The 288,358-nt window shown below is 39.1% G+C and overlaps 1 protein-coding gene and 1 pseudogene across 3 annotated transcripts; one reads left to right on the top strand and one right to left on the bottom strand.

The window, feature by feature from the left end:
• Positions 1-54,843: 54,843 nt before the first annotated feature.
• Positions 54,844-283,610, bottom strand: LOC149176127 (AIG2-like (avirulence induced gene) family protein). 3 transcript variants are annotated; one of them, XM_089423030.1, is made up of 5 exons: positions 283,265-283,599; positions 169,904-169,976; positions 118,208-118,300; positions 109,170-109,271; positions 54,844-55,220 (listed from the first exon to the last, which is right to left on the bottom strand). In XM_089423030.1, the coding sequence occupies exons 1-5, from the start codon at positions 283,381-283,383 to the stop codon at positions 55,080-55,082; spliced, it is 528 nt and encodes a 175-aa protein (XP_089279156.1). In that variant the 5' UTR covers positions 283,384-283,599; the 3' UTR covers positions 54,844-55,079. The 3 variants fall into 3 exon arrangements, with proteins under 3 accessions (XP_089279156.1, XP_089279157.1, XP_089279158.1); XM_089423031.1 differs by lacking the exon at positions 118,208-118,300 and having other exon boundaries at positions 283,265-283,610; XM_089423032.1 differs by lacking the exon at positions 109,170-109,271 and having other exon boundaries at positions 283,265-283,606.
• On the top strand, positions 226,699-233,290 carry LOC149176128 (zinc finger CCCH domain-containing protein 13-like; annotated as a pseudogene).
• Positions 283,611-288,358: the final 4,748 nt, after the last annotated feature.

Here is a 288,358-nt window from a genome sequence, read left to right as displayed (position 1 = left end):
GTATTCTTAAACCTCGAATGAAAATCCCTTGCTGAACTGCCCCTCACCGTAACTCTGATCACTAACTCGATTTCCTCAACAAACCTCGCCCCATAAAATTGAATTCTTTGATCACTTGGTGTGTCTCTAACTGACCCTCAAGCCTCCTATTATATTTTTCCTGTTGACGAATCAACGACCAAGATTAAGTCCCTAATCAACGGCTAAGATTAGAACTAGCATGATCATTGTCACTTAGAACTTTCTCACCCATATTTTATTAATACACATTAATATTTTTATTTTCCTAAGTTTAGAATTAGGAACCCATTAAAAATATTAATTATTTTATTAACTCATTCGGGTGGAATTTCTCCAAATGATTTATGGGCCTTGGAGATCTCATGTGCCTTAACCTCTCCACCAATTTTCAAGGCTAAAGCACATCCGATGCTACCCAAAATAAACAAAAACAAGACACACAAGGTATAGGCACATGCTAGGGCAAAACCCCCCTTGAGGGGAAAACCCAGTCAAGATAATTCTTCCTTTCAATAGTATTCTTTGAGACTCTTTACACTAGACCATGACCAGACTTTCCCTCCACACCATGTCAGCGTCTCAGATCTTCGACACTTCCAGTAACTTCGACTAGGAAGCAACTTCCGGCAACAACAAAACCTTAGGAGACTTTGATCTCCCAAACCAGACCATGAAACAGAGAGAGAGAGAGGCACCAAAAGTTCGATTTTATTCCTCTATAGACTTACCCAAACTCTCACTTCTTTTGTCCTCCTAGAAAAAAAACTTCGCACTTCTCCAACTCTTCTTGAGATATCGAACTTGCTTGAGAGTGAGTTGTTCAAATGAATTTGACCTCCTTGAATATATAGCCTTCTTGTGGGTTGAATGGGGGTCCTTAGGCCAACTTGATCTCCCTTAGGCCGAAATAATGTGGAGAGTACATAATTCATATTTTATTTGATACAAAACCTTTTTACATGATTCAAAAACCCAAGAAGGGTCTCTTCGAATATACAATGACTCTATAAACTCAATATTAATCATATGAGTCCAAAATGGGGACTTTGACTAATATAATGATGACCCAAGCATGAAATCCTTGCTTTAATAAGTCATTGTTACAATGATAAAAAATATTTTCTTTATTATTTTGACAAGTACATTACTATTATATAAAAATTAAGTATTTTGTAAACTATTTAGTTAATTAGGGCATAGGGCATGATCAAAGATCATGCCCATTCACCAAGAGGCACGTAGGGATGTATTTAAGCCCAGGCCTCTCATCCTGTAAATCGTCAATTCATTTCATTATTAATAAAATACATATTTGTATGACAATTGTTGGTTTTTCTCCTTCATTTGGTATCATAGTGAGTTTAGTGTTCTGGAAAATTGCTACATCAAGGCGTCCACTGCATACAACATTGTCCGCTGCTGTCATTCCGCTCTGCTGCTGTCACCCCATAATCTCACTCCATTCCCGCTCCACTTGTTCCCTGACCCCTTCCACGCTGCTCTCTCCCCCATTGTTTTTTCCACACTGTGTCCCTCCATGTCTCTCGTTGCCTCCCTGTCTGCATCCACCCTGCCGCTTCTCTGTTGTTGTCCCGGCTCTCTGCCTGCTGTCCATTCTTTGCGTGTTGTCTTGTCCGCAGTTACCGTTGACAATCCACTCGTTAATTACCCACTTCTGCTCCCTTTGGATCCATTTTAATAAGACATATGTATATAATAATATAATTATATAATAAAGTCATATAATAATATAATTATATAGCTTATTATTATTATAATTATTAAAAAAAACTATATGCTATAAAAATAATTTCATTATATAATTAAATTAATTAAATTATTTAAAAATATCAATTTAAAAAAAATAAAAATTAGGTCAAGTTAAGAAAAAGAGTTAATATGGATAATTATACTCTGTCACATACCATATCAATGGCTGCATCAATGTTGATGACCGATTTCAATAAAAAATTGATAGAACTTGAGGCTAAGGTGACTGGACATGGCGACAAAATCGAGACACTGCATGACACAACAATTGGAATAAAGAGTCAGCTCGAGGAGAACAAGAATGAATTTAAAAAGCATCAGACAGACCTTTTAGTTAAGGTGGATCCATCTATAGTGATGTTGGGTTGTTTTTGTACTAGCCTGAAGATTACACCCGATCAAATAACCCAGAATAATGAAGCAACTCAACATCACAATTCTCTAGATTCGTCAAAATCATTAGACGCACATGAAAAACTTGAGTCTCTGAAGACATCTTCCACGATTAATCAAGAAAATAGTAACATGAACTTTCAAAACAAGCATCTTTGGAATCCATTCACCAATATGTCGTTTTCAAATCAATACCCCTTTTTCACTCCACCGTTAGCGACATATCAATGAAGAGAAAAAATCGAACTACCCAAATTCGACGATAATGAAAAATACAACGTCGCTTGGCTCAATAAAGTAGAAGAATATTTTGAGATTTATGATATTGACAATGATGATGAAATAATCAGGTATGCTTCCATGAAAATGGAAGGCGAAGCATATAATTGGTATATGTGGTGGAAGAAGACAACACTTGCTATCATTTGGAGGAAATTTAAAGATGCGTTCTTTAAAAGGTTCCAAGGTGTCAATGAAGACGAGTTCTTCTCAAAACTCACCAGATTACGACAAAACAGAGATGTGGATGAATACACTCGAGAATGGGAGACTTTAGCAACATGAGCAACTAGATTATCAGAAACTTTTCTAATCCAATCATACACCTCTGAACTTAAAACCCATCTACGAGTAGAACTTGAGCTTCATGACATTACGTTTATAGAAATAACAAGACCTAAAGCAAAAGCTATTGAAAATAAATTTGAAAGGATGTTGTGGTCAAAGGATGAAAAAGTATATTAGAGATGAATATTTCCCTAGTCCGCGAATACAAATAACACAAAATATGTTCCACTACATTTTCGTGAAGGAGAAAAATCTAACGTGGAAATGCAAAGGATGAAAGAGGGCAAATGCAAATGTTGTGGGAAGAAATGGGACCCTAAACATAGGTGTGCTAAAAGAAAAGAGACCAAGAATATGTATAACTGTGAAGCAACTAGTGATTCAGAAAGTGATGAATCAGATGTAGAAGAAATCGAAGATGCCTCGGAATTCTCTCCAAAACTAGATGACGAAAGCATTCCGCAAGTGTCACCATCGGCTATGACAGGTATATCACAACCCCAAACATTAAAATTAAAAGGACATATCAATAAGAACAATGTAATGGTTCTCATTGACACTGGTAGCACCCACAATTTTTTGGACTCAACCATGGCGAAGAGACTCAACATTTTCCCGTGCCCAACATGAAGGTGATGGTAGCCGATGGTAAGAAGATTGAAAAGCGAGGGAAATGCCATAAAGTCAAATTTCACATTCAAGACTTTAATTTATAATCTTCGTTCTACATTGTACCATTAGGAGGAGTAGATGTGGTCTTAGGTATCCAATGGTTACAAACCATCGCTACATACTCCACCAATCATCAAAAGCATTTTATAAAATTTAAATGGGAAGGGCAGAAATACAAGTTATATGGATTCCAAGCACCTGAGAATCAAATCATATCATCATCCCAAATGATGAAAATGATTCGAAGAGGAGCACCATCCTATGTAGTACAATGTCACCAATTAGAAATGTTAACTTCAAAATTGATCAACGAAGAAGCACCAAAAGTACAAGAGCTAATTCAGAAGCATGAAACAATATTCCAAGACCTACCCATGAAAATTCCTCCTAATAGAGAAATCGAGCATACAATAGAAGTCAAAGCAGGATAAAACCCCGTCAACATCAAACCACATTGATATCCACATCATCAAAAAACGGAAATTGAGAGATTAATCCAAGATCTTTTAAAGTGTGGCATCATCTCAAAAATTAAAAGTTTGTATGCTGCTCCAATTGTATTGGTGCAGAAGAAACATGGATCGTTTAGGTTATGCATTGATTATCGAGGACTAAAAACAATAACAATTAAAAACAAGTTCCCAATTCCCTTCATCGATGAAATGCTAGATGAACTACATGATGCTAAATACTTCTCAAAATTGGACTTGAGGTCAGGGTATTATCAAATCAGAATAAGGTTGGAAGACATACCAAAAACTACATTCTGAACACATGAAGGTCACTACGAATTTAAAGTAATGCCTTTTGGGTTAACAAATGCACCAACTACATTCCAAGCCACTATGAACGAGTTATTCCATCCATATCTAAGGAGGTTTGTGTTAGTGTTTTTTAATTACATTTTAATTTACACTAAATCTTGGAAGGAGCACCTACAACATTTGGAGAAAGTTCTTACACTATTGGAAGAGCGTCAGTTCTATGCCAAGAAGTCCAAATGTACCTTATGGAAGGAAGAAGTAGAATATCTTAGACATATAATATCCAAAGGAGGAGTTAAAGTAGATCCTAACAAGATCAAGGCTATAAGAGAGTGACCCAAACCAACTAATATCTCCAAGCTAAGAGGATTCTTAGGGTTGATTGGATATTATCAAAGATTTATTAAAAACTACACCCATATAACCGCACCCCTATCAAACCTTCTAAAGAAGAACTAATTTTGATGGAATGATGAAGTAGGAAAGTGTTTTGAAGATTTGAATGAATTTATGTCTAATGCCCCTGTATTAGCAACTCTAGACTTCTCAAAACCATTTGTAATTGAATGTGATGCTTCAACTTTTGGCATAGGAGCAATACTAATGTAGGATGGTCATCCAATCACGTTCAAAAGAAGAAAGCTCAATAAGCATGAACCTCTCAAGTCTATATACAACAAAGAAATTCTTTCTATTATGCACACATTAGCTAAATTGAGATAACATCTTTTGGGAAATAAGTTCTTAATACGAATAGATAATAATAGTCTTCAACATCTTCTCCAACAGAAAACGTTGTCTATAGAACAGCAAAAATGGATAGAAAAAATCACTACCTTTGACATGGATATATTACAAAAGAAAGGGAAAGATAACGTAGTAGCCGATGCCTTGTTGAGGAGAGAATAAAAACCATTGTTACTTACAATGTCAGTGGTTATTCCTGAATGGCTTAATGAGATTCGAAGTGAGTATGCAAAAAACCCAGAAACAAGTGCTATAATCAATAATCTTCCTCAGAACTCAAAATTTGAATGGAAGAACGATAGTCTATGGTACAAGGGAAGAATTTATCTAAATTCAGATTTTAAGTTTAAAACCAAGATCCTCAAGGAGTCACATGATTCACTGTCAACGAGACATGTAGGATTATTTAAAACTTACTATAATGCACTCCAATCATTATTTTGGAAAGGAATGAGTCATGATATTCAGAAATATGTAGCAGAATGTGATAAATGTCAAAGGATAAAAGTGAAAATATTATGACACCCGAACTAATTCATCCCTTAAACATTTTGAATAAAAAATGGGAAGAAATATCAATAGAATTTAGTGAAGGTTTACCTATATTTTATGGTAAGGATAAGATTCTTTTAGTAGTCGAGAGACTCACCAAGGATGCTCACTTTATTGCAATGAAGAAATTAGACTAATAAAAACAAATCGCTAAGATATTTTGCAAAAATATTTACAAATTACACATATTTCCAAAGCTCATTGTGAGTGATAGAGATGCCAAATTTATGGGTAATTTTTGGAAGGAATTATTCAATCATATAGGAACCTACCTCAACATGAGTTCTACTTACCATCCTCAAACAAATGGCTAAACAAAGGTTGTCAATAAATGTTTGGAAGCTTACCTATGTTGTTACACCACAAACAAACAAAATAAGTGGGTTTAGTTGTTACATCTTGCTGAGTAGTGGTAAAATTATACTTACCACACATCAACAAAAATGACTCCATTTCAAGCTCTGTATGGGTACGCACCTCCAAAATGGAAGGACCTGGCTATAATCTAGACAAAACTACCAGCTGTTAAAAACTAGCTAGAAGAAACCCAACAAGTCATCCCAACCCTAAAAGAAAATCTAAATAATGCAAGGAATCATATGGAACAACAAGCTGACTGAAATAGAACTGAGAAAGAATTTGAAGTTGGAGATTAGGTATTTGTCAAAATTCAACCATACAAGCAGTTGTCCTTGAAACAAAAAGGAAAAAATAAATTGGCACCAAGGTTCTATGGACCATATTAGATCAACAAAAATATCAGCCAAGTCACATACATTTTAAGCCTTCCTGATAAAAGTCGTGTTCACTACGTCTTCTATGTATCTTGCCTCAAAAAGACACCTGGTGAACATCAATCAGCATAGACAACACTTCCAACTTTAGATGAAGAAGGAAGGGTTGTTCCAGAGCCAGAAGGTATCATATCCAATAGGGAAAGGAAGCTGCAATCACAAGTAATTAAAGAGTACTTGATCAAGTGGAAGGACTTACCAGAAGAAGAAGCTTCGTGGGAGACTAAAGAATTTCGTCAACAACATCCATCATTACGTATGCTTTAAGGAAAAAACATCTTTTTGGGAGGAAGGAAATGTTTTATAAAAAATAAGTATTTTTTAAACTCTTTAGTTAATTAGGGCATAGGGCATGATAAAATATCATTCCCATTCACCAAGAGGCACGTAGGGCTGTATTTAAGCTCGGGCCTCTCATCCTGTAAATAATCAATTCATTTCATTATTAATAAAATACATATTTTTATGACAATTGATGGTTTGTCTCCTTCAATTTCATAATGACTCAAGTACATTATTGAAGACCAAACATAATTACATTTTTTAACAGTGTGAGTTTGCACAACAATCTTTGGTGTATCTAGGGTATGTGATAGGTGGAGAAGAGCTAAAGATAGATCCTTCCAAGATGGAGGCCATCATTAAATGGCTAGTTCCTACTAATGTTTTTGAGGTTAGGAGTTTCATTGGGGCATCACAGTACTTGAGGAAATTCATAGCCTCATTTTCAACAATAACAACATCACTCCATGCCATAACAAGTGGCAAGTTTCTAGTGGGGAAAGAGTCAGTAGAGGATTATTTAGGAACTAAAGAAGAAGATTAGACAAGCACCAATTTTATATTCACTGAATTTGCAGTAGCCCTTAGAGGCGGAGAAAAATGTGAGTGGGTATGCTATGGGAGTTGTCTTTATGCAATGAGGAAGGCCTGTATGATGCCATTCTAAAGCATTTTAGGGGGAAGTTCTTTACTAGCCTACTTATGACACAAAACTCTATGCCTTGTTGCAATTTGTGAAGAAATGGAAACAATATATGTTGGGAAAGGAGACAATAATCCACACACATCACTAGCCATTATAGTACCCGTAAGCCTAGAGTAAGCTACAACAAACCATACATTACAATTATATGGAGCTTCTATAATAGTTTCAATCAGTAATAAAGTACAAGAAGGGAAAAAAACAAGTTGGCCAAAATGCTTTCAAGGCCACTCACATCAAAGATCACAACTTTGGGAACTCTGATGCACATGGATCCATTCACCCATGATGCATATAGAGAGGAATATTCAGAGGACGAGGACTTCAAGGAGGTATTTTCGCAATTGCAAAGCCAGAGTCGTGTGTTGAGAATTTAATAGGGCAGTGAATATGTTAATTATCTTTAACTTAATAATCGTTTGTGTTACCTTTTACCTTATTATCTTTGTTCCTTATTATTATATTGTGATATACATCAAAAAAATACCAAAACAATAAGAACAATGACACAATATATAGGTTGCAAGCCAGGGCCAAAACCCCTCCTCTTGAGGGGAAAACCATTAAATCTTTTCTCTTCTTATAGATCCTTCAATTGACGAATACCATGACCTAGTGATTTAGATAAATACCCTCCAAGATCAAGATCAACTAGGCCTCCTACCGCAAGATCTTTGACCTCCTATTTCAGATCCAAAATTCTATCCCCTGGCAACTACTGCTACTCCTCAAGAAGACTTCGATCTTCTTTGTATGGCCTCCTTTCCCCTTCATTTGCCTTTCCTTGCTAGTGAGACACCCTAAGACACATTCGCTTGAATTTATTTCTTTATTTTCTCCAAGATCGAACCAAAGATAGCCCCAACGTAGAAACCCTAGCTTCAATTTTCATGCGGGAGAGAGAGAACTAGCCCAAGCACTTCGACTTCCGTTGTCTACCTCTTTTTCCTTCTTCTTCAAACTCTTTTAGTCCTCTTCTTCACGTAGAATGAGATGTGAGTGAGTGTGTGTAATGGAGGATGAGTTCCACTCTATATATAGGCTTGTTCAAAGGTAGACATGGCTCTTCATGTAGGCTGATTTGATAGATTCTAGGTTGACTTGATCTTGGAGGGAATTTTGACACTTTAAAGACAAAAACAATTTTTTCTTTACAAGATACAATGTGCCCATGGGGTCTACAATATATAAAAAGAACTCTTAAACTTAGGACAAACCCTAGAAGCACTCAATGGGTGCTTGAACTATAAAATAAAATATCTTGAGCATGAAACCTATGCTCCAATAACAATTTCTTTTCATTTTATAAATTACAAGAATACATTTCATACTTATGAAGGCTGAACCTAGTTATAAAATTTTCAACGCTCCCTCTTAACTAGGGAAGTATTCATAAGAGTTACAAGGTCATTCTCAATTTGAAGAGGTCTCATAGAAAAAGTCAGATTGGTAACCCATCTATCTAGCATCATATTTATCCAACATTGTCACATATCAAGGCCTTGACTAACAACTCTATCTCTCCACAAGATTAGAGCACAATGCTAGTGAGACCAATGACTTATAGAAACCATAATCATTGTCTCTCAAGGTACATACTCCATCCGAGTGTTCACCAAGTGTGACCTTCGTTGGATAATTCTTATCTTGGGTAGATAATCCTCATATCTTGGGTAGATAATCCTCAAGAATATTGGTCCACGACTACGCTTGTCTTGAATGCCCTACCTCATTCTCAAAGAGTATTGAATGTTAGATGGTTACCCAATCCTCCATTCTTTCTTCCCAAGTGAAGACAAGAATATAGTGTCTATCTCTCCCTCTCAATTAGGGACAATATATCAACCAAACCAAGCTTGTCTCTCAAGTACACAAGCTTGTTCCGAAGTGAATTTGTCAATATGTCAGGTACTCGCTCATCACTGGAGATATATTGTAGCTACAACACACCATTTTGCACTAGCTCTCAAATGTAGTGATACTTGTTTTTTATATGCTTTGTCTTTCCATGAAAAACTGGATATTCAGACAAACGTATACAATTGGTGTTATCACAAAGTATCACCGTGGGTTCATCGGTCCTTCAAACAGGTCAGATAAAACTTCCTCAACCATATTTCTTCTCTACTTACTTGACAGGCTGCAACATATTCAACCTCAACACTACTTAAAGCAACTCTGTATTTCTTTCTACTCATCCTTGAGATCATGGAGGATCCCAAACTAAAACATCCTCCCGTGGTTCTCCTTCCATATTGCTCACTGCCTCCCCAGTCAGAGTCTGTATATCCAAGCAACTGGACATTTTTCCTTCTATCATACTTTAGACAATCATGGATGGTTCCTTGTAGATATATGAGAATATGTTTTGCTGCTACCCAATGATCATGCTTCAGCTCCACTTCGAATTGACTGAGAACATTTACTGCAAAGCATATGTTTGGTCGGGTATTCACCAAGTGCATCAATGAGACAATAAGTTTCCTATACTTGGAAGGATCCACAAGGCTAGATTCAGAACTCCTTAGCCTCTTCAAGTTTGTGATCATCAGAGTAGTCATAGGTTTGTAATCCATCATGTCAAACTTCTTCAACAAATTGATCACATACTTTCCTTGACCCAAATAAACTTCATCAGGCCTTTGCCAGACTTCCAGTCCCAGATAGTAATGCATTAGCCCAAGACCCTTCATGTCAAATTCTGTTGCTAGTTTCTTCTTACATTCTTCAACACTTGTAAGAGTAGATCAAATACATACAAAATAATGATTACAATGTTGTGTCTCAAAATTGTCTTCCATTTTCATCCATATTTCCATCATTTCATGACCATTTAGCCTTCATCTCATAACTATCTAGCCCTAAAACCCTACATCAAGTAACCATCTTCATGATCATATGTGTTAGAATTCTGATTTTCTAAAGCTATTTATTCTATGTATTTTAAGTGAATTTATGATTAAAAACTAGGAAATTAACATGGTTTCACACACACAGACACACACACACACACGCACATATATACGTGTTATGAGTTTTGTGACATGTGTAGGCTTATTTGGAGTTTCTAGACGGGTCTTACTTGTCCTCCCAAGCAAAAATTCGAATTTCAACTCAAGAGGTGGACCATATTCCAAGGAGAAAGATCATGGAGTTCTTTATGAGTCTGTTGTACTGTTCAACAACTCCCATTTTAATATATTATAAATTTCCTATGAAATTTATTATATTAAAATAGGGACCCTTTAGTTTTAAAAAGCCTTTGATTTTATTTCTTAAAAAACCAAAAAAAAATCAACATAAAAAAATGTTAATAAAATCCTATAATCAAAGTTTAATACTTAGGCTTTTTTAAAACCCAAGTAGTAAACCTTGATTATCAAAAAACCAAAATTTAAACCTTGGTTATTTAGTTTGAATCAGAGTTCTTAATTCCCAAAGGTAAAATCTTAACAAACTTCAACTCATCCCGCTCCTCCGCATCACAAATAAACAAAAGTTCCAAAGAACGTAAGTCCTAGCCTTAACCGATTGCAATTGCGATTAAGCCCGGACCCGACGGGAAAATCAACTTCACTTCATTAAAATCCTGCGTCCGCACAATCGCAAGAACCATTTCCCAAGTCCCACTACCTATCTTTTTTGCGATATGTGATAAAGCCCCGGACTCGATGAGATTATCCATTGTAATTCATAAATTCCCTGTGTCCGCGACTATCACAAAAGGTTCCAAAAAATCTTAAGTCCATACTTCCTGCCTATTGTGATTGCGATTAGACCGGACCCGATGGGATTATACAAACCATTCCATAAATCCCTGCATCCAGAGCTATCACAGTTACCAAAGAGTCCTGAATTTTATGAAGAAAGGCTTATGAAAGCTCGCACTATTGTACTTTCATACTTTTCTCAACAGAATGACTGGAACATTGTTTTTTTCGAATTTTGATAAATAATTTTGAGTAGTTGCACTACTGTACTCTCGGATCATCTTTGTGAGAAGGACTAAACTACTGCTATTTCTTTTATGAGTTGAACGAAGTGCATCTGGTATTTCTATCATTGTACCTCCGTTTTGTTCATAAGTAAATAGTAAATTTAACTTTTTAGATTGCTTATTACTTGATATTTAAAGAACAATGTTACATGTATTCACTACTGATCATACTCCCATTGATATTTTTATACATGTTAAGCAATTTGATTTGATATTCTAAATGCGAAATGAGTTTACACATTATTTTGATTAACTATTTAATCAAACTAATCATCTTGAAATAGTTTCATTTCCATTGGTGTTTGAGAAATCTATATTGTCATTTACTAAGGAAAATCATTATAGATCGCATCTAGATAAAAGTTAAACAATCCCAGTTATAGAGTAGATTAATGCATATATTTTTCCATTTAATTCATTATTGCAAATCCATCTATTTAACTTCACTATAAGAATTACACATTCATTCAATCACCTTTCATTGGGAAACTGGTCCCATACAATCCAGTTGGAGCCATTACTTAAATAAAAAAGGAGTTGTCTTAAGGTCCGGACCAGGTGGTTTTTCCCCTATGTTGAAGCAACAATTTTCGAGGCCTCAACATTTTTTGGCACTAGAAGGAGGGCATGCAGACTATGAATGGCAAGTAAGTCCAATCCAAAAATAAAAGGCCATTCCAAGATTCATTTTCCCTCCAAATCTCCTACAACTTCCATATCCCCTCCATAATCTCCTACTTTTAGATCAGGAGTTGTACAATCACCTCCCAAGTCTCCTAGAATACTTCCTGAAGTAATCCCTACAGATTATACTCCAGATTCAAAAGAAATTACAACTTTAATAAAGAAATTGTAATACATATCCATTTCAGCAGAAAAACCTGAATCATCCGAAGATTCTGAAGGAAGAATAACTTCTATTTTTCAAGGAATTGGTGTTTTAAATTGTTCCCAAAGTGCAAAACTTGGCATCTCAGCATTTAAATATCCGCTTCAATCTCGCCGATCGAAAACTGCTACATCAAATTCCCAAACATATACTAGTGAGATTACCTCATTCTCTCATTCACCAACATTTCCATTTCTTCCTTTTTCATTTCCTTTCTCTCCATTTTTCACTTCATCTATTTCCATTTCCTCTACACAAACGACTAGTGCTGCCTCAAGCAGTACTATCACAACTACCAGTTCTTCTTTCATCAAATCCACCTCCCCAACTGTTACAATGGCATCTAGACCATGGTCCAATCCGGGAGCTATTCAAATGCAAGCACCACTTCATCCTCCACCAAAAAATCCTGAAAGATGGCTTCCCAAATTCAATCCTAATGATGGGTTACCTGCTAAAGAGAACCTTCATAATTATATGTTAGCCATCAATCTCAATGAGGTAGATGAAAAAGACATTGTTGTTAGATTATTCCCATACACTCTTACAGGATCAGCAGGGTCTTGGTACTTTTCATTACCAACCAATTCTATTATTAGTTGGGATATTTTTGAAGAACAATTTTAGACTAAATTTGGCAATGATCGCTCAATCACATCTCTTATCAATGACCTTTCTAATTTAAAAAAGAATTCAATGGAAAAGATAAAAGATTTCAATTCTAGATTTAACAAATTGTTAAATAAAATCCCAGCTACTTCTAGACCTGGTGTCGATGTACAAATTGAATGGTATATTTCATCTCTTCCTTCTAACATAGGATTTTTTGTAGATAGAGCTAATAAAAATACCTTAGTAGATAACATGAAAGAAGTTGTGTCTATAGAGAAGGGGATAAATGCACTAGAAAAGAAAAAAGATCAGGAAGACATAAAATTAAAAAGAGTTACATTTAAGGATGAAGCTAAAAAGAAAAGACCTAAAGATATTTTTGATCTTGAAGGCTTACAACAAGTCCTTAATACTTTATCTAACGAGATGGTAGAGATAAAAAAACAAGTAATTGAATCCTCTTCCAAAAAACCTTTTAAACCATTAAGAAGAAATCAACCACCTAATCCATAACCTCCAAACACGATCTCTAATGCAAAAACTGATGATAACGGTGAGGAAGAAGCAACATTTTCTACTGATGAATCCCAAGATGAACAAATAGTTAAGTTAAATGGAATGTGGGATTTTATTCTTCCTATTTCTGATAGTGAAAATGAATATGAAGCATTACCTGTTAGCACAAGAAGCAAAAGTCCAATTGATCCTATACAACCAATTCAAAAACAGAAACCTTCAACTTCCACTGCTAAAGATAAAGCTGTTGTTAAAAAATCCACTTCCACTTCTCCCCAAGTAATTCCATCTTCATCCAATTCTACATATTCACCCAGAACCTTAGTAGTTTCAGATACTATTGAGTACAATATAGTTGAGGATATGAATAAAATTAAAGCAAACATTTCCCTTCATGAACTCACCAAACTCAAACAACAACAATTTTTTTTGCTAAAAGAATTTAATGTAGTACCTGCTTCTCCTCTTCCTACTACTGTGGTATCCAAAGCTTCTAACAGAATGGGTAAACCTCTTGGTCATCCATTATTCGATTTCTCTGATGCTATTCTGATAGGTGACAAGTCTAACTCACATACTTCTCATTTTCTTTTGACTTTTGAAATATTTAATAAAAATGTACATAACTGCTTCGTAGATTCAGGGGCTTCTTCAAATATCATGCCATATTCACTTTGTCTGAAATTAAACATGTCACCCCAGAAAACTCGAGTTCACATTGTACAAATCGATAGGAAAAGAGTCAAAATTATAGGAGAAATGAATTCAGTTCTTATTAGTTTATCTTCGAATCCTGAAGTTTGTCAAATAATAGATATACTTACTGCTGATATCCCAGATTTTTACGGTTTAATTCTTAGTAGAGATTGGTCAGAAAAACTACACGGTTATTTTGCCACTGACTGGTCTCACTTATGGCTCCCATTTAATGGAAAGCTGAATCAAATCAGAATCAACCGAGAAAAACATATGAGACATTAAATAGTAGATTTTAAAGGTGAAAATGAGGAACTATCATTTAATAACAACATTCTTGGAAACTACTCTACTGAATCATTTTTTGAGAATTTTAAAGCACAAATGTCACCATTTCTGAGTAATTCTGTAACTTCTCAAATTGAAAAATTTTCACAGGTATATTTTTCTAGATGTGTAAATATGCTAGAAAAACCATTAGTTAATTCTTTATTTTGGACATTGTATTTTGATGGGTCGAAATCAAGCGATGGTGCAGGAGCAGGTTGCATATTGATTAATCTTGAAGGTGTGAAGACAATGCTGACTTGCAAATTGGAATTCGAATGCACAAATAATATTGCAGAATATGAAGCATTAGTCCAAGGTATGTATAAAGCAATTATCCTTGACATTAAATACCTTCAAGTTTATGGAGATTCAGAAATTGTAATTAAACAAGTAAGAAACATGATGCATTGTATCTCTACACACTTGAAGCATTATCAATCTTTGGTTTAGTCTCTCACTTCACATTTTTTAGCGTTTAACATTTTTGCTATTCCTAGGATTCAAAATGCCAGCGCTGACCTTCTTGCTAACGTTGCATCAAAATTGATCCCATCTGAAGATTACAGTCCCGATAGATTTTCTGTAGAATTAATCTTTAGGCCATCCATTCCCGATAATATCACCAATTGGCGGGTATTTAATGATGATGAAGACATTTTCAGCTTTTTAACTTTTGAAAAATCATATGATGACCAAATAATTGATGAAGATGAGCACGACAATCAATTAAGAAAAAAATTAAGGATAATTCCATACCCAAATTTGTAGTTAAACTTGAGGATCTCTATGATTTAAAATACAGATTTAAAAGAGTTACTAATTCAAAACTACAAAATTCAACTTTGAGATTTGAATTAATAAACCTTGGGACAAATCTTAAACCTCAGAACATCAATTTAAGACTTGGTCTCTCATCTGAAGAAAGATTATCCTTCATCCATTTGTTAAAAAAATATAAGGATGTCTTTTCTTGGAGTTATGCAGATCTCAAGAAATTTGACACTTCCATCATTCAACATACAATTCCGATGACATCTAATGATAAACCTGTCCAACAAAAATTAAGGAAAATTCATCTGAACTTAGAAAATCAAATCAAAACAGAATTGAATAAAATCCTTAAGGCTAAAATCATTTTTCCTGTTAGGCATTCAAGATGGGTTTCCAACTTGGTACCTATTAGGAAGAAAAATGGTGATATCCACATTTGTATAGATTTTAGGAATCTTAATAAGGCCAGTCAAAAGGATAATTTCCCACTACCCACTATGGAACAGATTTTACGATCAATTACTGGTTTCGAACATATGTCTTTCCTTGATGGTTTCTCTGGATATAATCAAATTATGGTCCATGCAGATGATAGGCTAAATATTACTTTCAGAACCAAATGGGGAACTTATGCCTACCAAAAAATGCCATTTGGTTTAATAAACGCAGGGGCCACTTTCCAACGAGCCATGGATATAGCTTTCAAAGTTTTGTTAAATAAAATAGTTGTTGTTTATCTGGATGACATTACTCTTTATTCAAAGAACAAAAATAGTTATTTGCAGGACTTAAAACAAATTTTTGAATGTTGTAGAAAATATGGTATTTCATTAAATCCAAAAAAGTATTTTTTCTCTTTTAGTGAAGGGAAAATTTTAGGATTCATTGTGTTAAAAAAATGAATTTACATTGACCCTGATAGTATAAAAGAAATTTCAAAAATTTCTCCACCATATAAAAAAAGCATGCAATCATTGTTTGGACATATCAATTTTGTCAAAAGGTTTGTCCCCGATTTCTCACAAATTATTTTGTCGTTACAACAAATGATTAAGAAAAATGCAGTTTTTAAATGGGGTCATCATAAAAAGCAAGCATTCGATTTAATGAAATAGGAAATTATTGATGCTATTTCTTTAAATACTACGAATTTCTCCGATCATTTCATCTTATACATTTTTGATTCTTCAATGTCTTATGCCGTTGTTTTGACACAAATTAATAATACGAAAATTGAAGCACCAATCTCATTTTTCAGTTCAAATTTTCAGGGTGTTGAATTGAATTATTCAGAAGTAGAAAAACATGCATTTTCTGTATATAAATCTATAAAGGCATTTTAGACATTTTCTTTTAAAAACACACACGAAAGTAATAGTTCCTTTCCCAATAGTAAGACAATTACTAATGCAGAAATAATTAGGAGAGAATAGAGAAAATTGGGTAACATCTTTGCAGGAATATGATATTGAAATAAAACCAACCAAAATTGTTAGAGGGCAAGGTTTCTACAAGTTGCTTATAGGAGAATCCAACATAACAGCCGAAAGTGACACAAGTAACAATGAACACATTTATGAGGTAAGTGTAATTGATGCTGATTCCCAATACGCTGATTTAATTTTTTATTTAAAAAATGGATATGCTCCTCCCGAACTCAATTATAAAAGAAAAAGAGCTTTACGATTAAAAGCAAAAAATTATGAGATTGTTGATAATGTGTTATTTAGGAGAAACTATGATTCCATATTGTTAAGATGCTTAGAAAAGTCTGAAGCACAAACAGTTTTGCAAGAACTTCACGATGGACCAACAAGTGGACACTTTGGAGGAGATACTACAACACACAAAATCTTACATGTTGGATACTACTGGCCCACTCTCTTCAAAGATACCCACACATATGTGAGGAAATGCAAAACATGCCAAACTGCTTTTGGAAGACAAAGGAAACCATCTTTGCCTCTGCAACCAGTCAACATCGAACAACCTTTCAAACAATGGGGACTGGATATCATAGGTGAGATTGTTCCTCATTCTCCTAAACAACATAAATATATTCTTAATTCTATAGATTACTTCACTAAGTGGGTGGAAGCAATTCCACTAAAGGTAGTCAATTCTGAATCTGTTATTGAATTTATTGATCAATTTATCATTACAAGATTTTGTTTGCCTTCTGTACTTATATTTGATAATGCAACTTATTTTTTGGATATCAGTATGATTGAATTTTCAATTAGGAGAGGTTTTAAACTCAAATAATCTGATAATTACTATCCCCAAGGAAATGGTTTGGCAGAATCCACTAATAAAAATGTTCTTAGAATAATCAAAAGAAGTGTAGATCAAAATCAAAGAAACTGGCATAAAACTTTAATATTTGCTCTATGGACTGATAGGATAACTCAGAAGGTCTCTATAGACACTTCTCCACTTAACCTAGTCTATGGGAAGGAAGCCATTATTCGATCACATTTAGCTCTTCCTTCATTAGCTCTAGTTCAATTTATTGAAGAAACACCTCCTTCTTCATTGTAATTAAGAAATTTACAAATCCTAAAATTGGAAGAAGAAAGGGAAAAAGCCAAACTCACACACACCAAACATCGACATATTGAAAGCTTCTTTTGATGCAAGTTTAGTCACACGAAGATCCTTCCAAGTTGGAGATCTAATTCTCAAGTGGGACAAAGCACACAAAGAAAAATGGAAACATACTAAATTTCAGAAATTATGGCTTGGTCCATTTCATATTGTTGAACAGATAAACCCATCTACATTTATACTTCAAGATTTATCAGGAAAGAGAGTTTCTCTTTCTGTAAATGGGCTCATCTTAAAGAAATTCTTTTCTTAATTTCTTTAATAAAAAAAATAGAATAAAGAATAAAATCTGTAAAAAATCACTCCCACTGTACTTCCTGCTGCATTTTATTTTTCCTTTTACAGATTTTGTTAATAAAATTTCAAATAATACTCTATTGACTTTTCAAACATCTCTTGAATTTATTTTATTTTTCATTTTGAAGGTAGGAATTTTTAAGAAGTGGTTACCAAAATTGAAAATTAGATAAAAATTATAGAACTCTGAAAATCTTTTCCATTAAGTTATAAAATCTTTAAAAAAACATCAAAAAATTATATCCTTTTACTTTAGTTTCAGTCAAAAAGGTTATCCTTAAAAAGTAAAGACCGTCTTACGACTTAAACACTTTCAACTCAGATTTGTCATCCAAAACTCTTAAGGAGTTAATGATCCTCCCCATCCATTAAAAAGAGAATTTTTAGAATGTAATTCTAAAATATAATAAATCTAAAAAGATAAGAGGTCTCATCACAAGTCTGCTTACCATGTTCATAGGGAACCAATTAAACTGACATTACCAATCTAAACACCAAATCAGGGTAATGGCTTGCGATTTTTAATTATAAGACAAGGGATCTCATCACGAGCCAACTTGTTCGGTTTAATTATTACTGGTGAATGGTATTGTCGTTATCTGGCCACCAAACCAGGACAATGGTTTTTTAGTATCAAAAAAGAAAAGAAAAGGAAAGAACAAAATTTACCTCTAATTATTGCACTATGAAATGGATGAGATACTAGATTGTTGTTAGTTAAAAGGTAACCTTGTCGAGGCTATGAACACCTACTAGCAGTAGTGGCTTTAGATGGGATGAACAAGTACATTTTAAGCTAAGTTGTAAAATGCCCCCTACTTTATTTTTATAAATTGATTAATGATTGATACTTGTAAATAGGAGTTTTTCATTCATGAAAGGTTTTTAAAAAGAAATTAAAATTTAATGAGTTTTATAGTCAAAATAATTTTGTTTATCTAAATGTTTCGAAAAATAGTCTCCACTTCATAAATTATTTTTACTGAATATTTGAAGAAATTCATAATTTATCAGAGATAGCTGGTTCTTTCAGTGAATTGCCAATTGTTGTACTGTTCAACAACCCCTATTTCAATATATTATAAATTTCCTATGAAATTTATTATATTAAAATATGAGCTCTTTAGTTTTAAAAAGCCTTTGATTTTATTTCAAAAAAAAAAAAATTAACATAAAAATGTTAATAAAATCCTATAATCAAAATTTAATACTTACGCTTTTTTAAAACCCAAGTATTAAACATTGCTTATTAAAAAACCAAAATTTAAATAACCCCGAGAAGAAAACTATATTAAGGTTTTAAAAAGCCTTAAGTATTAAATAATTTGGGTTATTTAGTTTGAATCGGAGTTCTTAATTCCCAAAGGTCAAATCTTAACAAACTCTGACTCATCCCATTCCCCCGCATCACAAATAAACAAAGGTTTCAAAGAACTTAAGTCTAATCCTTAACCGATTGTGATTGCGATTAAGCCTGGACCCGACGAGAAAATCAACTTCACTTCATTAAAATCCTGCATTCGCGCAATTGCAAGAACCATTTCCCAAGTCCCACTACCTATCTATTTTGCGATATGCAATAAAGCCCCAGACCCGACGGGATTATCCATTGCAATTCATAAATTCCTAGTGTCCGCGGCTATCACAAAAAGTTCTAAAAAATCTTAAGTCCATATTTCATACCTATTGCGATTGCGATTAAACCGGACCTAACGGGATTATACAAACCATTCCATAAATCATTGCGTTCGAAGCTATCACAGTTACCAAAGAGTCCTCAATTTTATGAAGAAATTATTACGAAAGCTCGCACTATTGTACTTTCATACTTTTCTCAATAGAACGATTGGAACATTGTTTTTTCGATTTTTCATAAAGATTTTTGAGAAGTTGCACTATTGTACTCCCAGAATCATCTTTGTGAGAAGGACTAAACTGCTACTATTTAATTTTATGAGTTGAGCGAAGTGCATATGGTATTTCTATCTTTGTACCTCTATTTTGTTCATAAGTAAATAGTAAATTTGTCTTTTCAAATTGCTTATTACTTGATATTTAAAAAACAACGTTACATGTATTCACTACTCATCATGCTGCCATTGATATTTTTATACATGTTAAGCAATTTTCTTTGATATTCTAAATGCGATATGAATTTACACATTATTTTAATTAACTATTTAATCAAACTAATCATATTGAAATATTTTCATTTCCATTGGTGTTTGAGTAATCTATATTGTCATTTACTAAGGAAAATCATTATAGATTGCATCTAGATGAAAGTTAAAAAATCCCGGGTTATAGAGTAGATTAATGCATATATTTTTTTTCCATTTAATTCATTACTGTAAATCCATCTATTTCACTTCACTATAAGAATTACATACTTATTCAATCACCTTTCATTGGGAAACTAGTCTCATACAATCTAGTCAAAGCCACTACTTAAACGGAAAAGGAGTTGTCTTAAGGTACGGACCGGGTGGTTTTTTCCCCTGTGTTGAAGCAATGACTTTCGAGGCCTCAACACAGTCATAGGATTTGTATCTAATATTTAGGGGGTAAGTTGAGACAAGTATGGATCTATTAGATATTTAAGGGATCTACATTTATTGAGCAGATAACCCTAACTCATGTATAAATAAGAGGTGCATCCTTCAAAGGAAGCCAACAATTATCATTTATTCATTAGCATCAGATTTATGATTGTTCATTCAACATGAATAATATCATTTTCTCCAAAATTATGAATTATGAGTGTTGTTTGATTCTTAAGGAATGGAAGAATGGAAGAATCCCCATCAACCACAATCTACATACAATTGTAACATAGTCTGATTTTTGTTATTTCCTTTCTACAAGTATGATTTACTTTCCGCAAGTATGATTTCATTTCTGTGAGACCAGGCAGTAACTCCTAAAAAACAATTTGTTCATATTCATTCAGATTGGTCTTTATTATATACATGAGGGAGAGACTGTTCACTTCATCTCCCAGTGAATATTCATATTTCTTATTATTTATTTACATTAGTTACACTTATTCACCCAATCCTAATGATTAGGTGTCAACATTCTCCCCCTTAATTTGAAGGGATGTTGGTGAATCCAAGCATCATTCTGAATCGTTCAAGCTTTTCTTTTCCAAGCGCTTTGGTGAAGATGTCTGCAATTTTCTCATTAGTGGAACAATGGCGGAGATGGATTGTTTTGGCCTCAACGTGATGTCAAATCAAATGATATTTAGTATTGATGTGCTTCGTTCGATCATGGAACTTTGGGTCCTTAGCCAACTTTATTGTCGAGGTATTGCCAATCATGAGTGGAGTCGATTGTACTTGTTTTACATGCAAATCTTCAAGAATTTTCCTTAACCACACAATTTCTTTTGTTGCCTCAACTGCTGCCACATATTCTGCTTCTGTTATGGAATCTGCTAGAACTAATTGTTTGCATGATCTCCAGGAGATAGCTCCTGATCCAAGACTCATAACATAACCTGAAGTAGATACCCCAGTTTATTTTTCTCCATCGAAGTCTCAATCAAAGTATCCAATCAAGCTGAAGTCGTCCACCTGTGTATACTTGATTCCAAAGTCTTGAGTTCCCTTCAAGTACCTTAGAACTCTTTTTGCAGCAGACCAATGTCCCTCACAAGGCTTTTGCATAAACCTGGAGAGGATTCCAATAGCAAACAAAATGTCTGGTCTAGTAATAGTTAGGTAGTTTAGACTTCCTACAAGTTGTCTATACTTTGTTGCATCCTCAAATTCTTTTCCTTCAATGAATGTGAGCTTTAAGTTTTGTTCCACTGGAGTAGTAAGAGGATTGCATTCTGTCATGTCAAACCTGTTCAACAGATCTCCAATGTACTTCTTTTGAGAAAGGAATATGGACTTCGGATGTTGAGTTACTTCAATACCAAGATAGTAATGAACATAACCCAAATCAGTCATTTCAAAACCTTTCTTCAATTCCTTCTTTATGGATGCAATGTAGCTTTCATTGTTCCTTGTCATCAAAAGATCATCTACATATAACACAAGATATACAACTGTTTTGCCAACTTTCTTGACAAATAAAGTTGCATCATCAAGATCATAATGTTTGAAATTGAGTTTCAGAAGATGCTCAGTTATTTTTTCATACCAGGCTCGCGGTGCTTGTTTGAGGCCATATAAGGATTTCACAAGTTTGCATACTTTATGTTTATGTCCTTTCACAGCAAATCTTTCAGGCTGGGACATAAAAACATTCTCTTTTATATCTCCATTCAAGAAAGCAGTTTTTACATCCATTTGATGGACTTTCCAACCATTCTGAGTTACTAGGGCAAAGAGTGCCTAGATGGTAGCCCATTTTGCTGTGGGGACAAAAGTCTCCTCATAATCGACTCCTTCTTTCTGGGCAAAACCTTTTGCCACAAGCCTAGCTTTGTGCTTGTCAAGTTAGCCATCAACTTTATACTTGTTCTTGTAGACCCACTTGCAGCCAATTGGTTTGATTCCTAATGGAGGATCAACCAGCTTCCAAGTGCCATTCTTTATGAGGGCATCATACTCCTTTTGCATCACTTCTTTCCATTCATCATGAGAAGCACTTATTTGAAGGAAGTTGGTTCGAAATCTGTAGACAAATTCAATTCACAATCATAAGAAACATCCATATCAACAGGTGAATCCGAGTCATCTACATCACCTCCATTTTTCCAGTTTGAATTTCTAGTTCTTGTCTTTCCAACTTCATCAGGATGAACACTTTCAAGTGTCTTTGTCAGCCACTTTGGAGGACCTTTCTCAATGGTCCAGGCTGCTCCGTTGATTGAGTTGGGACTGAATCAAGATTGAGTCTCCCAATTCTATCAATCACATCACTTAGAGTATCATCCATTGTTGGAGTTTCTTGCGGAGGAGAGAGTTCTTCAGAAGAAGATTCCACAGGTTGATTTAGTATAGGAATCCCCCCTTCAAGATGTGGAATCTGATTATCAAATTCTTGAAATGTTTTTGCATTTGCAAATCTATCCAAGTGATCAAGTTGTCGCTCAACAACATTGTCGGTTTTGGATGATTCAAGAAAGATTGCATCTCTAAATACAACAAACTTTTTATTGACTTCATCATAGAGACAATATGCTTTGGAGGTGTTTGAATACCCCAGGAAGATACACTTATGACTTCTTGCACCAAGTTTGTTTTTATGTACCTTTGGTATCAAGGCATAACAAGTGGAACCAAAGACCCTGAGATGCTTTACCGAATGAATGTGCCCATACCACATTTCATATGGAGTCTCGTTTCTAATAGCATTAGATGGACATCTATTCTTTATATATACAACACATAGAATTGCATCAGCCCAAAACATCAACTTTACATTTTTGAAAAACATCTTGGAGCACACCATATTTAAGATTGTCCTATTCATTCTTTCAACTACATCGTTCTGTTGGGGATTATAAGGCACAGTGGTTTGATGCTTGATCCCATGTTGGCGAAGATAGTTTTCAAATTCATTTGAAGTGTATTATTTTACATTATCAGTGCGAATAGAGCCAATATGAGATTGTGCATCATTTTCAATCCATTTATGAAAGTTCTTGAATGTTTGAAAAGCATCAAATTTGTTTTTCAATAAATAAACCCAACACATTTTGGTATAGTCATCAATAAATGTCATCATATATTTGTTTCCATTTGCAGAAGGAACAAGCATTGGACCACATAAATATGAATGAATGAGTTCAAGTTTTCTATGTGCTCTTGAATGTGAATCATGAAAAGATTGTTTGCTATGCTTTCCTATAATACAAGCATCACATTGCTTAAGTTTCCTAAGAATTGTAGGCAAACCAGCAACACCATTTTTCTTCAACAAGCAAAGGCTGTCATAGTTCAAATGTCCAAATCTAGCATGCCATAATAAACTTGATGGAAGTGTACCTTCTTCATAATGAGAATTGTATGAGAAATGTTGTGCACGAGTAGAGATACCCTGCAACTTGAGAATCCTTTACTTTTCTATCCCCTTCATGACAAGTGAGTGTTCAAATGCTTTTCTCACCTCAAGCTTGCCATCAAACATATGAATGGAGTGACCTTGTCGGCGGATGTGGACCAAGGACAACAAGTTTCTCTTCAGTTGTGGGAGATATAGAACATGATGCAGAAGAAAGTCTGGAAGACCAGGCAATTTAAGCCTGATTGTGCCAAGCCCTGATGGCTTGATTTTTGATTGGTCTGCAAAGCATACTGCTCCATCAACATTGTTAGTAAATTCTTCAAAAAAATATTTTCTATGAGTCATGTGGCAAGTTGCTCCTGAATCAAGAAACCAATCATTTTTCCAAGAAGCAAGTGAAGCATTAAATAAGTCTTCATTTACTCCAATACTACATTGTGCTACAACATAATGAGCGGATTCAGGTGCTTTACCTTTGTCTGTGTCATTAGTTTTACCTTTGGGTTGGTTTCTTTGCTGCTCAATTTTGTCCCAAGGTAACTTGCATGTGGAGGCATCATGTGATCCATTTGTTTTGCAGTGTATGCAGTGCAAATCTGACTTTTCTCCTTGGGAGTGTCTGCCCCCCTGCCTCTGAAATATCTTCCTCTTCCTCTTCGACCACCTCTTCCTTTGGAAGAATATTGTGCAAGATTCTTTTCTTTATGAGCAAGGCACACAACCTCTTTAGAAGAAGATATGATTGAATGCATTGTAAAATCTGAGTGCTGTAAAAAATACTTCTGTTGGAAAAAAATGTGATTTTGTGGAAGAGGTATTAGAGCGGATATCAAAGTGGGTTCGGGCCCCACGTCAGCATTTACAAACAATATATTAAACACAGTGAATACACCTCCGTCTCCCCATACTACTATGTTCGTAAAATCTTTTGAATTAAGCAACGAAGGAATATTCATTGATAAAGAAAAAACTAGTGTGAAGACCATGTTTACCTCTAAGCAATGGCTATTCCAAAACCAATTCCCTGTAGTACAACATGGGCATTGCAATGAAAATGAAGATAGTTGAGATCGACGATTGTGTCAATTGCAATTTTATGCCACATTGGCCAGCTCCGCTACTACTGTGTATCCTTGATTTTCTTCAAAGCATCGTCAAGACTCACATTGGTCATGAAATCATATTTTAATAGATAGGCATTGTGCTATGAGGGGATTGTATGGTCCGAGTCCGAGCGGTAGTGGCCACATAGCGTTATATCCTAGGTATATGCAGAGGCATATTGGGTATATCAGAGTATGGGAATCTCTTCTTGGAGAGACAGCAGAAACCGATATTAAACTGTGGGAGAGTCGAGCGATATTACACGTGAGTAATGAACAACAGAGGCAGCGTATTAACCTGGAGTATTAACAATAGAGGCAGCGCGGTATTAATTCAGAGTGTGGTGAGGAGCGATCATACAGGAGGCTGCGAGATCGATTACAATGGCAATGTGGTGCTTAACGTTGTTTGGAATATTTTTAAAAATGAATATGACAACGTAATGTGGTGAGTTATCACAGTAAAAAGGAGCAAGAGCGGATAGGTATGGACAACGCGTAGTACAGTTACAACACCTTATCATAGTAGCAATAACACAGCCAGGAAGCAACCGCACCACAACACACCATTGGACATAGCAGAAATTGCCTCAATGCAACGAATCGATTCTTCAACAGTAGAATAAATTGCATAGATAGATGAGCAGATGACTGACCATAGCAGTGAACTCAGAGATCGTTACCCTAAATCGCAGGTATGGGAGAGGAAGCTATTAGACTATCAGGCCACTAGGAAAATGGCAGGAAAATGCATGACAAATTTATGAAGAAATGGCAGAAGGGAGTTACAAAAATGAGCTAGAAGCCAAAAATGGTGTTGGCTCTGGTACCACGTCAGACCAGGCAGTAACTCCTCAAAAACAATTCGTTCATATTCATTCAGGTTGGTCTTTATTATATACATGAGTGAGAGACTGTTCACTTCATCTCCCGGTGACTATTCATATTTCTTATTATTTATTTACATCAGTTACACTTATTCACCCAATCCTGATGATTAGGTGTCAACAATTTCCTAGATTTGATTTGATTGTCATTAAACTGCTTGCTTACTAGTTATCCTAGTTTTCTTGCTTGAAAACTAAATCACTAGTTGTTATTTACTGCTTTCTAGATTATCATAGTTTGCTTCTAATAAATTGCACTTTAGTTGTCATTAAATTGCTTGCTTACTAGTTCACATAGTTTGCTTGCTTGATAACTAAATTGTAATATACATTATCAGGAATATTCCTTAAACACAAGAAAACTCCAACCAGAGATGGACTGGGAGGACATTTACTAGATATGTCGCCTCTGAAAAGAGGACGAGATCCGGAGGCTACCTAGCCCTTTCCAGACTCTGTCTAAGAGTATAGAAGAAACACACAAGTGGTATAATAGCTGAAAATTCTCAAAGAGATACAAATAACATTGTTGCAACACATGACATTATAACCATACGCAGATACTCAAGAAATGCAGAGAGAATACTAAGCCATTTTATTATACTGAGTAATAGAATGAGTACAGGAGGTGATCAGAAAGATGGCACCTCGACTTGCATAAGGCAAGTGAAGAAATACACTCAGAATAGCAAAGAAATGGCCCCTCTCTGAACTGCGTCCCAGCTGCTGGAGAATTGTTGTGCTGTTGTTGTTGCTAGAAATCAAATGAGGATTTGGGCCTGCTCCCCTCCTTAGAAAATTATGAAACTCTGGAATCAAACTCTACTCAAGAAACCCAGAAAAGCCTAGAAAGCTTTTCTGAAATGGTCAACCCCTGAAAATCACCCCCTAGGGGTTCTACACAGTCCCTCAATGTTCTGCGCTGCTACTGAATGAAACCCTCCAGAAATCTGCCTGAAACCTCTGCCAAAACTCTCCAATATGCAAGGGTTGATCCCCTGCTCAATCTCTCAGCACAAATCCTACTGCAAACCCTCAACCCAGACTCTTGCCAGAAAGAACTGCGTCCCCCTCTCAGTACTACGCAGTCCTCCAAAACGCTGATGAAACTATTGCTGGGATACTGAGGAAACTACTACTGGAATGCTAATGGAAATACCTTGCCCGAGTAGGCACTCAAAGTCCCCCGGGGCTAAGGGTGAGATCTTCGAACGGACAAACTCAAAGCACTAAACAGTGCTATAGACTAGCTAAATAGCCAGCGTACTCTATGTCGAAATGACTATCACAAATGCTCATAATTGAATGATCCAAAATGAGGGGGGCTCCTCTCTCTTTTATAGCCTTTGCTTCTCTCAATCCCAAGGCTCACCTCCTACTACGTGATTCCTCTCTTGCCACGTGTTTCTTCCCTCCTACGCAGTCCCTCCATGTGTTTGCGTGGGCTCCATTTCTACGTCCCCCTTTGGCCCCCTTGGCTCCCCTTTAAGTCAATGTTGTGCTACTAGGAAGTGACTTTTTATTCTAAAAGTGAGTTATGTCCCCCTTCTTCACTTTTTTTATTTACAAATAACTATAGAAGGAAAAAATTGAACAAAATCGAATATTCCAATTAACCATGGCTAATTAGGAATATTACATAAATCAATAGTTATTCTAGGTTTACCTGCTTTCTAGATTATCATAGTTTGCTTCTTATAGTTGTTCATAGATTAGTTTATAAGTTTTTTTTTAGAAAGAGCATGTCATTCATTCATTCTACCTTTAAAATTTAACTTCCATCCTTAGAATCTAATTCAGTTTTCTTGCATGTGATTTCTTTTCCAGTTTTCTTTATTTATATTTCTAATATGCATTTCTTTTTTTTCTTTCCATCCTAAACAAATTTTCTACAACAGTTTCATTTGAAGTCCCATATATTTTGGTTTGCTTCTAAGTTTACGAAACCCTCGGGTTAACAAATTAAATGATGGGGATTTAACATACAATTAAATCGCCTTACATTTTGGCGCTGTTGCCGGGGAAGCAAACTTAGATGTAACTAAGTTAGGAGGATTGTTTAGGAAGCATTTTCATTTAAGATCATTTTTATTTAGGGTTAATTGCATTTACGCATTTTTATTTAAGTTTATTTGCATTTGCATATAGAAAACATAGAAATAAAACACAAATAAAAAACCCTCATTCATATATATATATATATATATATATATATATATATATCCAATTGCAACAAGAAGATCTGAAGATCTTTGTGCTATGATAGTTGAAGAAGATAAAAAACTTAAAGATCACATTCAAATTTGGTCTCAACTAAGTCAATAGGTTACAATTTTTAATATCAAATCTTCATGATTATGTCCAAGAATTCATTAGGGTTTATTTCTCAAACTTGGATACGAGTTTACTCATGATTTTGTTACACAAATGGATGCATTGGATATTCTCTTATATTCAAGAGAATGTTTCATTTATTTCAATAGAATAGGACTAACAAATAAAAACAAGTTTTTGTGTTTTTTAAGATAAATTTGCAATTTTGTAGTGCATTAAAAACCACCCATTAGTAACCCTTGATAGGAAAATTGCAATAAAACAAACGATTTTGAACAATGAGCATAAGAAAAGATTAAAGAGCGATAATTTCAAATATGAGATCGATTCATATGAGATCGATTCTTCTCATTTTATTTATGAATCCAAATTTTAAAGAAAACGATTAAAATATTGAGCATGCTCTCTACCTACGCTTTGTGTGATTTAGGAGATAGAAAAAAAAAACAATTTTTACGTTGGTGTATAGTAAAACAAATAACTAAAATAGAATTTAATTTTCTTTTAGTTTTTAAAAAATAGAATAAAATAAAAAAATAATATAAGAGAATGTTTTCAGTAGTGTGGATAGTTAAGTGGACAAGTCATGATCGGTTATAATATCCACCTTCATAGATTGTATCCGGAGGTCCAATAATTGTTACATTCCATCCAGAAACATTGGAGTGGTCTACAAGTCCAGCTGAGAAACCGTCCAATGGATGCTTTGACAGTTCTTTGAGTTGTCTTCTCAGCAGAAGATTTGCTTGGCAATCTCCCATTCTAGACATCTGCAAAGTATTCTGAATAAATTCATCTAAGGAATCGAGTTGCTTGGCGGACCAGCCCCTTCTCTCCACAGTGGGCACTGATTACTGCTCGTCAAATTTCGAACAACATATGCAGCTCGAATACCCGCAAAGATCTGTTTAACCAGACCAGCTACACTGCTAGCCTGATCCAGGGGATTATTTGAGAAATTCCAAAGCTTTATGCAGTTGATTGCAAATGACAACAAATGACTTCAGCGCCTTGACTCCAGAGCAGGAATCCAAATTTGGGGGGTTCTGGATATGCCCAAAATATCAGTTACGGAAATGTGATAATGAACAATATCTCCAATCCAAAATCAAATTCTGTGGTGGCATTGATTTTTTTTAACACGTTGTTAAAGGTTCATCCGCATCACAAAAATCACGGATCCTTATCTCCGTCACTTGATTTGTGACACAATTTCTGATTTTAAGTTGTGGCAGCATCCCAGAAGACACTCAATTTTGCCAAATATATGATGAGATGTATCACAATGGACTACCCGACGCCCATCTCCACGCGCCTTCAATAACGACACTTCCACTATCACTGCCAGCGAATTAACCACATGGAGATTCTGCAATAGAGTCGATTGATGATCACGTTTCACCTACTCTTGAGGTCGTTCTCCAATTGCAAGGAAAGACAACTGGAACCACTAATAAAGACGGTGCCATTTCTGAATTGGGCACTGTTTTCCGTTCCCCTGCTATCAGAAACAATGGTGACAATGAGGAAATCTAGGAGGAATCCAGTGCATGTGGTATCATCATGGGTAGCAAGGAAACCCCCAAAGGTGAAGGCGTTTCTAGCGGTAGTATGTGGCATCACAACTCTTTTCGTTCTCAAATTTGTGGTTAACATCCATGATAATCTCTTCGTTGCTGCCAAAGAAACACATGCTGTGGGCATCTGTGTCTTGATCTACAAGCTCGATATACAGACAATGCTTGATTTTGCCACATTAGTCACAAATTTTTGGGTGATTTACATGATACGTTTCAAGATGAAGGCAACACAGATGAAGATCTGGATAATTTTCCGATATTTTATGTGGTGATTCCATGTGCAGTACTCACACTTTTTTCTATCCATCCAACAACATCCCATAATATTGTAAACATGATACTTCAGGCCTTTTGTGTTTACCTTGAAGCTATTGCTACGAGGATTCTTTGGTTGTCTCCTAGGTTACTGGAGAGCCCAGTGTGTCTAACTGTGCCTAGCGCAATTTCCTTTCATCAAGCTATGGCACAAGGCAATTTAATATAAGATCTCCAAGGGGAATGATTGCGGGTAGATTAGCTGCTGGATTAAGCAGTCTTGGAGCACTCCAGGCTGGGGCGGGAAGCCATGGATCTCTTCAACCATATGCAACAACGTATGCTCCAACGAGGACATTTTATATCGGGTTGCTTGGTGGTCATTTGAACAGTCTCGTGCTGCCCAGAGCTTGATTCAAGCTTATATGTGGACTGGTCAAGGCCAACAGTCTCGTGTGATTTCTTGGGCATATTAGCCATGCTTTACGACTGGATGATGGATCCTCGTTTACAATTTCCTGGGGTTGTTGTAGTGTGTCTGCTTTTACTCTTTTCGCAGGGTGGGCTGTGCGGCGACATTGTTCATGATGACAAATCACCTAAACAATCTGGCTGCGAAAACAAATTCGTACTGGTGAAAATTCAGACATGGATAAATGGCAGTGAGGGGGAAGAATATGTTGGAGTTAGTGCTCGGTTTGGTACACCTGTGGTATCAAAGGAGAAAGCTGCGAACAAGTCTCGTCTTGTCCTAGCTGACCCCTATGATAGTTGCACCACCCTAAGAGAAAAGCTTCCCGGAGAGGCTGCTTTGGTGCATCAAGGCAATTGCACTTTCACAACAAAGGCCAAGTTTGTACATGAAATTGGTGCTGTAGCTATGCTTGTTATAAGTGAAAAATAAGCGCTTTATAAGATGGTGTGTGCACCAAATGATGCTGCATCAGACATAAAATTCCCTGTTGTTATGTTGCCAAAAACTGCAGGTGCAAGTTTCCAAAAAAACCGTTGAAGGAAGGTAGATCAGTTGGAGTAGTCATTGGTGGATATTGTGGAAGTTTTTCTAGGGCTTATGGTTGTGGGAACTATTCTGTGTGTTTCATTTTAATCAATATGTAATGCTAGAGAGGCATGCAACGAGTAAGGATGATCAACACAAACATTCTTTTCGTAGTGATTGCATCATGCTTTTTGATTCTCATACATAGCCGCGATCTTTGAAGCCTGCGCCCAAATCTAAAGAATGAATTAGCAGTGTTGTTTGGGAAGCTTATATCCCATGTTCTGGAACTTTTGATTTAAGTAAGACCATGAGTGGGGTTACAGTTCACGAGTGGTAGATCTGATTATACATATGACCATTTTTGACTCACGATTCATTGCTTTTTTTTTTTTTTTTGAGATTCTTACCATAGAATCAACATTTAAGAGAGTCTGCAATTTGTTTGTCAACGAAAATGTCCTCTAGTAATTATACAAACAATTCTGGCACAAGCATTTCTATAAATGATCATAATATTTATTTGAGTCTTGCAGACAGAGTAAAAAACAAGACTACAGCCTCAACATATGAAGGTAATAAATTTCTGGAAATTTCTCTGTTGTTTTAATGCTGATCAAAAATACTTTGCCTTTTTAATAAAATTTGTTTACTGCATTTTCTAGTGTATTTGCTCATTTTTAAATTGGACGGATTAATTGTTCATAACAAAAATGCATAACTGTGTATACCTAACTGTCCATGCAGGATTTTAGATGCAGGAAATGCGCAATTCTACAGCTAGAAAACAATTATGTAACTAAAAAAAACAATTCTGTAGCTATGTAATCAATTCAATGATCTATTTGTTGGCAATGCATTCTAATCAGAAATTCATAATCACCATGCCATATCATCTGCCTACTTCATCTTTCACATCAATACCATGTTGCCATGTCACACATACATGACTATTTTCACTGTTTCACATAAATTTCAAATAAGCATAACTTTATCATATGACATCAGTTTTTGATGATTCAAACATTGTTGGAAAGATCTCGACGAGATATAAATAATGAGAAAGCTTTCTTTAGATTTTGAAATATTAAAATAATGAAGAAATTGTTGACAATACACGAAAGGTAACCTAAGGCACTAGTTTGAAAACAGGTAAAAATTCATTTGATTTTCTTTTCTGAATTTGTTTTATTAGTACCAATTCTCAATTTTTTTTTTTGTGTAAATATCATAAATAGCGAAATTGATCACGTCTCTCTTTTGATAATCTTACATTTCATTGTAGAAAAAATACTAAGTTTTTTTTGCAGGTTCTAGGAAGATAAACAGATGACCACAAGCAATCAATGTCTCTCAAAGACCACATTTCTTAAGAACATGATCAGAGCAACATCAAAGATGAAATATCCAAGCATAAGAACATGATTTTGGATAAAGAATGCAAAAGTAGATCCATCACACCATTTCAAAACCTTTCAAATACCAGTCTTACCATTGCATTCCTACTTATTCAGTTAATAAAATCTTCATCTCATTTTCCTTCATAATCATTATACTTTCCTGCTTCGCTTTCACTAACCTATAACCCAATAATAAAACCATTCAACTCCCCTACAAAGCTGATTTATTCCATTTCCCTTTTCATTTTGTCAAATAAATCTTGATCCACTGCAAAAATTTTCATCCATAGCCCTTCAAAACTATTGTTTTATGCTCACGTTAGATATGGAGGATTCATTAAGGCCTCCCTTCTAACAAGTTTTAACCCATCGACTTCAACACATCATCTGGGATCAAAACTAGAGATCTTTCAAAGTACCTTGAGGTTTGCATGCCTTAATGGCAAGTTCTCTCGGCAATAGACAGTGGGAATACATCAATGTTCCCTGTTTGTCGGATCTTCTAGGTGACTCGACTACGACACATTCATTCGTACCTAGTAAGATGTACTTAGGCATCTTCACTCTCATTGACATCAATGGTGAGTAGTCTCGTGTTGGTTAAGGGCATTCATTAATGAAAAGTAATCCAAAAATTTCTTTCTATGTTCAACATCGACAAATCTATTCGCATAGGTAAGAATTATGCCACAGGTAGAAACGATTGAAGACTACATCATTTCAGCAGTTTGCAGTAAGAATCAATTGTAACAGTAGCAATAAGGATGCCATTCTTGTCATCAACACGAAGAGAATAAAGAAGCAGATCAAATTCCTTTGTTTACATACTCCATGATCCAACATCAACAACAACATTCTTTAGCATACACAACTCATCCACATTGAAGGTAAGTGAAGGTACATTATTTTCTAATTTTTAGTCATACAATTCCTTAAAAACTAAAATTGTAATTTTGGGAAATTCCTCACTACATTTATACTCCCTTTCTCATATTGTCATAAACTGAACACATTTTCATTTCATTCCAACTCGCATATTCTTCCCAATCAACTATTATTGCAGTATGATTCCAAAAGATTAGATGCTTTGCAAATTATCAATTCATTGATAGTTACTATAGGACTTGAAAAGAAAACTCTCAATGTTTTCATGTATTTTGATGCAAGAAAAAAATAAAAGTATTGTTACACAAGAACCAATACTCAAAAATTTTGGTTGTCACACAAGAACCAACCATAAAAAATATATGTTGCAATCAAATGTATTACACTTTGAAAAAGAGAATATGATGACACAAAGTTTGAAGAGAATCCATACAAGCCAAAACTCATAAAGAAGCAAATCATTTCAAGAAGATCAACTTATGGATAAATGAATCAATGCAATAGTTGCATGAGGACATGCAACAACTTCAGTTGGGGGGTATGTTGAGTCTCAAAATTGTCTTCCATTTTCATCCATATTTCCATCATTTCATGACCATTTAGCCTTCATCTCATAATTATCTAGCCCTAAATCCCTACATCAAGCAACCATCTTCATGATCATATGGGTTAGAATCCTTATTTTCTAAAGTTATTTATTTTATGTATTTTAAGTGAATTTATGATTAAAAACTAGGAAATTAACATGGTTTCATATGTGTGTGTGTATTATGAGTTTTGTGACATGTGTAGGCTTATTTGGAGGTTCTAGAAGGGTCTTACTTGTCCTCCCAAGCACAAATTCAAATTTCAACTCAAGAGGTGGAACACATTCCAAGGAGAAAGATCATGGAAGTCTTTATGAGTCATAGGATTTGTATATAATATTTAGGAATAAGTTAAGACAAGTATGGATCTATTAGATATTTAATGGATCTGCATTTATTGAGCAGATAACCCTAACTCATGTATAAATAAGAGGTGCATCCTTCAAAGGAATCCAACAACTATCAGTTATTCATTAGCATCAAATTTATGATTGTTCACTCAACATGAATAATTTCATTTTCTCCAAAATTATGAGTTATGAGTGTTGTTTAATTCTTAAGGTGTGATATCTGTTCATGCGTGCTCATTGAGGAATGGAAGGATCCCCATCAACCATAATCTGCATACAATTGTAACATAGTGTGATTTTGTTATTTCCTTTCTGCAATTATGATTTCATTTCCTAGATTTCATTTGATCGTCATTAAACTACTTGCTTACTAGTTATCCTAGTTTTCTTGCTCGACAACTAAATCACTAGTCGTTATTTACTGCGTTCTCACTAGTTTTTATTTACTACTTTCTAGATTATCATAGTTTGCTTCTAATAGATTGCACTTTAGTTGTCATTAAAATGCTTTCTTACTAGTTCTCATAGTTTGCTTGCTTGATAACTAAATCAATAGTTGTTCTAGGTTTACTTGCTTTCTAGATTATCATAGTTTGCTTCTTATAGTTGTTCATAGATTAGTTTAGAAGTTTTTTTAGAAAGACCATGGTATTCATTCATTCCACCTTTAGAATTTAACTTCCACCCTTAGAATCTAATTCAGTTTTCTTGCATGTGATTTCTTTTCTAGTTTTCTTTAGTTATATTTGTAATATTGATGCAGGAGCATTCACCCCAAGTAAATCATTGTATATTAGTAGGCATAGGGGGTTTTGTGTTTCAGGGAAGTTGGTTTCCCAAGTGTTGAGTTATCGTAAATATTTAGGCCTTTGAGTGATTTTCAATGAGAATAGGAATTAATTAGACATATTTGTAAATGCTCTTGAATGTAGGAGAACATGAAAGGATTAGGATTAGTTAGCAATTAGTTTGAAGAACAGTTCCTCAACTGTAAAGGAACTGCTGATAATGTATTGAAAAGAAAAAGAAGAGGGAAGTTGAATAAGTTAGTTAGGTAGTTAGCTAGCCAGCCAGCCAGAGCAAGAGTGTGTCTGTAAGCCTTCAGGCAAGATAGGGAGAGAGGCCACTGATATTGAAGAACAGCCTGTGTAGAGACAGAGAAGTCTCGGTTGTAATCAGTTATTCATAATTTTATATATATATATAGAGGTTCATTTGGGAACTGTGTAAATGTGTGGAATAAGTGTGAATGATTGATTTATGTGTGAACTTGTAGATTCTGTAATAGAGCATTACAGGTAGAGTTTTGAAGAATATGCAGAGGAGAGAACGATTCAGAGGAATTGTAAGGGATCATTGAATCCACTTGAATGATCAGAGTGAAGCTCTGAAGAGGAAGTGACTTAAGAATCACAGAAGTCAAGCTCGGGAGGGAGTTGCAACTGAGTAGCGAAGGTAGAAGACTTCGAACCATCAAAGAACCAGAACCACAGAGAAACCCTGAAAACAACAGAAAAACTAAGTTAAAAGGAGGAGCGAAGGAGCGACGTGTTAATACATAGCAACCGTTGGATCTTATGGATCAACAATACAGATGATGTTGCTGAAGGGCAAGTGGAATATCGCATTGGCAGAGTTATTTATGTAATTTTGGGCCGCAGGCAGAAAACCCAAGTTACACTAAAAATCGGCACAAAACGGAGTTGGGATTGGAATTAGGAACTAAATTTTTTATAGACGAAAGTATAAACCCTTATCGGGTCTGGGTGATTGATCGAAGCGAAAGAACAATGCGATGGTAGGCCAATACGCCGAAGAGCAATATGGCGATATCGCCGATATGTGATGATCGGTGATCGGAGGAATCGAAGGTCGAGCAATCAAAGCAGCGGAAGAGTTGATACGGAGGAGAGGACGCAATGATTTTATGAATGCGGGCATATAGTTTTTGAAGTCCGAATTAAGGTTTCAGAGCGGAGTTTTAATGTAATCCCTTTGCATTCTATTAAGTGCTTCGCCGAGTCTTTAAGGCATATCAGAGTCGGAAGGTGGTGAGGCATATATGCATATATGACCCGGGAAGACGCTGATAGCCGATTGCGATAACGTTAACCTCAAAAAACATGCAGAGATCGTATGAAAGGCAAAAAGGTATGTTTTGTGCATGGTTTTCCTTTATAAATGGTGTATGAAGGAAAAGAGCGCCGATGGTGTATTTCATGTGATAACCATATGTAACCGATGCATTAAAGTGAAGGGATATATATATAAGGTTTGGTAAAGGTTTAGAAGGGTTTTAAAGTCCCAATAGAAAGGACTTAATGTAAGGCTTCGATAAGGTCTGATGTGAAGGTTTAGAGCGAGGTGATTGAATTCCGATAACAAGGAACTGCTATATAGGGCCTTAATCATTTATGGTTGAATATTTTGACTCTTGGTTAGTTAAAATACCTGGGACGAATGTGTTTATGAATCCATATGTATACTGTGGGTGTAAGCAGGGGTAACCCTGGCATTAATTGGTATCAAAGCAAGTTAAAAGCTCTTGGAGAAAACATATAACAGAGTTGTGTTTAAGTTGTTTATGCAGGCAAGAGAAGATTAGATCTTAAACTGATAAACAACAGACACACAGGGATAAAAGTGCAGAAGAACTTGCAGATGCATGAAGACAGGGAACAATCCATTCAAAGTGCAGGAGAATGGTGGAACAAGATCATGCAGATATCTTGAAGGTGAGATGACATGTTTTATGTCAAATTGAAATTGAAGATTGTGGTTGTAGATGAAGTATCTCAGCAAAGGATAGCAAGAGAAGCTGTGAAAGGAGAACATGATGTGTTCTTGAAGGCAGAGTAAGGAGACACTCTGAAGGAGAAGTGGCAGTGAACCTAAAGAATCCAATTGAAGGTTGGACAGAGAGGATAAGAGTATTCTCAAAAGGGAACTGAGAAGTAAGCTTTTGAAAAAAGCTTGGGAATGGTCTTTGTTTTAAATATCATTGATATGCAGGTAACAACAAATAGTGAAGCATCTTAGCAAGAAGATCACAACGTTAAGAGCAGTGATGAAGGAAGCTAGTAAGGGTTTGTAAGAAAGTGTGGTCAGAACCTAGTATTGTGATTGAAATACGAGAGGACAGCTGAAGTGTTCTCAAGAGGGAGTGAGAGATCGCAGAAGCCTAGAAGGAGCAGAGAGAAGTGCTCAAAGGAGGTTCCAGAGGTAGAGAACCAAGTACTTGCCAAAAGACCAAGTATAAAGGAAATCTTGGTGAGGTAAGTTGCAACAAGGAGGACTGTTGTTGTAGAGGCTTAGTGCAGCTCATAGTGAGTGTGAGATACTCATGAAGATACAAAAAAATATGGCTACTGATAGTCATGGCAGAGGTTCTGAGGAAGACCACAGTAGAGGAAAGATGAAAAAAGAGGTTGCCAAGGCAAATGGCAAGAAGATGGGTCAAAAAGAGTTTGAGAGAGAGAAAGCTGAGATAGGTTTCCAGATTGAACTATTGATGGAGATGTTGTAGAGAAATGATGAAGGCCAAAAGCATGGTTGGACCATGAGAAAATTGTTCAATTGGAATTAGAAAAACTCAGAGAAGATGAATTGGAAATGGAAGTGTCCATTTGTGAACCAGAAGAGGGTGAAATTCTAGGAGAAAGTGAAGTCTGCACTGAAGAGACAGATGAAGAGTGGAGATCAAGCGAAGGTCTCATGGACTATTGTGATAGTTCAAGACAGCCTGAGGAGATGCTGACAAGAGATGAAGTTGAACTGGAGATACTAAATCATGTAGAAGATTCAGAGCAGCAAAGAACACTGATAACTGAAGTAGTAAGTGAGACCACTAGGTCTTGTGATTTTGAAATCAATGATTTGCGGATGATTATAGGTACATCACCGAAGGATGAACAAACTTTAGAGTTTGTCAGAGAGGTGCGGAATCAGAAATCTGTTCAAATCAAGATTGAGATGGCAAGATCTCAGAGCCAGAAGGAGACAGAAGAGTCACCTGGGAATGGGTAGCGAAATGTTAAAGCTGTCATAAAGGAGGAATAACATCTACTGAAGGATGTTAGAAGAGGTGGAACACACGAAGGAGGACAATTTTCTGATATTGTCATAAAAAAGGAAGAAGATGGGCAAAATTTAAATTCTGTTCTAAAAGAAGAAGTAGAGAAGGATATCAAGAAATCAAGTAAAGGCCTTGATGAGATTGAGGAGAAGACCATCGAAGTGGTTTTAAGTCATGTATAAGACTTAAAACAACAGAAGGGTTTGATGATTGAATCACCAAATGAGATCTTGACAAAATGTGTGTGAATGCAGGTATTGCAGAAGACAAACCATCCTATGGAATTGTCTTGAATGAAGCTGACAGTTGCCAAGCCAAGTATGAAGATGATTGTCTTTCGAATGAAGAAATAGTGTCACTAGTAAGTTATGATTGTGACAAAGAAGAAGATAGTGAGGATTGTACAAAACTTGTGGGAGAGCTTCCAAGTGGAATGATAAGGTTGTGGCGAGAGTTAAGTCTTTTGGAAGAAAGGCTAGAAAACTAGAAAGGAAACATTCAGGTTGTAAAATCAGAATTGAATGAGGATGGAGAAGTTTTCCACGATGGGCAACGACAGAGATTGTTTGAAGATAATATGGAGGTTCTTAAAGAATAAGAGGGTAAGGATAAAAGGGAGGCAGTAAGAACCAAACAATCTCAAAGAAGAGTTAGCCAGTAGCAGGTTAAGGAAGAAAAAGTTCACCACAGTGAACACAAGCAGGAAGACATCATTGGAGCAGATGATGTGGAAGAAAGACTAGCTAATAGTCTCGTGAATTCTGCTGAGAATTCAAAACACCATACTAATGTGCTGATAGAGGAGGAGAGAATAGAGAAGCAAGCTGAATTGTTTCCAAGGAGAGAAGAGGCACCAAGGCCTTATGTTTTGTACTTTAATAGTTGGTTTGTGAATGCATATTTTGTTGCAGATGTTGAGGAAGATTTGATGCAAGAAGAAGAAGCCACGGAAGAGAAAAGCATGAAGATGCGGAAGTTGGAAGAAAGCAACAATAATCTGAAGACCAGAGAAAGAAAAGATGTGTACCAGACCAAATATGTGCTGGACTTGGAGATAGAAGAATTGTGGTAGTTAATGATGAAGCAACTCAAATGAAGGAAGCTGATGACAGAAGGTGTGATCAATCAGAAGATGAAGTTGATTGAGAAAGGAAGAAAAGAAAGGAGAATGAAACTTAAGGCAGCAGACATATGGCAGCAGCAAAGGAGCAGAGCATTTGGACTTCTACAAACTAAAGATTAGTACCTTGGAGGTTTCTACTACCTTATGAGATCACATTATTAGGAGATCATGAATGTTTTCAAGCTTGGGAGTCTGATGCAGGAGCATTCACCCCAAGTAAATCATTGTATATTAGTAGGCATAGGGGGTCTTGTGTTTTAGGGAAGTTGGTTTCCCAAGTATTGAGTTAATGTAAATATTTAGGCCTTTGAGTTATTTTCAATGAGAATAAGAATTAATTAGACATATTTGTAAATGTTCTCGAATGTAGGAGAACATGAGAGGATTAGGATTAGTTGCAATTAGTTTGAAGAACAGTTCCTCAATTGTAAAGGAACTGCTGATAATGTATTGAAAAGAAAAAGAAAAAAGAGGGAAGTTGAATAAGTTAGTTAGCTAGCCAGCCAGCCAAAGCGAGAGTGTGTTTGTAAGCCTTCAAGCAAGAAAGGGAGAGAGGCCACTGATATTGAAGAACATGCCTGTGTAGAGACAGAGAAGTCTCGGTTGTAATCAGTTATTCATAATTTTATATATAGAGGTTCATTTGGGAACTGTGTAAATGTGTGGAATAAGTGTGAATGATTGATTTATGCATGAACTCGTAGGTTCTATAACAGAGCATTGCAGGCAAAGTTCTAAAGAATACACAGAGGAGAGATCGATTCAGAGGAATCGTAAGGGATCATTGAATCCACTTGAATGATCAGAGTGAAACTTTGAAGAGGAAGTGACTTAAGAATCACAAAAGTCAAGCTCAGGAGGGAGTTGCAGCTGAGTAGCGAAGGCGGAAGACTTCAAACCATTGAAGAACCAGAACCATAGAGAAACACTGAAAACAACGGAAAAACTAAGTAAAAAGGAGGAGCGAAGGAGCGACGTGTTAATACACAACAATCGTTGGATCTTATGGATCAACGGTCCAGATGACGTCACTGAAGGGCAAGTGGAATATCGCATCGGCGGAGTTATTTATGTAATTTTGGATCGCAAGCGGAAAAGCCCAAGTTACACTAAAAATTGGCGCAAAAGGGAGTCGGGATCGGAATCCGGAACTGAAATTTTTATAGACAGAAGTATAACCCTTATCGGGTCTGGGTGATTGATCGGAGCAAAAGAATAGTGCAATGGTAGGCCGATACGCTAAAAAGCGATATGGCAATATCGCCGATATATGATGATCGGCGATCAGAGGAATCAGAGGTCGGGCAATCGGAGCAGCGGAAGAATTGATACAAAGGGGCGGACGCGATGATTTGATGAATGCGGGCATATAGTTTTTGAAATCCGAATTAAGGTTTCGGAGCGGAGTTTTAATGTAATCCCTTTGTATTCTATTAAGTGCTTGGCCGAGTCTTTTAAGGCATATCGGATTCGGAAGGTGGTGAGGCATATATGCATATATGACTCGGGAAGAAGCTGATAGCCGATTGCGATAACGTTAACCTCGAAAAATGTGTAGAGATCGTACGAAAGGCGGAAAGGTATGTTTTGTGCATGGTTTTCCTTTATAAATGGTGTATGAAGGAAAAGAGCGTCGATGGTGTATTTCATGTGATAACCATATGTAACTGATGCATTAAAGTGAAGGGTTATATATATAAGGTTTGGTAAAGGTTTAGAAGGGTTTTAAAGTCCCGATAGAAAGGACTTAATGTAAGGCTTCAATAAGGTCTTATGTGAAGGTTTAGAGTGGGGTGATTGGGTTCCGATAACAAGGAACTGTTATATAGGGCCTTAACCGTTTATGGTTGAAGATTTTGACTCTTGGTTAGTTAAAATACCTGGGACGAATGTGTTTATGCATCCATATGCATACTGTGGGTGTAAGCAGGGGTAACCATGGCATTAAATATGCATTTTCTTTATTTCTTTCCATCCTAAACAAACTTTCTACAATAGTTTCATTTGAGGTCCCATATATTTTGGTTTGCTTCTAAGTTTACGAAACCCCTGAGTTGACAAATTAAATGACAAGGATTTAACATACAATTAAATCACCCTACATACAGGTTCTCCATCTACAACGTTAATATAGAGGTTCAGATCATCAGAACTTTTTGTGAAACCTATTCTTTGAAGGTATGCATCCATTCTAGCATACCATGCCCTTGGTGCTTGCTTGAGGCCATATAATGCTTTCTTCAATCTATAAACATATGCCTTCCTATCTTTAACTTTGAATCCCAAGGGTTGCTCTATATAGACTTCTTGATCTATTGTGCCATTCAGAAATGCAACCTTGACATCCATTTGGTGGATGTTCCATCCCATCGATGCTGCTAGAGAGGCTAATGATCGAATTATTGTACATCTTGCTGTTGGAGCAAATGTTTCTTCATAGTCGATGCCTTCAAGTTGAGAGAAACCCCTAGCCACAAATATTGCTTTATATTTATCTATACTTCCATCTGCTGCATGTTTGATCTTATAGATCCATTTGGAAGTAACCACAGATTTGTCTTCGGGCCTAGGTACGATCTCCCATACTCCATTCTTCATTATAGATTTATATTCTTCATTCATGGCATCTTTCCATTCTTGATTATTTACAACCTCTTCAAAAGTGGATGGTTATGCTTCTATTAGTTTTTTCATATATGCAGCATACCCAAAATATCTTTTAGGTTTCTTGCTTTCTCTAAATGATCCTTTTGCTGCGTCATGACCTTCTGCATCAAGTAGAGTAGATTTTAACCAATTAGGTTTTTTTCTTGCTTCAAGGATGACCACAGGTTGAATAGGCTCACTAGGACCTTCTTCTTCATGGTGTGATTATTCTTCTCCCTTGTCCACTTCTTCAAATACTGGAAGTTCTTCATCATCAAAGTCTATGGAAAGTTCCTTTAATTTCTTAGAAGTTATGCTTTCATCAAATATGACATCACGAATGACTTCTATGTGATGTCCATCTTTCATGTAGATACTATAAGCTTTTGATGAGTTGTTGTACCCAACAAATGTTCCCTTCATGCCTGAAGGATCCAACTTCTTTCTTTTGTCTTTTGGTATGTGGATATATACAAGACACCCAAAGATCCGAAGATGATTTACAAATGGATTATTTCCAGTGAACACTTCTTCTAGAGTTTTGTTGTCTAGATATCTGTGGGGACTTCGGTTTTGAATGTAGAAAAATGTCTTTGTGGCTTCTCCCCACAGGAACTTAGGTAGATCCTGATCGTGTAACATTGCTTTTACACTTTCTTCAATGGATCTATTCTTCCATTCTACGACTCCATTTTGCTCGGGATTATATGGGACTATCAACTCCCTCTTAATTCCAGACTCATAGAATGCTATAATTTATTTGGATGTATATTCTCCTCCATTATCAGATCTTAATATCTTGATTCTTCTTTCTGTAAGGTTCTCCATTTTAGCTTTGAATTCTTGGAATTTTGTAAATACTTCATCCTTTGTTTTCATTAAGTAAACTCAGGTTTTTCTTGAATGATTGTCGATGAATGTAACATAATATAGATGACCTCCAAGAGATTTAGGAGTCATAGGGTCACACACATCGAAGTGGTTGAGATCCAAGATTTCTTTTGACCATGAAGCACTGCTTCCAAATGGTCTCTTGGTATTCTTACCCAATGCACATCCCTTATAGACTCCTTCATGATCCTCCTTTAGACTAGGAATTCCATCTACTATGGAACTTAGAGTTGGGATTGTTAGTGTCAGTCTTTCCAGCCTTCCTCCAGTGATCAAACATGCTCTTACAAAGTGATTTTGAAGTGTCAAGGTCAAATTTTGTCATTTCAGTGAGTCTTCAAGCAAAATTTGGTCACTAGGCATTAGGTCTAGGGTTTGCCAAAATGTCAGTCCATGTCATCATTCAGCTGAGCCTATCATCATTCAGAGGGTTGTCATTATCATGTCAGTGTCTAATGAGTCATTTTACATCTTGTTCATGCTTCAGTTGTGCTTTGGCAAGGTCATTTCCCTCTCCTAGGGTTTTGAAGGCAATTTCTCTTGGATGGTCAAATCACTGGCAAAACTTGTTTCCTGATGTTCATACACCTTCCCCTATCCTTAAAGTACCTTATCAAACACTTCCCATCTCTTAGATCCGCCAAATTCCTCATTTTTGCACAAACCCTAGTTTCTAGCTACAACCTGGCAATTTTCTAGGTTGGGCCTGTGTTTTGCCCTTTTTGACCCCTTCCCCTCGCTAAATCTCTGAGATTCCACTTTCCCCTGCTTCCTAACATCCCTCCCCACTCCTAAAAATTTCCCCAAGAATTTAGAAGCCCCCTATCCCCTTCATTTTGCTCCATTTCGACAAAATCCCTTGTTTCACACATCGGGACAAGTCGCACTCAAATGATGTTTCAGAGCAATAAAAGATGAATTTTGGAAAACTGAGAGAGGTTTTTGTCCATAACATGCCAAAGAAGAAAAACCTCCTTCACTTTTTGCACAGGTGTCATGGTTTTAGAGAAATTCCAAAATTACAATCGCCGGATCCAAGGAGTTTGGCCAAGGCACAAAAACGGAAGAAGAAGACCAACCCACTCCGTATCTTGGCCGAGGCTTCTCTCACTCACCATGATACTCATTAGCATCCTCCTAGCAGCAAACCCAAGAAATTTTGAGAGTTTTGAAGCATTTTTGGCATTTTTGGGAATTTTACAGGTTTTGGCCATTTGACGGGTCTCACCCCACGCGCGACCCTACATGGGGGCAACTCAGAACCGGGAAAACTTTGCATTTTTGGAATTGTCATGCAAAAATACACTTTCCTATGGATGGGTTTCAGATTTTATGGAGATTTGGGCTTCCAAAAGCTCAAAATACATGCAAGTTTTGACTTTCTGCCCCTATTTTGAGTTGCAGAAAGCTGTCTTGGGAGAAATGACTTTTGAGGGGTCAAATCAACTCCAAATTCAAAAATTCCGGTGGGGTTGGAAAGTAGACTCGTAGACCTTTCCAACGAGCTATCTTGCACCTGATTTGGACACCGGGAAGGCCCTCAAACAGAGCTGTGAATGTGCGCGACCTGTCAGAGTGATGTGCGCGACCTGTCAGGGAAATTTGCCTGTTTTGACCAGTTCGGCCAACAAAACACTGTTTTCATCTTGGTTGACTTTTGAGGCATGTAAATGATGGATTTTTGTGTAATTTTCATGGCACTTAGATACTTTTACTCTCCTTCATCACTTCTAGAAGATTCTTTGATGTAAATGGTAAAAAATTAATGCATGGATAGGTTTCCTAAGTTTTAGAGGCAAGTTGTTTTGACTGCCTATTATCTAGTGCTCAGTTTAGAATTAGTTGAAACAGCTCCTAGGAAGCTGAGCTCGACCCCTAGAGGTGGGGAAAGGAGTTAGATCATCTATATTATGCCTTCTCTTGCTCATTTTCATGGTTGGACTCTTAAGGGAGAAGCTCCTATTGTACATTTTACTTGTATCTCTGCAATTTGAGGAAAAGGAAGACCAGGGTTTTTGCAGACATCAGTGGGATTCTTGTGGACTCTTGTGTTGATGGTGTGTTCTCTTATTGTAATTGTAAGTGTGTTTATGTGTTCCATCTCTTTCTTTACTGCAGCTTATTAAACAAATGAAGTGATAAAGTTTGAATTCATGCTTGCCATGCTCAGCTTTTAAATTTGTTTAATGTTTATGTTTTCCACTGTCTAGAGAGGATTCAAAGTCATTGTTTGCCCTCTTTAGCTTCTCTTCTTTCCTCCTTGATCATCCATCTCAGCTAAAGACATCAGCACAAGTTCCTACCTTGCCCCAAAGACCCCACTGCAGAAACTGTGTCGAATCCCCGCACCCTAAATTGCAGATCCTCAAATTGCCACCAAAAACCCCAAAAACCCCCAAATCAACCTTTTAATCAGTTTACTAGCCTAATATCAGTGTTACCTTTGATTGGTCATCTCATCCCATTGAAAATTTGCCGAGATAGACCGGAGAGAGCCTTCTCATACCCCGTAGGGCTAGCTACGAGGTGAAATGGTTTGATGTAGCTTTGAGATTTGCCTTCTCAGCCTGAGGTGAAATTTCAAACGCTAACATACTGGCGACCATACTGGGAAGAACAACTGATCATTTGCTCATTGACGTGTTATTTCATAAGTCTTAGACGGAGCCTGAAGTTACGCCAGGTAGCCTTCGAAAACGCTCTTGTTTTACATCAGCGTTAGTAGATAAACGCTGCTTCAGTCAATCTCCGTGAGCTTGTGAACGTAGCGCTTCATTGACACTTTACCCCAGTACATGTATCAAGTTCAGATCTGATTGTTGATGGTGAACAACGATCAGACACTTGACAGGCTGAAATCATTCACTGGCGACTCCTTCACTGAAAACTCCAAAGATCAATGCTTCATGGTGACTTCACTGCAGAGAGATCAGTAGCTTTGAGCTTGTCAAAATGGATCGGATCGCAAGAAGATATGCTCCCTTGAGCCGAGATCACATCCCCGGTTTTCCAAATAAGATTCCCAAGGTAGATTGGTCAAGGAATTTGCCTACATTCAATGATGATGGTAAGAAGGATGCTGCTTTACATCTTGTTAGATTTCATATGCATATTCGCAAGTTGAAGGTGGATTTTCCTGAAGATTGCTTGATGAAGATATTCTTGGCCACTCTGGAAGATAAAGCTCAATCATGGTATGAAAGTTTGCCACCTGCTTGTATTTACTGTTTAAAGGATTTTCATGCTATGTTCATTGAACGATATAAGGACTCTTATCCATCATTGAATTTAGTTCAAGATTGTTGCAAGCATGCCTATAGTTTTATTGAAAGCCTTGAGAAGTTTTATGAAGATGATAATTTCATGGATGAAGAGATCATGGAGGCTCTGTATGAAAATCCATTTCAGCAGCACACAGAAATCTTAGAGGATACTTGTCAAGTTCAGCAAGCTGAAGATTTCCATATAGTTGAAAATGAGGAAAGAGCAAATGTTGTTTCAGATTTACCCACAGAAGAAGACAGCAGCATGCAACCCATCAAAGAGAGCTCTACTATTGAGATCATAGACAGAGTTTTGGATTCAGATGTTCATGAACAGCAAGGTGAGATCTTTGTGCAAGTAAGTGATGAATCTCCTTTCAATAACTCAGTAATAAATGATAGTTTGAATGCCTTGTCATATGAAGATAATTATTGTTTAAGCAAAAGAAAACAAAAGGCATTGTCTCCTTTGTCTGAAGAGGAGATAGATCAGCTTTTGAAAGGTCTTGTTACAGCCCAAGCTACAACAGATTTGCAATGCACACATAGTCAGGTAAGTGTTGGGGAAACTTCTTCCTCTGTTGAAGAAGATGATTGTCTTGTAGATCAGCAAGATAATGATAATCCGGCTGTCATATCATATGAAGATCACCCACCATATTGTCTGACTACCGAAGATCATAGCATACAGGATTACCTTTCAGATTCTTCATATGTCTCATGTGTTGAAATGTTATTTCAAGAGGAGAATTGCTCACTTACTTGTTCAGAATTTTTTGAAGCTCATGAGCATACTTTTACTGAAGCACATGATGAAGGCAGATCAAAATTTGAAGCAAAAGACACCTTGTTCTTTCAGCAGGAGGTGGCAGTGGCAAATCTTCATATTTTTCACGATCCTCTAGTAAGTTTGTTGCAGCCAGCAGTGATAGTGTTTATTGCAGTGTTCAGTGATGAAGGAGATCATGGTCAGCTATGTTTTTGGATGCTCAGTTATAGGTTTGTACTGTTGACCAGAAGATCTGAGAAGAAGAATCAATCAAGAAGGCATCTGCTTGATTGGTTGCATTGGCATTTTGATATAGTTTGATGTATATTGTCTTGTAAGAAACACAGGTGGTTGTCATCATGATTTCAAATCTTGATGGACTGCTGCCCTTCCATAAGCTTTGTAAGTTCTTGTTTTAGTTAAGTCAGTCATGAGTCATTTGTGTTTGGTCTATTGAGTGAGTTTTTTCAAGTTATTTCAGTTTGTCATCGAGTCGGTTTGAGTCAAGTTTCAGTTAGGTTTCAGTCAGTTTTCAGTCAAGTTTTCATTCAATAAATGTGTCAAAGTTTTGGGTCACATGTGTAAATAATGACTCCATTGCCCAATAGGTAAGGCACTGGTCTGCTCTCCCAGAGGTCTGAGGTTCTTGGCACCTCCAAGGAGCTACCATCCCCATTGGAGCCAATGTTAGTGTCAATCTTTCCAGCCTTCCTCCAGTGATCAAACATGCTCTTACAAAGTGATTTTGAAGTGTCAAGGTCAAATTTTGTCATTTCAGTGAGTCTTCAAGCAAAATTTGGTCACTAGGCATTAGGTCTAGGGTTTGCCAAAATGTCAGTCCATGTCATCATTCAGCTGAGCCTATCATCATTCAGAGGGTTGTCATTATCATGTCAGTGTCTAATGAGTCATTTTACATCTTGTTCATGCTTCAGTTGTGCTTTGGCAAGGTCATTTCCCTCTCCTAGGGTTTTGAAGGCAATTTCTCTTGGATGGTCAAATCACCGGCAAAACTTGTTTTCTGATGTTCATACACCTTCCCCTATCCTTAAAGTACCTTATCAAACACTTCCCATCTCTTAGATCCGCCAAATTCCTCATTTTTGCACAAACCCTATTTTCTAGCTACAACCTGGCAATTTTCTAGGTTGGGCCTGTGTTTTGCCCTTTTTGACCCCTTCCCCTCGCTAAATCTCTGAGATTCCACTTTCCCCTGCTTCCTAACATCCCTCCCCACTCCTAAAAATTTCCCCAAGAATTTAGAAGCCCCCTATCCCCTTCATTTTGCTCCATTTCGACAAAATCCCTTGTTTCACACATCGGGACAAGTCGCACTCAAATGATGTTTCAGAGCAATAAAAGATGAATTTTGGAAAACTGAGAGAGGTTTTTGTCCATAACATGCCAAAGAAGAAAAACCTCCTTCACTTTTTGCACAAGTGTCATGGTTTTAGAGAAATGCCAAAATTACAATCGCCGGATCCAAGGAGTTTGGCCAAGGCACAAAAACGGAAGAAGAAGACCAACCCACTCCGTATCTTGGCCGAGGCTTCTCTCACTCACCATGATACTCATTAGCATCCTCCTAGCAGCAAACCCAAGAAATTTTGAGAGTTTTGAAGCATTTTTGGCATTTTTGGGAATTTTACAGGTTTTGGCCATTTGACGGGTCTCACCCCGCGCGCGACCCTACATGGGGGCAACTCAGAACGGGGAAAACTTTGCATTTTTGGAATTGTCATGCAAAAATACACTTGCCTATGGATGGGTTTCAGATTTTATGGAAATTTGGGCTTCCAAAAGCTCAAAATACATGCAAGTTTTGACTTTCTGCCCCTATTTTGAGTTGCAGAAAGCTGTCTTGGGAGAAATGACTTTTGAGGGGTCAAATCAACTCCAAATTCAAAAATTCCGGTGGGGTTGGAAAGTAGACTCGCAGACCTTTCCAACGAGCTATCTTTCACCTGATTTGGACACCGGGAAGGCCCTCAAACAGAGCTGTGAATGTGCGCGACCTGTCAGAGTGATGTGCGCGACCTGTCAGGGAAATTTGCCTGTTTTGACCAATTCGGCCAGCAAAACACTGTTTTCATCTTGGTTGACTTTTGAGGCATGTAAATGATGGATTTTTGTGTAATTTTCATGGCACTTAGATACTTTTACTCTCCTTCATCACTTCTAGAAGATTCTTTGATGTAAATGGTAAAAAATTAATGCATGGATAGGTTTCCTAAGTTTTAGAGGCAAGTTGTTTTGACTGCCTATTATCTAGTGCTCAGTTTAGAATTAGTTGAAACAGCTCCTAGGAAGCTGAGCTCGACCCCTAGAGGTGGGGAAAGGAGTTAGATCATCTATATTATGCCTTCTCTTGCTCATTTTCATGGTTGGACTCTTGAGGGAGAAGCTCCTATTGTACATTTTACTTGTATCTCTGCAATTTGAGGAAAAGGAAGACCAGGGTTTTTGCAGACATCATTGGGATTCTTGTGGACTCTTGTGTTGATGGTGTGTTCTCTTATTGTAATTGTAAGTGTGTTTATGTGTTCCATCTCTTTCTTTACTGCAGCTTATTAAACAAATGAAGTGATAAATTTTGAATTCATGCTTGCCATGCTCAGCTTTCAAATTTGTTTAATGTTTATGTTTTCCACTGTCTAGAGAGGATTCAAAGTCATTGTTTGCCCTCTTTAGCTTCTCTTCTTTCCTCCTTGATCATCCATCTCAGCTAAAGGCATCAGCACAAGTTCCTACCTTGCCCCAAAGACCCCCCTGCAGAAACTGTGTCGAATCCCCGCACCCTAAATTGCAGATCCTCAAATTGCCACCAAAACCCCCAAAAACCCCCAAATCAACCTTTTAATCAGTTTACTAGCCTAATATCAGTGTTACCTTTGATTGGTCATCTCATCCCATTGAAAATTTGCCGAGATAGACCGGAGAGAGCCTTCTCATACCCCGTAGGGCTAGCTACGAGGTGAAATGGTTTGATGTAGCTTTGAGATTTGCCTTCTCAGCCTGAGGTGAAATTTCAAACGCTAACAGGGATGATTTTCAAATGTAGATGACCAAATCTTCTATGCCAAAGTTCACATGGGCTAATTTCAATGTGAACTAGGGCTTAGGTCACAAGAGACATTAGTCTGTAGAGTCTTCCTTCTCGAATGCTAATGAATTTAGCTTGATATATACCTGAGTCTTTACTCCATACAACGACCTTACCATCAATGAAAGCAACTATATCACCCTTTTCGTCTAGACTTGAAATGGAAAGTAAGTTCTTGCGCAAACCTGGGACAAATAGAATGTTGTTGAGGTGAATGTTGCTTCCATATTCTAGCTTTATGGAGGGGTAGCCAATATCTTTCGAGAGATAGCTCTTGTTATCTCCAAGTTCCATTGAATAAGTGAATTTTCCTTTTGATAAGGTCTTCAATCAATTGGAGTGGCTAGTCATGTGTCTTGATGCACTACTATCAATTACCCAAATGTTTTCATCTTGGAATGTGTGAGAGAGCGCCAAGAAGAGACCTTCATCCTTTTCTTTGATTGATACCTTCTTTGAAGAAAATAATAAACTCCATGCACATGTCTCTATTCTATGCTTCCCTTCACTCATTATTTATTAGGAACATAATTTGAAATGTTTGGTATCGAGCTTGTAAATAAGCAACTAGGTAGGTCAGTTCTAGACACATCACTTTCAATAAGATCAAGGTCCACTTATGTATAAGTCTATTTGATGTCCAAAATAAATAAGAGACTCATATATATATATATATACATAGAAGGAAAATAAGAATAGATTTTCCCACATCAATTTTCTGTGAACATGGCAGACTTTATAACACTATATATGTTGGTGTTTTTAATGAACATAGCTCCTATCTCTGCAAAGGTATTAATAGGACTCATATTAGAGATCCTTACTATATAAATTATTTCTACTTGCCCAGACTAATAAATGTGTTGGGTGGGTGGGATGGATAAGGCAATTAATGCCTTTGGTACAAAGGCCGAACAAAGCAAGGCCCCTCCCTAGTTTTCGGGTATAGCTACTAGCACAACCCGATGCCTAAGCGAAGCCAATCCCTTTCCTGGTACTTAATCCCTTGATACTTAATCCCCTTTTGGATAAACTCAAAACCGTAGCGAGAAAAAGTTAGACCATAAGCATACCTCTAGTTACTAATGTCCATGAAAATACTTCATTGCAACTAAGGCAAGTCATGGCAACATGAACACATGTCCAACTTGCTATAAAGAGAACTATTCAACACCCTGCTATCAAAATAACTATTTAGAAAAACAACCAACCTATGGGAGCGAAAAAATAGCAACTGCAATACAATCCATTCTTTAACAACCAACCTATGGATAAAAAACACAACAACTGCAATACACCTTTCTTTTTGTAATGGGAGCAAAAACACAACAATGCAATCCTTTCTTTTTGTAATGAGATAAAAAAACACAACAATAGCAATACAATCCAAATTTGATGCAAGTTTGCAATACTTGCTAACAAGCATTGCTTCTTGGTATGATATACTACTCACTAAGAAGCGATGGTCGATAACAATGGCAATGCACATGGACAAGTGTTGCAGGTGGGAAAAAACGGTGACAAGTGTAAATGGACACAAAAGTGGCGGACTTTGGATTTAGAACAATAAAGAACATTCCATGCATATACATAAAAAATATGCATTAATTTTGTTAATGCAAGTTTTGGGAAATATATTGCAAGACTTGGTTATTACAAAACTTTGGTTATTTGCAAACTTCAGTTATTACAAAAGCTTTTGGTTCTTCGTCAAATTTGGTTATTACAAAACTTTGGTTACATAGGCTTTGGTTATGTAGACATTGCCTCGGGGCACGTGAAGTTTCCAATAAGAGGTCCAATTCAAAACTTTGGTTAGATTTTGATGAACCTGAATTGCCACCCTGAAAGTTTGGTTAAATTTTGGTAAAGATGGTGGTCAATACAAACTAATATAAATTCAATGGAAAGTGATTGCTATAGCCCCTACACTACCATAGGTAGGGACTAATAAGTACCCATGGTGCAATACTACATCAAATACAATCAAATTTCACAATGTACTTTATATTCCATTATCTTTTTGGTTTTCCAGAGGGAAAGTGCATGTATTTTAAATTCTTTGGAAAGGAGGATAAATCTAACACACGATTATAACAATTATTATTCTTGCCGCGACAGGATATAACACATTCGAAAATGCGTTGACTGCACACTTTTTTTTTTAATTTGACCAAAAAGATTAACGCTACATGTGTAATGTTAACTTTATAATTAAAAAATAATGTATTTATTAGATTATTTTAAATTTATTTTTTTAAGTTGTGATTGGTTGTCTCCGCTCTCCTCTTATTAAATCATGATTGTAGGCATTGTACTCTGAGGACATGAGCTCATATTGCTGACTCCAACATTTATGAACAATAGTACGATTATTTAATACCATTTTTATTTAATAGGTTATTTCTATAGAACATTGGGAAGTAAAATAAAATTTAATTGTAGTGCTTACTATGACACTATGCCCTTATGATCATGTGTTTTAATAAATACCACTAATATGAGCAGAAGATAACGTCAAAATGTTTTGTAACATGTCTTAACTCATTAGTTGTACCTTTCCAGACAACGCTTAATATTTTGGCCAATTAAATCTAAACCCAAAACATACTAAAATTAGTAAAAGTGTGCACTGGCCATGCTACAAATAGTTTTAAAAGTTTTTCAAGCAAGTAATATAGGTCATTTTAAATGGTGAATTCTTTCCATGGTTAACCAGAGGTTTTCAACTACAAGTAAGAAGGAACATGTGCAATGTGCATAAGTGTTCGGCCAAATTTATGATGAATAGTTTAGAAATTAAATTTTTTAATTCAAAATTAAAAATGTTTTATATTTTGTTATATTTAATTATTCTGTATCTTTGAATTTTTATTTAATTATTTTTCATTTTTAAACTTATATTCAATTTCAATTTTTAAAGTAATACAATTATAAAATTACCTTATAAACTATCAAATAACATATTACATCATATAAAATAATAAATTACATCATATAAAAAATAATATCAATTAATATATATTAACTACACTTACTAATATATTTATACTAATTTATTATTAATCACATTTTAATTTTGATTGCAAAATGTCATTTTCAATTATACTCATTTATCTTTTTCATGAGAGAATTTTTATTATTAAATGCTTGAGATCATAGACCAACCTCAACACTATCTCTAATTAAAACAATGACAATTTTAGTCAACATACTTGTGGAAAACAAAAGTTATATATGGAAAACAAATCTTTTAAATATACCTAATTTTCATGCAATATTGTGATGTAATGGTGCACAAAATTATTATTATACATTATTTAAATTACATTTTTAAAAAAATTCCCAAATTTTCCTATTGAATGCAATGTTCCACTTTGAAATATATGGAAGTATGATTTAAATTATATTTTAAAGAATTTCACTAAATTGTCTTAGTGAATGAAATGTTCCACTTTGAAAAATATGGAAATAATAAAATAATGTAATAGTTAGTGAAATTATTATTTTACATTGCTTAGACTACACAATTTTTAATCTAGATTTTAACAATATTTTTTTTTTCAAATTTAGTGAGATAAAGGTTAGTTAAATTATTATTTTATATTGTTTAAATGATATTTTTAATATCAGTGTTGTCAAATACTCTATTCATTTTGAAAGGTCATAAGGTAATTAATGCAAATGTAAGTTATTTATATCTCCTTTTACAATACACTAGAATCTAGTTATGTAAGCGATGGTGAAATTGTATTATTCAATTTTGCTTAAAATAAAATAAAAATTAATATCTTCAAATAAAAAATCACAATTTTATTAAAAATTATATCACCTAAAATTAATAATTTAATTAGGCCTTTATTACAAAAAGCATTACAACATCGACATTTTCTTAATTTATTTGTTGGTTTATTGTGCTTGATAAAAATCTCTTCTTGAGCATTCATTTCACTTGTGTACAACATATATTTTTTGTCCAAAGCAAATATTATAAGTACCAGGTCATTAGCAGTACTATATGGCTACCGAAAAACACTTTGTTCATCCATTCATGTATGTCTTCATTGTTTTTTGCTCTAATTTAACTATACTTACACTAAGCAATAGTATCTACAATGTAGCGCTTGTTCAAATGTGGTTAAAGTTCTACTGAAAAACACTTTGTTCATCCATTCATGTATGTCTTCATTGTTTTTACTCTAATTTAACTATACTTACACTGAGCAATAGTATGTACAATGTAGCCCTTGTTTAAATGTGGTCAAAGTTCAATAATTAAACTAAGTGACAGTAAACACTAACTATGCAACCTTTTTCAACTTCATAATTGAACACACCAAAAAAGTTAAAGAAAAAATTAGGTATTTACCTCATCTTGCATTATGAGATATAAGCTTAATAAATGGTGACACAAAAACCTAAAAGAGGAACAATACACTGTCTATATATGAAACGATCACATTAAAGGAATAGACATACACATTATTTTGCAAAATACACTCAGAAGATACATATAACAAAACTCTAAGGAAAACCATAGAAAATTAACCTTGCAATCAAATCCCAAAGCATTATATTTAATTATATTATACACAATTTATAAGTTATTTTACTTGATCAATTTCAAAAATTAAAATCAATGAACCAATGGTGAAAAATGTCTCCTGGCAAAAAGATATCTAATAATATATTCTGTTTTAAAAAAAACTTATAAAATTAATATATTCTGTTTTAAAAAAAACTTATAGAATTATTAACTGAATAGGAAACAACTACATGAGCAAGTAGTTTGTTGAAATACAGTAAAATATCAATAACCATGAACATTGTCATGGTAGGTAATCCGAGATATTATTGTGCAGCATCTATATCGACTTATTACTGCTATATTTCCTCCGAATTCTTACCATGTTCAAAGAATGTCTCATAAATAGGCACTCTCCTTGTTTCAAGTGATTGCCTGAAGTTCGAAATAAAACTTTTAGACATATTGACGAAGTCATTCATGTGAGTATTCTTCCACTCCTGAAAGATCACAAAGATTAGAAATTGAATCCACTCTAGCACACATAAAGAACCTGATATAAAGACATATCATCCTTGTACATTTCAGATAAGTACTTATACAAGCAGCCTCATAATCACCTGGATTTGAAGCATTTGTTGTTAGTTCACTGCATTTCATGAATGTCAGGGAACTAGGTAATCTTCTTTACTCCAGTGATGCTTTGCAGCCTTTCTATCATCTACATATATTTATTACTTTTTGATTTTCCTATTACTCAACTTATCAAAGGTGTATCTTTTTAGATGGCTCCGATCACAAGAAGCCTCATGAACAAATATCCAATACTAGATTAGTCAGATATCAGACTTCAGAGCACCCAACCAATGGATGACAGGAATGTTATCACAGATTTCTTCTCCTCCTTGGAGATTAGGAAAGTTGATATAGGACAACCCTCTAGGTTTAGGGCATTGGTGCTCTTCAGATGCTAGCCCAATTTTTTCTCCTACGCTTCCTAATGTTTGATTGGATCTTCTTTTGGCACTCCCTACATACTGTTCTACTTCCTGTAGTTCTGGAGGAGATGCTTTAGCACTCCAAATCGTTAATTCACCTTTGTACTTTTTACAGTCCCACTGACCAACTTCAGTGACTGGTGGACATTAATATTTAAATTAATGAAATGAATTTTATATCTTTTAAGGATGCATGGTTTCTTAATTATTTTTTACGTCTTTCTCTAGTATTAAATAAGTGTTTCCACAGAACAAGATGGCAAGTCTTGGTTGTCAATTATGTGTTTCCAAGGTCATTTCACATGTCTTTTTGAAAATAATTGTCATTTGTCTTTTTATTTTTGCCATTTGTCAAATATATTATCCTTTACTGATTATTTTCTCAACCTTGTCCATGAAAGAAATGATCATTTTTTCTTGGATGATTGGCTAGTTGTCTCCATCCCCTTCAAGATCAAGCTACAATTTCAATGTGCCTTTTTCTGGGTTCCATTGAATAAATTGGTCATCATCTTTCCACACTTTACTTAGTTCCAAGTTTTTTTTAGCTGAGAACATGCTTGTATGGAAATATATTGCAAACAGAATATATGTCAATTGTGTCAGACATGAAAGCCAGCATCCCAATAGATTAAGTAACAGTGATTATGACCAAAAACTAAAATAAACATGGATATCAATCTATTTTAACCCATGTTGAAGGAAGTTATGTATTGCCAATATAGTGTCTTTCAGGACATAAAAAAATGCACTCCATGAAAAATACAAAAGATGCCTGATTTGGCTTTCATGCATAGGAGACTGCAGAGAGTTGAGGGTAAATTGAATGCCTTTACTCCATGTGTGAAGCACAGCCACTGGCTTCTATGAAATTTTAAAAGTGCTTGAAGTATTGTCCACAACAGCAATAATTGGACAGCTTTTGAATTCACTCATCTATATAACATGACCTTACTGGTTGCCCATTTAAATCAGTTGATAATTCATGAGTTCCTAGCATGTACTTCGTTGACAGTATCATGAATCATGTATATTCCAGCTATGCAATTCTCAAGGGTCGAGATATTTTTGTTAAATTTCACACTGCTCTATGCTGTCTCAATTACTTTTAGCCCAATTCAATACTTCAATTAACAATTAATTTTTCCAATCAAAACAGTAATTGAAGATAGAACAATAAATGCAATGACAAAGGAGACAATCAACACATCAACAAGAGACACTAGGTTTGGTCAAAGACTAGGGAAAAACCCCACAAGGGGGAAAATCCTTTGAAAATTCTTCTATTAGATTGACATAAAATCTTCAGTAGAGAGTACAATGAACCCAATACAAAATCATCCAGCAAAAATTAACCCAACAACATTCAAAAATATATTCCCAGCATCAACCCAGATCAAAGTTAGCTTGCTTTGTCTTCGGTCAACTGTGATTTTAGCCCTAGAGCCCAACCGCATGGAGGAAGTGTTGTGCATGCGGTTGAGACCTTCCAACCACACCCTTGAGCCTACTATCCTATGGTTATAGCCAAAAATTGCCTTTGACGAGCTTGCGGTCGGAAACCAAAACCCTAAAACATGTGCGAGCTTTGGACCTTGTAATTTTGGACCTCTACGAACCTCTTTCCTCAACCCAACTTCAGACTTGTGCGAACCAATCAATGAAGAAGAGAAGAAGATGATGCTTCGTGATGTCCAAATGAGCTTGAGGTCACTTGTATTTATAGGCTTCCAAGGGTGACCAATTTCCTGTTAGGGCTGACCTGTTCAAAAAAGCATATGTAGGCTTCTGTTCAAATTGAGCGCTTCAATAGTCAACATTGGTCCTTTCGAAAAGAGAAATCTAGTCCCAAGGTTGGAATTTGTCATTGAGCTGCCAAATTAACACTCCCTCTCAGCAGGTATGCTAAAATTGGCAACTAGGGCCAAACTCCATGTGGGTCATCTTATTAATGGAAGCTGATATTTTTCTTGGATCCTTCTCATCGAGAGGTGTAGGATTGATCTAAAGATCATCCAATTCCGATAAGTACTCATGGAGATATGAATTTATTTGTGTTATGGGACAATTCGTCAAGGTCGACCAGCAACCAAATAAACCCCACTTGTGCTCAACGTTTTAGTATGAATAGAGGTGGCCTTCAAGTCATTTCAACACACTTGGGATCTCTTCCTCTCTACTTGTCTTTGGGTTTTGTTAGGAGGAGAAATCCTAAGAGATAACGTTGCCCTAATCCAGAGGGCAGATGCTGGAACTACTGGGAATAGCTAGAATTGCTGGAATTGCCGGGAATTGCAGGGAAAAGCCGGAATTTTCGGGAATAGCGGAAATTGCAGGAACTGCCGGGAAAAGCCGGAATTGCCGAAACTGTCAGGAATAGCCTGAATAGCCGGAATTGCCGGAATTGCCGGAACTGCCGGGAACAGCTGGGAACTGCCAGAACTGCTGGGAACAATCGGAATTGCCAGAACTTCCGGAACTACCGGGAATAGCCGAAACTGCTGGAACTGCGAGGAACTGCCGAAACAGCCAGAGCATCTGTTTCTGAAGGAGAGCAGCATGCAAGGGACAACTAACTAACATTGGGACAGTTGTATGGTACTTAGCAACAAATACACCAAGCATGCAATGTTACATCTAGCATGCAAGGGACAACTAGCATGCAACAGCAAGCATGCAAAGGACAACAAGCATGCTAGGGGAAACAAGCAAGCTAAGGACAACAAGCAAGCAAGATGCAACCAGCACATACGTCAGTATGGCAACATGGTGCAACAATGGCACATAATGCAGTACAATGATGGGTATAGCCATGATTAATGAAGCATGATGAGATGCAACTTAGTGATGATGGGTGTAGCATGGTGCAGCACGGTGAGGTGCAACATGATGACAAAATGCAGCACAACGATAGGTGAAGGAGTCACCTTGGAGAATCAGTTGAAGCAGCATGTTTTCAACTGATCTCATGTATCATCTTCTTAGAGATGATCTATGCTCTTATCTAGATAAGTCAAAGTGTTGATTTCTGTTGTAAACGTACTATCTCTCTCTCCCCCTGCTGAACTATTGAAGAACATATAAGAAGAATTGATCAAGGGTTTCCCCACATTGGGGTTTGTCCTTGGCTAGCGCCACATCTTGTGTCCTCTTGTCTTGGCTTGTCTTCTGCGATTTATGTTTATGTTCTATCTACATTTTACTATCATGCTAAATGTGATTGCTAATCTGGAATTGATATTGAGCTAATATGAAAATTGAAGTAAATTTGCTATCAGCATAGAATTTTCTATCTGCAGTTTACTAAGAGTTAATGCCGATGTGATTGCTAATCTAGAAAAGATATTGAGCTAACTGTGAAAATTGAAATAAATTTCTCTAAGCATAGAACATACCTAAACTTAACATGGTATCAGAGTTGAGGTGAAGACAATGCCCAAGCAAGAGTGAAAGAGCAATCACCGAAGACAGGTGGGAAAGGACAAAAGGATCAGTGGATTCCTCATCCCTCTTCAAATTCATCGAGGGTGAAGTCGAAGCAAAAAATATTATCAGAATAGCGCAGCAAAAGTTTTTGATGGCCTACCAAAAGATCACTTCATTGGGAAGTCCGGATCTAAGAGTGGAAGGAAAGGCAGATGCCTTGGTTGTAATAAGTTTGGCCATTATGTGAAGGAGTGTCCGAATGGCAGAGACACGTTTCTTGATGAAGATAACAATCATTCCAGGGATATCTTCAATGATCAAAGGAATGACAGGTAATGCAGGTCATCAAGGAAATGGCCGACTCTTCAAAGAAAGCAAGGAACCCCAGGCATGAAGAATCAAATGTTGTTTTTGATAAGATAAAGAAGCGTTATCTTGTATTGGCCCTCTCCTTCAGATTCTTTGGGAATCTGGCTTATTGATTGTAGTGCTTCAAGGCACTTCATCAGATAGAAGGGTGCACTCTCTAATTTGGTAGAGATGGAAACAATCGTGGGATTATACTTGGAGCCGATGCCACCTATCCCGGAAAGGGTGTAGAGAATGTTACCCCTCAATTGAATGAGGGCAACTCGATTCATTTACAGAATCTTTTTTATGTACCTGATCGTAAGAAGAACTTGGTGTCCATTTCAGCAATGGAAGTCAAAGGTTACAGGGTGGCACTCATCGATGGAAAGGTATGTGTTTGAAAATAGAATTTTCAAAGATGTTTTTGAGTTCAGGGTTGTATCAAGTTGCAGGAAGTCCACTGGGGACCATGTCCATTGACACATAGCACCGGAAGTCTGTGAGTTAGATGGTGACAAGGATGCCTGAATTCAAAAAGAGCATGAAAGTACATGTCTGAGATGTACCGAAGGAAAATATTACAAGGGGACCATTCCCCTCATGTAGCAGGTCCACAGGTTTGGAACAACCCGAGGGGTTTGAGATTGATGATCAAGAATCTCACGTATGTAGGTGGAAGAAAGCCAGCTATGGCTTGAAGCAAAACTCCCTGAGCGTAGTATGAGAGGATTGATATCTGTTAGATGAAGCTGAGATTCACTAAGAGTGAAGCTGACCCAAACCATTATTTGAAGGTTGTGGATGATAGATCTCATACCAGCACCTTATGAGGACGACCTATTTCTGACAGGTGCAAACCCTCTCATTTTCAGAAGTAAGAGGGAGTTGGATTCCAGATGTGGAATGATAAATTGCAAGCCTGTGACTACCTCAAGGATCTTAACTTTCAGAAGTTATATGGTAGTGATGTCAGACCAGATTTGGCAAATGCCTCTGAGTTTCATAAACTCATTCGCGTTGATGTTCTTGGTGAACTTCCGTCCGGATATATGTTTTGCAGTTAGCATGGTGAGCTCATATTTTGTTGAGCCTCACTGGATTGGTGCCAAGAATCTTCTGATATATCTTCGGGGCACAATCTCTCATGGATTGAGATACACTGCCGGAAATATGAAACTGCATGATTATTCGAATGCTGACTGGGCAAGCAGTGTGGAGGATCACAGAGCACTTCTCAGTGTTGGTTCTCTTTGGATGGGGTGTTGCTGGCCACAACAGGACCTTAGGCTAATTTTCGAGGGAAAAGTGACTTATAGATGAGAAATAAAGAATCCTTGAGTGAAGCAGATCTTCACCAAGACAACTGACATGGAAAATGATGAAACTAAGAGGAATCAAGCAGATCTTGACCTCTTTGGGGAAATTAGTAAGTGACTTGGGGAATTTAGAAGAAGGGGGAGTTAGTGATGTCCAGCTTGAGCTCCTCCAGATGAAAAACTGTCTGCAGTCGGTTGCTATAAGCACCGTCGAGACTGAATACATAGCTACGAGTATGATCTCGTGTGAAGCTGCATGGTTGTAGAAGCTCTTAAGTGAGCTATTTGTACACATGATGAATACCACTGTGATTCTCTGTGACAACCAGAGGGGGGATTCGATTATTGAGGAATCCTGTATTCGAGGATTGCACCAGCAGATAAACATCAAATACTACCTTATCTGGGATATGGTAAGTCGATGAGCGAGGAGGCTCCATCGCATTGAGACGGATGTACAGGTCGCAGACATTTTGTCAAAGCCCCCCGGGGAAAGGTCAAATTTGTGACTTTCCTTAATGACTTGGAGTCGTTGAGAGACCTTCTTATAAGGGTCATGCATGTTGCATGCATTGAGCTCTGGGGGGCTTGGGGTACTTACTGGAGCAACATACGACCACAAGGCGACTCACCCTCCCCTGGTGGTGCGCTATGTACAAGATGACAGGTTCAACCTTCCCTTGCCATACCCCGTGGCGACTGTGGAACAGGATGATTAGTTCTCCTTTGGGCCGGGATGATTAGTTCTCCCGTGGCAACTATGGAACAGGATGATTAGTTTTCCTGTGGGCCGGAATGATTAGTTCTCCCATGGCAACTGTGGAACATGATGATTAGTTCTCTTATGGGCCGGGATGATTAGTAACGAAACCCTTTGATCAAATCTTCTTTTATCTTCAATAATTCAGCAGAGAGAAATAGTACAATAAATCTGATTTATATCAGCAATAGCAAACCCTAGATCAGCAGTATCAGCATTAACGGCTTCATCATCAAACTAGGGCAGACGATATCTCACAAACCGACCGTCGGATCGGCTTGATTCCACCACCAAAAGTTGCAGCTTTCAGAGGAGGTTCAGATGAGGAGATCTTCTAGTCCACACAGGTCAAACTTCCCTTCTGCAGTTGCAGCTTCAGTTTCAGCAGCTTCCTTCAAACTAGGGCAGTTGATATCTTGCAAACCGTCCGTCGGATTGACTTGATTCCACCACCAAAAGTTACGGCTTTCAGAGGAGGTTCAGATTAACCTACAACGCAGTTCAGATGAGGAGATCTTCTGGTCCACGCAAGTCAAACTTCACTTCTGCAGTTGCAGCTTTAGTTTCGGCAGCTTCCGGCTTCACATGTGTGAGGGAGAGACCTTTTTCTGCGCAGTAGATAAGAGACTCTTTTTTGTGCAGCAAAGAGAGAGATGTGATGAGATGAGTGAGTCCAAATGAGGAAAAGTCCTCCTGTATTTATATAGAACGTTGGTGTTTGAATAGATGAGACTGTTGGGCTTCTGAGCCTACATGAGTTGTAGGTCGGCTTGATAATAATTCCATAATCAAAATAAATTCATATCTCCATGAATACTTATCGGAATCGGATGATCTTTATATCAATCCTACACCTCTCGACGAGAGGAATCTAATAAAAATATTATCAGCCATGAATAAGATGACCCACATGAAGTTTGGCCCTAGTTGCCAATTTTAACACTCCCTCTCAACTAGGGAGAACTTCATCTGCAATCTTTCTATCGGCCGTTACTATTCATCCATCAAATGCACTGCCCTGTACAGCCTGACCTTTGCCCTGCTCTGCTCTATTCTGCCTATTCTGCTTTGTCTTGTTCTGCCTTGTACTAATCTGTATGGCTCTGCTCTGTTATGCTCTACTCTACTTTTGTCCGAATTATGAAGAAGAAGAAATGATCGACGATGTATCATACTGACTCAAAGTCAGTCTCAGAGTATGTACCACTAGTCCCATACTAGTCTCAACCAACCTGAAGTCAACGTCATAGTGAGTACAACTCCTACCACTGGTCCTAGACCAGTGACATCCTCCACTGACTCAAAGTCAGTCTCAGAGTGCGTACCACTGGTCCCAGACCAGTAACAACCGACCTGAAGTTAGTGTCATAGAATGTACCACTCCTACCACTGGTCCCAGACCAGTATCATTGATCCCAGATCAATGGAGGTCATCCTAGTGTAGGGAGTACGGTAGATACAACAATGTGTCCATCGGTACTACTATGGTCCCTAGCTTCATTTCCCTGCTCATTGATTAGATGAGAGGTACTTCCAATGAGTCCCAGACTGCATGAGTAGGATGTCTCGACAAGAGAACTTAATCAATCTTGTCCTCACAGGAGAACACATCAATCTTGCTACAATCGCCATGGAGGACACATCAATCAGGCTGCCATCGAGAACACATCAATCCTGCTACAATTGCCATGGAGAACACATCAATCCAGGCCTCACAGGAGAACACATCAATCCTGCTACAGTCGCCATGGGGTGTACATGTATACCACTAGGGGATAGTGAATCATCCTGTGGTCATATGTTGCTCCAAGAAGTACCCCGCACCCCCCTGGAGCTCCCAGAGCTCAATGCATCATACATGACCCTCATCGGAGGGTCTTTAAAGAACTCCAAGTTGTTCTCGGAAAGTCAGAAATTTTACTTTCCCAAGGGGTTTTGTCAGAATGTCGGCAACCTGTTCATCTGTACCGATATGTTGGAGCCTTATAGCTCCCCGCTGCACCATATCTCGAATATAGTGGTATCTAATATCGATATGCTTGGAGCGATCATGAAATACAGGATTCTCTGACAAACGAATCCCACTCTGGTTGTCACAAAGGATCACAGTGGTATCCAATGTAAATCCGAATAGCTCACTGAAGAGCTTTCGCAACCAGATTGCAAGAGGCCATGTTAGTAGCAATATACTTTGCTTCGGCGATGCTCAAGGCCACCGACTTTTGCTTCCTGCTCATCCAGGATATCGAAGCAGATCCCAAGGAGAAACAACACTCAGAAGTGCTCTTACGGTCCTCCACATTGCTTGCCCAATCAGCATCTATGTATCCAAATAGTCTCACATCTCCGGCAGTGTATCTTAACCCATAAGTGATTGTGCCACGAAGATATCTCAATAGATTCTTGGCACCAATCCAGTGCATGTGGTGGGGTTCAACCATATGTTGACTCAACGTGTTGACTGTGAAGCATGTATCCGGATGGGAGTTCACTAAGAACATTAAGGCTCCGACGAGTTGACGATACTCGGTGGCATTTTGTAAAATAGGTCCAGTAGCACTACCACTTAACTTTTTGAAGTCAAGCTCCATCGGGGTAGTTACGGTCTTGCAGTCCACCATACCGAATCTTTACCACATATTTTCCTTGAGATAGGAAAATTTCCCCTGGCTTTTGCCAAACTTCAAGTCCTAGGAAATAGTGCATCAGTCCTAGGTCCATTTCAAATTCAGAAGCCAACTCCCTCTTACATTTGTGAATGAGAGGGTCTGCACCTGTTAGGAAGAGGTCATCCACATACAACACCAATATGAGAGGTTTTCCATCTTCAACCTTAAAGTAAAGGTTAGGATCGGCTTCACTCCTAGTGAATCCCAGCTTCATCAAGTAGTTATCGATCCTCTCATACCATGCTCGGGGTGCTTGCTTCAGCCCATAGAGGGCTTTCTTCAACCTGCATACATGAGATTTTCGATCATAAATCTCAAATCCTTTAGGTTGTTCCACGTAGACCTCTTCTTTGATTGAACCATGTAAGAATGCGGTCTTGACATCCATCTGATGTAGGTTCCATCCTTGTGAAGCCACAAGGGATATGATCGAGCGAATGGTGGTATATCTGGCAACAGGTGCAAATATCTCGTCATAGTCTATACCTTCCTTCTGGGAGAAACCACGAGCGACAAAACGAGCCTTATATTTTTCCGTACTTCCATTTGCTGCATGCTTTATCTTGTAAAGCCATTTAGAAGTGACAATTGTCTTATCCTGTGGTCTAGGAACTACTTCCCAGACATCATTCTTCATAATAGACTCAATTCTTCGGTCATAGCATCCTTCCATACTTGATGCTTAACGACATCTGAGAATGATGAAGGCTCATTTTGTATGATCGTGCTCATGAGGGTCAGGTATCCCTGATACCTGTTGGGTTTCTTACTTTCACGGAAGGTTCCACGGGGTACAGTGTGTCCTTCAGCATCATCGAGTAGCCCCCTAAGCCAGGAGGGCCTCTTCCTAGAGGAGGAAGGCTCAGGTGGATCAATAGGATCCATGGGTTCTTCCACATCAGGCATTGATTCATCATCCTTTTCTTTCAGTTCCCTAGTGTTGGCTTCTTGAGAGCTTCTCAAAGTCGGAAGATTGTCCACCTTGTTGAGAGCCATATCTTCGTCAAAGGTGACATCATGACTAATCACGACTTCGCTTTCACCGGCTACATAGATTCTATAGCCTTTAGTATTTTCACCATAGCCCACGAAAATTCCCTTCTTTGTAGATGCACCCTATTTCTTTCTTTTCTTTGTTGGCACATGAAAATATATAGTACTTCCAAAAATTCTGAAATGAGAAACATCGGGTTTCTTACCGGTGAACTTTTCTTCAGGCGTCTTGGAACCCAATGCTTGATGAGGGCATCAATTTTGTACATATACGATGGTGTTTGCAGCTTCAGCCCATAGAAACTTCGGAAGTCTTTAATCATGAAGCATGGCCCGAACAGCTTCCATAATCGTGTGGTTCTTCCTTTCCGCCACACCATTTTGTTCAGGAGTATATGGTGCAGTAGTCTCCCTCTTGATGCCAGCCTCTTTACAAAAATCATGGAACTCATTAGATTCATATTCAGTCCCATTATTAGTTCTTAAGATGTTGATCTTCTTTTCGGTTTGATTCTCGATCAGGACTTTGAAGTGTCGAAACCAAGAGAACACTTCATCCTTCTTTTTCAAGAAGTATATCCAGGTCTTTTGAAAATAGTCATCTGTAAAAGTAAGATAATATGAATATCCTCCCAAGGAGTTCACAGGTATCATTCCAGATATGTCAGAGTGAACTAGTTGTAATATATCAGAGGTCTTGCTTTGACTTGAGGGGAATGGTCCCCTTTTGAGCTTTCCTTCGGCACATCCCGGACATACACCTTCTTTCTCTACTTGGAATTTGGGCATCCCTATTACCATTTGTCTTACATCGGGTAGAGATTTGTAATGAAGGTGGGAAAACCTCCGATGCCAAAGTTCGGACTGAAGAGTTCAGTCACAAGACATGACACCTAGCGGACTTCCATCGACCTGATATAAAGAATCAACTCGAAACCCAAGAGTGAAAGCATCTTTAACATTATTTTTCCATATACGTACCTTGCCATCGTTGAAGGTTACCTTGTAGCCTTTGTCTTCCATTGTCGAGATGGATACCAGGTTCTTTTTGAGATCAAGTACATATAATACATCTTGTAAGTGGATCATATTACCTTGATTCAATTTGAGAGAAACATTGCCTACACCTTTCACGGGGTATTTCATGTCATCTCCAAGGACAATTTCCAGGTTAGTTTCTTTATCTACTAGATTATGGAGTACTTCTTTGTAACCAGTGAAGTGTCTTGAGGCACCACTATCAATGAGCCAAATTCCCATTGAGTCCGAAGGAGCAGAGGTAGATAGAGTAGCTGGTAGATAATATTAAACCTGCTTATTGTCAACAATGTTAGATTCATACCTGGAATTTCTAGCCTTCTTGAATGGTTGTCCTCTTCCTTGATTTCCAGCATTTCTTTTACCTTTGCAATTGAATTTTCCATCCCTTTACCACGAGAGGGATTTTGATCATTGTCACGATGAGAGTCCTTTCTATCAGGCAATGTTGCAGGAAGCATTCCCCCCCCCCCCGGGTTCTAAGGCCCGAACCGCGTCCCATGCGGATGCGTCCAGGAAGAGTCCCCGGAAGCGCGCTTCCAAAATTTGAAAGCGCGCTTCCGCCTGTTTTGGATGCTTCCTGGAAATTTCGGAAGCTTTCCTCCAAAGCGCGGTTCCGAATCTCCGAAGCGCGCTTCATACGGCGCTTCGGCAATACAAAGCGTGGCGCTTCGGAGGGCGAAGCGTACGCTTCCCGTACGATTCCAGAAAAGTGCCGCGCTGTTTAGGAAATCGTTTTTTATTTTATTTTATTTAGGTGAGTTTGCTTGTTGGGGGTGGGTCCACCTTGGGTTAGGGTGAGGAATGAAGGCAAAAAAAATATAAATATAGCAGATGCTCCCTCATGCTAATGTTAAATTCTTAAAGTAAAAGTGACATTCTCCTTTATTTTTCATTTTCATCCTTTTACTTAAATTTTTAACATTACCATGAAATGACTTAGGATGTTTGAGAGTGGTTCCAGCCTCATTGGACTTCATATGGAGAAAATAGAGTTTCATATCCTATTCAAAATTCAGCAGACTTAACAGTTTTCAGGAATTCAGGATCAATGGGATTGTGGCATTTCATTAGATTATATCAAGTATGAAGGTATGCAATTAGCATTTAATCAAGAGCACCAAGCCCTATATGTACCCTAGTGTTGATGGTGTTAATTGTTGAACTCCTTTGTCACGCGGCACGCCCTTAGCAAAAAATTACCTTTCAATCAAGTCAAAATCATCAATCAAGCATGTTAAGCTTTTTCTACCATATTTTAAGTTTTGAATTAGGTAGTTTGATCAAAATTGGGCAATGTTGACTAATATCCCTAGACAATCAAGGTAGAGGCAAAGGCTAGACAAGAGGAGAAGAATCTAGATTCTAGATGGTTGATGCATCTAAATGGTTGATGCTCGAATAATTAATCATTAATGTACAATGGATGTTATATCTATCTTGATTTATGCAAAAATATGCATGTTTTCATGTCTTCTACAACTAATTTGGTATTTGGGATGTTTGTTTTGAGTATAAATGCAAAAAAATTATAAATATATATATATATAGCAAACGCTTCGCTTCCTAGATTTTTGGAAAATGACGCTTCCGCGTCCCCACTTCGTGCAACATTGCTATCAGGGCATTCCCTTGCATAGTGACCTGCTTTATTGCAAATGTAACATCGTCCTTTTCTTCCACCTTTAGGTCCAGCCTTTTTTTTCGATTTAGACCCGGAATTATTTATTTTCTTAGCATGAGAAGAAAAAGCAGCAAGAGGACCTTTAGGCATGGGCATTTCTTGCTCTTCTACCCTTGTTTCTTCTTGAATGCATCTAGCCATTAATTCTTCGAAACCAGGAATTACATTATTGTTCAGAAGAGTAGTTCTGAACACGTACCATTCGGATGGTAATCCTCCAAGAGTCGTGAGTGGCATTTCTCTGTCAGTAATAGTCTCCCCAATAGATAGGAGATCGTTCTTGATCTAGATGATTCTTAAGAAATATGCTTGCATACTCTCATCTTTACCCTTCTTGATTTCCCTCAGCTTATTTCTAAGAAACAAAACTTGATTTGCATCATTAACTTTAAATAAACTCACCAGTCTATCGTAGATTTCCTTGGAGGTGTCTAGTTCAGAGATGTAGGCCACCAAGTGCTTGTCAATAGAGTCCCGGATGATCTTCTTTGTTTTGACTTCTCCGTTTTTCCATTTGTTCCAGGCAGCAGCGTATGCATTTGATGGAGGCTCAACAATATTGCCTCTTACATGGTCCAGCACTCCTTGATCTTCTAGGGTTAGATCGATGGACATCTTCCATCCGTGATAGTCAGCTTTCTCATGGAGCTTGTCTTTGGCAAGAAAAGAGTGTTGAGGACCCCATAGTTCTTTTAGGATAGCCTTGCCAATCTTCTCTTCGGTGATTGCTCTTGCTCTTGCTCGAGCTTTGTCTTCACCTCAGCTTTGATACCATGTTAAATTATGGTATGTTCTATGCTTATAACAGTTTACATCTTTTTCTTATTATATTCTACAAATTAACAATCATATGTACATAAAGTAAAGTGTAGATAGAACATTAAACGATCGACAGAAAACAAGCCAAGACAAGAGACACAAGATGTGGCGGCTAGCCAGGGACAAACCCCACAATGTGTGGGGAAACCCTTTGATCAAATCTTCTTTTATCTTCAATAATTCAGCAGAGAGAAATAGTACAATAAATCTGATTTATATCAGCAGTAGCAAACCCTAGATCAGCAACATCAGCATTAGCAGCTTCATCATCAAACTAGAGCAGGCGATATCTCACAAACCGACCGTCGGATCGGCTTGATTCCACCACCAAAAGTTGCGGCTTTCAGAGAAGGTTCAGATGAACCTATAGCGCAGTTCAGATGAGGAGATCCTCTCGTCCACGCAGATCAAACTTCACTTCTGCAGTTGCAGCTTTAGTGTCAATAGCTTCCTTCAAACTAGGGCAGTCGATATCTTGCAAACCGTCCGTCGGATTGACTTGATTCCACCACCAAAAGTTACGGCTTTCAGAGGAGGTTCAGATGAACCTATAGCGCAGTTCACATGAGGAGATTTTTTGGTCCACGCAAGTCAAACTTCACTTCTGCAATTGCAGCGTCAGTTTTAGCAGCTTCTGGCTTCACATGTGTGAGGGAGAGACCCTTTTCTGCGCAGTAGAGAAGAGACTCTTTTCTGCACAGTAGAGAGAGGGAGAGATGCGATGAGATGAGTGAGTCCAAATGAGGAAAAGACCTCATGTATTTATACACAATGTTGGTGTTTGAATAGATGCGACTGTTGGGCTTCTGAGCCTACATGAGTTGTAGGTCAGCTTGATAATAATTCCATAATCAAAATAAATTCATATATCCATGAATACTTATCGGAATCGGATGATCGTTATATCAATCCTACACATCTCGACGAGAGGAATCTAATAAAAATATTATCAGCCATGAATAAGATGACCCACATGAAGTTTGGCCCTAGTTTCCAATTTTAACAGACAATCACCAACCCATTTAGAGCACTCGTACAAATTAGAAATTCGCTAATGCAAGAATGCAAATGCATGCCAATGACGCAAAATATAATGGGATGCGAGATGGGGCAGCCAATAGATAAATGATTGCAGTAGTAAAACTATCACCAAATTCCACTAGAAAATCACTTAGCTAATAAACACAAGATGCAAGGAACAAGAGCCAAGTGAAATTAGACGACTTTCAACACTTTTTCTACCATTGTAAATTTTATATCAAATCTTTATGCAATGTATATCAGCGCTTAAATAATTAAGACAACCTTCAAATAATGATCAAATATGCCAATATATGCAAGCTTGAAAAATGCCAATTATAAAATATGGTTATAAATTGATGATTATGCCAAGATTATGTTATTTTACCATTGTTGTATGTGAATTTATATGGATGTAGCAAGCATACCAGATCTGAAAATTAACCCACAATCCACAAATACTCACTTATATGCACCCAATTTGACTTTAGATTAATTCTTGATGCCTTAGATGAATTATTAGGTGAATTTAGGCTTGATTTAGATGCACTTAAGTCCTAAATGTGTTGCGGTCATAACTGGTTCATAAATTGAAGTGAGAACAGTGATAGAAATGAAGGGCTAGAGGGCAAACTATGAGGATTAGAGGCCTTGTAGGCAACTAGAAAGACTTCCAATGAACTTGAGAACCTGCAACCACCAAGTTAGCTCTAGAATCGTTGCAAAACTAAATGTTAGAGATGAAATATTAAATCAATGACTGAATATTGGTTGAATGAGGGCTAGAATGAGGGGCTAGGGCTAGGAAAATGCCAAAAATGAGGCTAGAGGCCAGAAAGAGGGCAACGATGGAAGGAAAAGGGCCCAAGAAGGCCACAACTAGGGAAATCGAGTCCCTTAGGGCTGGCACTGGGCTAGAAGAGGCCCTAAAAGGGCTAAAGGCCAAGGGATAAGCACTTTTAGGGCTGCGACTAAGGTAAGAAAAGTGGATGAAGGGCTCAAAGGGCAGCCCAAGGCTGCGACCAAGCAAAGGGAAGGGGGTCGAGGCCCCTAGAGGGCTAGACGGCTAGGAAAGAGGTCTTAAAAGGCCATGTCCAACCCTTAAGGGTTTGCGGTCAAGCCAAGGAGGGGGGTCGAGGGTTGTAGGAGGTCCCTAAGCCTCACGACTAGGGAAAAGGAGGGAAGGCGGCTAGGCCTTGGGGCCTAATTTTTTTTTCTAAAGCCTACAAATGCCAAAATGTTGGGTGGCTTCCCTTCTTCAATTAGACGTTGATTTGCTAGAAGTTGGGGAGGCTAGATCTTACCCTCAAGGGCTTAGATCAACCTTCCTTGCTTGGTTGAATAGCCTAGAAAAATTTGCTACTTCAAACCCTTGAGCAATCACCTATAAAATGAATCAAAGAATGCCAAAACCCAAATATATATACAAAAATATAAAACTCCAAATACCCAAATGCTACAAAATAAAATGTGTTAGGATAAAAATTTTACAAACTATTTACAAAAGTACAATATTTACAAATTAGATTTACAAGCTCTCATTAGCGAATAAACTCCTTTTAGCCAAAAATAATAATTTTGGATTTTTTTTTAATAAATAGCAATGGATGAATAATTTCGAAAAACAGATATTGGCCAAAACCATCTTGCAAAATCAATTACCACAATGAAATCTCAGAGCCCAAACATAGTCGACTCTTTCCCACAGTCTGTGAACTTGGAGCCCATGGGTTAGCGTACCTATAGATCTCTATAATTTTCTCAAAATAAAATTATTGGATCATATGGTGAATCAGATCACCTAAGATAACATGTATCAATAGAATGTTCTTATCATTGACAAATAAAATAACAATTCATAAGATATTCAACACAATATAGGACAACACATAGCTAACACATACCACAAATCAGTAGAAGAAAAACACCATGAATTGAACCCCAAAGTATTTCTATTATGATAAAATAATGTTCCTAGCAGAAAAGTAGCTCAATACCAGTGTTCAAGAATTACATCATCCAAAGATGGGAAATAGAAGCAAAATAGCTTCTTTATATAGAGAAACCCCTCCAAGTGGAAAATAATGGCTATTTGGCTTGATCCTCATCAAAAGAATCTCGACCGTTGAAAATAACTTGATCATCTTTTAATCTCCATTGTTCAATATTTTATTTTGAGAAAAAAATCGAATTTATCTTAAAATCCACTTTTTATTAATCCAAAAATTAATATTTTGGATTAACTTCCTCAAAAATTTGACTTTGACTTAACCACCAAGGTCCAAGCGCTCAAATTTTCTTAAAATATCCATTTTTCTCTTGATAGAGGACCTCCAAAAATTGACTTTTCTTTGACCCACGAAATTTTGATTATTTTCCACTTAGAGAGAAATTGATTTCTCTATAATTATTTTTGGCTCAAGATTAATTAATTTTCTGGCTTAGGATTTTTATTTAATTTAGCCAGAAAATTAATTAATTGACTCTAGAGGGGATTAATAATTTTTTCCACCTTCAAATTTTTTTTTACATCAAATGATTACAAATTCAACCCTTAGAAGGGGAAATACACATTTAGATTCATACCCTGAATAACTTACCCATTTCTGCGACACAATATGATCTATTATGAAACCATGTTTGTAATCAAATAATTTAGCCAATGTGCTAAAATTATTCCCAAACACATTTTTACAATATACTCGATATAACACTAGGACTCACCTAAGACCTTGTCAACGAATTCCACCCTAGCTTTGGAGTTTTAAGCTGGAAGAAAACTTTATCGATTATACATGTTTACAAACACACATAATTCGGGGAGGTTAAAAAACTTCCTAGGATGAAATCCTTTGCCAAAATTAGAGGTTTACCTAGGTGTTATTACATAATTAAATGGTCGTACTACCATCATCTACAATAATATTTGCAGAAATTGGGTTTACAATAATATATTCATGCTAGCCGATGACTTTGATTCTTGAAAAATTTGATACACTGCTTCCTCAGACTGCTGACAAGATTGTGGGTAACAGGAAACAAGGAGTGAGTGAAGATCTTACAGGAGACACCTTGAGGGTTGTGTTGACCACTACGTGTCAACTTCCCATAACAGTACACCCCCTTTTTTTCGCAAAAGGGATAGCGCTTAATCGACATGTCCATGCCATTCAACAATCATCGTCGACCTGTTCATGTTATGTTGTAAACCCAGTCTGCATGTGTGAATTGTAAATAATCTTAGCAAAGCTCAGTCATGTATGTAAATTGCCTAGGTGGACCTAATTTTCTAGTGATAATCTACGTTCCGGAAGGTTTTTTGTCTCACCGATCCATGATCGGCAGAGTTTTCCTTCAGCCTAACCCCAAAGTCAGAATGAATTTTGTCATTAAAATCTTAGGGGAATCGTAGTGCGTTGATCTGTTAGATTATATCTGTGTCGCAAAATTGGGTGGTCTATGAGGGTCTATGTCAAATGGGTTTTCTCCCCTTGAGATGTAAAATTGTAAAAGTCATGATGTAAAGTGTCTTGAGGGTTAGGAAATGTTTTAATCCCCTCATAGGTCCTAAGTCCTAGGTCCTATGTGATTTTTCCAAAGGCTAAGTTCGAGGATCCATTTAAAAATAAAAATTAAAAATTGAAAAAATAAAAAACAATAAAAAAATAAAAGATATAAATAATTAAAAAATTAAAATAAAATATAATAAAATTTAAAATTTTTAAAAATAATTAAAAAATAAAATAAAATAAAATTTTAAAAAATAATAAAATAATAATAATAAGTCAAATTTTTTAGTAAATAAATGAAGAATTTTAATTTTTTAAAATTCGACTGATGAGATTAAAAGATATCTTGATCCTCATCGACGGTCGAGATCATTTTAACATGGATCACTTGAACTAGCCGTTGGGAATTTTTCCTTTAAATAGGGTGCTAGGGGTCATTTGAGATCATTCGATCTGTGAGTCTTGTGCTGAAGAAAGCTCTCTTGTAAACTTTTTCTGGTGCAAATAAAGAAAGACTTTGGGGTTGAAATCTTGCTGGTGTTACTCTCCTAAAGTGTTGTGAGTTGTTTTATCTTCTGCATAATTTTATTTTCAGCCATTAGTAATAGCTTGATGTAGAGTATTGTTGAACACAGGTATCTTGTTCACTTACTAGGGTTTGAATGGTAATAGAATTTCTGAAATAATGGTAGGTATCTCCATTGCATCCGGAATTTAACATTGTTTTTCCCCTCTTTATTGATGGTTGAAGTGAGCTGTGCGGGAAACCCTTATTGAAGAAATGAGTGGGCATTTGGAGAAGTTCTCAGCTGAACCAGCCAACTCCCGCAAAGCATTTTCGAGTAGAGCCCAGCCAGTTTCGATTCTGGATCTGACATTTAAAGTTTTTTTTTTTTTGAATTGCATGAGAGATTTCTGAAGTATCTCATAGTAAATCTGATATTCTGAAAATATTATGGAGGGTTATTGACAAAATTTGGCTGTTGTAGAGTCACAAAGCTGTAAATTTTGTAGCTAGCTTTTAGGGTTTTATCTTTTGCAATATATTTTGGGTGTTTTAACTTTTTTCTTTCCATTTACAAGTTGCAGGGTTTTCTGAAGACTTCCGAGGGTTTGATCAGCTCCCTGCTATTGCTCAGGGTTTTGTCATGTTACAGGTTTAATTGTGTTATAGGGACGTTTTGAAATTTTTTTGAGGAAAAGTTGCATTTCAGCCTCTCCATATACTGCTGCTCTTTCAACTTCTGCAATCAAATCGCTGCAATCCCTGCGTTTCTACCACTCTTCTCCTTCAAACTTCGTTGATTTTCCCAGTTTTCTTCAAGCAGTGTTACCCCTGCGTATTCTCTCAATTCCTTCACACACTGCCCTCAATCCGCTGCTATCAAATCTGCAAACAATACACATATCCCTCCGTCTGCCATCCTTCAGTTCTATCAACCTGCAAAACGCCATCATCTGCCAAATCCCTGCACCCGCAATTTCCTTCTTTCCCCACTGCCTCATCCGTAGCTTCATTGCTATCTTTTTCCCTCCGCAAAATTGGTCTGAGCGTCCATCATCTATCTGTAGCCATACTCAATCGTATCCACAGCAGTCTCCTCCTCCACCTATGCTGCTTCACGTTGTCAATCTGTTGCCCATCTGGGTGTTGCATATTGCCTGCCCACTGCTATTTCCTTCACGTTGTCATCATCTTCCCGAACCCTCATTGTTGTTACCTGTCCACCGCATGATAGTCTACTGTCTTTCCCCTCGTGTATTAGTCCCTGCGTCCCCTCTCATCCTTCCAGCAAACCTGCACATGCACAGCGTAAACCCCGCGAACCCATTCGAATCTCCTCTCATCTATGCCTGATCCACGACTCCACCACCCGCATTTTTTTTTCCGCCGTCACCTGTAGTTACATAATAAAATACGACTTTGAATTTCTCCCTTTTTTTAATACATTAGTAGCTAGGGTTGGTCATGCGTATGGTTTTGGATTTGAACTTTTATTTGATTTAGCATTTAGATCTTAGATTTTCATTTTGTTATATGTGATTAGTATTGAGTTTCGATTTCTTTTAGTTTAGTTTAAAAATTTTTAGGTTTCATTTAGTTTATTTAGAATTTAATTTTGTTTTATTTTTATTTTTCTTTAATAAATCATAAAATATAAAAATCATAAAAAATATATAATAAGCAAAAAAAACTAAAAATAATCGATTTTCATTTTTTTAGTTCAGCCCATAGTTTAGGACTTGGTTTTTTTTTTAGAATTAGACATTTTTCTTTGTTCGTTTTTCGTTTCATTTATAAAAATACAAAAAATATAAAAAAATCAAAATGTTCCTTTTTATTAGATATTAGATCTAATTTAGTTTTATTTGATTTTAGTTTTATTGCATTTTTAGTTTAAAAATAAAAAAAAATGGAGAATTTTTTGCCAGATTCAGCCTTGGCTCAAGGGGTTGTCATTTTTGCGATATATCTTTTTCTGCTAAAATTTTGATGTGGGATTAATGTTTATCATTTTCATGTGGTTAAACATGCTTGATAAGATAAGATAAGATAAGATAATTTTATTAATGTCCAACGAATGACCACAAAGTAGGTCAAAGGGACTGTCGGTTACATAAGGGGGCCGTGCCCAGTAGGAGAACCAAACGGTCTCCTCAGAAAGACAAATGCTGAAAGGAAGATAGAAACTAAAAACTAAAAACGAGGCGGGTTGGGAAGAGCGAATGGAGCTCCGATCCCGGCCACGCCTGTTGATCTCTAGACTGCGTTGTAGTCTCACTGGTGAAGAAGACCCTGGGGACTCGGATGTGGGGGTCTGCTACTCCTAACATCCGAGGCCGAGAGAAAAGAGCTGTGGGTAGTTCAGCAAGGTTTGCTGATTTGAAGCGGTGGGCGCTGGTTGCCTCCCATTGTGTTGTCTCTGTGATCTAGTGATCCTGGGCCGCCTCTCGGGGAGATGCCTGGAACGGTTCTGCTGCTGGGCCCTCGCAAGTAAGGGGCCTCTCCTCTTAACGGAACGAGGGTCTGTCGATCTGCGTGAGCCGGACTGATCGGTACTCGGACTGGTTGATCTCTTGACTCCTCGGGCTGAGGGGAGTATGTTGAAGAAAGAGGTGATCTGACGAGTAGTGTTGGGTCGGACGGGAGGCTGGAGGATATGCTCCCGATGCTTTAGAGTCTCCTGGATATAAAGTGCGACACATCTCTGGTCCGTGTAGTTGAAGAAGCTGGATAGGTTCTGCGGTCCTCTGAACAGACAGTGGTAGCGACCTCTGATCTCATAATATATCGGACAACCGAAGATGAAGTGCCATTCTGTTTCCACCTCCTGTGTATGGCATAGCCGGCAAGTCCTGTCAACTCTCTTTATCTGGTGGTCTGTCTCTACCCGAAGCCTATGTGATCCAACTCTGAACTGCTCGAGGGGGATCCGAAGAGCATGCATCCAATGTCGAAGCGTGTACTGGGGGCGAACTATAAGCCCGTCTCTGATACTCAAGAAGTGCTCTGCATAGAACGCCATCTTTGGGCGCAAGCCCCCCGGGGGGTTAAACCATGTGACCTGGATAAACTGCCTGTAGATGTCTTCCTTGATGATCTTGTTTAGTTCTTGCCTGGGGGGGAGTCCTCTGGGGGCATTCAGGGAATACCGAAAGGGGGGGAGATGATCTATATGGAGTCCCACTGCCTCGAGGAACTTTGAGACCCCTGTGTACCAACACTTGGCTTTTCCTGGTTGGGTGCGGTCGATGGCTTCAGAAGAGCAGTAGGCTAGATAAGGGTACCTTTCGTGTCCTTTCAATGTATCTGCGAAGCTCCGGACTCGGTGAAGAAAAGAGACCAGTCTGAAGGCTGTCTCAAGGCGGAAGGGCTGCACACCAAACTCGGCCAGCATGATTTGGTGTGGGATAGTATGCTTGCAACGGATAATACGTCGGAGGAGAAGGGTTTGGACTCTCTCAACTGCTGCCCAATCAAACTCAAGCAAGGAGGGGCCCCAAATTTCCGATCCGTACAGGACCGTGGGTCGGATCAGGGCGTCCATAAGGCTCAATTTGGACGAGATGTCCTGGAAGTGGTGGCGGAAACATTGTCTCTCTAAAATGGCTAGAGAGCCATATCCCTTATTGATCCGAGGTTGCAGAGCTGGCCGCATACTGAACCGGGGGTCCAAAAACTGTACTCCCAAGTATGTGTAGCTATTGGTAATCTCCACTCTCTCTCCCTTGAAGAGAAATCGGAGATCCTGAGACTTCTTCGTCCCATTGAAGACTATTACCTTTGTCTTACTCAGGTTCACTGACAATTTCCGGAGATCACAGAATAGGGCTAATGCATCCAGTTGTCTCTGGAGACCTTCTGGTGATGAGGATAAGAGTGCAATGCCATCTGCAAAGAGTAAGATATAGATCAAAACGTGATGAAGATAGCAACCGTTAGACTCCTGTATGTGTTCCCGCAGAAAGGCTTCGAGCTCATCAATATATATCCCAAATAAGGTGGGGGAGAGTGGGCACCCCTGCTTAACTCCAATCGTGCTCTGGATGAACTCAGATAGTCCCCCCACCGTGTGAAGACGGCCCAGGACAGACTCGTATAGACGCATAACAACAATCAGCCGGGAGTCTGGGGTATTGGTGTCTTTGAGTCACTGTAGAAGATCCTCTCTCGGGACTGAATCAAAAGCCTTCCGGAAGTCCACAAAGCAGCAGTACACCTTCGAGGACCGGTGGCGTGCTTCCTCGATAACAGCACGGAGTGTAAAGATGTGGTCAATGGTCTGATGATCTGGCCTGAAACCAGCTTGGCCTCTGGCCCTGAGATCTCTTTCTTCAAAATCGGCGGAAAGCTTTCTATGGAGGATAGTGGCATAGAGTTTTGAAAATGTATGGCCCACCATAATTGTCCTGTAGTTGTTGGGGTCCGAGGTATCCCCTGACTTATGGATGGGATATATAATATGGTGGGACCATATGGGGGGGAACCCTTCTCGGACGACATGGTTGAAGAGATCTGCCAGGTATCCGACTAAGGGTCGGATGCCTTGTTTGAAGAATTCGGCTTGGAATCCTTCCTCGTCCGCTGCTTTGCTGCTATTCATCGCCCAGATGGCTTCCTTGACATCTTTATCAGTGAACAGGTGGCAGGAGAGGGGAGGAGATGTGACCTGGATCTGGGACTGTCCGGGAATGTCGTAAAGGCGGGAGGTGTGTGAGAACACGGAGACCGGGTCGAGATCGGAGTGAGGAGGAGAGCGACGGGGGAGGATCTTGCCCTAGAATTGCTTGGGGGAATGGGTAAGGAGGGCGGAAAGCTCCCGTCTTTGTTGGGAGATGAACTGTCGTTTTTTGTGACGGAGGAGGCGACGGTAATTCTTTTGGATGGCAGAGTATGAGGGAAGGGACTGGCGGAAGGCTTGGCGGAGATCCTGGTGGAGGAGTTTACAATCTGTATCGTACCATTTGTTCATAGGGGACGTTCCTGTCTTACGGGAGGTTGAGGGGGTCCGAATTGAGTGTGGAAAGGATTTAAGCGCCGACTCCCAGATTGCTGAGGAGAGACAGTGGTACTTATCTGAGACAGTCTCGAGACGGGAGAAGTCATCCGAGTCGGGGAGGATTTGTCTGAGTGAGGAGGAGAAAATGTCGGGGTCGCCCTCATCAAAACGGAAGATGGTTCTACCTGGGGATCGGGGTGGGGGGTGGGTTGGTCGGGGGGGGATCAAACTGAAGGGAAAGTGAAAGCAGTGCATGGTCGGCTAGAGGGATGGGAGATACGGAGAGATTCCGGATAAAAGGGAGCAGTGTTCGACCGGTTAAGGCGTAATCCACCACACTAGCCCCTCCTCCGTGAGGCCTACACGTGAAGAAGTGGGATTCTGGGAAGCACGAGAGGCCGTTCAGAATTATCAGATCATGTGATTCGCCCAAATGCATAAGATGTCTGCCGTAGGCTGTGATGGGGCCCAAAGCGTCCTCCGAGGTCCTCTGCAAGCCTACTGAAGCCAGGTCAACACCCCTAGTGCAGAACACATCCTCGGATCGGTCATGGAGTGGGACCTGCTGGTCCTTAGTACGGGCATTGAAATCCCCCATAATGATAATTTCTCCATCAGCTGAGTATTTAGTGATGTCTGGGTATATGTTGGTGAAGGGGTCCCTCTCTACACCGTCGTGGATGGCAAACGGAGATGTGGTTGGGGGGAAGTAACAAACTGCAATAAAGATATCCCTCAGGGGTGGGGCTCCAGTTATGATTCGGATCCACATGTATCTGGCGTACTCATCTGTATTTGCCACTGTGACTCTGTCTCTGAGCTCGTCTTTGACTAGGCACGCTACTCCCCCTGAACCTCTGACTCCCCCTGAGCTCCTTGTTTCCTGTCTACATACTGAATGCCATTGGTACCCTGTTATGTCTGGGAGAGGCCGAACTGGGCTCTCGTGGGTCTCTGTCACTAGAAGGATATCTGCTGACTCAAGAGCATCGTAGAGTAGCCCAGGCGAGGACCAAAAAGACCCATTTCCGTTCCAGACATGAATTGAAATCCCTGTTGTTCGGCGCCTCCCCAGGCGGACCCGTCATTTTGAACTGCCTGATCGAGGTGTCCATCCTGGGGGGAAGGAGTCTCGAATGACCGCACGGAGGTTCCTTATGACTGCCCATTTTCCCGCTTGTCTTGCTGCAGCTACTTGTTCCCTAGCCTGTTTGAGTTCAACCACCTGTGCCCGAGTGAGATCCTCATCAAGGAATATCCTGTGTGGAAGGCCGAATAGCTTCCGTTTAGCTCGAAGAGCATAAAGGCGATATGTGGTGTTATGGAATCAGATAAATAAGGTGGAGTCCTGTCCCAGCCAAGCTCTGTCTAATCTTATATCGGATATGTCAAGGGTGTCTCTCAAGAATCTTGTGGCCACCTCCATCGGATCTGTTGAAGAGAGAGGGAGAGGGAGACCTCTCAGTTTGAGGTTTAGCTCTCTCGCTCTACGGGATCGTTCTTCCACGAGTTTGGCCTGTACAACTTCCTCTACTGCTGTGATAGGAGGGGGTTTGTCTTTCCCCCGAACCACCTGTGCCCATGAGCTGATGTGTGTTTCTGTTTCCTGTCTGAGGGAAACCTGTTGTGATATAATCTCCTCCTGCTTGTTCCTGATCTCCTGGATTTCTGCATGCAAAGTTGTCTCTGTGGGGTCTTCCTGCACTGATTAGCTACATGAATGTGATCTTTGGTTAGCATTTAAAATTACATGGTTATTTAAAGCATTTAATCTTTCGAAATTTTAGTTGCTGGAATATTGTTAAGCCATTGAGCGTTTATCGATTATCTCACATTTGGTAAAAGTTAATCTTTGATTGAGTTATTTGATGGTAAACGATTGTTAGTGAGTTCATATTTCTACAGCATTTGACAAATAATTGTTTAATCATTTATTTCATAAGGCATTAGTCTGTTAACTTAATAAATCAATTAAGTGCTTGTTCCCCTCATGTCTCCCTACCCAACTGGTCCACAGTTGGTCATCCATTATCCCATAGGGTCTACCCCCCTTAGCCGCGGGAGACAGGCTTAAATGGAGAGATTGGGGATCAGGGTGACAACCCCCGGTTTGAGCGTTGTCGTGACAATCTGTGCGACAACATTTTTTGGCACCGTTGCCGGGGACAGAGTTTTTTTGTCCTTGGTCCTTTCCTTTCGAGCTTTTCCGTGTTTCACTTCCTGTCCGGGTGGCGACTCCACTTCATATATCATCTACAAGAGTGTATACTAGAAGACATCCAAGTAATCTGTGCAATCCTGCTCCTGATCCTGAAAGGGCTCTCAGGGTACGATTACACAAACTCTCTTCTTGTACTCTTCTTGTTAACCTCGGACAAGAAGCCCTCTCTGATATCCATTTGCTGTTTACTAATCCAGTTGGGCACGACATCATGGATATGTATGCCCCTTGCGATTTTTCTAACATTCCAGGGTATCCCAATAATCTTCCATCACTTGGGATAAATAAGCTGCTTAGCTTTCAGGGAGATAATGCGATTAGTGCTAATTCACATCTGAGAGATTTTAGTATATGGATGGCTAAGTACGCAAGGTCTCTTGATTTTGATCATGAGGATGTTAGAATGACTCTTTTTATTTTAACCTTGGGAGGCGATGCTCATGAGTGGTTCACTGAAAAGCCTCGGAATTCATTTGATTCTTTACAATCGATCATTGATGCCTTTAAGGAAGTATGGAGAGAAGAGAGAAGGAAGACACCTCGTAAAAGCTATTAGCATAATAAAAAAGAGAGAGAATGAAACTGTTGAAGAATTTAACAAAAGGTTTAATGGTATTGTTAGAGAATTACCGCAAGACTATAAACCTACAGACAAATCTCTCCGAGATTTTTACATTGATGCCTTTAGTCCTGAGCCATCTTATGAATTAAGGCGTGCTAGGCTTAATGATTATAGAGATTGCCAAGCCTTAGCTATAGAGCTTGAAAAGGACAAGGAAGCATCTGGGAAGTCTGAGATCCCAGGTTTCAATAGGGCTGCTACGAAACTAAAAGAACCTAAAGGAAAAGCAGTTCAAGAACCTGAAAGCGAGCTTGTTCAGAAATTGCTCCAAAAGATTGAAAGCATGGAAATCAATCATAATAAGGAGATAGCTACTTTGCAGAATAGGTTGATCCAAATGGAAAGAGCGCAAACGCAAAATTTCCAACCTCGAAATAATAATAATAGAAATAACAATTGGCAAAAGAAGGGTCAATCTAGTGAGCAGAGACCTCCTAATCCGTTAACTAATTTGGTTGATAATGCTCCTCCTTACTGTCGGGTTTGTGATGCTCTTCATGAAGAGGCCACTTGTCCCATCGTTAGAAGAATTTTAGATAATGGAATGTTTGGGGCAGGTGATCAAATAAATGTAGTAGGTAACAAGTTTCCTTTGTCTATGGATGATTGGATAGAGGTCAAGGAAAATAGTCGTGACGTTATGAATCCTTCATCAGCTTTTAGTATAAATAACCTTGAAAATGAAGATGACATTTTGGCTAGGTTATATGGTGAAAAACCCTCTCCCGAGCAAATCATGGAAATTGCTAGAGATAAAGGTTTGACCTATCAGAGAAGGGATAAAGATCAGAGCGGGAATCAAATTCCCCCTCGAACTTTTAACCCTGGTTTAAACTCTGGATTAGATGTCGATTTGGGAAGTTGGTTCAACAATGCGAAAATCTGGGTTCCTGTCTCCGAGATTGCTAAAATCCCTTCCCAAAGAGATAAGTTACTAAAAGCTATTCAAGGTCCTCAAGTAAATACTTCTCAATAGAAGACTCGGGAAGTTGATTATCATGATGCTCCCATATATTTGCAAAGCTTAGATGTAGATAACAAAGATCACCAGCCTTTCTTTATCACCTTGTTAGTTAATGGATATAAATTGAATAATTGCATGTTGGATTTTGGTGCATCAGCTTGTGTAATGACTAAAAGGGTCATGGAACAGCTTAACTTAAGAGTTTCTAGACCCTACTATAATATATGTGCCATGGACTCTAAAAAGATTGAAGTGCATGGTTTGATCAAAGATTTACAAGTTCATCTATCAGTTTACCCAGACATCATGATTGTTATGGATATAGTTGTTGTTGATGTGCCTGATGCTTGGGGTATGCTTTTATCTAGAAAGTGGGCCTCTGATCTAGGAGGAAGTATTCAAATGAATTGGTCATACGCTATGATTCCTTCTCCTAGAGGTGATGGTTTTGTAAGACTTAATAGAGAGCCCGAAATAAAATTCCATGTTGAAGATCCTAAGAGACCTCACAACGAAATAATCAAAGAGCAATCTGACATTGGGAATTATGCTATCATGTCTAATTTCATAATTCCTCCTGATGAAAAGATTAAGGATCTCAATGATAGAGTTTGGTACATGTACTTTGATGGTGCATCGTCTACGCATGGTAAAAGTGCAGGAATAGTGCTTAAATCTCCCCTTGATCACATTTTCAAGTTTGCCTATCGATTAGAATTTGAAGTAACCAACAATGTCGCTGAATATGAGGTTGTATTGTTGGGTCTTGAATTGGCGAAGTCTTTAAAGATTAAGTTGCTTAGCATTAAAGGGGATTCTAATTTAATTATCATGCAACTTAAAAATAAATTCACATGTAAAAATCAAAGATTAAGAAATTATCGAAACGCTGTGTGGGATACTATGGAACATTTTGATGCTCTTGACCTTGAAGCTATCCCAAGAGAGCAAAAAAGTTTAGCAGATGAGCTTGTCGTAGCTGCTACTACTTTCCAGTTATCTAATGAGCTAATTAATGTTGGCATTATGATTCAAGTGTTGTCCTTGATGGCAACTCACTCAGAGGTTGGTACAGATACTCAGAAGTTGGTTCAGGTGATGGCAACTTACTCAGAAGACAGATCCTAGTACAGCTTGCCAAGGAAGTTCATACACGCAGGTTTGTTAAGCCCAAGTCGCGTGTACACGCAGGTTGGCTTCATAAAAAGCGCGTGTATGTGGAAACGTACCTTTGGTCCATGGCGGTTAGTCCTTGGAAGTTGTGCCTATGGTTTCGGACCATTGTGTCTCGACGGGCGTGTCGATCCCTAGTATTGAAGTTGATGGTATTGTGTTTCTATGGTTTTGGCTCTTGGTATTGAACAAGGCCTAAAGCTATATAAGGAGAAGATCACTAGGCAAAGGAGCATGGATTGTGTGTGGCTGATGCAGTGAGAGGATCTGGTATTGTTGGTTATCTGTTCGGGACGCTTGGTAAGGGTCGGATCTGACAGCAAAGGCAGAAGTAATCATTTCTAGATCTGCACGCGGGTTGCCTTTGGAGAAAGCGCGTATACACGCGGTTTTGGTACCGTGAAGTAGCGTATGCATGATAAGGGTTGATATTTCAGGTTGTTGCTGATTCTGGTGGTTGTTGCAGAGTTCTAGATTCTGGTTTGGGTTCTGTGTTCTTGATGACAGGGTTTCAGTGATTCGGTATTGGGTTGTTTAATGAATTATGATGCAAGTATAAGTTGATGATTGTATTGCGGTAATGTTTGCTTTGTACTCTTGGATCCAGTCTGAAAATTGATGAAACGTGGTCCCTGAAGGTTGTAGGGTCAGCACCTACGTACTAGTAAATGGATCAGCTAGTACAAGAGCTGAGGGGGTTGTAGCTCCCTTCCAAAAGTAGTTGGAAAACGAGAGAGAGGGTTGTAGCCCTCTGCAGGTTGTAGCCTGCATACTGGTAAAGGACTGCACCAGTATATTGTAAAAGAAGTTTCTCATTAAAGAAAGAAAGAGACGAATTGCAGCAGGTGGTTTTCACCCACATTGGGTTTCCACCTTATATCATGGTGTTCATGTGTGTGGCTCTTGTGTGATGATTCTGTTCTGTTATACTGCACCTGTTTACTCCTAAATTGCTTAATAATGTTCTGATGCATTTACTGAAGATAAGATTAACTGAATCATAAGATATCTGCATATACGCTAGTTGCTTTAGACACAGTCGCGTGTACACGCTGGTTCACTTAACAGAAGTCGCGTATATGTTTCTGAGTAGGAAATTGAAAAGGTTTTATTAATCTGATAATACTGATTCACCCCCCCTCTCAGTATTATTTCCAACAATTGGTATCAGAGCAGGTCCTTCAGAGGAAGCTTGATCGCTTGAAGGAAAAGATCCATCAAAATGGCTAATCCAGAAAGAGAGGCACACATCAGGCCACCAGTCTTTGACGGGAACAATTTTACTCACTGGAAGATAAGAACCACTGCATATTTACAGTCTCTTGGAGCAGAAGTTTGGGGACTCATAGAAGGAGGATACAAATTCCCATCAGCAACTCCTACAGATCCAGCAGAGAAAAAGCAATATGAGCTCAATGCCAAAGTAGTTAATGTCCTATTGGGTACTTTGACTCAATCAGAATTTATGAAGATCATGCATCTCAAATCAGCTAAGGAAATATGGGACAAAATCGTTACAAGCTACGAAGGAGATGATCTGGTAAAAATAGCGAAGCTTCAAACTCTCAGAATCCGGTATGAAACTCTTAAGATGCGAAGTAATGAAAGCGTAGCTAATTATTTCCTGCGTATGGATGAGATTGTGAATTGTATGAGGGATCTGGGTGAAGAATTTGAGGAAGTTGTCTTAGTTCAAAAGGTTTTGAGATCTCTGTCTACTAAATTTGATTCTAAAGTATCTGCCGTAGAAGAAAAGGAGAATGTGCGAAAACTTACCATGTCACAGCTTCACGGGATCCTAACTGCTTTTGAAATGCGACTAGAGGTACCACCAGAGGCCGCATTCGAAGTGTCAGAGGAAGAAGATGAGGTAAATTTTGTCAAGAATCTTGAACGTGGAACTGGACGGTTCAAAGATAAGCTGCCTTTCAAATGTTTTCTATGTGGTAGAGTTGGTCACTATGCTGCTAGATGTCCTTATAACAAAGAAAGGATATATGAAGAAGATGGTAGAAGCTATTATTCCCATATTAAAAGTTCATTTAAAGATAGTGAAGATATTAGAAGTCTCATGGCGCACAAGAAGAAGAATGCTTCATCCAATGATAGCGAGGATATTAAAAGTCTCATGGCACATGAAGAGAAGAATGCAGAAACTGAAGAAGCTGCCAAATTAAAAGAACTATTGGAAACGGAAACCAGGGTAAGGGAGAAATTGCAGGATATAGCAAAAGATCAGAGCACAACTATTCAGAGACTTGAATCAAAGATCCTCTCTCTAAAAGAAGATCTTGAAGATCAAGAACATGAAGTGATCAAACTAAAGCGACAAGTAGAAGAAGGGAGAAAAGTTGAAGAAGACCTAAGGAAGCAGTATCTGAAAAAGGAAGAACAACATCAAGTTGAGGTAAATATCTTGAAAGGTAAACTAGAAGAAAAGGATAAGCTTTTACGATTTCAAGATAGTTCTAAAGTCTTGGATGATATTCTTAATAGTCAAAGATCTCCTGCTATCAAGACTGGTCTTGGTTTTCATGAATATGTTGAAGGTGAATCTAGTTCACAAGGTGAGACAAGAAACTCTAATGAGAAATCTGAAATGCTCAAGGAACAACCAAGAAAAGAAATTCCTCAAGGAAGATCCTTTACTCCTAACTATGGACGTGATAGACGATTATTTCCTCCGCTGAATAAAGTTGAATGTTATGTATGTCATAATCTTGGACATGTTGCAGCCAGATGCAGAAGTAGAATGGTTCAAGAAAGATCATCTCATCCCAGGTATTTCAGAGGGTATTGCTTTGCCTGTAATGCATATGGACACAAAGCAATTGATTGTGATAGAAGGAACATGAAAAATATAAGGTGTTATACATGCAACAACTATGGGCATAAAGCAAGGGAATGCAGAAGCAGATTTCAAAATTCAAGACAAGGGGACCATACATCATCACAGTTGCAGGAATTGAAGAAGACAGAGACAGAAAGGTGTGGGATAACTCAGACAGCTGACATAACAGACACAGGGGAATCTGAAAGTGATGAAATTCAGTATTCCATCCTGCATACGCTGATAGACTGAAGACAAGTCGCGTATATACGCGAGTTACAGGCTGCAAAGTCGCGTATATGAAGAAAGGGCAGCAGAACAGACTCAGGAAATGGTTCAGACATGGTTGGCTTACACTCAGGGGGAGAATATTCTTCGAATAATGTCAAGGTCATGTAACGGCCTATGTTGGTTTCCCCACTATGCCTGGGATGAATGATGAATGATGAATGTATGTTGAGTCTTTTGGTGATAGGAAGGTCTTCTATAATGTATAAGTCCTTGTTCTTCTTGAAGAACATCTTTTGCAGATCTTGCCTACAGTCAAGGGGAGCATGAACAACATAATTCAGCAAGAGCAGGATGGATAGATTGGTACACTTTGGCATACACAAAGGGGGAGCATAGTTGGAGATTTCAGCAAGTACTCAGGGGGAGTATGGACAGCAGAAGGTATACCAAAGAAGAGAATATCTTGGTCCGCCCTTTGCCCTTGATGTCAAAGGGGGAGAGTGACTTGGTGTAGTGGTTGCCATCAAGTCCAAAGGGGGAGATTGTTGGCATTATGATTCAAGTGTTGTCCTTGATGGCAACTCACTCAGAGGTTGGTACAGATACTCAGAAGTTGGTTCAGGTGATGGCAACTTACTCAGAAGACAGATCCTAGTACAGCTTGCCAAGGAAGTTCATACACGCAGGTTTGTTAAGCCCAAGTCGCGTGTACACGCAGGTTGGCTTCATAAAAAGCGCGTGTATGTGGAAACGTACCTTTGGTCCATGGCGGTTAGTCCTTGGAAGTTGTGCCTATGGTTTCGGACCATTGTGTCTCGACGGGCGTGTCGATCCCTAGTATTGAAGTTGATGGTATTGTGTTTCTATGGTTTTGGCTCTTGGTATTGAACAAGGCCTAAAGCTATATAAGGAGAAGATCACTAGGCAAAGGAGCATGGATTGTGTGTGGCTGATGCAGTGAGAGGATCTGGTATTGTTGGTTATCTGTTCGGGACGCTTGGTAAGGGTCGGATCTGACAGCAAAGGCAGAAGTAATCATTTCTAGATCTGCACGCGGGTTGCCTTTGGAGAAAGCGCGTATACACGCGGTTTTGGTACCGTGAAGTAGCGTATGCATGATAAGGGTTGATATTTCAGGTTGTTGCTGATTCTGGTGGTTGTTGCAGAGTTCTAGATTCTGGTTTGGGTTCTGTGTTCTTGATGACAGGGTTTCAGTGATTCGGTATTGGGTTGTTTAATGAATTATGATGCAAGTATAAGTTGATGATTGTATTGCGGTAATGTTTGCTTTGTACTCTTGGATCCAGTCTGAAAATTGATGAAACGTGGTCCCTGAAGGTTGTAGGGTCAGCACCTACGTACTAGTAAATGGATCAGCTAGTACAAGAGCTGAGGGGGTTGTAGCTCCCTTCCAAAAGTAGTTGGAAAACGAGAGAGAGGGTTGTAGCCCTCTGCAGGTTGTAGCCTGCATACTGGTAAAGGACTGCACCAGTATATTGTAAAAGAAGTTTCTCATTAAAGAAAGAAAGAGACGAATTGCAGCAGGTGGTTTTCACCCACATTGGGTTTCCACCTTATATCATGGTGTTCATGTGTGTGGCTCTTGTGTGATGATTCTGTTCTGTTATACTGCACCTGTTTACTCCTAAATTGCTTAATAATGTTCTGATGCATTTACTGAAGATAAGATTAACTGAATCATAAGATATCTGCATATACGCTAGTTGCTTTAGACACAGTCGCGTGTACACGCTGGTTCACTTAACAGAAGTCGCGTATATGTTTCTGAGTAGGAAATTGAAAAGGTTTTATTAATCTGATAATACTGATTCACCCCCCCTCTCAGTATTATTTCCAACAATTAAGGATAAGATCAAAATGGAAGTAATATTTAGACCATCTGTTCCAGATAACTCAGAGCATTGGCAAGTCTTTAATGATGAAAAACATGTCATTCGTTTTCTTAATCGTCTGGATGAATTTGAAGATTTCTGAATAGTTTCTGAGGAGGATGGATCTTTAAATCATGAGCATATCATAAATCCTACTCCTAGGAATGTGGTTGCCTTAGAGCAACACTTTGATCGTCACGATGCCACGAAGTTGAGAGAGGAAAATAAAATGGACCCAGGCGAATATCTCGAGATAAACATTGGTACTTCTGAGAACCTGAAGATTGTTAAAATTGGTAAAGGTACTAGTGTGGAGGAAAGAAAAAAGTTAACTAATTTACTTCGCGAATATCGAGATGTTTTAGCTTTTTCTTATGATGAATTAAAGGGCTATAGGGAAGATGTCATGGAACATACTATCCCCTTAAAAGATGAAAATGCTAAACCCTTTCGCCAGAAACTTAGGCAGATTAACCCTAAGTTAGCCCCTTTGGTTCAGAAAGAGCTTGCGAAAATGCTTGCGGCTGGAATTATCGCTCAAACAAGGCATTCGACATGGTGTTCAAATCTGGTGAATGTTAGAAAAAAGAACGGTACGATTAGGCTTTGTGTCGATTTTCGAAATCTTAATCTAGCATGCAAGAAAGATAGTTACCCTTTGCCAAACATGGAGACTTTATTGCAAAGAGTAACCGGTTCTGGAATGATGTCGTTGCTAGATGGCTTTTCTGGGTACAATCAGGGGTGGGTTAAAAAGGAAGATCGTCATAAAACCACATTCACCATGCCATGGGGTACTTTCGAGTACATTAGAATGCCATTTGGATTAACCAATGCTGGGGCTACATTTCAAAGGGCTATGGATTATGCCTTCAAGGGGTTAATCGGGAAATTTATTGAGATTTACCAAGATGATCTTACTGTATTTTCTAAAGATGGTATCAGTCATATAAATCGTCTTAGGCAGGTTTTCAATAGATGTAGAGAATACGGGATTTCTTTGAATCCAGCTAAGTCTATTTTTGGAGTAACCGAAGGAAAATTACTTGGCCATATCATTTCTAAGGATGGAATCAAGATTGATCCTGAAAGAATTGAAGCAATCCAAAAGATTCCTCTTCCTCATAATCTTAGATCCCTTCAATCTTTCCTTGGAAGACAAATTTTCTTAGAAGGTTTATTCCAAATTACGCAGAAATAGCTAAGCCTATTCAAAGTCTTCTAAAGAAAGATGCAAAATTTGTTTGGCAAGAAGACGGAAAAAGGGCTTTTCAAGAAATCAAATGCATTATTGCAAGAGCTCCTGTCTTAGTTAGTCCCGATTATTCCAAGGATTTCATGATTTTTTCTTTCGCTTCCGAAGATACCATTGCTGGTGTCCTGTTACAAAAGAATAAAGATGGTCACGAGCAGCCTATTGCTTTCATGAGTAGAGCGCTTCAAAATTCCGAATTGAAGTACAATACCATGGAAAAGCAAGCTTATGCCTTGGTCAAGTCTCTTAAGCACTTCAAAACTTATGTGGGTTATTCTAAAATCATTGCTTTCGTCCCACATTCTACTGTTAAAGATATATTAACTCAAACCGATTGCTTAGGGACTCGCGCTAGGTGGGTTACTAAAATAAAAGAATATGATTTGAAGATCAGACCCACCAAGCTAGTCAAAGGCCAAGGTTTGGCTCAAATGTTGACCAAAAGTAACGAAAAGACTCTTGGTTTGTTTTGTCTTAGCAATCTATCTTCGCCGGAATTGCAAAGATTAAGAGAGCATGAGTGGTATAGGGACATCGTTTATTACTTGATGAATCTTACATGTCCTAACCATTTAGTTGCTCATAAGAGAAGGGCTCTTAGACTAAAAGCCACTAAGTATTGCCTTATGAAGGATGGCCTTGGGTGGAGAAATCCTGAGGGCATAGTACTTAGGTGTGTTGATGAAATTGAGTCCAAGAAATTAATCTCTGAGTTTCATTCAGGATTTTGTGGTGGTCATTATGCTGCTAGAACTACCGCCCACAAAATTCTGAGAGCTGGTTATTATTGGCCTTCAATTTTTTCTGATGTGCATAAGTTTGTTAGAACTTGTCAAGCCTGTCAACTATTCACTGGGAAACAGAAGCTTGCTGCCCTGCCCCTACAACCTGTCATTGTAGAGGCACCTTTTCAGCATTGGGGTTTGGACTTCATCGGGAAGTTCCATGAAAATTCTAGCAATGGTTACTCATGGATTTTGACTGCTACGGATTATTTCACTAAATGGGTTGAAGCCATTCCTACTAAGAATGCCACTGAAAAGGTTATTATGGATTTCATTGAAAATAATATCATTGCTAGATTTGGTGCCCCTGTTAAGAACACCACTGACAATGCCAAAGCTTTTAGTTCTTCAGAGTTTTCATCTTTCTGTTTCAAATATGGCATTATCTTATCTCATTCATCAAATTACTATCCTCAGGGTAATGGTCTGGCTGAATCAAGTAACAAGAATCTCATAACCATTATCAAGAATATAGTAGGAGATAATAAGAGATCATGGGATAGCAAAATCAAGTATGCTTTATGGGCAAATAGAATCACTAAGAAGAAAGCTACCGGTAAATCTCCCTTTGAATTAGTTTATGGCTTGGATGTAACCTTACTTGTGCACCTGAAATTGCCAGCTTATCAGCTCCTTCAGAATTTTTCTACTAATAAAGAAGTTGTGCAGAATAGAATAGATCAGATTGTGGAGTTAGATTAAGCTCGTAGGATAGCTTTTGATGCTATATGTAAAAATCAATCTAACATTAAGAAAAGCATTGATAAATTCTCTCGATCTAGGTCTTTGCAGATGGGAGATATGGTACTTCTTTGAGATCGCAAGAATGAAAAACCAGGAAAACATAAGAAGTTCGATAGTTTGTGGTTGGGACTGTACATCATTCGAGATATAGCTGGACCAAACTCATTCCACTTGAGCAGATTGGATGGTGAACCACTTGATCGACCTGCGAATGGCCAAATGCTCAAGCTGTTTTTAAAGATGATATCTGATGCCATAGGGCATCCTTTGTATTGTATTTCTAACCCTACTCCTTGTTATTTCAACATTTTATTTATGTTTTAGGATTAGATTTACTTTCCTTGTTAATAAATGAAGAGCTTATATCTTTCATGTGCTTAAATGTTATATGATGATTTTTGGATGGATGCTACTTATTTCTGTTGTGTGTTGCGTGGATGCAGATTCTGGATTCTCACATTCCTGCAGTGCAGCAACGTGTCCCCAAGTAGAGCCAGATGTTGACCACTACGTGTCAACTTCCCATAGCAGTACACCCCCTTTTATTCACAAAAGGGATAGCGCTTAATCGACATGTCCATGCCATTCGATAGTCATCGTCGACCTGATCATGTTATGTTGTAAACCCAGTCTGCATGTGTGAATTGTAAATAATCTTAGCAGAGCTCAGTCATGTATGTAAATTGCCTAGGTGGACCTAATTTTCTAGTGATAATCTACGTTCCGGAAGGTTTTTTGTCACACCAATCTATGATCGACAGAGTTTTCCTTCAGCCTAACCCCAAAGCCGAAATGAATTTTGTCATTAGAATCTTAGGGGAATCCTAGTGCATTGATCTGCTAGATTATATCTGTGTCGCAAGACTGGGTGGTCTATGAGGGTCTATGTCAAATGGGTTTTCTCTCCTTGAGATGTAAAATTGTAAAAGTCATGATGTAAAGTGTCTTGAGGGTTAGGAAATGTTTTAATCCCCTCATAGGTCCTAAGTCCTAGGTCCTAGGTGATTTTTCCAAAGGCCAAGTTAGAGGATCCATTTAAAAATAAAAAACAATAAAAAATAAAAGATATAAATAAATAAATAATAATAATAATAAATAAATAAATAACAAAAAAAATTAAAATTTTAAAAAAGAAAATAAAATAAAAAATTTAAAAAATAATAAAATAATAATAAGTCAAATTTTTGAGTAAATAAATGCAGAATTTCAATTTTTTAAAATTTGACAGATGAGATTAAAAGATATCTTGATCCTCATCGACAGTTGAGATCATTTTGACATGGATCACTCGAACTAGCCGTTGGGAATTTTTCCTTTAAATAGGGTGATAGGGGTCATTTGAGATCATTCGATCTGTGAGTCTTGTGCTGAAGAAAGCTCTCTTGTAAACTTTTTCTAGTGCAAATAAAGAAAGACTTTGGAGTTGAAATCTTGCTGGTGTTACTCTCCTGAAGTGTTGTGAGTTATTTTATCTTCTGCATAATTTTATTTTCAGCCATTAGTAATAGCTTGATGTAGAGTATTGTTGAACACAGGTATCTTGTTCACTTACTAGGGTTTGAATGGTAATAGAATTTCTGAAATAATGGTAGGTATCTCCATTGCATCTGAAATTTAATACTGTTTTTTCCTTCTTTATTGATGGTTGAAGTGAGCTATGCAGGAAACCCTTATTGAAGAAATCAGTGGTCGTTTGGGGAAGTTCTCGGCAGAACCAGCCAACTCCCGCAAAGCATTTTCTTGTAGAGCCCAGCCAGTTTCGATTCTGGATCTGACATTTAAAGTTTTTTTTTTTTTTTTTGAATTGCATGAGATATTTCTGAAGTATCTCATAGTAAATCTGATATTCTGAAAATATTATGGAGGGTTACTGACAAAATCTGGCTGTTGTAGAGTCACAAAGCTGTAAATTTTGTAGCTAGTTTTTAGGGTTTTATCTTTTGCAATATATTCTGGGTGTTTTTCCTTTCCATTTACAGGTTGCAGGGTTTTCTGAAGACTTCCGAGGGTTTGATCAGCGCCCTGCTATTGCTCAGGGTTTTGTCATGTTACAGGTTTAATTGTGTTATAGGGATGTTTTGAAATTTTTTTGAGGCAAAGCTGCATTTCAGCCTCTCCATATACTACTGCTCTTTCAGCTTGTGCAATCAAATCACTGCAATCCCTGCGTTTCTACCACGCTTCTCCTTCAAACTTCGTTGATTTTCCCAGTTTTCTTCAAGCAGTATTACCCCTGCGTATTCTCTCAATTCCTTCACACACTGCCCTCAATCCGCTGCTATCAAATCTGCAAACAATACACATATCCCTCCGTCTGCCATCCTTCAGTTCTATCAACCTGCAAAATGCCATCATCTGCCAAATCCCTGCACCCGCAATTTCCTTCTTTCCCCACTGCCTCGTCCGTAGCTTCATTGTTGTCTTTTTCCCTCCGCAAACTTGGTCTGAGGCTCCATCATCTATCCGTAGCCATACTCCATCGTATCCGCAGCAGTCTCCTCCTCCACCTACGCTGCTTCAAGCTGTCAATCTGTTGCCCATCTGTGTGTTGCGTATTGCCTGCCCGCTGCTCTTTCCTTCACGTTGCCATCATCTTCCCCGAACCCTCATTGTTGTTACCTGTCCACCGCATGATAGTTTGTTGCCTTTATCCTCGTGTATTAGTCCCTGCGTCCCCTCTCATCCTTCCAACAAACCTGCACACGCACAGCGTAAACCCCGTGAACCCATTCGAATCTCCTCTCATCTAGACTTGATCCACGACTCCACCGCCCGCATTTTTTTTCCACCGTCACCTGTAGTTACATAATAAAATACGACTTTGAATTTCTCCCTTTTTTTAATACGTTAGTAGCTAGGGTTGGTCATGTGTATGGTTTTGGATTTGAACTTTTATTTGATTTAGCATTTAGATCTTAGATTTTCATTTTGTTATATGTGATTAGTATTGAGTTTCGATTTCTTTTAGTTTAGTTTAAAAATTTTTAAGTTTCATTTAGTTTATTTAGAATTTAGTTTTGTTTTATTTTTATTTTTTTTTTCCTTTAATAAATCATAAAAAATATATAATAAGAAAAAAAAAATCAATTTTCATTTTTTTAGTTCAGCCCATAGTTTAGGATTTAGTTTTTTTTTTTAGAATTAGACATTTTTCTTTGTTCGTTTTTTGTTTCATTTATAAAAATATAAAAAAATCAAAAAGTTCTTTTTTATTAGATATTAGATCTAATTTAGTTTTATTTGATTTTAGTTTTATTGCATTTTTAGTTAGAAAATCTTAAAAAAAAAAAAAAAAAAAAAAAAAAAAAAAAAATTGGAGAATTTTTTGCCAGATTCAGCCTTGGCTCAAGGGGTTGTCATTTTTGCGATATATCTTTTTCTGCTAAAATTTTGATGTGGGATTAATGTTTATCATTTTCATGTGGTTAAACATGCTTGAATGATCATTTAAAGATTAGCTACATGAATGTGATCTCTGGTTAGCATTTAAAATTACGTGGTTATTTAAAGCATTTAATCTTTCGAAATTTTAATTGCTGGAATATTGTTAAGCCATTGAGCGTTTATCGATTATCTCACATTTGGTAAAAGTTAATCTTTGATTGAGTTATTTGATGGTAAACGATTGTTAGTGAGTTCATATTTCTGCAGCATTTGACAAATAATCGTTTAATCATTTATTTCATAAGGGACTGGTCTGTTAACTTAATAAAATCAATTAAGTGCTCGTTCCCCTCATGTCTCCCAACCCAATTGGTCCACAGTTGGTCATCCATTATCCCATAGGGTCTACCCCCCTTAGCCGCGGGAGACAGGATTAAACGGAGAGATCGGGGATTAGGGTGACAGCCCCCAGTCTGAGCGTTGTTGCGACAATCTGTGCGACAACAGGCTGAAAGGTTTGTAGAAACGATCAAGAAGATCCATATAAAGGTACAAGAGATGTTACAGAAGTCACAGGAGAATATAAGGCTAGGCATGATCAACATAGAACAAAGAAATCGTTAAAGGTGGGAGACAGAGTATGGCTACAGTTGAACAAGGAGAGGCTACAAGGGCCTGATAAGAAAATCAAGGCTCTAAGGTATGGACCCTTAGAGATGCTAGAAAAGGTTGGTGATAATGTCTATCGACTCAGTTTACCACCATATATGCACATTTACTCAGTTGTGAATGTAGAGAATTTGAAACTCTATGAGTCTTTGTAATGTCCCTTCCTAAATTATTTTGGAATAGGATTAATTTCTACATTTTGGGGCTGATTTTGGAGGTGATGGGGCTCATTCAATTTTATTAGGAGGCTAGACTTAGTAGAAATTATTTCGATGTGGTTAATTTGTGCGTGGGGGCCACCCACACTAGGAGAATACACATTCCCTAGTTCGATTTGCATGGAGGAGGAATCGATGGTTAAGTGAGGGACCCACGATGGAGGAAAAATGCAGGGAAAAGTGCTCCATGAAATCTATATAAGGCAACTCTCCTCATTTCAGCATCTTATCTTTTGACATATTGAAGTCAATCTTAGTTGCTCGAGTTGCTTAGCCGGGTTACTGCGTTGTTTAGCACACGAGTGTCTCCGAGCGGAGATCTCAACCCTTGCTTCGGTGGACTTCGAGTGCCAGCCTTAGAAGGGAGTTCTTCTTCATCTCAGTTTGTAGCAGCAGTAGGGAGACGAGTTACAACAACTATAAGTCGAGTACCAGCAGCAGGGGGAGTAACAACAGCGCAGGGATTACACAGTCACAGCATGAGGTACCCCAGGAAGTTGGGGAGACAGCAACATCCTTCATCATTTTCAGGAGTATAGAGGGCAGCTACAGACAAGAGGGCCATCCTACACGCAACTCTCATTTCATCACACGCAGGACTGCGTCATCTCCTCCATGACTGCGCAGTCATTGGAGTGAGACTCTTTGGGGCAACACCATCCGAAGGAGTTTGGAGCTGGGAGGCTAGGAGACCATTTGGAGAGCCATTTGAGGAGAGTTGGTGGATTTGGGAGAGCAGAGATTGACAAGATCATTCACAGCAACAGAATTCGAAATTGGAGGGCCGCCAAGCTGTGAAGGGTCAATTTTTGAAGGTTGGAACCAAGGGAAGCCCTTTCTGGGTTTTGGGCAAGGATCACTCCTAATTTTATAGAATTTTCTAGGTATATCTGAGGGGTCAAACAGGGGTCCCAACTCAACCAGCAGCTAGAGGAGCTAAGGGGAATTTGGGCCAAAATTTTGAGGTCAACATCTGGCCAATTCCTTTCTAGGTTATTCCAGGTTTCTTGCATAAAGGCTGGGATAAATTTTTAGAATTTTCTGAACAACAGGAAAACCTGTAACAACAGATCATTTCAGGCAGCAACACCTTTCTAGGCAATAACAACGCAGCTCTTAGGCCAGATTACTAGCAAATTTACAGAGGGTGTTCTAATGTTCATTTTGGGCTTTTGCTAGCTTGCCTAGAGCAAGCCCAGGTGCACACATTCCAACACCTTGTTGTACACCTCTTCCCATTTAATAAAATGAGTAGACAACGTAGTTTGGTTGCCAATTTTGTGGTATGATGGTCTGATTTAATTTTATGGCATTATTTTTATTGTTTGCTTTTCATTGCACTATTTTCCCTAGTTTGGATCATTACAGTGGTATCAGAGCTATAATCTTGGCTCAACTTGTGGGAAATATTAGAATCAGAAACCCATGGCTCAAGGGAAATCTAGTATGCATAAATTATGGGGTAGAATTCATTGGGATGATGAGAGGTTTGCCCAGTTGAGGAGGGTGATAGACCAAACCCATCCTCACCCTTACAACAAAGACGTGAGAGGTGTGCAGGTCGTGGGGGTGCAACCATCTACATCATGTGGGGAAAGTCGACCAAATCAGGGCACCAGATCTCCTAAAAGGGAGCAGGCAGGATAGAGACAGTTAGAGGGTGAGACCAGGGGGCACTTTTGCTGGTGGATACCTGGCTTCAGATATCAGGAGCCTGAGGAGGATGTTGAGCATGATGCTGAGAGCCCAAAGGATGGTGAAGAGCACATCGATATACCCGGTGTAGCTCAGGTGTCACCTTTATTAGAGACCTCTTTGATAGCCCAGTTGAAACCTTGGTGGAGAGGATAGAGCCTACACGCATAGAGCCATCTGTTGAGGGGGTGGCACCCATGGACGAGATGCCAACAGTTGTTGAGGTATCTATTGTCGTGAACGAGTTTACAGGTGATAGATGCCCACGACAGTTCCATTAGTTTTAGGCCGACCTTCTAGCATTAAAAAGGAAGGTCGTGTTAGTGCAAGAGGCTATTCTGCAGAAGAATGAGGAGTTGGAGCACATGAGAGAGGTTTGTGCCGAGTCCACGGCCAAATTCACTCACGTTGGGGAGCGGTTGGATTCCCTACTGATGCAGCTAGAGTGCACATTGGAGCATGAGAGTAGCTCTCTTTGTGCATACATAGACGGGGTTGGCAGCACTGTTAGGTTACCTTTGCCCATTGGACAAAGAGGGAGAGAGATACCTAGTCCAATTTCATGTGTTGACTAGGGTAGCGAGATGGCACGACTTGAGTCACACAAGGTACAACATCCGCATGTTGGGGTTGTTCTATGTGCTAGAGTTCATGCATTCGGTCCCTCTGTTGGGGTTGGATGGCGAGAGATTCTGAGTTGGTACCCGGTGGAATGGGCTATGGAGATGGCAGTGGACCCAAGTGAAGCTCAGTAGGAGCTTCCAAGCACTGGGAATACCGGCAACGCAAACTGACATTGGGTTCCGGGTGGGACTACCTATCATTTCCCAAATATGTCGGTTGAGTACAACCGGGATGGTGTACTTGACCTAGCAGTTGAGCGTGCACATTCACTAGGGGTGTCTCGGTCAGCACCAGTGGCCGACCAATTTATGGACAGACTCTTTTGGTTTTCTTGGTATGGCATTTGTACATAGGATCACTGGGTGATCAACATACTCTGGCAAGAGTTTGTCGAAGGAGGTGGCATTGGCAGGCCACCAGACGGTGCCTTTGTTGATTTCGGGTAGCATCGAATGTGATCTAGCCATGAAAATTGGTGGAGTGGCTAAAGCACATGAGATCTCCAAAACCTAGAAATCGTTTTGCAAAAATCCATCCGGATGAAGAGTTATTAAAATAATTAATATTTTTAATGAGTTCCTAAGTCTAAACTTAGGGAAATAAAAATATTAATGGGTATTAATAAAGATAAGGATGAAAAGCTTCCAAAAGATAAGGATCAAGTCTATTTTAATCTTAGCTGTTGATTAGGGACTTAATCTCGGTCATTTATTCATCAACAGGAAAAGTATAAAAGGAGACTTGAGGGTCAGCTGGAGATGTACCAAGGGAGACCAGTCAATTCGATTTATGGAGCCGGGTTAGCTGAGAAATTCGAACTAGATGTCTGGAGCGCAGCAAGAGGTAGCAGGCACAGAACAGAGTCAAGAACAACACTGTAAGATCAACGCAGAGGTTAGACAGGCAGACACAGAGCCTCTCAGGCAAAGGCAGAGTCAGCAGAACTGTGCAGTCACTGGAGGGCCTGTGTGGGTGACGCAAAGAGGCAGGAGCTGACGCAGAGGGTCTGGGAGCTGTGCAAAGGCCAGCAACCCTGACGTTGAGTCTGGGAGAAGTGTTGGAGAATTTATCTCTGTTGGGTAAGCCAGTTTGGCACCCAGTTGTACTGAAGAATAGTTGATTAATAAAATCCTCCTCTGTTGCACCGGTTTTCCCGCATTGGGTTTTTCCGGGGACAATTGTCCAAAATATCTGTGTTGATGTGTTTGATTCTTGTGCATGTATTTGTTTCTGTATTATGGTGTGATATCTGCAGCAGAATTTATTTTAATGTTTACTGAAGGGTTTTACGTAAATAACTTATTGGGAAATAAGTAGGTAAAATAAATCAGTTGTTGCAATGATAGAATTTTCACATGGTATCAGAGCAAGTAATCAGAGACAGGAAGGGAAAATCAATTATGGGTCGAGACCATGATGCAGAGGCATCTATGTCAGGAGACTCACACAGATTTTCAGAAAATTGCATAAGAGACAATAATTTCGATTTCTCTATGTTTTCTTCCAGATTGGAAGAAGAAGTTGCTTGTGTGACTAGCTCTGTATCATCAGAGGTATGGTATATAGACAGTGGATCCTCTTGGCATATGATGGGAATCTAGGAATGTTTCTCAGATTACCAGGGGGAAAGGATGAATTCTCGGATCACCATGGGGAATAAGGCAAAGTGTACTCCAGTAGGGAAGGGTACCATAGTTTTTCAAACAGAAATAGGAGAGCAGTTACGTGCTACCAATGTGTTGCATGTACTAGGATTGGGGATGAACTTACTTTCCGTGTCTCAACTTCAAGGCAAAGGCTATGACGTTTTATTCATCAAGGAGAAAGTATATGTCAAACACCCGAGCTAGAAAAAAGAAAGTGCAGATCGGGATCAAAAGTAACAGGTTGTACAGACTACAACTAGAATCACCAATGGCACTGATAGGCAGTCATGGAGACAAGGATTTGAATGAACTATGGCATAGAAGAATGGGACATTTGCACCATGGGGCTCTAAGAATTCTCAGGAAAACTATAGCAGGAGTTCCAGATCTTAGTACAGAACGAGATGATGTATGCAGAGGATGTGCTCTGGGAAAGTATGCCAAAGTAGCATCTCCTAGAAGTAAAAACAGGGCCAAGAGTGTACTAGGATTATATACACTCAGATATCTATGGACCTATGTCTACTAAATCTCTCAGTGGTGCTGAGTACTTCATCACCTTCATTGATGATCACTCAAGGAAAACTTGGATTTATTTTCTGAAAACCAAGGACGAGGTTTTCTTTCGATTCAAAGAGTTCAAGGCTCTGGTGGAGAATCTGACTAGAAAGAAAATAAAAGTTTTGCGCTCAGATAATGGTGGAGAGTATATCGATAAGGACTTCACTGATTTTTGCACTAAAGAGGGCATCAGAAGAGAGTGGACAACTCATTATAATCTGGAGCAGAATGGAGTAGCAGAAAGAAAGAATAGGACTATTGTAGAAGCAACTAGAGCCATGATGTACGATCAAGATATGTCAAAGTTCCTGTGGGCAGAAGCATGCAACACGGCAGTCTATGTTCAGAATAGAACTCCTCATCGGGCATTGGGCAAGATTACTCCATAGAAAGTCTTCACAGGGCAGACACCTGAAGTCAGTGATTTCAGGATATTTGGGAGCTTAACATATTGCCACATACCCAAGGAAAAGTGGAAGAAGCTGGATCAAACTGCAGAAAAAGGATATCTAGTGGACTGTGGGATATAGCGAGAATGCTAAGGCATACAGAATCTATCTTCAAGGGAGCAAGAAGGTAGTAGTTCAACGAGATGTGGAGTTCATGGAGGACAGGGCTTTCAGAAAATCTCGAGAAATGCCTTCCGAGGAGCAGTCAAAAGATGAGCCGTTGGTCAAACCTCTTCAACCAATGGAAGTAAAGAATTCTTCCTCGAATCAGGAAGAATCACAGGAGGAGGAGGAGCTAACAAAAGCACCTGCTACCAGAGGAAGAATGAGTAGGGAACTTCGTCAGATTCTGCGACATGCAGAGGATTTCATCGGTCCACCAAGAAACAATAAGAGGGAGCGAAAACAGCTAGATAGATATCAGACATTAGTAGCTAAGGATGGGGAGCCTACCAATTTTCAAGAGGCTTCTCAACATCTGGTTTGGTTGGATGCGATGGTAGAGGAGTACAACTCCATAATGGTGAACGATGTCTGGGAGGTAGTGCTAAGGCCTCAAGACAGATTAGTGGTAGGTTCAAGATGGATCTACAAGATTAAATACACTGCAAACGACAGTGTGGAAAAATACAAAACCAGGTTTGTGGCTAAGGGGTATGCTCAGGAGGAAGGAATTGACTACAAAGAGAACTTCGCCCCAGTAGCCAGGTATACATCTATTAGAACCGTGATATCTCTTGCAGCACAGATGGGCTGGGAGATTCATCAAATGGATGTCAAAACAACATTTCTAAACAGGGTGATAGAAGAAGAGGTATACATTGAATAGCCAGAAGGCTTTGAGACACATGACAAGAAGTCTCATGTATGCAGATTGAAGAAAGCCTTGTATAGGCTGAAACACGCACCTAGATCATGGTATGGTCAAATTGATGGCTACTTGCAGAAGATGGGATTTGTCAAGAGTGACGCAGATCCAAATCTCTACGATCTGGTTGTAGAGAATGAGCCTCTAATCCTAGTATTATATGTGGATGATCTCTTCCTGACAAGATCATCCAGGCTCATCAGCGACTGCAAGAAGAATCTAGCCACATAATTGACATGAAGGATTTGGGACAAATGCATTATTTCCTGGGGTTAGAAGTTTCACAGTAAAAGGAGGACATCTTCCTTGGGCAAGGGAGATATGCTACAGAAATTCTGAAGAGATTCAGGATCGAGGATTGTAGACCAATGCCTACTCCAATGATCACCAACTAGAAGAAAATTGATGCATCAGAAGACAAGGATGTTGATCCCACCTTATACAGGCAGCTCATAGGGTCCCTGATGTATTTGGTCAATACCAGGCCAGATATTTGTTACGTTGTCAACACCCTCAATCAGTTCATGGTGGAACCGAAGAGGGCGCACTGGGAAACAACCAAACATGTTCTCAGATATATACAGGGAACAATCGATTATGGACTCTTGTACACCAAGAGTAAGGATATTAGATTGAGTGGATTTACTAATGCAGATTGGGCTGGAAGTTCAGTGGATCGGCAAAGTGCCTCTGGGTGTTGTTTCAATATTGGATCAGGAATGACCTCCTGGTGCAGTAGGAAACAAAAATCCGTAGCTCGGAGCTCATCTGAAGCAGAATATATGGCCGCAACCACAGCTTTGTGCGAAGCCATATGGCTTAGAAAACTGCTTGTGAACCTATTCAGAAGAAAGATGGAGGTGACCAGGATCGTTTGTGATAATCGAAGGTGCATCAAACTCTCTGAGAATCCAGTATTTCATGATTGATCAAAGCATATTGATATTCGATGTCACTTTGTCAGATACTGTTTCCAACGAGGAGCTATACAGTTGCGCTACACTCCTAAAGGAGAACAGGTGGCAAACATCCTTACTAAGGCCCTTGGAAGAACCAAGTTTGATTATTTTAGGGAGAAGATGGGGATGATAAAGAATCCATTTCAATAGCAAAAATGGGTATGATGTTGCAGTGCAGTAGCTGTTAGCAGTAGCATGATGCAACATAATGAGAAGGGGTTGCAGTGTAGATGTAGTGTTGAGAAAAAGGACCAGCAGCAACACGGATGCAGAGGGAGTTGCAGTGCAGATGTAGTGTTGGGAAGAAGGACCAACAGTAGCACGGATGCAGAGGGAGCTGTAGTACAGATGTAGCAGTGGCAGTGATAGAGCCATGGGTAGCAGTACAGGATGCAGCAATGCAGAGGATGTTGAGCAAGGAAGCTCAACATCAGCACAGGTATCGGTGTCGTATAATCGGAGTAATGCTCAGTGTGGAGTATTACTAGAGCACAGTCCTCGCTAAGAGGGAGTGTTGATTTGGGGTAGCATCGGATGTGCTCTAGCCATGAAAATTGGTGGAGTGGATAAAGCACATGAGATCTCCAAAACCTAGAAATTGTTTTGGAAAAATCCATCTGAATGAAGAGTTATTAAAATAATTAATATTTTTAATGAGTTCCTCAGTATAAACTTAGGGAGATAAAAATATTAATGGGTATTAATAAAGATAAGGATGAGAAGCTTCCAAAAGATAAGGATCAAGTCTATTTTAATCTTAGCCGTTGATTAGGGACTTAATCTCAGCCGCTGATTCATCAACAGAAAAAGTATAAAAGGAGACTTGAGGGTCAGGTGGAGATGTACTGAGGGAGACCAGTGAGTTCGATTTCTGGAGCGGGGTTAGTTGAGATATTCGAACTAGAGGTTTGGAGCACAGCGAGGTAGCGGGTACGAAACAGAGAGTCAAGAACAACACCGTAAGATCAACGCAGAGGTTAAAGAGGCAGACGCAGAACAGGACTGCGTAGTCACTCGAGGACCTGCGTGGGTGATGCAGAGAGGCCTAGTGTTGACGCAGAGAGGCGGGAGCTGACGCAGAGGGTCTGGGAGGTGTGCAGAGGCCAGCAAGCCTAATGCTGAGTCTGGGAGAAGTGTTGGAGAATTTATCTCTGTTGGGTAAGCCAGTTTGGCACCAAGTTGTACTGAAGAATAGCTGATTAATAAAATCCTCCTTTGCTGCACTTGTTTTCCTGCATTGGGTTTTCCCGGGGACAATTGTCCAAAATATCTGTGTTGATGTGTTTGATTCTTGTGCATGTATTTGTTTCTGTATTATGGTGTGATATCTGCAGCAGAATTTATTTTAATGTTTATGGAAGGGTTTTTCATAAATAACTTATTGGGAAATAAGCAGGTAAAATAAATCAATTGTTGCAGTGATAGAATTTTCACAACCTTGTATGGAGCTGGGGACTTTTCATTTTTGTATGGGGCACAATGAACGCAGAGGAGCAGAGCAATGGTGGCATCACTGCTGACACATAGGGAGAGTCACTTCTTGGATCCCTCAGGGGGGATTTTGGAGAGAAGATCCATTCATCAGCGGGGATAGTCATGTGATGGTGGAAGTGATGATATTGATCAAGTGTGACCTGACACATAGAGACATAGCTCTAGGCCATCACATCCAGGGATGTGGGGGAGCATCTAGCGTTGAGCAGTGGTCTCCAGGTGGACATGGAGATGCATGGTGGTGTGTTGTAGTATGTTGGATTGCGTTGTGAAGTGGGAGTGCCTCACATCGCATTGGGTACATGCGGGAAGTGACCGGTGCAATGACACAAGTGGGACACAGGACGGTACAAGATGGCATAGTCGTAGCCGGGGGTATCCAGTGGTGTACAAGGACAAGTTGTGGAATACAGTGGCATGTCGAGGAATGCAGTGTTGCTTGGTGGTGTGTAGTGATGCATGGTGCGACGCAGTGGGCTCTTGGAGTGTTGCCTCCAAGGAGGCGTATGGACAGGGGCATTAGGTGTACCGTTGGATGCACCTCACCTAGGATCGATGAGGACATTGTTGAGCATCTAGGGACACCATGCTTAGTGGAGACAGGGCTTCGAGGGAGTTATCAACAGATCCGAGGCGAAGAGAGTGTCGTATGTAGGATCACTCTGGGGCATTCCGACAGAATTTTGATCATACCATTTGGGACATACCTGCCCATCATCCTCCAATGTTGTTTACAGTCATAGAGCGTTTGGTTGTTTCCCCTTGACACTCTCCTTTCAAACAACAGGGTATAGGAGGCTCACCCTAGACAGTTGGATGAGACACTGTGTGCCATGAGCCAGGAAGAGACTCTTCAATTGAGACCCTTGGTAGGTGCACGAGCTGTCGGATACAGGCTTAGGGATGGCATAGTTGATAGCCGAGGTAGCATATATTCAACCCCTGAGCTCACACTTGAGGGACGGTGGATTATAGACTTCGTCTACAAAAGGGTACCCAGACTCCGAGCAGTGTTGAGATGTATCACCAAAAGTTTGGGATAGCGGATTTCACTGCGTGGTCTGTCAGGAGCAGGGCAGGTTCACAGACATGAGACCTGCTCCTCATACTTGGGGTCCACCCAGGGAATACATACAGGGATCGGAGATGAGGGCCAGATGGGTTCTAGCTGGTAACAACATTACACAGCGACATCTTGTGAGGAGTGGGAGTTATGAGCTCCCCGTATGTTTGGGGAATCCGAGGATTCAGTTGGTGGGCAGATCACTCCACTTTGTGACGAGCAGGGGCATGGCAGAGGATGCTCTAGTCCACTTTGGGTTTGACACGGGGGATCACTGAAACCTCCACTGCATGGCGAGGCAAACTTGTCCTGTTATGGCTTAGAGTTGAGATTGGCAGTGGAGGGGTAGCTTTTGGCATCATGGAGATGCTTGGGCAGGATGAGCTTGACTCTCACAGATTTTTTGCCATTGGGCCTCAGGAGGGGAGGATATTGTCTGCGCACAATGGGGAGTATGTCATAGTGAGAGTAGTGCAGCGTCAGCATGGTGGCACCACTCTGGGACTAGCAGGGAACTGGGGCATCAAAACTCAATAACCTTTATGGATGCACTGGCTACTACAGGGGGAGATCATACAGATCTTCCATTGGGCTTTAGCAAGTCACTAATGGAGTAGGGGACTTCTGGTACTTGCACTAGGCAGGATAATGAGTGGAGGGAGGGGAGCTTCATGTTGGATAGGATGGTCTGGGATCCTGGTATTGAAGGATTCTTTCATATTAGGACAGTGCAGAGGTCAGGCACGATCCAGTGGCACATCTGGGACCCTGGCACATTTTGCAGTGACAGTGGGGAGCAACAGTTAGAGAGGATGCTTGCTCAGGCATTGCTTGAGGACAAGCGATTTTTGGTGCATTGGAGGAGCTTGCCAGATGAGGATGCTACTTGGGAGGGTGAGCACATACTTGAGCATCCAACACTAAAGTTGCTTGGGGACAAGCAACATTTGGGAGGGGAGGATTGTAATGTCCCTTCCTAAATTATTTTGGAACAGGATTAATTTCTACATTTTGGGGCCGATTTTGGAGGTGATGGGGCCCATTCAATTTTATTAGGAGGCTAGACTTAGTAGAAGTTATTTCGATGTGGTTAATTTGTACATGGGGGCCACCCACACTAGGAGAATACACATTACCTAGTTTGATTTGCATGGAGGAGAAATTGATGGTTAAGTGAGGGACCCATGATGGAGGGAAAATGGAGGGAAAAGTGCTCCACGAAATCTATATAAGGAAGGCAACTCTCCTCATTTCAGCATCTTATCTTTTGACATATTGAACTCAATCTTAGTTGCTCGAGCTGCTTAGCCGGGTTACTGTGTTGTTTAGCACACGAGTGTCTCCGAGTGGAGATCTCAACCCTTGCTTCGGTGGACTTCGAGTGCCAGCCCTAGAAGGGAGTTCTTCTTCATCTCAGTTTGTAGCAGTAGCAGGGAGACGAGTTACAGCAGTTGTAAGTCGAGTACCAGCAGCAAGGGGAGTAACAACAATGCAGGGATTGCACAGTCATAGCGTGAGGTACTCCAAGAAGTTGGGGAGACAGGAGCATCCTTCATCATTTTCAGGAGTATAGAGGGCAGCTACAGACAAGAGGGCCATCCTACACGCAACTCTCATTTCATCACACGCAGGACTACGTCATCTCCTCCATGACTATGCAATCATTGGAGTGAGACTCTTTGGGGCAGCACCATTCGGGGGAGTTTGGAGTTGGGAGGCTAGGAGACCATTTGGAGGGCCATTTGAGGAGGATTGGCGGAGTTGGGAGAGCAGAGATTGACAAGATCATTCACAACAACAAAATTCGAAATTGGAGGAAGGCCAAGTTGTGAAGGGTCAATTTTTGAAGGTTGGAACCAAGGGAAACCCTTTCTGGGTTTTGACCAAGGATCACACTCCTAATTTTATAGAATTTTCTGGGTATATCTGAGGGGTCAAATAGGGGTCCCAACTCAGCCAGCAACTAGAGGAGCTAAGGATAATTTGGGCCAAAATTCCGAGGTCAACATTTGGCCAATTCCTTTGTGGGTTATTCTGGGTTTCTTGCATAGAGGCTAGGATTAATTTCCTAGAATTTTTTGAGCAACAGGGAAGGCTCTAACAGCAGATCATTTCAAGCAGCAACACCTTTCTAGGCAATAACAACGCAACTCTTAGGCCGGATTACCAACAGATTTGCAGAGGGTGTTCCATTGTTCATTTTGGGATTTTGCTAGCTTGCCTAGAGCAAGCCCAGGCGCACACATTCCAGCACCTTGTTTTACACCTCTTCCCTTTTAATAAAATGAGTAGACAACGCAGTCTGGTTGCCAATTTTGTGGTCTGATGGTCTGATTTAATTTTATGGCGTTATTTTTATTGTCTGCTTTGCATAGCACTATTTTCCCTAGTTTGGAACATTACTGTCTTCCATATTGGATCAGGAAGAGGTGCAGGTCCTACCTTCTGTGGAGGATTTGGCACCAGATGCTCAGGCAGAGTTGCCAGAAGATACAATTTTGCAGAAGAGGTCCAAAACTATAAGACAGAGACAGCATGACCTTTGGAAAATCGAGTTGAAAAGACAACTTCTACGCAAAGCTAAATGGTACACTAGAGAGAAGGTGGAGGAAAATTTTCTTCAGCTCATTCAATAGAAGCTTTTGGGGACCAAAAGCCTACCAAAATGGGGAGGTGTGATCTGGATTGGATCAATATATTGTTTGTCATCCATCTCGATGCTTGTGTCAAATGTGTTTGTCAACGTTTATTTTTTTGTTCTTTGTTTTCTGCATAATTTTAAATTTGCATGCATACACTATTAACAGTAAATCTATAGATCCAAAAATCTAATAAACCTGTAATAGTGCAGAATTTGAGATTTTAAATATAATTTTATCAGATCTGTTGCAACGAACTATTCAGTGGAATATCCACAACAGTCTACGGATCATATATCCTCAAGTTTAGAGCCAAAGATGACGTGCATGATGCTAGCTCTCCTTGCCTATGCAGGGAGGGATAACCAATATGCTCATGCTCTGACTCCGTGATGTATAATTTATGTCTTATTTATTGTTTAGTAATGACATATAATACGCATTTTCCAAAGATATATATAATTAATTCATGGGATATCCCCCATAGGTGGGTCCACTGAGACACCAAGTGCATCTTGATTTGACCTAGAAACAACATCCATGGATGCATTGCATAGGTCACTCCTAGAATTCTAAGCTAAGAATCTAGAACAAAACAAGTGTTTTGAACCCATGGATGCATCCTAACCAGGGAGGCATAAAACTAGCAATATAAGCTTTTACTTTAACGCTTATTCATCAACAAGCACTATAAAGTAAATATATGACTTTGTGTCCCATTTTCTTAAACAAATATTAAAATTTTGTACTTCTTAGCAATTTTTTAGTTAAGAATATATTCTAAATGGCTTGTATTGACATATTACAACTAACTTCATTCCAAGATCCTATTTGCAATCATTATATTTACAAAAGATATGCAAGAAAAGGTCTCCTTGCATCAAACTATGTGAGTTAATTAATGTTTTCTTTCAACTTAAGATACTAAAGATTAATGTTAAAGCCATGATTTTCAAAGTGGCCACTATTAAGTGTGATGGATAAATCACATGGTTGACTACACTAGTAACATCATCCTTCTAGTATATTCTCAGCATGATTGAAGTGCCATTACTTCCCATACTTATGATTAGAAGAGAATATTTTAGTAGAAATAATATTGGTGCATGTAATCGTTTGCGTATTTTACAAATCAATGATTGGTGTGGTTGTAAGATCAATCAAATGGTTAGAACTTAGAAGTTAATGGCAAGCATACATTAGAAGATTTCTCTACAACATAACTCTTGTAAAATTCATTTGAAAAAGAAAAATACAAAAATATGCTTTACTTCAGGAATCAAGTTTTCAGATTTTGTCTTTCTGATTTCCTTAAGAACAACCATTGCCTAATGTCGTAGATCATCCCCTTATTTTATAAGAGAAAAGAGAATCAATACCTCGAAATCCCATTCTCCATATAGATCTTTATCATTCACGTCAGCCCATACATAAGCATATGCTTTCAACTGATTTGATCCAATTTGTTGTATTTCATTGTCCTATTTTTTTAACATTGCATATGGTTAGATATAGATTAACCAAGAGTATAATATCAAAATCTATTTTAAAAAATTGACAATTACAATAATAATTAAAGTAGGAGAGAAACAAGTTTACTCAAAAACATCAATCCAATTTTAATCTACTAGAATAGGTGTGAGCAAAAATTCATCAAGTTTACTACTCCCCAAATTATGACCACTTTTACAAAGATTAATTTCCTTTACACCATCGTAAATTTGGAGCTGGCTTGTATGAACATATTCTATTTCCGTATACCTTAAAACTGGTATTTATCTTCCTATAACAAATCCATTTCACTATATTCTACATTGTAGAATATTAGTACCATTAACATTTCTAAGATCCTTTAAATAATATGGTCCTCCATGAGGCCATAAAAGCTACAGTTACAATTGATGTATCTAGTGACCTCCCAAATGAGACAATTAAGGAAATATACTAGGCTCTCCTTATGCTTCTACTTTATGGATTCCGAACATGAGAATCCACAATAGCCTATGGGTCAACGCCACTTGCATCTACTTCCTCAAACTTAGTATAAGGTTGCAAATAGTTATTAGATTTAAAAAATAATTTGTTCAATGTGTTAATACCATTGTTTTACAAAACGGCCGAATCGACTCCGACTCGGCCGAGTCGAACCGAGTCAAAGGCCTGGGGAGTGACTCGGCCAGCTACCCGGTTCGGTTGACCGAGTCACATATGACTCGGCCGAGTCATCCAATGACTCGGCCGAGTCATATGTGACTCGGTCAACCCGGCCGGGTAGCTGGCTGAGTCACTCCCCAAATCACAATATAAGTGTTATGAGTCAAGACGGTTTAGTGCTAACTAGCATTTGGGCTAAGATTATCCCTGTAGCAGTGCTTGAGCCTTGAACTTATATAACATTAATACCGGTTAACTGAATTTGGGTTGGGACTGTACTTACGTGTGGAATCTGTGGATATTTCTTCGAAATTCGATTTCAGATGTTTAATACTGTGTTTTTTTCAATATCTTTATTTTTGGATTTCGTCGCTTCATTTCATTACACTTAGTTGTATCCAAGTTAGAGATGCCTGAGCCATTCCTTTTGATGTAGGGCTATTTCTTGGTGTTTTGCCTGTTTCTCTGACCACTTCTCTTCTTGTACACATGTTTACACAATTTATTTCTTATTTATTTTCAATCTCTTATAACCACAGTCAAGGTCCAGAAATGCATTTGTATGTTCAGTAATACCTTTTGTTAAATACATCGGGCCAGAATTTGGTTTCTGCAAGAAAAAATCTCCTGTTACAACAAAAGAACTCAATAGTTTCCATGTCAGAAGTTTCAGTTTGATGTGATTCTTCCTCTCAAGCGGTTGAAACTTATTTCTACAGTTATCTCAATGGATACCTGTGGCATGCTATGCTGCTTCTTTGACATGTCAACTTTTACATGCTGCTGTAGGATGAAGATTCACCAACAAAACTGTTAATGCAAACATTGTCATAACCTCAACAGAACTCATACTTAGCATGTGCAATGAACATGGAGATTCAAGCATTTTATGTGACTGCTCAAGATTATAGTTCCAGGTAGCTTCAATGGAGCCACAGATACTTCATAATACATATGTGGTCTAGAAGAAAGGGCCAAGCACCTTCAATAAATTCCAAAACTGTCTTCACCCACTGTGTGTTTGGAAACATGAATGAAAATCTTTAAAATTATGTTTAAAATATTTAAAATTATGTTTTTTTATAAAAAAAATAAATATTTAATGTATTTTTTACAACGACCGAGTCATTGAAATCGAGCCGGCCGAGTCATTACCGAGTCGGAGTCCGAGTCGGAGTCGATCCTCGGCCGAGTCCGAGTTGTAAAACACTGGTTAATACTAAGAGCTAGTTGAATCTTTAAAAATGGAAGCAATATAAAGCATATGCAATCCTATTAACTTTTCTTCTTCAAGTTGTTCGATATTAATGAAGGCCTCAGAAGCTTGCCAATGGTTAAGGTGATTTTAGAAAAATATATGTGTGACCGATTTTATTAGAATGAGACTTGTTGCACCCATTTTGTCAACATTCCAAGGAAGCAGGATCCAAAGACTTGAAAGAATTCTTTTCAAAGTTCATAATCATCAACCAGAAAATTGTCATGTCATTGTAAACTCATTCTACAAATTTGTAATGTAAATGATCCTAGTATGATCATTAATTATGTAACAACCTAGGTAAACCTATGATTTTGGCAATGAATTTCATCCTAGGAGGTTTTTTGTCTCACTGATTATCTGTGTTTCTAAACACGGATGATCGGCAAAGTTTTTCTCTCCATCCTGAACCCCAAAGCTAGGGTGGGATTTATCGTCAAAGTCTTAGATGAGTCCTAATGTTCTTAGTTGAGTCCACTATAAAAGTGATTTGGGAATAATTTAAGCTAATTGGCTAAGTTATTTTATTACAAATCACTTGGTCTACTAGAACATATTGTGTCGCAAAATTGGGTAAATATTATGAGGGTCTACAACAAACAGGTATTCCCCATTTGAAGGATGAATTTGTAAAATCTTATGTAAAAAATATTTTAGTGCATGGTTCCTCATACTTAGACACCATGACTAAAATATTTGATGGTGGAAAAATAATTAATCCCCTCATGAGTCAATTAATTAATTTTTCTAGCAAAAATAAAATTATATCTTAAACCAGACAATTAATAAATTTAGAATCAAAATTAAAATGTTAGAGAAATTAATTTCTCCAAGTGGAAAAATTCATGGGTCTAAAAAAAGCTAATTTTTGGAGGCCCCCACCAAGGGAATATTGGAAATTTCACGAAAAACTAGACCCTTGGACCTTGGTGGTTAATCAAAGTCAATTTTTTGAGGAAATTAGTTCAAAATAATTATTTTTGAACTAATAAAAAGTGGATTGTATGAAAAATTCGAAAATTCCTCAAAAATAAATATTTTCGACGACAAAGATTAAAAGCTGATCAAAGATTTATCAACGGTTGAGATTATTTTGACGGTGATCAAGCCAACTAGCCGTTATTTTCCACTTGGAGGGATTTCTCTAAAAATAGAAGGCAATTTGCTTCTATTGAGCATCTTGATCTTTGGTCAGATGTAATTTTGTAAACACTGGTGTGAAGCCACTATTCTGCTGGGAATGTTTGGATTTCATAATAAAAAACTTTGGGGTACAGTTCATGGCATCATTGTCTCATTAATCTATGGTACGTGTTGGGTATGTGCTTTCCTATATTGTGCTTCAAATATTGTATGAATTGTTATTTCATTTGTGGATGATAGGAACATTCTATTGGTAAGTTTTAGGTTTATTTTAGGTGATCCGATTCATTATATGATCTAACAATCTTTTCTTAAGAAATATATAGAGTTTGCAAGTTCCCCGACCCTTCGGCTCTAGGTTCACAGACCGTGGGCACAGGCTTACCTTGTTTGGATTTCAGATATTTTATGTGATTTTCTTACTTCGCTAAGGCTGTGGTTAATATCAATGTGGAAAAAGTCGAAGTCGGGATTAATTCGGCAAGGGTCCAAAAGTTGAAAAACTCGGCAAAGTCGGGAGTTTTTCGAAAAAGTCGGCAAAAAGTCGGCAAAATTAAAAAAATACAAAAATATTCATTTTTAAAAAAATCCGGACTTTTTCAATAAAATCCCGACTTTTTCAATAAAATCCCGATTTTTTCAAAGAAAAAAAAATCATTAAAGAAACTACCACGATTTTTTGGAAAAAGTCCCGATTTAATCCCGACTTTTTCGATTTAATCCCGATTTTTTCGTTTCTTAAAAAGTCGGCAAAAAATCGGCCGATTTAATCCTTTTCTTGAAAAAATCGCGTTTTGGGGAATAAATCCCGATTTTATCGGGACTTTTTCCACACTGGTTAATATCTATCTTTCGAAATACATCAAGCCATTGTCAAAAATTTATAAAAAATTATTCCTCAAAATTTTTTCAAGCATTGTATATTTGTATATTTTGTAAATTACTTTTTTTAATCTTTGTATATAATTTTTTCTAATCTTTGTTTGGTAGCTAGGGTTTTGAATTTTTTGTATATATTGGGGTTTTGGGCACTTATATTTTCATTTGTGTAGGTGATATTCAAAAAGATTTGTTGTGTTAGAGCTAGATCTAGGATCTTGAGGGTAACATCTAGTCTCTAGAATTTTTGCAGGGCCAACATCAAAGATTTTTTGAAGTGAATTGAAGATCTGAAGCAAATTCGATTTTTTAACGAGGGTTTCGAGATTTTTGAGGCCTCTAGGTCCAACGTCCTCCTCTACCCTAGCCATCTAGCCTTCCTAGCCTGCTTGCAGATCCATTTTTCCCTCTAGTCCTAGGCCGCAAGCCTATATTAGCCTTTGCGTGTACCCTTTAGGGGTTGTCGTAAGCCTTTTCTAGGCCCTTGGGCCTTAGCCACGGGCCTCGACCTGCCTTCCTTGGCCTAGTTGTGAGGCTTAAAGCCCTCAACCTCCCTCCTAACCCTCTCGTCCGTCCTTCCCCTCCATCCTTCTCTTTTCCCTCCTCAGCAACCTTCGTTCAACTCTTTTCTCCTTGTTGTGGCCCTCCTTCCAGCCCTCCCTCCTTTGTTTCCCCTTGTAGCCTAGCCGCAGGCCTAAAATAAGGCCTCTGCCTCCCTTTGTTGCCTCTCTCGTGAGCCTTGGCAGCCTTCTTTAGTCTTGCCATGGGCTTGGCAGCGCCTAAACCCCTAGTCGCAACCCTAATTTGGGCTTCCTTGCCTTATCGCAGGCCTATAAGGCCTCTTCTCCTTACCTCTTGCCTTCCCCTTCCCTCATTTGCCTATGTAGGTTAGCATTTGATCTTTGGGACTGAGCATTGGTGTCTTTGCAAAGGCATTTGGCATGATGTTTGTTGTTTGCAGGTGTTCCAACCATTGGAAAAAATTGGGCAAGTTGGGCAAGTGAACTTCAAGGCCTAAGGCCTAAGGGTTTGACCCAGTGTTGCAGGAAACGCCCCCCCGCCCCCTAGTATCAAAAGCCTCCAACGCAATCCGCCTCCGAAACGCGGATCAGGCTGAAAAATACGGTTCCTGCCATTTTGGAATTATACGGCCCGATCCGAGTTTCGGTTTTTCTGAAACGCGCTTCGTACAAAGGATCGGTCGTACAATCCGCGACGTTTCCGGGTCGGATCCGTACGGATTGTGAATGATTCGTCGGGAAAGTGGTTGTTTCCGTTGCGCAAAGCCAATTCTCCAGCCAAAACTCCATTGTTTGCTAACTTCTTTCAACCCTTTGAAATTCCTTTTGTGCCCTAATAGGAACATGCACCAGCTGGAAATAGTCTGCAATGTAGCTCCTAGAGAAGCCCTGAGATAGACTCCTTCTTACTCTCCTAGGGTGATACTCGAAGTTGACCAAAGGTAGAGGTGGAATTCTTTCTCGGAAATTCCTTGTGTTGAATAACACGATTGGCTTGGCTAAGCAGCTCAAGAGAACGAATGTTGAAATTGTAAAAATGACCAAAGATGCCAAAAGTGAGGCCCTCAACCTCTATTTATAATTTGTTGGCCTCTTCTCCCCTTTTGGTCCCCACTCTCTCTCTCTCTCCTAATTCACACTTCCTTCTCTTGTCTCTCTCCTCCAAGAGTGTGAGTTCCCTCCTTGGGTCAAATTGCTCTTTCATGTGGCCCCCACATTCCACTAGAGTTGCAATTTACACTATCTCCTAAATCCTAACGCCATAAATGTATCCTCTTTCCAAAATTGTCTCTAATGCGGAAAATCAAAATTGGGGACATGACAATATTCTTATCAAGCCTCTTCCAGGATAAACATTTGAATATCTCAGACAGAAGTTGGGAGTGATATCTCTCTCATCTCATCAGTAAAGGAAGCACAAGGCTAGGAGGAGCAACCCTTTGCCACTGATGTCAATGGGGGAGTAGTTGCAGACAGAGGAAGAATTGTAGATACAAGGAGAGCTGCAGATAGAGGGAGTACTACATTATTGTTACAAAATTGACTAAGGGTTGTCATCAATGACAATGGGGAAGATTGTTAGAAATATTATTGTCATTGATGTCAAAGACAGGGGGAGACTATAGAGGTCCAAGATAAGGATTGCAAGATGGAGATTGTTGGAAATATTGTTTTTGGACTTTTGCTACCTAGTTTGGATAGCCTATCTTTGAAGGTATTTTATGCTAAATACCTAGCTCAAATGGTAGCATAGGATATATGCTTGAATAGCTTATTCTAAGGCCTTTCCAACAGTATACGACATTCCCTCTAACTCCATAGGAATGAGGAGATATAAAATATTTAGGCAAGTCAAATCCATCCAGAAAGTATAGGTTGGCTCAGCCAGTATTTACAAGTCAGCCTTACAAGTGAACACATAAACACTATAAACAAAGGATAGATGAGGGCATTTGAAATGTATCCAAGCAAGAAGTTAAAGTACAAGTGCGAAAAATAGATATGAGGTGTGAAAGAGGAGTTGAGGAGTATTATTGGGGTTTGAAGGTGCATAAGAGGATTCTGAGTTTTCATGGAGTGTTAAGGGTGTGCTATGAAGGACTAAAGTATACGATGTTGTAAAGTGTATTCTTATGGGGTTATGATGCTACAAAGTGCACTAGTCTGGGATTATATTATGGGAAATGATATTATGAGGTTCGTTAGGGCATGAAGGCTAAATATGACTAGGGTTTGAAGCTACGCCTGGGGTATGAAGAAGGGAGAGGTGTTGGAGTTGTGAAATTTCCATGAATTCACCAACTAGAGTTTAATCATCTAACTTGTTAGCAATTTATTTGCTTACGGCAAATAATGATTAAATCACTGATGAATTCTTCACAATAAAAATGTTGCGGAATTATAAACTGGAATTGAAAAATATATGCACACACACAATAAAAATGACACCAATATTTTTGGACTAAACATCCCCGAAAAACCCCAAAAGGAAAACCAATGTAGCAAATGAAGGTTTATTTTATTATGCAACAATTTGAGAGATTTACAACTAGATGCCCAACTGGCTATCCTCCGGAAATATACTGACAAATTATCTTGAGATCAAATATATCCTTCTACAATCAACTCAACCTCCCTTGGCCTACTCGCACTTCCTGCACTTGCACTTCCTACACTGGCCCCCTGAAATGCGCACTACTGGCTGAAGGGAAATTCGTACAACCTAGAATCTGACTCTGGATGAGTCGTCTGGCCTCCCATTGCCTATGGAATGAATCTGCTCTGCCTTCTGGAACTGTATCTACCCTCCGGCAACTGAACAAACCCTCTTCAAACAACTCACACTGGGGTTTCTGGCTATTTGCACTAGTGACCCTCTCTACAGATAATTCGGCCTCCCTTTTCATGTCACTCTAACATTGGAAGATCACTAGGAAACTCTCAAGAATCCTTCTCTTCCCAAATCTTTGTTGCCTCCTCTCTTTGATGCTCTTCCCTTGGCTCGAACTGCACCCTCACTGAAAGCTATGAATTGGGTAGCTCGATCTACCTTGCTCACAATGATAACACAGATGCTATCTCCAAGCCCACTGACCTGTGCTTATAATCTCTCGGTGGAGTCTCAACGGCCATGAGTAAATCTCTATCGATGGCTAAGATCAATTAGACTTCATCAATATAAGTCTCTAGAGCAATCTCGAACATCTTTAATTAATTAACTTTAATTTATCACTTTTCCTAAGTTAGACTTCGGAAATGTTTTAATTATGGAAAATTAATTTAATTAAGGTGTTTCCCAAGTTTATCTTGTGAAACCTTTTCTGGTTTTTGGAGATATCGTGTTACTTAGCCTCTTAGCATCATCTGAGACTAGAACACATGTTCGATGCTACCATATCAATCAAAAACTAATAGGAGCATGAAAGTTAAGGGTATGATGATGCTGTGAAATATGAAGCATGCAGGTGATGCCACAAGTACTCTATGTATGAAGACCTTAGGTTGGTGTCTATACAAGTCTTACTAAGTTGGTGCTTACCCAAGGAGATTGGTGTCTCTAGTAGGTTGGTGTCTACACAATATTTTGCTGAGTTGGTGCTCAGCTAAGGAGATTTGGTGTCTCCAATAGGTTGGTGCCTACAAGCTTTGTAATAGTAGGTTGGTGCCTACAAAAATTTATAAAGATAAATTTTTATGGTTTTCTCCTACCAAGGTTTCCACACTAAACTTTATGTATTGTGATTTGAGTTTACATGCATTTAATGTTTTGAAGTTAATGAATGATTGATGAATGCTCATTTAAATTAAAAAAAAAGGATCTTATACTAATTCTCCCCACCTCTCAATATAAGCATAAGTTCAACACTTCAAGTTCTTTTTCCCTTTATTCTTCTTCAAATACATTCTTTTTCATTTTTGCTTCCTGTTACCCACCATCTGTTGGGTACTGTTTTTCCCATTTGGTTTCCATAGTTGTGACAGATCTTGAATTTTTGTGAAAGGAAAATGTGCATTGTAGCTCAAGGAAAAGGCTACAAGGTATTCATGAAGCGTAACAAAGAAAAATTATAATCCATTAAAACATATCAACTATTACACTGTGGTCTCTGATTCTGAAGACCCTGTTGTCAACCGATACACATGTTGGGTCAGCAATTTGGTTCTTTTAATTATGTCATAGCCCATTATTAGTACTTAACTTTTAACTATCACTTTCCACTATTTATTGATGGATATATCAGAAGTTTCCTTGTTCATTAATAGCCTAACCATGAAACTATGAAATTAGAGGGACTCGTGTAAGACAAAGATGTTTTTGATTCCTTATAACCAACACAAGTTTTAGGCCTTCTGCAAATGATCTAGTAACAAGGTCCTTATGTTAATTTATATGCCGATTAAACTCCTACAGACTTTTTTAAGCTGGAAATATTACAAACTCTTTTAAAAAATATTAGCTTACCAAGACTAAAACCTCCCCTAAAACCCTGTTGTATTCAATATCTTCAAACTCATCTAAAATCTCTAACTCGTTATCCATCAAGTCAAAGAGAACCTGCCAACACGACCAAACAATCAATCAAACTGCATTAGAACAAACTGACTAGAATGAAAATATTTTGCTAGTGGATTTTCAATTTGACCTCAATAAACACATCTAAGATTCATAATAGAAGAATCATAGTTATGAACACAAACACAGGTTGATGACAAGTGCATGCTTATGAAACAAGCAATTGAAACACTCAAATGCAAGTGAAGATGGATAAGACAATGTATTTATGAAGAGCATGGAAAAAATTCAAACTATAGTCTTTGCATAAGGTGACTTAACCATATCTAAACATATGAAAGATATGCCTCGAAGTTTTCGCTAAAGCTGATTGTGTATCAGGGAAACTAAACCAGCATAACCACATGACTTAGTCCACAATACTTAAAATTGCTAAATACATAAGACAACCAAAACATATACCACATCATGGTTGTATGAGTTTCATAAAATGGTAAACAAAAAAAAAATTACTGAGATAGAAATGGGTTTTCCATCATATCAAATATTATTGGAAAGACAAAACATTTAATATATATTATATAGCAAAGGAAATTCCAAACATTCAAGTACTAAAACTTGTCATTTTCTTTGGCTAGCTACCCATTATCCACTAGGGGTAACTACTTGCAGAGACACCCTTGCAAGGGTGTTGTGTTTCCAATTTCCATGAGTTCCCTTGCTCAGATTCTCCGGACTCCAATAGTTTTCTTACTTTCTCCTTCATACATGTGATTATGTTAGCTCAACCATGGTATATTAGATCTCCTCGGTCACTCAGATGAAAAATGTACTCATGGATGGTACTTTATATTTCAAATATTCTATGCAATGTTTTGATACTTAGACATGGTGTTATAACATCTGAGTTAGCCAAGAGTGATAAATATTAAAATGAGATCTGATAACAAATCATACTATTTATAGTTCTATTCACTACCTCATCGTACCATGGGGGCATAATTTTCGTTTAGAATTGTTGTGATTTCTCAATTCAATTTGTATGACTAGGAAACTAGTTGAAGTAGCATCTTTCAGATTCTAACCATACTTGACACTTTCCATTTCCTATATTTCACTCCATTCCATCCATAAAAAAGCTATTCCAATCCATAAATGTCATTAAAAAGTTCTAAATGAGAAATCCTAAGTTAATAAAGCCAAAAATAGGTAGAGGTGGAAAGCTAATAAAGTTAAAAGCTAAAAATAAGGAAGTTTGAGCTATGCCACCTCACTATGAGGCCAATGCCCCTAGTCCCATGCTTGTCTATGAATATCTAAAGAAAAAGAGAGTTGTTCAATGAATGAACACTTCAAGAAAAAGGCAAAAGGGATAGTAAAAAATAATGTTGTGGAAAGGCAACTCAATGTTGAGCTCCCTCTTAAAGGATTCTATACACAAATTCCTAGCTCTTGGAAGCTAGTTGATCAAAGTTATAAGACCTATACATCATATTATATGACTTTGACGGTCATCAAATGAAGTTTTCCCCTTCCCCTTTCCATGATTATCCATCACATCACATATCTTTAACTTGGGGACTTGGAAAATACACTTTGTCCTACGACCTATCACAAGTCTAAGAGTTGATATTGTTCCCCCATGGTAAAACTTAGGGAATTCTAAGGTTAACCTTTATTGTGTTGTGTTAAGAGAAATCACTAAATGTGTACTACTAAATGGCTCACCAAGAAGTTGGACTAACCACTTCCCTCGCATTGGGATATATGCCTTGAGATCCATGGCACTATATTCGGATACATGATGCTACCTTGGGATCCATGTACATATAATTGGCCATATCTATCAATATTAGGATCCATGTACTTCACTAGGATATGAATCATCGCATTGGGACTCGTGACAGTGCATTAGCTAATGACAGGGATGCCTCACCATCATAGTTGCAACATGCACTACTCAAGAATAAGTCCCCTCACCTAGTTGGATTCCTTCACTCAAATGCATGCATGATTATTCCCTATTGGCCTTATTAACCCCTAGATTTTCTCCCTTGAAAATTTGGACGTTTAATGACTAGCACATTACATTAGGCTGGAGGTTTGGGGGCATTCAAATACAACTTTGCTTGAGCCAAGGATTGGTTCCTATTACTTCTCATGTCAACAAGGGTACATACAAATTTTTGTAGCAAAGTTCACCAGCACTATAAGTATAAGCCCAAGGTCACAAGTCTAAAGACTTGTAACAAACATGAAAAGCCCTATATTAGGTGTCCTAGACTTGTTTGATCAGGCCATTATTAGATTTTGGCTAGCTTAAAGGTATTTTTGAGAGGGAAAACCCACCAAAAAGTAATTTGTTGGGTGAGTTCCCCAAAAGTGGGGTTTTGGACCCAAGATGTGGCTTTAGTACCAAAAGAAAAGAATTATTTATTCTAATGGGTTGAGAGGCTAAAACCCTAAGTCTAGAGGTTTCCTAAATGACCAAAGTGAATAGGATAAAAAAAGGGGGAGCCTAGGAAGAGGTTCATTGTGTGTAAGAGAGATGTGACCTCTCTTGTGCTAGGAGTGCTCTAAGAGGGTCAAGTTCTGCTCATGGAGACCAAGATCCGCTCTTGGAAGAAGATCACGGCAAAGTTAACATTTGTTCTGAGGAGGCCGAGTCAAGGGTTAGAGTAGTATGGCTGCCGAGATCCTGGAGGGCTGGAGAGCAAGGTTGAGTGTTTAGGACCTAGTCTAAGGCCAACGTAGAATATTTGTCCCATGTTCCTACAATGTTTGAAGGAGGTCTTGTGAATAGAAGTGTTGAAGAAGAGGTTGAGGGCAAGCTTGAGGGTTTCCATGAAAAAGTTTAATCATAGCAACTCATCCTTGAGAGAACTATCATCCAAGAGAGCCACAAGAACAAGAGCGAGTTATTTATGGACAAGGAGGAGAGGGTCGAGAGGGTTTTCTGTCTATTGTTGGATGAAATTTTTGTGGTAGAAGGTTGAGGTTATCTAGTGTGTGAGGGTTGAAGTTTTGAGAGGGTTGTAGCCCTATATCCAAGACAAAAAGACAGTCGAGACCCTACACTAGACCATGAAGGAGAGGTTGAGAGCCTTAGTTGTTACAAAGGCCAAGTACAAGAAGAAAAGGGGACTGAGAGGGCCTCAGGATAGGTGCAGGGGGAGGTTGAGAAAGGCTTGATGAGACCGCAAGCAAAAACTGGGAATTTGTGGACGGGTTGAAGCCCAATAGGGTTGCTTATTGTTGAAGGAAGTTCCTAAGCACTTTCTCTTGAATTTTATCCTTTAAGGAGGAGTGGAATGTTGAAAATTGGGCAGCTTCTGGATGAATTTCCCCAAAAGGAAACCCTCCTGCCCCAAAGGAAGCCCATCATGCCCCAAAGAAAGAATTCAAATTGATCAAGGAAAAATATTGTGGAAAGAGTATTTAGGCATACAATTATAAAAGAAAATATATTTAAAATAAATTTAGTATTGAATTATGCAAATTGGTTTGGCGCTCTTCTTATTAATATCTATCGTGGCAAAATTCCACCTTGGACAAGCCATTATTAAAAGGAAAATTTGAATTTATATTCCCCTCCAAATTGGCCTCATATTTAAGTGATTCGGCTGTCCCAAAGGACACGACCCTTTCGCACATTGGAATAAATATAAATACCTTATCTTTATATGCCTCATTTAAGAAAATCCTTGTTACATTTTCTCTGTGGTTCATTGATTTAATTTCTGAGGCTTGATTGACTCACGTTCTGATTGGCTCACATATTATATGCCTAATTGACTCACCTTTTATTTGACTCACATAATATGGTTTTGAAAGGCTCACGCAAATGTTTTGTGGCTCGTGACTTTGAGGCATCGCATTTCAATTAAACATGATTCGTATTGTATGTGGCCCATATCATATGTATTGTTACAACAATAGTTCGAAACATTTATGTGGGACATTATATACATATCAGAGGCTCATCTTTTATATACAATGGCCCACAACTATTCACAAAGGCTTGCACTGTTTACAATGGTACGTATTAAAATTTAGAGCCTCATTCTTCTATCTTCTATGGCATCGCTCTATTCTCTATGGCATTGCTTAGTTCTCTATGGCATCACTCTGCCCTCTATGGCATCACTTAGTTCTATGGCATTGCTTTGTTCTTTATGTCATCGCTCTTTACAATGACTACACTTTGTCCACAGTGGCATCGAAATATGTGCATTTCTCCGCGATTTCTTAGCTAATCTTTGGTGACATTGCATAATTTGGATTTTGGCATCAACATACATTTGCATCATATTATTTCAATACAAGGATCTTTGTAGTTCGGATCGATTTACAGTGTATGATGACACACACTTGTTTACTATGGCATAAAATATCTATATGCTATTGTGGTTCTACTTCTAGGTCTTCAACTATATATCAGAAACTTGTGTACTTATTCTGGTGGATACCACAGTGACTAACATATGTATAAGGTATGGCTTGCAATGTTTCTGATCACCGAGACAAGAAGGGTTTACAATATCTTATCAACAGGAACTAACCAATGATTTATGGACAATACCCCTTACAATATATTATGATGGCAATGACTTTGATATTATGATGACAATAAAGTGATGTCATGTCCCTTCCCAAATAAATTTGTAATAGGTTTTGGTCTCTCCACAATTTTGCATAAATTTTGATAAGTAAAAGAACCTAGCAATTTTGACTTAAGAACTTAGGAGAAAAGAAGGTTGAATTAGATTGCTAGTGGAAGGTGGGGGTCACCCACGTGGAAAAACACACTTGGGCACTTGGGCAATTCGAATTGCATTGGAGGGGAATCGAATGGCATGGAGAGGGGCCCACATGAGGGAAGGAAAGCCCACGAAGATATAAGGAGGAAGAGCTCCTAAATTGAGGCATTCATTCTTGCACATTGAACTTACTTGTGTTTGCTCAAGCTGCTTAGCCAAGTTAACTGAGTTTCTCAGGCGGGAGACTCAACCTTTCCTTCGGGGGACTTCAAGTGCCACCCTAGGAAGGCATTTCACACTACCTTGAGGAGAACCGGAGGAGATTCGTGGCCATAACACTCAGCCTTCGAACCAGCAGAGTGTATTCCTGGAACACGCAGAAAAGGAAACACGCAGAGGTGATTAGGAGTGCATCCGGGCAGCACTGGCCGAGAAAGTTTGGGGAGTTGGAGTACAACAAAGAATCACCCTTCGGGAGGAGTTTGGGAGCAGGAGGTTGTTGCATTTGGGCAGCTCGACTTACAGACTTGGTGGACTACGTATAGGGCCTTTCTAGGGCTCATGTGGGAGTTGGTGGAGAGAGTTACGAAGCTGGGATTAGTTGGGAGAAGGGAGTAAAGTCATAGGGGGCATCATCTCAATATTTGGGGCAGATTTGGAGGGCTTTTCCAGCCAGTTCCAGACAGGCTGAGTTTGCCAGCGTGAGGAGGACGTGGTCCTTGGAGGTCGATTTTCAGGGGTCTGAACTAGGCCAAACCCTTCCTGGGTTTTGGTGGGTTTTTGTTGAGGAGTCAAGAGCTGAAGTTGCAGAATTTTCTGAGCATAGTAAGCAGTGTTTCCAACACATCCTTTCCAGTAGGTAACGCAGTTTTCTGGGCAGCACAAATTACCCTTGGAGCAATAGTTGGGAAGCTCTCGGATCATCATTTGCTCACCTGGGTTTTGTCACGCTTGTCCTTAGAGACAACCCCAAGTGCACTATTCCATCACTGTTGTATTTGCTCTAGAAAGATTTAATAAAATGGCTCAGTTTTTCTCTATTTCCAGTGCTTTCATGGGTGTTATTTGATTGTATCTCATTTCTAGATGTTGGTCTGTTTATTTGCTTTGTGTATCACTAAATTTCCTAGTTAGGAACATTACAAGTGATCATGCCCTTATGTCAACAGTAGCTTTGCTAACATCGCTCTGGCTTATATGATGAATGATGCATAATGATGATCTTGAGATGGCAGTATCTATGACCTGACAGTATGGTTGTGACAGTGGATTTGATGGAAATTATGATAATGCATACAATAGTGATATGATATCAGCACTTTTCGACTTGCTTCATTCAGTTTACAAACGAAGTTGTGAACTGACTTGGATAGGCCCTAGGAGGCCTGATGTAATGATGTATCTCACTATGGATGTACTTTGCATCTCAGCTGAATAATTGATGAATATCTAATAAAAGAAGAATTTGGATGGGTCATCCCTCTTGTGGGGTTTTGCCCCAGTCTCTAACCTAACTCCTGGTGTTTCTATTGTGTATGCTTTTCTTTTGTTATTCCTTTATGTTCCGCTGCATTACTGATGATATTTTTCTTTCTACATAATTGTTAATGATATTATGATGTTATGGGGTGAATACATTATGTAATTGATGAAATTTTTGTAAATGCAATTATCTCAAGCAAAGAATAGTATAGCACTAAGGAAAATTAACATGGTATCAGAGCTAGGTTGAAGAAAAGTAATTGAAGATCGCCCCTGTGAAGACACATGGATCAATTAGAGTGAAAGAGATAAAGATGATAGAGACCTAAAAGAATGCTAGGATTTGAAGGAAACCCTAGGAGATCTCATTCTTACAAAGACAAGGTTAGGGTTTGGGAGAAATCCTTGAAGTAGCCCTAGATATGGCTTGGATTCTATACCATTGAAACCCTAGTATGATCCATAATTATTCTTATCAGTTATTCTAATTCATAGAAACCCTAAGAGAAGGATATGTTGCAGCTTCAATAGTCATCATTGATGGTTGGGCTTGGCTACCGATGAAAGAAGATAAAAGATGCAAGTAATACTCAAGAAGATGCATTTCTTCTGTTGATGGCACATGGTTGATGGATAGTGGTGACTCATAGAAGTCGGATCAAGAGGGAGCTAACAACTTCCTTCGAACATCATTAAAGATAAGTATTTTTTCAAGGCTTATGTTATGACACTGCTCTTGTTTAGATTTGTCAATTTTGGACTATTGTTTATTCCTCCTGCATGAATATTTGAACACTTCTTTTAGTAACATCTTGAATAAGGAAAGTTGTTCCTTCTTAGGGATCATCATGATGTGGAGAATTGAAGGAAGGGTTAGCACTCAGAGGGAGTTGAGAGGCTCCAACAATCGATATTAAAGTTAATTACTTTTTTTTTTATTTATTCTTTTCAGTTATTGGTGATTCTTCTTGTGTAAGTATCTTTTTGGATGATTCTTCCTGCATAAGTATCCTTTTGGATGAGGATGTGATCCATCATAAGGATCATAAAGATGCAAAGTAGTGCAGGAAGAGCAAGTACCTAGAGGGAGTTGGTACAAAAAAATTCAGAGGGAGCTGGGGCAAGATAATGCAAGAGCCACTCTTACATCTAGAAAAGGATGATAGTCCTACCAGGTACACTTTCATTATGATTATTCACTTGGCTATTATTGCTCTTGCTCTTGTTCTTTGGTCATAGGTACACCTGATGATTGTGAGGATAAAGCCCTCTATATCAACGATTGAGGATGATGTAGATCCATCCCATGACTTATGAAATGGACAAGAGCTCAAGACCTCAAAGGAAGGATTGTTGTCTCCCTGGTTGATAACTATGATTGAAGAAGCTTCCTATTCAGAGGGAGTAGATTGAGGACAACAGTATGATATGATGATAAGAGCGATATGTCCTTCATGAAAGGACTATTCTTGATATCTGAGATGTAGCAGTGTCTGATGCTTCCGCGTTATTGTTCAAATTGTGATATGCTTTCAGAGAAAGAAGGCTAAGATGAGATCCTAGCTCTTGTTGCTTGATGCATTTGATGTATGTGGAGTGAGCTTCCTCTATGATATACTTGAGAAAGAGATATATTTGCAGTTTGAGGAGCATGAGTAGTAGATTCATGATTGCAAATTGAAGAAAGCTTCATATGAACTCTAGCAAGTCCCTTGGGCTCGGCATGCTTGAAATATTGGACATCTGATGTGACCTTTGATCTCTCTTCATGATTGAAGGTATCTCTTTGATATTTGGTTTTATAATCTAACAAATTATTCTGATAGGATTAAGAGTATTTCAGCATTCAATGCCAGAGGGAGTGAACCATTGATGACCCACTTCTTGAGATTAGAAGTGTAACAGAAAGATGATGAGGACTTCCTTGTTGAGGGAAGTGTGCAATTAGAGATTTGGCATGATGATTTAGACTAAAGCAGTTAAGAGAGACTCCTCCTTAGATACAAATTTGGTGGATCACACAATGAGCCAACAGCTAGATGGATCCTTGCTCAGTAGCATGTTCATTGTGTCAAAGCTTGGACATGTATATTGGAATGTTGCAAAGCTGATTTTGAGATACCTAGATGATGCAATCATCCATAGGCTAAGATACATTGTTGGATATTTGAGACTTTATGGATTCACTGACTCTGAGAATGTTGTTGACTAGAAGAGCACATCTGAGTGTTGCACCTTGGTCTGCCTTGGTTTCTTGGATGATTTCCTAGCATGGAAATTTGTTGATTTGAGAGGCATTGTGCATTATTGATAGCATGGTTGGATGCAAGACAGTTTGGTTGAGAAAGCTCTTTGGAGAGTTGTTTGAGCATATATTGGGCACGACCATGATATATTGGGACATATTATGGGATCTGACATGCAGAGAATCATGTGTTCCATGATAGGTCCAGGCACATTGAGATCAAATATCACTATATCTAGGATATGGTGCAGAGAGGAGCTATGAAACTCCATCATATTTCAACTTATGAGCAGATAACAGTCATACTAACCAAGGCTTTTTCGAATGGGAAGTTCTTGGTCTTCAAAAGAGCAGCTTGGACTGATGGATGCGACCCTCCTAGGTAAGCGTCTCGCGCTGATCGAGAACACTGAGTTATGCTCTTCCCCCCTATCTGAGCTCCCAAGGAGAGGAATTGAGCCGAAGAGCTCCTAGGGTTGAGGGAACTCGTGGACAATAGGTGTGTCTAATCCTTACCTCATGGTAAGTGCATCTCCCCTATTTTTCATTATAGGGTTGTATTTGAACCTTACTTCATGGTAAGTGTGTATCTCCCCCTACTGAGTATACCCTAGTATGCATCCTACCCACAAGTTGGGCTTTTCGGGATTGCCACCCATCTGACCAATGGGTGAGGAGACTTGGCATGTCTGATTCTTGCATATGGCAAGTGTGTATATCCTCCCAAGGTAATGGAGGCAGGTGTTCTATCACTGACCCTTGAGGGTCAAGTTGGGAAGATCAGCAGGCAATAGGATAGTTGTGATCCTTACCTCATGGTAAGTAGTATCCTACTTATTGTCCATGGATATAGGGTGGTAGATGGAGCTCCCCTATGATAATTCTTCTTCTTTAGATCAAGACATCATTTTTCAACTGACAATTAAAGGAGAAAAGTTCAGACGAGATGTCATGAAATGAATGTCTTATTGATGTAACTAAGATAAAGGTCATGTGACTTGACCTGGAGACTAGTAGGGTTTGGAGGATCAATCTCCCTACCATTGACTGTTGATTATTCTTCTTTTATGAGACAAGTCCAAATGCAATGATGACGCAACAACCTGCCTTCTTATATTGAGACATGTCATCCAAGATGAGAACTTATGATGTGAATGGAAATTCCTCCCTAACTGAGAGGGAATGTTGAAAATTGGGCAGCTTCGGGATGAATTTTCCCAAAAGGAAGTCCTCCTACCCCAAAGGAAGCCCATTGTGCCCCAAAGAAAGAATTTGAATTGGTCAAGGAAAAATATTGTGGAAAAATTATTTGGGCACACAATTATAAAAGAAAATATATTTAAAAGAAATTTATTATTGAATTATGCAAATTGATTTGGCACTCTTCTTATTAATATCTATCATGGAAAAAATTCCACCTTGGGCAAGCAATTATTAAAAGGAAAATTTAAAATTTATATTCCCCTCCAAATTGGCCTCATATTTGGGTGAGTCGGCTGCCCCAAAGGACACGACCCTTTCGCACATTAGAATAAATATAAATACCTTATCTCTATATGCCTCATTGCAAGAAAAACCCTTCGATACATTTTCTTTGTGGTTCATTGATTTAATTTCTGAGGCCCGATTGACTCACATTCTAATTGGCTCACATATTATATGCCCAATTGGCTTGCTTTTTATTTGAAGCATAATATGGTTTTGAAAGGCTCACGCAAATGTTTTGTGGCTCGTGACTTTGAGGCATTGTGTTTCAATTAAACATGACTCGTATTGTATGTGGCTCATATCATACGTATTGTTACAACAATAGTTCAATACATTTCCATGGGACGTTACATACATATCAGAGGCTCGTATTTTATATACAGTGGTCCGCAACTGTTCACAGAAGCTCGCACTATTTACAATGGTACGTATTAACATTTAAACAGTCATTCTCCGATCTTCTATGGTATCACTCTGTTCTCTATGGCATCTCTTTGTTCTCTATGGCATCCATGGCATCGCTTTGTTCTCTTTGGCATCGCTCTTGTAATATCCCCAATCTTGATTTTTCATCTAAGGAGGCCAGTGGAGATCCTCAAGGTGGTGCTAAGCATAGCACAATTTTGCAATTCGGGCAGTAGAGGCAATTTTGATATGGGAGACATGAGGACTTGGGAGAATAGGAGAAATTACAACCTTGGTGGAATGTGGGGACCACAGAAAGGAGGCAATTCGACCCCTAGAGATAATTTGCACTTGTGGACAGAGAGAGAAGAAAGGGGATGTGAGTTAGTGGAAAATGGGGCCCACCAAGGGAGATAAGACCAGCGTCTATAAATAAGGCAAGGAGGCTTCCATTTGGGGGTCTTTGGACAATTTAACTTCTGAACACAAGTTTTATTGAGTTGTTTAGTTGCTTAGCCAAGTCACCTAGTGTTGTTTAGCACAAGGGATTTCCAAGTGGAAATTCTGACTCTTCCTTTGGTGAACTTCAAGAGTCACCCTAGGAGAGAATTTGGGGAGCTGATTTCGGACCAAGGAAGAGCATGTTGAAATATGTAACTAAGTTTGGTCTTCATAAATGTATTTGAGTCACAATGAAATGTATTTACCAAAAGAATGAAGAAGATATTTTTATTATTATTATTATTATGACTTACTAAAGCATAGGTTTCATGCTTCGGTCATCATGTTTTAGGTCAAAGTCCCCATTAAGGACTTCTAGGATTTATTCTGAGCCATTAGAGTCATTTTCCATTAAAAGAGACCCTTCTTGGGCTTTTGAATCATGTAAAAAGAATTAATATTGAGTCAAATAAGCTATCTGTCACCTCCACACCAAGTCGGCCTCAAGGAGATCAAGTCGGCCTCAAACTGGGTAATTCGACCTCACCAGAAGCCTATATATTGGAGCAGTTAGAATTCATTTGGAGCATTCACTCTCCCTCTCATAAGCTCGATATCCAGAAAAAAGAAGATGGGAAGTGTGAAGTTGGAAAAGACTTGGTAAAGGGTGTGAAATTTGGAAGGAAGAAGACATAAAAATCTAAGTTTTGGGCCATTTATCTCTCTCTTGAGTGGAGTATCTAGGAAGATCGAAGTGTTCTTGTCTAGTCGAGGTTGTTGCTACTACTACTGCTAGTCATTGGGTCGAAGATGCTACTGCAAGTCGTTATTTGCAAGAAGGAAGAAAAGGTTGACTTGGTGTGGAGGAAGTCTTTGTCTAGGTCAAGAGTCTTAGATTATCTCGTGAAACTATTGAAGGAAGAATTGTTGACTGGGTATTCCCCTAGATAGGGGTTTTGCCCTGGCTGTCTGCCTACATCTAGTGTCTTTGTGCTATTCTTTTTGGTAATTGTTTGATGAACTAAAAGATAAAAGAAGAACATAAAAATAAAAGAATCACAAGTAATTATCTATACAAGAAAATCTTTTTCCTTCCTAATTTTCTAACATGGTATCAGAGCTAAGGTGAAGAAGGAAAAAGGCAGTTTGAGGATCTATTGAAAGGAGTCTAAGAAATCTCAAAAGGATTGAATAAGGGATCATATAAGGAGATATTATAAGGGAAGAAGCATACTACCTTCAAGGACAATGTCTAACACAATAAAGGCTGAGAACAAATTGTTAAGTTTAGGTATGTTCTATGCCAGAGCAATTTATTTAAATTTTCTCAGTTAGCAATCACATCAGCATTAAAGTAAACTGCAGATAGAACATAAATATAAATCGCAGAAGACAAGCCAAGACAAGAGGACACAAGATGTGGTGCAAGCCAGGGACAAACCCCACAATGTGGGGAAACCCTTGATCAATTCTTCTTTTATGTTCTTCAAAGTTCAGCAGAGAAAGAGAGAGAGAGAGGTAGTACATTTACAATAGAAGTCAACACTTTGACTTATCTAGATCTAGCATAGATCATTTCGTATAACGATGAGATCAATTGAAGACATTTTGCTTCAACTGATTCTCGAGGTGACTCCTTCACCTATCATCGTGCTGCATCTGGTCCTCTTGCTGCACCACTGCATACTGCATCATGCTGCACTAATCATGATAATCATCAGGCTGCCCATGTCCATGATCTTATCATGCTGCCCATACTAATATGCATCATCATCATGCTTCTGTCCTTATTTATCATTATGCTGCTGATAATGTTTCCCATCATGCTGCCCATACCAATATGTATCATCATCATGCTTCTGTCCTTACAGATGTGTTTTATCATTATGCTGCTGATAATGTTGCCCATCATGCTGCTCATAATGCTGCCCGTCATGCTGCTCATAATGTTGCCCATCATGTTGCTCATCATGCTGCTCATAATACCCTTTTGTTGCTTCATTATGGAGTTCATATAGATATCAGCCTTAGCTACTTGCTATGGCTTGCAGCCTAGCAGCCTAGCAAAGCAGCTAGGCTATAGTTCCACGCAATCCCATTATACACAGCGTATTGGTATTCCTCCAATATCATGACTGCATTTACCTCTTCATCACTGCGGCTTGATGACAATGGCACCCTTGACTTCCTGACCAGCATATATATAACCATGACTGCCCAGCGTATATATATAACCATGACTGTAGCGTATTTACATCACTGCCCAGTGTATATATATAACCATGACTGTAGTGTATATACATGACTGCCCAGTGTATATATAACCATGACTGCAGCGTATATACATCACTACCCAGCGTATATATAACCATGACTGCCCAGCATATATATAACCATCACTGCCCTACATATATATAACCATGACTGCCCAGCATATATATAACCATCACTGCCCAGCGTATAACCATGAATGCGTTTACCTTTACAGCGTGTATTCATTGCCATAGCTGCATTATACATAACAGCATATATATGCATTGTCATAGCTGCGTTAATTCATAACAGTGTGTATCCAACAGCATATATATGTATTGTCACAGCTGCATTAATTCATAACAACGTGTATCCATTTATAGAATCTCCATGTATTAACTGCGTAAGGCCTCCTTGCTGTGCTAGTGTTTCACCATGTATCAAATTTCCTGAACAGTGATGAACAACGAGTCATTTGCCAGCGGATAGATGTCTTCTTGACCTGCGCAGGATTAGGGCATCATTTGCAGCTAGGGCTCCTTCTAGGCCAGCGTATGCTTAGTGATTTTGCTTCTCCAAAAACCCAAGATGTGGAGAGGAGATCACCTTAAGAGTGTGTTTAAATGACATCAAATCTTCTTATATTTATACTAAAACGTATAGGTTGAATAGACATGATGTTTGGGTTTCTTGAGCCTATGTAAGAGCTGGTCGGCTTGATAATAATTACATAATTGAAATAAATTCATATCTCCATAAATACTCATTGGAATCGGATGATCTTTGGATCAATCCTACACCTCTCGACGAGAGGGATCCAATACAAATATCAACTGCCATAAATAAGCTGACCCACATGGAGTTTGGCCCTAGTTGCCAATTTTAACACAAATTGAAAGGAGCATCGAATTACAGGACATGGAAGAAGAGAATTGACCTCATTCTTGAAAAAAACAAAGTCTTGGATTTGGTCAAAGGCAAAGTGAAGAAACCTATCAAAGAATCTAGTGATGCAGATAAACTGAAGTTTAGAGAGTCAGAGACATTGGCTATGACACTAATGGTAGAAAGTATAAAGGACAATCTTGTCTCATACATTTCCAACATAGACCATGCTCAAGAAATGTATGAAGCCTATCAAAGTTGTTCACAATCAAGAACATTGGTCAAGTAGCAAGTCTGAAGAATGAATTGAGGACCACAAAAATGACAAAGGATGACATTGTGGCTTTCTTCTTTGTAAGGATATCTAGAATTAGAGATGACCTTCAAGCCATAGATGAAATTCTACCGAAAAAAGAGCTAGTGATTACTGCATTATTGGGATTGCCACCTACTTGGAGTGCTTTTGCTTCAGGACTCAACAATTAGAAAGAAACTCCTACATTCGAACAATTATGGAATGCCTACAGCCAAGAAGAGATGAGAATCTCATTAGTATCCAACAATGAAGAAGAAAAGGTTTCAAATGCATACTCTACTTATCACAAGAAAGGAAACTTCAAGAAGTCAAAAGGGCCAAGAAGGAAGGTAGACATGTCCAAAATAGAATGCTACCAATGTCATAAAATGGGTCACTATAAAAGTGACTATCCTAACAATCCTAAGAACAAGAAAAAGAATAGGTACCAAGCTAATGTTGCTGAAGAAGGATCTCCAAAGAAGAATAAAGTCGAAAAACTAGATATAAGGGACTTACACTACTAAGTCGTTTGCTCTAAGCTTTAGTTGTTTCATTTTTTATTTCTAGTATTTGTAGGTTTAACATATTTTGGAAAAACATTTTTTATTTGTTATAGGTATCCCTCAAGCTTGGAGGGAGCCCTCACCAACCGCCAAAGATAAGCATCTTATTACCTTTTCATTTTTGGTTTTCCTTACTTATCTAGTTTTTCTTGCATTAAATACTAATCATATTTCTATTCATATTTTCCTTGTTTAGGAAAATCTTGTTTAATACTCAAGGAACATGAAAAAAGGCTTCACAAGACAAAGCATTGAAATTACAAGGTTTGTTAGGAAACAAAGGTATGCCTTAAACTATAGGTTTTTGCTCTCTTTGTGATATTCATTCTTGATAAACTATTCTATATTACTAACATTATTGTGTCTAGATCTCTTGAATCATAAAGATTCTTGATTGGGTGATTCATCATTAGATAAATCTACCATCCTCATATCTTTGATTACTCTTGTGAAACCCTAGAAAGGTTCTTTGTAAAAACCCTAACTTAAGGATATATCAATAATAATGTATGAAACCCTAGCCTATTTAGGGTTATTAATGAAGTCTAAAGAAAATGTTTGATGTTTTGATAATGTCATGTTTGGGATTTTGATATGGTTATGAAAACCCTAACTTGTTAGGGTTGAATGGTGATGTCTAAAATCCCAAATCTTTGAAGTATTGATAAATTAGGTTTTGCTATTTTTGTATTGAAACCTTAGATCATTAGGGTTTGATAATGAGTATAAGCAAGACCCTCATTTTAGATAATGTCCTAGGAATGAAATCCTAGGTATATGTGTGTTTGTCTGATCGAAAACCTAGTTCATTATATGTCTAACTTTAATATATTGATATTTGTATCTTTGGGTTTGACTAACACATGTTATGACATGCTTGCGCATGATGATGGAACTCTAGATATATGAGTTGACCTAATTATTGATGGTCATGAGTCCTAGGGTTGGAACTAAGCCCTAGTCGAAGTTTGACTCTCTAGGATGATAGTATTTGTGAATTCTAGGGTTTTGTAACTAAACCTTAGTAGTAGTCCAATTCTCTAATATGTGATGACTAGTGTGATAATCTGAGATTGTTGAAAGATTGTTGAAATCTGAATCTGGGCTATGATTGGTTTTGATTTTTGAGCTTAATGGCTTATGTATGAAATCTAGGATATTGCACTAAATCTTAGTGTAAGTCTAACATATGAGTTCTAAAGTTGTTAGATGCATTGTAGAACTATATTTATTTGAATTTCTTCTAGGGTTTGCAATATTTTGTAGAAGGGTATGTCATACCTCTCGAAGAAATATTGAAGCCTTACATATAATGAAGGTTGTTATCTTGATTGAGATGCTTGAAGTCTTGATGATGAAGTCTAGGGTTTATGACAAAGCCCTAGCAAGAAATTGAAGTAGAAAAGTATGTGTCTCTTGTTTGTAAACCTAACTAGGTTTGGGTATTTGATGTCTAAAGTCAAATGCTTCCATTACTATATGATTCTGATATAGTTAACTTCATGCTTATATATGTATGTATTTGGTTGTACTTGCTATCTAAGCTGTGCAGGTACATAATCTTCAAGATAGTGAAGATGTTCGTAAGTGAAGTTGATATGATAAACATGATGAAGAAAGTTATATGAATGATGATGGCCATGATAACTCTGATGAGAGTGATGGAAGCCATGAAAGATTCTCCAATATCATAAGAAGAAGTTGAGCTCTCTAAATTAAGAGGGAGCTTGGATGAAAGGAATCTCCCTAGTTAAGAGGGAGGACACATCATAATGGACACCTTGAAAGAAGAAATTGGAGAATGCATTTTGAAGGACTGTTGAGATAAGGAAAACAAGATCTGATTGTTGAATATGTTGTTGCATGTGAAGTAGGAAAGGAAAATCTATGATTAAGGAATCTTCTGTCAAGATTTGTTTGAAAGTCCTACTATGATAAATTGAGAAGCAACATCAAGTTGTCTTAAAGACCCCGGAGGTTTGTGTTTATTTACGTACATTTGAAAGTTTGTTATTGATTGGGGTTGTGTTTGTACAAGAAAATCTCTTAGAGGTTTGATAGCATGTTGGTTACACGAGAGAGATTTGTTACTGATCTGTTTGATCGGGGAGGATTTGTTACCGAATGGAGTAATCGAGAGTGTTGAGGCTTTATGTAAGACACATTGCCTGGGAGGACATCAGGTCGGCACTTTGTGTTGATGTCTGGATCTCGAAGTAGGGAGGGTGGCGTTGGTCATAGAGCTCTGACCTTGGATATGCACCTGGATCCATGGGTTGATGGTTAGCAAGTAAGCCTAATGGTACCTAGACTAGTTGAAAGCTTTAGTCCATCTTAGTCCCACCCGGATAGATTGCCCTGGTCATGAATCTAGTCTGTGGCACCGTGAGTGTCTAAACTATTGAAGGACCTTGGATAGATTGCCCTGGTCAGGAATCTAGTCCATGGCATTGCAGTGCCTAAACTCTTCATGGTTCATGTGTTTTGAGATCTTCCTTGTACTTATTATTATGAATACCTCCCTAGTTAAGAGGGAGTGTTGAAATATGTAACTAGGTTCAGCCTTCATAAATGTATTTGAGTCACAATGAAATGTATTTATCAAAACAATGAAGAGGATATTATTATTATTATTTTTACGACTTATTAAAGCATGGGTTTCATGCTTGGGTCCTCATGTTTTAGGTCAAAGTCCCCATTGAGGACTTCTAGGGTTTAATGTGATTCATTGTCCATTAAAAGAGATCCTTCTCAGGCTTTTGAATCATGTAAAAAGAATTAATATTGAGTCAAAAAAGCTATATGTCACCTCCACACCAAGTCGAGCTCAAAACAGGGAATTTGACCTCACCAAAAGCCTGTATATTGGAGCAGTTCGAATTCATTTGGAGCATTCACTTCCTCTCTCATAAATTCGATATCCAGAAGAAAGAAGCTGGGAAGTGCAAAGTTGGAAAAGAGCTGGCAAAAGGGTGTGAAATTTGGAAGGAAGGAAGAAGACATGAAAATCGAAGTTTTGGGCCATCTATCTCTCACTCGAGTGGAGTATCTAGAAAGATCGAAGTTTTCTCATCTAGTCAAAGTTGTTGTTGTTGCTGCTAGTTGTTGGGTCGAAGTTGCTGCTAGTTGTTGGGTCGAAGTTGCTGCTAGTTGTTGGGTCGAAGTTGCTACTGCAAGTTGTTGCTACTAGGTCGAAGTTGCTATTGAAGGGTTATCATCTGCAAGAAGGAAGAAATGGTTGACTTGGTGTGGAGGAAGTCTTTGTCTAGGTCAAGAGTCTTGGATTATCTCGTGAAACTATTGAAGGAAGAATTGTTGACTAGATTTTCCCCTAGATATGGGTTTTTCCCTAGCTGTCTGCCTACATCTGGTGTCTTTGTGCTATTGTTTTTGGTAATTGCTTGATGAACTAAAAGATAAAAGAAGAACATAAAGATAAAAGAATCACAAGTAATTATCTATATAAGAAAATATTTTTTCCTTTCTGATTTTCTAAAAGAGAAATCTACAGGGTTCCTTTCAGCTAATGCGAGTTTCTCTTTGGGCGTAGAAGGAAATTCATGGGGGTTGAGGAAGGCCAGCAACAATGGAGTATAGACCAGAGAAATTGCAAAGATTTACCTTTGAGGAGGAAAAGTTTTCGTATGGTGATTTGCAGGTGTGAGATTGTTGCATTTTGGACAGTCGGGTTTTCCTATTCTAGGGCTTGCGTAGGGGTCTCTGGCTATTCAATGCGCAAACATAGAGAACTAGAGCTTGTGGGGGTCGAACAAGGAGGAATTAGGAGGTTTGGGGAGTTATTTGCAAAGAAATTGGAGGAGGACTTTCCAGTAGTAGTATTGAGTATTTTTACAGCAGTTCTTCTCTACAACACAGTCAGCCAGTCGTTTAGGGCCACATGCACTTCTTGGGGTCACCAGGGCACTTTGGATTCAGCCCAAACCCTTTCTAGGTTTTGGTGGGTTTGGTGAGTGGAGACTAGGATTAATTTTGTAGAATTTTTTTAGCACTTTAGAGGGAATAATTCCCAGTTCCATCTAGTAGTCAGCAGTAGAAATTAGTGAAGGAGGGCGCAATTCACTCTGGGACCATTACCACCACTTGGGTTCGTGAGATATTTCTGGGTTTTTCTGGGTTTCTTGCGAGGAGGCAGCTCACCCAGTTTCATTTCATTTTGAGCACCCTTCAGAGCATTTTCTCTTGTTCCATTCCATCAATAATTAGCATGAATTCTAGGCAAAGCGCAAATCTCTTGGGAGAGTCATTCCTACACTTGGGCCATTACACTCTCACCTAGGATTTGCATAGCTTGTGGTAGCAAGCCCAAGTTCCATTGTCCTTACTCATTGTACTCATCATTCCTAAGATTAATTAAATGACTCAGTTGTTTTGCTTTAATTTCCTAGTGCTTTGATATGCATGTGTGGTTTATTTATGGTTATTGTTCCTTGTACATGTTTTTGTTATTTTCTATAAATTTTCAATTTGGAATATTACAGCTTTGTCCTCTATGGCATCGCTCAGTTCTATGGCATCTGCTATGAATATAATTTATATAAAAATAAATAAAATATAAATAATAAATAATAAATAATCAAGTAATGATTATTTAAATATCCATTAGTTAAATGGAAAGGCATGTCTAAAAGACATGCCCAGCCATGAAGGGGCACCTGCCTACGTATATAAGCAGGCCCTCATTGTAACATTCATTCATCTCTTGTACTATTCATCTTATTAATAAAAATATTACTACAATGCATTGTGTATTTACAATTAAATCACAACAACTCTAAGTTCTGTTGCTTCAATGGTATCAAAGCCATTCGAGCCTTTGGACATCATCTGTTGCACAAATCTGCCATTAAGTTTAGGTCCTAAAAATCATGGAATTAAGTGAATATCATAAATCTAAACTGTTGAATGAAATTGGAGAAGCATTACAACAACTAAAACAAATAAAAAGATCATTTGCAATATCAACAAAACATCTTGAAACATATGTAGCATGTCTAACGAAAGATGACATTGACATGGAAGAGACTGACAATAAAGAATGTTCTAACCAAGAAAATGATGTTGGACGTGGATCTTCTCAAGTTGACATAAAAGAGGCTGAAATTCAAAGTGAGTGTAAGACAACTGAAGATGAAGCAGCTAAAGATGAGATTGTTAGTGAAAAAATTGTTGAAGAAGATGATAAAGATGAGTCTACTAATTGGGAAACTATTGAGGATGATAAAATTGACATTGCAAACCAGGAAATAATGGAGTTAGATACTTCTCCAAACACAAAGCATCAAATAGAAAACAAAAAGGATCCTAAAAATATCAACAAGGAGATTGTCAAGACACTCCCAGACAAATACCCATAAAAGTTGTTGAAGGGCTCTTTATGTACTATGAACATCCAGAACCCAATTATGAATGTATTATGAACCATTTTACAGTAAGCAAGGAGGAAAAAAATGAATCTACAAAAATTATTGATGAAGAATTACTACATTTCGCAGAAGATCATGAAAATGCTATATCAATCCCAAATTATAATGACGATGATATTAAAGATGGGCATAGTTATTTTACAGATGTTGAAAGTGTAAAGAATGAGAGGGACAAAGAAAACACTAGGAAAAGGAAGCGAAATATTGAGGAAGATGTGGGCGAAACCATTAGGAAACTGAAACTAGATATCCGTGAAGAAGAGCGTCAAGCTAGAGATTCGAATGTAGGTCGACTCATAGAGAAGAGGTCATTCATCCCGAGAGGAATTAAAAATGTTAGTGAGACATGTTTCATAAACGTAGCTCTGCAATGTTTCTTAGCCATGCATAACATAAGGGAGAGATATGTGAAGCCATGGGATCAAATATCATATTCGAATTTTATCACATACCAAATTTGTAAGTTTCTTGCTCATAGACGTTCCATGATGGGCTCTCCTGATTTTCAATTACTGGGGCCCAATTCCTCTAAGGCACCCTCTGAGGTTCTGAATAAGTTATATCTTGATCAAGAGAAGAACCATGTTGGTGTAACTATGCTGAAAATTGTGAATGGGTTAGATGAAGAAAACGAGAATTCAAAGGTGTGAGAAGGTTCAAAAATGAGACCACTTATAGAAGATTTTACAATAAGTTTTCAAACAAAAGTAACTTGCTCCGAATTTCCACAGTTGAGTGGTAAGTGGTTGCAGAAGTTAGGGGATAATTGGTCAAAGTGGCTGAAATTAGAGGATCTCCTACCATTCATAGGATTACAACAGAACAAAGCTACACCTTCAAAGCGTTGTAGTAAATGCAAGTTAGAAATTTCGATTGATAAAGCTCCTCGTGTTTTGGTGATTGCATGGATGGCAGAGCCTTCCATTCATCCTGATGAGGAGCAAATGGCACAGGTTAAGTCTGTATTTCTTGATGGATTGCCCCCATCTTAGGATGGAAAGGAAACTGAAATCAACCATGAAAGTTACAATGGTAAAATATCTAGAATTGGGAATTTTGAAACCACTGCTATTGTAGCAATACCTAGCAGCAATGATTCTGAAATCATTTGTGAGAAAAATAAAATTGCAATGGCAAGACTCCTTGTCCCGTCAAACCAGATTAAGTGCTAGATTGGAAAGGGTGGCATAATTATTGCTGAGATGTTATTCCTTTTGCCTCCTGACGGAAAGGAAGCGATCAAGTTGGTTGAAGATTCTGTCCACAAGACCCTGAACTTTGTATGCTTCGTTTGCCATTACCAGGAAGAAGCTCGAACGCTTTGTTTGCTATTAACCAGGAAGGAACTCAGGTGTCGAGCATGCACGGTTACAGCCGCATGGGGTTCATAAGCGTTCATTGAAAGGGCACGACCATCTCATATGCCCCACAATGATAACTCAAGGAGAGTACACAATTATTGACATAAATAACAAATAAAATAATTTTAATAAACTATAAGCTAATAAACTAGAAGTGCTTTATAAAAAATTATTAAAGTTACTATATATATATATATATATATATATATATATATATATATAATTAATATTTAATTAAAATAATAATAATAATAAATCATATAAAGAATTTTAAAAAATAAAAAAATAATTAAATAAAATAAAATAATACTCCTGACACATGCCAAAATGACGTAAGCAAGAGAAGAAATTGTCGGCAGTTAAGCTTTGAGGACAAAGCTTTTTGAAGAGCAGAGCAATGTTATGAATATAATTTATAATAAATAAAATATAAATATAATAATAAATAATCAATTAATGATTATTTAAATAGCCATTAGTTAAATGGAAAGGCATGTCTAAAAGCATGCCCAGTCATGAAGGGGCACCTGCCTAGGTATATAAGCAAGCCCTCATTATATCATCCATTCATCTCTTGTACTATTCATCTTATTAACAAAAATATTACTACAGTACATTGTGTGCGGAAAGTGGGACCATGCAACCAAAATCGGGATTTCCAATGTAGTGCCAACCCAAAATCCAAATGGTTAGTAAAGGAGATCCCACAGGACTAGGATACAAGGGTAACCACGAAATCGGGCAATGGAGACAAGAATACAAGCCTAACCCACTCTTTCCGCCAAATCCCCCCACCAATCCATGTCCAAAAGTGCCCATGACAAGTAAGGAAAATTACTCAACTATACCAATGAAAAGCCATACCTTTGGGGTTGGAAGGCCCACCTTCAAACATACATTCATGACAAGTGGTTGAGGGACCACATGGCTGGCTCAGGTGGCGGAGAAAATGGCACATCGAGCTATCTGGTGGATGCAAGGGGTCATTGGCTACTGGCTGAGGACCATATTCTCCTATATACATTACCCATAGGTGGTGGGTAACAAGACCGACCTTATCAAATAAGCACATGTGGGATTTTAATTCAAAAATACACTTTCCCTTATCCAAATTGAGAGCTTCAATAGTCAAAACTGGTCCTCTCGAAAAGAGGAATCTTGTCCCATGGTTGGAATTTTTCATTGAGCTACCAAATTAACAAGGATGCATATCCGGGCTATTGTCAACAACTCTACATGACTGCTCATACTTCTCAGAGGTACCCTCGTATGAAACCATGGACTCAACTATGAAAGAAGGATCCCCATCCGGAAAGTCAGAAGGAACCCCCTCTTGATCTCCCTCTGCCATATCCTCTGTGTCACTCATGCACGAATGGTCAAGTCCCCACAACTCCTTGCAGATGAAGCAAAGACCTTTCCTCCTTAGCTCATTCTTGTTGCATGGTCCACCAATCCTAAGCAACTCCTCCCTAGTCAACTAACTCCTGAATAATTTTATGTTCTGCTTAACCAACCTTTCGGCTAGATCATAAGCAGCAGGTGAGACCAACTGTTCTTTCCTCCATATGGCCATCAACTTAGTCTACAACTTCTGGCAAATGGCTTCACGGCCTCCCATACATGAAGAAAAAATGGATTGCATGTGTTATGACCATGTCAGGATGATGTTTCCTAATGTTGAAGAAGCATTGGAACATATGGAGTATCAAGTCATCACACTCTACGTCAAATATGAGGTCATAAGATCTAACCATGGCCATGAGTTCTAGAATCTCTAGCTTCTTCCCAAAGGTATGACCCTCACTGTTATCCAAGTCCTGAAAGGTCTCTACTATCAGTCTGAAGACTCTCCTCATGATGTCATCACTGTAAGGGGGTATAGGGGTAGTCAACATTATGAAGCTACTGAGACAGGAGACAACCAACAGTTTGACCCCTTCACAGGGGTGCTCCAAATACTTGTCTTGTACTAGAGCAAGCATGGCTAATTTTTGAGCCAAAGTCAAGTCTTTCCCATCTGATTGATCCACCTTGGAAAGGAGTGAAGCAAGTTTTTCCAGCTTGAGAAGGGCTTCTATTGTAACTCCCATGAATCTCAAATCTGTCCCAAGTGCATAACTTTTGGGTCCCATCTTGTTAGGATATTCCGACACATAGGAAATAGTTAAGTATAACTTGGTCTAGTATAGAGTTAGGTAAAGTGTGTTTCTTTACTATGTACATTTTGTAACTTACAATCCGACGGTCACGATATGTAGTGATCTGATGGTTCATTCTCTCCTCGGTATTACCGACACTTGATCCTTGGCTTAACACCTGATTGGTCCATGATCTCTATTTAAAGAGCATGGAGGGTCATTTGTAGGTTAACCCGTTCATGAGAGGAGCTTATGTAAATTTTCATTCTTTTATTAATAAATTGCCTGAAGTGGCCGCATTGGCTCAAGCCGTGGACTGTTTCCTCTTTGAGGGTTTTAACCACGTCAAAAGTACTGGTGTATTGATCTGTGATCTGTTTGTGAGCGGTGTCCTTTGGTGTTATGCCTGAGGAACTTACCCTGTAAATTCCTACATGGTATCAGAGCTATTTGAGGGCCGCGTCCGTTGGTGATCCAAATCTGAAGCCGGTAGAACTGCATCCGACTGCCGTTTCCTAGATCTACTATTTCTGACTGCTTTTGGGCCGAGAGGACTGCTCTATTGTGTTGGGAGCATCTGTTCCAGTGAGGAACCCCTTTCGTTTCACGCGAAAAGGTTTCCGGTAGCCCTAGCTGCGTCATTTTTAAGATCTGGAGGTATACAGTGTTTATTTGCAGTTTACAGTTATTTTCTCTCTGTTTATTTCGGTTTCGATTTATTTAGCCTTTTTTTATTACCGGATCTATACCTTTCATTTTTGCGTATGCTCTTTGCCCCGCGACTCTGTGCGATCTGGGCAAATCAGAAACAGAAAGGAAGGATTTTTCTCATGCATATGCTCTTTTCCGCTGCGCCTTAGTGTGATCTCGGAAAATCAGAAACATTGAGGAAAATATTTAGTTTCCGGCTAAAGCTAACTTCGAGCCGTAAGGTTCGTTTTTTTTGTATGTCCGTGTTGGGTTTTGTGTTTTTTTGTTTTGTAGGGAAAAAGAGCTTTCTCAAAGCAAGCACGCAACCCAAAGCTTCAACCCCCCCCCCTCTCTCTTTCTCTCTCTCTCTCTCTCTCAAACTTTTTGTATAGCTCACTTGGTCCAAAGCTAATTTATAAGAGTAGGGGTCTTGAGTTCAAATCTCCTTTTTGTGGGGACGGATTTTTCATTTCCGCACATTCCCGCACTTTGTCGGCGACTTCATCAAATTTTCTTCAAAAAGCCATAACTTCTTCATCCGGAAGCCGTTTTCAGAACCGTTTTTTTTGAAACAGCCTAATTTTTCGAGATCTTTCCATTGGAACACTTAGTTTCAGCATCTATAGCTTCAGTTTCTGTTAAAATGGAAAGTCCATGCCAAGTTATTCTTGACAGCACCAACTACTTCCAATGGTGGTCCTACATTGTGGATTTACTTAGAAGTAAAGGTCTCTACAGAATAGCCACAGGCCAAGAAACCAAACTGAAAGATGAAGATAAGGCAGCTAAATGGGAAAATAGGCAAGATCAAGCACGTGGGTTGATAGGGATGTCTATTTCTCCAGATCTTAGATTCCATATTGCAGAACTTGATACTCCTGATGAAGCATTGAAACAGATTACTAAAGTTTTTCGAATAAAAAATGAACTTAGAGCCCATCAACTTGAAAATGAGTTGCTTACATTGGACCCCAATAATTTTTCTTGCATTGAAGATTTTTTGTCCAAGTTCAAGACCCTTAGACTTCTCTTGGAAGGTGTTAAGGTTAAGAAAGAAGATAGTAACCTTATCTATTCCATTCTTACTAAGTTGGGACCAGCCTACTCTGTGTTTGTTTCCACCTTCCATTCTACAAGAGAAGCCTTCATTTCTCAAGGACAAGACTACAAGTCCCCTTCCTTTGATTTTTTTTGTGATTCTTTAATAAGAGAACAAGAAAAACTCTTACACCTTGGTCTTCTTAATCTTGGAAACTGTTCTAAGAAAGGGTTAGCCGCCCAGCAGCAACCAAATCCAAAGAATCCTAAGAAGTTGTATCCTAAAAGGAATGGTTCTAAACCAAACAAAGGTCCTAAGCAATTTCAGCCTCAAAATGAAAAATCATTTCAACAAAATGATAAGACAAATAAAAACAAAGGGAAGAAGACTGATAGACATTGCAACTTTTGTAATCGAGATGGCCACTTAGAATCCAAATGCTTTAAGAAGATGGAAGCCTTGGAAGTAGCAATGAAGAAGCATAACATCCATGTGGAGCACTCTTCAACTTCAACTTCAACTTCATCGTCAGGAATGGCACTTTCTGCATGTGGTTGTCAAGCATCTCGGTCTGGCTATGCACTAAATGTATCTTCTTCTTCTCATTCATGAGTGGCTCATTGATTCTGGAGCTTCTTATCACATGGCCAAAAACAAAGCCATGTTTTCTTCTTTAAATGATTGTAACACCAAAAATATATATGTTGGTGATGATAGATCTCTTAGTGTTGTAGGGACTGGAACTGTTCATCTAGACAATGGTCAGTTTAATGATGTATTATGTGTTCCAACCTTATCCTGCAACCTTCTATCTGTATATCAAATAACTCATTCAGGTGAAGGTAAAATCGTTGAATTTTCACCTCACGATGTTGTAATTAAGGACCTAAGAGATCCTAGACAGATTTTAGCTACTTGCATTGCTGATGATTCTACAAGGTTGTATAAGTTTCACAACTTCGGGTCATCAAATCTTCCCTCAGTATTTGTTGCTCATAATGATGAAGTGAGCAAACTTTGGCATGAGCGATTTGGTCACTTAAACTATCGCTCTCTTTAGAATCTATGTAAAGAAAATATGGTGACAGGTCTTCCAATGGTATCTTGCAGAGATGGTGTTTGTTCCGGATGTGTACTCGGAAAACATCATCGGGACAGTTTTGAAAAACGTGCCTCTTGGCACGCCTCAGCCCCTTTACAGCTCGTGCATAATGATTTATGTGGTCCACTTCCAGTTGTTTCATTCTCTGGCTACAAGTATTTCTTAACTTTCATTGATGATTTCTCCAGACGCACTTGGGTATACTTCTTAAAACTCAAGAGTGAAGTATTTAACATGTTCTTGGCCTTTAAGGCCTTTGTTGAAAAACAATCTGGACATCAAATTCTTAAGATAAGATCTGATAATGGCAGAGAATATGTTAACAACAAATTCATCAACTTTTGCACTGAGAATGGAATTCAAATGCAACATACTGTTCCATATACTCCACAACAAAATGGTGTAGCTAAAAGGAAGAATCGCACCTTAAAGGAAATGGCTAATTGTATGCTTCAATCTAAAGGACTTAGTCTTAATTATTGGGCAGAAGCAATTAACTGTGCAAATTACATAATAAATCGCACTCCTACTAAGGTTTTAAAGAATATCACTCCAAAAGAAGCATGGAGCTCAATTAAACCAGATGTAGGTCACTTTCGTGTTTTTGGAAGTGAAGCATGGGCCCATATTCCAGATGAGAAACATAAAGATTTAGAACCTAAGAGTGAAAAATGTATTTTTGTTGGATATTCTGAAGATGTCAAAGGATATAGACTTATTCCACTTAAGTCCAAAAATGTTATCATTAGAAGAGATGTAAAGTTTGCTGAAAATATATCGGCCTGCGGGCCTAGTTCGGCGGATGTGCCACCTCTCCCTATCTCTTCTACTTTTGAAAATATTTCTTCTTCAGATGATGAAAGCGAGGATGAAAATCCTCCCCCACCTTCTCAGGATCCTCCTTCAGCTCCTCAGCTTCCAAAATGGGTCCGTGCTACTCGGGATGCAGCAGGTGATCTTGCTGGTGATCCTACAGATCAGCGACGTACACGTTCTCAGTTTGATAGAGCCTCTTCTTTACTGGCTCAAGCTTCAGTGAATTATGATCCTGACACCTTTGCAGAAGCTTCAGGCCATCCAGATTGGGAAGCAGCTATGAATGAAGAATATCATTCATTATTGGCAAATGATACATGGGATCTTGTTCCTCTACCAAAGGGACGAAAACTTGTTAGATGCAAATGGGTTTACAGAACCAAGTATGGACCAGATGGGAAAGTTGATAAACATAAAGCTCGTCTTCTTGCTAAGGGTTTTTCACAAGTTGAAGGCATTGACTACACTGAAACCTTCTCCCCTGTTGCCAAAATGAACTCTATCCGCCTTGTTCTTTCCCTTGCTGCCTCTTTCAAATGGGAAGTCCATCAGATGGATGTTAAATCTGCCTTCTTGCATGGGGACTTGCATGAAGAAATCTATATGGAACAACCTATTGGCTTTATACAAACAGACTCCAGCCTTGTGTGTCGGCTTAAGAAATCCCTTTATGGTCTCAAGCAAGCTCCTCGAGCTTGGTATGCCAAAATGGATAGCTTTCTTTTAGAAAATGGCTTTTCTAGGTGTCATTCTGACAATACTGTCTACACCAAGAAAGTGGGCAAGTCTCTTATCATTCTTATGTTGATGATCTTATCCTGACTGGTAGTGATCCCAACCTTATAAACCATGTGAAGTCTAGCCTTGAAAGGAAGTTTGAAATGACAGACTTAGGACACTTACATTATTTTCATGGTCTTCAAGTCTTGCAATCCAAGGAAGGTATTTCCCTTTCCCAGTCCAAGTATGCCTGTGATATTCTACACCATTTTCACATGGAAGACTGTAAGCCAGCCCCTTCTCCCTTTCAGTCTGGAGTCAAACTTTCAGTCACTTGTACTTCTCCTGAAGTTGATGCTACCTTATACCGTCAACTTGTAGGAAAACTTTTGTATCTAACCCATACTCGTCCTGACCTTTCCTTTGCTGTTGGCCTTGTTGCTCGGTTTATGCAAAACCCACGTGAAAGTCATTGGAAAGCAGCTAAAAGAATACTTCGTTATGTTCAAGGTACAGTTCAGTTTGGGATTCATTACAGTGTCGACGCAGCTCCTCTATTGGTTGGTTTCACTGATTCCAATTGGGCTGGTGACCCTGATGATCGGAAGTCTACTGCAGGTTATGTGTTCACTCTTGGTTCAGGACCTATTACATGGGCTTGCAAGAAACAAGGTGCCATTTCTCTTTCTTCAGCAGAAGCAGAGTATCGTGGTGCTATAGAAGCTAGTAAGGAAACCTTGTGGCTTCGTCAGATCCTGTCAGAGTTTGGCTTTCAGCAGCAGCATCCGACTACACTTTGGTGTGATAATCAAAGTGCCATTCAACTATGCAAAGATCCAGTCCAACATCAGCGCAGCAAACACATTGAACTACACATGCACTTCATCAGAAAACTCATCCACGACCATGTTCTTGAAGTGCAATATTGTTCAACAGATGATCAAGTTGCAGACATCTTTACAAAGGCTCTCACAGAGGCGAAGTTCACTAAACTTCGATTTATGGTTGGAGTTCAGGAAGTTGTCACTAAGGGGGGATAGGCTCTAGTGCTTCCTTCCTTCTCCTATTGTGTCATATTTGTAAATCCTTCAATCCTATCCCAAGTTGTTCTTAAGGGGGGATGTTAGGATATTCCGACACATAGGAAATAGTTAAGTATAACTTGGTCTAGTATAGAGTTAGGTAAAGTGTGTTTCTTTACTATGTACATTTTGTAACTTACAATCCGACGGTCATGATATGTAGTGATCCGACGGTTCATTCTCTCCTCGGTATTACCGACACTTGATCCGTGGCTTAACACCCGATTGGTCCATGATCTCTATTTAAAGAGCATGGAGGGTCATTTGTAGGTTAACCCCTTCATGAGAGAAGCTTATGTAAATTTTCGTTCTTTTATTAATAAATTGCCTAAAGTGGCCGCGTTGGCTCAGGTCGTGGACTGTTTCCCTCTTTGAGGGTTTTAACCACGTCAAAAGTACTAGTGTATTGATCTGTGATCTGTTTGTGAGCGGTGTCCTTTGGTGTTCTGTCTGAGGAACTTACCCTGTAAATTCCTACACATCTCCTATTCTTTTTGTGGCTACTCTTGTTGTAGCATAGTACGTATCCCCTTGGAAAAGGATCTGTTGATTTCTGTTGCTAATTTATTAAGCAGATTTATGAAGGTTTCATCCATGTTTTCAGCTTAATAAGGACAAGTACAATTGTGATAATGAGGCTACTATTTTATGAGTTGTGTTAGACACATACATGGCAGCAACAGAATATTAAAGATAAGCATGAAAGTATATCTATTATTAACAAATGATATACATTCATAGTACATTCACATGACCTTTGGTTTCGTATTCCAAGGTCTCTTGGACTTCCTTAGACTATTCAACTTCCACACCAACCCTTAGAGGATTAGGTCTCCAAGGGGTATGTATGAGTCCGAGAAGATAGTTGTAATACAAAATGTGCAAAAAAAGCATGGCAGCACTAGGCTAAATGTGCTCTCTCAAATGTTGGTATAAGGGAGGTGGTTTAAGGATGACCACCAACACTGAAATGCTTAGTGCAGTTCCTAGAACTCTTCCAAGTCTAGCATGAAGCTCAGGTCTTTTGCTAGAGGAAGTGCTCCTGATGTTTTGAAGAGGGAAACCTTCAACCATGAAAGGGAGGTCTCACCCCACATAAAATGGAGAACCTTAACCTAAAAAGGGAGGTCTCAACCTGTGATGGTTTAAGGATGACCAACAACTCTGGAATGCTTAATGCAATTCCTGGAACTCTTCTAAAACTGGCAAGAAGCTGAAGTCTTCTACTAGAGGAAGTGTCCCAAATTCTTTGAAGAGGCATCAACAACTGAAGGCATGATCAGTGGCATCTTTGTCTCTGGCTACAACCCTGAATCTAGTATGGCAGGTTGTGGCTTAGGCTCGCTTGATGTGGCTTTGAAGCTTGTAGATGACCATCATTTCCCCCCTGTCAGACACAAGGTGAGATGATGGAGAAAACTCAACTGCAAGATTGTTCAATACTCTAGAACAAGTTCGGACATATGACTAAAATATCTTCTTGGCTGTTGATGCCCATTGCCAAGAAGCGATCCATCCAAGATGAATCTTTGTTCTTGCAGGAGGTTTGTTTCTAAAGCATCTGTTTGAAGAATGATTGGTTTTATGACAGTGCTTACATGGATGAAAATCAAAACAATGATCTTTCATATGGCCAACTCAGTCACAGTGTTGGCATTTCACAATCTATTGTTTTTGCTGTGGAAAAGGAGCAAAATCTGGAACAGTTGAAGGTGAACTATCATGAAGGAATCCAACACTCTAAAACTGGATGGGCTTTGAGTAATCTGGAAAATGAAAGGACACGTCCTTGTCATATCCAAGTCCAATTATGTGCTTGTTGTGGACAAGCTCTTCCCAAGGTCTGAAGATGGGCTTGGGAAGTGCAAACTGAACTTTTGTATCTGCATGTGACTTTGCTGCTTCATTGGGCACTGGATTTGAATTGGTAACATTATTGAGTTGTTGTTTATGGGAGTTTGTGTCATTGTTCTAAATAGAAACAGGTTCAGAATGATGACTCCATTGTTGTAATTATGCTTGCTGTAGCTGAGATTCAAGTTGTAAAAATTCAATCTTGTCTTGTGCATTTTGCCAACAAGTTCTACTGTCAACAAGAGAAACTTTGTTGATTATTACTTTATCATGATCAGAGGAACGTATCAGAGTTTTTAAGAACTCTAATACTTCACCAATTAGAGCCATTTTTCAACAAATTAACCTCAAAAAATAGTAAAACAATGAGGACCTCAACGCACTCCAAACTCCAATACAATGCCAAGACAAAGAAGCTCTCAATAGTCTCGAATCTCCAAATTAGTTCAAATATCCAAAACCCCACATGCTATAACTCTTCTGCTAAACTAAACATGATGTCCATAAATAAGAATTGCACCACACAAAATATTGGCTGCACCATCATTTGAAGGAGCGCAAAAATTCATTTGGTATGCATCCTCCCAGACCGCAAAACATCTATAAATAGCAGAAGTGCCCAACGTTTTTGAACTTTAAAGTAAGGAAAGTAGATATCGAATCTCAGAACAACTAGATGTTTTTGCGAGAAAGCTAGACTCCAACTAGATATTTTCCAGGGGAGAAAGCTAGATTACAACTAACCAGGAGGCTGGAAATATCTATATACATTAGATACTTGTATAGTGAAGGAGAAACACTCTATACTTTGGAGACATGTATCCTAAAGGAGAAACACTAGAAGTTATTCTCTTTGCTTAATAACGCTTCCCTTCCCTTCCTCCATTGGAGGATATCACCTCCTTTACAGGATGAATGGATTCAAAGAGTTAGGCAGCTCTATTCAATGAATACACAAAAGCCCCAAAATGGGCAAAATCGTATATATGAGAGATCTTTGAGCATCCTCAATAGAGGTGTTGAATTGGTGAAAACGTGTGGGAAAACCAACCCTCTTAATCTTTTCCAGAACATCAGATATGCTTCTGAAATTCAGCAGCTGGAGAAGGAGATCCGTGACTTCGTTCAATATAATCTGCCTATCCAACTATTGCTTGAGTTGAAGCATATCATATCAGAGTTCAAGAATCTTTGCCATTTCTTCAATGCAAACTCTCAAATCTGCCATCTCTTCATTCAGGTCTTTGCATGATGGGTTGTACAGAGCTGCTGAGATTTATCTGAAGGCACATCCTTGACTGCACTGAGAACCATCACTCGAGTTTTGTTCTTTCAACAGTTAAACTTACGGACAGCCATGGAAAGATCCTTGCATCATGAGGGAAGTGATAACATCATAACCAATTCTCATGCAAGCTTACCTACTCATGACACTCAGGTTGATCCAGGCCATGTTTCATTTTGTTTCCCCACAGCACCATTAACAACATTGTCCCATTATTTAAATCGTATGAGGAATGAATTTGCACTAAACAGTTTTGATAATCAATCACAAACTAGTACCTTAGAAAGCAATGAAGATTTACAATCAGTTGCTGGAGGTTAACGAAAATGAGGTGGTACTCTGTAATTCGACTATTGGTTAACTTTGTAACCAATCAGCTGTGCTTAAATCCAGTTCTATATGTGGCTTTTCCCCCTGAGGGTCCCGCTTATCTGACCAATCACTGTCGGTCCCTCATTGACTTCTCCTTTTATCAAGCGCTTCAATCCGCGCCGTTGATCTCACTTCTCCAGATCCAACAGATATCGCATCGTCCGCTCACCAACTAACCCAGATGATCTCCATCGTCGATGTGACCCGTCCAATCGAACAACTGTCGTGCAATCTCGTGTGAAATCTTGCACGACCGATATCAAGTCGAGAGCGCGCGAGAAAAGTGGTTTTCTCTTTCCATCATGTGCTACATGTCAGCCCCTCAGGTTAATCACGTGAAATTGTAGAATACCATTTACAGCTTTTAGGGCGCGCGAGATACTGCTTACCACCTACGAAGACCACTCCATTATTCTGCACATTTTCCACCCTTCTGTCGACACGTGCCTTGATGTGATCCATCCATTTCTTAACTTAATCTCCTACAATAAGATCTTTGTCACTCATCTTCCATTAACCATGTCCATTGATCCGACAAATCCAACAGCTATAGCATCACCCGCTCGCCAACTAGCTTGGCCGATCACCATCGTCGATCAATCCCACGTGATCCAACAGCTATCGCGCAATCTCGTGTGAATTCTTGCACGATCGATATCAAATCGAGAGCGCACGAGAAAAGTGGTTTTCTCATGCTACATGTCGCCCGCTAAGGTTAATCGCGTGAAATCGAGGAATATAGTTTACCATTTTATAAGCGCGCAAGATACTGCTTACCGCTTATGAATACTACTCCTTTGTTCTGCTAACATGCGGCTTAATCTAATCTCTTCATTTCTTAACTTTATTTTGCATGACTTATTCCTAGCCGTCTATCTCCCTCACTCTCGTTCGTTGATCTGACTGATCCAACGACTGTGCTTTGCTGCTATGTTCTTTTGCATCTCACCATGTAATAGTGTTAAGTTATGGTATGTTCTATGCTTATAACAGTTTACTTCTTTTTCTTATTATATTCCACCGATTAGCAATCACATGTACATAAAGTAAAGTGCAAATAGAACATTAAACGATCGACAGAAAACAAGCCATGACAAGAGACACAAGATGTGGCGGCTAGCCAGGGACAAACCCCACAATGTGTGGGGAAACCCTTTGATCAAATCTTCTTTTATCTTCAATAATTCAGCAGAGAGAAATAGTACAATAAATCTGATTCATATCAGCAGTAGCAAACCCTAGATCAGTAGCATCAGCATTAGCGGCTTCATTATCAAACTAGGGCAGACCATATCTCACAAACCAACAGTCGGATTGACTTCATTCACCACCAAAAGTTTCGGCTTCCAGAGGAGGTTCAGATGAACCTACAGCGCAGTTCAGATGAGGAGATCTTCTAGGCCATGCAAGTCAATCTTTACTTCTGCAATTGCAGCTTCAGTTTCAGCAGTTTCCGGCTTCAAACTAGGGCAGTCGATATCTTGCAAACCATTCGTCGGATTGACTTCATTCCACCACCAAAAGTTGCGGCTTTCAAAGGAGGTTTAGATGAACCTACAGCGCAGTTCCAAAGAGGAGATCTTCTAGGCCACGCAAGTCAATCTTTACTTCTGCAGTTGCAGCTTCAGTTTCAGCAGTTTCCGGCTTCAAACTAGGGCAGTCGATATCTTGCAAACCGTTCGTCGGATTGACTTCATTCCACCACCAAACGTTGCGGCTTTCAAAGGAGGTTTAGATGAACCTACAACGCAGTTCCAAAGAGGAGATCTTCTAGGCCACGCAAGTCAATCTTTACTTCTACAGTTGCAGCTTCAGTTTCAGCAGTTTCCGGCTTCAAACTAGGGCAGTCGATATCTTGCAAACTGTTCATCGGATTGACTTCATTCCACCACCAAATGTTGCGGCTTTCAAAGGAGGTTCAGATGAACCTACAGCGCAATTCAAAAGAGGAGATCTTCTAGGCCACGCAAGTCAATCTTTACTTCTGCAGTTGCAGCTTCAAATTCAACAGCTTCCGGCTTCACATGTGTGAGAGAGAGAGACCCATTTCAGCGCAGTAATGAAGAGACTCATATCTGTGCAGTAGAGAGAGAGAGATGTGATGAGATGAGTGAGTCCAAATGAGGAAAAGTCCTCTTATATTTATACACAACGTTGGTGGGTGAATAGATGCGACTGTTGGGCTTCTGAGCCTACATGAGTTGTAGGTCGGCTTGATAATAATTCCATAATCAAAATAAATTCATATCTTCATGAATACTTATCGGAATTGGATGATCTTTATATCAATCCTACACCTCTCGACGAGAGGAATCTAATAAAAATATTATTAGCCATGAATAAGATGACCCACATGAAGTTTTGCCCTAGTTGCCAATTTTAACACTCCCTCTCAACCATGGAGAACTTCATCTGCAATCTGTCTATCGGTCGTTACTATTCATCCATCAAATGCACTGCCTTGTACAGCCTGACCCTTGCCCTGCTCTGCTCTATTTTGCCTGTTTTGCTTTGTCTTGTTCTGCCCTGCACTGATCTGTACTGTTTTGTTCTGTTCTGCTCTGCTCTTGCATTATTCTGTTCTACTCTGCTTTTGTCCGAATTATGAAGAAGAAGAAATGATTGAGGATGTATCATACTGACTCAAATTCAGTCTCAGAGTATGTACCACTGGTCCCAGACCAGTCTCAAGTTTCAACCAACCCAAAGTCAGCGTCATAGTGAGTACAACTCCAATGGTCCCAGACCAATATCATCCTCCACTGACTCAAAGTCAGTCTCAGAGTATGTACCACTGATCCCAGACCAGTCTCAACCGACCCGAAGTCAGCGTCATAGTATGGTACAACTCCTACCACTGGTCCCAGGCCAGTATCATTAATCCCAGATCAATGGAGGTCATCCTAGCGTAGGGAGTACGGTAGTTACAACGATGCGTCCATCAGTACTACTATGGTCCCTAACTTCATTTCCCTGCTCATTGATCAGATGAGAGGTACTTCCCATGAGTCCCAGACTGCATGGGTAGGATGCCTCGACAGGAGAACTAATCAATCCTGTCCTCACAGGAGAACACATCAATCCTGCTACAATTGCCATGGAGAACACATCAATCCAGGCCTCACAGGAGAACACATCAATCCTGCTACAATCGCCATGGAGAACACATCAATCCAGGCCTCACAGGAGAACTAATCATCCTGTTACACAGGAGAGCGAATCATCTTGTCCCACAAGAGAGCGAATCATCTTGTTCCAGTGTGCACCACCAGGGGAGGGTGAGTCACCCTGTGGTCGTATGTTGCTCCAGTAATAACCGCAAGCCCTCAGAGCTCCCAGAGCTCAATGTATGCAACATGCAGGACCCTTGTACAAGGGTTTCTTACCGACTCCAAGTCGTTTGGGAAAATCACAGATTAGATCTTTCCTCGGGGCTTTGACAAGGTGTATCAACCTGTACATCATCTTAATGCGATGGAGCCTCCTTGCTCATCAACTTACCATATCCAAGATGATGTCTATCTGCTGGAGCAATCGACGAATACGGGATTCCTCAATAATCGAATCCCACCTCTGGTTGTTATAGAGAATCACAGTGGTATCCAATGTAAATCCAAACAGCTCACTGAAGAGCTTTCGCAACCAGACTACCTCACACGAGGTTATGCTAGCAACAATATATCCTGCTTCGGCGGTGCTCAAGCCACCGACTTCTGCTTCCTGCTCATCCAGGATATCGAAGCAGATCCCAAGGAGAAACAACACTCGGAAGTGCTCTTATGGTCCTCCACATTGCCTGCCCAGTCAGCATCTGTGTATCCAAATAGTCTCACATCTCTGGCAATGTATCTTAACCCATAAGTGATAGTGCCACGAAGATATCTCAGCAGATTCTTGGCACCAATCCAGTGTATGTGGTGGGGTTCAACCATATGCTGGCTCAACGTGTTGACTGCAAAGCATATATCTGGACGGGAGTTCACTAAGAACATTAATGCTCCGACGAGTTGTCGATACTCGGTAGCATTTCGTAAAACAGGTCCAGCAACACTACCGCTTAACTTCTTGAAGTCAAGCTCCATCGGAGTAGTTACAAGCTTGCAGTCCACCATTCCGAATCTTTCCAATATCTTCACCACATATTTTCCTTGAGATAGGAAAATTTCTCCTGGCTTTTGCCACACTTCAAGTCCTAGGAAGTAGTGCATCAGTCCTAGGTCTTTCATTTCAAATTCAGAGGCCAGCTCCCTCTTACATTTGTGAATGAGAGGGTCTGCACCTGTTAGAAAGAGGTCATCCACATACAATACCAGTATGAGAGGCTTGTCATCTTCAACCTTAAAGTAAAGGTTAAGATCGGCTTCACTCCTAGTGAATCCCAGCTTCATCAAGTAGCTATCAATCCTCTCATACCATGCTCGGGGTGCTTGCTTCAGCCCATAGAGAGCTTTCTTCAACCTGTATACATGAGATTTTCGATCACAAATCTCAAATCCTTCGGGTTGCTCCACGTAGACCTCTTCTTTGATCGAGCCATGCAAGAACGCAGTCTTGACATCCATCTGATGTAGGTTCCATCCTTGTAAAGCGGCAAGGGCTATGATCGAGCGGATGGTCGTATATCTGGCAACAGGTGCAAATATCTCATCATAGTCTATACCTTCCTTTTGGGAGAAACCTCGAGCAACAAAACGAGCCTTATACTTTTCCGTGCTTCCATCTGCTGCATGCTTTATCTTGTAAAGCCATTTGGAAGTAACAACAGTCTTGTCCTGGGGTCTGGGAACTACTTCCCAAACATCATTCTTTATGATAGACTCATATTCTTCGGTCATAGCATCCTTCCATACTTGATGCTTGACGGCATCTGAGAATGACGAAGGCTCATTTTGTATGATCGTGCTCATGATGGTCAGGTATCCTTGATACCTATTTACTTTGACGAAAGGTTCCTCAGGGTGCAGCATGTCCTTTAGCATCATCAAGTATCCCCCTAAGCCATGAAGGCCTCTTCCTAGAAGAGGAAGGCTCATGTGGATGAGAATCTATCAGATCCATGGGTTCTTCTACATCAGGCATTGATTCATCATCCTTTTCTTGCGGTTCCCTGGTGTTGGCTTCTTGAGAGCTCCTCAAAGTCGAAAGATTGTTCACCTTGCGGTGAACTTTTCTTAAGGAGTCTTGGAACCCAATGCTTGATGAGGGCATCAATTTTGTACATATATGACGGTGATTGTAGTTTCAGCCCATAGAAACATCAGAAGTCTTTGATCATGTAGCATGGCCCAGACAGCTTCCATCATCGTGCGGTTCTTCCTTCCCACCACACCATTCTGCTCAGGAGTATGTGGTGTAGTAGTCTCCCTCTTAATGCCAACCTCAGGTATGCTTGAGTGAACCAATTGTAATATATCAGAGGTCTTGCTTTGGCTTGAGGGGAATGGTCCCCTTTTGAGCTTTCCTTCAGCACATCCTGGACATACACCTTCATTCTCTATTCAGAATTCGGGCATCCCTATCACCATTTGTCTTACACCGAGTATAGCTTTATAATGAAGGGAGGAAAAACCTCTAATGCCAAAGTTCGGACTGAAGAGATGTGTCATAAGACATGACACCTAGCAGACTTCCATTGACCTGATATAATGAATCAACACTAAACCCAAGAGTAAAGGCATCTTTAACATTATTTTTCCATATACATACCTTGCCATCGCTGAAGGTTACCTTGTAGCCTTTGTCTTCCGTTCCCGAGATGGACACTAGGTTCTTTTTGAGGTCAAGTGCATTTAATACAGCCTGGAATTTCTGGCCTTCTTGAATGCTAGTCCTCTTCCTTGATTCCCAGCTCTCCTCTTACCTTTGCTGTTGAATTTGTCATTCCTTTGATTGCCATCAGAGGGATTTTGATCATCGTCCTAGAGTGAGTCCTTTCTATCAGGGCACTCCCTTGCATAGTGACTTGCTTTATCGCAAATGTAACATCGTCATTTTCTTCTAGCCTTAGGTCCAGCCTTTCCTTTTGATTTAGTCCCGGAATTATTTCTTTTCTTTGCATGAAAAGAAAAGGCAGCAGGAGGACCTTTAGGCATGGGCATTTCTTACACTTCTTCCCTTGTTTCTTCTTGAATGTATCTAGCCATTAATTCCTCGAAACCAGGAATTACATTATAGTTCAGAAGAGTAGTCCTGAACACATACCATTCAAATGGTAATCCTCCGAGAGTTGTGAGTGCCATTTCTCTGTCAGTAATGGTTTCCCCAATAGATAGGAGATCGTTCTTGATCTCGGTGATTCTTAAGAAGTATGCTTGCATACTTTCATCTTTACCCTTCTTGATTTCCCTCAACTTATTTCTAAGAAACAAAACTTGATTTGCATCATTAACTTTAAATAAACTCACCAGTCTGTCGTAGATTTCCTTGGAGGTGTCTAGATCAGAGATGTAGGCCACCAAGCGCTTGTCGATAGAGTCCTGGATGATCTTCTTTGTTTTGACTTCTCCATTTTTCCATTTGTTCCAGGCAGCAGCAGATGCATTTGATGAAAGCTCAACAATATTGCCTCTTACATGGTCCAGCACTCCTTGATCTTCAAGGGTTAGATCGATAGACATCTTCCATCCGTGATAGTCAGCTTTCTCACGGAGCTTGTCTTTGGCAGGAAAGAGTGTTGAGGACCCCATAGTTCTTTTAGGATAGCCTTGCCAATCTTCTCTTCAATGATTGCTCTTGCTCTTGCTCGGGCTTTGTCTTCACCTCAGCTCCGATACCATGTTAAGTTATGGTATGTTCTATGCTTATAACAGTTTACTTCTTTTTCTTATTATATTCCACCGATTAGCAATCACATGTACATAAAGTAAAGTGCAGATAGAACATTAAACGATCGACAAAAAACAAGCCAAGACAAGAGACACAAGATGTGGCGGCTAGCCAGGGACAAACCCCACAATGTGTGGGGAAACCCTTTGATCAAATCTTCTTTTATCTTCAATAATTCAGCAGAGAGAAATAGTACAATAAATCTGATTCATATCAGCAGTAGCAAACCCTAGATCAGTAGCATCAGCATTAGCGGCTTCATTATCAAACTAGGGCAGACCATATCTCACAAACCGACAGTCGGATTGACTTCATTCCACCACCAAAAGTTTCGGCTTCCAGAGGAGGTTCAGATGAACCTACAACGCAGTTCATATGAGGAGATCTTCTAGGCCACGCAAGTCAATCTTTACTTCTGCAGTTGCAGCTTCAATTTCAGCAGTTTCCGGCTTCAAACTAGGGCAGTCGATATCTTGCAAACCGTTCGTCGGATTGACTTCATTCCACCACCAAAAGTTGCGGCTTTCAAAGGAGGTTTAGATGAACCTACAGCGCAGTTCCAAAGAGGAGATCTTCTAGGCCACGCAAGTCAATCTTTACTTCTGCAGTTGCAGCTTCAGTTTCAGCAGTTTCCGGCTTCAAACTAGGGCAGTCGATATCTGCAAACCGTTCGTCGGATTGACTTCATTCCACCACCAAAAGTTGTGGCTTTCAAAGGAGGTTCAGATGAACCTACAACGCAGTTCCAAAGAGGAGATCTTCTAGGCCACGCAAGTCAATCTTTACTTCTGCAGTTGCAGCTTCAGTTTCAGCAGTTTCCGGCTTCAAACTAGGGTAGTCGATATCTTGCAAACCGTTCGTCGGATTGACTTCATTCCACCACCAAAAGTTGCGGCTTTCAAAGGAGGTTCAGATGAACCTACAGCGCAGTTCAAAAGAGGAGATCTTCTAGGCCACGCAAGTCAATCTTTACTTCTGCAGTTGCAGCTTCAAATTCAACAGCTTCCGGCTTCACATGTGTGAGAGAGAGAGACCCATTTCAGCGCAGTAGAGAAGAGACTCATATCTGTGCAGTAGAGAGAGAGAGATGTGATGAGATGAGTGAGTCCAAATGAGGAAAAGTCCTCTTATATTTATACACAACGTTGGTGGGTGAATAGATGCGACTGTTGGGTTTCTGAGCCTACATGAGTTGTAGGTCGGCTTGATAATAATTCCATAATCAAAATAAATTCATATCTTCATGAATACTTATCGGAATTGGATGATCTTTATATCAATCCTACACCTCTCGACGAGAGGAATCTAATAAAAATATTATTAGCCATGAATAAGATGACCCACATGAAGTTTTGCCCTGGTTGCCAATTTTAACAAATAGTCCTCTCGGCTTCTCTGTCTGTGTATTTATTCTTGCCTTACGGTCTTCAATTGTTCTCATCCTGATCTTCAGCTCCGTTACTTCACTCCTTCGCACCTTTACGCTTCCTTCATAAATCCTTAGGGTTTTAGGAAACCTTGTAGTTATACCTTCGCTATAACATTAAAGGTTTTCTCCAATACTGTCTGTGTGTGGATAGAAGAGTAACAGACACGTAGTGCTGTGAGAGCGAATAAGGAGGAATGATTCTGCAGGGGCTGGTAGAGCTGCAACAATTAGCAGAACATAAGAAAAGGAGTTACGACTGAATAATAAATACCTTTGGCAGAGCACTCAAGTGCAGAGTCCAGGCGGGTGCGTTTTTGCTATTTGAGGCAGTGGATAAAGAACCTAGCACAAATCTAGCTAAGAGAGGTCAGCTAGACAGTGTGTAGCATGAAATAGGCATGCGCACAATAATGGCAGTTCTATCCGCAGGAATGCATAACTAACATGCACAGAGAGGCCACAACACAAGTGGCTCAAATTGGAGCAGGGCAGGAGTACGCCTGCTCTGATACCATGTTAGACACATACATGGTAGCAATAGAATATTAAAGATAAGCATGAGAGTACATTCACATGACCTTTGGTTTCGTATTCCAAGGTCTCTTGGACTTCCTTAGATTATTCAGCTTCCACGCCAACCCTTAGAGGATTAGGTGTTCAACAAGTTGGCTAATGGGAGCTTGACTCAATGTGTGCATGGAGAGTAAATTCTCCCTACTTGCCTTGTCATTTGTTCGATCTCCAGGATAATTCGGCCTTGGTGCTCTACTGCTTTCTTTGTGATTATCTCGGCCTTGCGCATATATATATATATATATATATATAGATATATATATATATATATAGATATATATATAGATATATATATATATAGATATATATATATATATATATATAATTGTGGCCTTGAGAATCAAACTTCTCGCAGCTCGATCCATCTAATCCACCTCGTGGCTCTACCAATTTGTTGCATGCACTGTCATAACCCGACAACCTCGAATAAGTCACAACGACCATCGTTGGCTCTGCAAAAATATGCTATGGCTATAACGAACTTCAACATGCACTCTGCTCACAAGTTTCCAAAGTTCACACACCCTGAAAGGTGACGAATCTCCTCTGCAGTTCGCAACCGATCGGGACCTGGTAATGAAATTTAGTTACGAATTTGTGGTCATGACACTCATCTTGATAGGAATTCACTCAACTCCTAGCGACTTTGTCCTAGTTAAGGGACCTATCACGTCGACAAGTGGGTAAGTCAACCACAACTCAAGCAGACAATGTGACCCCTGATTCTTCACGTTGATTCAGCCTCATGGTCAATGTTCCATTCATTTGCTCAGCCCCTCCACCTCAATAGAAATTGAATATAGCTTTGTGCATGACACGACTTGACCAATGTAGCCCATAATTTTGGCTTGGAAATTTTATGTGTCCCTTCAAATATTTCACAGCTCCACTAGAATTAAAATTAAACCTTGGCCCCTTAAAAAAAAAAAACATTGTTGCAATTGGTCGAATTTATACTATCCTTGCAACAATTTGTCAAAGATTTTGTCACACATTCAATAAGAAAAAAATGTCGAGCCCCTCTTTATAAATTCTCATTTTTCTGCAGGAACTAGCTCTTTGGCTTCTCTGGCAAAATATATATATTTTTGCAATAAAGTTATGGTTCTGACAAATAAACGAAATAGCCTTCGAACAATCTACAATTGAAATTGAAACCCTCTAGGTTGGCAGGGAAAGTCAGCGCTAATACCAATGTAATATCCAAAAGGGAAAATTTGGCAAATTCTCGGAATTTAACTCAACAAAATGTTTCATATAAAATTTTGATTCATTTAACAGAAAATTACCATGTAAAATGTAGCAAATAGAGTACTCAAGAATTTGCTCCAATGTTGCACTGACCCTCCAACACTGAACTGAGATGCAACTACTAAGCTCTCCTGTGAATTTTGGATGAATTCACCAAGGGGAGAGTAGGGTACTCACCCACTTTCACTAAATCACCTGAGGGTTTCCATCCTAGAGCTACTGTTGAAGCTAGGAACTCTTGGTTCTCCAAACCTCTCCACAAGAAAGAAAACTCAACTCCAAGATGCCTTCAAATGGTCTCCTCCTCTTTAATAGATCTGATGGACCCCTCTAGAAGCCTTCATTTTACTATTATTTTAATCACTTAGTACTTTTTCCCTCCTTTTATTTTAATAAAAAATAGCTTTTTAATTTGGGAAAGCAGCAAATTGGCCACCATCCCTCCTCAAGCCGCTGAAAATCATTTCCCACCATCTCATCTTATATATCTTCTCGTTTCAGTTCCAACGAGCTATTACACTAAGGTATTCCATCAAGTATTCCTCCTAGAATGCCACCTTAAGTGTAATTAATTAAGTTAGGCTCAATAATAACCACGATTTCCGAAAGTTGTAGGATTGCAATGAAACAAAAGGCAAGTTGTGCGGATGATGGAATATGTCAAGCGAATGCCATTGGACTCCATAAAAACTTCTCAAAACCCCATAAAGCCCCTCCAGAAGCCCCTGGGCTTGGTGATGGAGTAAACGTGCTCCTGTGTGTTGATTTCGGGTAGCATCGGATGTGCTCTAAGTCTCAAATTTTCCAGGGAGGCTTAGACACATGCATTCTCCAATACCCATAAATCGTTGTGGGAAATTACACCCAGAGACAATTTTATTTAAATAATTAATTATTTTTAATGGGACCCTAAGTCTAAACTTTGGAAATTAAAATAATTAATGGGTATTAATCTAAACTGTGGGTGTAACTTCTAGAAGAAGGCAAAGATCAAGTCAATATGATCCTAGCCATTGATTCGAATCTAATCTGGGTCGTTGATTGATCGGCGAGAGGATTATAAGAGAAGGCTTGATGGGCACTTGGAGAACACACACAGAGAGTTGATCAATTAGTTCGAATTGTTGAAGCTAGAGCATCGCAGTGATTTCGTAGTGATCACGCAGAGAGGGGCAGAGAGAGTTTTGGCTGGAGTATCTTCTCCGGAGCCAAGAATACTCAGCAGAGAGGCATAGAGACACACAAAGGAGGTAGCGCAGTGCCTAGAGAGGGTGGTGCAAAGCTAGGAAGGGCTCACGCAGAGCCTTCACGCAGAAGTCTGAGATTTGTTGGGGGTTTGACGTTCTAAGCCAAGAGGGTTGGAGTTAGATCCTGAGAGCAAATCAGTCCAGCAAAGAAGTGACGCAGTGCCTTAGAGGCTGACGCGGGCCCACGCAGTGATTGCGTAGGGGCAACGCAGAAGTAGACGGGGACTTGTTGGTTCAACTACCGGATCAGCCGAGACTTGAAGTGTAGAGTGAGGTAATCTCACTAATTTCTTCTGTCGAGTGATATTCCCTGTACAGGATTGCCAGCAAGGCATCTAGAGATTGTATTCAGAAATAACTCCTACGTAATAATAAAAACCCTTAGATTTGCTGCATCGGTTTTCCACGCATTGGGTTTTTCTAGAGACGTTTGTCCAAAAATAACTGTGGCAATCGTGTTGTATCTTTCTCTTGTTCAGTTTCTTGTTTCGGCATATTATTTAAATGGTGTAGGTTGCGGTGTATGTATTTCAATGATTGTCGTAGGAAACTGCAAATAACTTGTTCATGTAAATCTAACAAGAGGGAGAAATATCATCAGTTGCTGCAGTAGGTATTCCGGTTTAGGAATTTTCACATGGTATCAGAGCTGCAGGAGAAACAAGAAGAGCAGTGACAGAGAACCCAGAGATGAGCAGAGAAGGAGGTCGAATAGCTACAGGAGGCAGCAGTTCGAATCCCCAGAGGGATTGCGCAGTCCAAGCCAGGAGGGTTGAATTTTTGAGGAAAGTCTCTCTGAGTGAGTCGACAGAGAGGAAGGGCTTCCAGATTGAAATTTTGTCGTGCCAGAGGGAGCAACGCAGAGCCTTAACGTGAGGAAAGAGCTGGTGGGACGCAGTTTTTCTACACGTAGTTTGATGGGCAGAAAATCGTCAAAAGAGAGAGGAGAAGCACAGTGAGGGAATTTTTCCTCAGTAGACTTCCTGCCAAAAAGTTTGCTTTCTTACTAGCTAAGCAACAGCAGTAAGAAACAGAAAGGAGCTATTCGACTTTTCGATTGGCAGAGATGGTAGCCAGTGGACTAAGAGATCAGGATAGGTTGGATGGGGCATCCAACTATGTGATCTGGAAGGCAAGGATGGCATGCCTTCTAGATGAGCATTTTCTGAAAACCTACATCGACAGCGTGGTAGCTGAGCCCACAGATCCAGATCAGCTCAAGAAGTACAAGAGAGAAATGGCGAAGACAAAAAGAATGATCCTCGGCAGAGTGAATGAACATATAGTCTATCACATCGCTAGCAGAGGGACTGCTAAGGAGATGTGGGATGCGTTGTCAATGTTGTATCGAGGATCTTCCGAGCAGCGGAAGATGTACTTGGAGCAGAAGATGAGATCTACGAAGATGCAGAAGGGGGAACACATTGATCCGTTCCTCACAAAGCTTCAAGAGACCCAAGACGAGTTAGCAATTGTGGGGTCGACACCTCAAGAATACGAGATGGTTAGACTAGCCCTCAATTCAGTCTCAAAGGAGTGGCAAGTCTTTGTCCAAAGCATCCTGGCAGGGCGACTTTGCCAAACTAGGATGAGATGTGGGCAACTCTCAAGCAAATGGAGTCGAGGAGGGACTTGGTCAAGTGTAAACTTGACGGAAGCAGCAGCAGTGGGTCGAAGCCCAAGGAGGAGGATGAGAATGCAACCCTCACATCTAAGGGGCAGCAGGAGTAGCGAAAGCGGAAGAAGGATGTTTCGAGGATTAAATGCTTCAAGTGTGGTGAAATGGGTCACTACGCAACACAGTGTCCTCTCAGAAAGAAGGACAAAGATGAGAAGCATGATCTGAAGGTTGCTCCCGCGAAGATCGAGTAGGATGAGTTTTCCATGACAGCCAAGATACCTCCAAGAGGGAGGTGGACTGATTTAGAGTTGAAGTTTGAAAGAGCTACAGATGGGCAGGATACTAGAGGAGCTCACTTCTCCGATCAATTCCTTGCTACGGGAGCCCAAATCAGTAGTAGTAGGATGGACCAGTGTCAGTTGGTGTAGAGGAGTGCCGGAGTGACCGTTGCAGTGACTAGGAGCCCCAAAGACTGAGAAACGCAGAGCAGAGTTGACAGTAGTGCAATTGGCACAGAGCAGAGGTCAGCAGCAATGTAGAAGCTTAAGAGGGTCAGCGTAGAGACTAGCAGCAATCAGAACTCTAGCAACGAGATGCATCATACTGAACACCAGTTCAGTAATTTGGGATGCTTTTCCGTTGTTGATGCAATAGCAACAGTTGTTGGAGAAGGTTGCATTGCAGATGCAGCTGGCGATGGCAGTGCCAGCGGCAGCATGGATGCAAAATTGAGGGGTAGTTGCAATATGGATGCAATCTTGATTGTGGCAGGGTCAGCGGCAGTACAGATGTAGAATTTGTGCAGTAGTTGGTGGAAAGGATGTCAGACATCAGCAGCGTAGAAGTAGATGTTACAGAATAGAGTGATGCTTCAGCAAATTGCACTGTTAGAGCACATTCCTCACTAGGAGGGAGTGTTGATTTCTAGTAGCATTGTACGTGCTCTATGTCTCAAATTTTGCAGGGAGGCTTAGACACATGCATTCTCCAATACCCAGAAATTGTTTTGGTAAATTCCACCCTGAGACAGTTTTATTAAAATAATTAATTATTTTTAATGGGACCCTAAATCTAAACTAGGAAATTAAAATAATTAATGGGTATTAATCTACACTATGGATGTAACTTCTAGAAGAAGGCAGAGATCAAGTCAATATAGAAGTAAATACTTATGAGGAAATGGTCCGTAAATACTCATGAGGAAATGGTCAAATCACTTCCTATAAGCTTCTAAAAAGAATAATGGTGGTAACTAATTGTATTCAAACTCATAGATGTGAACCACTAGTTCACAAATACATCAAATAAGCTCCCGTGTATGAACATGAGTACAAAAATGGGGACTCCCCTCATAAATGTACCAGTAATACATATGTAATGAATAATAATGGTGCTCCAAATAATGTTGTGCACATGACTGTTGATGTAGATCTTCGGTGATAATGTGGCATCTATGACAGCTAACATGGATCCCAATGCATGGGCACACATCCCAAGAAACTATCATGTGTCCTAATGCGATCCAATATAGTTGTATAGAGGTACACATATCATAACATAGATACATGGACCACCAGGAATTGTGCACGCACCATGAGGCATGGTACACATATCCTAATGCAGGTACATGAATCATGAGGCACTATGCACACACCTCGAGGCATGGTACAAGGATCCCAATGTATGGCTCTTAACCTATACTAACACATCTAGCTTCAACTAGTTGTTAGGCACTAACATAGATAAGATAACTTAGCAGAAATAACATCAAGAAAATGTTACCAATTTACATGGAACCAACTAAAGCGAACAACCTTACCCCTATTACATGTATTTATGGGCTAGGACAAAAGGTATTTCCCAAGTCCTCTTGGTCAGATTAGGTAAATGATATTAAATTATGGAAAGGGGATATAAGGGTAACCCATGGATTAACTTTCAAAATCATATTATGATGTGGAGGGTTTATATCTAGGCCAACTAGCTTATTAGACTATGGTTAGGAATCTTCCTTTACTTATAAAACCTTATGAGAAGGAGCTTCTTCTACTTTGGCTTACACTAACTTCCCCTTTTTTTCTTTTCTTATTTTTTTTATTTTTCTTTGATTATTTCTAAGTCCTTTTTTGTTTTAGATAGGTATTTTACTCTTAAGACTTGAAAGGAGGGTGCATAGTGAAGTAGTTATGTTTCTTTTATTTACTTCATTTATGCTTTTCCCCTCTTTAGCCTTTTATCTTGGCTTGATTTAGTTAAGGTTGGCATTATTTTTCTTTCTTTATTCGTCTCGGCGCTTTTGATGACATTTGTTAAGTTAACCATACATTGGGGAATATTGATTTCTATGGATGAGATGGACAAGGGTTGACGTGACTACACTACCCACCATGATTTCCCAGTAGTACCTAGTGGCCATACACATGAATGTTGATGTAGATCTTCGGTGATAATGTGGCATATATGATAGCTAACACGAATCCCATGCATGGGCACACATCCCAAGAAACTATCACGTGTCCTAATGCGATCAAATATAGTTGTATAGAGGTACACAAATCATAATGTAGATACATGGACCACCAGGAACTATGCATGCACCATGAGGCATGGTACACATATCCTAATGCAGGTACATGAAACATGAGGCACTGTGCACACACCTCGAGGCATGGTACAAGGATCCCAATGTATGGCTTCCAACCTATCCTAACACATCTAGCTTCAACTAGTTGTTAGGCACTAACATAGATAAGATAACTTAGCATAAAGAACATCAGCAAATGTTACCAATTTACTTGGAACCAACCAAGGCGGACAACCTTACCCCTATTACATGTATTTATGGGCTAGGACAAAAGGTATTTCCCAAGTCCTCTTGGTCAAATTAGGTAAATGATGTTAAATTATGTAAAGGGGATATAAGGGTAACCCATGGATTAACTTTCAAAATCATATTATGATGTGGAGGGTTTATATCTAGGCCAACTAGCTTATTAGACTATGGTTAGGAATCTTCCTTTACTTATAAAACCTTATGAGAAGGAGCTTCTTCTACTTTGGCTTACACTAACTTCCCCTTTTTTTCTTTTCTTTTTTTATTTTTATTTTTCTTTGATTCTTTCTAAGTCCTTTTTTGTTTTAGATAGGTATTCTACTCTTAGGACTTGAAGGGGGGTGCATAGTTAAGTAGTTATGTTTCTTTTATTTACTTCATTTATGCTTTTCACCTATTTAGCCTTTTATCTTGGCTTGATTTAGTCAAGGTTGGCATTCTTTTTCTTTCTTTATTTGTCTCGATGCTTTTGATGACATTTGTTAAGTTAACCATACATTGGGGTATATTGATTTTTATAGATTAGATGGACATGTAAGGGTTGAGGTGACTACACTACCCACCATGATTTCCCAGTAGTACCTAGTGGCCTAGATTAAGGCACACTTATCAAAAAGCAATTATGTCTCAACATGATTAGATATACTAACGAGCTAACATATTCGCTTAGTTGTAAGTGATAAAATATCCATCCAATGTTGGCACTTCACAAACAAGTCAAAACCTTGGCATCACTTCTAAGTATGCAAATCACATAATGAAAAATCATAGCAACGATAGACTGAAGCATCATGAAACATCGTCTAGCATATTTGAGATTGAGAGCATAAGGCACAGGAACTAATATATAATTGAATATGAAGGACTAATGAGAATAGGAATGCCATTGATGGATGGAGAATAATAGGTCTAGGTTGATGAGCAGGGATCTCATTAAAGAAACGACAAATCTCTGAGATAGTTGCCTGAAGGGCACCGCTTCCCATTGATGAAAAATTTTGACTAGTTTTTTACTACTTCCCATTAATGATATAGAATCATAGCTTTTGTAAACTACCAAAGCATTTTACTCTTCAACAATGTTTGCATATCTTGTGTCCATGTTCCATAATTATGGCCATTTAGAATTAAAAGATATCACTTGGAAAACATGGCATTGGTCTACAAATCTAATCCCAAATTCAATCCACAAGCCGAAACCTCAAGCCAACCTACTAGACAGATTTGACCCATTTGGAGTGCATACAACCATCAACCTCTAGAGACTCTTAGACAATAGGCTAAATCTCAAACCACTACCTTTGATACCATGTTGGAGAAAAGGAGAGTTAGGTAGATCCGAGAGCTAGTTATTACAAGAAAGATGTGGTGTTTAAAGATACAATTACAACACTAAAACATAACTGGGCGCAGGAACTAATATATAATTGAATATGAAGAACTAATGAGAATAGGAATGCCATTGATGGATGGAGAATAATAGGTCTAGGTTGATGAGCAAGGATCTCATTAAAGCAACGACAAATCTCTGAGATAGTTCCTGAAGAGCACCACTTCCCATCGATGAAAACTTTTGACTAGTTTTTTACTACTTCCGATTAATGACATAGAATCATAGCTTTTGTAAACTACCAAAGCATTTTACTCTTCAACAATGTTCGCATATCTTGTGTCCATATTCCATAATTATGGCCACTTAGAATTTAAATATATCACTTGGAAAACATGACATTTATCTACAAATCTAATCCCAAATTCAATCCACAAGCCGAAACCTCAAGCCAATCTACTAGACAGATCCAACTCATTTGGAGTTCATACAACCATCAACCTCCAGAGACTCTTAGACAATAGGCTAAATCTCAAACCACTAGCTTTGATACCATGTTGAGAAAATGGGGGTTAGGTAGATCCCAGAGCTAGTTATTCCAAGAAAGATGTGGTGTTTAAAGATACAATTACAACACTAAAACATAACTGAGCATAGTTCAACATATATAGACGTGTAAGAAATGAGAAGATTTCCAGACAAAACACATAACACATTCATGTTTAGACAGACCCACAAGGCCATCTTACATAGCACCAAGATGTACCCAACTCCCTTTAAATGAGGAACACAAGGTCCAAATAGATTTGTGAGGGCACATAACAAACTCTTTGAATTTTGCCTTGTTTTGCACAGTAGTTGACCGCTTTGTTTTAACTTCCCAACCAATTGAATGTCCAATGAAAGGCACTTAGATGACTCTCCTAGTCTATTGTCGATCATCCACTATCTATCTCCAAAATATCCAAAAGTGTGATAAGCCTACTTAGCTTCTTGTTTCAACACCTCAAACCTTCATTTAATGTGCATAGATAACATAATTTTGGCATTTGCACATCTTTCCTAGCAAGGCAAGGACATGTCAAGAGAAGGAACATTAAGTTGAGAGTATTTCATGCCCTAAGAGTAAGGAACTAATTGATAATCAAAAGTACAAGAAAGTGTTGATAACTTTGAGGAAGAGCAAGGTTCTTCTTGAAGATGATATGCAAAAATAATGTGAATATATTAATCATATGCATGCCTCGCATAAGTGTGTAGTCATTTTTTCTTTACTAAGATTTGCCTCTTTGAGAAATTTATAATGCAAAGAATGGTCCAAAAAAACATTTAAAACATTTTCACAATTGTTCCTTAGAATAGAACCAAGTTGAACATTATCAATGATTAACAAAGTGTATGGCAAATATACCCCTAGAAAAACCATCCACTATGAAAATAGCCATACAAAACATTATGGAGTAATCATGAAGTAAAAGTAATGTGGCATGACATAGACCTTCCTAGATAACCGACCAAATTAAAGATTCGCTTATCTATTCTAATAACAAAAAACATTATAGTTAAAGAAATCGAGACAAATAACTTTCAAAAGTTTAATATGATCCATTTTGAAGTTCTCAAAGTTGTTAGGGCTATTAAGAGTACTAATCCGTTTTCTTACAAGTTAGTTCCAACAATGTACCTAATAGGTATAGCAATGTGATCTATAATTTTGTTTAAATTAAGAACTTTGAAATGCCCCTTGCTATAATATGAGATGTATAATCTCGCAAATTCAAGTGAAACATTTAAAGAAGGTACTTTACACCTTTCCAGTGACTTTCATCTCCTCGGCAGGAACAATAGCTGGATACACACGTCCTTTAATACTATGTCGTTGACTGCCAAAATAAACATGTAACATTAATCTTCTCTTAGATTATTGCATTCGATTAAGATTTGCTTTCTAAGTGCCAAATGAAATTACGGATCTGATGAGAAAATAATAAATAGTGGATCTTTACGATTTGTTCAATCGAGAAATTGATGGCTTCCCTAGTTTCATTGTGTAGATTTATAAATAATAGTTCACTAGTAAGACATCATAAAATTGGACTAAATTGGGAAAGCAACAGGCAAGAACATACCCTGATCATTTAACAAGCTTATAACTTTATGCAGGCCAATAAGCATTGTGCATGTCTAATTATTTTTGCAAGTTATTCCCTCAATCTGAGTCTATGCCTCAATGCTAGTTGCTGCGTATTTTGTCCACTAGTTTCCAAACCCATGCATAAAATTAACTTTCTACTTAAAAAGAAAGAACTTATTTTAACATAGAACTTGAATTTGTTCATTAACCTCATCACCAAGAGATTAGGGTTTTAACTCTTAGCCTACTTTATGGCAAGAGTTTATCATCAATCTTACCTTTGACACTAATTTGACCCGTTTAATTCAGAAGTCAAAAAAATAGAACGGCTTAGACTATCAATAACTATCCCATTAGTAATTTATCTGCATAGAAAGATGATGATGAGAGGGTAAGATTACATGCAAGTTAACTGAAGAACGGTTGAAGAGAACTCAAGGTTGAATACTGATATTTCAGAAAACTGTGCACTATAGATCTAACGGCAAATTGCCATTAAGATATAGAAGAATTAATGTGCAATCTCTCCCTGGAACATTGAATCCTAAAGTCATTTTTTTATAAATCTTATTGTTTCAACATGGTATCAAAGTCACTAGGTAGACAAATTTAATCACAGAGACTCATTCGTGCAACAATAGGCAGATTTTGAGGTCAAAAATGGGCCTCAAAACAAAAATTGTGTTAACAAAATTAACTTTAAAAGAACCAATAGGATTCAAGATGATGATGTCATCCCCAAGAGAAAATATTTTGGAGGGAAAAGAAGAAAACTACTTTTTTAATTGTATTTCTAGCTTATCTCCTTATAAGTTTAGTCAAATGTCAAGTGTAGACACTCGTTGGATGCAAAATTAAAGTCCACATCCAACGAGTACCCACTCTATATACTGTTGAGTAGACCCACATCGAGAAAATTTAAACACGTTTTTTCATGTATTTTCAAATTTTTTCGATGTGGTTCTACTCAGAAGTATGTACTCGTTGGATGTCCAATTAACACTGCATCCAACGGGTGTTTACACTCGGCATTTGAGTGAACCTATAAGGTGATAAGCCGAAAATACAATAAAAAAATAGTTCTTTTCTTTTTCTTTAAAAATTCATAATTCTTATTTTATTATTTTAACTATTATTTTGTTATCTTACTTAAAAGGCCAATTTAAGACCTCAAAATTCCTCTAATGACAAATGAATACTAAAACTTCGAGTGAAGTTTTGAGATCTTACAACCAAAAACAAGTACAGTGGCTATTATTTGGCATGTTTGAATGAGTGACAATCGTATTTCCATTTTGACAATTTACAATTATTAAAGGCAATCTTGTTCTCATGTTTGGAACAATTTGTGGAATGTAGTTTTCTTGCAGCACGTAGATTTGAAGATGATATAAGGCTTGTTACCCCTCATTTTAGTAAGGTTGCATACAGTTATATTCATTTTTGGCAACATCATTGTAAGTCCGAAAAGATGCAAATCAAAATCCTTGTAGAACATCGAGGCTATATATTATGGTATCATAGGCCTATTATTGTTGCCCATGCCCACTCTTCTTAGATGCAACTCTCAGGTACTATGTCTAGGATAGGATTGGAGGGCTTAGGATGGAGCTCCTTGAACACATTGTTTAAAAGAGCCATGGCTATTGTAGGGGTGATCACATTTGTAGAGCTAATCCAACCTATGTCTTGTGCACCTATGTTGTTTCCACGTGGTCATATATCATAAAGTTTATATGCATCTTTTTTGGCCATGGTACAATATATTTCAGTTTCTCAACATGGCAGTCTGATAATTCACATCATTCTATATTTTATAGGGGCACTACACATATCTCAATATACAAGGTTCCCAAGACCAAAACTCAACAATGACTCAAAATGATCATCATTGAGCCGAGAGGCTCATTCTACAACCTAGTATGATGTGTAACCCTATCCATTTGTCATAAAGTTGAAATTTGCCCATGTCGGCCAAAATAAAATTAAAATAAATAAAAATAAAAAATTATAATAAAGAGAAAAAAAATTAAAAAAAAAAAATAAATAACTATACAAAACATTTAAATAATGTCTGCTCATAAAAAAATTGCAAGAGAAGAAATTGGATCCTTCTCAGCTCATGTTAAATCCGTATTTAAGATAGCTCTACACTGGTGATACCTACTTGACATGCCACATTAAGATTTTGACCAAAAAAGGTTTCTCAAACAAAATTCAGTTCCAAAAACATGATAGGTACTTGACATGCCACGTTAAGATTTTGACCCAAAAAAAAATTCTTAAGCAAAATTCAGTTCCAAAAAGTGACACACGGATGATGTTAAAGGTCAACCAAAGTCAAAGGTGGAACGTTCGCAATTTCAAAAAGAAGGTTGACTTTCCCGGTTAACGTTTGGACATCTTAGAGTCAACGTTTCCTCTTAAATATATGTGAATGTTGAAATCTAAGGTAGCTGCTCACTTTTCCAGCCAAACATTGGAAACACACCAACCACTCGGTTCCCTAATTGGAGCGTGGGTCCCCCTCAATTGCACGTTGAAGGATATAAAACCATTGAACTGTAGCGTGGGTCCCCCTCAATTGCACGTTGAAGGATATAAAACCATTGAACTGTAGCGTGGGTCCTCTTAGCGTTCCGAGGCACATCAAATTTATTATAGAGAGAACGTTCGGTCTGAATCTGGGTCGAGCCCCTATGGAAAGCCCAGCGGTAAAGTAAAAGCAGCCGCAACTATGGAACGTCGAGGCATATGTCGGTCAAACGAAGCCGTGGGTCCATACTGCAGCCATTTCGTGTCATATCTGAACCCTCAGTTGGTTATATCAGCTGTAGGATGTATTAATGGAAGCCGTGTGGGTAAATAAAAAAAGACAACTCGGTGGGCCCTTCCAGCTCAAGGGGCGTTTTTAATGGAAATGATTTACCTTGATTTTATTAGTAGTAAGGTCAAAACGTGTGCGACTCCAGGGAAACACCTTCCAGCAAAGCCGTGAGCCCTTCAATCAGCCGCCGGCACTTCCATGCACACGTTGGAGGTCAAAGGTCGTCTAAAAGGAGCATTCGGGTCAAATAAACAATTAGAAGGGCACGCTGGTCCCCTTTTACCGTCACAGCATTGGAGTGAGTCAATCCAACTTTAATTTAAGAGTAACAAATCTCTTTCAAGAAATCCGTACGATGTTTATGGGTAAGTGCATTCATGGTTAAATCACACCAGACATTGATCAAGTGGACCAATTTGACTCATTGGCAAACCTTTTGAATCCAAATAGACCCCTTCGTGGCAAAACATTTTTGCAGAAAATTACTCTTAATGTATCGGACTTAGTTTTCCATTCCTGGAAGGAAGATAACTCATCAATTATTATTTTATGGGAGGAGGAAAGTAGCCGTTAACTAACCATTATTAGAAAAATTACAAGAAGAAGAAATTAATTTAATGTCCACCACACAAAAGATAGCCTATGGAACAGACGGCCTTGCCATTTGATTTCTATATTCAATCATTTTCCTATGCATCGTGACAATGAGCGCTCCCAACTTTTCAACGGTCCCCTTGCTGAATAAATTACCTGAAGAGCTAGCCGTCAAGATATTTACATAATTGTCCCTGATGTCTTTAAAGGCCTCACATTCTAAAATGAGATGCCTTTTTGTTTCTACTTTTCTGAAAGTGCAAAAAATACACTCTTTCTTCTCAAACCTTTTTTGGTCTTTTCCAATGCACTGTTTCAATGGAGTTGATGAGAGTTAGTTCTTAACTGAGCAATAAGCATTTTGGCTCTCCATGAAATATTGGCCCCTATCTACGCTTTTTTATGATGATCACAAGTGGGATCAAACTCATCAATATAATACTTTCTCTTTCTCCCTAGCTTTTTATCCCAAGTACGCTTGTGGAATTTATCCATAAAATAAAAATAAATTAATTTAAAAACCTTTATCTCTTTACTATTTGTGGGGCACATGTTCAAGTAAATGCACCATTTACTAAACCATTTCCTATTTTGCTACATCCAAGTCTTCTTTCTTTTGCATAATATGTCACTGAAGACAACCTTAGGCCATTTGCTCAATTTTTATTAAATATCTTATAAGTCGCACCATAGCAATCGCTTCAATAGGAGCAACCCCCATTTCACTTAGCAATATATCATAAAGAACTAAACTTGTAATGTTGAACTTGTTTGTAATCAAGTGTTTCTGAAATTTTCTCAATTTGCTTCCACTGTAAGTTAGATGTATTGCTGGCACACAGTTCACAACCATAGAGAATCACAGGAATTACTATAAGCCCAAAAAGAGTTTGATTGGTCTTCCAATCCCATAGATCTACCTCTCTACACCTATTTTGAACAGCATAAAATGTTTTCCAACCTCCCAAAGTTCTTTTCTTTCTGTAGTCTTCTCAACTTAGAATTATGTTGAAGTCAATTTTGAGGTATTTGTAATTTGCAACCTCTTCAAGAGTGTTTATGTAACACCCTCCTCCCACACTTACCCAAGCTAACTGATCCACCGAGGTAAATATGTGACGAAGAGTTACTATGATATGATTCAACTCCCTAAGTGCAGTTAAGAAAGCGGAACCAACGAAACAAAACTTCACAGAGCTCCCTCAAGTACGAAACCCCCAGGAGCTAATCTACCACCCCAAGTCTCAAACCCTGAGTTAACTTAGCTTTTTACTGAACTAAACCCCCAGTCGCTCCCATGACAAGGCTTCCATGCGATTAAAACCCTCCAGTCACTCCCACAGGCCTACTTCCCAGTGACTGCAGTCTTTTTCAGCCAATTTTGTGTGAGCGACCGCGAGATCTAAGCCACTTTTTCAAGGCTATACCTAGGCCTATGCCCAGAAATTAATGAAACACCCAAAAGTGATAAATAACAAGAAGACAAAGTCTCTAATGCAGAACTTGAACAAGGACCTGACCTGAATCCATCCTAACCATAACAAGCATTTCTTCAAACACATCATGAACATGTAATGTACAGATCATAAATACACATTTGAACATAGGGGCCTCATACTTATCTTAGATTCATTAAGAATGTTTGATGTCCTCTCACAATAGTTGCATTATCATTTATTAGGTCATACATTCATTAACATTTCATTTACTAATCAAAACATGATGAGAGTCATAACTCAAGTCTGTCATAAAACCATCCTTATAACCAACAGATTAACAACAATAACACAGTGATGAAAATCACATAATAACAAACACATTTACTCATAAAATATAAGAGGAAAAGAGCTCTTATTAACATATGCAAAAATCAACCAAGTCAAGGGCTCCCATGTACCACCCGGCCATAGATTGGGCTGAACCAAATCTTTCTTTCAGTCAATCACCCCCGTGCCATATTCCAAGCATAAATGTGGGATCGCAACAAAACCAACCAGGGCTTCCTCAGGCTTTACCATGTATTCCGCCATTACTGGTCAAGGGGTTCCTAGGCCGGAAACCCTCATCTATACAACCAAGCTTTACCATGTATCCAAACATATACCGATCAAGGGATTCCAAGCCCCAAGCAATAAACATACACTACCAGGCTTTACTGCAATCCCGTCATATACCGACCAAGGGATCACTAGGCCCTAAACAACCATCGATGCCTCTAGATTTCTCCACCTAAACAGTGAGGAATTTGCCCGTCTCCACTCTCAGGCATTACTGTGTATCCCACCATTATCAGTAAAGGGATTCTTAGGCCTTTGGGAATTTTCCTGAGACCAGCCCACTCAATTTCGAAACCATTCAACAATCCAACTCAACCAAGTAAAAGAACCTTAACACACCATGGCTATCCAGAAATGGCAAGGCAAGGCTGAAAACCACTATCCAACCTAGCAAAACCTATGCCAATGACAGCAAGAGAAACAAATACACACATGCATGTACCATGCATGCCAAAACTAGTAAGAAAATCATACATGCAATTCGATATCTGCAAGTAATCTCATTGTATCCGCTTGATCCAACTCTTCCTTGCTTGATCTTTGTTTCCCTTTGCTTTCTTACCCTTCCTTTGCCTTCCTTTCTCCAATGCTAGAGTGCTCCAAAAATGCTTTAAGTGTGCAAAAGCATGAGAGAGTAGAGAGTATAGAGAGAGAGCTCCAAAACTGAATTAACAAAAGATTGTGAATTGATCCTCAGAAGCCTTCTGATTAATGAGGTCTCTATTTTCTTCAATTTCCATTATTTTTCCTTCATCTTCCTCCTCACATGCAACCTATGACCTTCTTTTTCTCCTAGTTTCCATTATTTTCATAAATAAAACGTTAATTATTGTCTATTTTCCCTTCCAAAGCCTTTTTCATTTCCTTTGTCAATTTCCCCTTAAGCAAAATAAACCATGAACACCCACTAAGATGTTTTTCTCAGCGTTCAGCTTGGAATACGTGTCTCATGACCTTGGTCTTATTTTTTCTTTATTGACTTTATTAGATGTATTTTTAACCCGAGGTTGTTACAAACCCCTCCCCCTTAGGGGAACACTGTCCTCGGTGTTCAATGACATCTACAACCAGCAAGACCGTTGAAAAGAAAAACATACTGCCTATAGAGCTTTATAACTTAGCTCATTGCAATATTTACTATGAACAACCTGCTAAAAAGTATAACCAACATAACAACCATGCCATTTATTGGAGCTTTATAACACAGCTCATAGTGATATTTACAATGACAAGCATACATAGATATGTACATATACCAAAACTCATTTGCCTTCACTGGAAAATAATGAAGGATACATAGCTCGCATTTGATCAGCCATCTCCTGTGTAGGTTCATCAGACCCAAAGTGTTTTCATTACACTTTAACCTACTCAATTACTCAGATCCGGAACATGAGCATCTTTCGCTGCAAAATGCACTATGGTTCTGGTTGGAATTATCCTTTTGGCTCCACCTACAATACAGACCAATCAATAACATGATCAACATCTTTTACATATCTTTTAAGCAATGAAACATGGAAAACATCATGGACTTTCACTGTCGAAGGCAGTGCAAGTCTATAGGCCACTAGTCCAATCCACTCGAGGAACTCGAAAGGCTCGCAATACCGAGGTGCTAGCTTCGCACATGACCCAATCCTCAAGGAGCTCTTCTTGGGCTTGATGCGCAAGTACACATGTTCCCTAACCTGAAACTCCTTAAATGCCCTATGTTGATCTACATAACTTTTATGCTTGTCCTGTGCTGCCTTTAGATTTTGTTTGATAACCTGCATTTCTTGTTCCAACTCTACCAACTTGTCCAATCCAATCGACAACTTGTTGACTAGATCACTCCAACTGATGGGGGTATTACAACTCCGCCCATAAAGTGCGTCAAACGGACTTATCCTCAGTGACTCCTGATACCCATTGTTGTAAGCAAACTCAACTAGTGTTAGATACTCTTCCCACTTTCGCTGCTAGTGCATAACATACATTCTCAGCATGTCCTCAAAAAGCTTGTTGACCCTCTCTGTCTGTCCATCTATCTGCGGATGATAAGTTGTGCTGAAGGCCCACTTTGTACCCAATCCTACAAATAACTCCTTCCAAAACTTGGAAGTGAACTTAGCATCCCTGTCTGACACAATTTTCTCTGGAACACGCACACAAACTCACTATATCTCTAATGAAGATCTGTGCTACATCACTAGCCAAATAAGTAGACTTCACTGGAATGAAGTATGCTACCTTTGTCAACCTGTCAACCACAACCATAATAAAATCATGTTGTCTAGATGTTCTCGGCAAACCTATAATGAAATCCATGGAAATGACCTCCCATTTCCACTCTAGAATAGGAATCAGTTGTAATAGACCACCTGGATACTTACACTCTTCTTTTACCTGTTGACATTCCAAACATCTAGCCACAAACTCTGCCACTTCTTTCTTCAGATTTGGCTCGGCCAATAGTAGAATTTCTTCACCATTGTCACTGTCTTCTGATATCCTGGATGACTTGAATACGGCTTAACATGAAATTCCCTCAAGATAAGCTTCTTGAGCTCATTGTTGTCCGGCACATAGATCCTGTCCCTAAATCTGACCAAACCATCTGTTGTTAGACGATAATCCACATCCTGATCACCTATATCCTGTTGTAACCTGTGCCTAAACTCCCTATACCTGTCATCCTGTTGTCCTGCCTGTAAGATCCGATCCTGTAAATATGTCACATATGAACTCATAGCTACAATGTGATTTACCTGTACTCTTCTAGTAAGAGCATCGACAACCTTGCTTTCCTTTCCCTTGAAGTACCTAATCTCGAAGTCAAACTCATTGATCGTCGTCAACCATCTAGCTTGCCTAGCATTCAGAATCGATTGATCAAATAAGTATATCAATCCACTGTTATCACTCATCAAGATGAATCACCTACCAAGAAGATAGTGTCTCCAAATCTTCAAAGCATGGATGATCACTGCCAACTCAAGATCATGTGTCACATAATTCTGCTCATGCTCATTCAGTTTCCTTGATTCGTAACATACCACTTGTCCCTCTTACATAAGGACTCCACCAAGTCCTCTCTTGCAAGCATCCATACACACCACAAACTCTTTGTCTGGTTCTGCAATCTTTAGAACTGGAGCATTTGTAAGCAATTGCTTCAACTGCTCAAAACTCGCTACACATCCCTCTGTCCATTCAAATTTCTTACCTTTCCGCTGCAATGATGTGATAGGATAGGCAATCCGCTAGAAGTTCCTGATGAACCTCCTGTAGTAACCTGTTAACCCCATAAATAACCTTACCTCATCCATATTCCTAGGAGTTGCCCATTCCATGATAGCCCTTATCTTTTTCGGATCCACTACTATGCCTTCCTTGGAAACAACATACCCCAAGTAATGTACCTCTGTCTGAAAGAAATTGCATTTGCTAAGCTTGGCATACAATTCATGCTCTCTTAGAAATCTCAATACTGTTGCTAAGTGATCAGCATGCTCTTCCTCATTCTTAGAATATATCAATATATCATCAATGAACACAACAAAAACTTGTCCAGATAAGGGCGCAACACACTATTCATCAAGCACATAAAAGTAGTTGGAGCATTAGTCAAACCAAAAGGAACTACAACAAACTCATAATGCCCATACCTGGTCCAAAAAGCAGTCTTGTAGATGTCCTCTTCTTTAATGCATACCTGATGATATCCTGATCTCAAATAAATCTTCGAGAACATTGTTTCTCCCTTCAACTAGTCAAACAAATCATCAATCCTTGTAACCGGATCCCTGTTCTTGATGGTTACCTTGTTCAACTGCCTGTAATCAATGCATAACCTGAGAGTACCATCATTCTTCTTCACAAACAATACTAATGCACCCCAAGGCGATACACTTGGCTTAATGTATTCATTGTCAAGCATTTCCTTCAACTGCAACTTCAATTCCACTAACTCTAGAGTGCCCATACTGTATGGTGCCTTTGATGCTGGTGTTGCCCCTAGTACCAACTCAATAGAAAAGTCCACTTCCCTATGAGGTGGCAATTCTGAAATCTCTGCAAGAAATACATCCTGAAATTGTTGTAAAACCGGGTACCTATTCAAAACCTCTGCATCCTCAGCATTCTTACCTTTGTCACTGGAAATATGTACTGCAAATAACACACATCATTTTTTCTAACTACGCTTTGCCTGCATAGTTGTTACCATTCTAACTGATGTAGCTTTTTTCTTATCCTGCAAGATTCTATGTTCTCCATTGTCATCCAAGCACTCAATAGCTTTCTCATAACAATCCACATTAGTTTTGTGAAGATACAACCAGTCCATACCCAAAAGCATACTATATGATCCCAACGAAAGTACATTCAGATGCGCTAATGTAGAGATACCATTCAACTCAAATGCACAATCTCTTACCCAATGATGAACTATTTTCTTAGTACTTGTAGCCAACTGCACTAACCAAGACTCTGCATGCACTTATTTATTCAAACCACACTTATCCACCAGGCCAAGATTAACATAACTAAAATTAGATTTAGGGTCAATCAAAATAGAAACAACTTGATCACAAAGTTTACTGTCCATCTCGATAATAGATGCCTAGTGAATCGCCTACTTGTTATTCAATGTTGCATAGATCCGAGGAATGCTCTGTCCAACATCCCCAATTGTCCGCGCTTCCTGTGCACTATAGATCTAAGGCCTACCACCCTGATACGACAGACAATCTTTCTTGAGATGCTCCTTGCCACATATCCAACACTGCAACTGTCCCTTACCCTCACCTTTATTTTACTGCCCTCCAAGCTGTGACCCATGTCCTTGTCTGACTACATTAAACTTCTTGTAAGGAACAACATTCTCTTTCTCACCTACTTCCTGAGGTCTTGTTCGCTTTGGTGGCCACTTTCCCTTAGCTTTGTCTTTCCCTTTCCAGTCTTGTTGAGACTCTGTCTTACACTTCGATTGCTTATAAAAGTGTTTCAACTTTCTGATGGCTTCTTCCAACGATCTAGGCTCATCAAACTCGATCTTGTCTTTGAATGCAACCAACAAACCACTGATGATCTCTGAATCTTCACTTTCTCCTCCTTAAGATAAGGCACGTACCTTAACAACTCAAAGAATCTGCTAGTATACTCCTCATCGATCATAGATCCCATCTTCAACTCATAGAATTATTTTGCCCTGTCATCATAGTATGTCTCAGATAGATACTTCTTGGAAAGTTTTTCAAACTCCCTCCAAGTCAACTCCTCTTCCCGAATGCCTCTAACATTCTTCATGTCTTCCCACCAAATGTTTGTTTTATCTTTAAGATTGAAGGTAGCTACCCTAGCTTTCATGTTCTTTGAATACTCATGCAATATGAAGAACTTATTCATCCCAAGTAACCAAGCTTCTGCATCCTGTGACTTCTTCATTTATCCATCAAACATAGGTGATTTGGCTTTCTTGAACTCATCCAAAAAATATCCCTTGTCACTTCTCATGTACGGATGATAGTGATGATGACCATGCTACCTATCCGAACCAGAACTAGAATAAAGTCCATGTCCACTACCTCTCCTATCAGATGTGTCTAAGAATCTGCCATCCCTGATGGTATCATCCCTGTCCAACCTGTGTCCATCATGAGATCTGCTACCATAGGCTCCATTACTCCTATCCTCCTATCCATGACTGATCCTAAGCGGTCCCTACCTTTGCAAGTCTGACAAACTCTGAAGGATAACTGCATTGACCTTTGCTTGTTTCTCCTATGCCTTGGCAAGTCTCTCCTGTGACTGAATGATCTTGTCATTATCTTCTTTGCAACTTCTTATTTTTTTTTTCAAACTTCTCAAAGTGTCTACTATGTGAGGGGAGTACTCATCACCATGTTGCTCATTTGATCTATAGGGAGAATCTCGTGAACTGTAGTCTACCATCTTGCTAGTCATCTTTGAATTCTTCCTACAAGTATATTATGTCAGTTAAACCAAAATATAAACATAGTCACACACCTCATTATAGTTCAGGGGAGGATATCTCATATGCAAGATAAACCAGATTAGCACAATACATGTATAATCATGATCATAACAAAATATAGACATCATCTCGATAATCATCGAGTTACCATGCACGATGCCACAACTATAACACCAACTAAACACAATGCATGCATAACAATTTATAGAAACTGACATGCATAACAAATGCATATACAACCGACATGCATTCATGAAAAACACATTCCAACAACAACATCATCAACTTCTACATGTCAACTCAACGACACAATGACCATCACCATTGCAACACATCAAGCACATATACAACCTATATGGACGCATGACAACACATTCCGCCCATCCAGTCCAAAGGGGTGAACCATGCTCTTATACCAATCTGTAACGCCATCCTCCCACACTTACCCAAGCTAATCGGTCCACCAAGGTGAATATGTGACAAAGAGTTACTATTATATGATTTGACTCCATAAATGCAGTTAAGGAAGTGAGACCGATAAACCAAAACTTTACAGACCTCCCTCAGGTGCTGCAGGACCCGCGGGAGCTAACCTACCACCCTAGGTGTCCAACCCCTGAATTAACTTAGCTTTTCACTGAACTAAACCCCTGTCTCTCCCATGACGAGGCCTCCATACGACTGAAACCCTCTAGTCATTCCCATGAGAAGGCCTTCATGCTACTGAAACCCTCCAGTTGCTCCCACAGGCCTGCTTCCCAGCGAATGCAATCTTTTTCAGCTAGTTCTATACCAGAGACCGCGAGATATAAGCCACATTTTCAAGGTTAGGACCCAAGCCTCTACCCAGAACTTAATGAAACATTCAAAAGTGACAAATAACAAGAAGACAAGGCCTCTAATGCAAAACTTGAACAAGAACCTAACCTTACTCATCCTAATCATGACAGACATTTTGTCAAACACATCATGAACATATAATATATAGGTCATAAATACACATCTGAACATAGCGGCCTCATACTTATTTGAGAATTGTAAAGGTTTGATACCCTCTCACAATAGTTGCATTACCATCTCTTAGGGCATACATTCATTAGCATTTCATCTACTAATCAAAACATGATGAGAGCCATAACTCAAGTCTGTCATAAAACCATGCTTATAACCAACAAATTAACAATGATAAAACAACCATTAAAATCACATAATAACAAGCATATTTACTCATAAAATATAAGAGGAAAAGAGCTCTTACTAAAATATGCAAAAACCAACCAATTCAGGGATTTCCACGTACCACCCGACCATAGATTGGGCTGACCCAAATCTTTCTTTCAATCAATCACCCCCGTGCCATATTCCAAGCATGAATGTGGGACTCTGAAAACAATCCAACCAAGGCTTCCTCAGGCTTTACCGTATATCCTGCCATTACCAGTCAAGGGATTCCTAGGCTCGAAACCCTCATCTATACAATCAAGCTTTACCGTGTATCCCGCTATGTACTAGTCAAGGGATTCCTAGGCCCAAACAATAAACATACACTACCAAGCTTTACCGCAATCCCGCCATGTACTGGTCAACGGATTCCTAGGCCCACACAATAAACATACACTACCGAGTTTTACCGCAATCCCGCCATTACCGGTCAAGGGATTCCTAGGCCTTTGGGAATTTTCCTGAGACCACCCCACTCAATTTCGAAAGCATCTGGCAATCCAGCTCAACCACGTAAAAGAACCCCAACACACAATGGTTATCAGGAATCGGCAAGGCAAGGCTGAAAACCACTGTCACACCTGGCAAAACCCATGCCAATGACAAGAGAACCAAATACACACAGGCATGTACCATGCATGCCAAAACTAGTAAGGAAATCATACATGCAACCCAATATCTACAAGTAATCCCGTTGTAGTCGCTTGATCCAACTCTTCCTTGCTTGATCTTTGCTTCCCTTTGCCTTCTTGCCCTTCCTTTGCGTTCTTTTCTCCAATGCTAAAGTGCTCCAAGAATGCTCAAGTGTGCAAGAGTATGAGAGAGTAGAGAGAATAGAGAGAGCTCCAAAATTGAACTGAAAAAAAGTTGTGAACTGATACTCAGAAGCCTTTTTATTAATGAGGCATCTATTTTCTTCAATTTCCATTATTTTTCCTTCATTTTCCTCCTCACATGCAACTTGTGACCTTTCACCTTCCTTTAATCCTAATTTCCATTATTTTCATAAATACAATGTCAACTAATGCCTCTTTACCTTTCCAAAGTTTTTTCCATTGTCTTTGCCAATTTCCCCTTAGCCATGAACACCCCACTAAGATGTTTTGCCCAACATTCAACTTAGAATATATGTCCCATGACCTTGGTCTTATTTTTCCTTTATTAACTTTATTGCATGGATTTTTAACTCGGCGCTGTTACATTTTCCTTTAAAGTAGAACTTATGTCGACTATGTTTTCTTTTGTGAACGAAAACCACTTTCGTCTTGCTAATATTGACTTGCATCTCTACCTTTCTACAAAATTGCTCAAGGGAAAGTAAGTGCTCTTGCAAGCCAAGAGCAGATTTAGCAAATAGAATAAGGCCATCAGCATACAAAAAAAACCTTACAACAAACTTGCCCAGATGGACACCATCACCACCTTGTGAGTGTAACCACTCTTCAAGTTTGTCAATATATAAACCAAAAGGGGTAGCGGACAATTGGCACCCTTGCTTGACCCCGACCTCACTCCTAGTGTGTGATCGGGTCCAGACCTTAGTCAACCCTTCATGGTGAGTAAGCAGATCTCCTCGCCGAGAAGCACTCACTCAACCCTATCTAGCGAGCACATTCGACCTCTCAGACCATTCCCCCTATTGGGAGAATGTCCATCCATGCTGGTATCAAATCAGCACACCCTCTCAATGAGAGGGGTAATCTCCACAAGCCCCAACTTGTCTCTGAAGTACACGAACTTTTCTCTGGGCAAGAGCTTCATCAAGATATTAGTTGTCTGCTCATCAATGCAGATGTACTTGAGCCTTATTGTTTTTCTTTGTACCATGTCACAAATGTAGTGGTACTTGATCTCAATATGCTTGGACCTTTCATGGAAAATGGGATTCTCTAAAAGCTTCACACAAATTTGATTATCACAGTGTATCGCAGTCAGTTCCAACTCTTGGTTGAACAATCCTGCAAACAACTTTTGAAGCCACAATGATTCTTTACATGCTTCATTTGTTACAATATATTTTGTTTCTGCAACATTGAGTGCGACAGATCTATACTTCTTACTCATCCAAGATATCATCACAGAGCCCATGGTGAAGCATACCCCCAAAGTTCTCTTGTTATCATCAGCACTACCTGCCTAGAGAACATTTGTAAATCCCTAAAGTTGTACACCCTTGTTTGCAACATATCTCAAGCCATAGTTCACAGTACCATGTATATATCTCAAAATGTGATTTGTTGCAATCCAATGTTCATGTCTCAATTCCACCTGGAATTGGCTCAATGTGCTTACTGGAAAGCAAATGTCTAGCCTGGTGTTAACCAAATACATCAATGAGTTAATCAATCATCGGTACATAGATGGATCTACTAATTTGGATTTGGAGCCTCTTAACTTCTTTAAGTTAGTCAACATGGAGGATTTCAATAACATACTTTCCTTAACCAATGAAGACTTCGCTAGGTTTCTGCCATCCAGTCCCAAGTAATAATGCATCAAACCAAGATCTGTCATATCAAATTCAAAAGCCAACTGCTTTTTACACTGAATGATGAGAGGCTCAAGACCTGTTAGAAACAAATCATCAACATATAGTAATAGGATCACAGGTACATTCTTCACAACCTTAAAATAAAGGTTTGGATGAACATCGCTCTTAGTAAATCCCATGCTTGTCAGATAGCTATCAATTCGAGCATTCCAAGCTCTTGGAGCTTGTTGAAGTCCATACAAGGCCTTCTTTAACCTACAAACATGAGATTCTTTTCCATGCACCTCAAAACCTTGAGGCTGCTCTATGTACACCTCTTCCTCAATTACACCATTGAGGAAAGCAATCTTCACATCCATCTGATATAAATTCCATCCCAACGAAGCAGCAAGAGAAATAATAGATCTAATGGAGGTGTACTCGGCAAATGGAGCAAAGGTTCATTCTTCTCCCACTTTCTGGGAGAACCCTCTAGCCACAAATCGCACCTTGTATTTGTCAATACTTCCATCTGCAACATGCTTGATCTTGTATATCCACTTGGAAGTCACCACTGACTTCCCTTCTGGCCTTGGCACAATCTCCCAGACATCATTCTTCATGATGGATTGGTATTCTTCATTCATGGCCTCCTTCCATACTTGCTAGCTAGTTGCTTCTTCATAAGTGGAAGGCTCTGCATCAATAAGGTTGGTCATAAGAGTTGCATAGCTAGAAAACCTTTTAGGTTTCTTAATTTCTCTAGATGTTCCATCAAGAGCTACATGTCCTTTTGCTTCTTCCAATAAAAATCTAAGTCATGTTGGTCTCTTTCTGATTTCTAGAACAACAACCAGTTTTGTTGGTTGATGAGCCTTTCTAGCTCTTCGGGACATTCTGTAGAACTCAAACGCTCTTCCTTCGAAGCCTCATGCTTTACTTCATCATAGGAATCCATGGAGACTTCCTTAGACTTCCAATATGCAACTTTCTAATCGAAGGTGACATCTCAGCTGACCTCAATTTGTCGTTGTTCTGGAATGTAGATATTATAGGCCTTTGATGATTCATTGTAACCAACAATATGCCTTTCTTTCTTGAAGTTTCTAGCTTGTTCATCTTATCCTTAGGAACAGGGATGTAAACAGGGCAACCAAAGATTCTCACATGTCCAACCTCTGGCTTTCGTTTAGAGAACGCTTCTTCAATAGTCATATCTTACAATATTCGATGAGGACTTCTATTCTGAACTTATATAGTTGTCAATGACGCTTCTCCCCATAAGAACATTGGCAAATCTTCATCATGCAACATGGCCTTGACAGATTCTTCAATGGACTTGTTCTTTCCTTCTACCACAACATTTTGTTGTGGATTATAGGGAACAATAAACTCCCTCTTAATCTCAGCTTCTCACAAAAAGCAACAAGTTCTTTCAGGGCAGATTCTCCTCCATTATCAGATCTCAAAATCTTGATCTTCTTACCTATCAAGTTTTTCACTTCAACTTTGAACTCTTGAAACTTAGTGAAGATTTCATCCTTGATCTTCATGAGATAGATCCATGACGTACGAGAGAAGTCATCAATAAACATCACATAGAATAATGAGCCTCCAAGCAATTTGATAGGCATAGGACCACATACATCAGAGTGAATCAAATCTAAAACTTCTTTAGATTTATTGTCATTGTTGGGAAATGGTTTCTTGATATTCTTTCTAAGAGCACAACCTTTACATACGCCTTCATGATCCATCTTCAATTCAAGGGCGCCTAACACTATTTGACTTAATTCTGATAATGCTCTATAATGAAGGTGACCGTATCTCCTATGCCATAGTTCGCTTGGATTGATTTCATCATGTGCTAGGGCTTGAGCTGGTTGACTTATAAGCCTATACACTATGACAATGCTGATGAATATGATGCTATAACAGATGGATTGCAAATCCGGTTTCTCTTATGTAAATTGTTCAAGATTGAAAATTACCAAACACCTTGTAATATTGTATGAATTCCTCCCTAGTTAAGAGGGAGTGTTGAAGGAAATGTATCTAGGTTAGGTCTTCATAAATGTAATTTTGATACTTGTACTTATTCAAGAAAAGAGAAATTATTTTTGTATTATTTGTCAATGAGTTTCTTGCTCATTGAAAATAGGTCAAGCACATTTTGAAGTGCTTCTAGAGAGTCAAAGTCAAAATGGAATTATGATAAGACCCTTTGAGGGCATGTTACATCATGTAAGTCATCATACAAGGTCATGGGAACACCTCCAAGCATGGTCAAATCCTCTCCTAGCACCAATGAAGTCTACAAGCAGCAAAACAGTGAATAAAAATGATTTATGAAGCAAACTGTCAAGTTGGCTTTAAGGACAGTGATGTCCGCTGGAAAAGGAGGGGAAGACCTCTATTTATAGCGGTTGTCCACTCCTCATTTGGAAACAACTCTCTTTAAAATCTGCAAGCAAGAAGAGGACTAGAAGGACACAAGAAGCTAAGGAAGAACGTCTGAAAGAGCAGCGAGACAAGGAGACAAACCATCGAAGGTGAAAAGACATGTTCTAGGGCATCAATAGCCACATGTGTGAGGAAGAAAGGAGTTGTCTGCGGTCAGTACAGCAGGAAGTTATCTATCTCTGTTTTGGGCTAATAAACAAGTCCTATAAGGCCTCCCCATCCAGCGAAGAAGGAAGAAAAGAAAGCGAGGAAAAGAGGATTGTTCTAGGGTTTTTGTCCACACACTTCAGCAAGTAAATTTTGCGGATTCAACAACAGTTGAGGGCAGCAACATAAGCAGCCTCATTCAGATGTGCAATTGGGTCTACAAGGTATAAAAAGTAAAACGAAGAAGATTCTCCTTATAGTAAAGTAGAGGAGCCCTGATGTCAAAGGGTGTCCTAACTTAGACAAGCAGCAAAAAAGGACGAAGTACTAAGGAGCAGAAGTGCCGAAAGACAAAGGTCCATGTGCCGGAAGTGACAGTGTAGAAAGAGGAAGGATTTGACTTATGCTTAGAGGATATCCTAGTCAAGGGTCTAGGGTTTGGCAATTGTTCAAATAAGAAGCTTCAATAAGAGAAAATATTACAAAGAGTTTTCCTCTCAAGAGTGGAGAGGGTTTGTCCCTGGCAGAGAGCCAAATTCTGTATTCTTGTTATTTTGTTTTGGTAGTGGTTTGATGAAGCACACACTTATGCACTAATAAGAAGAAGAAGAAGAATAAGCTAACAAGAAAAGTAAAAAGACTTCACAAATTGTTATCAAGTCTCATTGAATCATCACAACACTACTTTGCCCTAGATTCTCTAACATGGCATCAGAGCGTAGGTGACACATCAAGGAAAGGGCAACTCGAGAACATTCAAGCATCTACAAAGTTGAAGCATCAAGCTTAGAAGTCTACAATCCATCAGTCATCAAGGAGGGCTACAAAGCTAGAAGAAGAGCTTTATATAAAGGCACCTACAAAGAAGAGCAGATCCACATCAAGCTACAAGTCTTCAAGCAAACCTCATCACCAAGCAAGTCCACTTGAAGAAGGCAACTTGAAAGACATCAAGATCCAGGGAAGACAAGCCATCAAGCTTTCAAGGAGGAAGCAAATCCATCACATCTCAAAATCTATCAAGTAAGTACATGTCCCCTTCTAAATATACATCAATGTCTTTTTGCAAGGAAAGCAATAAATTGGTAGGCACCAATAACTTTCTTGCATGGAAGAAGAGGATTGATCTACTATTCAAGGAGAATGAACTCCTAGAGCATGTCAAAGGGAATATCACTATCCCTGCTAAGGAACAGACTCAAGCCTTAGCCAAGTACAATAAGGATGAGACAAGAGCTCAAATGATTCTAATAGAATCAATCAAGGACTCTCTCATTCCTTATGTCTTTAAGTTTGAGACATCAAAAGAAATTCATGATAAACTAGTAGAGCTATTCGCAGTATCCACCACCGGAGAAGTAATATCTCTGGGAAATAAATTATACAAGATGAAGATAACAAAGGAAAAAATAGCTCCCTACTTCATGAAAATCTCTGAAATGAGAGATCAACTTCAAGAGCTTGGGGAAGTCATGTCTGACAGAGAGATGACAATTTTTGTACTCAATGCTCTACCTGAGTGGGGAAACTTCACATCAAGCATATATGCCAAGAAGGAAGCAACCACTCTCAGTGAAATGTGGTCTCTATGCAGAACAAAGGAAACTAGACTTAAGGAAAAAGAAGATGTGGGATCAAAGGAGCAAGCATTTGCTACCATGGCCAAAAGAAAGGGTAAATTTGGCAAGTTTAGTCCACGAAGAACAAACAACAAAGACATGTCCAAGATCCAATGTTTTGGATGCCAAGAATATGGACACTACAAAAGGAATTGTCCTAAGCTTAAGAAGGACAACAATAACAAAAGGAAGAAGCTCACATAACTCAAGAGATGAAAGAAGAAGGAAAGAAGCAAAAGAAGGAAGATTCTCCAGATCTCTACTATGACTAGGTCAAAATATTTTCTTCTAGACTTTCAAAGTTTTGAGCAGAATAGGAGCATGTAGTAATAAACTAAATTGCATGGCTAGAAACACCCTCTAGAATCTAGCAGCATAATGTACATAGAGTTCTAGACACTCATGTAGATGTAGCATTTATGATAAGAACAAAAATGCATAAGTAGAAATATCTTCTAGAATATAGGAGCATGGCAAATATAGCTCAAGATATTCATGTAGAAGGTGCGTACCTAGTATAGAACCTCATACATGGTGAAATAAAACTTGATCATAATAGGAATCTTAGAAGACCTAAATCATCAAAGGAAGGAAAAATTTGCAAGGCGAGGATCTTTAAGATCCTATGATGGAATCTTCAAACAAAAATTCGTAAACCAAGGCAGATGTCTCATTGGGAATCCCATTCATGGATTCAAAAAAGGGATGATATGCAGGCAAGCTAAGATGAAGCAAGAAGGGACACACCAAAGGATGATCAAAGGAGAATCAAGATGAGGTATGTATGCATCAAAGTTTAATTCATGTTATCATTTGTATATTATTGAGTAATGGGTATAGTTCTATAATATGAGCAACCATGAAAGAATCTCTTTCACCAAGAACATGCTCAAAGGCATGTACCACAATGCGATGAAGGTCAACAAAAGAATATGCTTACATAAGGAAAATAAGATTGTTGACTAAGAAGCAAGAAGAAATGCTGACAAGTCCAGAAAGCAAGCAATGAAGGAATGCTCTCACAAGAAGCATTAGATGGTTGACCTATCTATCTGAAGACAAGCAAATGAAGAAAGAGATCAAGCATGTGAAGAGCACCATGATCACCAAAGATCACTATCTGACAAAATGCCTTGATAAGACATCTCCCGAAAGAAGGCAGGACAACTCTGATAAAAGAAGAAAGGACCCTTGACACCTTTGAAGGCCTTGGAGATACAAAAGGTGCAGATAATTTATTCTACTCTACAGAGATGTCGTGATGAAGAAGCCATCCAACAAAAGAAAAAGCAATGTTGAAGCAATATCATAATGAAGTCATAATGGGCTACTAGGTCAAAGCATGTAACCTAGCAAGTACTATGAAGCATCCATGAGGAGAGTATTCTGAAGCATGGACAAGATGACAAAGGAGTAGCCAAGATGACAAACCTGATAGTCACTTTCCACGAAGCAATGACATGACAAACCAAGAAGGAAAGTGATTGATGGATGGTGCCCTACCAAGAAGAAGTTCGATCGAAGACTTCATGACATCAAGAAAGGAAGAAGATCAAGCAGTTGAAGGACCCACGAAGAAGAAGCTACTGATGAAGGAACGAGTCCCCAGTTAAGAGGGGCCCTGACAGGTCCCTGATCAAGAGAGAGATTTTGGATCACCCTGTTGACTACTACGTGTCAACGACCCATAGCAGTACACCCACTTTTTTCGCCTGATCGATGTGTTCGTGTCGTCCAGCTATCATCATCAACTTAATCATCATCTTATAATGTAAAGTTTAAACCCATTCTGCATGTGTATAATGTAAATAATCTCAGTAGATTTGTGTCGTGTATGTAATTACCTAGGTAAACCTACTTTTCTGGTGACTATTTACATTCTGGGAGGTTTTTTGTCTCACCGATCCATTCTCGGATGGTTGGCAGAGTTTTCCTTCAGCCTTACCCCAAAGCCAAAATGGATTTTGTCACTGCAATCTTAGGCGAGTCCTAGTGTTATAGATCGAGTCTATGTAAAAGTAATTTGGGAATAATCCTAACTATTTTATTTTATTACAAATTGCTTGATCTGCTGGATTATATTTGTGTCGCAGAAATGGGTAGTCTGTGAGGACCTATTTCAGATGGGTTTTCCCCCTTGTGATGTAAAAGATATGCAAATTATGATGAAAACTGTCCTGAGGGTTGGAAAAATAATTTATCCCCTCATACGTTAATTAATTAAATTTTTCTGGCCAAAATTAATTAAAATCCTAAGCCAGAAAATTTAATTAATTCTAGGTCCCAGGTAAATTTAAATTCTCCGAAGGCAAAATTCGTCGGTCCTTAAAAATTAAATTTTAAGAAGTCCAGGGACTAAGGTAAATTAATTATTTTGCTAAATTTTAAGCCTTTCGTCCCTGGGGTTAAGTCAAAGACAAAATTTTGAGGAAATTAATTTAAAATTTTAATTTTTGAATTAATTAAAATGCATTTAATTGAAAAATTCGAATTTCCTCAAGAATTTAAAATTTCGGCGAATGAGATTAAAAGAAATTTTAATCCTCATCAACGGTCAAGATTGCTTTGACGAGGATCACTTGAACTAACCGTTGGATGATTTATCTTTAAATACGAGGTCATTTGTCAGTCAATTCGTCCAGTCTTTTGATCGTGTGCTAAGCGAAAAGCTCTTGTGAAAACTTTTTCGGATAATAAAGGAAGACTTTGGGATTAATTTCCGCTAGTGTTACTCTTCATGGAAATACTGTAAGATATATCGTTTTTCATGTGTAAATTTTTTTTTAGCCATTGATAATAGCTTTTGAAGAGTGATTTGAGTACAGGTATCTTACTCAGTCGCGGGGTTTGAATAATAATCTAAATTCTGAACGTAATACAGGTATCTCTATTTGTATGAGTTTTATTATTGTTTTCTCGCTCTATGTTGATGGCTGAATTGAGTTTTGTAGGAAAGTCTTGATTTTTTATATCATCGGGCATTCGGGGAAGTTTTCAGTTGGACCAGCGAACTCCCGATCCGTGTTTTCTGAAGAGCCCAGCTTAAATTTGATCCCGGGCTTATGATAAGATTTTTTTTTGGGTGATGCATGAAGGGTTTTGAACTCAACACCTCCCTTAAACTTAAACAAAAAAAAAAAAATTATGTGCTAAATTTATAAATCTAGCTATTGAGAGCCTTGGATTATGAGATCTGGGAGTGGAGTTGGACTCACACTCTCCAGATCTGATAGATTTGCCATTCATGTGCATAGATCTGTAATTATTTTCAATTTTCTTACTTGGGTTTGTTGGGTTTTAGTTTTTTTGGGTCATTGTATATATCGTTTGGGTGTTTCTTGTTGTCTTGCAGCTACAGATCTGAAGGAGAAAACTGTGTAGAGTCCAAATCTAGGCCCTGAAGGGTAAGATCTGGATATCTGGTGTTCATTAAAATCTTTTTCCAGGGATATTATTTTGACATTTTGCAGTCTAGGGGCTTAAATTTAAATTCAGATCTAGAAATTTAGTGAGGGTTTAAGGGTTAAATCTGAAGTAAGTGGATTCAAAGTTTTAAATTAAGATTTTTGGAAAAAAAAATTAAAGAGGTTCTGGGCCACCACTTTTTGCAGATTGATTTGCTGCCTGGCTTTTGGGTTTACTGTGCAATTTTCGAATTTTTTTTACAGCCCTCGCTGCCATTATCTTTCTGCTTGCGATTTCCCCATATCTCCTCTCTTCACGCAGTCCAGTACCTGTTTCCCACGCTCTTCCTCCTCCCTGCGGCTATCCTTTCATCATTGTTGTCGAAACCCTGTCGTCGTCTAAGCTCATCTAAGCATCCCTCACCCTCGGTGTCCTTCCCTTCTCCTGCAGCCATTCCACTTCCTCTTGCTGGATGTTACTAGACCTGCAAGAATTTTTGCGTGCTGCCCTCAAGCTTCAAACCTGTACGCGTCTCCATCATTTTCCCTTGCCGCAACCCCTCTTCAACCCACGCGTCCTTCTTCCACCTCGCTCTTCTATCTCCATTTCGCATGCCAGCTCCACCTCTCCATGCTGCCATGACCCTTCCATGCATTCCTGCAGTTGCAACCGCATCCATCCCTCTCGATGTTTGTCCCAACTTTGTCCAGCCCGTAGGGCACCCACCATCAATCCGCAGCTCCCACGCTGCTCTTCAAAACCCTTGCTACCTACATCCATCGCGCTGCTATCCCACACCGTTATGTCCGTTGTCCTATTCCCCCATCACTCTTCATCTTCTCGCCCTCGTCGTTGTTGCTTAACTCACATCCGTCCTTCCCTCCTGCACGCTGCCATACCTCTCGTTTCTCGTTGCCGAAGTTCCCTTTTGCAGTCCCTTAACCCGCTGCTCTTTGAATATCCAAATCCGAGCAGTTCCACCCTTGTCGCCGCCTCTTCGACCTGCATTCACAACAGTAAATAAAAAAACATTCAATGTCTTTGTATGCATTAGATTAGGTTTTATTTTCATTTAATTTAGTTAGTTCTTTTTTTTATTGTATTTGTTATGTTTTGGTTAGGGTTTAGATATGCGTTTTCATAAAATCAAATAAAATCGATTTTGTTTTCACCTTTTGTTTATTCCATTTCATTTTTTTATTTTTTTTTATTTATGATTTATGATTTTGATTCAAAAATATAAAAGTTTCAAAAAAAAAGAATCACAAAAAATAAAAATAAAAACTTTAAAAAAACATTAAAAAACTTCTACATCATAAAAAATCTAAAACAATCCTAAAAAATCCTAAACATTTAAAAATCCTAAAAAAAAAAAATTAAAATTCTCAAAATTTAAAAATCATAAAAAATTCTAAAATTTAAAAACTTTAAAAAATCATAAAAAATCTAATTTTGGTGACTCAAGAAATAAATTAAAGGACTTGCGCTTTCACATTAAAAATTTTAATGTGGCCTATGGCCCATTAAAATTTCGATTTATTCTAGATTTAAGACCTCTGTGGTTTATTGCTTTTGACTTAGTTATCGGAGAATCCACAGTAAGATCATTGAAAAAATTTTGATTTCTTCATTTGCCACATTTAATTAATTTCCTAAGGAACGATTGAATTGCTAACTTAAAATTTCTTGGTGTTTCTGGTGTTAAGAGCAAAATCTAAAATTTTCATGATTTTTCTATGTCAAGTGCGATAAACGTTTTAAATCATATTCACTGTTGGAGGAAGTTAAATATTCTAGATCTGAATTCTTAACGATAATCATTTTAAATCTAGAATCTCTTGGATGATACAGCTTTGGGCGTTTATATTGATGATACCTGATTGTCACTATTCGTCGCATATTGGAAAATTGTTTTGGATAGCTTTTTTATTTAATCTATGGTTAATGCTCACATTAAAGGCACTGGTCTGTAGTCATTTTTATCTTGTGATTGTGTCTATCTATCTCAATTGACCGAGACTTATTCTAAATTCATCAAGTTGTCCATCATTAAAATCTCTTAGAGTTTGTGTTTTAGAGGCTATCCTCATCCATTTCCCTTAAGGACTACCCCCCTTGACTTGTCTAGGAGAGAGTCTAAACGAAGTAAGGATTAAGAGTGACAGCCCTTACTCTGAGCGTTGTCACGATGCCTAAACACTTCGTGTGACAACACACCCCTGATTACAAAGGAGTGACAATTGTGTTTTCCATTTCATGGGTCATGCACTAGACCAAGACTAACAGTCGTAAGTTTAGATGAAGGTCGTGAATGGAAATGTAGACACAAGATAGACACAACATTCTTGTCTTCACTTGGGAAGAAAGAATGGGAGGATTAGATAATCATCTGGCATCTGATACTCTTTGAGGATGTGTAGGGCATCCAAGACAAGAGTAGGCAAGAGGATCGATATTCTTTGAGGGTTGGGAACCCAAGATAAGAATAGTCCTAGAAGGTCATACTCGGAGAACACCCAGGTGGGTATGTACCTTGAGAGACAATGATGAAGGTGTCTATAAATCATTGGTCTCGCCAGCATTGTAGCTCATGGTCTCGTAAAGAGATGGAGCTGTTAGTCAAGGCCTTGCACTATGACAATGCTAATGAATATGATGCTATAACAGATGGATTGCAAATCCGGTTTCTCTTATGTGAATTCTTCAATATTGAAAAATGCCAAACACCTTGTAATATTGTATGAATACCTCCCTAGTTAAGAGGGAGTGTTGAAAGAAATGTAACTAGGTTAGGTCTTCATAAATGTAATTTTGATATTTGTACTTATTTAAGAAAAGAGAAATTATTTTTGTATTATTTTTCAATGAGTTTCTTGCTCATTGAAAATAGGTCAAGCACATTTTGAAGTGCTTCTAGAGAGTCAAAGTCAAAATGTAATTATGATAAGATCCTTTGAGGGCATGTTACAAGTTACAACATGTAAGTCATCATACAAGGTCATGGGAACACCTCCAAGCATATGGTCAAATCTTCTCCTAGCACCAACGAAGTCTACAAGCAACAAAACAGTGTATAAAAATGATTTATGAAGCAAATTGTCAAGTTGGCTTTAAGGACAGTCATGTCGACAGAAAGAGGAGGGACAGGCCTCTATTTATAAAGGTTGTCCACTGCTCATTTGGAAAAGAAAAAAAATCTCTCTGAAATCCGCAAGCAAGAAGAGGACTAGAAGGACGCAAGAAGTTAAGGAAGAAAGTCTAAAAGAGAAGAGAGATAAGGAGACAACCAGCGAAGGTGAAAAGATGTGTTCTAGGGCATCAACAGCCACACGTGCGAGGAAGAAAGGAGTTGTCTGCGGTCAGTACAACAGGAAGTTATCTATCTTTGTTTTGGGCTAATAAACAAGTCCTATAAAGCCTCCCCATCAAGCAAAGAAGGAAGAAAATAAAGCGACAAAAAGAGGATTGTTCTAGGGTTTCTGTCCAAACACTTCAGCAAGTAAATTTTGCGGATTCAACAGTTGAGGGCAACAACATAAGTAGCCTCATTCAGATGTGCAGTTGGGTCCACAAGGTATCAAAAGTAAAATGAAGAAGATTCTCCTTATAGTAAAGTAGAGGAGCCCTGATGTCAAAGGGTGTCCTAACTTAGACAAGTAGCAAAAAAGGACGAAGTACTAAGGAGCAGAAGTGTCGAAAGGCAAAAGTCCATGTGCCGGAAGTGACAGTGCAGAAAGAGGAAGGATTTGACTTATGCTTGGAGGATATCCTAGTCAAGGGTCTAGGGTTTGGTAGTTCACATAAGAAGCTTCAATAAGAAAAATCTTACAAAGGGTTTTCCTCTGAAGAGTGGAGAGGGTTTATCCTTGGCAAGGAGCCAAATTTTGTGTTCTTGTTATTTTGTTTTGGTAGCAGTTGGATGAAACACACACTTATGCACTAATAAGAAGAAGAAGAAGAATAAGCTAACAAGAAAAGTAAAAAGACTTCACAAATTGTTATCAAGTCTCGGAGAATCATCACAACACTACTTTTACCTAGATTCTCTAACAATAATGCTAATTTTTGGTATGTTCTATGCTTAGAGCAAATTACTTCAATTTTTCATATTAGCCCAATGACAATATTCAGATTAGCAATCACATCAGCATGATAGTAAAGTGCAGATAGAACATACACATAAATAGTAGAAGACAAGCCAAGACAAGGGGACACAAGATGTGACACCAGCCAGGGACAAACCCCAATGTGGGGAAACCCTTGATCAATTCTTCTTATATTCTTCAATAGTTCAGTAGAAAGAGAGAGATAGTACAAATATACAAATCTGAAATTTTGTGACAATAGTAGCAAAGCCTTGACTAGAGAGGTCAAACAGGATTGAATCTTTTATCCAAGTGGCATCAACAGGATGCTCATCAAATTGAGCCAAACATAGTGAAATCTTGACCCAAAACATCTCCCAGAATTCTAATGTCTTCTTGCTGCACTAGTTGTCACTGCTTCATGAGACAGGACATCAACATTCAGTCCTCTTCCTTCATACAGTCAACAATGCAAGTCTTCGAATTAAGGCTCCACCACTTGTGCAATCCTTAGAACAAACTGTGTTGCTGGCTATGGCCTATGGCCTAGCCCAACAGCAAGTTAAGTCTATGATCTTCAATCAACAATCAATAATATCAACACAACGATATTGAGTCCAACAAGCTTGACCCAACCTGAATATACTGATCTGATCTTGGACAAGGACAGATTTCTTCAACGTAATGACTGAGGTTTGCCAACCTTATATTAACAGCCTCAACACTGCACTGTCACCACACTTCTAGGACACAGTCTCAACATGATGATTGGTTAGGGCACTTCTTGGTTGTATCTTAGGGATCCAAACAACCCTTAAACAGTAGACCCTAGCTCCTCCTTTTTGCGGATTCTTCTGCCCTTCAAATCAAGCTCAAGAACAACACTAACATGCCCAAACAGTCCTCAAATAGGCCACGTTGTCACCTACATCAATGTGGCATTATGACAGTGGCTTAGGTGACTGCAACTAGGTCTCTTAGAGCTGCATATAAGGGCTTCTCCTACTGCGGCTTAGGGCACTACTAGACAGCTGCTTGAGACCTCCATTTGTTGTGGCTGGAACCTCCTTCTTTGACTGCGGCTAGGGAAGATTAGGACTGTGGATTAGGGCCTTCATGAATTGCGGATTAAGCCTCTTGTGATAGCATATAGGAGTCCTCCTTTCTACTGCTTAAACCCTTCTCTATACAGCATATAAGGATCCTCCTTCAACTGCGTCTATAGGGTTGCATTAGTCCTTTTCTCTGCGGCTAGGGCATGGCTTGACCCTCCTTTCTCTGCAGCTAGATTACTCCTTTCTTTGTGTCTAGATGTCTCCTCCTAGGACTGTGGCTAGGTGACCTTACTTGGACAGCGTATAAGTCTCCTTCATGACCGAAGCTTGATCTTCATTAGGGTAGCGTATAAGTGCACCTTCTTCAACTGTGGCTAGGGCTTCTCCCTCTTGATCTCTCTAGCCACCAAACCCAAATGAGTGGAGAGAGATCTTAGGAGAAGTGTGTCTAAAATGACTTGAGACCTCTGCTATTTATAATGCCACGTTGAGGATAAGTTGGGGTAATTTGATTGTTGGCCGACCTTGACGAATTGTCACATAACACAAATAAATTCATATCTCCATGAATAAATGTCGGAATCAGATGATTTTTATATCAATCCTACACCTCTCGATGAGAGGAATCCAAGAAAATATCAGTTGCCATAAATAAGAAGACCCACACGAAGTTTGAGTTTGGCCCTAGTTGACAATTTTAACACTCCCTCTCAACTAGGGAGAACTCCATCTACTAATCCATCTGCCAGTCTGTACTATCTCTGTCATCAATGCAGTGCCCTGCATTGCTCTCCTCTGCTCTGCTCTATTGAACTATGAAGAAGAAGAAGTGATCGAGAATGTATCATGCCATTCTCTACTGACCCAAAGTCAGTCCCATATAAAGAGAGTGTCTCATACCACTCTTACTAATCCGAAATCAGTTCCAAATCGAGTGTCTCATACCACTCTTACTGACCCGAAGTCAATTCCAATTGATCCCAGATCAATATCATCCTAGCATAGGGAATACAGTAGTACATGATGTGCCCATCGGTAGTAGTAGTACTATGGTCCCTATCCTCATTTCCCTACTCATTGACCAAATGAGAGGTACTTTCCATGAATCCCAGACTGCATGAGTAGGATGTCTCGGCAGGAGAAGGATGAACCACTCATCTTGCCTACATGTCGCCATGGGGTATCTCAAGTGAAGATTGAACCACTCACCCTGTACACAACAAATCACTAGGGGAAGGCTGAACCACTCACGCTATGGTTGTGTCTCAGTAGGAGAAGGATGAATCACTCATCCTGCCTACATAGCAAACCACTAAGGGAAGGTTGAACCACTCACCCTATGGTTACTCATTGCTCCAAGAAGTACCCCCAAGCCCCCCAGAGCTCCGAGAGCTCAATGTCCATATCATACAGTACCCTCAGGAGAGGGTCTCTCCACGACTCCTAGTCATTCTCAGAAAGTCACGAATTTGACCTTTCCCAAGGGCTTTGTCAGAATACCAGCGACCTGCACATCGGTCCCAATGTGTTGGAGCCTTCTTGCTCCTTGATGTACCATATCCCTAATAAAGTGGTACCTGATGTCTATATGCTTGGAGCAATCATAGAACACGGGATTCCTCAACAATCGAATCCCACTCTGGTTGTCACAGAAGATCACGGTGGTATCCAGCACGTGTCCAAACAGCGCACTGAAGAGCTTCCTCAACCAGACAGCTTCATACGAGACCATACTTGCAGCTATATATCCGGCCTCAGCGGTGCTCAAAGCAACCTACTACTGCTTCCTGCACATCCAGGATATTGAAACAAAATCCAAAGAGAAACAACACCCAGAAGTGCTTTTACGATCCTCCACACTGCTTGCCCAATCAGTTTCAGAATAACAATGCAGCCTCATAGCTCCGACAATGTATCTCAATCCATAAGTGATTGTGCCCCAAAGATATCTCAAAAGATTCTTAGCACCAATCCAATGTGAGAGATGAGGCTCATCCATATGTTGGCTCAACATGCTAACTGCAAAACATATATCCGGACTGGAGTTCACCAAGAACATCAACGCTTCAATGAGTTGACAAAACTCAGAGGCATTTCCCAATTCAGGTTCGACAGCACTACCGCATAACTTCTTAAGTTCCATCTGCGTAGTCACGGGCTTGCAGTCTACCATCCCAAATTCAGAACCCAACTCCCTCTTACGTTTGTAAATGAGAGGGTCTGCACCTGTCATATAAAGGTCGTCCACATGAAATATCAATATGAGAGGTCTGTTATCCACTACCTTAAAGCAAAGGTTTGGATTGGCTTCACTCCTAGTGAATTTCAACTTCATCAGATAACTATCAATCCTCTCATACCAAGCACGGGATGCTTGCTTCAAATCAAGGAGAGCTTTCTTCAACCTGCATACATGAGATTCCAGATCATGAATCCCAAACCCCTCGGGTTGTTCCACATCTGTGATCTTGCTATTACATGAGGGGAATGGTCCCCTTGTAAGTCTTCCTTTGGTACATCTCGTACATGTACCTTCATGCTCTTCTTTGAATTCAGGCATCCCTGTCACCATCCGTCTTACATCGGGTAGGGCCTTACCATAAAGATGGGCAGACCTCCGGTGCCATTGAAGAGATGTGTCACACGACATGGTCCCCAATGGACTTCCTGCAACTTGATATAAAATGCAAACCCTAAACCCAAGAGTAAAAGCATCTTTAAAATTCCTTTTCCAAGCACGTACCTTTCCATCAATGAATGCCACCTTGTAACCTTTGTCTTTCATTGCCAAAATGGACACCAGGTTCTTCCTAAGATCAGGTACATATAGAACTTTTTGTAAATGAATCGAGTTACCCTGATTCAATTGAAGAGTAACATTCCCTACACCCTTTACAGGATAGGTGGCATCGTCTCCAAGAATAATCTCCAAGTTTGTTTCCTTCTCTATCAGATTAGAGAGACCTTCCTTATATCCAGTGAAGTGCCTTGAGGCACCACTATCAATAAGCCAATTTCCCAAAGAGTCCGAAGGAAAGGCAGTGGAGAGGGCCGATATAAGATAATACTCCTTTTGCTTATTAGAAACAACATATGATTATTCAAACCTAGAGTTCCTTGCTTTCTTGGAGGGTTGACCATTTCCTTGATGTCCTGCATTCCTTTCTCCTTTGCCATTGTACCTGTCATTCCTTCGATCATTGAAGTTGCCCCTAGAATGATTGTGATCATCATCATGTAATGTGTCCCTTCTATTTGGACACTCCCTCGCATAATGGCCAAACTTATTGCAAGCAAGGCATCTGCCCTTCCTTCCACCATTAGATCCGGACTTTCCATTGAAGTGACCATTAGGTAGGCTCAAGGATTTTACCCTTCACATAATCCAGCACTTCTTGCTCTTCCAATGTCAAATCCAGAGACATCTTCCATCTATGATAGTCAGACTTTTCACAGAGCTTGTCTTTAGCTGGGAAGTGGGATGAGGAACCCATTGAGCCTTTGACCTTGTCCAACTGTCTTCAGTGATTGCTCTTTCACTCTTGCTTGGGTTTTGTCTTCACCTCACATCTGATACATGTTAATTTTTGGTATGTTTTATGCTTAGAGCAATTTACTTCAATTTTTCATATTAGCCCAATGACAATATTCAAATTAGCAATCACATCAGCATGATAGTAAAGTGCAGATAGAACATAAACATAAATAGTAGAAGACAAGCCAAGACAAGAGGACACAAGATGTGGCACCAGCCAGCGACAAACCCCAATGTGGGGAAACCCTTGATCAATTCTTCTTATATTCTCCAATAGTTCAACAAAGAGAAAGAGATAGTACAAATATACAAATCTGAGATTTTGTGACAGCAGTAGTAAAGCCTTGACCAAAGAGGTCAAACAGGACTGAATCTTTTATCCAAGTGGCATAAACAGGATGCTCATCAAACTGAGCCAAACATAGCGAAATCTTGACCCAAAACATCTCCCAGAATTCTGACGTCTTCTTGTTGCACTAGTTGTCATTGCTTCATGAGATAGGACATCAACATTCAATCCTCTTCCTTCATACAATCAACAATGTAGGTCTTCAATGTGAGGCTCCACCACTTGTGCAATCCTTAGAACAAACTGTGCTGCTGGCTATGGCCTACGGCCTAGCCCAACAGCAAGTTAAGCCTATGATCTTCAATCAACAACCAATAGTATCAATACAGTTGTATTGAGTCCAACAAGCTTGACCCAATCTGAATATACTGATCTGCTATTGGACAAGGACAGATCTCCTCAATGTAATGACTGAGGTTTGCGAACCTTATAAACTGTCCTCATGAACAGCCTCAACACTGCACTATCACCACACTTCTAGGACACAGTCTCAACATGATGATTGGTTAGGGTACTTCTTGGTTGTAGCTTAGAGATCCAAACAGCCCTTAAACAATAGACCCTAGCTCCTCCTTTTTGCGGATTCTTATGCCTTTCAAATCGAGCTCAAGAACAATACTAACATGCCCAAACAGTCCTCAAATAGGCTATGTTGTCACCGGCAGCAATGTGGTATTATGACAGTGGCTTAGGTGACTGCAACTAGGTCTCTTAGAGCTGCGTATAAGGGCTTTTCCTACTACGGCTTAGGGCACTACTAGACAGCTACTTAAGACCTCCATTTGTTGTGATTGGAACCTCCTTTGACTGCGGCTAGGGCAGATTAGGACTATGGATTAGGGCCTTCATGAATTGCGGATTAAGCCTCTTGTGACGGCGTATAGGAGTCTTCCTTTCTGCTACTTAAACTCTTCTCTATACAGCGTATAAGGATCCTCCTTCAACTGCGTCTATAGGGCTGCATTAATTCTTCTTTTCTCTACGGCTAGGGCATGGCTTGACCCTCCTTTCTCCGCGGCTAGATTACTCCTTTCTGTGCGTCTAGATGTCTCCTCCTAGGACTGCGGCTAGGTGACCTTACTTGGATAGCGTATAAGTCTCCTTCATGATCGAAGCTTGATCTTCATTAGGGCAGCACATAAGTGCACCTCCTTCAACTGCAGCTAGGGATTCTCCCTCTTGATCTCTCTAGCCACCAAACCCAAACGAGTGGAGAGAGATCTTAGAAGAAGTGTGTCTAAAATGACTTGAGACCTCTTCTATTTATAATTCCACGTTGAGGATAAGTTGGGGTAACTTGATTGCTGGCCGACCTTGATGAATTGACACATAACACAAAATAATTCATATCTCCATGAAGAAATGTCGAAATCTGATGATCTTTAGATCAATCCTACACCTCTCGACAAGAGGAATCTAAGAAAAATATCAGCTGCCATAAATAAGAAGACACACATGGATTTTGGCCCTAGTTTCCAATTTTAGCAAATAATGTCATGCCCCTTGAACTTTTCCCTTCCTGCAGTATCTGTTGGTTCTACAACCTTTCCTGTCACAATATCCAAAACTTTGTTCTTTGCAAGAATAAGATCAATTCTAAGCTTCCAAGCTCTGAAGTTTGAGGCTCCTTCCAACTTGTTCTCAAATTTCATAGAAGAAGCCATGGATGCAAATGAACAAGGACTTCAACAATAGTGATCTCAATGTAGGGTTTCTTCAAAGGTGATTTCAATGTTCCTTCACCAAAATTTTGATTCCATGTTGATTTTCTAAGTGCAATAGAGACTACCACAATATTTTTGAAAATTTGATAATTACTTTTGATGTTGATCTTCTTTTATATTATTCCAATATATCATTCAATAATTATACTTCATAAATTCAACCATAAAAGAACAGTAGAACAATAGAGATCACAATGCACAAAGAGAAGACAAGATTTAACCTGGGAAAACCTAGTAAAGGAAAAAACCCAACAACCTTTTCAATAGAGAAATTCTTTTGTTCAACAAGAGACACACCTAAACCTTCTAGTCATTAACCAGGTCACACCTAGTCAAACCCTCTGAGTCAAGCCTCCCAACTTGATCCATCACTTCGCTCTACTTGATCTAACCCAGAATTTCGGCCCTCATGCAATTGCCAGAATCCCAAAATTTCGACCCCATTAACTACCTAGAAATTTCGGCCCCTGCAACAAAAACTGCCCAAAAATATGCGAACTACAGAGAGAGAGTCTATCCACACATGCGAGCTTGAGAGAGAGAGGAAGGGATGCAATTCATCCTTATTGATCTTTGCTAGGATGCCCATAAGCTGTCTTCTTGAGAGAATGTGAATTGTTGCTGTGACGAGGAGGTTGAGTTGCCTTTATATAGTGATATGCCTGGGTCGAAAGCATGTGACTCTTGCCTAGGTCGTGTTGTCGCTTTGCTTACACACCTAAGTTAATGTGGGAAAAATCCTCAACCCCACTAGTTGTGGCCTTGGTGACAAAGTTTAGAGAAGGGGTTGACACCTAATCCCAACTTTTTCCATCTAGGCTCTCTCCTAGATAAAGCCAATGGGGTGGACCCTAAGGAAGGTTTCTAAAGAGGACTTGTTAAAATAACAAGTTCTAGGAGATAGTTAATAAATCAATTAGAGCATCAACCATTCAACAACTTGAAATATAACTTGAAGCAATAATCTAGCAAGTACAAATGATTATGAGCATCAACATCAAAATGTAAATGAATCAATATAACCCAACAATGTATCCTGCAAGGCAAATGTAATTAGATCAGTGCCAAATATAATCTTGCAAGAAATGAAATATATGCTCAAATAAATAAAAGTACTTCCACCAATGGAAATGTCTTCAAGATACAACAAGATCAAATGGAATGAAAAGTTGCAAGACAAGTGTTAGAAAAACCAATAGCAAAACTATGATATGATGGCACAACTTTGAAAGGAAAGAACTTAAATAAAATTGAAAGCTTGCAAATAAATATTGCTTGTACTTGAAAAAGGAAATATGCTCACATATAACAATGATATAAAACTTTAAACTTGATCCAAATGAGCATAAACAAGGTACAAGAATGAAATTACAGTACTTCCAAATGAAAGATGTAAGTGCTTTCAAAATCTATTGCATGTATTTGAGAAAGAGCTATATAATGAAATGTTCAATGAGATTCCAACTTCAAATGCATGCAAGATAAACCATCCAAAATTGCAAGGTGTTTGTGTGCTAAGGTGTTCTTGGTTGATTTTAGTTAATGCCTATTCTACGGCGATTCTTCCTCTCAACTCCTTCAACTTGGTAAGGACTAGAGGTGGTTGCAAGAAGGCTAGGATGAGGAAGCAATGGCTTCATTAATGATACCACCCTAGTTCTTCAATACAACTTGCATGCCTTCGTTCCTACAAGGGGACTAAGCCACACAAGAGAATTGTGAGGTCATGTGTTTTTACCTTTTATCCAAACTCAAATCTTGGGAAATTGAATGAAATTTAAGGAAGATTTTCCTACAAAGTCTATCAAACAAGCTTATGCTTGCAGGTTAATTTTAGAAGAACCACAGTGCAAAGTAATAAATTACAATTGTTAAAGATTGTTCCAATTAAAGTGACAAATTGCCAAAACCACTTGTTGATTGTAAATTGCTCCAAAAATGAAAAGTTGTTCCAATTGAGCTTGTGAGTGAAATTGCAATAAGCTAATTTAGATCAAGCACTAATGCATGTGAGTAAGCAAGTGGAAATTAGCAAAAGTTGAAAGAGATGAAAATTAGATAAACTTGCAATATGCTCAATATGTAAAGATTACTCCAAATAAAAGCTTCAAATGAGACAAGTTGCAAGTAAAAATGAAACTAATAAGCTTGAAAGTGCAATGTAATTGAAACTATTCTAACTCATGTAAGGACAATGAAATGAAAATTGCAATTAGATTATTACTATGAGCAAGATGAAACTAGACTAGCACATTAGCATGGAAAATTGTGTGAGCAAAGTAAGATATCAAATGAAACTTAGCATGAAATGAGATGAAGCATGAACATTAGCATGGGATCAAGACATGTGAATGAGCATGAAATTGATGTGATATGAGCACAAGGAATTAGCGTAAAAAAAAATGGAAATGCTAGAAACTATAAATTTAGATCTACATGAAAGAAAGCAAATAAAATTCAAATCCAAACCATGCAAAGGAATCCTCTCTCAAAAGAGAGAGGCATGGGATTCCAAGAGGATGATCCTCAAGCTCCCTCAAAGAAAACTTTACTTGATTATAAAAAATGAATACCTCTAGTAGAGAAAGAGGACTTAGGCCTTGAGGAGAGTTTACAAATAGCTTCAACAAACATATATTCTTCCTCAAGGAATGCCAATGAAACAAGAAAAGACAGTACAAATGCTTATTGCAAAATATACAATGAGGAGTCCTCAATGAGGGAACTCGTTTTCCTCGATAAGGTACAAATTTTATGGCTCGATTTCTTAGTCATTAAGAAGAACTCTTGCGCAAGAGGTAGAGAGAATAATGGTTATGAAGGAGGAGCTTGACAGATGAGAGGGGTTTAGTGAGATCTCCTTGGTCTTCCAATTTTCACCTACAAAACTCCAAGTGAATTTCGACCAACCTTTCAATCCTCCTTTAAATCTGCGCAAGATGTCAAAATTCACTTGAAATGCAGCAACTGGAAATAATTCTTCTAACCAAATAAATTATGTAGTTTCTTTTGTTATGGCAAAATATTGAATTAATCACACTGCAATTTCTTCACAAATAAAACGCTGCAGAAAATAAAATGTTGGAAACGGAGAAAATACTAGTACACACAATAAAATTGACACAGTTATTTTTGTATTGTTGTCCCCGGAAAAACACAATGCGGGAAAACAGGTGCAGTAGTTGAGGGTATTATTATTATGCAGTATTGAGAAATTCTGAGTACAACCTATGGATGCCCAGTTGGCTATCCAATCAACAAATATCTGACAAAAATAATTAGAGGAAAAAATTCTCTCTCTCCACAAACAACCGCGACACTTGCCTCCCTCTGAAAATTCGTCATCCAAACCCTACGCAGGCCCTTCTACGCTGCTTCTGCACAGACCCTCACACGTGTGGCTAGAAACCTTCTCTGATCAAGCCTTCCTGCCTGTCTCTACTACTGGAAGTGACTCTCCAGACCTCTGGAAGCTGAATCGATCTCCCTCTCAGCTAAATCAAAATGCTCCCTGAAGCATATGTGCAGTTCCTGCACAACTTCTGCAGTGGAATACCTCTGCCACTTCTTGTTGCCTCTCTGGATCTGGAAATCCTCCTCCGAACTCAAAGTCTTTGCCCCTCACTGTCTCTATGTCCCCTCCCTAACTCGAACTCTCCTCTGTTGAATAACTGTAACTAGGAAGTTCAATCTCTACCAAGGAACTCGACCTCTAGTCTGTTCTTCTCCAACCCCATCGACCTCCTCTTACCATCTCCAATTAGATCACCAACGGCCATGATTAAGTCATTATCGATGGATGAGATTATTTCTAAGTCGATCCATGTGAGTTTCTAGAGAATTCTCATCTTTCTCAATTAATTCCCATTAATTAATCGATTTCCCTAAGTTAGACTTAGGCATTTTTAATTATCGATCAATTAAGTTAATTGAGTTGTCTTTGGGTGGAATTTCCAAAAACGATTTATGGGTTCTGGAGATCTCATGTGCTTTAGCCTCTCCATAAAGTTTGAGACTACAACACCATCTAATGCTACCAAAACTAACACTCCCTCTTAGCGAGGAAGGTGTTCACCCAGTCTCCATAGCATCCTCCATACACGTTGTTGATGACTGGCATTTGTGACAACCTGCCATAGCCCACCAACCACTGCGCAACTCTGGTTCATCTGCCACTCTGAGCTTAATCACCTTGCATCTGCATTGTTGCTGCAACTGCATTGTACAACTCGTACTGTTGCCAACTTGGCTCTGCACTGTAATTAAACTCATTTTGTTGTTGTTGTTGTTGCTGCAACCACTGCAACTGAGATCCAAAATATTGAATCTCCTGTGTGTATGGACTGCAACTGTCTCCGAGCCACTGACTACTACCAGTCTTTGCACAGCCCACTCAGTCTTTCTGCACTACAACTACACTGTGCTCCTCAGCATCTAACTGCAACTAGTACTGCAATTGTCCTTCAAGAAATGACTGCGCCATCTAACACTGATCAATCTGCTACTGAATACTATGGGCCCCTGTATAAAAGGTATTGACCCATGACGAAACACCTACCGATGTTAAACACCTGTTGGATGCTCAACATGTGAAAATTCTATCACTGCAACAATTGATTTATTTTACCTACTTATTTGCTAATAAGTTATTTACGAAAAACTCTTCAATAAACATTAAAATAAATTCTGCTGCAAATACCACACCATAATACAGAAACAAACACATGCATAAGAATCAACACATCAACACAGATATTTTGGACAAATGTCCTCGGAAAAACCCAATGCAGGAAAACCAGTGCAGCAGAGGAGGATTTTATTATTCAGCAATTCTTCAGTACAACTGGATGCGAAACTGCCTTACCCAACAGAGAAAAAATTCTCCAACACTTCTTCCAACCTCAACGTCAGGCCTACTGGCCTCTAAACAGCTCCCAGACCTACTGCGTCAGCTCCTGCCTCTGTGCATCAGCACTAGGCCTCTCTGCGTCACCCATGCAGACCTTCCAGTGACTACGCAGTCTGCTGCCTCTACGTCTGCCTCTCCAACCTCTGCGCTGGTCTTCTGGTGCTGATCTCGACTCTTTGTTCCATACCCGCTGCCTCCTGCTGCTCCCCAGACCACTAGTTCGAATTTCTCAGCTAACCCCACTCCAGAAATCGAACTAACTGGTCTCCCTCAGTGTGTTCTCCAACTAACCCTCAAGCCTTTTCTTATACTTTTCCTATTGGTCCTTCAACGGCCGAGATTAAATCTCTAATCAACGGCTAAGATTAGATTTGGTTTGATCCATGACTTTTGGAACCTTCTAACCCAGTTTTATATTAATACCCATTAATATTTTATTTTTCCTAAGTTTAGACTTAAGAGCTCCATTAAAAATATTAATTATTTTAATATCTCCCAAACCGGTTAGAATCTGCCTAAACCATTTTTGGGTCTTGGAGATCTCATGTGCTTTAGCCTCTCCACCAATTTTCATGGCTAGAGCACATCCGATGCTACCCCAAATCAACACTCCCTCTTAGCGAGGACTGTGCTCTAGTAATACTCCACACTGAGCATTACTCTGATCATACGACATCGGTACCTGTGCTGATGCTAAGCCTCCCTGCCCAACATCCTCTGCACTGCTGCATCCTGTACTGCTGCCCATGGCTCTATCACTGCCACTGCTACATTTGTACTGCAGCTCCCTCTACATCCGTGCTGCTGCTGGTCCATCTTCCCAACACTGCATTTGCACTGCAACTCCCTCTGCATCCGTGTTGTTGTTGGTTCTTCTTCCCAACACTGCATCTGCAGTGCAAACTCCTTCTCATCATGTTGCATCGTGCTACTGCTCACTGCTACTGCACTGCAACATCATACCCATTACTGCTACTGAAATGAATTCTTTATCATCCCCATCTTTTCCCTAAAATAATCAAACTTGGTTCTTCCAAGGGCCTTGGTAAGGATGTCTGACCCCTGTTCTCCTGTAGGAGTGTAGCTCAACTGTACAACTCCTCATTGGACACAGTCTCTGACAAAGTGACACCAGATATCAATATGCTTTGACCAATCATGAAACATTGGATTCTTAGAGATCTTGATGCAACTCTGATTATCACCCATGATCATGGTCACCTCCATCGTTCTTCTAAATAGGTGCACAAGCAGTTTTCTAAGCCATATGACCAGTGTTTTTAAAACCGGAACCGGTGACCGGACCGGTCCACCTAATGAACCGGTTTACCGACCGGAACCGGTCTAACCGGGACTGGTTTGGTCTAAACGAACCGGTTTTTAAAAAATACATTAAATAATTAATTTTTAATGAAACAAAACTATTTTTAAGATGTAAAACCATGATTCCAAGCCAATAGAGACAAAAGATGCAAAGTTTTCTCATTTATATACCATGCAAAGGTGAATATATCAAAATGGCACCGAGTGCAATACATATCATCGACAAAATAGCAAAATACATAAGAAATGAGGCTCTAAATGGCCTATACACTGGCAAAATACATAAGAAATGAGGCTCTAATAAGAATCATAGATTTCCCACTGCAAACCCTGCAAAGAAGTCAAACATCTACCAATAAAATGCATCAAAGCCATGACACAAAGTAATAACATGCAATCTTCGATGCAGAGACTTCATATCAGTTACTTAGTCAAGATTCTCTGGATTGGTTAAGGGAAAAAGCTAGCTGCAGATAAGCAAGAGTCAGGTCTTGACTCTTCTGTTAGTAATTGTACAGGACACATTTGTTTAAAAACGCCAATTCACAATCAAATTCAGATATTGCTATTATGATCCTATTCAATTGTTGTAAAGACTAGCACAAGATGGCTAATTGAAGGGAGCAAAAGGAAAGGTGTGTGGATACGGTTAGCATTTGTAACAGGAAGATTCCAAGGTAACTCAAAACAGTACATCGTCACCACATCCTATTTCTGTGCATTTAAGGTTAGTGATTTGCTAACAACAGAGGGGAATCCCTAGGTGTCTTTAGGAGTCAACTAACAATTAAAAAGTGATTATTAACACTCAAACAGAAATAAAATCTTGCTGTCCTGGATAATTTTGCTAATAATAATGAAAAAACAGCAAGCAGAAAATGACCTAATAACTTTTTCAAATGCATGGAAAACAATGCACAATTTTATCTAAATGTTTCACATCCAAGCCACTGAAATTCTAGACTAACAAATGCTGAAATTTCTCTCAATTATTCTGCTAAAAAACAAAATTACAGCAAACTAATCTTGCTGTAATCTAACAAAAAAGGCAGTGTGAGAACTAATTGTGGACCCTATAACAGAGAAAAGGCAGTCCAGACTCCATACAATAGTCTAGAGGCATGAAAATTGAGGCTGAGAAGGGGCTGTCCATAAACCGGCCGGTTTGCTATAAACTGGCCGGTTCCGCCCTAAACCGGCCGGTTTTTACCGGTTAGGGCCGTTTTTTGGGCACACAAGGGTATAAACCGGGTTTGATAGGCCGGTTCGGACCGGCCAGGCCTCCAACCGGCCGGTTAGACCGGTTACCGGTTTTTGTGGCCGGTTTTTAAAACTATGCATATGACCTCACACGAAGTTGTCCTTGCGGCCATATATTCTACCTCTGCTGAGCTCAGAGCCACGGATTTTTGTTTCCTACTACACCAGGCGGTCATTCCCGATCCAATGTTGAAACAGTGCCCAGAGGTACTTTTCCGATCCACTGAACTTCCCGCCCAATCTGCATCAGTAAATCTACTCAATCTAATATCCTTACTCCTAGTGTACAAGAGTCCATAATCAATTGTTCCTTGTATATATCTAAAAACATGTTTGGTTGCTGCCCAATGCGCCCTCTTTGTTTCGACCATGAACTCACTGAGGGTGTTGACAGCATAACAAATGTCAGGTCTGGTATTGACCAGATACATCAGGGACCCTATGAGTTGTCTGTATAAGGTGGGATCAACATCCTGTCTTCTAATGAATCAATCTTCTTCCAGTTGGTGATCATTGGAGTAGCCATGGGTCTATAGTCCTCCATCCTGAATCTCTTCAGGATTTTGCAGCATATCTCCCTTACCTAAGGAAGATCTCCCCCTTTTGCTGCCAAACTTCCAACCCTCGCAAATAATGCATTCGTCCCAAATCCTTCATATCGAATTTTGTGGCTAAATTCTTCTTGTAGTCCCCAATGAACCTGGATGATCCTGTCAGAAACAGATCATCCACATACAATACTAAGATTAGAGGCTCGTTCTCTACAACCAGATAGTAGATATTTGGATCTGCGTCACTCTTAACAAATCCCATTTTCTGCAAGTAGCCATCGATTCGACCAAACCATGCTCTAGGTGCCTGTTTCAGCCCATACAAGGCTTTCTTCAATCTGCATACATGAGACTTCTTTTCATGTGTCTCAAAGCCCTCTGGTTGTTCAATGTATACCTCTTCTTCTATCACCTCATTCAGAAATGTCGTTTTGACATCCATCTGATGAATCTCCCACCCCATTTGTGCTACAAGAGATATCACGATTCTAATAGATGTATACTTGGCTACTGGGGTGAACGTCTCTTCATAGTCAATTCCTTCCTTTTGAACATACCCCTTAGCCACAAACCTGCCTTTGTATTTCTCAACACTGTCATCTGTAGCGTATTTAATCTTGTAAATCCATCTCGAACCTACCACTGATCTTTCTTGTGGCCTTGGCACTACCTCCCAGACATCGTTCACCATTATGGAGTTGTACTCCTCTACCATCGCATCCAGCCAAACCTGATGTTGGGTTGCCTCCTGAAAACTGTCAGGCTCCCCAACCTGAGCTACTAATGCCTGATATCTATCTGGTTGATTTCACTCCCTCTTATTGTTCCTTGGCGCACCGATGAAGTCCTCTGCATCTCGCAGAATCTAACGAAGTTCCCTGCTCGTTCTTCCTCTACCAGCAGGTGCTTCTATTAGCTCCTCCTTATCCTGTGATTCTTCCTGATTCGAGGAAGAATTCTTTAATTCTGTTGGTTGAAGAGGTTTGACCAACGGCTCCTCTTTTGACTGCTCCTCAGAAAGCATTTCTCGAGATTTTCTAAAAGCCCTGTCCTCCCTGAACTCCACATCTCGTCGAACTACTACCTTACTACTCCCTGGAAGATAGATTTTGTATGCCTTAGCGCTTTTGCTATATCCCAGTAGATATCCTTTCTCTGTTGTTTGATCCAGCTTCTTCCTCTTTTCCTCAAGTATGCAGGGAATATGCTAAGCTCCCAAATATCTTGAAATGACTGACTTCAAGCATTTCCCTGCGAAAACTTTCTCTAGAGTAACCTTACCCAATGCCCGATGAGGAGTTCTGTTTTGAACATAGACTGTTGTGTTGCATGCTTGTGCCGACAGGAATTTTGGCATATCTTGATCATACATCATGGCCCTAGTTGCTTCTACAATAGTCTTGTTCTTCCTTTCTGCTACTCCATTCTGCTCTGGATTATAAGGAGTTGTCCACTCTCTTCCAATGCCCTCCTTAGCGCAAAAATCAGTGAAGTCCTTATCAACATACTTTCCACCATTATCTGAGCGCAAAACTTTTATTTTCTTCCCAATCAGATTCTCCACCAGAGCCTTGAACTCTTTGAATCGACAGAAAACCTCCTCCTTGGTCTTCACAAAATAAGTCCAAGTTTTCTTTGAGTGGTCATCAATGAAGGTAAGGAAGTACTCGACACCACTAAGAGCTTTCGTGGACATAGGTCCGCAGATATCTAAGTGTATCAATCCTAGTACACTCTTAGCCCTGTTCTTACTTCTAGGAAATGTTGCTTTAGCATACTTTCCCAGAGCACATCCTCTACATACATCATCTCATTCTGTACTAAGATCCGGAACTCCTGTTACAGTGTTTCTGAGAATTCTCAGAGCCCAATGGTGCAAATATCCCATTCTTTTGTGCCATAGCTCGTTCAAATCCTTGTCTCCATGACTGCCTATTAGTGCCATTGGTGATTCTAGTTGTAGTTTGTACAACCTGTTACTTTTGATCCCGATCTACACTTTCTTTTTCCAACTTGGGTGTTTGACGTATACTTTCTCCTTGATGAAGAAAACGCCATAGCCTTTGCCTTGAAGTTACGACATGAAAAGTAAATTCATCCCCAATTCTAATACATGCAGCACATTGGTAGCACAGAACCGCTCTCCCGTTTCGGTTTGAAAAACTATGGTACCCCTCCCTACTAGAGTACACTTTGCCTTGTTCCCTGTGGTGATCTGAAAGTTCATCCTCTCCTCCTGATAATCTAAGAAACATTTACAGATTCCTATCATATGCCAAAAAGCTCCATTGTCTATATACCATAGTTTTGATGATGCAGAGCTAGTCACACGAGCCACTTCTTCTTCCAGCCTGGAACCCAACATAGAGAAATCGCAGTTATTGTCTCTTGCGCAATTTTCTGAAAATTTGTGTGAGTCTCCTAACGTAGATGCCTCTACATCATGGTCTCGACCCATAATTGATTTTCCCTTCCTGTCTCTGATTACTACCTCTAATACCATGTGAAAATTTTATCACTGCAACAACTGATTTATTTGACCTACTTATTTGCCAATAAGTTATTTACGAAAAACCCTTAAATAAACATTAAAATAAATTCTGTTACAAATATCACTCCATAATACAGAAACAAACACATGCACAAGAATCAACACATCAACACAGATATTTTGAAAAAATGCCCCGAAACAACCCAATGCGGGAAAACCGATGCAGCAGAGGAGGATTTTATTATTCAACGATTCTTTAGTACAACTGGGTGCCAAACTGGCTTACCCAGCAGAGAACAAATTCTCCAGCAGTTCTCCCAACCTCAGCGTCAGGCCTACTGGCCTCTACACATCTCCCAGACCTACTGCGTCAGCACTGGGCCTCTCTACATCACCCACGCAGGCCTTCCAGTGACTGTGCAGTCTGTTGCCTCTGCTTCTGCCTCTCCAACCTCTGCGTTGGTCTTCTGGTGTTGATCCCGACTCTTTGTTCCGTACTCGCTGCCTCCTACTGGTTCCCAGACCACAGTTCAAATTTCTTAGCTAACCTCGCTCCAAAAATCAAACTAACTGGTCTCCCTCAGTGTGTTCTCCAACTGACCCTCAAGCCTCTTCTATACATTTCCTGTTGGTCCTTCAATGGCTGAGATTAAATCTCTAATCAACGGCTAAGATTAGATTTGGCTTGATCCATGACTTTTGGAACCTTCTAACCCAGTTTTATATTAATACCCATTAATATTTTATTTTTCCCAAGTTTAGACTTAGGAATTCCATTAAAAATATTAATTATTTTAATATCTCCCAAACCGGTTAGAATCTGCGTAAACCATTTCTGGGTCTTGGAGATCTCATGTGCTTTAGCCTCTCCACCAATTTTCATGGCTAGAGCACATCAGATGCTACCACAGATCAACACAACACCTGTTCGATGCTCTCCTCGAAGAATCCTGCCCAACTCTACGCAACTCTGGAGTCTAGAGCTCATTGTCTCCCCACCTCTCTCCTCGAGGTATAGCTGCATACAAAGCGAAATCTTCCTCCAACCTGGAGGACAATTGATCTATCTTTTCTGAAGTTGTTGCATGCTCCTGCTTCTCCTTCTTGTCCTTCTTCCTCTGAGGACACTAAGTGTTGTAGTGACCGAACTCACCACACCTGAAGCACTTGACCTCCGACGAGGCCTTTTTCTTCTCTCCTCCCTGTGAGCTTCGTCCCTGACTGGGACCTTTCTTTGCCTTTCCCTTTGATGCAAGGGCTACGTTTTCCTCCTCCTTCACAGTTTTCGATCCTCTATTGCTACCACCAGACTACTCTTGACTAGAGCAAGTCGCATCTCCTCCTGTGTAAAATCCACCCACAATCGATCCCATCTAGGTAGTGTTATCTCGTCCAATTATACCTTGGACAAAAGTAGCCCACTCGGTGAAACCATTGATGGCTACACACACCAGTTCAGCTTCTTGTGGCATCTCTCCAACTGTAACAACTCATTCTGAATAGCCTGAATTATGGTGATTCCCATCTACATATTTGTGGTCCTCAGATTCTTCTTCAAGAACATCTTTCGATTCCGTGGATGATTTTGGTATAGTGTTGCGAGTCCATCTCACATTTCTTTGGATGCATTCTTGGTCGCTAAGTGTGAGACTATATGATCTTGAACGCCATCAAGCATCAACTGCTTCGCCTTGGCAATTTCTTTTATGTAATTCTCTAGCTATGCCAGGTCTGTAGGTACAACTACCACACTTTCTATGTAAGTCTTCAAATCATCTTCATATAGCAGAAAAGACATTTTGGCCTTCCAAATAATGTAGTTGGATGCACCATCTAATCTGTCTTAAGCACGAAGTCTTGTTGAGGCCATCTCGCAACTAGGAAAATAAACAGGAATCTCCTCCTCTCCTACTTGGCTACCTGCTCATCAATTTGCACTCCTTTCTGGAATGCGCAGTCCTATCTGTTGGTTCTACCTTCGCAACTGGAAATCATGTATCTTCTTCAAAAAACCAAATCCGGAAATTTTTTAAGAAAAAATCCCTTAGTGTGTGCAATTTCTCTTCCACCCGGCATTGATTCCGCTACGCGCCCAAATCAAGAATTTTCTCTGAGAAAACACTAATCTGCTTACCTCTGCCTGCAGGAATCACTTCCTGGACAACCCTTCTTGCACTCTGCAACTAGAAATTCGACCCCTTGTCCAGCAATTCGCACGGCTTGCCTAGGCCCTGCGCAAATCTGAAAATCAAGTTGCCTGACTTGCTCTGAATGTGAACGATTTCCTCCTTCTGCCTCTGAGTTTCCTGTCTGATCAAACTTGCTTTGATACCATGTGAAAATTCGCTTGAAATGCAGCAATTGGAATTAATTCTTCTAACAGAATAAATTATGCAATTTATTTTGTTACGAAAAAATATTGAATTAATCATACTACAATTTCTTCACAAATAAAACACTGCAGAAAATAAAATGTTGGAAACTGAGAAAATACTAGCACACACAATAAAATTGACAGTTATTTTTAGACAATTGTCCCCAGAGAAACCCAATGCGGGAAAACCAATGCAGCAACTGAGGGTTTTATTATTATTATGCAGCAGTGAGAAATTCTGAGTGCAATCTGTGGATGCCCAATTGGCTATTCAATCAATAAATATCTGACAAAAATAATTAGAGAGAAAATTTATCTCCACAAGCAATCCAAGCACTTGGCTCCCTCTGAAAATTGGTCATCCAAACCCTGCGCAAACCCTTCTACGTTGCTTTTGCGCAGACCCTCACACGTGTGGCTAGAAACCTTCTCTGGTCAAGTCGTCCTGTCTATCTCTATTGTTGGAAGTGACTCTCCGGACCTTTGGAAGACTTTTCTAGCCTCTGGAAGCTAAATCGATCTCCCTCTCAGCTAAATTGAACTACTCACTGGAGCATCTACACAGTCCCTGCACAACTTCTGTTGTGGAATACCTCTGTCACTTGTTGCTGCCTCTCCAGATCTGAAAATATTCCTTTGGTCTCTGTCCCTCACTACCTCTGCGTCCTCTCTCTGGCTCGAACTCTCTACTAAAATACTCAACTGGGAAGCTCGACCTCTGCCAAGGAACTCAAGCTCTAGTATGTTCTTCTCCAACCCCATCGACCTCCTCTTATAATCTCCATTTGGATTACCAACAACCATGATTAAGTCCTTATCAATAGATGAGATAATTTCTAAGTCAATCCATGTGAGTTTCTAGAGAATTCTCACCTTTCTCAATTAATTCCTATTAATTAATCATTTTCCCTAAGTTAGACTTAGGCATTTTTAATTATCGATCAATTAATTTAATTGAGTTGTCTCTAAGTGGATTTTCCATAAAAGATTTTTGGGTTCTAGAGATCTCATGTGTTTTAACCTCTCCACAAAGTTTGAGACTAGAACACCATCCAATGCTACAAAAACTAACACAAGGCACGAGGGAAAATCAAAAGAAAATCAAATCAGAATTAATCATAAGTAATGTACAGTACACTATAAAACAATTGCATGCACAAGAGAAGGAAGGGGCTTCCTCTCTTGTACAAGCAAGGAAAGACTAGGCCCTTCCACAAGCTCCCAAAAGCTAGATTTTCTCAAGTGTGATAAGTGGAGACCATGCTCCATGATTTTCTCAACCAAATCCCTTTACATCTGCGTTGATTTCCCTCCATGCATTGATCCCCAAATCCATGAGTTGTAGACTCTGCGTTGATTGGGCCAACGTGGGTATTTCAGTTTAGCATTTGCATAGATCTTCATGATTATGCGTATACCCCATGGAGAGTGAGTGGGGTCCATTCCCCACTCATTTTATTAAACTCTTAACCTTAGATTTTAGACTTTAGATTTTATCCCCAATTAACTTTAATATGATTTTCAATAATTCGCTACCTTGTGAACTCAATGTGGGCCTCTTTGACTTGGTTACTTGGCACTTGGAACTTTGACTTGAGTTGTGCTTCATGTGGTGAGCCCTACATGGCTGCCATATCACCATTGATTCTCCACTCAATTTCCATGTCAATTTTTGACTTTTTTTGACTTTGGAAAAAATAATAATTTTTTCCAATTATTAATTTTTATTTTTATTTTTTCCTCATTTTTGCCACTAACATTAGAAAAATTGACTTTTGAGAGACTATAAGTCGTCCTTTGACACTCAAAGTGGTTCTTAGGATAATGATGGAGTCCATAGGATGAATTTCGAATAATCACATGCCCCAAACATTTTTGAGGACCACTTATTTACATTATTACATAAAAAATAATTAAAAAATCTCTTTTTGCAGGAAATTTTTAATTATTAAAATATCCTACTTAGACCTAGTCAAATTCCGCGAAATTTCAAAGATGACCTAGCATGGTAATATACATTGACCCTAGACACTAAGATTGACTTAACGTACGATCTTCAAGCCAACACTTCGACATTGGTGTATGCGGTGAGTAAAAAAACCTAGAAAATTATTCGCTGCTAAAACATGGGAATAATTAACAAAGTAAGAAAAACACTCCAAGGTGCACTCGCTTGCTTATCGAGTCTCAATATACTAAGTTTGTCACATAGCTTTATTCATCATGGTAGTGATATTTATACAATATCCCTGCAGGGGTGCAAAATCTGAAGACTGGAGAAGAAAGAGAGAAGGAAGAGGGCTTAAAATCCCTAATGAAATATGGAACTCTAAATAACTTGAAAGTGCAAGAATGCTCTGAAATTATTTCCAATTATTAATTTTTATTTTTATTTTTCCTCATTTTTGCCACTAACATTAGAAAATTGGCTTTTGAAAGACTATAAGTCGTTCTTTGACCCTCAAAGTGGGTCTTAGGATAATGCTGGAGTCCATAAGATGAATTTCGAGTAGTCACATGCCCCAGACATTTCCTAGGACTAATTTTTTACATCATTACATAAAAAATAATTAAAAAAATTCGTTTTGCAAGAAATTTTTAATTATTAAAAAATCTTACTTAGACCTAGTCAAATTCCGCAAAATTTCAGAGATGACCTAGCATGGTAATATACATTAACCCTAGACACTAAGATTGACTTTTGACTATTAGTCGTTCTTTGACCCTCGAAGTGGGTCTTAGGATAATGCTAGAGTCCATAGGATGAATTTTGAGTAGTCACACGCCCCAGACATTTCCTAGGACCACTTATTTACATCATTATATAAAAAATAATTAAAAAATCTCGTTTTGCAGGAAATTTTTAATTATTAAAAAATCCTACTTAGATCTAGTCAAATTCTGCAAAATTTTAGAGATGACCTAGCATGGTAATATACATTGACCCTAGACACTAAGATTGACTTAAGGCACGATCTTCAAGCCGGCACCTCGGCTTTGGGGTATGAGGTGAGTACAAAACCTAGAAAATTATTCGTTGCTAAAATATGGGAATAATTAACAAAGTACGAAAAAAACTCCAAGGTGCACTTGCTTGCTTATCTAGTCTCAATATACTAGGTCTGTTACATAGTTTATTCATCATGGTAGTGATATTTATACAATATCCCTGCAGGGTTGCAGAATCTGAAGACTGAAGAAGAAAGAGAGAAGGAAGAGGGCTTAAAAGCCCTAATGAAATATGGAACTCTGAATAATCTGAAAGTGTAGGAATGCTCTGAAATGTAGTTTGGGCATGGAATCTTCAAAAAACATTCAAATGCAACTTTAGTGGTCAACAGGATGACTTGACAAACGTGGAGCCAAAAATTTCAATTTCAAAAATTCAAATTTTCTCTTTTAAAAGTCCAAATGGGACTTGACTCAAAATATAATTTTCTTTTGACTCTAGCATTTAAAATATGCTTTACAATAATCAATATAAATACATCAAGGGCCAAAAACACATTATGAAGACTGACCATAGTTACAAAATTCAACACCTTGGCCTCCTCAAATGACCTCGACCAGGTTTGTTTACACCCTGCTCAACCTCGTCCAAACCTTTTCTAGCCTACGCTGGTCTCCTTGTTCCAACCTAAACTAAGGCACATTCTAGCCCTGTTTTCACCTAAAACAACCTTCCCATAGGCTTAAGGGTACTTAGCCATCTTGAAACACCCTTCAACCAACTTGTTCTTAACTTATGAGGCCCCTTGGCTTGCCTTGATTGCACTGTGGCCACACTTAGGGCCTGCGGCCCCTCCACAACATCTCTTGATGACCTCAACAAACAGACATGTCTCACTCTATGGCTAGCATCCTTTACCTCAACCCTCCAAGAAATACCCTTTTATAGAATCTATGAAATCTTCCTGGGCCTACAACTCTAAGGGTTGCATCCTTGTTTAGAAATCAAACTCGGCCTCACAACAGAAAATTCCAAAGCCGACTTCCTCTTGGACTCGTCGTTATCTTATAGGCTGTGTTGCACGGGTACCCGCACCCGGGGGTGGGGTTCTCGAACCCGTCCCGGGTTCCGGCACCCAAGTCCCGGATTCGGGTACGGGTTCTTCTCAGACGCACCAAGAAGAACCGGGTTCTTCTGTGAAGAACCGGGTTCTTCAAAAAAAAAATTGGGTTCTTAGCCTTTGACGGGTTCTTGGGTTCTTCAGGTGCTTGGGTTCTTGGGTTCTTCAGGTTCTTCAAGTTGGGTTCTTCGGGGTTCTTTGGGTTCTTCATTAAAAAACTAATGGGTTCTTCAATAAAAAAAATAATTTTTTTTTATTGAAACAATGAAATTTAAAAAATAAGTTAAAACACCCTAAATCTTAAAGGCAAATATCATATATGAAATATCAAATATCTGATAGACTTAGTCAGATACCGTGATACGCTATACTCATTGTTCTTGGCGGCAGAGCACCGCGAGACATACCAGTTTCGCAACAGTGGGCAGCTTCAGCGTGGACCGTGGGCAGCTTCCGGCAGCAGTGGGCAGTGGACCGTGCAGCTTCAACGGCAGTGGACGGTATTTACAAGTTCTTTGTAGAGTCTAGGCCCGTGTTCTCTGTTTTCAGTATAGGTTTTCTAAAACATGCAAACAGACTCTTTTTCTATGGTAGAATCTTTGAAAGGCAGATGATATATTTTTTATAACGTATTTGATTTGTTTTAATTGAGAGGGGAAATAGAAGTAGAACTTCCAAATTCTGCGGTAAAACATTTTACACAACTATATAAAATTATTCAATAGATCAAATTTACAACATAAATCGCCAGATTTGCTCTGCGGCTAAGCCCATAAGGAAATTCTCAGGCTTAATATCTCGATGAAGGAAACTCTTTGAATGCACATATTCAATCCTATTAATCTGCAAATCGAAGTAGTAAAGAAGATAGTTTCAATTCATGTCATGAAATATTTCCATGGCCTCCTATATTTTACTGATACTTCTCTTGGTGAACACCTGACTCAATGGCTACTGGTTTACTGTAAAAAAACTGAACTAAGGAGAGATCCCAAATTAACCAGGAATACCAGGACTGAATAGAGATATCTAAGTGGCTGATGCACACCCTTCAAGTCACATTATTTGCAGCCTTATATGTTTCAGTTTTGGGCTGTAGATAGTTTATTAGACAACATCTACCAATGCCACAGATCACAGTATTTGCAAATGTTCCCAGGCAAACGTATTCAATAAAGTTTGATTTCATAAATGGATTTAATAATAAATACAGCAAACAAAATCACAACTTAAATTTAGGAAGAATAAGCATCATGCAAGAATATACGTGGATCTATATCTAGTTTTTTAGAATGTGGGAAATCGCTACTTGAAAGTGGAGAAAGTGAAGCACCAAACAATCACTGAGTTATCAAAACAAAACTATAAAATGAATGATTTGTTCAAAGCAATAAAGCTTTAGGATTAGACGCCCATCAGTTGATCAACAAGCATCAAAACAGTCTTCAATGAGAATTCCCTACTGCAGTAATTAAATAAATCCTCAAGAGTTGGTCCAAGTATATCTAGGACCATGACATTAAAATCACCTTCAACACTACACAGTAAAATCGAAATCCGTGATTACAACCCACCAGTATAATCGTAATAACAGATCTGAGATTATATTAGAATATAGAAGGAATTGGGTTCTGGTTAGAAGTTAGAACAGCTAGTTGTATTGTATCTTCTTTGTAGAGAAAAGGGTATGCCTTCTACAGCCATCTCTCAGTTCTGTTTCTGGCATTCTGCCATATATTACCATCCCACAGTGAGGTAATTCACCCACAAGACTGTGGGAGTGATTAGTTGCCGTTGGAGTGATTACTATTTATTATTGGTGATAACTGATAAATTTTGAAATTTCAATGTCAATGTTGAATGTTCAATGATGTGCAATGTTTAAATGATTATCATTAAAGTTTTCTTGTTTAAAGTTGAAAAAATATACAAATTCAAATTTCACATATATTATTAATTATAAATTATAAATTTATAAAATTTAATTATTAAAATTTAATATTATTATATTACCCGACGAACCCACGCACCCTGTTTCCAAAAATGCCGTGCCGTCCCCGTCCCCGTCCTCGTCCCCACACCCACGTTTCCTGGCAACATAGCTTATAGGTTGTGGCTCTCTAAGGCTTTTGTAGTAGATCTGGCCTGAAAATATATAACAATGGAAAATATGCCCATGAGATAAGACAATAGATGATAGAACTTCAGATATTTATTAATATCAAAACCTTGAGGTAGGGTAACACCATACAATCACTCCTTAAGGAAGGGGAATACTCCACAAGCCATATGCTTGTCAATACACGATACCTGACATCTCTCAATGGAAAGTCTCTAGCCTCTATATAGGCTCCATACATACAATACCATGGGTAATTACCATGGGTCTCTCAATACCATACATCTATTACAATGGGGCTTGGGCTTATCACATTATTCACTAACTATTTGTGGTCCCTTACATAATGTGGGTTAACCACTTTATTTATTAAATATGGCTCACCACATTATTACATTATTTCCTTGGGTACCTCCCTTTGTACCCCATAATATCCCCCCTAGGTATACTACATTCCACCCCCCTTAAACATGTTTCATCCCCGAAACATGAGAAGAACACAAATAATAAGATCTACTCAAAAGAGTAGTCCATTGATACCATGCACATGCATCTAGCCATCCCAGAGAAAGGTGAACACTCGCTTGAGATGGAAGTTGTTTCTGGTGGTTCCTCTGCGTCGATGTGTTGTGGGTGGCTCGTCGCACCTCTTTGTGTGTCGTCTAGGGGTTGTTGTCCTTGTTGCTAATTCTTTGCCCCCTTGCTGGTTGTTGTCTAGTTGGGTGGTGTGGGTGGTGATATGCTAAAGTTTTAACTGATAGTGTATCTTTCTTCAATTCGCCACCTGATGGAGCCTGAGTGGTATCTGGTACCTGTTGTGGTGCCTGCAGTTGTTGCTTGTCTTCCATTATTACTTCCACCACGGACTCCTCATCTGATGTGTCAGTACCTGCAGCATTTTCTGCTTGGACCTCCTTGAACTCTATTTGTTTACTGATGAAAATATCATGTAATGTAATTTTCTTTATTTTATACCAGAGCTTCAGGAATTTCTTTTGCACATTAATATTGATAGTACCAACAGATCCATCCAAGAGTATCCCAAAACAACATCCACATCAGTGATATCTGAAACATAAAAATCAAAATGCAACACATACTTATCCATAGAAATCTTCAAATCTTTATAAATTTGAACATTCTCATTATCAACCTGTGTGTTTTCAATATGTTTTGCTAGAACTTGTAATTTTTAAGTCAAATTAACATTGATAAAATTATGCTTGCAACTAGGATTGATAGACACAATGATCTTTTCTTTCTAAATACTTCCATGAACCTGTAATATGGAAATATTAGTAGAAAATGAGTTTTTATGGCTCTTATTGTCCTTCTTTCCAACATGTGACTACTTGTTCAAAAGGAGCCTTTCAACCTCTTCATCGGGAAGTGCCCCTATATGTTCATGGTTAAGTGATTTCCACCATATGGCAGCCTCATCCTTGAAATCATTCCATGGTCCATAACACCAAGTTATTGGGCATTGTAACTTCTTATATGTTAGGTATTCTTCAATAGTTGGACCATCATGTTTTCCTATAAACAATAGTTGAGTAGAACCCATGAAGTAGAATGACGGTTTTGAAAAAAAATACCTACTTTGTGCAGCGAATTTTAAAATGGCCACAAGTCGGTTAATATGACTCAGAATCCTTATTATAGCCTGTTTTTGGAAATGGAACTATCATTTTGCATCTTCCCATGTGATTGAAATCTGGATCTGGGCACTCTAGAAACTCAGATTCGCGTTGCAACTGTTCTATTATCACAATAAATTATGAAAAAGAAATTGATTTCAATCAGTGATATCTTCCTCATCCGGACTCCGATTCAACTGATTTTTTTTTAATTGGGTGATTTTCCAAGAGGAGCTCAGATCTACCATCTATTTACTGAAATTCTATACAAAAACAACAAAAACTTACAGGAGGGTCGCTGTCCATGAATTGTCGTCAGAAAAATTTCTGCAACACCGTTGATTTTAAATCAGCAATATCTCCCTCATCCGAACTTAGATTCGACTAGTATTTTTTTCAGCTTGGGTTATTTTTCACAAGGAATCCAGATCTGCTATTTATTTTTGAAACTTTTACACCGAAATTTTCAAATATGATCTACAAACTCGTTGCCCAAAAAATTACTAAAACGAAAAGAAAAAAAATCTCCCCCTTTGCCCAAGAAAAAACTTTGATACCACTTGTAGTAGATCTGACCATAAAATATATTAAAATTCTCTGATAAAATAAACCCAAGAGCCAATACAAGAGATTTCAACCAATAACTATACATTGTGACAAGCATAGTCACCAATTACGTTAAGCAGCTCTTGGTATACGCATGGTATTGGTTGAATGGTACAGTTATTGGTTGAAATCTATTATTGGTTGTCCCATGGATAGTGAGTCACCACTTAACTTAAGAAGCTCTACCTTTAGGTCAAAGGCTTTTTTTAACCCAAGAACGAGTGCTTCGTATTCGACAATATTGTTTGTGCACTCGAACTCCAAACAACATGACAAAATGTACTTCTTGTTATGTGGATTTATGAGAATGCAACCAACTCTAGAGCCATCTTGTGTTTTTGAACCATCAAATTACGAAGTCCAAATATTATCTGCTACTAAATTGGTTCCTATACTATTATTACTATGTATATCTATATTACAAAATTCATTAGCACCAATTGGAGTACAAGGAAGGAGCTCCAACTGTGTATCTGGTGGGACGGGTGATGGCTATACTTAATAACACCTGTGATCAATTTCCAAGAAACAATTTCCAAAGATTGTCTACAAAACCAATAGGCTCATTATGATCCTCAAGTGGTGTCACAATATATTTCATGTAGGGTTCACTTTCCACTCGAATTTGGTTGTTTCTACCCTTGTATGGAAGCCATAAGTGTGACCAATCTATTGCAAAATACCCTTGTAATTTACTAGACCAGTGTTGACTCAAGAGTAAGCCATAGGATTTAGGGATGTCCACAATTACAATGTTTATGCATTGGTGTACCCTTTGGTCTGATGACAAACAAATAATAACATTCTTGAGTTCACCAATGGCCTGGACAAGTGATCTGTCTAGCTGAATGATTTATGCATTAGTTCTATCCCATTTAGCATTACTTTTCTTAGAAAAAGATAATGGCATTACATTCACAGATGCACCTGAATAGACCAAAAAATTATGGACATTACAATTAAAGATTTCAAAATTTAGCAAAAATGGGGGGCATTATAATAGATCTGACCTACAAATAATTTTTTTGATAAAATAAATCCAAGAGCCAATACAAGAAATTGCTAGAATGAAAATGCTTCTTTATTGATATCTTTGAAAAAACCCTTGAGGTAGGGCAACACAATACAATCACTCCTTAAGGAAGGAGTTCATTCCACAAGCCATATGCTTATCAATACAATAATCCTTGATATGTTTCAATGGAGAGTCTCTAGGCTCTATATAGGCTTCATACATACAATACCATGGGTCATTACCATGGGCCTCTAAATACCACACATCCAATATCGTGGGCTTATCACATTATTTCCTAACTACTTGTGGTCCCTTGCATAATGCGGGTTCACCACTTTATTTATAAACTATGGCCCATTTATTTATCATCATTAATCATTACATCATATTATTCCCTTGGGTACCTCCCTCTGTACCCCATATTATCCCCCCTAGGTATACTACAACTTCATTTTCTCCACAAATGAGATCCTTTTCACTTGACTTTAGTGGTTGATCTCTCAACAAAGCTCTAATACCATGTTGAATTTTCTACAATAAGCATAGTAGAAACCAATCTTCTAATGTGATAATTACTACCTAATGATGTTTAACAAATTCTCTTTGTGTAACTGATATTATTGAGCAATTATACACAGAAAAACTCAATAGTAATGCAGCAAAAACAGTAATATCATAAAGAGAAAGGCATGCACAATAGAGACAACAAATTTTCCTTGAGAAACCCAAACTTGGGAGAAAACCCAGCGACTCTTCTTCTAGGAGAAATTATTCTTCAACAAGGTTTACTTCTAAATTATCTAGAATTTTGTGCCAAAAAACCAAATCCAAACTTCAATCAATTCATCCTCTATTTGCTTTCACGTGTGACTGATATAGAATAGAGATGATGATGAGTGTGTGATCAAATGAAGTGTCATATCATGTATATATATATATACAAGTCAAATGGGTGCATTTACCCCAAGGGACACGTCACTACACGAGCGAGGCCAACTTGTCCTTTTTGATCCTACAAGAAGCCCAATAAAAAAATGAATTTTTATTTTCATTTTCATAAATCATCTAGGCCAACTTAGGAGGCCTCTTGGAATGCAGGAATACTTCTTGATGCTACACAAAAATCAACACTTACCATTGTGGTCATATATGTTCATGACTTAATCCTTACAACAGTTCTAAGTTGATGAAAGAAGAAAAAGATCATCTTTGCAAATCATTTAATATGACTGACTTGGGACTATTAAATTATTGTTTTGGCATTGAAGTTTGGCTACAACAAAATTAAATTTTCATCTCATGGGCAAAGTATATTTTACAATTATTAAACAAGTTCAAAATGGAAGATGGCAATATTAACCAAACACAAATCAAGGTAAACTTAAAGCTTTCAAAATATAATAAATTAGAGGTGGTTAATGGACTGTTATATCATCAACTTGTTGAAGGATCAATATATCTTATAACAACTATACTAGACTTTATTTTTTTAGTTGGTATATTCTCAAAGTTTTTATACTCTCCCAAGGGAACACATTGGAAAGCAGCAAAAAGAATGCTTAGGATCAAAGGTACCTCACAGTTTGGTATTGTACTTGAGAAGAATGATAGTTTCATGTTGAATGGTTTTTCATCACATTGGGCAAGTGATAAGGACAAGAGAAACCCTACAATAGGTTATGCTTTTATGATGGTAGTGGAGTTATTTCATGGGGAAGTAAAAAAGCAAGCTTCGGTGGTTCTTTCAACAACAAGAGCAGAATACAAAGCAGATATCCATACAACATGTGAAGCAGTATCCTAGGATTTTGTGTGATTTGAAACTTCCACAAATTCAACCAATAACTATACATTGTGACAAGCAATGTGCAGACAAGATGACAAAGAATCCAATCTATCATTTAAAAACAAAGCATGTCAAAATTCACCATCATTACATCAGAGAACAAGTGCAGAAGAAAGAGAGAGAATTGATTTATTGTCGGTCCCAAAATCAAGTAGTAGACATCTTCACTAAGACACTCAGCAAGGATAAGTTTGACAAATTCCAAGAGCTGCTAACAGTAATGGGAAAAGAAATTAACATTAAGACAAGGTGTTAGACATTGTAATGTTTATTTTTTCTTTGGAAAACAAATCCGATATATAAGAGTAACATTGTACAGTGATAAAGTGAGGAATAAGTCATACATAACAAATGACATTTATTTTAATATTATTAATGATATTATGTGAGTGATTCCTAACAAGAATAATGGAACTTGATTAATGGATAGATATATACACTATCAATTGGGTTATCTCAAGTGGTTGAGCGGAATGGCTGTTATGTTCCCCACCTAGGTTCAAATCCCTGCTAGTGACATGATGAGCATCATTGCAATGGCTTTGTGCCTATGAATATTGTTGTATTGGCTTTGTGCCTTGTGAACTCTTAAGTGAGTATACTTGTGGGCTAGCCTAGTACCTACTACCAACAACCTCACTCTAGCCCTCAGGCTAAGAGGGAGGTTGATTTCTTTCCTAAGAAAAAATAAAAAGGATAAATATATACACCACAATTGCTTATGATCCAAAGTGGATTATATTATTTTTCATCCATCTTGATGCTTTTAGAGGGGAAAAAATGGAGGAATCAATGCATAGGGCCATTTTTACCGGCGGTCCTAGTTTGAAAATTTCTGGTAAAAAACTTTAGGAGCCATTTTGAGGCCTTAATGAACACTTTTTGTGGCCCTGACCTTACACGTCGATACATTTCCAACGACGCAAGAATCACCTCAATCGGAGTCCATATGCAAAAGTTATGCCACTTAGAAGTTGGCCTTCCTGTTTTGACCACCATAATTCGAGAGACTGCCATGTCGGTCTGCATTATTCATGGGAAAGGGGTTAGCCACGTGATCATGATGAAGAAGACTCTAGAAGAGTCCATATTGTAACTCTATTTAAGAGTTGGAGTCAAACCTAACCCTTATTAGACTATCAGGTTATGTTATAACCAGACCACTAGGAGGAAAAGGGGTTCCATTCTTTTCGAGTGTATCTTGTTCCATAGACGAGCAAAGTAGCCGAGAGGGATAGGGAGAGAGCACACAAAGAGGATTTGTGCACTATATTAGCCCATAGGCCATGGGCCTTACTTCTTTGTACTTGCAGCCATTTTCTATTTAGAGAAAGAGAGCAGAGTGGCCTCACCTTCCAGTTGGGTTTTCTCCCAAAAGGATTTCCCAGGATATATCTTGTGTCAATAGTGGTTTGTGAGTTTTTATTTCGTTTTTCTTTTTTTTCTACATAATTATAATTTGCATGCATACGTAGTAAACAATAATTTACAGATCCATAAATTTAAAGAGAGATAAACCCTCATAGTGTAGATTTCAAGTTTTTAATTGTAATTTTATCATATCCGTTGCGACGAATTGTCTAGTGGAATATCCACGACAGTGTACGGATCATATTGGTATCAGAGCAATTGAAAAATGTGTAACTAGGTTCGGTCTTCATAAATATGAAATGTACTTTTGATTCTTGTATATTGTAAAATAAAAGAAAATTATTATTATTATTATTTTTGGAGCATGGGTTTCATGCTCAAGGTCTTTTATTTTAGAGGTCAAGCACCCATTCAGTGCTTCTAGGGTTTGTCCTAGGTCAAGAAGTCAAAAGAGTCATTGTCATAAGTTGAAGACCGCATCGGACACATTGTAACTTGTAAAGAAAATTATTTGTCATTAAAAGTGTCAAAATACCCTTCAGAACAAATCGGCCTAGAAGCTGGGAAGTCGTCCTATTTTGAGGAGCCACGTCCACCTTTAGAAGCCTATATAAAGCAGCGAACTCGACCTCCTTGAAAGGCATTTATTCACTCAATCATCCAAGTGAAGAAGAAGAGCAAGAAGACAATGAAGAAGGAAGAGGACGAAGAAGACTTATTTTTGGGCTATTTCTCTCACACAAGTGCGAAGGAAGGCTAGGGGTTTTGCTGCTGGACTAGGGTTTTTCTTCTGCAAGTTCGATCTTGTTAAAATTGGAAACTAGGGCCAAATCCCACTTTGGACAACTCCTTTGAGGAAGATAATTGTGGCATTGAATTCCTCTTTTCGAGAGGACCAAAATCGACCTAAAGATCACCAAATTTGGATAAGGAAACATATTTATTTATTCAAAAGAAATTTAACAAGTCATGATCTTATCAAGGCAGGAAAAATTGAAATTTTGAAATTTAAATTTGCCTCCAAATGTCAAGGTCGGCTTCTCCTTCATAAGGTCAAATCATCATGTCTAATGGTATATAAGAGGCATCCTCCAACCTCATATCTACATCATCAAATTAGCTCTCACATATATCTGAGGTAGCCAGGTTCAAAAGAAGGACGCAGGAGTGTTTTTGGGTTTCCTATTCTGTCACAAGGGCTGAGCTACTTATGAGAAATAATCGCAGGAACTGAAGGAATTTCTGGGTAGTTTGTATGGGCCTTCTTATCGCTTCAGGACCAGATTCTTGAACATCAAATAAGGTCGAGTTTGGGTGTAGCCTTTGTCATGTCTTACTCCAAGTAAGAAGGGCTTCTGTGCTAGTTCCATGTCTCTGTTTTGGCCGCAGGATAGAAGCTGCTACAATAGCAAATTGAATCACCTATTTCAAGGGTCGTAATGCCTAGTGAGGCTCTTCTCTTCAAGCCGCAGCAATCTGAAGGAACAATGCAATTAATCTAAGGCTTCTTCTTGTGATTGGTACAGGGTTGCCTCTATCCCTAGGTCTTCAAGCGGATGTCATGGGAGTGGTCCACTGTGAGAAGGATGCTTTTTTTATTTAGGGTTGTTGGTATGCTCTTCATTCTCAGAAGTTATTAGATCCTCTATTGGCAAGACGTCTTCATTGTACTCTCTCTCTATGTTGAACCTTTGATATTAATAAAAGAAGAATTGAGAAAGGGTTTTCCCCATTTTGGGGTTTTTCCCTGGCTTGTGCCAATTACTTTGTTCTTTTATCTTGGCTTGTCTTCTGCATTCATGTTCTTTCATCGGTTACTGCTATAAGATAATGATTGATGTGATATCTAATGTATTAATGTAATAATGTATGAGCTCATGAAGTATCTGACCTCAGCAAAGAACATGTTAACCTAAAATTAACATGGTATCAGAGCCTGGTGAGGACAAGCCCAAGCAAGAAAGAATGCAATCTCTAGGCAGTTTGTCTTCCTCCTCTAATTCTCTGGATCAGTCAAGATTTGATAGGTAATGAACGAATAAGTATTTTGAAGTGAACGTCGTATCTTTTTGAACTAGTAAGATGTCTGCTATGGGTTCAATTGTATCACACAGTTTTTCAGGAAATTGAAGAAAGACATTCACATCAATTACCTGTTCACGAGAATATGTAAGCTTACAACAGTGGAGCTTCTGCACTCACATTGCAACCACCCTTCCGCCTTCTAAGGAAGGCCATACGTGGATTGGCAGCTTGACATTGGTTGATATCAACTATCACAACTTTCGGGAGATTGCTTTGTGGAAGAGATACATAATATCGCTCTAATTTTCCATAGTTACTATGGCTACAGTTGCGAGTTTTTTTGGGTGCATTATCTGGGATTCATTTTGCAGGCTTTCTTGTCCAATGAAGTTTTCTGAAACATGATCTCGTCCAGATCAAGGGTTAGAAACTCCAACTCTGCGCCCTGAATATCTATCCTTTGTGGCATAGTTTTTGAGCGGAATGCAAGGGTTTCTTTTTGGTTTATAAGTTTCAAAGGGTTGTCGTTGGGCCACCGATTCGGATCAGTGGAGGAGTAAAGGGATGGTTGATGCGAAAACAAGGCCAAGCTATTTTTGTGAGCTATCGGATTAGAAGGTGTCTGAGGCAGAGAATCGTTTCCGAGTGAAATGCGGCAGTCTTTGCTTGCCATCGTTTGTTTTCATTCCACAATCTTAGGCACTGAAGTCAAAGAAGAAAGAAATTGATTATGTTTATTTTCCTTGTTCTTAATATGAAATATATTTTAGAGATGATACAAAGTTGTGCACTATTTATCAGAGGGGTCATTGTCCTCGGCAAAGTTATTCATTTGCTCATGGTGATGCTGATCCTTGGTGATTTTCTGGTCCTAATTGTTGCAAGTAGACGTAATCATCGGAGCAATGATCTAAAAGGAAACATAGACAAAACTCACTCTCCTCTCCCGCAAGGGATGCCAAGGGGCATCAACCATATGCAGATCAGAGATCTTTACCTCATGATAGGAGTCATAGTCCATCAAGGTCACCGTCTAGAAGCAGTAAGAGGAGGGAGAGGAAAGAGACAGAGGTTGGACATGCATCTTGGTGATTAAGTGATGATACCGATCATGGCAATACAAAAGAAATCAAGTCTCCATATGCTAGTTCAAGAGATGCATTTGAAGAATAAGAGATCAATGCGCTTAATGACCAGAAAGGTGACCTAGAGGCTCAGATCCAAAATAAAGAAGTTCATCAAAGCACATCTTCGTTTTGTTCGGGCACAGGAGGATGTGAAAAGATCACAAGATCGGTTGCAAAATCTGGTAGATGAGTTTCCATTAGGAAAAACTTCAAGTCATATTCACCGTATTAAAAACTCTAATGTCAATATAGAATCAAATCATCCAATTCAGAAAGGGTTAGAATCTAATTGAAGCTGCAGACACAAAGAAAGAGGATATTGTTGTCAAAGTCAGTGATGCAGATGCTAATGAATCTGTACAGAGGAATTTCTCCTTCCACAACAATATTGAAGCAGTGAAGTTTATTGGTCAACATAGAAGTATTTCGAACAAGGTCAACAAATTAGAGGAGACCGGTTTAGTGGTGAACTCAATTCATAGACTGCAAGCATTAAATGATAAAGAAGGAAAACTGATAACCAACGAGTCTGAGGATAATCCTAACAAAGGCAAGAATAGAGAAGGTTCTCTTTCTCCGATTAGCGTACCAGAAGAGAAGGTGAAAGGATGGGACACAGGATTTTGTCTACCCTCTATTGGCGTGGCTGCACATGGTAAAGATGAGCATATCAAAGTTGTTGATATTGATAATTGATACTCAAAAAGAGAATGTCAGCGTCATATAATCACTCAGCACAGGGAAAGCATTTCTAAGAAAGTTTTATCCACTGGAAACTGTTTCTGCCAATCATTACAATGAGTAACTTGATGACGGTCTCCTGAGGACAATGGCAACCTTGATAACTTCCTCTTGATGGCAGGACTGTATTCATGAGTCTTTGATGAAGGATAATAATTTCTCTGAACAATATTCCAGTGATGCTTATGGACAGTAAGACAGTGCGCCTACATACCTTATGTGGTCTATTGTCAGTAAAACCAAGACCTTCCTGACAATGTATCTAGCGATCAAGTGAAACAGTAACATTGTTGATGATAAAGGAAGGGACCTAATAAATTGTGACCTGTGATTGAACTTGGGTTCATATGGTTGTACCATGATCTTGTAACGTGAAGACATAACAACTTGTTAAAGAGAAACAGAAAGCAGCAGAGAGAGAGCATAATAATTCAAGGTCAAAATTGACCTAAATCTCTCAAGGAGGAATAGTCTTCCTGGAAGTATGAAGACCTGGAGCTATCAGTCCAGGATAGAACTCTGTTCCAGTATTATATACAATACCATTACAGTCCATAGCTATGGTGATATATTGTAACTCCAGTAACTTGATAGTCTTGTTCACAACTTCGATTGTGAACAAGACAGATGTAAATCTTGGACAACTTATTTTTCTGAAAGGTTACCTATTATAAGCTACAGGGATCTGCCAAAAAAAAAAAATTGAAACACCCTTGATAAGTAATGCAGCTCACCTGAAGCTTTCATTCTTGAAGAGCAACTAGGAGAAGGAGTGCTTGACAGATTCCATGCCTTGACAAGCACGAGAAGCAGAAGACTCTGAGTTAGATATCTTGGTTGCATTAAGCCAAGATCTTATGAAGAATGGTTCTATAGATATGAATGCCCGAATGAGAAAGACTCCTTCTCATCATGGATTGGGAAATTTGATGTGTTGGTAGCTGCCTTCTAACAATAAAGGATAATACAACTAGGATCATGATGATTCTTCAGAACTTTCCTCTTTTACCTAAAGTTGTTGCCTCGTGCAAGGTCTCATCTCTCATATAGGAAGCTCATGATTTAAGGATTCATGATCACCTTAAGCAAGGCTTCAGAGGGAGCTATAAAATCTCCGATGACTGCTTTTTGTCCGATGATTTTTTGATGGAAGCAAGTCATGACAGTTGAGTTTGATAAACTGCATACAAGCTGCATGATTATGTCTGAATAATTCTAGCACATGGGCCAAAGGATTAATAGACGATTGCAAATAGCTCGATGTTTATATTTTGAGCAAGCTTACTTTCCCAATATTCAGAGGGAGATGTAAGTTTATCTTCCTTCAGAAAGAAGTTGGGAGTCATGGAAAGACCCTACTATGAGGGTTCCTTATTGAGCATTGAGCTCTAGGAGCTCTTGAGGACTTGAGGTACTTCTTGAAGCTATGAGCGACCATAGGGTGAGTTGTTCACCTTCCCCTATAGGTGCGCTATGTACAGGGTGAGTGGTTCACCTTCCGCTATGATTGATAACACGTGTGTAGGGTGAGTGGTTCATCTTCCCCTACTATTGATGACATATGCATAGGATGAGTGGTTCACATTCTCCTATGGCATATGAGCAGGATAAGTGGTTCACCTTCTCCTGTGGACACCCCAGTGAGAGATGCATATAGGCATCTGCTGGTTGTCACATGTGGACATGTCAGTGGGACGTGGTTCATCCTTTCCCCACATGTAGGATGCTCATTCCCTACAATTATTGGTTGACATGTTGGTGGGACATGGTTCATCCTTTCCCCACGTGTAGGATCCTTCCTATGATTGATTGTTGTGACTTGTGTTTGTAGGATGTGGTTTATCTTTTTTCTACATGTGATTGTAGCTTGTATTTGTAGGACGTGGTTCATCTTTTCCCTACTCTCAATGATTTGCATATGTAGGATGTGGTTCGTCCTTTCCCTACGTGTGATTGTGATGTGTGATTGTAGGATGTGGTTCGTCCTTTCCCTACGTGTGGTTGTGAGCAGGATGTGATACATTCTTTCCCTGCTATTGATTCAGTATCATCCTACCCATGTAGTCCGGGACACATGGGAAGTACCTCTCATCTGGCCAATGAGTTGGGAAAAGTGGTTAGGGACCATAGCACTACCGATGGACGCATCGGGTACTGCCATACTCCCTATGACTAGGATGCTTGGTGTTCTTCAACTTGATCTGGGATCAAGTTTGATTGAGGTTTTACCTCTGGACTGACGTTTGTCAGTCGAGAGTGGTAAGGTTTTGTGACTCACTCTAGAACAATTCTTCATTATTACTTCAGTGTTCAACAAAGTTGAGCATAGCAGAATGATGGCATGATGATCAGTGACATAGATGTTAGTTTTTCAAGTGGGATTCTCCCTAGTTGAGAGGGAGTGTTAAAATTGGCAACTGGGGCCAAATCCCACTTTGGACAGCTCCTTTGAGGAAGATAATTGTGGCATTGAATTCCTCCTTTTGAGAGGACCAAAATTGACCTAAAGATCACCAAATTTGGATAAGGAAACATATTTATTTATTCAAAAGAAATTTAACAAATCATGAACTTATCAAGGCAGGAATTTGAAATTTTGAAATTTAAATTTGCCTCCAAATGTCAAGGTCGGCTTCTCCTTCATATGGACAAATCATCATGTCTAATGGTATATAAGATCCATCCTCCAACCTCATATCTACATCATCAAATTAGCTCTCACATATATCTAAGATAGCCAGGTTCAAAAGAAGGACGGAAGAGTGTTTTTGGGTTCCTATTCTGTCACAAGGGCCGAGCTACTCATGAGAAATAACCGCAGGAACTGAAGGAATTTCTGGGTAGTTTGTATGGGGCTTATTATCGCATGAAGACCGGATTTTTGAACATCAAGTAAGGCCGAGATTGGGTGTAGCCTTTGTCATGTTTTACTCCAAGTAAGAAGGGCTTTTGTGCTAGTTCCATGTCTCTGTTTTGGCCGCAGGATAGAAGCTGCTACAGTAGCAGATTGAATCGTCTATTTTAGGGGTTGTAATGCCTAATGAGGTTCTTCTCTTCAAGCCACGACAATCTGAAGGAACAACACAATTAATCTAAGGCTTCTTCTTGTGATTGGTACAGGGTTGCCTCTATCCCTAGGTCTTCAAGTGGACGCCATGGGAGTGGTCCACTGTGAGAAGGATGCCTTTTTTTTAGGTTTGTTGGTATGCACTTCATTCTTAGAAGTTATTAGATCCTCTATTGGCAAGACGTCTTCATTGTACTCTCTCTCTGTGTTGAACCTTCAATATTAATAAAAGAAGAATTGAGAAAGGCTTTTCCCCATTTTGGGGTTTTTCCCTGGCTTGTGCCAATTACTGTGTTCTTTTATCTTGGCTTGTCTTTTGCATTCATGTTCTTTCATCAGTTACTACTATAAGATAATGATTGATGTGATTGCTAATGGATTAATGTAATAATGAATGAGCTCATGAAGTATCTAATCTCAACAAAGAACATGTTAACCTAAAATTAACAAATCTTGAAGAAAGAAGAGAAAGAAGGTCAGCGAGGTCACATTAGTTCATCCTCAAGCACTAGAAGAAGGAGAAAGCCAAGCAAAGGTCTGAAGAAGCCTTGGGAGGCCAAAATAAGATCACACGTGTGGCAGCAGTTGCTGCTGGGAACGCCGAAAATTTCAGACCTACAGTAGAGGACAAAATTCTAAAGCTGGGGGTCAAATTGTGCTGTTGGAAGAGATTTAACTAGGTTTGACTTGGACAAAGGAAGCACATCGTCCGGAAGGGTTAGACTTGGTCTTGGAGGGTATTGGTCTTGGTCTAGAGGTCTTGGAATTTGTCAATTGAATAATCTATAAGAAGAGGAGATTTGCGGGTTTTCCTCTCAAGTGGAGAGGTTTCGGCCCTAGCTTGCAGCCTACATTTTGTGTTCTTGTGTACTATTGTTCTTCTTGTTTTGGTAGTTGTTTGATGATATACAAACATAATAATAAATGAAGAAGCTAATAAGTAAGAAAACATAAAATGAGATCACAAGCAGTTATCAAGAAAAGAGAAATCATCCTAACTATTGCCCTATAGATTTCTCAACACTTTGGGTATATTCTAGAGATTTGTAGGGGATCTAGATCGACTAAGCCAAAAGTCATAAAACCCCAATCATGGCTAACGAACTTGTGAATAACCCTCATGATCTTACAAAGGAGAAGTTTTTGCAACTAGAAGCACAAGTTGCAGATATAAACCATAATGTGAATCTCCTCATGGCATCCCTAACCAATAAGCTCGGCTATTCGGAGAAGACAAGGTTTCCAATGCAGAGGTGCGATTAGAGGGGAGATCGAGAGATCGAGAAGAAATAGAGAGGGAGCTGAAGAAAGAATCCGAAAAAAATCAATCCAGTTCAATTTGTTGGACATTGGATAAACCAGCACTCCCCGTGTGTTTCGTGACATGTGCTTAACCGCCTCTCGTGGGTCCGTTAACTCTGGCGATGCGTCCGTTTACTAGCACTGGTGGGTTTTGGTGTAACGGCAATCGTGATTCCAAAAAGTGGTATCAGAGCCAAAGGTCTCGAGTTCGAATTACACCCGGCTCACGCTGGGGTGGAGATTGTTGAACATTGGATAAACCAGTGCTCCTTGTGTGTTTCGTGACGTGCTTAACCCCCTCTCGTGGATCTGTTAACTTTGGCAATGTCCCTGTTTACTAACACCTACGGGTTTTGGTGTAACGACAATCGTGATTCCAACACGAGTGTCGTGAACCATTCGCAGTGCATGTTTAAAACGGAAGCGAAGATCGATATTAAGTCGTATCAAGGTGAGATCGATGCTTTGAAGCTAAATCATTGGTTGCAACAATTAGAAGTTTATTTCAGTGTTCATCACATAGATGAAGAACATAAGATTTCATTTGCACAGCTAAAATTAGAGGGCCATGCCTTGACTTAGTGGGAAAGCCACACAAAGACCTTAAAGTTTGAGGGAGATCCTCTAGTGACAAAGTGGGAGGACTTTAAAACCCTCACAAAGTCACAATTTTACTCTATCAGATACGTAGAGGACCAATGCATCAAGTGGCACTATAAGCAGAAGCAGGGGTACACCACAAAATTTAGAAAGATGGTCGTAATGTTGGGTATCTCCCCAAAGAACCCAGATGTACTCCTCAAGTACCTAGGGGGTCTACACAGCCATCTGCAAAAGCAAGTGATGTTGTTCAAGCCTAGATCGGTGGACAAGGCTTGTGTACAAGCACAATATCTGGAGAATATAGGCCAAAAGAAAGGGAAATCAAGTGGATCAAAGCAAAAGGAGCAACATGATGCTTCTAAGGAGGGGAAGAAGAAGCGGAAAAGGGGAAAAGATAAAAAGACAAAAACCACAGCACACCTATGCAAAGATCCCAGCAACCACTGTAACATTGTCGATCATACAGAGGAAAAGTGTTGGAAGTTGCATTCAGAGCTTAACTTGAAGAACAAAAAGAAAGATAATAAGAAGAATGTCATGGCAACTAATTCACGCAACTAGGTTGAAAGCAGCTCAGACGTGGATGAGAAGATTGTTTTTATGTCCATACGAAATGAGGTGAATCTGAGTAGCCTTCGACAACAAGAAGAGAAAGAAATGAGCAAACTCTTCCACACAAAGATACAGTTCAAGAAGACAAAGATTGATGCTCTGTTTGACTTGGGATCACAAGAAAATATCATTGCAGCAAAGCTGGTCAACAAATTGGGACTGGAAGTTCGTGATCATCCAAACCCATATCCATTAGGATGGGTAAATAAGGATGCAGAGTTAAAGGTAACAAAACAATGAAAAAATAGATTTGCTATCAGTGTTGATTTTATTGATGAAGTAAAACTAGATGTAGCTCCCCTTGATGTATGCAAAGTGGTGTTTGGAAGTCCCTGCATGTACATGCGTGATGCAATCTTCATGTAGAGAGTCAACCAGTACTGACTCGTCAAGGATGGAAAATTGTTCACCATCAACGCACACAAAGGCAAGTCAAAATTTTTGTTGGTAAGTGCTAACCAAGCCAAGAAACTAATCAATTCTAGCAAGAAGTTTCTTTTACTATTTTTAAGAGAGAATCAATTTGTAGAAGAGTCCATAAGAGCAAAGGCATCCCTGGAGGGGTGTACTAAGAAACATATATAGCAACTAGAAGAGTTGCTACAAGCATATGGGGATGTGTTCTGGGAGCCTAAAGGGCTACCACCCAAGAGGGAAGTGGAGCACGAGATCCAGCTATTTTCAGACTCCCCATTGCCAAACATTGGGTTGTATAGGCAATCTATTATAGACGCGAGGTGAAGAAACAGTTGCAGTAGCTACTGGAACAAGGTATCATTTGACCAAGTACATCACTATGTGGATCACCCATCATCATTGTGCTAAAGAAGGATCAAACTTGGAGGATGTGTATTGATTACAGGGCACTGAACAAAATCACGCTCAAGAACATGTACCCCCTGCCCAAAATAGATTATCTGCTGGATCAGTTGCAGCAAGCGAAATACTTCACCAAGTTGGACTTAAAGTTTGGATATTTGTGATGTCCTAGGGTAATTTTTCCCTTTAGAAAATAGGGTTTCAAACAGAATTCCTCCACTTATTCAAAAATGAAATAAACAGTTTTCATTCAACAGTAACAATACTAATACATGAATATGCAGTATGATTCTTAAACCCGCAATATATAGGACTAATCATCCACCAAGTTCAGTATTGTATTCAACCATCAATAATTTTGACAAGTAGTTCAAATGTTAAACCGAATTTTAACTAAACAATATCAACTACAATTTATCCTAGCCTCCTATAATAGTGACCTGAACTATCTTGTACTGGTCCACAGACTAGAAGAGCAATTATAATAAGTTCAGTTGTTTTTGTTGAGATTAATAGCTTGGGAGGTACTCCAAACCCTAGGGTACAGGGTTGTGGAGGAATTGACACCACAAAAGGGCTTTGTGGGCTAAGTTACAAGTACCTAAGAGATGGGTTTTGCACCCAAGCTTGTGGGTGTGAAACTAAGCATGGATTTGACGGTTTGATACTTGGAGAATGTGTGGCACCCTTAGTGAAGCAAGGGGTTGCAAAGAAGACCAAGAGAGGCTTTGCCAAACAGGAGAAGAATTTTTATTTGTGTGCTAGTGGGCTAATTGGCACCAAGATCAAGTTGACCTAACTTAAGTGGTGTCTTTTGGTGGGCTAGACGTACACCCTAGCAAGCATATAAATAAAAGAAAGTGAACGCCTCATTTGGCATCACCACAAGTGTAGGAACTCGTCTAAGTGGTGAGCATTTGAAGTTCTAAGGCAACCGCAACTAAGAGAGGACAGGCCGAAGGTGAAAGGGACTGGATTTTGTGTCTTCTTGTGATTGGTACAGGTCCGAAGTTGAGCAAGAGGCTAGCCGAGAGGTTGAGGGACTAAACTATGCATGGATTGGGCTAATTCTTCTTGAGAAATAGGGCCAAGACTTTTTGTGAGCTTACAGGTGGGACCAAGCCCTATATTAGGGTTGGTATGTGGTCAATAAGGTGCTAGAACAACGTCCTAAAGAGGCCTAAGTGACAACACAGGAAGGGAAGTTTCTTAGAGAAGGACAATGAAGATTTTGCGGTAATTTTGAGGTATAGTTGAGGGTTGGTCTGGTGCCCTAACCAGGCCAAAAAACTTCAGGTCTGAATTTGCACACCGTGATCAATAGCAAAGGAAGGTGTCCTTAATCAGAGGTATGTGTTCTCCTTGTTGATGGTTCTTGCTAGGTGGTTGATAGTCCAGTTAGGACAATTTTGTTTCGCATCTTAAGAACTATTAGAAGGGTCACAATAGGTTCCAAAAGAGCCCTAAGAACAGTCACTTATAAAGGAATTTGAGGACTATTAGAAGGGAAGATTTAGAGAATCCCTATGGCTAGATCTTGAAGGAATAAGGACCAGCCAAGTGGCTTATGAACATGCCCTAGGTTGACTGTTGGAGAAGGAATTTTGACATTGATAGAGGGTAGCCTCCATACCCTATGTTTGTCTTCATATAGCAGCAGAGAACGGCAAAAGAGGGAAGAATTCCCAAAGTGTTGTATTCTTGAAGGACTAAGGAGTAGCAAGTGGGAAGTTGATGAAGACCCTATGTGTTGGACTTCTTGATGGACTAAGGAGCAGCTAGAGGGAAGATTGGAGCTGTGTTCAGTGACCTAAAGGACATAGATCATTGATAGAGGCAGATTGGTGTTGTTGTAGATTGGCAGCGGAAGGAACAATAGTTGTGTTCAAGGTACGTGGACCGAAAGGAGTTGAGGCCGGCTATATCAGCGAGTAGGTCAGTTGGTATCTTTTTTAGGGAAGATTTGTTGTCAAAGGATTGACATCAAACCCTAGTTGTATTTCTTGTATCAATGATTGTATGAGGGCCATGATCCCTAGTACATGAGCCCTATTAAAGATTGATTAATATAACAACGTTGGGTTGAAAAATTTGTAAAAAGTCGTCTATTGTGCACTAGTTGATTTATTGTTGTGTTTATTTTGTTGTGCAAAGTATCTTGTTGTGGCATTTGAGTTGGGTGTGTTAGATATTGTAAGACCCTAACCTAGATTCTCTAGTGTCGTGGAAATTCAACTACTTTCCTGATGAGGTCCCCAGCTAGAGGTGTGTCACATTTGAATCAACTTGTGATGGTCAAATGCTCATGCAGGTATACAAATGCTTCCTATAGTGATTCGTAGCCCTAGAAGGGTCGAATGATGGTTGATGTATCCAAAAAGGGCTCGATCTTGTGAAAACTATTTTAGAATGAAATCGCAACCCTAAGTTGGGCCAAAACCTCATAATATTATTCTTGTATCAGTCCAGCTTCCTGATTTTGTTCTTCGTTGGCCTAGGAGTACCAATCTGTCCACAACTATTATCTCCTTTAGTTAAGTCTATCACCAAATCGTTGCTTGATCACATGAGGACCAGATCTCATGCTTTTGCTAAACAAAAGATACCCATTTGTTGTTGAACCAGACAAAAACAGATCCACGATTTGTCCAAAAAAAAAATGACTAACTAGGGTGGAATCTTTCACCACTGAAATTAGTAAAGGGGTCTTAAAACCCTCAAAGCCACAACTCAAGAAAACAGATGTATTTGATCCAAATCGATGATGATAATTTGATTCCACCTCTCCTCTATTTATAGATTTCTTCATGGGCTTCCAAATGTGAGCGATTGTGAATGCAACCCCCAATTTTGGGTTTTTTTGCCCCAGTTGACCCAACATTTGCACAATGTTGCCCCAACATTGCGAATGATGGTTGATGTTGCCCCAGGGTTGGACAGGCTATTTCGTCCTCCCTTAGCCAATCAATTGGGAGGAGACATTTCAATACCCCCTCCCCTAAATTGCTTACCCCCAAGCAATTGCAAATTTGGATGTTGTAAAACTTGTTCTCCTTCCCATGTGACATCTTCTTTCGGTAGATTCTTCCATTTGATAGGATATTCTGAAATTACTCTACCCCTCAATTTCTTTTCTTGAACTACCATGATTGCTTCTGGAATTAGCTCCAGTTGTCCTTCATTCAAAGGGGGTAGTTCAATAGAAGTAGTGACCTATTGTCTGATAGCCTTCTTGAGGCATGATACATGGAAGATGTTATGAATTCCACTTTCTCTTCATAATTCTAACTTTTACACCACTTTGCCAACCCTTCAAAGAACTTTGTAAGGTCCATAAAATCTCAACTTCAACTTTTCTACATCATTTTTCTTGAGTGTAGATTGTCTATATGGCTGCAATCTCAAGAAAATGAGGCATTAGAGGAAATTTCAGACTAAAAGTGGCCTCCTAGGGAAAAATAATAAAATAAGAGTTATGAATTTTGGAGGGAAAAAAAAAAGAAAATTACTGTTTTTAATTATATTTTTTTAATGTATCTTCATTTTTTATCAATGTGGGTCTTCTCAAAAGTATGCATAATGGGTACTCGTTGGATGCAGAATTTAATTTTGCATCCAACGAGTGTCTACACTTGAAATTTGAGTAAACCTATAAGGAGATAAGCCAAAAATACAATTAAAAAAAGTAGTTTTTCTTCTTTTCCCTCCAAAATATTTACATGTACCTCTTTTTAAATTTAAAGGATTTTGATTGGTTTACATATTATGACATGGAAATTACGTGAAAATTTCATGGGCACTTTTAGGCTAAAATTTCCTCTAATGTCTCCTACCTCAAAGTTGTGTTTTTTTTTGTACTAGTTTGTGCACATCTTTTGTCGGTTTTGGGAATCCTACATGTTTTCTTTGAGTATCCTGAGAATGTCCTGACTTTCTTGTATCCAGTCTTTAGCTAAAGGGGGCGTGTTATCTCTAAGGGCCCTGTCAACAAAAGACAGGGTGTTATAATCGTATAGTGCTCTGAAAGGAAACTTCCCAGTGGACAAATGATCAGTGGTGTTGTAACAATGCTCATTGAGGTATAGCCATTTGGTCCATGCTTTATGCTGACCAGTCATGTAGTTACATAAGTATCCCTCAAACCACTTATTCACGATCTCTATTTGGCCATTTGTTTGCGAATGATAGTTAGTGCTCGGGGTTTATTTTGCCCCACTAGCCTAAAGAGTTCCTGCCAAAATGCACCCATAAATTTGTTATCCCAATCACTAACTATGTTTTTAGGTAGTCCATGGAGTCTGAAGACTTCATTGAAGAACAGTTCTACTACTTGTTTGGTTGAATAAGCAGTTGGAATTGCAAAGAAATGTGGAAATTTCGTCAACCTGTCAACCATTGTGTAGATGCAATCCTTGTCTTGTGCTTTGGGTAGCCCTGTAATGAAGTCCATTGAGATGCTCTCCCATTTTTGCTCCGAATTGGTAATGGTTAGAGTAATCCTACTGGACAAGTGTGCCCAACCTTATTTTGTTGACATGTTACACACTCCTTCATGTATTTAATACGTCATCTTTGAGACCTTCCCATGAAAACCACTCCCTGATATGTCAGTAAGTTTTGTAGAACCCTTGGTGTCCAGCTAATGCTATGTCATGCGTAGCCTTCAAGATTTTCTCCTTGAGTGTGGATTCTTGGACCAAATATATCAAATCTATTAGAGGTGCACTTAATTGTGAGAACCCTATGACTAACTGCCAGTAATAGCTACAAATTCCAAAAAGTCCTGGTAATTTTGTCAAATTCTTGGGCATAGGCCAATCCAATATTGCCTAAATCTTCTCTTGATGTACTTGCACTCCTTGTGCATTGAATTTATGTCCCAAATAAAGAATTGTCCTTTTGTTGAGTCCTCAGTAGTCAATACACATCCTCCACATGCCATCCTTCTTTTTCACCAAAACTACCGACGAAACAAATGGACTCGAGCTGGGCTTGATGTGTCCCATAGCTAGAAATTCTTAGATTGTCTTCTCTATCTCATCCTTCAATTTCTTTGGGTGTCGATATGGTGTGGTGATTACAGCCTTGGCCCCTTCTTCCAACTCTATGGTATGTTCAAACTGTTAATTTTCCAGTGTTCTATGCTTAGCACAATCACTTATGATAATTCTTCTTCAATTAACAATCAATTTCTCCAATATAATTTGATCTTCCAACAACAATAAGCCATTGTAGATAGAATAGTAAACCAATGCACAATAGAAGACAGCCAAGAACAATAAAGACACAAGATTTGGTCAAAGACCAAGGAAAAACCCCACAAGGGGGAAAACCCTTTCAAAATTCTTCTTCTATTAGATTATCATCAAATGTTCAACAGAGAGATACATTGTTCAAGTTCATCCAAAAGGAGTCAAAGGTCAATAGCTTTGACTATCCAAACCAACCAATTAATATCCAGTCAACGTTAATCCAACAAGTCAAATCTGATCCAAAGTCAAAGTCTGCAAATCTGGTCAAAGTCAACAACAACCACCCTAATCAGTCAATGGTCAATGGTCAACAGTCAACAGTCCTCCAAACGGTATGGTCAAAGCAACAGCAAATTCAGCCTTCTAATATCAATCAAAACAGTGAACAAAACTCCCACAAAAATCAGTCAAAGTCAACTCATTGACTTGCAGAAACCCTAGGAGCAGACCTGCAGTCAACGTGGATCAAAGTGCCTAGAAAATTTCGGTAAAGCAATCCCTAAACACAGCCTCCCAAAACAAATCCAAATATAGGTCAAATGAAGCCAAATTCTTCAAAGTCAACGTAAGTCAAATCATCCCAAAACAGAAGTCAACACTGGTCAACAAAATGCACATTCTCTCCTTCGCACATGTGAACTCAAAACCTGCAATTCCAGGCTTGTATGAACCAATCAGATCAAGAGAGAGAAGATGATGTGATGTGTGATGATGCTCCAAAGTGATGTGACATGTGATCTATTTATATGTGGTGGAGGAGAACCAATTTGTCCTTTAGGCTGACCTGTACTTTTGTGCACATGTGGGTTTCTCATCAAAAATAATATTTTTCCTTGACAAAATTAAATTCTTCCAAGGGTTAGTAGGGGCTTCTCTGGATGAGGAAGGCTTCCCAATGGAGGGAATTTCTCCCTGAACTGCCAAATTTTAACACTCCCTCTCAGCTAGGGAGGAATTCCCGACTACATCATAAATCCATATCAAGTGTCCTATCATTGTCAACGTTGTATCATGTCATGTCTCATCTTCGCTCATCTCTGCTCATTTGTTGAACACTCTTGAATCTAAAGAAGAAGAATCATCATAGGGGAGCTACAGCGACCACCTATATCCAAGGCCAATAGGAGAGATATGACTTATCATTAGAGGTAAGGATCACGCACACCCATTGCCTAACAATAGGAGAGATACAATTTACCACAAAGGGTAAGGATCACACACACCTATTGTCTGTTGATCTTCCTACCTTGACCCTCAAGAATCAAGTGGTAGAGCACCTGCATCCCATCACTTGAGAGAGATACCACTTACCATAAAAGGTAAGGATCACACAAACTCAAGTGTCCTCACCCATTGGTTAGAAGGGTAGCAATCCCTACAAGCCTAGCTTGAGGGTAGGATGCATACTGGGGCATACTCTGTCATATCCAAAAATTGATATGGAGAGATACAACTTGTGACAAATGACAAGGATCACATACACCCTATAGCGACAATAGGAGAGATACAGCTTACCGCAAGGGGTAAGGATCACACACACCTATTGTCTAGAGGTCCCTCAACCCCAAGACCTCTCTGACTCTATTCCTCTCCCTATGAGCTCAACATAGTGGAAGAGCATAGCTCAGTGTCCTCGATCAGCCATGACCCTTACACTAGAGGGCCGCATCCATCAGTCTAAGCTGCTCTCTCAAGACCAAGAACATCCCTTTCGGCAAAGCCTTGGTGAGAATATATGCTATCTACTCATCAGTCGAAACGTGATGGAGTCTTACAACTCCTCTCTGCACCATATCTCGAATATAGTGATACCTGATCTCAATATGCTTGGACTTGTTGTGGAACACAAGATTCTCTGCCAGGCAAATCCCACTCTTGTTTTCACAACATAAAATTGTCGTATTCAAAACATGCTCAAACAGCTCTCCAAAGAGCTTCCTCAACCATACTGCCTCGCAGCTAGCCATGCTAGCAACAATGTATTCTACCTCATCCATGCTTAAAGCAACAAACTTCTACTTCCTGCTCATCCAAGATATCACGACAGAACCCAAACTAAAGTTGCACCCTGATGTGCTCTTCCTGTCAATAATATTTTTGGCCCAAACAGCACCAGTGTAACCATGAAGTCTCACATCTCCGGTAGTATATCTTAGACCAAGATCAATCGTTCCATGTAAATATCTCAGCACATGCTTAGCAGTGACCCAATGTGCATGTAGAGGCTCAATCATAAATTGACTCAGAGTGTTAACTGCAAAACATATGTCCAGTCAGGTGTTCACAAGGAACATCAGTGCCCCAATAAACTGTCGATACTCGAAGGGATTTGCCAAGTCGGAACCAACAGCTTCTACACATTACTTCTTGAAGTTCATCTCTATCGGTGTGGCCATGGACTTACATTCTACTATCCCAAATCTTTCCACCAGTTTCACCACATATTTCCCTTGTGAAAGGAAAATCTCACCAAGTCTCTACCACACCTCTAAGCCCAAGAAGTAGTGCATCAATCCAAGGTCTTTCATCTCAAATTCATAAGCTAGCTCCCTCTTGCACTCGAGAATCAAAGGCTCACCACCTATCAATAATAAGTCATCAACATATAAAACCAAAATCAGGGGCATACCCTGTACAACTTTGAAGTAGAGGTTCAGGTCAGCATTGTTTCTTGTGAATCCAAGCTTCATCAGGTAGTTATCAATGTGAGCATACCAAGCCCTAGGGGTTTGATTCAATCCATAGAGTGCCTTCTTCAGCCTGCACACATGAGTCTTCTTGTCCTGTACTTCAAATCCCTATGGTTGCTCAACATATACTTCTTCTTGGAGTATGCCATGAAGAAATGTGGTCTTCACATCCATCTGGTGAAGAGTCCATCCCTAGCTAGCGGCTAGAGCAACAACAGATCTAATGGTAGTATAGCAGGCAACCAATGCAAAAATGTCATTATGATCTTCTCCCTCTTTCTGGGAGAAAGCTCTATCCACGAACCTCGCCTTATATTTCTCGATACTTCCATCCGCTCCATGCTTGATCTTGTAAAGCCATTTAGAATTCACAAATATCTCTTTGGACCTCAGAACTACTTCCCATACATCGTTCTTCATTATAGATTCATATTCCTCTGCCACAGCATCCTTCCAGACTTGCTCTTTCACTGCTTCTTCAAAGGTGGGAGGGTTGTTGAGAAACGTAACTAGTTTCAATCTTCATAATTGTTGTACTCATTTCAATATGTATCCTATGTAACAAACAAGAAAAGAAAAGAAAATTATTATTATTAAAGCATGGGTTTCTTACTGTTAAAATTGGAAACTAGGGCCAAACACCATGTGGGTCATCTTATTTATGGCAGCTGATATTTTTCTTGGATCCCTCTCATCGAGAGGTGTAGGATTGATCTAAAGATCATCCAATTCCGATAAGTATTCATGAAGTTATGAATTTATTTGTGTTATAAGACAATTCGTCAAGGTCGGCCAGCAACCCAATAACCCACACATGTGCTCAACGTTTTAGTATAAAAGGAGGTGACTTGATAGTCATTTCTACACACTTCACTCTTGATTTCTCTCCACTTGTTTTGAGTTTTGGTAGAAGAGAAATCTAGGAGGATGAAGCCCTAGGAGCAGTCAAAATGAGGTCCTACGGTGCCCTAATGGAGATCAAATCACATCCATGGAAGGGATCTCTACGCTGCCCCTAATGGAAGTCAAATCACAGCTATGGTACCTTTAATGCAGTCATTTTAACACAGCTATGGAGGAAACCTCAACAAGATATACGCTGCCCTAGCCACAGGCTATGATGCCCTAGCCGCAGGCCTACGATGCCCTAGACGCAGCCCAGTTCTTGCTGGAAGAAGGACTGAGGAATTCTGCTATAGGAGGTCGAGTTCTAGGGCCAAGAGGGCTAGCTACTAGACTGAGTAAAGAAGGAACAAAACGCTAGTTGTCTGGGCACTTTTGGAGGGACCGAAAGCCTAAACAGGAGGGATGTAAGTGGTGTAATGGACAGCGAGTAGGGAGGATTTGTTTGGGAAGAAAATCCGCAGCCCTAGAATCTTAGACGACCAAGTTTTAGGGCTGTAATAGTGGTTACAGTCAGCCCTAACTAGAGGGCCGAGATTACAGAGGAAGGTACAGAATTCAAGGACAAGGAGGACAGCAGATCGCTGATAAGCAAGGTATGGTTGTTCTATTGTTTTGATGCTTGTTGGATTGATGTAGGTTACAATGGGACAACAACAAAAACTTGCAGCAAACACATGGTAGCAATAGCATGGTGCTACAATTGGGACAGCAGCATGGTACAACAATGTTCAATGGGATAGCAGCATGTTGGGACAGCGACAATGATGGGACAGTGCAATGACATGGTAACAAATAGGACAACAATGACATTGTGCAGCAGTGGCACAATGGGACAGCAGTAACAGCAAGGTGCAGCAAGTACATGGTGGCAAGCATGGTGCTGCAAACACATTGGGACAGCTAGGCTATGATGGTTGGTGGAGCATGGTACATGGGACAGCAAGCAATCATTGTGCAACAATGAGATGCAGCATGATGGGTACGGTGAGGTACAAGATGAGGCAGCACTGGTGGGTGCAGCAAGATGATAAGGTGCAGCATGGTGCAGCATAGTGAGGTGCGGCATGATGACGAGGTGCAGCACTATGATGGGTGATGAATTCACCTGAGAGAATCAATTGAACCAGCATGTCTTCAACTGAGTTCAGCTACATCATGTATCATCTTCTTAGAGATGATCTATGCTCCTATTTAGATAATTCAAAGTGTTTGACTTCGTTGTAAATGTACTATCTCGCTCTCTCTGTGTTGAACTATTGAAGAACATATAAGAAGAATTGATCAAGGGTTTCCCCACATTGGGGTTTGTCCCTGGCTAGCACCACATCTTGTGTCCTCTTGTCTTGGCTTGTCTTTTGCAATCTATATTTATGTTCTATCTGCGATTTACTTTAATGCTAATGTGATTGCTAATCTGGAAATGATATTGAGCTAACTGTGAAAATTGAAATAAATTGCTCTAAGCATAGAACATACCTAAAATTAACATGGTATCAGAGCTGAGGTGAAGACAAAGCCCAAGCAAGAGTGAAAGAGCAATCACCGAAGACAGTTGGGAAAGGACAAAAGGCTCAATGGGCTTCTCATCCCCCTTCAAATTCACCAAGGGTGAAGTCGAAGCAGAGAATATTATCAAAATGGCACAACGGAAGCTTCTGATGGCCTACCTTAAGATCACTTCAATGGGAAGTCCGGATCTCAAGGTGGAAGGAAAGACAGATGCCTTGTTTATAATAAGTTCGGCAATTATGCAAAGGAGTGTCCGAGGTAGGGACACATCACTTGATGATGATAACAATCATTCCAGGGACATCTTCAATGATTGGAGGAATGAAAGGTAATGCAGGTCATCAAGGAAATGGCCGACTCTTCAAGAAAGCAAGGAACCCCAGGCACTTCATCGGATAGAAGGGTGCTCTCTCTAATTTGGTAGAGATGGAAACAATTGTGGGATTATACTTGGAGTCGATGCCACCTATCCCGAAAAGGGTGTAGGGAATGTTACCCCTCAATTGAATGAGGGTAACTCAATTCATTTACGAGAATCTCTTTATGTACCTAATTGCAAGAAGAACCTAGTGTCCATTTCGGCAATGGAAGTCAAAGGTTTCATGGTGGCATTCATCAATGGAAAGGTACATGTTTGAAAGTAGAATTTTCAAAGATGCTTTTACTCATGGGTTCAGGGTTGGCAATTTGTATCAAGTTGCAGGAAGTCCATTGGGGACCATGTCAGTTGACACATCTCATCTATAGCACCGGAGATCTACTTTATGGGGCCCTACCCGATGTGAGTTATATGGTGACAGGGATACCTGAATTCAAAAAGAGCATGAAGGTACATGTCTGAGATGTAACCGAAGGAAAATCTTACAAGGGGACCATTCCCCTCATATAGCAGGTCCACAGGTTTGGAACAACCCGAGGGGTTTGAGATTCATGATCGGGAATCTCATGTATGTGGGTGGAAGAATGCCCCCTATGGCTTGAAGCAAAATACCCGGGCTTAGTATGAGAGGATTGATAGCTATCTGATGAAGTTGAGATTCATAAGGAGTGAAGCTGATCCAAACCATTGCTCGAAGGTTGTGGATGATAGACCTCTCATGCCGGCACTTTCTGAGGACGACCTCTTTCTGATAGGTGCAGACCCTCTCATTTGCAAAAGTAAGAGGGAGTTCGATTCCGGATTTGGAATCGTAAACTGCAAGCCGGTGACTACCTTGATGGAGCTTAACTTTCAAAAGTTATGTGGCAGTGATGCCGGACCAGATTTGGGCAATGCCTCTAAGTTTCATAAACTCGTTCGCATTGATATTCTTGGTGAACTTTTGTCCAGATACATGTTTTGCAGTTAGCATGTTGGGCTCATATTTTGGTTGAACCTCACTAGATTGATGAAAAGAATCTTCTCATATATCTTCGGCGCACAATCTCTCATGGATTGAGATACATTGCCAGAAATATGAAGTTGCATGATTATTCGAAGGCTGACTGGGCAGGCAGTGTGGAGGATCTCAAGAGCACTTCTGAGTGTTGATTCTCTTTGGGTTCTGCTCGATATCCTGGATGAGCAGGAAGCAGAGGATGGTTGCTTTGAGCACCATTGAGACCGAATACATAGCTACGAGTATGACCTCGTGTGAAGCTTCCTGGTTGCGGAAGCTCTTTAGTGAACTGTTTGTACACATGACGGATACCACCGTGATCTTCTGTGTCAACCACGGGGGGATTCGATTGTTGAGGAATCCCATATTATATGATTGCTCCAGCATATAGATATCAGATACTACCTTATCTGGGATATGGTACATCGATGAGCAAGGAGGCTCCATCGCATTGAGACTAATGTACAAGTCGCAGACATTCTGTCGAAGCCCTGGGGAAAGGTAAAAAATTTTACTTTCCTGAACGACTTGGAGTCGTTGAGAGACCCTCTTATGAGGGTCCTGCATGATGCATGCATTGAGCTCTGGGAACTTCGAGGGGAATGGGGTACTTCTTGGAGCAACAAGCGACCATAGGGCGACTCACCCTCCCCTAATGGTGCGCTATGTACAGGGTGAATGGCTCAGCCTTCCCCTGTGATACCCCGTGGCGACTTAGGGACAGGATGAGTGGTTCTCTTGTCGAGGCATCCTACTCATGCAGTTTGGGACTCATGGGAAGTACCTCTCATCTGGCCAATGAGCAGGGAAATGCTGTTAGGGACCATAATAGTACTATCGATGGACACATCGTAGTTTCATTGATCTGGGATCAATGAAATTGATTTTGGATCAGTATGAGTGGTTTGAGACACTCTCTTGTGATATTGATCTGGGATCAATGAAACTAACTTCAGATCAGTAAGAGTGGTATGACACACTCTCTTCATATGGGACTGACTTCCAGTCAGTAGCGAATGGTATGAGACATTCTCGATCAATTCTTCTTTTTCATGGTTCAGCAGAGCAGTGCAGGGCACTGATGGCAATTATAGTACAATCTAGCAGATGGATCAGTGGATGGAGTTCTCCCTAGTTGAGAGGGAGTGTTAAAATTGGCAACTAGGGCCAAACTCCATGTGGGTCATCTTATTTATGTCGGCTGATATTTTTCTTGGATCCCTCACATCGAGAGGTGTAGGATTGATCTAAAGATCATCCGATTTCGATAAGTATTCATGGAGTTATGAATTTATTTGTGTTATAAGACAATTCGTCAAGGTCGACTAGCAACCCAATAACCCACACATGTGCTCAACGTTTTAGTATAAAAGGAGGTGACTTGATAGTCATTTCTACACTTCACTCTTGATTTCTCTCCACTTTTTTTGGGTTTTAGTGGAAGAGAAATCTAGGAGGATGAAGCCCTAGGAGAAGTCAAAAGGAGAAGGTCGTAAGCTGCCCTAATGGAGATCAGATCACAGCCATGGAAGGGATCTCTATGCTGCCCAAATGGAAGTCAAATCACAACTATGGTAGATACACTAACCTCGAAGAGACCTTACCTTTAACGCAGTCATTTTAACACACCTATGGAGGAAACCTCAACAAGATATACACTGCCCTAGCCGCAGGCTATGATGCCCTAGCCGCGGGCCTATGATGCCCTAGATGCAGGCCTACGATGCCCTAGACACAGGCCAGTTCTTGCTGGAAGAAGGATCGAGGAATTCTGCTATAGGAGGCCGAGTTCTAGAGCCAAGAGGGCCAGCTACTAGACTGAGTAAAGAAGGAACAACACGCTGGTTGTCTGGGCACTTTTGGAGGGGCCGAAAGCCTAAACAAGAGGGTTGTAAGTGGTGTAATGGACAGCGAGTAGGGAGGATTTGTTTGGGAAGAAAATCCGCAGTCTTGGAAGCTTAGATGGCCAAGTTTTAGTGTTGTAATAGTGGTTACAGTCAGCCCTAAACAGAGGGTCGAGATTACAGAGAAAGGTACATAATTCAAGGACGAGGAGGACAGCAGATTGTTGATAAGCAATGTATGATTGTTCTATTGTCTTGATGCTTGTTGGATTGCTGTAAGTTACAATGGGATAGCAACAACAACTTGCAGCAAACACATGGTAGCAATAGCATGGTGCTACAATTGGGACAGTAGCAGGGTACAACAATGTTCAATGGGACAGCAGCATGTTGGGACAACAACAATGATGGGACAGCGCAATGACATGCTAACAAATAGGACAACAATGACATTGTGCAGCAATGGCACAATGGGACAGCAGCAACAACAAGGTGCAGCAAGTACATGGTGGCAAGCATGGTGTTGCAAACACATTGGGACAGTTACGCTATGATGCTTGGTGGAGCATGGTACATGGGACAGCAAGCAATCATTGTGCAACAATGAGATGCAGCATTATGGGTACAGTGAGGTACAGGATGAGGCAGCACTGGTGGTTGCAGCAAGATGATAAGGTGCAGCACGGTGCAGCACAGTGAGGTGCAACATGATGATGAGGTGCAACACTATGATGGGTGATGAAGTCACCTGAGAGAATCAGTTGAAGCAACATGTCTTCAACTGAGTTCAGCTACATCATGTATCATCTTCTTAGAGATGATCTATGCTCTTATTTAGATAAGTCAAAGTGTTTGACTTCGGTTGTAAATGTACTATCTCTCTCTCTCTCTACTAAACTATTGAAGAACATATAAGAAGAATTGATCAAGGGTTTCCCCACATTGGGGTTTGTCCCTGGCTAGCGCCACATCTTGTGTCCTCTTGTCTTGGCTTGTCTTCTGCGATCTATGTTTATGTTCTATCTGCAATTTATTTTAATGCTAATGTGATTGCTAATCTGGAAATGATATTGAGCTAACTGTGAAAATTGAAATAAATTGCTCTAAGCATAGAACATAGCTAAAATTAACACCTACTCATTATTGACGGTATTTTAGGTAAAGGCATGTTCTTCATGCTTCTAGGGTTTGTTAGGTCTTAGGATTTATTGTCATGAGTCAAAGGAATCACCATCATGTTTATAAGACCCTTCCAGAGAATTTTTAATTGTAAAGATAATTATTTTTTAGTCTAGAAAGTCCTAGAATATCCAATAGTACAAGTCGGCCCTGGGATCCTCAAGTTAGCCTAAATGACGGAATTCGACCCCTTGAGAAGGCTATATAAAGATCAGTTCGACTTCATTTGGAGATACACTCACTCACAAGTTTGGCCATCAAGAAAGAATTCGATCTATAGCTAGGAAGGAGCAGAAAAAGAAAGCGAAGGTCTGGAAGAAGCTGGGAGGCTGAAATATCTTGTTTTTGGGCTCTATCTCTCTCACACGTGCTATATTTTAAGGTTTTTGGGTTGCAGGAAGAAGTTGAAATTGCAGGGTCAAGTTGCAGTAGGATGAAGCCCATAAACTGGTAGTTGGAAGGAAGGAAACCCTCGTTGACCTTAAGAAGAGTTGTTTTGCTCTTGGAAGGTCCCAGAAGGAGGTCAAACTAGAGTTTCTTTAGGAGTTTCAGAGTCAAAGTTGCAAGTCGAAGTTACAGGTCGAAGTTGCAGGTTGAGTAGCAGTGTTGTAGCTGGCATATCGAAGTTGCAGCGTGTAGTAGCTTGATGCAAATTGAAGGACTTGAGGAAGGGTTGATTTGGTAATGGGAGAAGGACTTGGTATAGGGATTGGGCCCTTGTATCTCATTTGAAGCAGATTCTAAGAAAAGAAGAGCTTTCGGGTTTTCCCCTTGGAGGGGTTTTGCCCTGGATGAGAGCCTATATATGTGTCCTCTTTGGTTGTTGTTGTTTCTTGGTATTGTCTGATGAAAATATATAACTAAAGAACATAAAGAAAATAACTAAGATTCACAAGCAAGTATCAAGATTAAAGAAAATAAGATATAATTGTTGCCACTTTACATTTTTCTAACAAGGCTCATCCTCTATGATGGTGCTCATAGCCACAACATAACCCTGATATCAACATGGCTTCTTACTTTCTCTAAAGGTTCCTCTAGTAGCGGCATGTCTTTCAACATCCTATAAGGTATCACAAAGCCAAAGTGGTCTCTTCCTAGCAGGAGGATCACATGGAGGAGGATCCAAGGGGTCCATGGGTTCCAAAGGTTCATCAGAAACATCAGTCTCAAGTTCAGGCATAGAAGGACCTTCTAGTAGGTCCATGCCATCATCCTTCTTCTCAACAGGAGTAGGATGAGGAATGTCCCTTGCTTTTCCAAGGGCAGCATCTTCATTGAAAGTCACATTCTTGCTAAACTCGATATTCCTTTGACCAGGCACATATTCTAAAAGCTTTAGAATTTTCACAATATCCAACAAATGTACCTTTCTTCCTTGAAGCTCCCACTTGTTCCTCTTGTCCTTCGGCACATGAAAGTATATGGGGCAGCGAAATATCCTTAAGTGTCCAACATCAGGCTTAACAACTGTGAAAACTTCTACGGGGGTCTTGACACCCAAGGCTTGATGAGGGGTCCTATTTTGAACATAGACAGCAGTGTTTGCAGCTTCACCCCATGAAAAGTTCAGCAACTTTTGATCATGCAGCATGGCTCGGGCAGCTTCCATGATGGTCTTGTTCTTTCTTTCAGCCACTCCATTTTGTTAGGTACAATAGTCTCCTTCTTGATCCTAGCTTTCTTGCAAAAGTCAATGAACTTGTTCAAAGTGAATTCTCCACCATTATCAAACCTGAAGACTTCGATTCTCTTCTCTGTTTGATTCTCTATAAGAGCCTTCAAGTCCTTGAACATATCAAATGCCTTATTCTTGTGTTTCAAGAAGAATATCCATGTCTTTTGTGAGAAATCATCCACAAAGGTTATATAGTAGAGGTAGCCACCAAGAGATTTCACCGGCATGGGTCCACATAAGTCAGAATGTATGTGTTGTAGAATGTCACTGGTCTTGCTCCTACTAGAAGCAAATGGTCTCTTCAATTTCTTTCCACTGGCACGTCCCGGACAGACCCCATCATGATTAGCTTGAAACTCAAGCATTCCAAAAATCATCCTCCTTACTTTAGACAGGGCTTCGCAGTGAAGATGAGCAAACCTTCAGTGCCATATCTCACTTTGATGATTGTTATCATGTACCAATGCTCGAATTGCTCTTCCATTGACTCTATAGAGTCCTTCAGTGCTTGATCCCAAAGTAAATGCATCCCTCATGTGAGATTCCATAAGCCAAGTGAGGACCTTTCCTCTTATGAAGGCGACTCTCATACCTTTGTCTACCAATGCAGATATAGATACAAGAATTTTCTTCAATCCTAGTATGTACATAACATCATGTATATGTACGATTTCACCATAGTCCAAATGAAATGAAACAGAACCAAAGCCCTTCACAGGATAAGTAGAGTTGTCCCTGAGAATGATCTTCAAATTAGTCTCCTTCTCAACCAGGTTTGAGAGGACTTCATGATACCTAGTGAAATGTCTAGAGGCTCCACTATCTACCGACCAACTAGCAAACAAATCTAGAGGAGAGGAACTAGAAAGTGCATAAATAAGAAAATATTCAGGTTAAGTAGCAGTTGCATTATTTCCATACCTTGAGTTTCTTGATCTCTTTTGAGGGCGGTGGCCATCTTCATGATCATCAAGAGCATCTCTTCTTCTTCTATCATTTGACCTGTAGTTGTTGTAGCCACGATTGTTGTTGTAGTTGGACCTTGGAGCTCTTCTTTTCTCTAGCCTGTCTCGGGCAAGGTGACCAAGCTTGTGTTAATTGTAGCATTCCACTCGTGACACGTCCCTTTTAATCCTTCAATTAGAGTCCCTGGATGGTGGAGCAGGCTTCCTTTCCTCTTCTTGTCTTGAGCAGCAAATGCAAAGGGTTCTCCTTCTTCATGCTTTTGAATCCTTCCTCTAGAAATCATCCTGGTCTCTTCTTGAGTGCACTTGCCAACGAGCTCATCAAATGTTGAGAACTTGTCATTGTTGCTTATAGTAGTAATAAATGTCTCCCAAATTGGAGGAAGGCCTCCAAGTGCAATGAGCACCAGCTCTCTATCAGACATAGGTTCTCCAACAGTCAGCAATTGATCCTTTAGTTGGGATATCCTCATGAAGTATGACTGCATAGTCTCTCCCTTGTTCATTTTGATGTCCTTGAGTTGATTTTTCAAGGAGAGAATGTGATTCAAATTGTTGACCTCATACATCCCAACCAACTTATCATAGACTTCCTTGGACTTCTTCAGGTTAGAAATATAAGTAAATGATCTCTCAAAGAATTAATAATTATTTTCTTGGCTTTGATCTCACCTTTCTTGTACTTGGCCTTAATAGTAGCAAAAGCATTCTCCGGAGGCTCAGGTACTTTCCTTTCACATATTCCAAGACATCATTCACATCCAAGGTCACTTCCAACCTAATTTTCCAAGCAACAAAACTTGATGAGTCATTCGGCTTCTCTCCCTCCTTGAAGTATGAGGTAGACAGCTTGACCAAGTCAAATAAGCTTTCTTCAAATCTTTCCAAAGGTGATTGCGTTTCTGTTGTCTCCTTGGGCTTGTCTTCACCTTAGCTCTGATAGCATGTTAATTTTCCATTGTTCTATGCTTATCACAATCACTTATAACAATTCTTCTTCAATTAACAATCAATTTCTCCAATATAATTTAATCTTCCAGCAACAATAAGCAATTGTAGATAGAATAGTAAACCAATACATAATAGAAGACAGCCAAGAACAATAGAGACACAAGATTTGGTCAAAGACCATGGAAAAACCCCACAAGGGGAAAACGCTTTCAAAATTCTTCTTTTATTAGATTGTCATCAAATGTTCAACAAAGAGATACAACGTTCAAGTTCATCAACAAGGAGTCAAAGGTCAACAAATTTGACTATCTAGACCAACCAATCAATATCCAATCAAAGTTGAGCCAAGTAACCCTAATCAGTGAATGATCAACAATCCTCCAAATAGTTTGGTCAAAGCGGCAACAAATTTGGCCTTCGAAGATCAGTCAAAATAGTCAACAAAACTCCCACATAAATAGGTCAAAGTCAACTCATTGACCTACAGAAACCCTAGGTGCATCTTTGTAGTCAACATGGGTCAAAGTGCCCAGAAAATTTCAATCAAGTTGTCCCTGAACTCGTCCTCCCAAAACATGTCCAAAAATAGGTCAAACGAAGTCAAATTCTTCAAAGTCAATGCAAGTCAAATCATCCCAAAACAAAAGTCAACGCCGGCCAACAGAATGCAATCTCTCTCCTTCACACGTGTGAACTCGAACCCTGCAATTTCAAACTTGTACGAACCAATCAGATCAAGAGAGAGAAGATGATGTGATGTGTGATGATGCTCCAAAGTGATGTGCCATGTGGTCTATTTATATATGGTGGAGGAGACCCAATTTGTCCTTTAGGCCAACCCGTACTTTTGTGCACATGTGGGTTTCTCATCAAAAAATAATATTTTTCCTTGACCAAATTAAATTCTTCTAATGACTAGTAGGGGCTTCTTTGGATGAGGAAAGCTTCCCAATGGAGTCCCTGAGCTGCCAAATTTTAACACAAACCCTCTTTTGGGAGCTAGTCCTGGAGGAATTTCATCAAATACTTGGCCATGCTTATTCAACACTTGTTGAATGTTTGCCTTGTATTGTGGGCTACTATTTTCGAGTGTCTTTTGGCTTGTAATAAAACATTTTACAACGTATGCTACATCTCCATGTCTAAATATGGCCTCCATTCTTTTGGCGAAAACAACTTGAGGGCTACCATTAGTCATGCCTCTCAATACTACTTTACTGCCATTCGATGCTTTGAATTCCATCTCCATTTCTTGGTAGTCCATAGTGATTTTTCCCAACGAATATAGCCATTGAACCCCCAACACTAAATTGATATCTACAAGATATATTACATAAAAATCACTAGTAAAAGTGTAATTACCGAGTGTGATGCTCAAACCTAGAATTACCTGTGTGCAGTCCAAGCTGTACCCATCCGCTACTATCACATCGAGCCCTTCGAATTCTTATGTGGGAAGACCTCTTTTTGCTACTAACGTTGCATCAATAAAGTTGTGTGTAGCTCCATCAACCAATGTTGTGATGCGTTGTCCCTTGATGACTCCTCTGATCCTAAAGGTGTGATGCCTGGGAGTTCCTGATAGGGAGGCAATCTTAACCTTCGATTGGGGTTTTTTCTTCCTCTTTAGCCACCTCTTGTGGTTGTTCCTCCTTTGGGCTACTAGACTCATCATTTGGGGTGGGCTCTTCTTCATCCTTGCTATCAAAGACTAAATTCAATGTATGGATTTTTCCTTTGCCTGAGCATTGGTCTCCTGCCTCCCATGGTTCCTTGCAAGTGAAACATAGTTTCTTTCTCCTTAGCTCGCTTTGGGTTTCCTCGTCCAACTTTCCCTTCTTGGGCCAATCATGTTGAAAGGGCTTTTCATCCTTGTCTTTTTTAGGGATGAAGGGTTTGGATGAGGTCTTAGATTTGGTTGTTACATTTCCCATATCTCGAGTCTTCTTGATGGTGTCTTGTAAGGTAGCGAGACTGAATGCCTTAACCCAGCCCTGTAGGGTTCGGATAATCCCTCTCTGAAGAGGATGATTAGTCTTTCTTCATATACGTTTGTTACCATGACTGTGGTTCGTTCAAATTTTGTGATATACTCTTCGTGTGATCCCGTATGTTTGAGTTTTGCTAGCTCTCTAAAGTGTATATCCAATTTTTTTTATGAAATTGATCTATCAACCTTTGTGTAAAATCTACATAAGAAGTGATCTCTGCATGGCCTAACGTAACCAGTCCATGATACCACCATTCATGTGCTTCTTCCAAATGTAGTGTGGAAAATTGGATAGTATATGCTTCTAACATCTAATTACGTCTGAAGTAGGTGTCCAACTTTTGCACCCAAGCTCTTACAAAACATTTAGATGACCCATCAAAAGAAGGGAGGGATAGTTTACTTACCTTGCACATTAGATTGGAATTGTGTTGTCCGCTGGGTCTATTTATGTATTTGATGTCGTTGAATTCTTGGAAAGATAAGGTTGCCCGTGTACTCTCTTCTATTGTTGCATATTCCCAAAAATATTCATCAGAGATTCCATTATGTTTTGCCAGTCCTTGGATTGTTGTTGTCTGATTCCCTAAAAATTGAGGAAGTAAGGGTCTGTGACTCCTTCCACTAGTTACCCCCTTGTTTGCTTGAGAAACAACAATGGGAGAGCCAGGATTGTGGCTGTTGCTTGTGAAATTTCCACGATTACAATAACTAGAATTTAATCTTCATTCTACTGGAGATTATTTGTCTTCGGAATTTTAATTTGGCAAATAACAAATAATTCACTATTGCAATCTTAACAAAAAATAAATATTGGAACTGAGAAAATAATGCACACACAAAATTGGACACCAAGGTTTTTGGACAATAGTCCCTAGAAAAACCCCAATGTGGGAAAATCCAATGCAGCAAATGAGGGTTTATATTATTATTGTTCTGCAATTTAAGAGTACAATGATGTTTTCCCAGTGCAGCAAATGAGGGTTTATATTATTATTCTTCAGCAATTTAAGAGTACAATGATGTGCTTGCCTGATGATGGCAAAGCTCCAAAAAAATTATCTCACACCTCCAACTGGCAAATCGATCTAGAAACACTGAGTTTCCTTTTGCAAATCCAACTCGGCCTCCTCCAGTAATTCACACTCCCTACCTGCAACTCACACTAGATCTTGCAACTTGCACTAGCATCTGAGAAATGCTTCCGAAAATTCGTTTTGGCAAATATATTGCCTCCCTCTGCCTACTGAAGAAGCTACTCACGCATCCTCCAGCAAATCTTCTGGCAACTGGAAATGGAAATATTGCTCCAGCAACTCGCACTGGGTAAACTAGCTATTTGCATTGCTAGGTTTAGCCCTCTCTCTGCAAAATAAATTTGGCCTTCTTTGACTTTGAGAATGTTGGAAATCACTATGAAAATCTTCTCTGGAAATCTCCTCCCAAATCTCTGCTAAAACCCTTGTTGTCGGTGTCTCCCTCTGCTTCAACTGCACTCTTGTTGAATCAATGCAACTGGGTAAGTTGAATTGCTCAAGTGTATCTCTCCAACCTCATCGACTTTCTCTTTATAATCTCTCGTTGAGCAACCAACAGCCATGATCTAATCACAATCGATGGCTAAGATCATCTTGACCCCATCAAGTGACTTTTCTAGAAGTCTCTAGAGCAAAATCGATTTTCCTTAATTAATTTGATTTAACTAACCAATTTTCCTAAGTTAGACTTATGGAAATTCTAATAATTGGTCAATTAATCTAATTGAGGTGTTTTCTCACGAAACCTTTTCTGGATATCGAAGAAAATGTGTTCCTTAGCCTCATAGACACCATAGAGACTAGAACACCTATCGGCTGCTACCAAAAACTAACACTTCTCCCTTTAGCATCAATTCTATTACAATCATTCAAACCATTGCTACCTAAACCATTTATAGCCTGGACAATGAGCGACGCCATTTGTTGTTGCCCTTTTATGAGCATATTAGTCATTCGTTGTTGCTCTAGAATTATTGCCTGCAAAATATCACCAAGCTCTTATCCTCCTTACCCTACTCTGTCTCCTGTAGTTGAATGATGGGTGTTCCTTTTTCTTCTAAATGTAACATTGCAAGTATCTTCTGGAAGCATACAAGGCTCATGCACTCACAAGTTGGCAGGATGCACAACTTTGATACCACTGCGATGTCCTAGGGTAATTTTGCCCTTTAGAAACTAGGGTTTCCAACAGAATTCCTCCACGTATTCAAAAATGAAATAAACAGTTCATTCAATAGTAATAGTACTAATACATGAATAAGCAATATGATTCTTAAACCCACAATAAATAGGACTGATCATCCAACAACAAGAAATGATGTTCCACCAAGTTCAGTACTATATTCAACCATAAATGATTTTGACAAATATTTCTAGTGTTAAACCAAATTTTAACTGAGTAATATCAACTACAATTTACCCTAGCCTCCTATAATAGTGACTTGAACTACCCTATATTGTTTCGTAGAATAGAAGAGTAATTGTAATAAGTTCGGTTGCTTTCCCGATGAGCTAGAGGTGTCACGTCTGAATCAACTCATGGTGATCAGATGTTCCTACAAGTATACAAATGCTTCCTATAGTGATTTGTAGCGTTAGAAGGGTTGAATGTTGGTTGACTGTATCCAGAAAAGGGCTTAATCCTGTGACAACTCCTTTAGAATGAAACTACAGCCCTAGGATGGGTCGAAATCATAGAATATTATTCCTATATCAGTGCAGCTTCATGATTTTGTTCTTCACTAACCTAGGAGTACCAATCTGTCCACAACTATTATCTCCTTCAGTTGAGTCTATCACTGAATTATTGCTTGATCAAATGAGGGTCAAATCTCACGATTTTTGTTAAACAGGAGATACTGATTTGTTGCTAAACTAGACAGAAACAGATCCATGATTTGTCAAACAGAAGAAACGAAAGACAATGACTAACTAGGGTGGAATCTTTCACAGCCGAAATTAGTATAAGAAAGGGGTCTTATAACTGTCAGAGCCACAGCTCAAGAAAATAGATGTATTTGATCCAAATCAATGATGATAATTTGATTCCAACTCTCCTTTATTTATAGATTTCTTCATTGGCTTCTCAATGTGAGGGGTTGTGAATGCAACACCCAATTTTGGGTTTTTTTTCCCTAGTCGACCCAATATTTGCGCAATGTTGCCCCAACATTGGAAAATTTGAGTTTTACCCATTTATCAAGACTATAGCCTACGAGGTTGGATAGGGTATTTCATCCTCCCTTAGCCAATCAATTGGGAGAGGACATTACAATATCACCAAGTTCGAGTCGGAGAAGAAGATACCTAGAAGACGCTTTCAAAACCAGGCAAGGTTTGTATGAGTGGTTAGTCATGCCATTTGGCCTATGCAATGCACTTGTTTTGTTTATGAGGTTAATGAATGATATATTGTGCCCTTTAATAGATTCATTTGTTATTGTCTATTTGGATGATATATTGGTATAGGGTGCTACCTAGGAGGAGCACATCTCATTTTTGACGCAAGTGCCGGAGACATTAAAAAAGCAACAGCTACTAGCAAATCTCAATAAGTGTGAGTTTGCAAAGTAGTCTTTAGTGTGTCTGGGGTATGTCTTAGGTGGAAGAGAGTTGAAAATAGATCCTGCCAAGATGGAGGCCATCATGAAGTGGCCGGTGCCTACTAATGTTTCTGATGTTAGGAGTTTTGTTGGGGCAACAAAGTACTTGAGGAAATTCATATCCTCATTTTCAACGGTAGCAACACCACTCCAGACCATAACAGCAAGTGGTAAGAGTTTCCAATGGGGAAAGGATCAGCAAAGGACCTTTGAGGAGCTAAAGAAGAAGATCAGTCAAGGACTAGTTATGGCATTAAAGAACTTGAAACAACCTTTCGAAGTGGAGACAAATGCGAGTGGGTATGCTATGGGAGTGGTCTTGATGTAGGGAGGAAGGCCTGTATGCTACCATTCTAAAGTATTTCATGGGGCAATTCTTAACTACCCTACCTATGACAAGGAGCTTTATGCCCTAGTGCAAGCTGTGAAGAAGTGGAAACACTATTTGATGGGAAAGGAGACAGTAATCCACACAGATCACCAGCCACTACAGTACCTGTAGGCCTAGAGTAAGCTACAATATACCGAGTAAGCTACAGTAGACCAAGAATTACAAATGGATGGGGTTTTCTACAACAAATTCATTTAGTGATCAAGTATAAGAAGGGCAGCGCAAACAAGTTGGTCGACATGCTTTCAAGGCCACCCACACCAAATACAGTTTTGGGAACTCTAATGCACATGGAGCCATTCACCCATTATGCATACAATGAGGCATATTCAAAGGATGCGGACTTCAAGGATGTGTTTCAGAAATTGCAAGGCCAGAGTCACATGCACGATGGTGACGAAACAGTTGACACCATCTCTAAGACAAGTTACTCTACAGGTTGTATAAGATGTGTGTTCCTAAAGGTGGGCAATTGCAGTTGATTAGAGAGGCTCACATCTCCAAGGTTGCAGGACACTTTGGTGTAAGGAAGACAGTGCCCAACTTGCAAAGGTATGTGTATTTGGCCCAAGATGCAAGAACAGGTAGCTAAGTTCATATGAGGATGCATGCTTTGTTGTACCAACAGGCCTAGTAACAAGAAACAGTGTCTATATCATCTCTTACCTGTACTCACTTATCCTTGGGAAAGCATTTCCATTGACTTTGTGGGAGGTTTACCAATAACCAGAACGAGACATGACTACCTGTTCATGGTAGTTGACAGGTTCAGCAAGATGTGTATTATGATGCCTTATAAAAAAACCATAAGTGGGCGAGAAGTAGCGAACTTGTTCTTTGGAAAGGTCTAGGTGCACTTTGGGATACCGAGGAGCATCATTTCCAACATGGACAAAACTTTTCTTAGTGCATTTTGTACTACATTGAGGGAGAAGGTGGACACAAAGTTAAAGAGGTCTACAATATTCCATCCACATACATATGGGCAAATAGAAGTAGTCAATAGGACTTTGGTGCAACGTTTGAAGGGCTACAATCAGAAGCAACCTAGGATGAAAATCTCGTATATATACAGCACTCCTATAACATAGCAATCCACACTTCTACTGGTAAGTCCCCATTTGAAACTTGTTTTGGATATTTTCCACCTTCACCTTAAGATATTGTATATGGGCAGTAAGAAGTGCTGAGGGAGGATCTTGCTGGGGATGCCTTAAGGGAAAAAAGCTTTGTAGAAAACATCGGGTAAATCCATATACAGATACAGGAGACTCTATAGAAGTAGCAGGAAAAATATAAGGCTAGGCATTATCAGCACAGAACAAAGAAGTCATTCAAGTTGGGAGATAGATTATGGTTACAGTTGAACAAGGAGAGGCTACATGGTCCTAGTAAGAAGATCAAGGCTCTACAGTATGGTCCCTTTGAGATAATGTAAAAGGTGGGAGATAATACCTATAGACTCAATCTACCACCATACATGAGCATTTACCCAATGGTAAATGTAGAGTATACGAAACTCTATGAGCCTTCCATGCTAGATCAAGAAGAGGATCAAGTCCTACCTTTTGTAGAGGATTTGGAACCAAATGCTTAGGTAGAGTTGACAAAGGATACAATTTTGTAGAAGAGGTCCAGAACTACAAGATAGGGGTAGCATGACCTTTAGCGGATTGGATTGAAAGGGCAGCTTCCAAGCAAGGCCAAATGGTACACCCAATAGAAGGTAGAGGAAAAATTTCCTCACCTTAGTTAGTAGAAGCTTTTGGAGACCAAAAGCCTCCCAAAATGGGGAGGTGTGATCTGGATTGGATCATTATACTATTTATCATCCATCCTAATGCTTTTAGAGTGGAAAAAGTGGAGAAATTAATGCACATGACCATTTTTACCAACGGTCCTAGTTTTGGAAAATTTTAGGCCAAAAACTTTAGAAACCATTTTGAGGCCTTAAATGAACACTTGTTGTCGTCTCAACCTTACTATGGACCTAGATTCCATAATCTACACGTTGACACCATTCTAATGGCACAAGAATCGTCTCAATTGCCGTCCATATGCAAAAGTTATGCCACTTGGAAGTTGACTTTCCTATTTTTGTTAGTTTCTATAGCATCGGATGTGTTCTAGCCATGAAATTTGGTGGAGAGGCTAGAATACATGAGATCTCCAAAACCCATAAATTGTTTCTGGAAATTCCACATAAAGATGGCTTAATTAGATTATTAACCAATTTTTAAATATTTCCTAAGTCTAAACTTAGGGAATATGGTTAATTAATCATAATTAATTAAGTCAAGGTGCAAATCATCGAGAAACTCACACAAATCAACTCCAAGATGATCCTAGCGATTGATTAAGATTTAATCTTGGTCGTTGGTGCTCCAACAGAGGATTATAAGAGGAAGTCGATGGGCACTTGGAGAATATACACTAGAACACTAGTGGTTTGATTTCCTTGGATGATCGATTTCCAGAATAGCAGCAGTCAACTGCCAGAGAGCCAGAAATCGAAGCAGTGGGTGAGGGGCAAGGACAGTGAGGCTGGAGGAAGATTTCCATGTCAGTGAGACTCGTTTGCAGAAAGGCAGAAGAGCCATAGTGAGACTAACACAGGCGCAACACAGTAGCCTCTAATAGGCTGTTCGATTTGCAGATTCGGGAAGATGTTTCAAACTTTCGGTGGCAGAAGAATTTCGCAGAGGCCGGTAGGAATGTTTCCAAAGTCGGTGGCAAGTAGAAGAGGCAGATCAATGTGAGATCCAAGTTGTACGATTTTGTGACCGCACAGAGCTTACACAAGGGTGATGCAGGGCAAGACGTAGAGGGTTTCAGAGGCCAGTCTTCAATGTCGGATTGCCTATGGGGGTGAGAAAAGTTTCTCACAAAATTTTTACCAGTATTTTTCTCTATTTGGATTGCCAGTTGAGCATCCATAGATTGTACTCAGAATTCACTGTTGCATAATAATAAAAACCCTCAGTTGTTGCACCAGTTTTTCTGGGGACATTTGTCAAAAAATAACAATCACTTTTATTGTGTGAGTGCTAGTATTTTCTCAATTCCCACCACTATTATTTCCGCAGTATTTTATTTGTGAAGGTTGCAGTGAGATTTATTTGATATTCGTCGCAGCAGATAAATTGTTAAAATAATTAACAATTAGGAAAATAAATTCCAGTGGTTGCAATAGGATTTCAGTTTTGGAATTTTCACATGGTATTGGAGTGTGAGTGATCAGTCGGAAAGCTCACAAGCGGAAGTGAGAATTTCGTTGCTCAGAGGGAGAAGCAGACCGAAATTCCTGAGGCAGCGCAGTGCTCAGACAGGAGAGGTGTAGAAAATTCGATTTGCCCAGGAGAGTGATTCCAGCAGTCAGAGGGAGCAGTTGCAGCTCAAATTTTCGCTCAGCGAATTTCTGGTTGGACGCAAAGGGTTTTTGCAGCAGTAGAACCAGCATCGGGTGGAAGAGAAAAACACACACAGTAGAGGGAAAATTTCTCTCAGGGAACTTCGAGTCTCAGGAGTTCATTTTTTTCTTGCAGATTGGCAGTAGTTGTGAGAATATCTTCTCACTCCAGAAGGGAGTGCGAGTAGTAGAACAGCAGCCAAGTAGAAAGAAAGGGGATTTTCGACAATTTTCAAGATGGCCACTACAAGGCTTAGATCAAGATAGGTTGGATGGATCATCCAACTATGTCATTTGGAAGGCCAGGATATCCTTCCTTCTAGATGAATATGGCCTGAAAGCCTACATTGATAATGTAGTGGCAGTTCATCAGGATGCAAACCAGCTCAAGGAATATAGGAAGGAGATGGCGCGGGCGAAGCGTTTGATCCGGGATGGAGTCCGTGTTATTTTTAGGCAACAATGGTATGTTCTATGCTTTAGAGCAATTTTACTTCAATTTCTTTATTAGCCCAATATCAATATCCAGATTAGCAATCACATCAACATGATAGTAAAATGCAGATAGAACATAAACATAAATAGTAGAAGACAAGCCAAGACAAGAGGACATAAGATGTGGCACCAGCCAGGGACAAACCCCAATGTGGGGAAACCCTTGATCAATTCTTCTTATAGTCTTCAATAGTTCAGGAAAGAGAGATAGTACAATTTACAAATCTGATAATTTATAACAGCAACAAAAGAGCCCTAACCAGAAAAGTCACTGCTAGTCAACAGGGAAGATTTGACCCTCAGTAAATCAGTCAACTTCCGTCAACTTCAGCCTCCAAACAACAAGATAAAAACCACTCAAAACAGTCAAACAACCCAGTCAAAGTCTAGTCAAATAACCCACCTGCGGTCAGCCCTAGCTTCAGTCAACATTGGTCAACACTTGGTCAAACTGTCCAGAAATTCGGTCTCCTGAAATTTCGCTCTCCTGAAATTTCGCTCTCTTGAAATTTCAGCCTCTTGAAATTTTGCACTCCTGAAATTTCGAACATGTGGAGAGAGAGAGAGAAGTGTGAAGATGAGTGTGTCCAAATGAGGCTAAGTCACCTTCTATTTATATGCAACTTTGAGGATGAATAGACATGACTATTGGGCTTTTGGGCCTACATAAGTTTGTTGGCCGACCTTGACAATTTGATCATAATCAAAATAAATTCATAACTTCATTTGTACATGTCAGAATCAAATGATATTTGGATCAATCCTACACCTCTCGGAGCAGTGTTACCTGGGAGCAGGAGCAAAAGCGGGGAGTGGGAGCGAAAACAGGTGCGAGAGCGACATTTTCAAAAGCTCCCGGTTTGGGAGCGAATCCCGGAGTGATTTTTATATAATATATATATTTTTTATATTTTGATACATATATGTCAACAAAAACATGTAGAATGATGAATTATATATTAAAAAAAAAAAAAAAAACACATAGATTGATCATTGAACCATATAACATCAATCATCTAGAAGTTATAATCTTCATCAACCACGTCCACAAGTTCGTAACATACAACATATTGAGTCTCATGAATCATGATTCCTCAATTTTAAAGTTTCAACTTCAAGCTTTCAAAATTGAAAATTCAATATATAACATTTATCATCATTGATCACCAAAGTTGTACTTGTAAGCTAAGTTTAAACTTTAACCATTACAAGAAATAATATCTAACATGAAATGAAATGTTAAAAAATGAATTATGAAATGAAATGAAACAACTTTCATGAAGCATCATATTCATAATTCAGAATCATTACCAATGAGTTATAATTGCCAACTTCAAACTTAAATTGTCACAGTCATATATTGTTTACAAAAAATACCATTATGATATGAAAGAGTCAAGACTCAACAGTTATGAAAACTAATAGAAACTAGAAAAGACAAGTAAATTGTAAATCTATTATCTACTACTTCATGTGGCCCTTGCCACGAGAAGTGTCTGATGTATGAGCAGGTCGTGGTGGTCTTCTAGGAGTCTCCTCCCGCACAGACCGACGACCAGAACCAGAAGGCACATGCCCTCCACGTGAGGATGTTGATGGAGGCGGCATTAGCAAAGGAACAAGACTCGAAACTCGAGCACTGCTATTGGATGGTAGAGGTGGCATGGTTGTTGCTTCATCTTCCTCTCTCATAAGTTCTGCTTCCAGTTCTTCAAGATGTATAGTGCCATCCTCCAAATTATCATTCTCTGGGTGGTTGTCCCAAATTTTATATGTTGGATCCTCATGAGCCCGATCACAGTAATGACTCAACAACCTCAAGTTGTAGTGCACATAAAGCAAGCTTTCTGCCCGGTTTTCATTGAGTCTGTTTCTTTTCACATTATGTATGAAGTTGTAGGTGCTCCAATACCTCTCTACAGAAGAAGTATTTACAACCTGTGAGAGAACTTTTTTTTGCCAATTTTGGCAAAAGTCCATGGCCGCCATATGATTCCCACCATGTGAGAGCATGAAATCTGTCTCTATCTTCCATTGCATGAAAGGTACCAAACAAACCAGTGCCACTGAAGTATTTGCCTAATTCAAGACGCACACTAGCACATTCCTCCCTATCAAGTATCAACTTTTCTAATGCTTGCAAATATCATGTAGATACCTCTTCATCTATATGGGGTTTGACCCTAACCCCACCCCCTGGTGCAAGTTGGCCCAACCAAGATGTAGAGCAGTATTTTGGCGTAAAGATATACGCCAAGCAATGTAGTGGAACATTAAGTTTATCCCACCGTATACACACACAATCATGAATCAGTTTATACAAGTTCGGATCATTGTTATGAACAATATCTTTTATTTGCCCCAGCATGGTATCCATCTGGTCATACACCTCGCCAATCATTGGTTTATATATATCTGCAAACCGAATCATGTGATAAATGGGCTTGGTGAAATCCCATACTTGCCTCACATGTGCCCAAAACATACCATCAAGAGCGGCCTCCTCCACCTGTTCAAAACCTTGCCTGTCAGCTGCATTTGTAGCCCTTTCCTTTAATACCTGCCAGTGTGGACTTGATACCATGCTAGCCAATGACTCTCTTACCTTCAAAAGGCGCCTGAAGGTGAGGTAATAGCTACCAAATCTAGTCCTCGCAATCTTCAACAACTCCAATCTTGAGTGACTGCGGAAAAGGCCATGGGTATTGCTATGAGTTGTAATAAATTTTATCATTTGTTTGCCTCTCTTGTATAAATCACCAATCCATTTGTATTGTTCATTTTTGTTCTTAACAATATCATGCATCAAAAGGTTCATTGTGTGAACCAAACACCCAGACCAAAATATGTTGGGGTATTTATCCTCAATAATTGCTCCCGCTGCCTTACAATTAGGAGCATTATCAGTGATGACTTGGATGACATTGTATGGCCCAATACGCTCAATTGTTTCGAGTAATGATTCTGCAATGTTGATGTCGGTCTTGAACTTGTCTGAGTAATCATATGCTGAAAGAAAGATGGCACCACTAATAGACACAGTAAGAACATTTATCAATGGCTTGTCTTTTACATTTGTCCATCCATCAGATACAATGGACACCCCATGGTCAGTCCAAGAACTTGTCATTCTATTCAAAGAATGTGATATTTTTGCTTTTTCATGCTCAAGTCCAACGGTTCTTGCCTTGTCATACCCAGGGCTCTTGTATCCTTTAGGGGCATCATTTATGGCAAAAACCATTTCGTGCCAATAAGGTGAGCGAAGAACATTGAATGGTATCCCACATGCATAGAGAAACTTGTAAACTTTTGAATCCACATCATTCCTACACCCTTCATCAAGGAAATATGATATGCTTCTACGCCTTAAACCTGGTGACCCTGTGCCTCCATATCCACTACCTTGGGAGGATGCTGAAGGAGTTCTTTGTGCATGTGATTGTGAGCTTGGTTCAAAGAAACCCTTTGATTTTTTAGATTTGTATTGGGCTTCCTCCTCTTCCCTTGTGTATTTGGCTCTATCTGCTGCTGACACACCTGAACAAGTTTTGATTCCTATTTGTTTATCTCCATCCCATGGCCTTTCCCGCAGAGGTGCTTTCTGGCACGGTGTATGAACCTGTGTAATTATTGTTGCAATGGGGGCAATGAAATTTAATGGTTCCACCCCCTTTCCCTGCTGCAGGCCTATTAACATATTTCCACAATGGAGTTTGGTCTTGTTTAGTTTTTTGAGCTGACTCATGTTCACTCTCCTCTAGCTCCTCCTCATCGGGGTTTTCATCAAATCCACTATGACCCCCTTCTTCATCCCCTTCTTCATTTTCAACCCTCCTTTTTCTACTCTCCAACACCATAATAACCAAAAAAGGAACCAAGAAGAAGAAAATGCCAAGAAATATAACCATGATGTTTGAAATTTGAAGTTTTGAATCTGCAAAATTTAAAAAAATGGAATGGGAATGGGAAATAGAGAAAAAAATTATTTATTTATTTAGGAATGAACATTAAAAAAAAAATTGCTACACTCTATTCAATATTGTAGAGCCTACCTCTTTGGCGTCCAATCTCCCCTTGCAAGCTCTTCAATCTCCCCTTGCTCCTCACTCTCTTGCTCTCACTCTCACTCTCTCTCACTCTCACCCTCACTCTCACCCTCTCTCTCACTCTCACTCCCACTCTCGTTACAATGATGAAATGAATGAGGGAGGGTCTATTTATATTCTTTCCCTCCCTCCCTCACTTTATTTCCACACAAATCGCGTTTTTTTTCCCGCGAAATTTTTTTTATCCGCGCGTTTTTTCCGGTCGTCGCTCACGGCCGCCAAGAGCGATTTTTATAACCCGGGAACAATGGGGAGCGATCACTCCCCGGCCGCTCCCGGGTTATAAAAATCGCTCTCGGAGTGATGGGAGCAACGCTCCCTATATCAATTTGAAAAAAACCAAGGAGCAAAATTTTTTTAAGGGAGCACGCTCCTGACCCGCTCCCAAGTCACTCCCGCCCGGAGTGCGGATTGGGAGCTGAATCGAGAAGGGGGGGGGCGCTCCCCCACAACACTGTCTCGGAGGGAGGAATCCAAGAAAAATATCAGTTGTCATAAATAAGATGACCCATGTGGAGTTTGGCCCTACTTGCCAATTTTAACACTCCCTCTCAACTAGGGAGAACCCCATCTACTAATCCATCTACCAATCTGTACTATCTCTACCATCATTGCACAGCTCTGCTCTGCTGAACTATGAAGAAGAAGAAGTGATCGAGAATGTATCATACCATTCTCTACTAACCAGAAGTCAGTCCCAATCAAAGGAGAGTGTGTCATACCACTCTTACTGGCCCGAAGTCAGTTCCAATCAAAAGAGTGTGTCTCATACGACTCTTACTGACCCGAGTCAATTCCAATTGATCCCAAATCAATATCGATCATCCTAGCATAGGGAGTACGGTAGTACACAATGCGTCCATCGGTAGCACTATGGTCCCTATCCTCATTCCCTACTCATTAGCCAATTGAGAGGTACTTCCCATGAGTCCCAGACTGCATGGGTAGGATGTCTCAGTAGGAGAAGGATGAACCACTCATCCTGCCTACATGTCTCCAAGAGGTATCGCAGGGGAAGGCTGAACCACTCACTCTATACACAGCAAACCACTAGGGGAAGTCTAAACCACTCACCCTATGGTTGGTCATCGCTCCAAGAAGTACCCCAAGCCCCCCAGAGCTCCCAGAGCTTAATGTCCATCTCATACAGGACCCTCATAAGAGGGTCTCTCCACGACTCCAAGTCATTCTCGGAAGGCCAAGAACTTGACCTTCCCCATGGGATTTGTCAAAATATCGGCGACCTACTCATTAGTCCCAATGTGATGGAGCCTTATTGCTCCTCGTTGCACCATATCTCGGATAAAGTGGTACCTCATATCTATATGCTTGGAGCGATCATGAAACATGGGATTCTCTGGTAATCGGATCCCACTTTGGTTGTTGCAGAGGATCACGGTGGTATCCAGCACATGTCCAAACAACTCACTGAAGAGCTTCCTCAACCAGACAACTTCACAGGAGGCCATACTAGCAGCTATGTATTCGGCCTCAGCAGTGCTCAAGGCAACCGATTTTTGCTTCCTGCATCAAGGATATCAAAGCAGAACCCAAAGAAAAACAACATCCAGAAGTGCTCTTGCGATCCACCACACTGCCAACGCAATCAGCATTAGAATAACCATGCAGCCACACATCTCTGGCAGTGTATCTCAGTCTATGAGTGATTGTGCCCCGAAGATATCTCAGAAGATTCTTGGCACCAATCCAATTTATATGATGAGGCTCAACCATATATTGGCTCAATGTGTTAACTGCAAAACATATGTCCGGACGGGAGTTCACCAAGAACATCAGTGCTCCTATGAGCTGACGATACTCAGAAGCATTTCCTAATTCAAGTCCAGTAGCACTACCACATAACTTCTTAAAGTTAAGTTCCATCGGAGTAGTCACAGGCTTGCAGTCCACCATCCCAAATCTTTCCAATATCTTCACAACATATTTTCCTTGAGAGAGGAAAATTTCACCTACCTTTCGCCAGACCTCCAACCCTAGGAAATAGTGCAAAGGTCCTAGGTCCTTCATCTCAAATTCAGAAGCCAACTCCCTCTTACATTTGTGAATGAGAGGGTTTGCACCTATCAGAAAGAGGTCGTCCACATAAAGTACCAGAATGAGAGGTTTATCATTTTCAACCTTAAAGTAAAGGTTCAGATTGGCTTCACTTCTAGTGAATCCCAGCTTCATCAAATAGCTATTGATCCTCTCATACAAAGCCCGAGGTGCTTGCTTCAATCCATAAAGAGCTTTCTTCAACCTGCATACATGAGATTCTTGGTCATGAACCTCAAACCCCTCGGGTTGTTCCACATAGACTTCCTCTTTGATCGAACCATGCAAGAAAGCGGTCTTGACATCCATCTGATGTAGGTTCCATCCTTGCGAGGCAGCAAGGGCTATAATCGAGCGGATGGTGGTGTATCGGGCAACAGGTGCAAATATCTCATCGTAATCTACACCTTCCTTTTGAGAGAAGCCTTGAGCAACAAAGCGAGCCTTGAACTTTTCTGCACTTCCATCAGCTCCATGCTTGATTTTGTAGAGCCACTTAGAGGTGACAATCGATTTGTCCTGCGGTCTAGGGACCACATCCCAGACATCATTCTTCATAATTGACTCATATTCTCCATTCTTAGCATCCTTCCATACTTGATGCTTCACGGCTTCTTCGAATGATGAAGGCTCATTTTGAATGATAGTGCTCATGGCAGTCAAATATCCTTGATACATGTTCGACTTCTTGCTTTCACGGAAAGTCCCCCTTGGTGCAATGTGTCTCTTGACATCTTCGAGAGTCTCCCTAAGCCATGAGGGTCTCCCTTTGGAGGAGAAGGGCTCATGAGGAGGAGGATCAATATGATCCATAGGTTCATCAACATCAGGCATCGTTTCGTCTTCTTTTTCACCCTGATTTCCGATGTCAGCTTCTTTGTCCTTCCTTAGGATAGGAAGGTTGTTGATCTTCCTGAGGGCCATATCTTTGTCGAAGGTGACATCATGACTTATCTCAACTTCCTTTTTGACGAGCCACATAAATTTTATATCCCTTAGAATTTTCACTACAGCCCACAAAGATTCATTTCTTCCCAAATGCACCCAATTTGCTTCTTTTCTCTTTCGGCACATGAAAATATACGGGACTTCCAAAATTTCTAAAATGAGAGACATCGGGTTTCTTACCAGTGAACATTTCTTCGGAGTCTTGGAGTCCAATGCTTGATGAGGGCATCGGTTTTGAACATACACGGTGGTATTTCCAGCTTCAGCCCATAGGAACTTCGAAAGGCCTTGATCATGAAGCATGGCACGAACTGCTTCTACAATAGAGAGATTCTTCCTTTCAGCCACACCATTTTGCTCAGGAGTGTATGGCGTTGTAGTCTCCCTCTTAATGCCAGCTTCTCTGCAATAATCTTGGAATTCATTGGATTCGTACTCGGTCCCATTATTAGTCCTCAATATCTTGATTTTCTTCTCGGATTGGTTTTCAATAAAGGCTTTGAAGTGTCAGAACCAGGTGAACACTTCATCCTTCTTCTTCAAGAAGTAGATCCGAGTCTTGCGAGAATAATCATCCGTAAAGGTGAGATAATATAAGTATCCTCCCAAAGAGTTTATGGGCATCATACCAAATATGTCGGAGTGGATCAACTGCAATATGTCTTGTGGTCTTGCTATTACTTGAGGGGAATGGTCCCCTTGTAAGTTTTCCTTCGGCACATCCCGGACATACATCTTCATGCTCTACTTTGAACTCGGGCATACCTATCACCATCTGTCTCACATCAGGTAGGGCCTTATAATGAAGATGGACGAACCTCTAGTGCCATAGTTTAGATTGTAGAGATGTGTCGCAAGACATAGCTCCCAATGGACTTCCTCCAACTTGATATAAAGTGTCAACCCTAAACCTAAGAGTAAAAACATCTTTAAAATTTATTTTCCAAACACGTATCTTTCTATCGATAAAAGCCACCTTGAATCCTTTGTCTTCCATTGCCGAAATGGACACCAGGTTCTTCTTGGGATCGGGTACATATAGTACTTCTTGCAAATGAATAGTGTTACCTTGATTCAATTGAAGGGTAACATTCCCTACTCCCCTTACGGGATAGGTGGCATCATCTCCAAGGATGATCTTCCAAATTTGTCTCCTTTTCTATTAGATTAGAGAGGGCTTCCTTGTATCCGATGAAGTGCCTTGAGGCACCACTATCAATCAGCCAATTTCCCAAAGTGTCCAGAGGAGAGGCAATGGAGAGGGCCGATATAAGATGGTACTCTTTTTGTTTATTGTTAACAACATTGGATTCTTCATACCTGGAGTTCCTTGATTTCTTGGAGGGTCGACCATTTCCTTGATGTCCCGCATTCCTTTTTCCTTTGTCATTGGACCTGCCATTCCTTTGATCGTTGTTGTTGAAGTTGCCCCTGGAATGATTGTGATCATCATCATGCGATGTGTCCCTTCTATTTAGACACTCCCTTGCATAGTGGCCAAACTTATTGCAAACAAAGCACCTGCGCTTCCTTCCTCCCATAGATCCAGGCTTTCCATGGAAATGACCTTTAGACCCTGCATTATTTCTCCTTTTGGCATGAGCAGAGAATGCAGTGGGGTTGCTTCTATTAGAAGGCATTTCTTGCTCCACCATTCTTGTTTCTTCTTGAGTGCATCTCGACATCAATTCTTCAAACCCTGGAACTCGATCATTGTTGAGGATGGTGGTTCTAAATACATACCACTCGGGTGGGAGTCCTCCAAGGGTGGTGAGAGTAAGTTCCCTGTCAGGAATGACCTCTCCAATTGAGAGTAGATCATTCTTGATCTCAGTAATCCTCAAGAAATAGGATTGAATGTCCTCATCCTTGCCCTTCTTAATATCCTTCAACTTATTCGTGAGAAATAGAATTTGATTAGCATTACTAACCTTGAACATGCCAACCCACCTGTCATAGATCTCCTTGGAGGTCTTCAATTCGGATTGTCTTCACCTCAGCTCTGATACCTTGTTAATTTTAGGCAACAATGGTATGTTCTATGCTTTAGAGCAATTTTACTTCAATTTCTTTATTAGCCCAATATCAATATCCAGATTAGCAACCACATCAACATGATAGTAAAATGCAGATAAAACATCAACATAAACAGTAGAAGACAAGCCAAGACAAGAGTACACAAGATGTGGCACCAGCGAGGGACAAACCCCAATGTGGGGAAACCCTTGCCCAATTCTTCTTATAGTCTTCAATAGTTCAGTAGAGAAAGATAGTACAATTTACAAATCTGATAATTTATAACAGCAGCAAAAGAGCCCTAATCAGAAAAGTCACCGTTAGTCAACAGGGCAGATTTGACCCTTAGCAAATCGGTCAACTTCAGTCAACTTCAGCCTCCAAATAGCAAGATAAAATAGCCCTCAAAACAGTCAAATTCAACCCCGTCAAAGTCTGGTCAAACAGCCCACCTGCGGTCAACCCTAGCTGCAGTCAACGTTGGTCAACACTTGGTCAAATTGTCCAGAAATTTGATCTCTTGAAATTTCGGACATGTGGAGAGAGAGAGAAGTGTGAAGATGAGTGTGTCCAAATGAGGCTAAGTCGCCTTCCGTTTATATGCAATGTTGAGGATGAATAGACGTGATTGTTGGGCTTCTGAGCCTACATAAGTTTGTTGGCCAACCTTGACAATTTGATTATAATCAGAATAAATTCATAACTTCATTTGTACATGTCAGAATCGGATGATCTTTAGATCAATCCTACACCTCTCGGAGAGAGGAATCCAAGAAAAATATCAGTTGTCATAAATAAGATGACCCATGTGGAGTTTGGCCCTAGTTGCCAATTTTACAATCCGGGACCATATTGTCTCACATATAGCAGCCAAGGGAACGGCCAAAGAAATGTGGGATACTCTCTCCATGCTATACTAAGGTACTTCCGAGTAGCGGAAGATGTTCCTGGAGGAGAAGTCGAGATGCATTAGGATGCAGACGGGGGAAGGCATAGATCCCTTCCTCACCAGGATTCAGGAAGTCTAGGACCAACTTTTAGTTGTTGGGGCAATGCCTCAACCTTCAAAGCTAGTACGATTGGCACTCAACAATGTTTCAGAGGATTGGCAGGTCTTCGTCCAAAGTATATTGGGCAGAGACACGCTACCAGGATGGGATAGAATGTGAGCCGATTTGTAGCAGGAGGAATTGCGACGAGTTCTATTGAAGAGCTCCATCAATGGCAGCAGTAGCAGCAGATAGAAGGTGGTGAAGGAGGAGAAGAATGTGGCCCTCACATCAAAGGGTCTCAATCAGGGGCAAGGGGAATAGAGAAAGAAGAAGAAGGACTTGTCAAAGGTCAAGTACTTCAGATGTGGTGAGTTCAGTCACTACAGCACGCAGTGTCCTCTCAGGAAGAAGGGCAAGTCAGAGAAGCATGACCAGCAGGCAACGTTAGCTGAGATTGACAAGTTGTCCTGCAGGTTGGAGGAAGACTTCGCGATGTTGCCAGCCATACCTCCAAGAGTGAGGTGGGATGACTTGGAGTTGTAGCCCCAGAAAGCTACAGAGATTGGGTAGGATCCTTGAGGTGTCCTCCTCATGGACCATTACCTGGCTACAGGGGCCCACAGTATTCAGTAGCAGGATGGATCAGTGGCAGTTGATGCAGTCAATAGTAAATACCTGAGTGACATTTGCAAACTAGCAGCAGTCAAATGTTGAGGAACGCAGTGCAGTGTTGACAACAGAGCAGATGACTCAGTGCAGAGTTGGAAGCAGCACAGATTCTTCAGTGATAGTGCAGATGCTAATAATAGTCAGGACTTAGGAGACAGATGCATCATACTATAACACAGTTGACTCATTGTTTTCGATGCTTCTCAGTTGCAGTAGTTGCAACAACAACAAATGAGAGGGAGTTGCAATGCAGATGCAGTGTTGGCAGCAGTATGGCAATGTCAACAGCAGCACAGATGCAACATCAAAGTTGCGCAGTAGTTGGTGGGCAGCAGTAGCTAGACATCAGCAGCATGACAGAGGCAATACAGAAACAGGGTGTTGTGGGAGGATGTGCAGCACTAGGGAGAGAACACAGTCCTCACTAAGAGGAAGTGTTAGTTTCTATAGCATCGGATGTGTTCTAGCCACGAAATTTGGTGGAGGGACTAAAATACATGAAATCTCCAAAACCCAGCAATCATTTCTGGAAATTCCACTTAGAGATGGCTTAATTAGATTATTAACCATTTTTTAAATATTTGCTAAGTCTAAACTTAGGGAATATGGTTAATTAATCATAATTAATTAAGTCAAGGTGCGAATCATCTAGAAACTCACACAGATCGACTCCAAGATGATCCTAGCCATTGATTAAGATTTAATCTTGGTTGTTGGTGCTCCAACAGAGGATTATAAGAGGAAGTCGATGGGCACTTGGAAAATATACACTAGAACAACAGCAGTTCGATTTCCTTGGCAGATCGATTTCCAGAGTAGCAGCAGTAATCAGCCAGAGAGCCAGAAATCGAAGCAAGGAATGAGGGGCAGGGGCAGTGAGGATGGAGGAAGATTTCCAAATCCAGTGGGTGCATTTGCAAAGAGGCAGAAGAGCCACAGTGAGGCTGACACAGGGGCAGCGCAGTAGCCTCTAATAGGCAGTTTGATTTGCATATTCGGGAAGACGTTTCAGAGTTCCGATGGAAGAAGAATTTCACAGAGGCCGGGAGGAACGTTTTCGGACTCAGTTGCAAGCAGAATCGGCAGCTGAGTGTGAGATCCAAATTGCACAATTTTGTGCCTGCGCAAAGCCTATGCAGAGGGTGACGCAAGGCAAGACGTAGAGGGTTTCAGAGGCCAGTCTTTATTGTCGGATTGGCTGTGGGGGTGAGAAAAATTTCTCACAATATTTCTGCCAGTGTTTTTCTCTGTTTGGATTGCCAGTTGGGCATCCATAGATTGTACTCAGAATTCACAACTGTATAATAATAAAACCCTCAGTTGTTGCACCGGTTTTCCCAAGTTGGGTTTTTCCAGGGACATTTGTCCAAAAATAACAGTCTCATTTTTATTTTGTGTGTGCTAGTATTTTCTCAATTTCCAGCGCTATTATTTCCGCGGTATTTTATTTGTGAAGGTTGCAGAGAATTTATTTGATATTTGTCATAGCAGATAAATTGTTAAAATGATTAACAATTAGGAAAATAAATTCCAATTGCTGCAATAGGATTTCAGTTTTGGAATTTTCACAATTTTTTCCACCATAATTTGAGAGGATGCCATGTCAACCCCCATTACTCATGGAAAAAGGGTTAGCCACGTGATCATGATGAAGAAGACTCTAAAAGAGTCCATATTGTAACTCTAGTTAAGAGTTGAAGGAGTCAAACCTAACCACTAGTAGGCTATTGTGTTGTGTTATAAGTTATAACTAGACCACTAGGAGAAAAAGAGGTTCTATTCTTTGCAAGTGTATCTTGTTCTGTAGACGAGCATAGTAGCTGAGAGGGATTGGGAGAGAGCACACAAAGAGAATTTGTGCATTGTAGTAGCCCACAAGCCACAAGCCTTACTTCTTTGTACTTGCAGCCATTTTCTATTCAGAGAAAGACATCAGAGTGGCCTCACCTTCCAGCTAAGTTTTCCCCTTAAAAGGTTTCCTAGGATATATCTTGTGTCAATCGTGGTTTGTGAGTTTTTGTTTTGTTGTTCTCTATTTTCTGCATAATTATGATTTGCATGCATACGCAATAAACAATAATTTACAAATCTAGAAATCTAAAGAGAAATAGACCCTCATAGTGTAGATTTCGGATTTTTAAGTATAATTTTATCAAATCTATTATGACGAACTGTCTAGTGGAATATCCATGGCAGTTTACGGATCAATTTATAATTGTGCAGCTCATTAATATATCACATCTCTCTTTCCAACCCATTTGTCTTTGGACACATTCTCCCATATTTTAGTTGAACAGCTTTCCTTCTTTTGATGAAATTTATTTGGAAAAGCTCAGTTAAACAAGCTTTTGCACGTCACTTGTGCATGGGCATTCCGATTTTGAACTCTAGTACCTTTTTAAATACTTAATGGATTATAGAGTGTGCAGCATGCGTACAGTTATGTCATCCATAAATCTTCTCATATTTGCACACACCCTCTCTTGAGTTTTGTGTATGTATCTTTCTTCCAATGCTGGTATTTTGTACATATCAAAGGCTTCTTGAAATTATCTTAGTGCATTTATTTTGTGCCTAAAGATTAGGCTGTATGGTGCTTCAGGGCTGTGCTTGAAAAGGATCAAAGATACACTCTTAGAATTTAGGTAATAAAATTGAATGCAACAGGAGGAGCTAAACCTGAGAAAACAATACTAATGCTCTTGTAGTTTTCTAAGAGATAACATTCTGATCTCAGATATTCCAAGATTTAGACAAATAATTACCATGGCCATGTGCCCTCAGAAAAAGAGAAAGGAACACAGTTTTATTTGCAAGTACTGCACTCTTCTCCACATTTTCACTATATGACCAGGCATTTCCTAGCTAGGCCCAGAGAACTGTGATCTGAAATCTATCCTCTGCCTCTCTGTTTCCTTGGTTAATTACTTCATTCTAGCATTTGATTAGTCTCTGGTCAAGAACTGTCCTCTATATCTTAGAATACTATTGTCCCATAATTTAATCAACTGTCTTTTATCCATTTTGCAAAATTGGGATTCTTAAATTTGTGTCACTCCTTAAAATCCTTCTATCACATATGGATTTCAAATGGATCTGATGATTCATGTAGTTAATGGTACTCATCTCGTATTGAAATTTAGTTCTGTACCATCTAACCTTAGGACTCAAAGATGTGAGCCTGTTGGATAGTAAAGAGGTGATGGAGCATTAAGTGAATGAACCAATAGGCGATGGAGTCTGAAGTGAACGACCCCATAGGCACAACCTGATGAAAGTGGAGTTTCGGAATACTGTTCTGAGCTTAACAAGAACAAGATGCGGGAACTCCCGTCGAGTGCATTATAGCCTTCTGGAGCAAGCCCACAGTTGGAGATTCGACAGCTTCACTGCTGACTGGAGCTAAAGGAGCTGAAGCCCCACGATTCTCATAGCAGCAGCTGATGAAAGCACATATCAGAAGGCTACTATGCCCCCTTCCCCTGCATGCAGCAACCTGGTATGGACTTCTCAGCGGACATAGAGCACCAAGGCCCTGGCCTTTGCAAGCTCCACAAGCACATTCAGTCAATGTTATCTGTGGCAACTTTGATGGTCATTTTCTGTAATTGCTTTGAAGCCCAGTCGGTCTATCAGTCATTCAGTAAAAAAAATTTCCGCAGTTTAGGTTCATCTTACACTTAATGTGCTATGTAATGCATGCTTTCTGTGAGTGTATCCAGCAGCAGCTCAAATAGTTAGTAGTACAGAGGACGCTCAGGCTCCCCTGTTTTTTCCTACTAAAACCAAAAAAGAGATGTAGCCTATTTGTATTGAATAAACCATCGTAAGTAAGCCTGTTTGTATTGAATAAACTATCACAAGTAGCTTTTTTTGCCAACTAAGAACCAAAAGAGATATGTAAGCCTGTTTGTATTGAATAAAATAACATAAGCAGCTAGACTGTGATGGTCCAAATGGTAAGCAACAAAAGTCTTTCCAAGCCACGGTAACAACCTGTGTGCCCAATAAGCAAGGAGTTATGTCTGACCCCTGAGCTTTGCCAAATTAAAATCGAAGAAATTAGGGCTCTACCGAGCTAGATACCATAAACCTAGAGACGTTAAAAATGGTACAAAACACACAAAAGTTAAGTAGAAAATGGAGTCCCTAAATCAAACGATTAGCCCCTATACCTGTATAAACTGCATCTAGCGGGAGGTAAGGACATTAATGGTGTATTTCACATAATTCCTTACCAAAATTTTAGAACTTTACTGACATAATTAGTTATTGCCTACATTATTTCCATCTACATGCATGCCTGTTTTTGCAGCATCAACCGATGCATAACTCATTTATCAGAAGTTTGGTCGACACATTGAATCACGGAGGCTGATAGTCTATAATTGGAAAATAATAGCTGAGGATTATTCAATTTTCATTTAAACGATATATGAATAGATGAATGGCATATTGCTTATAAAATACTAGTGCAGTTTGTGAGACATTACATGCATGGATTGAGCTACTGAGAGCAAACACTATCTGCGTATGAATGGAATCCGGAAATTAGGGTGTACACTTACTATCCAGGAAGAACAGCAGGAGCAGAAGGAGGAATTCGTTCCAAAAGCACGCTCACCACCTCATCGGCCATGAGGCTTCCATACACAAATACATTGTGTGAGGAGGTCGTTGCAGCCATCAGGTCCCTCCCTTTGAAAATATGCCTAGAGAATCCTGCTGTAAAAATGTTCGTTCTTTTAGATGTGCTCCATCGGTTTTAAATCATCTCGGCTTTCAATTTATAAATTGGAGATGTCCAACTCAGCACCGAGATGGACCTTTTGGAATCACAGAAGATTCAAACGAATCAATGTCCAAATGAGATTCAAGCCGTATATCGATGGAAAGTAAAACAGTTAAAATGGCGATGGTGAGAAACCCAAGTCTTTGTGAAAAGAATTTGTTACTATAGGTTCATTCTCCACCACTACAATTTGTCGTCTTGCGATATATATATTAATGATTATTCAGTAATAAAGTTAATTATTATTAATTAATGTTGAACGTCAAAATAAGGTAAATCACTTATTCTCTGGAGTTTTTTTTTTGTACAAGGCTAGAGATGGAAATCAATATTTGCAAAACGAAAGTAGTAGTTTTTTCTAAAAAGAAGAAAACATAACTAGTACGAGTTCTACTTTAGACGCAACATTTTGGAAGAAGTTGCCAATTACAAATATCTCAGAATTGACTTCAACAAAAATCTAAGCTGGGATGGTTGTAGAAAGAAAAAAACTTTCGAGGGTTGGAAAGCATTTTATGCTTTTCAAAATAGGTGTAGAGAGGCAGAGTTATGGTACTGGAAAGCCACTCAAACTCTTTTTGGGCTTCTAGTAATTATGGTGATTCTCTATGGTTGTGAACTGTGGGTCAGCGATACATCTGACATGCAGTGGAAACAAATTGTGAAAATCTAGAAGCGTTTGATTATAAACGAATTCAAAATTAAAAATTTAATTCCTTATGATATCTTGTTAAGTGAAATGGGGTTGCTCCTATTGAAGCAATTGCTATGGTGCGAGTCAAAACATATTTAAAAAAAATTGAGTAAATGGAAGAGGGCAGATGGCCTAAGGTTGCCCTTAATGACGTATTGTGCAAAAGAAAGAAGACTTGGATGCAGCAAAATAACAAAGGGTTTAGTAAATCGGGTATTTGTTTGAACACGTGTCCGATAAACACTAAAGAGATAAAAGTTTCTGTTATGGATAAGTTCCACAAGCGTACTTGGCATAAGGAGTTGGGAGAAAGAAAAAATATTATATTGAAGTGTTTAATCCCACTCATAATCATCAACAAAAAGCGTACATAGAGGCCAATATTTCTTGGAGAGCCAAATTTCTTATTGCTCAGTTAAGAACTAATTCTCATCAACTTCGTTGTGAAACAGTGCACTGGAAAGGCCAAAAGAAGTGTGGGAGGAAAGAATATGCATTTTTTGTTCTTCTGGAAAAGTGGAAACATAAAAGCACTTCATTTTAGAATGTGAGGCCTTCAAAGACAACAAGGAAAGTTATACAAATATTTTTGCAGCTAGCTCTTGGGATAATCTATTTAGCGAGGGGTTTGTCGAGAAGTCGGGAGTTTTTATTGTGAGGCTTCACATGGAAAGGGCCAAATACATCAACCAGATGAAGAAGCAATCTGTCCCATAGGCTATCTTTAGCCTTGTGGATGTTAAAATAATTTTCTTTCTTTCTTTCTATAATATGGGTTAAACCATTGTTTTTCTTCACTTTTTAAATATGGAAATTGAGATTATTAAAATACATAATATGTACAATAAAATTTGGAGTATGCCCTAAAACTGTTTTTGCTTGGTTAAGAGCTCATCTTCCTCGGACTTAAGGAAACAAGTTAATGGCCCAAGACCCAGAGGCATCTGGCAGGAGCGAAAGTCTACTCGCGTATGGACCACTAACGAGTTATTCCAGGTGGCGTGGTTTTCCTTGATTAACGGTGATGAGTGAGCCTACATTCACGGTTAGCATCCTAAGATGGTTGTCCTCGGTGTTGGTTTAAAAACTAAATTATGATAAGTTTTCCCACCTTAAAACAAAAAATAACTTTTTTTCAATATTATTAAAAATAACTATATTATTAAATATATATAACTATATACATTTAAATAAAGAAGCTTTAATAATATTTATATTTATATTTTTTTTTGGTTTAAGTTGTAATGGTATGTGTAAATAAAACTATAGCAACAGGAGTACGGTTGCTATACTCCATCATTTTTGAATGTTAAGAAACTTTTAAGTATAAAAGGTACGATTGGATTTTTAGATATCAAAAGTAAGATTATTAAAATATATAATATGGGTTAATTTATTAATTTTTTCTATTTTTAAATATGAAAAATGAGATTATTAAAATATATAATATGTAATTAAAATTTTGTTTATTTCTTTTTCAACATCATTTAAAAAATTGAAAATTTTAATTTGTATGTTATTAATAAATAAAAGAGATTTAAAATTAATAATATTTATATATTTTTTGTTCAAGTTACAATGGTTTATATAAATAAAATTATAGTAATAATTGTATGACTACACTTTATCATGAAGGTTGAGAAATTTTTAAGTATAAAAGATATGATTAGAGTTTTTAAATATCAAAAAGTAAGATTATTAAAATATATAATATGGGTTAATTTATTGTTTTTTTTTATTTTTAAAATATAAAAACTTATTATGTATAATAAAATTTTGTCTTTTTTTAATATCATTTGAAAAAATCTACATTATTAAAAAAATTAGTTTATATATTATTAATAAATAAAAGAGATTTCATTATATATAGTGTGTAATGTTATAGTAATAGGAGTATAACTATAGTAATAGGAGTATAACTATAGTAATAGGAGTATGGGTGTTTATCACTACACTTCATCATCATTGAATGTTGAGAAACTTTTAAGTATAATAAATACAATTTGGATTTTTAAATATCAAAAAGTGAGATTATTAAAATATATAATATGTACTATAAATTTTGTTTATTTTTCTTTTCAATATCATTTAAAAAAATCTATATTATTGCAATTTATAATTTATAATTATTAATAAATAAAAGAGCTTTAATAATACGTATATTTATGTATATTTTTTGTTTAAGGTGTAGTGGTCTATAGTAATTACTATAACTATAGTAATAGGAGTATGTGTGTTTGTCACTACACTCCATCATCATTGAATGTTGAGAAACTTTTAAGTATAAAAGATATAATTTGGACTTCTTGCAACCCAACTATATTAAATTTTGAGAAACCTTTAGGAATAAGAGACACAAGGTTTATAGAAGATGATTCAAATGCAAGGCACTTTCTTTTCCCCATATTATTGCTAGGGCACCTAAGATGTCTCTCAATGGCATTTTTGGCAATTGCATTCCAAATATTGTTGTTATGTCATTCATACTAGAGTCAACTTCAACTTTAACAACTAGAATAGTTCTCATACTTTTCTTTGATCTTAGAATTCAATGGCATCAAAGGTGGAGTGTTGGTTACGAAATTATTATGGTGAGTTATTTAAATTTGATATGGTCTTGTACATCAATTTGGGTTTTCTATAATAAAATTCTAATGTACCAAAAATAGGGTCTTTGTCCTTGCAAAGGGACTTTGGTTTGGGGATAGTTTAAGCCTTTTCATCAAACCTTGGTTTGTTGATTTTCACCTCATCCAAATGGAAATGTCAACTTTGATGTGGGTATGACGAAATTTGTCGACTCATATTTGGGTAGGAAAAAGTAGATGAAAAATTAGTAATGTCTTAGGCATGTATATTAACTTGGGAGTAGAAATGAAGGCAATGAATATTTTACATGCACGAACTATACCTAAGTAATAATTTACCAAAAACTATATAGTTGAACTTTTAGGGAAATTTATGATGTAAATTTTGGGATTGTTATATCAAAATCTAGCACCTAGTGCAAAGCCTCAATAGATAATCTAAACAATGTGCAACAAACGAGAATGTTACCACTATTACCTAAGAAACTACTCCCCTCTCTTTAGTGAAGGCTACAATCCAACATAAGGAAGGCTTCCCTCGTAGGATTTAGGGATCAAGCAACTAGAGGATTTTAAGTTATATTCACCCTAAGAATCATATAACAAAAATCCACTAGACAAAGTTATGGCAAACTAGGGTTTATAATGGATGAAGGAGTAAGTTCAAGGTTTGAGTTCTAAGGACCTATGGGTCAATTTAAAGGCTAGGGTTAGCCTAACGAGTCTCAAATAGGTTACACAAACACACCAAATGAAGAAAAACTCAAAGCTATTGCAAAATAGGGTTTTAGAGCAACAAATTGCAACAAAACAACAATTTATAACAACAACAGATTTAGCCATTAAAAATGTGTAAAAATTATATGAGACAAAGGCTAAATTTAAGAGAAAACTAACAAGAAAATTATAACAAAAATTGGCAATTAATAAAGCATATAACAACAATTTTTTTTTGTAATTTAACTCTAATTTACAATAAGATGAAAAGAAAAAACAATTTTTAGATTCTAAAGAATGCCACAAGTGAGATAGACTAGTTCCTTCTCAATCTAGGGCATATGGAGTTTAGGATACAAACTGTTCTAGGGATTTATTAGAGTGATTCTAATTCCAAACAAAACTAGGGCAAATAAACTAACTTACCCTAGGGTTTGTATTTATGTTCTCAATTTTCTAGATAATTAAGGGAAATAAAAACTTATCTTCTATTCCACAAACACTTAAAGGAAGGGTTTAGCTCAACAAGGGAGAATAAAGCAAATACCAAATAAACTGACATGGCACAAAACATTAATCCCATGGAACATAATACCAAGATAAAGAAAATAAACTAACTTAATTCACCATGCAACATCCAGGAACCACCACAAGCATCCATGAAAAGAGATCACAATGCATCAAAGATCAACCCAAGAAAGTCACTCTACTAATCCTCCATTTACAAACTAGAGAAAAATACCATGGATGAAGAGTTGTTATGATCCAAGAGGAAATCAATTCCCCTATTTATATGAGAGTAACCATGTCAAATTCTTTCAAACTAGACTAAAAGGCCTTGAAATCATTAAATCATGATATGAGGTAGATG

The sequence above is a fragment of the Pinus tabuliformis genome, chromosome 4_1 (genome assembly GCF_031772625.1).
Source record: "Pinus tabuliformis cultivar Carrire ecotype Pingquan chromosome 4_1, CPIR1, whole genome shotgun sequence".
Lineage (NCBI taxonomy): Eukaryota > Viridiplantae > Streptophyta > Pinopsida > Pinales > Pinaceae > Pinus > Pinus tabuliformis.
This window is presented reverse-complemented; position numbering and strand designations above follow the sequence as displayed.

Excerpts from the sequence above, each read along its gene's own strand:
- LOC149176127 (XM_089423030.1), bottom strand. The coding sequence starts at position 283,383 with ATGGCTGCAACGACCTCCTCACACAATGTATTTGTGTATGGAAGCCTC. Across the intron at positions 118,301-169,903 it reads AGATGAAAGTCACTGGAAAG|GTTCTCTTTGACTTGATGGA; the intron begins GTGTAAAGTACC and ends TCGTGTTGGCAG. Across the intron at positions 109,272-118,207 it reads TAGGGGAGGTTTTAGTCTTG|GACAATGAAATACAACAAAT; the intron begins GTAAGCTAATAT and ends TTAAAAAAATAG.